General features: G+C 38.8%; 11 protein-coding genes and 1 long non-coding RNA gene across 32 annotated transcripts; 7 read left to right on the plus strand and 5 right to left on the minus strand.

The window, feature by feature from the left end:
* Window positions 1–21,889: 21,889 nt before the first annotated feature.
* cog3 (component of oligomeric golgi complex 3) lies at window positions 21,890–44,230 on the minus strand. Its single transcript, XM_023950803.1, has 23 exons — window positions 44,020–44,230; window positions 43,588–43,734; window positions 43,385–43,446; window positions 42,167–42,332; window positions 41,845–41,919; window positions 41,457–41,549; window positions 40,785–40,910; window positions 40,404–40,484; window positions 40,265–40,308; window positions 40,031–40,157; window positions 35,199–35,290; window positions 34,822–34,961; window positions 31,568–31,728; window positions 26,486–26,594; window positions 26,268–26,386; window positions 26,069–26,158; window positions 24,953–25,073; window positions 24,581–24,669; window positions 24,309–24,443; window positions 23,889–23,964; window positions 23,631–23,758; window positions 22,871–22,969; window positions 21,890–22,739 (listed from the first exon to the last, which is right to left on the minus strand). Exons 1-23 carry the CDS (start codon window positions 44,185–44,187, stop codon window positions 22,710–22,712), a joined length of 2,478 nt encoding a protein of 825 aa, XP_023806571.1. The 5' UTR covers window positions 44,188–44,230; the 3' UTR covers window positions 21,890–22,709.
* Window positions 44,231–48,164: 3,934 nt separating this feature from the next.
* LOC101168755 (E3 ubiquitin-protein ligase Midline-1) lies at window positions 48,165–78,121 on the minus strand. Of its 12 annotated transcripts, none has more exons than XM_020713050.2 (13): window positions 77,800–78,121; window positions 77,184–77,285; window positions 76,980–77,082; window positions 62,846–63,567; window positions 61,593–61,652; window positions 55,253–55,348; window positions 53,688–53,795; window positions 51,646–51,794; window positions 51,430–51,557; window positions 50,527–50,670; window positions 49,942–50,103; window positions 49,652–49,859; window positions 48,165–49,547 (listed from the first exon to the last, which is right to left on the minus strand). In XM_020713050.2, exons 4-13 carry the CDS (start codon window positions 63,509–63,511, stop codon window positions 49,199–49,201), a joined length of 2,070 nt encoding a protein of 689 aa, XP_020568709.2. In that variant the 5' UTR covers window positions 63,512–63,567; window positions 76,980–77,082; window positions 77,184–77,285; window positions 77,800–78,121; the 3' UTR covers window positions 48,165–49,198. The 12 variants fall into 12 exon arrangements, with proteins under 12 accessions (XP_020568709.2, XP_011488147.2, XP_020568706.2 ...); XM_011489845.3 differs by having other exon boundaries at window positions 76,980–77,085; XM_020713047.2 differs by having other exon boundaries at window positions 76,980–77,285.
* Window positions 78,122–88,146: 10,025 nt separating this feature from the next.
* On the minus strand, window positions 88,147–109,659 carry LOC101169001 (rho GTPase-activating protein 6). 3 transcript variants are annotated; one of them, XM_023950985.1, is made up of 13 exons: window positions 109,318–109,659; window positions 99,972–100,131; window positions 99,690–99,761; window positions 98,841–99,103; window positions 97,997–98,192; window positions 97,828–97,883; window positions 97,588–97,738; window positions 97,337–97,485; window positions 94,615–94,794; window positions 92,886–92,983; window positions 92,322–92,560; window positions 89,942–90,016; window positions 88,147–89,848 (listed from the first exon to the last, which is right to left on the minus strand). In XM_023950985.1, the coding sequence occupies exons 1-13, from the start codon at window positions 109,462–109,464 to the stop codon at window positions 89,283–89,285; spliced, it is 2,352 nt and encodes a 783-aa protein (XP_023806753.1). In that variant the 5' UTR covers window positions 109,465–109,659; the 3' UTR covers window positions 88,147–89,282. The 3 variants fall into 3 exon arrangements, with proteins under 3 accessions (XP_023806753.1, XP_023806754.1, XP_023806755.1); XM_023950986.1 differs by lacking the exon at window positions 109,318–109,659 and adding an exon at window positions 103,574–103,740; XM_023950987.1 differs by lacking the exon at window positions 99,972–100,131 and having other exon boundaries at window positions 109,318–109,658.
* An 18,042-nt stretch (window positions 109,660–127,701) lies between these two features.
* LOC101169248 (FERM and PDZ domain-containing protein 4) lies at window positions 127,702–157,110 on the plus strand. 3 transcript variants are annotated; one of them, XM_023950968.1, is made up of 17 exons: window positions 127,702–128,117; window positions 136,743–136,859; window positions 141,511–141,671; window positions 141,959–142,061; window positions 142,819–142,864; window positions 143,547–143,651; window positions 145,225–145,332; window positions 145,691–145,822; window positions 146,129–146,248; window positions 146,338–146,474; window positions 147,364–147,490; window positions 148,261–148,350; window positions 148,434–148,616; window positions 149,264–149,384; window positions 149,481–150,452; window positions 151,618–152,781; window positions 155,317–155,433. In XM_023950968.1, the coding sequence occupies exons 1-17, from the start codon at window positions 128,077–128,079 to the stop codon at window positions 155,319–155,321; spliced, it is 3,732 nt and encodes a 1,243-aa protein (XP_023806736.1). In that variant the 5' UTR covers window positions 127,702–128,076; the 3' UTR covers window positions 155,322–155,433. The 3 variants fall into 3 exon arrangements, with proteins under 3 accessions (XP_023806736.1, XP_023806734.1, XP_023806735.1); XM_023950966.1 differs by having other exon boundaries at window positions 127,709–128,117; window positions 155,322–157,110; XM_023950967.1 differs by lacking the exons at window positions 127,702–128,117; window positions 136,743–136,859 and adding an exon at window positions 137,017–137,284 and having other exon boundaries at window positions 155,322–157,110.
* Window positions 157,111–160,164: 3,054 nt separating this feature from the next.
* On the plus strand, window positions 160,165–164,518 carry LOC101169500 (toll-like receptor 7). Its single transcript, XM_011489852.3, has 2 exons — window positions 160,165–160,386; window positions 160,544–164,518. Exons 1-2 carry the CDS (start codon window positions 160,372–160,374, stop codon window positions 163,688–163,690), a joined length of 3,162 nt encoding a protein of 1,053 aa, XP_011488154.1. The 5' UTR covers window positions 160,165–160,371; the 3' UTR covers window positions 163,691–164,518.
* On the plus strand, window positions 164,132–168,698 carry LOC101169748 (toll-like receptor 8). Its single transcript, XM_004081953.3, has 2 exons — window positions 164,132–164,241; window positions 165,353–168,698. The coding sequence occupies exons 1-2, from the start codon at window positions 164,239–164,241 to the stop codon at window positions 168,428–168,430; spliced, it is 3,081 nt and encodes a 1,026-aa protein (XP_004082001.2). The 5' UTR covers window positions 164,132–164,238; the 3' UTR covers window positions 168,431–168,698.
* A 411-nt stretch (window positions 168,699–169,109) lies between these two features.
* Window positions 169,110–169,997, plus strand: LOC101167910. The gene is made up of 3 exons (XR_910906.2): window positions 169,110–169,204; window positions 169,464–169,576; window positions 169,662–169,997. It is a non-coding gene; the product is annotated as an uncharacterized LOC101167910 (long non-coding RNA).
* Window positions 169,998–181,661: 11,664 nt separating this feature from the next.
* On the plus strand, window positions 181,662–193,593 carry egfl6 (EGF like domain multiple 6). Of its 2 annotated transcripts, XM_004081785.4 has the most exons (13): window positions 181,662–182,112; window positions 184,110–184,216; window positions 184,702–184,794; window positions 185,566–185,685; window positions 185,775–185,894; window positions 187,344–187,478; window positions 187,567–187,689; window positions 188,074–188,136; window positions 190,512–190,769; window positions 192,240–192,314; window positions 192,406–192,501; window positions 192,576–192,835; window positions 193,027–193,593. In XM_004081785.4, exons 1-13 carry the CDS (start codon window positions 182,042–182,044, stop codon window positions 193,132–193,134), a joined length of 1,629 nt encoding a protein of 542 aa, XP_004081833.1. In that variant the 5' UTR covers window positions 181,662–182,041; the 3' UTR covers window positions 193,135–193,593. The 2 variants fall into 2 exon arrangements, with proteins under 2 accessions (XP_004081833.1, XP_011488156.1); XM_011489854.3 differs by lacking the exon at window positions 188,074–188,136.
* A 790-nt stretch (window positions 193,594–194,383) lies between these two features.
* Window positions 194,384–196,657, plus strand: rab9a (RAB9A, member RAS oncogene family). The gene is made up of 3 exons (XM_004081786.4): window positions 194,384–194,543; window positions 194,862–194,997; window positions 195,105–196,657. The coding sequence occupies exon 3, from the start codon at window positions 195,147–195,149 to the stop codon at window positions 195,750–195,752; it is 606 nt and encodes a 201-aa protein (XP_004081834.1). The 5' UTR covers window positions 194,384–194,543; window positions 194,862–194,997; window positions 195,105–195,146; the 3' UTR covers window positions 195,753–196,657.
* Window positions 196,658–196,784: 127 nt separating this feature from the next.
* trappc2 (trafficking protein particle complex 2) lies at window positions 196,785–198,277 on the minus strand. Of its 2 annotated transcripts, XM_004081787.3 has the most exons (5): window positions 198,185–198,277; window positions 197,861–197,988; window positions 197,408–197,552; window positions 197,189–197,274; window positions 196,785–197,106 (listed from the first exon to the last, which is right to left on the minus strand). In XM_004081787.3, exons 2-5 carry the CDS (start codon window positions 197,951–197,953, stop codon window positions 197,008–197,010), a joined length of 423 nt encoding a protein of 140 aa, XP_004081835.1. In that variant the 5' UTR covers window positions 197,954–197,988; window positions 198,185–198,277; the 3' UTR covers window positions 196,785–197,007. The 2 variants fall into 2 exon arrangements, with proteins under 2 accessions (XP_004081835.1, XP_023806515.1); XM_023950747.1 differs by lacking the exon at window positions 198,185–198,277 and having other exon boundaries at window positions 197,861–198,169.
* A 153-nt stretch (window positions 198,278–198,430) lies between these two features.
* On the plus strand, window positions 198,431–207,984 carry ofd1 (OFD1, centriole and centriolar satellite protein). 3 transcript variants are annotated; one of them, XM_023951227.1, is made up of 22 exons: window positions 198,431–198,734; window positions 198,809–199,012; window positions 199,108–199,176; window positions 199,266–199,290; window positions 199,387–199,494; window positions 199,573–199,703; window positions 199,821–199,994; window positions 200,620–200,726; window positions 200,803–200,922; window positions 201,217–201,290; window positions 201,375–201,466; window positions 201,627–201,816; window positions 202,449–202,579; window positions 202,741–202,852; window positions 204,970–205,611; window positions 205,798–205,951; window positions 206,063–206,151; window positions 206,509–206,637; window positions 206,794–206,966; window positions 207,328–207,495; window positions 207,599–207,669; window positions 207,866–207,984. In XM_023951227.1, the coding sequence occupies exons 1-22, from the start codon at window positions 198,636–198,638 to the stop codon at window positions 207,909–207,911; spliced, it is 3,108 nt and encodes a 1,035-aa protein (XP_023806995.1). In that variant the 5' UTR covers window positions 198,431–198,635; the 3' UTR covers window positions 207,912–207,984. The 3 variants fall into 3 exon arrangements, with proteins under 3 accessions (XP_023806995.1, XP_023806994.1, XP_023806996.1); XM_023951226.1 differs by having other exon boundaries at window positions 198,432–198,734; window positions 204,916–205,611; XM_023951228.1 differs by lacking the exon at window positions 204,970–205,611 and having other exon boundaries at window positions 198,432–198,734.
* Window positions 207,985–208,036: 52 nt separating this feature from the next.
* gpm6b (glycoprotein M6B) lies at window positions 208,037–237,744 on the minus strand. Of its 2 annotated transcripts, none has more exons than XM_023951229.1 (7): window positions 237,600–237,744; window positions 214,303–214,489; window positions 213,593–213,749; window positions 213,291–213,459; window positions 212,124–212,197; window positions 211,968–212,033; window positions 208,037–209,777 (listed from the first exon to the last, which is right to left on the minus strand). In XM_023951229.1, exons 1-7 carry the CDS (start codon window positions 237,601–237,603, stop codon window positions 209,628–209,630), a joined length of 807 nt encoding a protein of 268 aa, XP_023806997.1. In that variant the 5' UTR covers window positions 237,604–237,744; the 3' UTR covers window positions 208,037–209,627. The 2 variants fall into 2 exon arrangements, with proteins under 2 accessions (XP_023806997.1, XP_023806998.1); XM_023951230.1 differs by lacking the exon at window positions 208,037–209,777 and adding an exon at window positions 210,133–211,580 and having other exon boundaries at window positions 237,600–237,741.
* Window positions 237,745–256,934: the final 19,190 nt, after the last annotated feature.

The raw sequence follows: 256,934 nt of genomic DNA on the forward strand, positions 1-256,934 counted from the left end.
GCAAAGCTGCAATCTCCTTGTAGACTAGTCCAAAACCAAAGTAGAACTCAATTAGCTCACATAATGCCATTTCCAGGTAACTTGGGTAAATGTCTCTGTGCGCAAATGATCATAAATGTCCAGATAATAACTGGTATTTTGTGTGCACCCGTTACTAAGTGGTGTGCACCCGTTACTAACAGGTGAGGACCCATTACTAACAGATGCACACTTGTTAGTAACGGGTGCTTACCAGTTAGTTTTTATTTGTATTTATTCTTTTTTTTCTTCATTGTCCCTTTAGGGGCTCCATAATACAGAGATTAAATTTTGGAATTTATTTTGAAAAGTTATAAAACAATAAATCCTTAAATATGATATGGAAATACCCTTCTTTGACCTTGGTAGATGCTAAGATAGTAGAATGACAACCTCCTCCATATGGTTTTGATTATTTGTAGTGTTTCAGTTTCTGTTTTTGTAGCTTCCCTTCCTTCCTGTTACATTTAAACAGCCTCATTCCTGTTGATCTGATAGCCCTTCACCTGCATTCCACACATGCGTTGTATACTCTTCGGTATTCCTTGTTCCGTTCCCAAGTCTGTCTTGTTTTGACAGGTTGCTTTAGGTTTCTGCTTTAGTGGGTGTTCTACAATTCCTTTTGACGTGTTTGTTAACTTGCTTGCTAGTCTGCTGCTAGCAAACCAGAAAATTTGCTCTGAACCTCCTTCTGCATGGTTCAGTGGAAGGCTCCAATAAAGATATTATTTTCACAAATTATTGCAAATGTTACCATCAGGAAGTCAAACATAGAGTGGGCTTTTCATTGTTTTAGTTCCTAATCAGAGGTGAGAAATGATAAATATGACATCCCATGGCTGTTAGGAGTTGGTGATTAGGTTGTATTTTGAGTGTAGAATGAAACCTAACCAAACTTTTTACATGAGAAGGTGAAGTTTTTTAAGCATCCAAATCACTTCAAGACAAAATGCACAACCAATTAAAGCGCAATGGAAGTTAATCCGTTTGAACTTTGAGCACTCGGGGACTCAGATTTAGTATGAATGCTGTCCCATTTAATTCACGGAAATGCCAGCCGTTTGAAAGTAATCATGGAGGAAAAATAATTGCAGTTTGTGCCTGGTCATAACTACATGTCACCACGTCTTGCATACATCGGAATAGAGCTGTGAAAGAAAAAGCCTGGAGCAAGATTTATAAGGTTTGCACTGCTTCAACATTTTGCACCAAGCCTCTTCCAATTGAGTTAGTATCAACAGTCCTGTGTGAACACCATATGCTAAAAGCCTGTTCATTTAGCATTTTTCATTCAGCGTGTCCGGTGCGTTCTTGAACACTCTCGACACATGCCCAGTGTGCGTGTAGTGCAAGTAGACGGTCAGTTTAGTCAAAACTGAGAATCTTAGGTTGGTAAAGATCAACTTGTTCAACGTGATGAAACTATACAAAATTTATCTTGTAACCTCTTTTGTCTATTGTTTTGTTTATTAACCCCTGTGCTATCCTATGGGGTCCAAATGACCCAATCCTTACATTGACTTGTTCTCCCTACCATGACAAAGGTGAATAAAGGTGAAGAGGATTTCATGTAATCCATGGACACTAGTGAAGATCACAAATCATTAAAGAAAAAAAGGTTCAACGCACTGTCTTGTGGGGTCTAGATGACCCCACTCCCAATGTTAAAGTGCCTAGGATAGCACAAGGGTTAAAATTAGCACCTCCTTTAGTGTTTTTATTTATTCACTTTGCATACTTCATGAAGTCTTTTGTATTCTCTTATTTTGCATTTTTACCCACTTGGGACACACTCTTTTGTTTTAAATAAGCTTGCATAGTGATGAATCACAGGAAAAATCATATTTGAAAATACCAAGGTAGCAATCTGCAAACAAAAGCATAATACAGATGCAGAATTAGGTTGTTGGTTTGAAGTGGGCTTTGGTTTGACCGCAATATTAATGCTCGAGTGTTTCCACGAGGAGGTAATTTTTATGGGTAGAACGTTCAGGTTTAAATATAGATACATACACATGAATGATATGTACATTTATTTCCATAAAACACGTTTGATGTTGTTTTATTTTGGCAGAAAAATGAAGAGCTGTCACAGGATCTGGGTTCACCTCGTCTCCCAGGATACAGACCAGTGCCAAAACCATCTCCTAATACTGAGGTGGTGTCGACTGAGTCCAGGGTCTGAAAAAAGACAGCTATGGCCTTTTTTTCATTTTCCCATGGTAATAACTGCAAGTAGAGGCTGTAATATCAGAGGTGGAGAGGTGATTGTGAATCTGTTTTTTTTTTGCTGCAGGTAGCAGAGGATGAATCTACAAAGAATGTTCATCTTTCTCACTGTGGCTACTGCCAGCAGCTCTGTCAGCCCTTCATGCACAGTGACCTACTGGAAAATTCGATCCACTCCGAGAGGGTGAGAGCAGTTTGTTTTACTGATCAGCAGGTCATTAGAAATAATGACTGCTTGGATAACCTTTACAGGAGAACAGAATCACCCCTATTTGTGGTTGAAGAAAAGGTTCAAAGCTGAGGAGCGGTGAAAGTGAAAAGAAATTTTTACATCTGATTTTCTTTTATTTGGCTCCTCTGTTGAGAGGACGGCAGGCAAATGAGAGCTTATCCTGAAAAAGGGAAAAGACGAGAAAGAATGAGGGTGATTGAAAGATTGATGTGAACCTTCATCAAGACTGATGGGAGAAAAGCCGCTAACAAAGAGACAAAAGAGAGGTGGGTTATGTCCTCTTTTTATTCGCCTTGCATCTTCTCCACTGAGCAGTTAGATATAAAGCCTTATAATGGCATTCATTGTACTATATTGCTTGCAATAAAGTTGCTTCACTTTTTATGTATTAATAACCACAAAAGGAACTAAAGCCTGAATGGGAGGTTGTCTTCCACAATTTCACGTTTTTTTTTTTGGTTTTTCTTTTACAAAAATATATAACTGTCTCGACTGATTTAAGGTAAGCTGCTTCATGTTTAACTCCAGGGAAAAGCAGGAAAAGATAAGACTGCGCGAAAACCTTGAATGCAACCTTGAGCCTTGTCAAGTCGAAGCAGCAAAAACTAATAAGCATGCTACCATTCATGCCACTTACTAAGACGGTTTGAATAAACGTACATCTTCCCCTTTCATTTCCTGCCGAGATTAAATAAAGCTGTCGGAGGAGTTCGGAGGTTAGCCACTTGATCATCAGATATCAAACAAAGCACTGGCATGTTTACACAAAACAAGTCAAACGGTGAAGCATAATTAGGTTTGTGCTTTTGTTATGAATTTACCCATGTGTCACACTCAGTGTTTAGTTATCTGTCAAAATTTGAGGCTAAAAGGTAAAAGGAGCCAATCAGAAGAATGAGTCTGAGTGAATGAGAATGAGACAGATTTACTAGAAATATAGGCCATGAAAAAAACAAAAAAAATGTCTTTCATCAAATTAAAATGCTTTAAAAAGATGAGAAAAGTGACCTGATTTGCAAATGAAACAGGTAATGTTATGTATCCGTTTTGTCCCTACAGACTGAATCGATTCTCTTTGATGAAAGCTTTGCACATGATTAATAATCCTCAATAAACAAATGTATTCTACTGGGAAAACAGCTATAACACTACCCTCAGAACAAAGTGCTTGCTTTTTTTTTTTTAAATAATCTTGCAGGACAAGGACTTTTCCCCCAGCATTAAAGACTTTTCAAAATAAAAGTGGTTGAAGACAATACTATATTGTAAAAATTGAATTAAGAAATGATCCATAATGAATGTGTTTTTTATTATTGGGAAATTATTTTGGCATTATCAACTACCGGTAGCTTAGCGAAGAAGTAGAATTGAGGTAGAAAAGAGGAATATAAGCCCAGTAACTGTCAATCCACAGGAAGACGTGTCAAAAAAAAAATCATGCTGGAAATAAAAGGATTTTTAGGTATTGTTTTTTTATTAATGTACACATGTTTTCAGGCATGAGGTTTGAGAAGAACCTATTGACTGTATAAGAGAACTGGAGTAATCGTTCCCCCTTGCACTCCAAATTGAAAGTCTCAAAAGCTGAAATCCCTTAGAGTTCTATTGGGAGATAATCAACTATTACTTAGTCATTATATTTGTCAGAATAACCATTCTTGCTCTGCTACCTTTTTTCAAGATGTTTTTGGTAATCCATTTATTTTTCAAGATATGTGTGCTGTAGTGCCAGTTTTTCAAGTTATAAACTGTCCAATCAGATGCCTCAATATAAGTAGGTGGTCTCACCTCGAGCGTGCAAAGCATTTCATTGACAAACTCTTCTAATCCGGCTTTCAGTGGAAGGCATGAGGTCTTCTACATGCCTATTCCTGATTGGAGAGAGTGGTTGCCATAGAAACGTAGACTACGACTGACTTTGACCTTTTTTTTTCTTACCTTGGGTTGTTATCAAGGTATGAGAGCTGCACTGACCACAAAGCGCTTTTAAATTCATTCTACCTGTGGCAGAACAAATAAAGCTATCTATCTATCAATTACGGCTTATTGAGGACGTCTGGTTCCAACATGTCGACAGCGGTATTGCGAAAAAATGGTGACTGAAATGATTTAATTTCATGGGAATCGGAAGCAAGACATTTCCTATGGGTGACATCAAAGTCAATCGGTCCGGTTCTCTCATAGTCAGTGGTAGAACCTGAACACAGGCGCCTGTGGGCAATATGAAGGAAAGCGTGTAAAATATTTTTAAAAAGATAAGGCATAATTACTGAGCCTTAATGTTGTTGTTGTTTCTCTTTTGGCTTTTCCCATCAGGGGTTGCCACAGCGAACGAGTTGCATGGTAAACTTGGCAATGTTTCATGCTGGATGCCCTTCCCTGATGCAACCCTCTCAAAGCAACCAGGCTTGGGACCGGCACAGAAGCAGAGAAAGGAACAGGGAGCAGCCTGGATTTGACGGCTGGAAGGCGCCGCAAACCAGCACGAGCTAAACCAGCTCTCACTGAGCCTTAATGTTACAAAACTAAAATAAAATATATCCACAAAAACATAAAAAAATAAAAAAATAAAACAAACAAGACAAGCAGAACTAAAGCAGAGATGTTTGTCTTCACAAAACGTCTACCGGATATTCAAAAACAATTTGTTCTTTAATGTTTTTGTGATTTTGTACAAGGAAATTTCAATGTAAAATTAAATCAATCAGAAATTACTTGTTAGTACTTAGTCATTGGTCAATTCCTTATTTTTTTTCGTTAGGGAAACTAGTGACAAAGTAAACAAAAGAGAAACCAGACCACCAGTAATGTTTTAATAAAAAATAAACTGCATATTTCTGAAGTAAAAGATTTGATTCTTGTTAAGTGGTAAATGTTTGAGATATTTACTGATAAATATCAGACTAATTTATCCATTAAATGGGTGTTGAGGAGTAAAGATTTAATCTCTTCCTAATTGATTTTTGACTCTTAACCAAATAGAGAAAGCTTGGTACAAATTAAAAAACTTCACCAGGTAAATAATTCTCAACAATATTGATGCAAATGTGTGAAAACAGAGTAATAACACAGAGAAATACAATATCTTATGGATCTATGTTAGGTTCTTGGTGTCTAGTTTTCAAAGAATTTCCTCAGGAGTAAATCAGACCTTTTACCTCATGCAGTGAACACACACTGCTACTGTTTGTTGTTGTTGTTGTTGTTGTTTCATTGTTAGACGGTTAAATCCATCATCCAGGCTGTGGAACAGTGAGCATTGTACTGCATTTGCAATGAGCAGGTTGCAGATTTGAGCCAAGGCTCAGTCACAGTCTGCTTGCTTCAGAAGGAGCATTTATATTTTAAACTACTCAGTTTTAGTTTGACATGTACTCTGTGTTTGGTAAAAATGTTGACACAGAGCTACATTTTCATCATCTAAAAAGGGGTCAAAAAACAACAACAAAAAAGTTGTTATTATTGAATACATTTATATCCCAGGATGTTTCTTAAGTCAAGTTTTATAAATTATTATCGCCCAACGTCATGTCTTTAATTGCCTTTACATTATCATGTTCTCTAAACACAATGTCTTCTTTACTATAGTAATGAGTAACAATTGACTACCAGGCAGTTGCTTGTTTGTTCCAAACCACTTAAGCAACTTTTTGAGGAAGGGTTAATTAAATAAAATGGGAAACATGAGCAAAATTAATCAGTTCATGGTCTGTTTTTGTAGCAATTAATTGCTGTTGTTAAAACCCAGGCTTGGTTTATATAGTGTGAAAATGAAGTATACCCACACATGCTTGGTTTTCACTGTGCACATATGAGTTCCTCCTTCCACAGTAAAAACATGTTTTATAGATTACCTGGAAAGTATTAAGTTTACTTTAGAACAGTGGTCTGCAACCTGCGGCTCCGAAGAGGCATTTGGCACCATCAACCCCCCCGGCTCTTTGGCCTTGAAGAAAAATGCAACCGATTTAAAAATGTAGTTTTGGTTCATTTGTTTTAGTTAATAATTTTTGTCATTTATATTTAGATTTTTAATGTCCGATTACTGAACATGGTGAAATGTTTAATCTGTGAAACATTATTCATATATTCCTCTTTTCTACCTCAATTCTACTTATTTACTAATCTAGTGGATAATTGCATGTTAATTAAACATGCTGTTAGATTGGTTTATCATTAGAATTACTTTAAAGCACATATTCTTATCTTCTGCTGCACAACAGTGTCTAGTTAATGTTCAGAGGCAAAGTTCTTAAAGGGCTTACATCATGGGTTTCTTAAGCCTTTAGGAATAAACTGTATATGACAAAATAACCGCTTTGGCCCACTAAAGAAAGATTTTAATGAAATATCAGTTAATTTCTCAAGCTCCTTTTCCTACCACGAACTAAGATGACTCGATTTCTGAGACTCCGCTTTTCCCCCCTTTTGGGTGTCGCCCATTTCATGACGTCAACCTAGAGCCGGCCACAGCAGCGTATCTGCATTTAACCCACGAAAACAAATAACATCAGAACTTTTGCAAAGATGGATGTCCATATTAAGAACATAAAATAACAGCGTTTTTGCCGATCCCTGCTAGCCCTGTAAAAATGTGTGTTAGCCTGGGGTCGGATCTGGCAGCGCAGATTCCTCCTGGAAGAGGCTGTTCCCCACTTTGTGATGTCACAATGTGACATCACAAGGGTTTTAGAGCAGGGTTTTATTCCTATGCATGAGTGGATTAAAATACCCCTTTGGGGTTGTTTTCGTGAGGATTTAACATTACAATACACTCAAAAGCTCAAAAAGTTTACTTTGTATAATATAGGCCCTTTAATTCAAGTAAATCTGTTGCGGCAGATATGTCACAGGTTGCACTTTATTTTGAAAGGGTTGGTATCCGCTGCTGGCAAAAGTAAAATAAATTAAAATTAAACACTGTTATAAATCTACCACTGTAAATATTTGAAAGCCGCATTTTATAAATCAAAGTGGAATCAATTTTCTTTTTTATTTATAAAAACATAGAAAAACCAAACTTAGTCAGCATTTATATGCTTTGCTGATGCAATATCCACTTCCCTAACATAAGCCTCAATTTGACGTTGAAATCCTATTACAGCTTCTATTGTTTCTCTCCCAGACCTAACATCCCTTCTGGGTTCCTCCTGTGTTTTTGTAACCATCTGCATCACATCTGACTGGGGTGCATTGTAAAGGTTGAATCTGACCCCCGTGGAGGTATCTGCACCTGGAGGCGTTGGGATTGGTTCTGTTTTACCCCACATGAGCCTGACCTTCTTTCGGAGCTTCCCAACTTCACCCTGGGGCAGCACATCTGTGTGCATAAAGACTTACAGGAGCACATATGCGAGCCACGGGCATCGTCTGCTTAAATATGGAGTAAATACATGCAAGGTAGGTCAGGACAGACGTGAAACAAATAATGTGCAAAACAATTTCACTCTGAAGAAAAAAAATCTAAGAGTTTTAATTATTACCAATGTATTTGTAGATTTACAATTGAATAATAACCCAAAATAGCTTTGTTTTTCTTGTACAGTCATGACAAGTCTTTCCAAAGCTTTGTGGAGTAACACACCCACATGAAGAACACAGAAAAACACTCTCTGCTTGGCCAAATGTAGACCTGCATGTCTCACCCTTTTGCAAATTTGCGGGATATTACGCCACATTACAGTTTCATTGCCCTGAAGCAGCAACTTAGCAAGCAAATGGGAAAAGGAGAAGTCACCCGAAAAGATAAAGGCCCATGCAAATTAAGGGAGAAATGCGTAAATGGCATATCATTTATGACTGTGCCTGAGTTTACAGAATTACATTATGTAAACTCACTGAAGAACCTTGTTCTTGTACTTCTCTGCAACTTAAACAGGCAAGCCACAAAAACTGAAAGCAGTTACAGAACATAATAAATACATTCAACCTTGAAACTGGAAATGATTTTGTCCTTGATGCATCCTCCCTATTCTAAGATGGTTTAGGCAGATATATCATGATACTTTGCTTCACATGTTTATAAGACAAGAGAACAAAAGTTGCATCTTGTTTGTACTTACCCGTTTTAAATGCCTCAATTTATTTCCAAGACATTTTCACCAAAGACGCTTTGTTCAAATGACTGAAATCATGTTTATAGCTTTTATAACACTTTAAAAGCATTTCTTCGCATTTGCCAAATTAATTGAAAATGTAACAGCAGAGCATTTTAAGGCTGAAAAAACTGATTCCCTCACCAATTTTGAACAGATTTTCAAAGCCTAAATGATTATGTTCAGTCAAGGATTAGTTTTGTTTGTTGCTTAATTTTTCCTCCTTTTTCTTACGGCAAACCAAAAAAACCTAATTGTTTAATCGATTCGCTGAAAAAAATCAAACAACTGCGAAAAAGATCTGTTGTTTAAAACAACACACTGCGATGATTTGATCTATTTTAATTAATTATGAATATGCCGTTTTTAGGTTTACTAAAAAAATGTGTCGTCTTCTAGGACGTAGGCCAAATCTACAGCTTCTCCCCATCCCTCCACCTGTAGGGGCATTTAGAGGGATGGGGTTGTCCGAAATAGTTTTTGTAAGGGTTAAACCTGGCAGCGGAGTGATGCTGAGCCCTCCGCTGCCAGGTGGGGGGGGGTTCCATATCACGCTGTCCCGCAGAGGAGAATCACTTTTCTTCATGTAAGTGGGCTCAGAAGCACAGAAGTTTACATGTAAATGTTAGGAATGACTTTTTGTTTTAGCCTGACATTTTTAGAGTCATAAATCCGATGTTGTTATGTATTTTCCGAGCGCTAGCAGCACCGCGCTAACGTAACTCACCAGTGACTATTGATGACATCAACGAGCAAGAGGAACGTTCAAATTTAAAGACACTATTTTTCCATAACTCTCCATTTGGAGGGCTAAATGTAGGGGTGGGGGAAGCAGCTGTAGGGGTGGGGGATGAATTCGGATTAGGTCGTAGTTTCTGCAGTGTGGCAGACATATACTGTATCTATAAATTATATATAAATTAATGCTGTTCATTGCAACATTTAAAATTACCTTCTGCTAGCTAGTTCAGTTGTGGTTCTACACAGCAGTGTTCAGATGCAAAAGTTCCTCTTTTTGCTTTGTTCCTTTAAACAAATTGCAAAACTTGCATTAGTCGACTGCAGTCCTGCCAGCATTCCTTGTTTTCCATTGGCTTCTGCTAAAATTAGCATTTTTTAATTTCTTGGCTTAAAGGCAGAGATAAGTTTTCTTCCTTTCAGCTTAGTCAGCTCACCTGATATTTTACAATTATTAAGTTGTCAGATAATTCTTTTTAGGCCAGCTGGAAGCAATAATTTCTTTGTGCTGAATTATGAATGCTTATTCTAAGGTTCACATCTGGCAAATTACAGTTTCTAATCATGAAGTTATTCATCTTAAAATGAGAAGAATATGAAATATTACACACAGGTCGGTATTTGTTTAAAAACTGGAACATTGGAGAATGTGATGTTACTTATAGCCAGAATTGTCACTACATTGACTTTTAAAGCTTTCAGTGCATTAAACAAACCCTGAACAATTACACTTGCATGTTGCTCCAACAACGCAGATGCTCAAAACGGATGTTTTCTTTTTCACAGAAGAGTTAAAACCTATTTTTAAGTCATCAGAAGCACAAAGAACATCATGAAAAATTTTTTTTCTGTTCTTGAAATTCAACACAGTATTTATTTTTTCATCTCACTAGCTGCGTTTCCATCAAACACATCCGCAAAACTTTATTGAAATTCCAGAAAAACACAATTTCGCAACTACACTGTTTCCAAAAACATAATTATGCGAATAAACACAAACCACATCACATGATAAGTCATTCAGAAACATGGCAACGGATGTGAACGATTATTCAATTTACCGCAGATACATTCAAATTTACGCCACAGCACTAGCGCTCATCATCATCTTGTTCAGGCCGTGGATAAAGATAAAGCAATTTGGGGAATCGTGGTTGGTGATTATAAAAAGGAGCTGTGGATCCAATAATTACGGTGGCCCAGAAGGGTCACAACACAACACATTAACTTTATACACAACACACTAACTTTACACACAACACACTAACTTTACACACAACACACTAACTTTACACACAACACACTAACTTTACACACAACACACTAACTTTACACACAACACATTAACTTTACACACAACACATTAACTTTACACACAACACATTAACTTAACACACAACACATTAACTCACAACACAACACAATAACTCACAACACAACACAATAACTCACAACACAATAACTCACAACACAACACAATAACTCACAACACAACACATTAACTCACAACACAACACATTAACTCATGGCCCAGAAGGGTCACAACACAACACATTAACTTACCTCACAACACATTAACTCACAACGGAAGTAAAGCAGCAATTGAAGTGCTTTTATTCTGAAATTTCTACTGGGCTGAGCAGCTAACTACCTAACAGAAAGTGATGTCACAGTGAGCTGTGGAGGGAGCATGTTATTGCTACAAGAGAAGCTAGCAGCAGTGTTGCCAGAAACTTTGTACTACGGTTCTCCTTCCTCTAAACACACACAATATGAACGCACACTCCTCCCTCCGCTCTGACACCCCCTCTGTCGCTGCACGCGCGCTCCTCTCCTCTCCTTTTTACTGCTCCGTCCTGTGTGTGCGTGTGTGTTGGGGACTGCACGTGCCTGTGTGAGAGAACGGAGCGGAAAAAAGGAGAGGAGAGGAGCGCGCATGCAGCGACAGAGGGGGGTGTCAGAGCGGAGGGAGGAGTGTGCGTTCATATTGTGTGTGTTTAGAGGAAGGAGAACCGTAGTAAAGACAAAGTTTCTGGCAACACTGCTGCTAGCTTCTCTTGTAGCAATAACATGCTCCCTCCACAGCTCACTGTGACGTTACTCTCTGTTGGGTAGTTAACTGCTCAGCCCAGTAGAAATTTCAGAATAAAAGCACTTCAATTGCTGCTTTACTTCCGTTGTGAGTTAATGTGTTGTGAGGTAAGTTAATGTGTTGTGTTGTGACCCTTCTGGGCCATGAGTTAATGTGTTGTGTTGTGAGTTAATGTGTTGTGTTGTGAGTTAATGTGTTGTGAGGTAAGTTAATGTGTTGTGTTGGGACCCTTCTGGGCCATGAGTTAATGTGTTGTGTTGTGAGTTAATGTGTTGTGTTGTGAGTTAATGTGTTGTGTTGTGAGTTATTGTGTTGTGTTGTGAGTTAATGTGTTGTGTTGTGAGTTAATGTGTTGTGTTGTGAGTTAATGTGTTGTGTTGTGAGTTAATGTGTTGTGTTGTGAGTTATTGTGTTGTGTTGTGAGTTATTGTGTTGTGTGTTAAGTTAATGTTTTGTGTGTAAAGTTAATGTGTTGTGTGTAAAGTTAGTGTGTTGTGTGTAAAGTTAGTTTGTTGTGTATAAAGTTAATGTGTTGTGTGTAAAGTTAATGTGTTGTGTGTAAAGTTAGTGTGTTGTGTATAAAGTTAATGTGTTGTGTTGTGACCCTTCTGGGCCACCGTAAATAATTCCCCATGACACACTCAACTTTTGATCATGCTGTGGGACCACTTGTGGCGTTCGCTGTGCCATGCCTGAGGCAGCCAGTTCCTGCCAAGAAGCAAACTGCCATCCGGTTATTTGTCACGTAACTTACGAAATTTGATTTTATTTGAAAAAGTGTTTCCATTGCAGTTTTGCGAAAAATGTCAGTTTCAATACGCCTCTAAAACCACCTCCTCCAAGCACAAAAACTTGTTTGCAATTAATGTGAGTTTTTTTATTTAATCCTCGTGTTTCAAAAGGCAATTTAATTGTCGCAAATCCAATTTGAGCAATTTCATAGTCAATGGAAACACAGCTAATGACCAATCCCTGCTGTCTACATTCTAGAGAAAGCAACACTCTGGGTGGATGTGTGTTTTCTTACTGAAGCAGGCTCGGACCAAAAGAGATCACCATTTATAAGGTTAATGGATCGATGCTCAATTCTCCTTCTTCATGTCGAACTGTCTCTGGCTGAGACACTGAACTGTCCCTCGAGTGTTCCTCACCCACAAGCAGCTTTGGATAAGTGTCTGCTAATTTAATAAATTGAAATGAAATACCACACGAATAAAACTTACTTCCGAGCTTAATCCGTGAAGAAATCAGACGGCCAGAGGGATGTGAAATCATAGCATGAATGCAGAAAAAGTAATTTGATTACATAGAAATTCTATTAACATTTCTGGGAAAAGGGTATTTTAAACAAATGCAGTATAACAAAAAATAAATGAATGGGTCAAAATGTTACTGTTAACAACTGTAATATAATCTCTAGCCATCAAAAAAGCCTCATTTTTTCTTTTGTGTTTTAGTCAGAGAGAGGAAACCTTTACCAATGTGTGTAATCAATCAGCCACCCCAAACAGTAACACCCTGACATTAAAACACATTTCTCTGACAAACTCTGCCATTCAGCTGAATGTGTTCACAGTAGCATGAAACAGAAGCAAAGCTCTGTTTGTTTTCAAGGAGACGGTTTTTCTAAACCGAGCAGTTTAATTTTCTGTGCATACACGTAGACCGTTAACACTCCAGCATGCTGCACACAGATTAAACCGCATGCATGCATTAGCAACACCGGAGTACAGTTCTAGATAGAAAGTCTGTCTGGAATTGATTTTCACTGGAGCCCTTTCTCCAGTCTCCTGCAATTTCTTTCATGTTGCCATAAAATTTCAGGCTTCACTTTCATAAATAACTAATTCACTCTGTTTGCTCAACAAGTTAAATGCATGAGTTTTTTTTTCTCTCTCTCTCCCTCATAGTTGTGGGATTTTTGGTTGCTTTTATGTAGACATCACTTTAAAGGATAATGGTTGCATTTTCCTGCCTCATATTGAATTATAATAAAATGCCAGGATTTTTATTATACAGAAACCATGTTTTTAACAGGCTAAGATTGTATGAAACAAGCAAATCATTGAATGTGTCACGGAAGCATCTTGCTTTCAATAAATATTAATGTCGTGTGTCAAAATAATCACAAGTGAAATGAGAAAATCCAGTTTTTGAAACATTCTGTTAAGAATTCATGTCAGAATGTTTCTTATTCACTTTTGTTTGATTTCCTTCAAATAATGCAATGTTGCATGTTCTCCCCGTTGTATGCGTGGGTTTTCTCCGGGATCTCCGGCTTCCTCCCACCTTCCAAAAACATGCTTCATGGGTTGACTGGCAACTTTAAATTGTCCATAGGTGTGAATGTGAGAGCGAACGGATGAGTGATTGAGGATATTCTACCCTGCGACAGATTGGCGACCAGTCCAGGGCATCCCTTGCCTACGCCCAAGTGGCCGGGATAGGCTCCAGCAACCTTGTGACCCCGAAAGGGAATAAACGGTAAAGAAGATGACTAATGCAATGCATTATTTCAGTCAGAAACAAGCTTCTAACTTATTTGTATTTTCACTTTTCCGGGGGGAAAATAGACTTTATTTTCACACACAGACACTAAAAATACATCCAAATGTTTTGCCTCTTAAACCTATAATATTCTTATCATATTTAACCCAAATTTTCTTTAAAACCCCATTGTATATAATTTGGTCCATGTTTTCTGCCTTGTAGTTAATCATTATTCCACTAGAAGCAGTAAAAGAGCTTCTCCTCCTCATTTCAAAATGGCTACTTCCTTAAAAATCTCAAAAGTAAGGGTAATTTTAAAAAATGTATGGGGAGACTAACTAATATAATGTTATTCATTTTTAAATGAATACTTGCTGTATTGAAAGAATACAACATGTGTTGATCATTATTCTTTATTCAGTACAGTAACATCATGTCAAAAATGTGTGAAGGCCATGAAACTTGAGACGGCGCTCAATAAGATGCTTTTTTCCCTGAAGACTAATGTCAATATGCTGGCATCCTAAACTAACATTGTTGTAAAAACGTATTAAATCTCCCAATGTAACATAATTGATACAATGTATTTCTCACAAAAAAAATTATATTGCATTTCATTTGTGGATTTCATCAAGTGTTCAAAAAAACATCTCAATTAAAAAAAAACAGAGTTTTCTGTCAAATCTTTGATGAAGTGGGATTTACAAGGTTAATATATCAAATACAATGACTATGAGCGGACGCACCTGTGGCTTAAAGTCCCACTCCAGTCATCTTTTGATCTATTTTAGAATCATTCTGAGTGGTCTTTTAATTATAATTATTCTGTTTTTAGGCAAAATCAACAATCCGGTGTCATTTTGTAGTTTCTGCAGAGCGGCAGTGGTCTATCAGAAATTTGCTGTATTAGAAATTTGCCTCTGAGCCGTAGGCCCGCCCCCACTTCCCATCATCCAATTATTTTCATGCTCTCCCTTTGGCTTACGCCCCCTCACAACCCCGACCTAACATCACTGGTCCAACAAAAATGGCAAGAAATATTGGAGGTTAGGAAGAAAATAGAAAAGATACTTGAAGTTTCAGGTTTCTTTCCTTGTTAAAGAAAGAAGTCATGAAAGCAAATTCATACAAATATTGTAAATGAACTCTTCGTAGGAACCGTCACATTTATTAGTTAATTATTATTCTACATCTGACATTAAATGAGATCACAAAAAACAACAAATTTAAGTTAAAAAAAGGTTTTCAACAGTAAAGTGAAATATGTACATTTGAAATGTAGCATTAATAAGATATTTTCTTGAAATATGGTTTGATTGAAATGAGTCTGAGACCCTAGTAATGCTGTATCTTTGTTTGTCTGTGAAGCCTGCAGTGAAAATATGTCCAAACAGGATGAGATGATATTTAAAGTTTGCTAGTCTGTTGTTATTCTACAGTAGCTGTGTTACTCCCGGGCCAAAACATGCAGCTTCCATTAGACCACTGTGTAGATGACGCAACTGTTTGTGGCGCTTTGCTCAGGCCGGCTTTCATAAAGATGATGCAAAGACGTGACTCGCCCAGCTAATCAGCTGTAAACGAATGCAGAAAAAGATCCTGGACCAGTAAACAAGCACCAATGCTAGGGATTTATCAACATCAGTTATAGTTTGATGTATGTTGGAATGACTACTTAGGAAAAACCTCATTCACCAAAAAAAAGTGAATAAAAAGAATTCTGTATCTTCAGCCTCAGTCACTGGAGAAAAACATTTTTAACAAACACATTGCAGGAATCTGAACAAAAACTAACCAAGATTTTCAGCACTGAGCAATAATTACTGATAGGATTTTGAGAAAGTGGCTGCAATGTCACTCATGAGCTTCACTATCCAAATATTTGAAGGCACTGGAATCAAAAGCGTCACGATTTTTCAGTGAAGAACCTCCTTCCTTCAATGATTGTACACATCCAATTATTCTTTTTCCATGTGGAAAGTGTAAACAAGCAAACAAAGGAACCGGCAGAGGGGAATGTGACAGTGGAGGAGGCAAGCTTGTTGAGAGAAAGTTTGAAACAAGCTCTCGATGAGGAACCCAGGCTTGTAACAGACTTTAGTCTGGAACTGCAGAAATGAGCCACCTCGTCAGAGATTTGCCTGAAGACCTTGAGCAGACGAGATTTCTCTGCTCTTCTCTTATTAAACTCACATTTTGAAATGTTTGTGGAGAGCCCCCTAGAAAGTGGTGATAAAGTGGCCGTGCATGCAGTGGGGAAGAAGTCTTTGTGTTGCAGAGATGCTTTCTCTTTTAATAAAATCTGAGTACGAGTCTTCACAGTCATGTCACAGAGCAAGTTTTGTCTTGTGAAAGACGATATGACAAGGTATCCAGAGATATTCAGAGCTTCCAGCTTTTGATTTATTCATGAAGCACGAGTTAAAGAGCGCTCAAAAAATTTAATAAATTATGAAGTGTCTTTGTTTGTTCTCTTCAGTGTTCTTAAAAAACACAGAGTTTTAGCTGGAGAGATCCCCAGATAATGAAACGTTGGATTTTGCTCAACAAGGAAACTCCCCAAACTCCAGTAGCCTCTGCCAAGGAGGAACTGAAGACACTTTAACTAATCCTGACAAGGTATGGAAGAAAATGTCACTTACAAACTGCTCATTTTCTTCTCGGGTATCATCATAAATTCATTTCTCTGACATGCCTTTGCTTTTGGTTTTTCTTTTCATCCAAAGCCGCCTGAAAGAGCGGCTGGATCTGAAATGTCGCCATTTTACTTTGAACATCCCCTGTAATGTACATCCCCACTGACCAGTGTTCAGGCAGCCACCGGTGCTGACCCAGAGCAAAGTGTAAAGCCTCTCGCCAATAATCTGTAATATTAAATTAAAAGTGTGCAAGAAACCTCTTGATTTTAAAGACCCACTCGAATGAAAATTATGTTTTTGGTGTGTGGCATTGTTCTGATGGTGAAGGACACATATAAAGAAATTTAGGCTCAAACTTGCATTTTTTTTAAATAATTTCTTTATTCAAATTGTTGTGAATCAAGAGCAGAAAAAAAATGCAGCTGAAAAAAGTTTGTAGCAGTGACACAGAAGCTACAATCAGAAAGCCACAAGCTCCCTGTTCCGCTCCATTCTGATGTATCCACTTGCAGACAAATAGATCTGCATTTTCCTCGTATGAGCTGGGATCTGCATCAAAACTGTACGGCTGGAAAGCTCCAATATTGCTCACCATTTTTGTTGCACTGGTAATGTTAGGTTAGGGTTGTGAGAGGCTGTAAGAGAGCGGGGTAGAGTGTAGACCAGTGTTTTTCAACCTTTTCTGAGCCACGGCACACTTTAACCTTAAAAAAAATCCCGCGGCACACCAGCATCCAAAAATTAAAAAAAAGGAGAAACTCATAGTCTGTATTGATCTACAGCCCCTCTACAATCTCACATGCATTTTTGAGATAATTGTTGCAGAAAAAGCTGGAAACTGCAGCTGTTTTTTTCTAAAAGATGCAATAAAAGTTAAGTTAGAAGATTTAAAAACAGTTTGTGTGTTCGTTAGTTTCAAGACGTTTAACAACAGATCTCCTTTTGCGCTGTCACTCTCACAACCCAATGCATCATGGGAAATGTAGTGCATAAAACGGCCGAAGATCGGTTTTCGGAGCTTCGTGGTTTTGTTCACTTGTTCCACGGTCTGATACCGGATTCTGTGGAAAGCTACACCGCTAAAGACGAGCTTTAGCTGGTATTTCTGTTAGAACTGAGCGACTTTACGAGCTAAATCGGGACAAGGAAGTGAAGACTTTAAGCACTTCTGATTGGTCAGACCGATGACATGTGATTAACCCCCCCAACACGGGACTTTTCCAAAATACAGCCGAAGGTGCAGCTGAATCGCGGTACGTCATTCTTATCAAAATGTCTTTAATAAAATAAAATAAACGCAAAGAAAAGGTATTTTACGATCTTTTATAGTCCTAACTCCTCAGTGTTTTATCAGGGCCTGTTTGGATGAATAGAGAGCTAAAATCCTGGAGATGGGAAATGTTTTTAGATCAGTTAATGAGGGCAATTTCCCACGGCACACTTGGCCATCTCCCACGGCACACTAGTGTGCTGCGGCACACTGGTTGAAAAACACTGGTGTAGACATATGGATGATGGAGAGCAGGGGAGGGGTTACTTTCCACCAATAGTCCCGCCCACAATTTAGAGGCAAATTTCTAATAAACTATGCTGCACTGCAGAAACTACGTCCTACAAAAAAGTTTTTTTTTAATTTTCTGCAAAAAAGCAACATAATGTAGCTAAGGTGCATTTTCAATGAAGAAGATCTTGATTATCTAGGTACGCTAGGTTCTTACATCACTCACTCTACACGTCATTTATCAATTAGGCTTTCACTCTAATCCAATAGCTAAATTCTCTGCCTTTTGGACGTTTCTCTCTCTAATCTAGATGGTTTTGCTGGCCCTCCTACGCCCTATTCTGCACCTGGACTAGCCTCAACCACCATCAGCATCCAGGCTTTGCGGTTTATCCATCCTTCCGAGCTTATCCCACCAGAATAAAGACGTCATCTACCCAGAGCCTAACCACCAAAAGACAATGGACTCTTTCATGCATAATTTTGGATCACAAATAAATCTTTATTATATAATGCATTCCTAAGATCTATCCTTGTTGAAATCATACTTAAAAGACCACTGAGAACACTTTCAAAATAAATCAAACGATGGAGTGGGTCTTTAAGAAGACACTATGTAGCAAAAAAACCAAAACAAAACAAAAAATCAAAAAACACCTGGTGAAACCATGACATAACTCTCCAAAAATGAACATCTCTTTTAGAAGCTATTACAGTCTGTGCAGATTTTGGGTAGTGAAATTCAAAACCTAAAATTATTTTGTCCATGCTTCCACCATTGCCTCGGGGGAAGGTAATGTCAAGCTAGTCAATCCCATGGCTCCAGTTCACCAGAGGACAAATTTAACTGACTTTGAAGATCCCCTGTCACCCCTAATGGAGCCATCACCAGGCTGACATTTAGCATGTATAATAAAATGTCCTAATTATAGAATGGACTGCCTTGAAATGTTTTCAGCTTTCCAGACTAAAAAGGACTTAACTTGGGTGACCTCTTGCCTTTTCCTCGATCAGGTTCTAATAGTTTGTCTCAAATGTAACTTTGATCATGAGAAGTTGATATGTTCACGTCACATTTATGCAGCATAAATCAGTTGACAGCTAAATTATGAAAACCGCATTAGAACTGCTTTTAGGTGATGTTTAGACATGACTTAACTGTGATGCTAGACAAGCAAAGCTACAAGGGTTGTGTTTTTATTGCATTAATCCAGGCCTCCTTGTTCTGGTCTGCGACGCCGTGAGAGGAAATCCCGAGGACCTTGAACTCCTCTTAGACGTAATTGCAGAACAGGCAACAGGTGAGCACCTGGCATCGATCGGCTTTTATGAGAAGATACCAGGACAGAAACAGGGAGAGCACTGAATAAAAAAGCAGGACAGAGAGGACTGGGCTACCCGCCTCTCGGATCTGTGCCACAGCCCAGGTGTGAGCATTATATCCCGGGAACGGTTAAAGGCAGGAAGGAGCCTCTTCTGGATGCAACATGGCGGCATCTGCTTCGTGAATAAATTAAGCCTGAATTTATTTTATTTCGCTGGAGATGGAAGTAAGCCATTTTCTATAGGTGATGTCACAGTCAGTCCAATTCTCATATGCAATGATGGTCTCACTTGTGTGAAATTGTCACATACTAAACAATTTAAGGAGGAACTTCAAATGAATATATATATAAAAAATTAAATTCAATAACATGGTTCTGTCAATATGAATCAAGTTTTTCCTCTTAGTAATGAGAAGAAATATGAAATTGTTACTAATAAATGAAACGTTTGCTTGCAACATGAAAATAAATGAGACACTAACACTTTGAATGCGACATGAACAAATGCCTCATTCTTCATGTGTTTACCACTAGTTTACCATTACCATTAGTTCAGCATCAGCATTAGTTTGTTTTTACCAGCTAAAAAGGTGTAAATGACAGGAGACTTTCAGAAAACATAACACAGTTTTAACAGGAGATGAAAGGTCAGTTTTACTTTCATGCTTTACTGGCTTCAACATTTATTTTTCCAAATTACATTTCTGCTCAATCTCTGATGTGCAATTTTCCATTTCCCAGTAAAGCAGGGATTCAAAGTGTCCAACCTCTAAAGCCTTCTTTATACACAATGTGTCTCAGAGACATCACAAATGTCCCCTTTCATCCCTTTTCTAGTTGCACACTATAAAAACCTTCAACTACATTAAAGGACATAAGCATATGCCATCCCACATTATTGACTCTCTAATGATGCTTCTGCTGCCAAAATGGAGGCTTTGTTCCCAGAAATGGAAATGATGGACTGTGCTTTCACTGTAAAAGGTGCTGGACTAAAAGGTGGTATTAAAGTTGCATTTCTAAAAACCAATTTCCAACCCAAGAAGAGCTAATATAGAACTCGTAGAGATGTTCAGTGCAATCTTTCTTGATGGAATAGAGGATTTTCTGTAAAATGAGTGCAAATAGTTTCTGAACATTTTTATTGCTTGTTTGGTCACAAAATCCATAGAATTGATCAAATAAGAAAAGCATCTTTAAGTCAAACTACCATCATAGTTTGAGCTATTTTTCAAAGCATTCCCATCTGTCTTTTAATCACAATAATGCCGTTTTTTTAGCCTTAAATACAAAAATAAAAACTGTCGTTTTCTAGGACAGTTTCTGCTGAGCGGCAGTATGGAGCAACCCCACCCCCCCCTTCCCATCACCAATATCTGAGAGTTTTCCGTTTAAATGCTATTCCACTAGCTTGCAACCCCTCACACACTCAACCAAACATTACCGGTGCAAAAAAATAAGGTGAGCAATATTGGAGCTATCAAGTCGTACACTATTGAACCAGATTCCAGCTCAGACGAGGATCTAGCTGTCTATAGTGGATGCATCAGCTGGGAGCATGTGACCCGCCCAGTGTATATTCTACACAACAAATAGAATCTTTTTCAAATGGGATTCATCCGTCTGCTCCTAATTCACAACAATTTTAAATAAAGAAATACTAAGAAATTCGCTGTTAGACTTAATCTTAATTGGTCCATCATCAGATAAATGCCACAAGAGCATGTAAAAATGTTAAAAACACAATTTTTATTTAAAACAGAGTTAACTTCATATCATTTAGGTTTAGGGTTCATTTATTGTTTTTATTTTGTGTGTAAATTAGAATATAATCAGGGATATGGTAAGGTGGAAGCTCACAAACAACATAAAGCCAGGTTAGGAGAAGTCTTCTCAAACTACCGTACTCTTTTCTGTGAACCAAAGAAAAGGCAAAAAAAGAAGGGGGGGGGGGGGGGTGTCTGTTTTGACATAAAATATGATGCAACACTTGAAGTGGTGAAGAGCACATTATGGTTGTGACTTCAGACTGTCAAAAACGTTGGCGTCGCTTTCAACTCCCATAATTGTGATGTGCAGTTAAACTGTACAGTAGAGCTTTAGGTGAGTCCTTATGGTTTATGTTAATTATATGAGCGTGTGCATATCCCTCATATGCACATGCTCATATAATTAACATAAACCATGTTTGAGGGGGGTGTTTGAGAGCAAATCTGTGCTACTGTTATACACTCTAAACTTACCAAACATAGAAGAAAAACTGCAAAAATTAGTGGAGATCAATTTCCTCCTTCAGAACTTCCAGTTCCTTAAGACATACCAAAAGGGCATCATCCCATGGAAGGCCAAAGCTCATTTCACAGATGGAAAGATGGCAGCTGCCAGTGAAACAGCAACCTGGTGCCAAGAAGAGCCACTAAAGCCGACGATGTCCTTCAACCCGAAGTCTGTCATTTGTGTGAAGCAACTGGAACAGCAGTGTGCCCTGAATTTAAACCACTAAGTGCTTTTCAGAAATAAGGACAAGGAACATTATTAACCTTTTTAATTAGAACATCCATAAATAAAATATCTTTACAACACCAAAGCATAGGTTATACTGATAATGTCCTGTTTCTTTTGTTATTTTGTGAGAACTATACACTTGTCAGATTATTTACATTTCTGGTCCATTACTTTTGTTTTTTTAATCAATTTAAAAAAAAAAAGAGAAAGAAAGACTTAAGTATAAAATGTAATAGTATCTTATTTTTGCAATAGTAAAACAAAACACTCAGATAGGTTGAATGGAAAGATTTCAGACAGTCACCTGTAACACAGGCCACCAGCATCAATTTAGTGTGTTACGGAGACTGTTAAAACAAAGCGCTAAAATGTTTTTCTGCCGTTTTCCATCCTGTTCTTCCAAATTAGGAATAAGTCTTGAGGAATTAGAACGTCAGCTGTCGACCGTAAGCTTTATAGCTTCTCCATTCCTCATCCCACCTTCATGAGGAGTGCAACAACTTTTATTTCAAACATTCTGGTGTTGAGACACATGAAAATAAGGTGAGAAAATACACCTTGTAAGGATTTCTACCACATGTAACCATCCCCAACCTCCAAAACCATTTTTAATTTCAGTTAAACAAAATGATTGGTTCAGTAACCCAAGGTCCAACTCTCAAGTGACTGTTATACATCTTCACCAGGATTCCATTGTTTTTTGGGGGGGGCTTTGGTGTAGAAAGCAGCACAGATGCAGTTCCTCTGGTCATCTCGCCTACTCAGCCTCAGTTTCAGGTCAAGGCTGGAGCTGCAGCCTCATGCAGCAATCCCGCCGGTGTTCACCAGCATCTCTTCACCAAACATTACTTATTGACAGAAAGCAGCAGGTTAATCTGAAAAAGAGCCAAGAAAAAACGTTGAATGTTTGCTCTGCTTGAACTAATCAATCTCTCTGAATGTGCTGAAGAAGTTTCTTTATTATTTAAGAGATGCCTTAAAGCTTGTTAATCCCACAGTAATGTACCTGCTCCATAGATGGACAAGCAATGATTTGAAGGTCTTCTCCACTGTATTCCTCCTGTAGCAAAGCATGCAGCCTTTGAAACACCTGCTGGATGTTATTCTGTTTAAAAAAAAAAGAAAAAGTCATCCTATTACCGAGTGCTGGAAGGAAATTAAACCACATTTCCATCTGGCCTCTGTCCCCTGACTACCTTGTTTCCATGTCAACCACTGAATTTTTGCTTTTTGTCTCGTTCAGCCTCACCTGGCACCTCGTGGAACAGTACACATGGAGCACACTGATTTCTCTATTTTAGAGTTTATGCCGACAAGTTATGGCTGAGGGCACAACCTCAATGGTACATTTAAAAAATACTCAACAAAGTAGACTTGTAGGGGGAAAAAAAAAAAGAATGCCATTTACATGTTCGAAGTGTAGTGGATGGCCTTTTAGCTTTGTATTTAACCTCACTTAGTGAATGGATTAACAGAGTGTCATGGATGAGTTCAGACATTTTAAGAGGTTTGTTTACATGGCAGGAGAGTGCTCACTGCAATGAGCTATAACATCAGTATCTACAACAATAGACGAAACACTCAGTTCAGCTTTCCAGCAAAACGCACAAAGGAAAATTGACAAGGACAAAGAAAACGATACGAGTGCAGTATGCAAATACACTTTTCTGTAAAGGGATTTGAGGATTTATTTTTGCTTTCACGATGACTGAAAAAGAAGCTGAGTCACGCAGTACGTGTTATACCCCATCTTTCACGCCACCCACCCTGACAGGCTTGAAAAGGATGAACTCTGTGTCTCTATTGGCCAAGTACAAGGACAAGCTCTGTAAAGTGCTTGGCAGCTTGCTCTTCATCACCCGGTAGGTGGCCATCACTATGTCGTTGATCTTTGCTGAAAAGAGAGGAGAAGAAAAATGAAGCAGCCGCCTGAAAAAACACTAACTCTGCCCTCTGGCGCTTGCTGCAGAGGTTTGGAGGAATTGATTTCTGACCCTCGTGGCTTTCCCTGACACACATCTTACCAGGCTGAGCCCAGGGTTGCTGGGAAAGATTGTAAGTGGGTCCGCCTTCCGTTGCCATCTTCTTAAGAGCTGCAACCTGCAACAAAACAGAACAAATAGACCCAGAAGATTCTGTGATGCGGTGATAGCAAATTGAATGACACTAAACATACAAGTGTTTACACAAATAGTAAAGCAAAATTAGTTTGTAAACAAAAAAAAAAAATGAAAAGCATGAATTATCACAATAAACCTGCAGCTGAATGACATGTCCTGAATGAAACGCATCCATTTGTCCTACCTTGCCATATAACTACAGAGCCCTTCAGTTAACAGTGATAACAGATCCCTTTTAAATAAAGCTTTGCAATAAATAACATTCGAAGGTCAGGACGAGCCGTCTCCGCCTGAGGCTGAGTCTGCCTTCGCTCTAGCAGTTACCTTGGTGAGAAACTCTTCAAGGTTCCCCACAAAGATCTGAGTCTGCTGCTGGATAAACTGTTCACAGCTGAACTTCAGGTGCCGGTCCACATCCTTCTTTGAATCAATGTAGTGCTCTTTTATCTCTGGTGTTCCCTGAGGAACCGCACAGAAAAAGACTTTAGCGCGATCAAGTGCTGCTTCCCTTGAGCAGGGGGGAAATCAAAAGTTCAGAAAACGAACAGCATCTTTGGAGAACCACAGGGAAGAAATATAAATTATATACACTGTACCTCCAACAGGAATTCAAGTATGGCATTGTGACTGTTAAGGCGAAAGAATTTGGGAACAGCCTTCGGGTTCAGGATTTTGAAGGCAGCATCTGAACACAAAGCAGAGATTAAATCTGGGTTGGAGCAGAATGAGAGTGCCCTCTAGTGCTTCAGACTGCAACACGTTATTAACCAAGAAGAGGCTGATGGAGCGACTTTGTCTGCCCTGTGAGCCAACGGTTAATGTACATTATGGTGTCGGATTACAATTTCCACATTAATTGTTGCCACCGGTGCATGTGATAGGCACAAGTTGCTTAATGAGCATGAAAATGTAATGACTGGCTTTGTCAAGCTGAAAACCAATGTTCCCCCAGCCTTTAATTATCTTACCTCGTGTTTTTTTCAGGTCCAGTGAGATTTCCTTGATGGCAAAATCGGTGTGAAATGGGGCAATCTGTTCACGCATTATCAGCAGGTGCTTGATCAGGAAAAGTTGCCCATCTACCTGTGTCTGCAGTGAGAGGAAAGTGCAGTTAGAACCACTGCCAACACAAAAGGGCATCTGCCGGATACCCCAAGGTAAAAAAAAAGACAGCCTAAAGTGCTGATTGAACCTAAAAAATAAATAAATAAAAAACAAACATAATGGTACTGCTTGACCAAAAACACATAAAAAAGAGGGGGAACAAACAAAAGGGAACATATCTCCTGTGAGTTATGCCGTTTAAATTTAGAGTCACTTAGCACTAGATATTAATAGCAAATATGGAGTGAGTGAAGTCGATAAAAACCCCATGTGGAGGGTAATTATCCTGCTGCAGAAGCCATCTTCTTTATACTCATCTGGTTTCATAAATAAAAAAACAGGAAATTCTGAAAACACAATATGCCTGTTTCTGCTCCCTGCTGAGCGACAGGGCGCATTTTCTAGAAACGTACCTCTATTTAACACGGTCTAAAAGCTCTAATATGTATATATTTTTTATTCAAACCTAATTTTTTTTTAACCATCAGGTTTCTGATATTTAATTTTATGGACAAAGGAAATAGATTTCTTTTGGCAGGATCTCCACAAAGAGGATTTTTGTGCCAGTTTCAGTGAAAAATACAATCAAAGTCCTCTCATCTGCTCGCCGAGCAAACCTGTAATTAGGCCTCCCGTAACGTGTCCTTCCTAACCGTTTCTCCATAATTTCTTCATCAAACTGATGCAAAGCTACAAAAAAAAACCACTTTGTCTTTTCCGCTTGCAGCTCCTTAATGAGCAGCACTTGTTGTAACTTCAGAGTAGTAACCAGGTTGTTCACAAAGACTGAAAATTCTCTGAATCCTCTGAGAAAATGAAAAGTCTTTGAAAGCTATGAACTAAATGTTGCCTCTTTTTTCCTAAAAACAAATGTTTTGATGTGAAATATGCTAATTTTACTGATAAAGAAACATTGTCAGAGTGTTTCTGTCATAACAATCAGAAATACAAAAGTTCACAATGCACTTCTTCATGCCGACCTTGCTTTTGATGATGATTTCAGAGGCTTTAAGCAGAGACTGAATGCAGGCAGATAAGGCTTCTTGAGATAACCCCTGAAACACTGCTCTCTGGAAGAAAAAAATAAAGAAAAACGTGAATAAAAGATGCAGCAAGCTGCTATTAAATCACAGATTTTACTGAAGTTTTAACATTTTTTTTCTAAAAATTGGAGCTCACATCTATGCATCTGTAGAGTTTGGACAAACAGACCAACGTTCTCCTGACAGTGGGATACCACATGCCGTGCAGATCCGCAGGAGAAATGGACGTTTGAAGGCGAGACACTTCTAAACTGCCTGGATTCAGTTAACGAAGGAGAAGAAAGCAACAACAAAACGAATTATTCTCACCTCAATGCTATCAAACACACATAATCAGCATCGGGAGAAGCGTACCAGCACTGTTGTTTCTTCTCACGCCGCCATCTTCTAGCTGCACATCAGAAAACGAGGACTCCTGTGACATCTGCTTCATCTGTTCTTCCTTCAAACTCTGAGAGATTTTCTAGTATGTACAAAAAGGAAAACATGTATTACTGCTACATCTGTTCAAAAACAGAGGGAGGAAAATGGAAATCTAATTTAAAAATCTGCACATGGGACCAAAGCAGAATTAATACATGAAGGTAGGCCTGCACAATATACCGCAAATTTATCGTTATCGCGACATCAAGCTGTGCAATATGCATACCGCAAAAGACGGCAAAAATCGCAATAAATGATTACCTTAAATGTGCTAAAACAATCTCATGGCAGCTTGAACTATTGAACAAATGAAATAAATCCCTTTATGCATTTGTTCAATATTGATGTTTGCCTCCTACGTCGACAAAGGTCATTTGGAGTGTAATTTTTAAACTCTTTCTCTTTCGGCTTTTCCCATCAGGGGTCGCCACAGCGAATCATCCTTTTCCACCTCACTCTATCATGGACATCTTCTACCCTAACATTAGCCAACTTCATGTCCTCTGTTAAGACATCCATGTATCTCCTCTTTGGCCGTCCTCTTGCCCTCCTGCCAGGCAGCTCCATCTCCAACATCCTTCTACCAATATATCCACTATCCCTCCTCTGAACATGTCCAAACCATCTCAGTCTGGCTTCTCTGACTTTGTCGCTAACACAGGCAACATGAGCCGTCCCTCTGATGTACTCGTTCCTTATCCTGTCTAACCTGGTCACTCCTAAGGAGAACCTCAACATCTTCATCTCCGCTACCTCCATCTCAGCCTCTTGTCTCTGTCTCACTGCTACCGTCTCTAACCCATAGAGCAGAGCTGGTCTCACCACTGTCTTGTACACCTTTCCTTTGAGTCTTGCTGGCACTCTTCTGTCACACAACACTCCTGACACTTTCCTCCAACCGCTCCAACCTGCCTGCACTCGCCTCTTCACCTCTTTTCCACAATCCCCATCACACTGAACTGTTGACCCCAAGTACTTAAACTCCTGCACCTTCTTCACCTCAGCCCCCTGTAACCTAACGCTTCTACCTTGATCCCTCTCGTTCAGACACATGTATTCTGTCTTACTACGACTGACCTTCATGCCTCTTCTTTCCAGAGCAAACCTCCACCTCTCTAGCTGTTCCTCCACCTGCTCTCTACTCTCACTGCAAATTACAATGTCATCCGCAAACATCATTGTCCAGGGAGATTCCTGTCTTACCTCGTCTGTCAGCCTGTCCATCAGCATAGCAAACAAAAAAGGACTCAAAGCTGATCCTTGGTGTAGTCCCACCTCCACCTTGAACTCCTCTGTCTGACCTACAGCACATCTCACCACCGTCATACTTCTCTCATACATGTCCTGAACTACTCTGACATACTTCTCTGCCACTCCAGACGACCTCATACAGTACCACAGCTCCTCCCTCGGCACCCTGTCATACGCCTTCTCTAAATCTACGAACACACAATGCAGCTCCTTCTGACCTTCTCTGTACTTTTCCATCAACATTCTCAAAGCAAAAATGGCATCAGTGGTGCTCTTACGGGGCATGAAACCATACTGCTGCTCACAGATCTCCACCTTCTTCCTAAGCCTGGCTTCCACTACTCTTTCCCACAGCTTCATTGTGTGGCTCATCAACTTTATTCCTCTATAGTTGCTGCAGTTCTGCGTGTCACCCTTGTTCTTAAAGATCGGAACCAGAACGCTTCTCCTCCATTCCTCAGGCATCTTCTCACTCTCTAAAATCCTATTGAACAACCTTGTTAGAAATTCCACTGCTGTCTCTCTTAGGCACTTCCATACCTCCACAGGTACGTCATCAGGACCAACGGCCTTTCCGCTCTTCATCCTTTTCAGAGCCTTCCTAACCTCATCCTTTCCAATCTCTGCTACTTCCTGCTCCACAACAACCACATCTTCCTCCCTTCTTTCCCTGTCATTTTCCACGTTCATCAGCTCCTCAAAATACTCCTTCCATCTTTTCTGTACACTCTCCTGGGTTGTTAGCACCTTTCCATCTCTGTCCTTAATCACCCTTATCTGTTGCACGTCCTTCCCATCTCTGTCTCTCTGTCTGGCTAGCCTGTACAAGTCCTTCTCTCCTTCCTTTGTGTCTAACCTGTCATATAGCTCATCGTAAGCCTTCTGTTTGGCCTTTGCCACCTCTCTCTTCACTCTACGCTGCGCTTCCTTGTACTCCTGTCTACCTTCCTCAGTCCTTTCTACATCCCACTTCCTTTTAGCCAACCTCTTCCTCTGGACGCAGTCCTGTACTTCCTCATTCCACCACCAAGTGTCTTTACCGTCTTTCCTCTTTCCAGATGACACACCTAGCACCTTCCTACCTGTTTCCCTGATAATCTCTGCTGTAGTTTCCCAGTCATCTGGAAGCTCATCCTGACCACCCAGGACCTGTCTCAACTTCTGCCTAAATTCCTCACAAGTTTCTTCATTCTGTAGCTTCCACCACTTGGTCTTCTTTTCTGTTTTCCCTCTCTTCTTCTTCCTGGCCTCCAGAGTCATCTTACACACCACCATGCGGTGCTGTCTGGCTACACTCTCTCCTACCACCACTTTGCAGTCAATAACCTCTCTCAAATGACCTCGTCTACATAGGATGTAGTCCACCTGGGTACTCCTACCTCCACTTCTGTATGTCACTCTATGTTCCTCTCTCTTCTGGAAGTAAGTGTTGACTACAGCCATTTCCATCCTCTTCGCAAAGTCCACCACCATCTGTCCCTCCAGATTCCTTTCCTTCACACCAAACCTGCCCATCACCTCCTCATCACCTCTATTGCCCTCACCAACATGCCCATTAAAGTCTGCTCCAATAACAACTCTCTCTCCTCTGGGGAAACTCTCTATGACCTCATCCAACTCACTCCAGAATCTCTCCTTCACTTCTAACTCACAGCCAACCTGTGGCGCATACCCACTGACTACATTCACCATCACCCCTTCAATTTCTAACTTTAAGCTCATCATCCTGTCTGAGACTCTTTTCACCTCTAGAACACTGTTTACAAACTCCCCCTTCAGAATCACACCTACCCCATTTCTCTTCCTATCAACACCATGATAGAACAGTTTGTATCCTCCTCCAATACTACGTGCCTTGCTGCCCTTCCACCTTGTCTCCTGCACACACAGTACATCTACCTTCCTTCTCTCCATCATGTCTGCCAGCTCTCTGCCTTTCCCTGTCATTGTGCCAACGTTAAGAGTCCCTATTCTCAAACCTATGTTCCTGCCTTTTCCCTTCTCTCTCTGGCCACGGACCCTTCTGCCTCCCCTCTTTCTTCGACCAACAGTAGTCAAATTTCCACCGACACCCTGTAGGTTAACAGCATCGGTGGCGGTCGTTGTTAACCCGGGCCTCGACCGATCCGGTATGTCTAAAGTGTTGTGGATGATTCGCATGGTGAAATGGAAATGATGTTTTTGGGTTTTTTTGCTATTTGTTTATAAACCGCAATTTATATCGTTATCGCAATATTAATTACCAATATCGCATATCGCGAGTTTTCCTCATATCGTGCAGCCCTACATGAAGGTCATTAAAACTTTTGGGAATTCCGAAAACGGTATGAAACAAAATGTTTTAATAACAGTTAAAGATATCTCTTAACCCTTTAGCACCAGAGATGCTCTTTGACATCTTTGACATCAGTGGTCCCCAACCTCCTGGCAGCAGACCAGTATCGGTAAGTAGGATAGTCGGTAGCGAGCCGCAGAGAAAAAAAAAAAAACAAAAACTTGACCTACATTTTTTTTCTTTTGTTTATCATTTGATTCTGAAGGAAGTTTTATTTTGAAAAACGACTGGATTCTCCTCAACACATCCGACTCATTTCTGACAAGTCGCTCGGTCCCGTGTCCAAAAAACATCCACCAGTCACCTAAAGCGGCTGCGCCGACAGCTAAATTGAACCCCCCCCAAGCTAGAAAAGTCAGTTTCTTTTGGCAGAAAAGTTGTTGAGGAAACAGAAGATGAGCCTTCAGAAAGCTGCATTTAATAGGAAAAAAAGCAGGTATTGTCACTGCAATTATAGATTTATTCCAACAGTTTTTCCCACAACATAATTATGCATAATATTCAGCAACAGGCTGTCTAATGTTATGAGAATGCTGCTAATTAAGATGCTCAAACAATGGATTCACGCTTCTTATTGTATAAAAAAAAGGTTTTAGTGTTGTTTTCTTTTTGTATTTAACTGTCTCACCTTAAAAGTTGGATGAGGCTGAAGTTGGCGTCCGTTTTTCTAGTTTCCACTTCGACAGTTATGGATTAAGGAATAATCTATATCATATTTTAATGGTTCCTACACAAAATCTGTTAAAGTTTAAAGCAGATATTTTTACAGAAGATGGGGATAAACTTTACCCTCAAAAGTTAAGAGAATACTGTCCAACATGAAATTGTTCTGTGGCCTGAAACAAGGTTGGAGACCACTGCTGTAGATCTTTGATCATTTGCACGATCACCGTGAATCAGCTGATTCAGACGTGGAGGAAATGTTCATATCGACTTTGCACTGATATGCAATTCCTTACTAAAACCAGACAGAATCAGCTGATTTATGTGGATCGTTTAAGCCTTTAACTACTAAAAAACGTGTTTCATATAAGTGCAAGTCTCACTTTAAAGTTAAAGTCCCTTAAGTTGTCATACAGTTGTGTGTGTGAAATTTGTTCTCTGCATTTGACCCATCCCCTGGGGAAGCAGTGAGCTGTAGACACAGACAAACTAGTCAGGCATATTGTGGCTTAACCCCTCCAATGCAACCCCTTAATGCTGAGCGTCAAGCAGGAAGGCATTGGGTCCCATTTTTCTTTTTTAATTTAAATGACTCAACATGTATTTAAGGTCTTTAGAACACTGACATGTATTTTGAAGTGTCAAAAATGAAATCATTTCCAGCAACAATAGCAAAGATTAAACAATATTTGTTGTTCTACCCATTATGTAAACAAAAAGCCCCAAATTTAGTCTTGTCACTTTTCTGAACACAGAACTCTTACCTCCATCATTTCCAGTTTTTCAGGATAAGCGAGATCCCCTGGAGCTGGGTTGTAACCTATGATGTCAGTCTGTATGTAAATGTGAGTCCGGTAGACCAGCCTCTCCTGAACATCCTCCAGCATCTGTTTCACCATAGTATCAAAGGCGCCCAGCTGGGAAGCTACACATGAAAGCAAACGGGGCACAGTTCACACCACAATCAATGAACTTAACAGAAAATCACTTCAATGGCGGAATCATTTCATCCAGATGCAGACATAGACACACACCCCCCTTTCCAAAAAACATTGTCATTATCTTTTTAAAAGATAATGCCTTCTAACTCAGAAAGAGGTTAACACATATCCATGAGTTTTCTGAACCCAGTTGAAACCCTTTTGGAGTCAGGGGGTTGCTGGAGCCTATCCCAGCCACTGTTGGGTAAAGGCACAATACACCCTGAGCGATTAGCTACTCCACCGCTGATTCATTTTTTTATGTTGTCTTTTGGGTTCCTAGTACATTCGTTGGACCTGTTTTTGTTTTTGTTGTTAAAAATCAATGTTAAACTTTTTTCTATTGTAGTGACTAAGAATTTATAAATAGTTTTTTAAAATGTGTTTGATTATTATTTTATGACTAGGAGCAAGCATTTTCTAATCAATACTTTTCTAAAGCCTTTTTAACCAAACAAAATTCAATTACCTTGCCATTTAGTACAAGTTTTATTTAATTTTCTCATTTAACCCTTCCTTGTGCTATCCTAGGTACTTTAACGTTGGGAGTTGGGTCATCTGGACCCACTAGACAGTGCTCTGAACCTTTTTTCTTCAATGATTTGTGATCTTCACTGGATTACATGAAATCTTTCCACCTTTATCCACCTTTGTCATGGTAGGGAGAACACGTCAATGTAAGGGTGGGGTCATCTAAGATAGCACAAGGGTTAAAGAGCCTATATCATGCTTTTCTTAAGCCTTTCAGAGTAACTATATCTATATATATGATTACCTTTGGCTCACTAAAGTTAAATTAGGAGTTAATTTTTCTAAACGGAAGTGAGACGACTCGATCTCTGAGGCCTCGCCTTTCTCTCCTTGTGGTTACTGCCCATTTCATGACGTCAGCCTATAGCCGGCCTCGGCAGCGTGTCTGCAATTCGCCCCCACGAAAAACAAACAACATCTGAACTTTTGCAAAGATGGATGTGCATGTTGTTCATATTAAAGGAAAGTGTTTTGCCGATCCCCACCAGCTCCACAGAGAAAGTGGGTGTTTGTGTTAGCCTGGGGGCGGTGCTGGCAGCACAGACTCTTCCTGGAGGGGGTGGTTCCTCACTTACTTACATCACAATAATAATGTGAGAACCCACTAGTTCTTATGGATTAGGAGCGGGTGGTACTCAGAGAGAAGGTTTTTAGAGGAATACTCAGAAATGCTTGAATCAAAATACCGCTTTGGGGTTATAATACACTTTACATTATTTATTTATTTATTTATTTTTATTTTATTTTTTTAACTTGTCCTGTCCAACAGCTAGGCAGGCAGATGAGAGCTGAGGGCCTCTTGTGTTGGACATATTTTACTTTAACACTTTACATTATAATACACTTCAAAGCTCAAAAAAGTTATGATAAAGGCCATTTAAGAGGCATAAAATATGTCTATAACAATCTCAATGACCATGTTGTATATGTAATCACATATGACCAGGAATTAGAACTTTCTAAAGATAAACAGAAATTAATTTAAAAATGCCTTATACTGTCTTTCCATTTTTATGTTGTCTTATATACTTAAGTGCAGTTTTTTCCTCCTAAACTTTGTTTTATGTCTTCAATTACATCAACCTGCCTGAGGACTGCAGATGGAAATGAGCCTATAGGTAAAAGCTGGCATGTTTACTTTTTAATGTCCCTTTCTTAATAAATAAATGTTTTAATAATCATGTTGTCTTGTTCCAAAAGAAACTACCGTACATAAAACTCTTAAGCACAATCAAATGTGCTGAACTGAAATAAAACATTTCTATTTTTTAGAGATTGCTTAATGATGCAAATCAGACCAAGTTCTACAATTTCAAGAGTAAAACTGACCAAACATAAGTTCTATATTATCATACTGGATATGTTGATAGACAAAGGGGATGCAGACAGCACCCAAAACAAACTCCCTGCAGCAGAGTGTTCCACTGCTGAGAACACAAGCTGCTTCTTCGAGGAAACATCCAGCCAATCATGAGCTTTGACATTTCACGTTTGTCATTAGCATTTGTTTAAATATAAAAAAAGTTATCCATCCTGTAGCACTAATGGCTGTGCAACCACCTCAGATGTGGCGACATTTAAGTAAAGATCTAGCATTACAATTTATTTCTTTTCCTCAGATAGGCACCGCCTGTTCTTTTCTTTGAATGAGCCACCTCTGTAATCTGTTTACAACTTCTTCACTCTCAAGACAACATTTCTGGTCTTTTAATGCACTGTTAGCTTTAGTTCCAGTTCTACAGATGTTTAACTTCAGGATTTAGTAGCCACCTTATTTCCCACAAACCTCTTTGTTCCTGCAGAACAATTTAAGTACACAAGAAGAGACCCAAAGGAAGTTTTTATCATGCACGTTCTTAATCGTGTCTACCATGTTTAACAGATTAGATTACAGGTAGGTTCACCAGAAGCAGAACATTAAGGACAAATAATAGTTTGTTGCTGTTGTGTTTTGTCCCAAGCTGTATGTTAATTATTTAATTATGATTATACCGTTTTTAGACAAAATAAAAAAAAGAAAAACTGTTATTTTCTAGGACAGTTTCTGCAGAGTTCATTAGAAATTTGCCTCCGAGTTGCAGGGGGAACTGCTGGTGTGGAAATATCTTAGTCCACTTCCCTTCACTGTTGCTGAAGGCTCTCTGTTCCCATGCTGTCCCACTAGCTTACAGCACCTGGGGAGCTGCCTAGTGTGGCCCAGCCAGCATCATTTCTAAATCACAAATACCCTCTTTTTTCAAACGGCATTTTTTCGTCTACTCCTGATTCACGATTCATTTAGAAAAAAAATTTTTGACTTCATTTTCTTCACATGTGTCCTCGATCATCAAAAAAAGGCCAGTATAATAAGTTAAAAAGACCAAAAGCACAATTTCTATTGGAGTGAGTCTTCAAAGTAACTTAAAATAGCCCAGTATCAGAACAGCTGCACATGCTTCTAATACAGTTTGTATTTATTTTGATAAAAAAATACTCAAACTGCAAGAGTAGGACAAGCTCCAACCTACCATTGTTACGAACATGGTCTTCAAGCATCTCGTTCTTAAGGATGCCGCAGAGCTCTGACAGGGTTTCCAAGTGGACGATGTGGATTATGAGTGGCCGCAGGACGTCATACAGAGATAGACACAGCTTTTCTAACAGCTCACTGTCAAAAAAATAAGTAGGAAAAGCTCAAAACTTAAAGATGGTTAAAATTCAAAAGCAAGTCTAAGTACCGGTAACAAGGTAATACATATCTTGAGAATTAAACTCTTTACACAAGTCATGGTACTCTCAGAATGCTTCTGCCTTATGCAAACAGGAATAATTTGTCTGTGTGGTTCCAGACAATGGCCTCTTTGTGTTAAGTAAACACGTTTTCCGTCTGTTGAGTGCTGCTTACTCGAGTTTGGATGTTGGCTTAGAGAAAAAGTCGTTGTACAGCTGGTGTTCATCCTGGCACACATGGACCATAAAGGCACAGCCACTACGGACCTGAACAAAGACACAATCCTCACATTATGATCAAAGGCTTGACATTTTATGAACTGTTTATAGCATTTTGCAAATGATAAAACTCACACACATGCTTTACTTTAAAAAAAAAAGGGAAAAAATACTGAAGGAAGAGAAAAATAGTTGAAAAAAAACAAAACAAAATCAGAACAGCAAACAAACCCGCACTGAAAATCAGTGGGGGGAACACATACATAAAATAATATGTGTAATAGTCCCAATGTACCCACATCTATTTATGTATCAAATAGTAACAATTGCATGTATTTAATTAGTTAAAAAAAAATAAAAGAAATTATTTGCGTACATGTTTTTTTTATTAATATGTTTATGTATTTTTATTTTTTGATATTTGTATGTAATTTTAAGTGTGCTATATTTTATGCTTTTTCCTTTTGTAAAGCATTTTGTGACTACTCTCTTTGAAATGGGATATATAAAACTTACTATTTTGTTAATTATTCTCGTCTTTATCGTCACAAAATTATGAGGGGGAAAAAATGACAATATAAGTTTACAAATCTCTGGACGTGTGCAAACATAAGGAACCAAAAAAGAAATGCCATAAACAGACAGAGCAGAATATAGGTAAGAGATCGGAGGTCACCTATAGGCAATATGTTGGGTAATAATTGTATTTGGATACATGCATCATGTACATCTAATATATTTATATATAAAATCAGAAGTTTACAAAAGATATTTCTATAGTATTTCTTTTTAGGAACAGGTCCCTATGATCGGGTGTTAACAGATGTGTGTGTTTAATCATTAGTTTACAATACTTATAGGCACAATGGATATGTGCACTAATGAGTCTATAGTATAAAACAATGGTAAAGAGTAGATCTGCTCAATAAATCCCAAATTTATTGTTATCGTGATATCAAACTGTGCAATACGCATATCCCAGAAGACAGCGAAAATTGCAATAAATGGTTACCTTAAATGTGCTTAAACAATCTTATGGCAGCCTGAAGTATTTAACGAATCAAATAAATCAATTTATGCATTTGACCAATCAGATGGACCCCTTCATGTTGTTGACCAATCGGAAAGAGCCCTTTTATGTTAGATGTTCGCCTCCATTGTAGACAAGTGTCATTTGGGGCATAATTATGGTATGTTGACTTTTATTTAAATTAAACTGTTGCAGTGAAATGGAAGTTATGTTTTTATTTGTTTTACTTTTTCATGTATCAAAAGTTATATCTTCATCGCAAAATATTGATCATTGATACTGCAAATCTCGAGTTTTCCTCACATTGTGAAGCCCTAGTTAGGAGAATGTAAGGGTTCTATAAAGAGACAGCTGTAGGAAAAAACTGCTTTCCCTTAAAGTGATTTGATTTTAACATGATTCTATTTGTAAATGTTGTTATTTAGAAATGATTAGGATATGTTGGAACAAATGACTTAAGAAATGTTAAAAACAAAAAGCAAGCCTTTGAAACACTAGAGATCCTCATTGAATCAGAAGAACATTTAAACAAGAAAAAGTCAATAACATTCAGTAAAAACCAAGGGTATAAAAACTACCACTCTTTAAAACCCTTAAATGTAAAAAAATAATTAACATATTTTAACTCAATCTACAGTGGGGCAAAAAAGCATTTAGTCAGCCACCAATTTTCCAATTATTCCCATTTAAAAAGATGAGAGAGGCCTGTAATTTTCATCATAGGTTACTCAAATGTGAAAGAAAAAATAAGGGGGGGAAAAATCCAGAAAATGAGACAGCCTGATTTTTAAGGAATTTAGTTGCAAATTATGGTGGAAAATAAGTATTTGGGCTAGCAAGATTTCTGGCTTACACAGACCTTTAACATCTTCTGTAAGAGGATCCTCTGTCTTCCACTCATTACCTGTATTAATGGCCCATGTTTGGACTGGTCATCTACAGTATTCTCCCCATATTCACAGGGGTTAGCGACCAGAGACACCTGCAAATATGCCGAATACCCAAATATGGAGAACCAAACCCCGACCCCTCGACCAAAGTACGCCTATCAAAAAACCCCTTTAAAATCATTTATTAAAGAAAATTAGGATATTGCTCAACATACTGGTAGTTTTTGTTTTTTTCCAGAGCCATTAACTTTACCGTAGCATACTTTATAACGCACATTAGGACTCTCTCTCTGTCGCTCTGTGCCTTAAATCCAGGAGCCCGTGCTTCCTCCTTCTTCAGTTAAGTGCGAGAGGGCATCTTCTTCCAGAAGAGGCCCGTTTCATCAATATTAAACATCTGCTCCAGATGATATTTATTTCTTCGTGATTATCTTCCTCACCGTTGCGGGATATTTTCCGGCCGCTTCTGAGTCAGTTGATGCCATTTCTCCATTTAGGGATACAAACTTCAGTTATAGTTATTGAGGAACTGGTTGAAATAGCTGAAATATTTCTTAACAGCCGGCAAAGAAGCCAAAGGGCTGGTGTGCTCTTCGTCACTGCTCCCTTCCTCCCCCCGCAGCACCTCATTCGGAAGCAAAAGTCTCATACAAGCGTTTTGAGCTTAGGTTTTGTGCTGAACCGGAAGAGTCACATGACTGAAAATAAATCAGCGAATGCGTGAAACCGCAAATAATGAAATGTGAATACCCGGAGGAACACTGTATTTAAAAGACACCTGTCCACAACCTCAAACAGTCACTCTCCAAACTCCACTTTGGCACTAAAAACAAAATTGTTGACCTGCACCAGCCTGGAAAGAACAAATTTGCAATAGGTAAGCAACTTGGTGTGAAGATGAAACCATAATAGAACCTTTTGATAAGAACTCGTCGTGTTTGGAGGAGAAAGAATTCTGAGTTGCATCCAAAGAACACCATACCTACTGTAAAGCATGGGGGTAGAGCCCTACAACAGAGGCAGAGACACGTGGTAAGACGTACTCTGCACTTTCATTTTGACACGCTAAACATTGTACATCGCACAGGTGTCATCATCCTCTCCCCTTCCCACACTCATGGTGCTAAAAGGAAGTAAACACAACAGGAAGAAATAACTAAGGGTGAAACAACATAACTGCCAGATGAAAGGACACGTAGCCAAAAACAAACACCCGTGCCCAACCCTAATTTGACCAAAGCAGGCAAAGGGGATTGATTTAATTCCCAGTGCTACCAGCTCCGACAGTAACCCCTGCAGCCTGTGGAACTCCGACAGCAGACCAAACGTGCACGTGACCAACACTACAGTACAACAAAATTATATGACTTGCATGAAAACTGTGGTATTTTCTAAACATAACAATAAACATGAATTATGACATGAGCAACGTCCTCTCTGCCCGCAACGCTCTCTGGTCGCTATAATAACATTTAAACATGCCTTCAAAATAAGAGCATGGAAAATCCAACTGCCCACAATGTTGAATGGTTCGAGGGAATCTCCCGTTGGAATAAATCGGTAGTTTAAGTAGGACTACTGATACTGTCTATTAAATGTAGCTTTCTTTTTTTGGAAGTCAAAGGCTCCTCTTCTGTCTCCTGGCTGGGCCTTTTCCACTTGGCAAAGAAACTTTCCAAAGACGTTTGTTTTTTATTTATTTTGCTAGCTCCTGAGTTTTATTTTAGCGATATCCTATCACGTGACCGAGACGAGCGAATTGACCTGCATCAAGAGTAACATAGACGGATGTCACAGAGAATCTGGCAATTTTTCAAAATAAAACATTTTCAGATTCCAAAATAAATAAAACGGAAGTAATATAAGTCATTTGATTTTTTCCTGTGCGGCCCGGTACCAAATGACCCACGGACCGGTACCGGTTCGTGTGAGGTTCTTTTCTACGTCTTCTCCATCATGTCGCAAGGCAACCTCCCGTATCCCGCTGAATTTTTTTCAGCCGCCCAATCCCGCCTGGAGCAAAATTCAAACCGCCCACTCCCGCGAGATTCGCGTTGGGTCCCGCGGGACCCGGCAGGACCCAATCCCAATGCAGCACTCTACATGGGGGTGGAAACATCTTGCTTAGTTCCTGTTTTTCAGCAAAGTGACCAGGACAACTCATCCGTGTAAAGGAAAGTATGAATGGGGCCATGTATCTTCAGATTTTGAATGAAAATCTTACTCCATCATCAAGGGCATTGAAGATGAAACGTGACTGGGTCTTTCAGCATGACAACTTTCCCAAACACACTGCCCCGGGTAACAAAGGAGTGACTTCGTAAGATCCTGGAGTGGCCTAGCCAGTCTCCAGATCTCAACACAATAGAAAATCTTTGGAGGAAGTTGAAAGTCTGTGTTGTCCAGCGACAGCCCCAAAACATCAATGCTCTAGAGGAGATCTGCATGTAGGAATGGGCCAAAATACCAGCAACAGTTTGTGAAAACCTTGTGAAGACTTACAGAAAACATTTGATTGTGGTCATCACCAACAAAGGATATATAAGAAAGTATTGAGTTATTGACCAAATACTTATTTTCCACAATAATTTACAAACAAGTTATGTAAAAATCAGATAATGTGATTTTCTGGATATCTTTTTCTCATTTTTTCTCTCATAGTTGAGGTATTCCTATGATGAAAATTACAGGCCTCTCATCTTTTTAAGTGGGAGAACTTACACAATTGGTGGCTAAATAAATACTGTTCTGCCCCACTGTATATATGCTTTTCTTTATTGAGCCCAAAGCTTTGTATGTTTCTAAAATATTGTTTAAAAGACCATAGAAGGATCATGCGTCTATTCAAAACCATTTAAAAAGGCTTACCAGTGCACAGTGGTCTTTGCTGTTTTGGTTGGTCAAGTCTGTAATGGTGGATGTGATGCAGGGACTGAGTAGCTGCTCTCTCTGGGTGAGATAGCACTGATGGATTTCATCTAGAAGCTGACTATATCTGCTCAGATCATGAGAGAACAAATTCAGATTAAAAGCTCGGAAAAATGTTTATGGCATGGATGGGATTCCTGTGGTTTTGTTCTAAAGGAAAATGATGATACTTACTCAGTAATCTTCTCTGATCGCTGCTCGACCTGTTCAATGAGTGACTGGGAGAAAGGAATATAAAGAGAAAAAAAAATGGTATAAAATCTAAGAAACATTTGCAACATACATGTTAATGTTCCAAACAAATGTTACTCACTCTAACTTTAGGAGCAGCAGCTCGAAACTTAACATAGTAAAGTGTAAAGGCATTGTCAGCATTAGTTAAGCCCATTGGATCCTGGAGGGACAAAAAACACTGTTGTTCAACTACCGTAGGTTTATTTAATGGAAAAATATTTCAACAAACCTAAAGGCAATACGAGGATGTACAAGAAGATACAATGTGGAAAAGCAACTGCAGATGTATTTATATTTAAACAAGAAGTAGCAAAACACTTTTGATAGTCATATAATCTAGTGTCAAAAGATTTATAAAATAAGAAAACAAAAACATGCTGACAAAAGCCTGTGGTGAAATACATATTTTGTTACAGTAAAGTAAGGGAAACCACACAAACACAGTTAAAACCCTTCTTACCCTTTTTGTTAACTGGCTTGTAAGAGACTGCATAGTGTTTACAATGTAGACCTTCATTAAGTGCATAGCTTTAGACAAACATTGTTTAAACTTGGCCAAATAAACTGGATAATCCTTAAAACTGGGCTGTAATAAATAGAAAAACAAGTATTAGTCATTTCAAACAAAACAAAATAAAGTTACCATCATTCTAATCGTGAATAAAACACACAAAAACATGTATAAAATTAATTTCCTTTTTCTTGAATTATTTGGCTAGAAAAGTTCATGAATTATTAAACTAATTTAATCGATTAAACAGGAATAAAAAAAAATTCTTATGACAAAACAAACATTTAATTTTGAATTCTGTGTTCCAGATCTTAAATAACGATAAAGAATAAAGATCATTCATATTTTGTCATTTACTTTTATACTTGGATCGTTTAAATTTACAAATTCTCCCTCAAAATAATCATCGCTGGAATAACAAACTATTGTTCATTTCATTGTCAACTAAAAGTTAAACTAATTTGTGTTTTTATGAGTAACAAAATAAGCCCTATGATTTATTCAAGATGCAGAAAATAGTATATCTGAAATCATTTTACTTAAATATAATCAACTTAAATGTTTTCTGCCAATTCTTAAGTACTATACTAGTAAAAAATATGGAAAATGCAGGTTACTTACATGAGAGGAAACATATTCAATGCAGTCATCTAATTTGGACAACATTGGTATAAAACCTTCACTATTTACAGATAGAGTTGGTGAATTCAGTTTCTGTAAGTGTAGCAAAGAAAAGATCATATTTACAGCCATATCAAACATCAAGTCAACAATTGTATTTTTAATTCAACGCATTTTTGCTGAATTCCCAGATTAATTAAAGCTATAAAGGCTGGATCACGTTTTGTTATTTGTTTGCATCGGTTATCATACAACTTAAACTTCAATCCACATTTTTGTCTATATTGCATTTCTACAAGCTTGATCGTTTTGAGCGGTGTCTAAAGCTTAAATAAAAGCAAATAAGTAACAGTGCATTTTTGAAAGCAAAGGAAAAAGCCCAGCTTACCGTGTTTATGTTTTCTAGCTCATTAAAATATGACAGTTTCTGCTGAATATTCTCTGCCAGCTCAACAAGCTCTGACTGTAAAAGAGAAAGCATCTACATATAAACATGTATATCTTAAGAAGTACTAGCTTTTATTAGCAAAAAACACTTAAAAATATATGTATATGTATATATATATATATATTTATAACTTTTCATAAATATAGTTAGTAGTGTTAAGGTTTTCCACAAATGTTGAGGAGTAGTTGTGCTTTTAATGTTCATACTGTATTGTTAAAGGAGTCTCTTTAATATTTTAGTAAGCATGCCGTTTCTGTCCCACCTGTTCTTTCAGGAGCTGCTCACAGGCTTCATGTAAGGCACCGGTCTTATTGGACACAAACAAGTACTGTTTCTGAAGGGAGTCCAAGTATTCAAGAGCTTCGTTGACATCCTTCAAAATAGCATCACAGTGTTCCTGGTAGCAGTTTAGTTCGTCTCTGGTTTTCCTAGAGGAAGCGGAGACATGCGTTGACTTTGTATATTGGATATGAGGGTTCCCTAAAACAATAATAGTTTATTATAACAAAAATTTGCCTTTTACTTTTGCAGGAAATGTGCAATTAATGATGAAAAACATTATTTTAACATGTTATTGTGGCATTTTTTAGATGACGGAGGGCATAGACAAAAAAAAAAAAAAAAACTGACCTTAAAATTGCATTTCTGAGTATTTCTTTGTAGAAATTGCTCTGAATCAGAAGCAAACAAAAAAAATGACAGCTGGCATCATGCACTAAACTGCTTGACTAGATAGCTCCAGTATTGCTCGCCTTTCTTCTTTTGCACTGGTAATGTTAGGTTGGGGTTGTGGGGGTTTAAGCTAGCGGGAGCGCCCGTAAGCAGAGCGAAAGTGAGCCCACACTTCCATGAACCGGGATGAGGGGGGCCTGCCTGCTTTCTCACACCTGGAGCAACATCCTCCTGCACCAAACGGACATCAAGGGGCGGAGCCGCCTGTCAAAGTTTGACAGGTGACTCCGCCTCAGTCCCAATCAACTGTTTTTATATACGTCACATCACTACCACCTGATGAGGACTCTGACGAAGAAACTTATAAGGGATGTGAAAAAACACAGCCGTGTCTGATAATAGCAGAATCTAAGATGTCTACTGAACTACTGCCGCTCTGCAGAAACAATGGTCTTGAAAACATCACAGGTCTTTCATTTGGGCTGATAGACCACTGGGAACACTTTGACAACAGATCAAAACATGATCAGAGTGGGTCTTTAATTAGGTTTAATTATTTATATTTAGGTTAATAACTTTACATTTTGGCTTGAAAATGTAGTAAAGCATTAGCATCATTTTTGATTACTTGGCCATATTACTTTTTTTCTTCTTTTTTTTTTTAGTAAATATACAATCCACTGTTTCCTAGTTAAGAATTTGTACTCTTTACATATGTCTTTGACAAATATTTAACTCCATTTAACTGTACTGCTAGAAACAACACTTGTGGACAGACACAATATGACATCAACAGTGGGAAACGCACTTGTATTTTGCGCTCTCATCCTGGTCCATGTTGGCCTGCAACTTGGCAAACCAGGCAAAAAACTGCAAGAAGAGTGGAAATAAAATGTGAAAAAATCTTCCAACATAAAATCCACACCTGCATGTGCTTTGCTGTAATAAGTGTTAAAATGGCTGTAATGACCAAAAAAAAAAAAAAAAAATTAAAAAAAATAAATAAAAAACCTGCTGAGCTGTTTCTATCCTGTCATTTTCCATTTCCAGCATCTGAAATCCTTTGAGGAGAACGTCCTCTGTTGACCCGGGGACGGGGGCTGTGAACGGGGACTGTAAGGACCGAGACGACAGGCTGCACAGGTCCTCGATGGGCAGCTGCAAAGTAACACAACAGCAGCTTGTTTGGTTCTGCAAACACTAACAGCAACCCTTCACCTGAAGCTAAGAACTTCAGAGAGAAGAGCACAAACTCAAGCGATTCATGCTGTCGATAGCTGAAATTTTATAAATATTATGTTTAATATTTGTTATCAGAATAAAACAAAATAATTGCTGCTCATAGAATGTCTAAATCTACTCAAACTGTTTCTCCTTTGCCTTTGCAAAGTAAGTTAGCATGTTAGCTAGGCTAACGAGGCTAGTATTAGAGTCCCATCTCACCTCTGAAGGGACAGAAAGAGTTTCCGCGGCGGTTCGGATCTCCAGAACAGAGTCCATTTGCTTCTCCGTTAGGGGGGCGGTGGGGTCCGTGCGACGGTCCCATAAGGAGAGTTTCTCTCGGGTCTCCTTGTCTGTTAGATCCAGAAGAGACTGATCTGTGGACGCCATCGTCACTTCACAGCCTCAACGTCAGCAGAAGCAGGTTCTTCCTGTTCCGGTAGTAGGGGCGGGGCTAGGCGAACAGGATGGACCAATGGCTTCTTCTTCTTCTTGTGATTTTATTGGCGGGAGGCACTAACGTGAAGGTGCATTACCGCCACCTACTGTGTTGGAGTGTGGGTCAGAGTGGGGATTACCTAACCAAATGTAACTTAAAAAAAAAATAATAATAATAATAATAAACTAAATTCTCCTCAATAACCTAGTTCTTTTCAAAAAACCTATAATCGCACCATTGAAATTCTCCTCCCCTCCCAAAAGCTTCCTTAAAGTCATTTGCTCACCCTCTATCATCCGTACCCTACTTTCCAGTTGTCGTCTTTCCTCCCTATACAGTTCACACTGACATAGCACATGCTCCACCGACTCTTCCCCTCTCCCGCACTCACACAAACCAGTTGGATGTTTCCCTATCAAATGCAATGTATTATTTAAACCAGTGTGTCCCATCCTCAACCGTGATATTATGCAGCTATCTCTGGTGTTTACTCTGACATTCATACCTCTCCCTACTCTGTCCTGAATACTAAATAGATGTCTTCCTTTCCTCTCCCTTTCCCATTGTGTCTGCCATTCTTCCATAATACGCCTCCTAACAATTGCCCTAAATTCTGTCCTATCTAATGGAATTTCCATCTCTATTCCCCGTTTCAATGCCCTTTTTGCCAGGAAGTCAGCCATTTCATTTCCCTCCACCCCCCTATGTGCTGGTACCCACATGAATCTGATGTTTATTTTCAAGTTTGCCAACCTGATCAAACTCTCATAAATTTCATATAAAATATCTGATCTGCTCTCAGAATTGTATGACTTCAGAGACATCAAAGCTGACAATGAATCTGAACAAATTATACCATCCCCAATTCTGTTCTGTTCTAGCCAGTGTAAACTATATGATATTGCCAACATTTCAACTGTAAAAACTGAAAGATCCTTTGACGTCTTAACTCCAACAGATTTGTCCAATGTAGGGATACAGAAAGAAAAACCAGTTCGCATTGTTGCTGGGTCTTTAGATCCATCTGTATATATGGGTATAAATGAAGCGTGGGCTGTGTCTAATCTGTCTGCTGTTAACTCATCCCAGTTTCCCTTCCCTTTTCTATCCTCCATTGTTCTATGGAGATACAAATCCACTTGCGCAGTTGGAAAAATCCAGAAAGGAGTGGTCGGGTACAAAAACGTCTTAACTAGGGTTTTGCCATGAATATTTGCTTTTTTCGCTAACCTAGCTAATTTCCAAGCAGCACTTTCATTTGTCCCATTATCACTTTCCCAACAAGGATCAATAGCCCTCCTAACCATGTTCTCTACATCTACACAACCCTGTATTTTCACCCAATAGTTAAGCATCAGCTGTTTAATTCTTAGTTTCAATGGTAGCTCCCCCATTTCAACTTGTAATGACACAGCAGGAGTTGACCTCATAGCCCCAGTGCATATTTTCAAAGCCTGATTTTGGATGACTTCTATTTTATGTAATAATGTTTTGCACGCTGTATTGTAAACAATAATTCCATACTCTGTGACTGACCTAATCATTGTAATATATATTTGTTTTAAAGCCTGTGCACTAGCTCCCCACCCAGTACCTTTCAAGCATCTCATTATATTTATGACTTTCTTACATCTCCCTACTATACTATCAATGTTCTCTCTCCATTTCAATTTTGTATCCAATATAACACCCAGGTACCTAAAACTATGTACTTGCTCAATTGCTTCTCCATATAACCTTAAGTTCAAAACAGTTCCACGTTTCCTAGTAAAAACCATGCATTTTGTTTTAGTTACTGAAAATTTGAATCCCCAGTCATAAGACCAGTTTTCCACCTCCGTAATCGCGTCTTGTATTTTTCTCTCCACATAATGAATATGGACCAATGGCAGCAAAGCAGAGCTCTTTTCATTGACAGAGGGACGTCAGTGTTCAGAGAAGTTAACCCAGTAACGCAGTAGTAACCATCCTAGTAACACAATGTGTAAAACAAATTAAAAATACTCAAAAGAAGAATAAGAAGAAACGAGACAGTTTCCGTACAGCTTTTTAATAAAATACACCAGATAAACAAACTTTGCAAGAACTTTATGATAAAGTTTTAAGTTTGGACTTAAATATAACTTGAACTTAACCTACGGTAACTTGAGTTCATTAAGATGCTAGTTTGGTGGTTTGATGTAGAGCCGTTAAAAGCTAATTTTAAGACTGCCATGTCTTACATTTTCAAATTAAACAATTGAGCAAATTAAGTAAAAGCTGTGGCCTACAGTATTACAGTAAATAGACAAAGAGCATAGTTACAAAGTACTGTACAGAATGAATTGGATGGAAAAAATATTATTTATTTTTATATTATTTTTATAAAAACACTATTTGTTGGTTAATTAATGCTTGTAAATTTCACAAGATATGGAACAAGACAGAAGAGAAGCTTGCAGCACATCCTAATACCTTTATAATTAGGAGAACTGAATGACAGCAAGTACAAAGGATATTCTATCAAGAAAATGTTATATAAAAGACGTAAAAAGTTTGTAGCTTGTTTGCACTTCAAAACCTTGCACCAGGAATATGTGTCTCTTGTTAATATTTATTCTTTATAAAATAATTTCAAAGTTCTTAATTAAAAGTCTACATTGTCCTAAACATTTTTGGGATTGAATGTATAATATTGTTTTATTAATCCTTTCTGAGTGTCTCTATTCGCCACAAGCTGAATTCCTTCTTAAGCCTATGATGTCATTATCAAAAATAATATCACAAAGCGAACACATCAAGACAGACAGACCAGTATGGCATGTTTACATCTTGGTTGGGAAAGTTACGTCATGTACTTACTTATTTATTTATAACACACACAAATATACACATACAAACACACACACGCTTCCACACAACGAAATCCAGTAGGTGGAGCACTGGGGAAATTTTGTCATACTTGAAATCACATTTCCAAGTCTTTTCATTCTACGAATCAGCCTTGTATCTTGCATTTACACCTGAAGCATCATCTAACATACGTCAATTGCAATGTTTATGTCCAGTCATGCTGATTTCATCATAGTCAAATTAATTATTAAATAGGAGTTAGTTGCAGTGAAATATGTCATAGGGTTATATTGTAAATAAAACCCGTTGGATAACACAATCCTAAACACAAAATTTTTTGCGTGGTTGTTTCCAATATATATATATATATATATATATATATATATATATATATATATATATATACATACATACATACATACATACATACATACATACATACATATATATATATATATATATATATATATATATATATATATATATATATATATATATATATATATATATATATATATATATATATATATATTCCTACCTCTGTGCCGGTTCCAAGCCCGGTTTGAGAAGGTTGCGTCAGGAAGGGCATCCGGCGTAAAACATTGCCAAATTTACCATGCGACTTGTTCGCTGTGGCGACCCCTGATGGGAGAAGCCGAAAGTGGAAGATATATATATATATATATATATATATATATATATATATATATATATATATATATATATATATATATATATATATATATATATATATATATATATATATATATATAAACTAGGAATTTGCTTGTGAATGTATGTAAAAATAATTATATATATATATATATATATATATATATATATATATATATATATATATATATATATATATATATATATATTATATATAATTAATATTATTATTATTATTATATTCCTTAATTCACAAGCAAATTCCTAGTTTATGCAGAATTAAAAGCAGCAGCCTTTATTCTCAATGAAAGGGTTTTCAAATCAAGCACTGGAGGCATTACATGGAAAAGGAGGTGGTGCTTGCTGCTTGGGTATTACAGCTTTGTCTGCAGGGTGTCTCATGGTGAGGTCATAGAGAGTTCAGTTTTTTTTTTTTTTTAACCCTTGTCTTCTTTGTTGAAACGAGACGCTACAGAATTCAAGGCAAATTATGCCAGTACAAAAAGAGATGCCAGAGTGAATCTGTCAGGGTTGACATTTTGGCTCAGTTCAGGTCAGAGTACCGTATAGCCAGAATTTTGACATTTCTCTTCATGTTCCTAATGTTTTCTTAGCACAGTGTTGTAAAAAATCTCTTCAAATCCACCTGAGAAATTAAAAGTAAAAGTGTGTAAACATCAAGAGGTGGTAAAAGCTCTTGTTTTCTGTATGAATTTATAAATTTTGCAAAAGGAATTTTTGTCTGCAGTGAAAATGTTAGCTGGTTACATCACAAGAGGTTTTCTTTCATTGGATTTTGTCAAAAAAATATATACAGTATATATAAAAAATTGGTGGTCTAGCTTCGTAGCTTTAATAGTCGTGAGATGACTTATTTCACAGTTCTAAACTGTGGAAACACATTTGCAAATAATAAATACAATAAAACATTAGGTCGAAGGAGGGTAAAGCTTGTGAAGGGAATTTCTTTTATTGCTTTCTTAATAATTAATTTTATTCTGAGTGCATTTTCCAGAGCACAGACGTTAGCAATGATGGAAGAAATGGTTCACATTTCATGGTGGTAATTTTTGTCTTCAAAGTGCATCATTAAAAAAATCCAAACACTTAAAAACCAAAGAATTAAAGTAGTCCAATACACAAATATACAAAAACAAAATTGAAAATAATTTCTTAATGGTTCATCATATTAGGATGTGAGTAAAAGGGGGGAGCCATATTACAGTCAGAGTTTCAAAATACCAAAATACTAGTAAAAATTATTATTTGGAGTCCATTTACAAATATCTAGATTTAAAAAAATATAAGAATAGCATTAAAACACCCAGCAAATACCTAATGTGCAAAGCAAAAAAAAAACACAAAAATGGCAAGTGCATATTATTGTTGTCTTAAATAACTCCAATGAGTATCATTTTTTTGTACTCCTTCACTCTCATTTCTGTCCTTCAGGTGTCCTCAGTGACTGTAGTCCGTCCCTTCTAAGTGATCAGGCACAGGCAGCCCACTGAGGATGGTCAGACACCTGTTCCACACGTTGAAGACTGGGCACACCGGCTGGGCAAAGCTGATTTCAAATGTATGCAAATGCTGAGAGGCAACGGCGTCGTAAAAGGACAGAGACCCAGAGTCATAGTCTAACAGCACCCCGAGCCGCCGCAGGTGTGGCGAAGGCTCCACGGGAATTTCTCTGCTGTTGTGACGGACAACCCATGAGTTGTTGCAGCGAGCCAGAACCCAGGTGGCTGAGTTTTTCCCAATCCACTCGTGCTTTGGTGCCGACTTGTAAGCAATCCCCACGGCAAACCTGCAAGAGTCCATACAACTAAGGATGAGATTTCAGAAAAAAGCTGGGGACAAAAATACCTCACTGTGCTGTAAAGTGCTTCTCTAAGCTGATGAGGCTTTTACCAGGTGCTTCCTCCGATCAGAGCCTCCCAGTAATGACGGCCGCTGTCAATGTAGACATTTCCTGTGACTCCGTAGCTGTTATGGCTGGAAAATCTTTCTTGATTGTGGCTTTTCTTGGACGAAGTCTCATCCCTCTCAACTGTTAGGTTGTCATGAGACACTCTAAGCTTCCGATGAGCAGACTTTGGATCCAATTTAAATGGCTGACCTTAGAAAGCAAAGCGGACATTTCTCCATTTGTATCAGAAAGTTGTGTTTGATTATTTTTCAGAAATATAAAAACTGCGTACTGTTGGTTTTGAGTTTTCCTGGTTCGCTGCTGCGATGTCCAGCCTGGTTTATGGCCTTCACAACGAAAACGTACTTGGTCCCACACTGGAGTCCATGAACAGTGTAATGGTTCTGCTTGATGTTTGGAACAATCATCCAGCTATCAATGGAGTTACACAAACCTGAAGCCCCAACACACACACAAAGTCAATGACAAACACTTTCTCTGCCTGATTATCACTAGTCTTATAATCTATGACATCTATTTCTGACTTATAAAACATAACCTGATAACTGTTTAAGCAGATAGAAAAAAATACAAATAAGAAATTGGAAAATAAAGCTGGAGGCTGAGAAAATCAAAATGCCAGTTAACGTCTTTTTGTTACTGAAAAATCAATGATAAAATATAAAACCGCTTCAAATAGCCAAAAAACAACTGCCGGCTCCTCCTGTTTTAACACAATAAAATGCCCCGGCATTGCAACAATGAAGGCAATTTTAAGGCCTCCATAAAAAAAGAAAAGAATCCTTATATCAGAGGCTCTTTCTCTACCAGAAATAATAAACTGTACTCTAATTAACAAGATAAATTACCGACTTACTGACAACATTAGACTGGTTAGTGAAGATGGTGTACTGAAGTTCATATGATACAACCGAGAATTCATCATCCGATGTCCAGTGAACCGTGATTGTGTCATATGAGGCTGTGCACAGCTCTTCGCGGATCATCGGTGGTTCTGGTGCTGCAGAATAAAAAAAAGAACATTTAATAAGAGCTGAGTAGACTTAATTCTGCATTTAAAAAAACCTAAGTGACAAACAAAAATAAAAAAAGAATGATGCAGAGACCTGCACTGGATAAACGGCACCATTCTTTTGTGTCTGACAAGTGTAATTAATCTACACTGGAGCTCCTCCAGCTATTACAGCTACAACCTCCATGCAGAGTTAAACCCTTTCTGCACAACAGGAGCAGAAAAAAATAATCAAAACCCTTTTCATTTTGAGGAAAACACTGCCGCCTAGATTTGCAAGCCTTTTGTTTTTCACCCACACAACAGACATAAACCAACTGCTTCCACCCTTTTAGAGCCTCTGGAAGCATGCTTTCCTAAAAATGAGGTATGCATCATTCCCATGAGATGCTTTCTGTATGAATCATGCGGAGAATAAAAAAAGTTTCTAAAAATCTACAATGCAAATTCAAACTAAGAACATGGATTACAATTACAAGCAAGCGATAATGTGTTTTTGCCTTAGCATTACAATAAAAACTGTAAAGTGGAGAAAAAGCTAAAACCACAAGAATAAAGATAAGGTAGAGAAATCACATTTTTTTTGGTAATACATTTATGATTCTGAAAATGAGAACATTTGCATGCCTTTCCAAGTTTAATCTAATGGATTTGATTTTAGAAGACAAAATAGGCATGCAATAAATATGGAGCTCTGAAACGTTTGCTAAATATCAATATTATTGACTTACATAGCCAAACATTTACCTGTCAAGTAATCCAAGCCTTCTAATGTTTTCTTTTCCCTTGAGAAGTCCAAAGTGAACGTATCAAAAGCATCCTTCAGGTTAATTTCTGGTAACAGGATTTGAGAGGAGGCTGTTGCCATAGACACTCTGTAATAAAAAAGGACAACCACATGGCAACTGTTTTATCGGCTGTATCTATAGGGTTTCATGGTATTGGCTTTAAGTATTTTCTTGCCTCTCGCAGATGCTTTTAGCCGTCTGAAGGAAGGAAGCGTGGTCGCTCTCTTTGAGGGTTTGGTCAGCATGACAGATGAGGGAGGATGACCTCTCGATGCACTGCTTGCAGCTGCCTATTTGTTGCGCTAACTTTCTCAGCCTCATAGCCTGAGGAGAAACATGACATGGAGGTAGAAAATGAGCAGGCTGTTCTAAAACCATAAACCTCTGTTCTAAAGTTATGTTACCAGGAATTAACCTGGACAGGGTTCAACCATCTGTATGAAAATGTAGTATTCTCAACTTAAAACTAAAACTCAAAATTTTACTTTGCCCTGAAAGTTCTACATTCTTATTCTTGTCTTTTTTCAATCAAAAATGGGTAATTTTAGTTTTAGCCCAAATCTTTCCTTTTTTCAGAATTTAAATTCATGTCTAACTTTATTTAAAGAGCAAATTTCCTGTTACAAAACACCACAAAGTGCTTTACTAAAAAACAATGTGGGAAATCTATTCTAGTAATCTAGTAATCTTAAACAAAAAAAGCCCAACATAAATATGAAGGGTAAAAAAAATGAGAAAGACAGTTCATACAATCATGTAAAAACCTATTTTAAGATAAGCTAAAAAGATGATTTTTTGTTTTCTTTCCCTAAAAACCTCCACAGTGGATGAACCCCCGACATCCTCAGGCAGGCGGTTCCACAGGTGGGGACCACAGTGCTGGAATGTGGCCTAAATGTGGGTTTTTATTCTGACCTTGGGGACCACTAGCAAGACCTGCACCTGAGGACCTGAGGACTCCAATAATTACATTTTAATTAAATAAAACAACATTAAAATCGATTGGGAGCCAGACAGAAATTTTAAAAATTGGAGAAATGTGCTCCTTCTTTTTGGTCTTTTTTATATTATTTTTATATTATTTATAAGATTAAGAGAATGTGTTGTTTTTTGCCTAACAGATGTTGTAATCAACCAAACAAGCAATATTTATTAATATGACTATTTATCCTTGTTTGATTCGTCATTGTATGAATGTATAACTGATGACTGTATTGTTTTTGTTTATTATTCTTATTTGATTTCTTGAAATAAACCATTTCAAATCAAATCAAATCCAAATAAGACAAACTATAATTGATCAATATGCGACCTAACTCATGGGTCGGAACCACAAGAGTGGACAAAAAAAAGTTTGGACTTTTCTGTGTTGTGAATCAATGTAATAATTACACACAATTATATCTCACAGATCTTTTGTCTGCTATATCTTTACGTCATGTCACATTATATTGAAGACATGCTAAATATCTTTGAACCCCTTGAAAGTTCCTTAAAGTTACCAACGACTTATTGGAAACAGATTTACCGGCTTAGGTTTCTACACAAGTTTTTGTATTTTTCTTTTTTACTAGATAAACAATAAAACCACTCCAAAATAAGAAAAAAGCAAGTTGCTGAACCAGGAGTATTTGTTTGTAAAATTACATACAGAGTGCTTCTGTATTACAGCTGTTATTAGCTATAAAGACCAATCTGTTGTGTAGTGCCACCCCAGATAATAATAAAATGATCTAAACATTTCATTCAAGTATAAAGGACCAGGAGTGAGAAAAAAACCATACCAAACCCTTCAGAGAAACACACAGACAGCGTTGTAAGATTTGTGCACGTTTAGTGGATTTCACAAACTAAATTGCCTAAGCATTAACATTTGGCAGCTTGACTGAAAGCAATTGAGACCTTAACAATAAACTGCACATTTTTCTCCAACTGAGAGATGCTTTTCATGTTGTAACACAATACAAGGCTTTCTTATGATTGTAGTAAACATTTGCCATCATACTTCCTGTTAAACTGGCTCCAAAATAAAAAGTCACATCTGTTCAGAGCAGACAAAAACTAAAAGAAAACCTTTAGATACTGAAAAAAAGTGTCATTATTCTTAAAAAGGTTATGTCAGTTTGTTTGGATCGAAAGATTCAGATCAACATACTTATCTTTTGAGGTCAAAGCAACGAACAGCATGAAGTTAAAAGAAAACTGTTCAGAAAGCACCTTTCCCTCTTTTATCTTGGCTGCAATGATTTGCCTCCGCTGTTGTATGATGTTAACCAGCAGGTCACACTCCTCCTGAAGCTTTTTCTCTTGCTTTGATGCATTCACCTGGACACATCAAAATTCAAGATAATACAGTGACAGAAAATTATTATTGATTCTTCACATATTTTACTTTAAAGGCTGAGAACAGTAGAATCAATATTATGTTAGTGAGCAAAAATTCTAATTTACCAGAAACTTTGAAATAAAAATCTAATTTCACAACATAAAAACAGTGTTTGGATGATTCTGTCTAGATTTTTTAAACATTTTTTGCGCAATCCTAAATATTACATATCTCAGTCAATTTATTGTTTAATTTTTACAATTCATAAAGTAAAAGTTTGTGGCAAAATGACATATGTAATGACAGGTCATGGTATTGACATTAAAGCTGAATTGATGTGACTTTTTACCAACATAAAAATTAAATTAATCCAGTCAATCTGTATGCATAAAGGTTTGTAGAATTGAAGCACCAAAGTGTTTTAATAAAAGAAAAAAAGGATATAAGAACACAATAGAAGGGAAACTTTAACTGTAAAATCATTGAAAAACATCATTTTAAGTAGAAAAACAACAAAACAAATCTGTTATTTTAACTTTTTTTCAATTATTGTGTTAAATTATGTTTCGCGACCATTGACCTTAAATCTGAGCTCAGGAAGACATTTTGACCCATCAACCAGGGTTTTCCTCATTCTGAATGCTCATCCTGAAGCAGACACATTCCCTGAAAACTCCCCTGCCATCTAAATGTTTTGGAACAAAGCATGCCATAATTCTGCATGGTTTAAGAGCTGAAAAAAGGAACCCAGGTGAGTGCACTCGGAAACTAACTGCCTTTTTCACACAACAATCATATCATATTGTGACAAAATAGGGTGTATTTCATAAAATCTTCTTTGTTCACATTTAAATAAGATGGCAGATAAAGTAACAAATTGCTGGAGCTGCTCAGGCCAGAGGCCACCAAATGCTAGAATTTAGTTCAAAATAAACTGGTCACACGTCACTGACCACTTATCAGATTATGATCCGTGAAAACTTGTATAAAAAATAAATCAATTCAAACAAGTGGATTCTAGTTCATATGGTCATAAAATCATTATTTGAAGACCATGTCTGAATATCCCACAAAATGTAGTTAATCAACTAAATGAAATTATCTTATCAGTTTCAAGCGATATAGGTTTGTAAAAGATTTTTTTCGTTTTCTTGGAAAGAAAACTTGTTTAAATAAAATGTGGAGGTTTCAAAATCTGACGATATAAATCCTGTCATTCTCATACATCGAGCCAAAACATGATGTTCTTGTTGTTTGGTTCCAACAATATGTGGCAGGCACATTAAAGGAATTTCAGTTGTGTCTCCCTCTGGGCACTCAGTGTTGTTGACATGATAAAATGCAGCTTGTACATGCAGTCATTCATCATGCTTTTAATAATTTAAGGAGTAGCTGTTGCCAAATGCTTAAGAGAGCAAGAATTTCCTCCTGAAAGGAGGCCGACAAACAACCTCACCTCCACTTGTTGGCATGTTTGGATAAGTTTGCCCATCAAGTTTTCCAGCTCGCTGGTCCTCTTGATTAGATTACTGAGGTTGGAATCCAAGGTTTTCTACAAAATAGAAAAAAATCACTTGTTACAATATGATCACTACCAAAGTATGATCAACCAAATGAAGCTTTGTTTGAGTATGGAAACATGTGGTAACAATATATTTTTGGTCAACTGTTTTCAGTACTGGCTAACAATGAAATCCGATTAGTGTGAACCACCCCCAGAGCCCTCCCTGTGGTGTGCCAAAGATCCCATCAAAATGCCTGCTGAAGCCACGAGGCTTAGCAGAGCATCTGCCAGTGATTTGGACAACTAAACCCTGGCCATGGTAATCTCCAACTGAGATCAAGGGCTTACAGTGCTAACTTAATCTCTTACTGTAATTGGGGTTTGCACCAGCATTGAGTTTAAAAGTCTGTATTATTTAAAAAAAATAAAAGGTCAATGCTAACTAGTATCATAGATCAATTATTGTCAGTGTAAATAAATGTTACCAACTAAAAATCCTAAAACAAGATATTATAACATGAAAACCCTCTATTCCATTATTTCAAAGTCATCACAAAGTTCATTTACAAGCAAGTGGAATACTGTGGGAATTTAAATAAAATATTTAACTAATGTTTATTACAAAAACAGTCATGTTCAGTACAATGCCAGTACAGTTAATGCTAAATATGATGTGTATTTTTATCTCTTTTATGTAGTTTAACATCAGTTTGACGAGGATGTGTTTGAACATGAACGTTGCAGAATAAGTACAATTTTTTTTAGGATAATTAATTCAATTTTTGTTAATGACCTGTGATGCGTAATGTTTACTGAAATGATGTAAAAGCATTTTCTGATATTTTTAAATAGGCTAATGATTTTCTTTACTTGATCACCAAAGTGTTTGCTGAATGATGTCTGTGTCAATGTGATGATGTTTTCTGATGGTAATCCATGAGCACCAGGAATCTGATCCATGAAGGTTAATGGAAATTATGCTACATTGTTTTTAGAGGATAATCAATAGACACTCCATTTTACTTGACAAATAATTTGTACTTGATCAAAAAACGAGATTATGACAACTATGTAAATATTTATATATAAATATATAAAGAAATAACACAATAGGGATAAGATTAGATAAGTGTGCTTTTTTCCACTCCGTTTAGCTACAAAACAAACTTTATTTGACTTTATTTGATAATCGTATCGTCTTCTTTTATCTTTGTTCATTTTTCTTTACTTTCTTATCAATATATTACTTTATACTAGAAATGGGTTAATGTTTCTTTGTTTTTTTTTTCTGTTTTTTTTTAAGCCATTAAATTCCAATAAATCAAATCAAGCAATCCAGCAACAATTGTAAAAATTTGTAACTGTTTTTTTCAAAATAAAAAAATAAATATTTTCATCCTTTTATCCAAGAAAAAGTGTCAAAATGGTTACTGGACCATGAAAATGCATTTTATTTCAACACACATATTTATTTTTTTTCCCCAAATTTGATAGCCGAAATGTATGTAAATTAATCTCTGCTTTTTTTAGTGACCGTCTTTTTGATTGCTAACAGAAGGGTTGCATAAACTCGAAGCTTTAGGAAAACAGTGAAGGGACCACTTTCATGTTCGGCTGTTAGGTGTGTCACATTGTGATTTCATAAGGAGTGTGCGTCACTGTGTACAAAAATAGCAGAATTCATTTTACTGCTTTGGTGAATATGATTTATTCATACCAAAAAGAAAGTGATGAAAGCCATTTCAGATGCAGGTAAAGGCAAGTCTTGAGTTCCACATTTCTGAAGTGGTCTATGGACCATAACATATTCATCTTTAGGATTTCAAACAGAGCCAAATGGATGGGCTTTAAAGTTTTCAAATGGTTTGTTATTATTTATGGGAAGTGACTAACAAATAAAGCCATAAAGAGCAGATGGATATGAGAGAAAGAATGAAATACAGCTCTTTCAACCCCATTTATCTTTCTTGCACAGTCACACATTTCCCTCTAATGGACGTCTCTTTCCTGAAGTCATTTGAACCTGATGAGAGGAAAGAATAGCAATTTCCTTTTGAATGGGAATGCCTCTGGTGCCACACCTTTGCACAGATCAGATGCTCTCCCTTCCTCAGGGAATCCTAACAGGTTGATTCCAGGATCTAACATTGTATCCTGTGTCGGCGTTACGTTTCTTGTTTGGCTTCAACATTGTTCTTTGAGCGGCACGTGTCCAGTTAGGCATTTACATTTGAAACATTGACTGTATATGATAACTGGACTGAATGACCCCTCCACCCTTGAATTCCACATAGGACGTACCCGCTGGTCCCAGGAAGCCATAATCCCATAGACTTCTATCGAGAAATAAACAGCTATTACTCAGTAATTATATTTGTCAGAATAATCATTCTTGCTCTGATCGCTTTGATACCTCTTTTGAACATGTTCTTGATAATCCTAATTTTTTTCATGATATATTTTTTCTTTATTGCATGTTGTTCAAGTTATAAACTAGCCAATCAGAGGCCTCAATAAAAGCATGTGGTGCCTGCTGGCCCCTACCTCGAACATTTGATTGACAGATTCTCCGGAGCCTGCTTTCAGTGGAAGGGGTGTGGCTTCCCAAGTTCACTCTAGCGAGAGTGGTTGCCATAGAAATGTTGACTCAGACCGACTTGGACTGATCCCCGCTAACTATTGTTGCGTGGTTCCAACATGGGGATGTCCGTATCGCAGAAAATGGTGATTCTGTCGGTGACGTTACACTCTCTCCAGTTCGCTCTTATATACTCAATGGGTTGAAGTTTAGCATGAATTAGACACATAATGGCACTTGATTTGTTAGTTTTGTTCTGAATTACTTTCTTTTTTTTTTTTTTTTTTTTTTTTTTTAACTTGTCCTGTCCAACAGCTAGGCAGACAGATGAGAGCTGAGGGCCTCTTGGGTTGGACATATTTTACTTTAACAAGAGGGGTTATTAATCTTCAGACAAACCAAAGGTATGTCTGAATAAACCCCTTTTGTAATTGAGGCCAAACTTTATTAATTTCAAACATGTCTGAAAATCTTTGGTGTTGGACCGGACGGAAAAGGAAAGAGGGGAAGAAGAGAGAGGGACGTTAGAGAGAGGGGGGGTAGGGGGTGATAATAGGAGGGGAAGGGGGATAAGACCATGAAGCAGCATAAAGCAGCAAGTTTACTGGTTGTTAATCATTATGGTAAGGTTCAAATGTAAAAAAAAAACAAAAAAAAGGGCGGAGCCTGTCCACACACACACTCAAATGTTATAAACACACCTGTTAGTTGCAAAAATGTCCACCTGTCGACATGTACACAAAACAGATAGTGTTCACACGCATACTTATGCCTTAAAACCAACTAGTGTGAAATATTTCAGTCATTCAGTCCGTTGAGCTAACACCTGTGCTCAGGTGAGTGTTTATGTTCTTCTAAAATGGATGGTGGAACGTGAAAAGAAGGAGGGAGAGTGCCCAGCCATCCCCACCCCAAGACCCCCACCGCACCAGCAGCGGCAGCCGGAATCCCCCCAACGCCACACGGGAACCGGCAGGGAACAACCGCCGCCCGGGCGACCAAGCCCGCCACCCAGGCCAGGGCCAGCAGGGCCGCCGCAAGGCCCCCAGAGCCAGAGAGCAGGGAGGCACGGAGGGAAAGAGGGCGCCGCCCCAGCCCAACCAGGAGAGCAGCCCCCCCGCCGCGCCGGGAGAACCCAACGCAGGGCCCCACCGGAGAAGGACGCCCACAGCCCCAGACGAGCACCCCACCACCACCCAGGAGTTCCGGGCATCCCCCCGCCCCAACCCCAGGTACGAGCCAGGACCCCCCAAGGGAGACCCACTCCGCACTCCAGGCAGCCATCCGCCCGGCCCACGGTTGGTCCAGGGAGGAGCGAGGCAGGGGCCCGCCGCCCCCGCCCAGAAGGGGGGAACCCCGGGGAAAAAAGAGGGCCCACAAGGGGTGTTGTAAATATGGCCCGACCAGGCTCGGCCACAGTTGGAAATTTGGCGGGGCCCAGCACTCAGGAGCAAGGACCAGAACCCACCCCCCAGGGACACGAACACCCCCGGCTCAGATGTAATGTGAACCCCCCCACCGCGCGGAGAGAGCACCGCCGGGCCCAGGAAGCCGGCACCCCGGGGACACAGCCGCCGTTGCAAAGGGGCCCGTACCCCCCACCAGGGAAGAGGCAGGGGACAGATGGTCCTAGGTCCCACCTTCCTTGCAAAATGTGTGTGCGTGTATGTGTGTTTGAGAGAGTGTGTGTGTGCATGTGTGTGTGTTTATGTTGGGATGTATATATTGAGGGGGGAGGGGTGTGTGTACTAAGGGGGGTGCGGTTAAAATTGGTGGGTAGGGCACTAAGGGGACGTCTCCTGATTACTCACAGTGACGTCCCCTCACCCTCCCCACCAAGGGGCCCTAAATGTCTAAGGTGCGGTTAAAATTGGCGGGTAGGGTGCTAGGAGGACATCCGCTGCTTGCTGGCAGTGATGTCCAAGCACCCCCCCTACCAAGGGCCCTACATGTCTAAGGTGCAAATAAAACCGAAAGAGGGGGGGCCCACTCCATACGGCAACCACAGGAGGGGGGTCACTGCCTAGTAAACCCCCCCCCCAAGGCTCATCGCAGGCTAAGCCCCCCACCCCCTCACCCTATTATGAGGTTATATGAGGAAGGGGGTAAGTTGGGGACAGATGATAGACTGTCCCCCGGTGGTCAAACAGCCGTCCCCCGCCCCCCCCCCCAGCAAGGGGGCCAGGCCCACCCAGCCCCGGGGCCCCACCCCCGGAGGCGCAGACACCCCAGGCCCAGCACCACCACCCCCACACAGAGAGAGGGGAGCCAGAAAGCGCCGGCCCCCCCCGGAGCAAGCCCAGGCCCCCACCCCCAAACGCCGGCCCTAGAAGAGCTCTGGTCAGGCCTCGACGGGACCGAGGCAGCCAACCGGCCGGGGAAACCGCCGATGGCCTCAGCGGAGACCCCGACCCGTCAACCCCCCCTGCCCCGTACCAATAGTGCCCCCCCCCCCCTTACTTTCTTTTTGCCTTTTTGGTGTTTCAATGTTCGCCTTCTTTCGCATAACTTGTGCTGTCTGTTTATGTAGGAGATTATTTAAGAAGCAACACTTAATAACCCCATTTCTGATGCAATAACCCTTCCAGAAAGAAGCAGAAAAATAGGCAAACCACAAAAAAACTCCTGAGTGACAGCCTAACAAGACTCTTAAAAGCTCAAAACACAAACCTAACTCGAGTCCCAATTTACGAATCTGACAGAGCTTCAGTGGATTTCACTAAAACAAATCCAGAAAGGCAACCCAATTAAATTCAGTAACACCGAAGTCACAACGTCAAAGAAGACCACAGGGGTTCCCGCCTGCAGTTCATGTTATTACACTGCTTCTATATATTACATCAAGAAAGCAATGTGATTGAGGTGGCTACAGTCATCTCATTATAAAAGGAATATAAGGTCTTTATTACTTTGCTTTATTCGCATTCATTTGAACTCTGTGGTCTCTCTCGTGCTGTTCAAATAGATTTCATTTAAATTTAGTTCAAAGTGTTTGTTCCCAATTTTACATTCAATGTGTGAAAGTAGAAATGTGATTAAAAAACCATTACTGTCATAATGAAATAAAAAAACAGGATTGTGTCGCCTGCAGGTTAAAAAAAAAAGTACAGTTCCACTTCAGACTTTGCGAGAAAATGTATGCGTTTGCTTTGAAATATATAACGTTAGAGATGTGAAATAGGAGGAGAGTTTTGCACTCAGCAGGCCACTGTGGTCGTATCAAGTTCAAATAAATTCTCCCCAGAATAAAAACAGCTACTTCCTCTTTAGCTTCGGGTGTTTAACAGTAAAAAATGGTTTAATTAACTATATAATGAATAAAAAATGAAAATAAATGGGGTCATAAGAAAAACACCGGCTTCATTTCAAGGGCACTAAGAAAGTGGAAAGTAGGCTGTTGATGTTAGGCAACAATCTACAAGAAGGAAGACGGGACTCTGCTCCACTTCCTTCCCCTTGAATCTTGTGTCATTAATCATCTGAAGGATGTTATTAAGTAATGCTTCTGCTGACATTAATTAGTAGCTAAAATAATCAAATCACTCCCACAACAATGAAATCTTGAACTCGTAGATTAATAACAACAAAGGTCACATTACCATATTTCATTAGGGACTTTGGTTCAAATGATATTTCAATTTAACTTGACTGCTTGCGTTTGTTCAGGCAGATGACTGCGACTGATCGTTCCATTAAAGAAATGATGCTGATCACCTGGTCTGCCTCCTGCTGTGAGCGATCAGGCCCCATGCAGAGAGAGCGGTGGGGGGGTTTCTGTACAATGACAGCACGATCAGACAAAAGGAGAAAAGTTAAGACCGTTCCTCAGACAAAACCGACCCCAAAGTGTCCCCAAAATTCCACTGTGACCGGCAAGCATTGAGAAAGAAAACCACAAAAGGGTTCAGAGTGTTCAGCGTGATACATTAAACCACTGATTGTGGGGTCATGCGTGGAGACTGTGAGACGGTAAGGAGGACACAGCTTTTTGTGCAGTCGAATGCAATGCAGATGGCTGAGGAAGCTTGTTAAAGAAATATTGTGACTCCAGTTCCAATTTTATCCAACAAATGTTACAAAAACTCATGTTTAGAGCTAACCTGGTGCTCCCAGGTTTTAAAACCTCTTTGGCAGAAGTGCTTTGTGCATGACTATGAAATGATCAGTGATTTTTGCAAATTTTTGATCTTGTTGTAAACCTATAATCTGATCCTTCTTTTTATGCTTTAGCAGGTGGCGTGCTTCCATACTTTATCGAGGCCATCTCAGCTTCCCAAATTGAGCATAAAAACGTTCTTTGACTATTATGCGGGTCTATTTTTGAACAGACAGCTTTTAACTCAGACACTAAATATTACAGTCTGAGTCAGAAAAGCACAAATTAATAGTATGAATCAGTTTTGTTCAAACTGTTGAGCTCAGAAAGCAAAATGCAATAAATAATGCTTACAAATAACCCTTGCTTCTCTGACAATTAGCAACAAAAGAATATTCTCAAGCAGCGCTTTCCTTAAGTCCCCCATTTGTCAGCGAGATGTAAGGACTTCCACAGATTTCTGAAGAGCATTTATGTGTAAAGTAAAACATGAACTTTGAAAGGGGTAGCAAATCTTTTCTTAAGAATATTCTTTTCACTTTTTTTCTGAAGTTTTTTTAACACCAGCTCTTAAAAGCCACTGCTCCACTTCCACTGCACATGAAAGGCAACATAAAACTTTTATATAACGTTGGCTATAACAGTTCCTTATCACTTTGCTTGTGAAGTTAGGATGTGCGGATGATGATATGAAAGAGCAGGGTTTTTACAGCTGCAGTGTGATATTGTGTATCATGTAATAGGGAGATGCTTTATCGGATGTTTTTTGATCTAAATAAAAAAATAATCTTGAATTCTAAAGGGAATTGCAGTGATGGGAATGTTTGCATCCCAATAGTATTCCTTAAAAACAAAAAAACTGTTTTCTCACCTTGAGTTTCTCATAGCGATCAGTGAGAGCTGCCACTTGGTGATCTCGATGCCGGCCGACAAGTTTGCACAATGAACAGATCAGCTGCTCATCCGTCACACAGTACATGTTGACCTTCTCATCCTCGTGCTCCAGACACATGATCCCTTTGAGGTGGGAATCCTGGAACGGCTCGATCAGCCGGTGGCCTGTGAAAGGCTTCTTGTTTGGGTGGGTGGCCTTGAGACACTCCTCGCAGTAGGACACCTCACAGGTCACGCATGTCTTCACAGCATTCTGCGGAGGGTCCTGCTCACAGAACTGACACTGAACCCGGTCAGCGGGGGACGACATGGCTTTTTGTTCAGGACCGGCTCGCTCCCGGCGAGTCTCGCTGGGAGAGTTGGGTCCACTCAGGGAGGCTTTCTGGTAGCGGTCAATGATGTTCTGCAGGGTCACGTTGCGTTTGAGTCCCTCTAGGCCTCTCTGGTTGAGGGAGATGACATAGCGACACGTCGGACACTGAAAGGCGCTGATGGACTGAATTGGCTCACTGGGGGTGCAGTGGGATACCAGGATTCGGTGGGCACAGTTGAAACAAAGGCTGTGAGCGCAGGGTAAGAGAAGCGGGTCCTCAAAAAGCTCTAGACAGATTGGACAGGTCAGCTCTGACTCCAGTGTTTCCATTTTCAGGAAAAACAAGGCAGAAATGTTGGCGAAATCCAGGGAAGCCGATCAGCTATCTGTAAAAAATGACAATGACATTAACTTAGACAATAATAATGGGATTAGAAAAAAAGGGATTAGATTTAGTTATTTTACTTAGAAAAAACAGAGACAATTAAGAAAAATCATAACAAAAACATAAATTGTGTTCAAATGAAGTCAGTATTGCTCCAAGAAGTAACCAAAAAAGACATTCCAACATGGATAATCCAAAAATTGGGTTGGAGAAATAGCCCAAGTGTTTTAAGAGCGTAATTTAACACCTATTTAGGGTTGTGTATCCATTTGAAAATAAGAAATTGATTTATTTTTAATTTCCAATTTAAGAAATTCAAGATTCACAATATCAATTTTTTTTTCCTTAACCTATTTTCTTTGTGAAAAACAGATATTTCAACTGAACACAGGTGGGACGTTAAATAAAATAATGAATTTTTACATCAAACTCTAACAGAAAATCAGTGTTTTACCTGTAAATTATAATAAAAAACACATTAAACAATACTCTGTCTCTGTAGAGATGACTTGAGTTTCCCAGGCTGTAGATTTTTCTACTAAGCACACTCACAACCGGTCCTACACAGAGTGTCTGCAATTTCTTATAAATATTAATATATATATTGATTTTTTGGAATAACTTTTTTGATATACTATTAAAATCAGAGAAATTAGAAGCATGCAGGCAGCCAATGAAGTAAAATCCTGTGCACTAAAAATAGATGCACTGTGTCAGTTTGGAAAAGCTAAGTTTGTAGCAGGGGCTCATCTGGAGTAGTCTGCATGTGTTCTGCTCTATGTTGCAGCTCACGGGTGAGCAGGCCGGTTGGAACTGACAGCTCAGCCAAGCAGAAGTGTATTGGATTGCTTGCTGATGGCTGGGGCTCCACAGCATCTCACACACTGAGTCTTTGTTCCTGGCCACTCAGACACCCCAGCTGCAAGTGGACTCACTGTGTTCACAGCGCCTCTCTATGTGAACTCTCTACTTTCACTCATTATGTGTGAAGAGGGCAAATGCTGATTATCAGGACAGTCGGGCACAAGCAGCCTTTTGATGTTGCGAGGATCCAGCAATTACCTCTCGGGAAAAGACCTGGGTTTGTTCTTTCCTTTCTTTTCAAAGATAGAAACTTGCAACTATTCTGCTATTCTGTTACAAGATTTTCTCTGGGAATGTAATGCAATTGTTCGCTTTTGTTTTTGCTATTCCGTGCTTTGCACATTCAGAAACAGATTTGCCCGAGAAATGTTTCAGAAAATCAAAGATAGCCTCTTCACTCAAGTCTTAAATAACTTACATGACACATTGATAGATCATTGCTAATCTTTAAAATATGAGCCAAAAGAAAACGCTGAAACATAAGAGCACACAATTCAAGCCAAGCCACAAAATAAAAGCTGCTTTTGTCAGTTGGTTCAAATGCATTTTTTGAATATAAAAAGCATTTAAAAAGCTTAGTTTACTAAGCACAAAAGAAAAGAGGAAAACCCCTTTTAGCCAGTGGCCATAAAATGAATATCATGTAGTCTACTCACAAAAAGCCTGTACAATAAGACTGTGGCGAGATGCCACTGCAAACAGTAACATTACACATTCCTGGAAGCTCTCCCATTCATACACAGTTTACTTTACCCACCGATGGATTTCGCCCAACATAGCACTGCCGAGACATTTTTGCTGCAGGAAAACTTCCGACCTGAGTCATAAAAACATGCCTACAACTAATGCAACAGCACAAAACTCTGACATTCTGTGGAGAAATGCATCCGAGTGGCACAAGTCTTCCCAATCACGAGAATCCTGCAGCTGAGCTGTCAAGTAGGCAAAAGATTGAGCAAGAGGTAGCAAGCACAACAGGAAAAGTTGCCCGACAATTCCAGGAAAGCCAGCTCCACCTATGCAGCAGGAGCTCTGGCCAGTACTGGAAGAAGAGGGGAGGCAGACAACGGCAAGCAGCAGAGGGCGAGTCAAAATCAGCAAATTAGTGGAGGGACGAGATTGTGCAGAGCCCACAACCTCACATGCAGGTCAGTGTCCTCCCTGTCCTGTCCATTCAGAAACTCCACGCATTCAGGATCAGTTTCAGGCTTCCTCGTCTCACTGTCCCACTGATCACAATGCCATGAAATGATACTTTTTCTGCCACTTTCATCAGGCATTCAAAGATTTGAAAAAAGAAAATGACAATAAAAACTTGTGTTACACCTGAGAAAAAGAAAGTTCTAGGTCAGACACCGATCTGCTTAATCCTCCTCCTTTTAACAGCCATGTAGAACACAGAAAAGCTCCTTTCAGCAACTCAAGGTATGGATTCCACGTTATCACTTAACTGACTCTGAAGAAACTTTACTGTCTTACACTGAGCCTCTGGTCTAAGACCACATATGGATCCAGAACCAACAGAATCATCTGTAACATCCATGTCCATCCCAGCTGACACCACTGAGGGAGCCACCGAGGTGCCATCTGCTTACCGTGTGCTTCTATCCCTGCTGCGCTCCTTTTCGATTCCCGTGTCATTCAAGGAGTCCCCAGAGAGACTATCCAGCATACGACACAGACAGACACTGTAAATATTAAAGCATGCTAAAGTTCAGAGAAACCTGTGGGTACAAGCTGCAGAACGTGACAGACAGATGTGACTGCCATTGCCTGGGAGCTTCTTTTATCATCTCCCGGATTCAATTTAGTCTGCTTTTTCAGTGAGTACGCTTGTCAATTCCAGCTGTCAGAAAACCATCCAAAAATACTTCTGTTTTATGAGTGGAAAAAGAAAGATGATGTTGAAAAAGATTTATGGAAGAACTTTAGAATAAACTTCCAATTTCTCTTTACAGTTTTACTGAAAGACTTTACATATGTATCAAATCTGACTTGGCAAATGACTTCCTGCTGGTGGATCATGGGAAAAAGGAATTTTTTTACTGTGTACACAGCATCAAACCTCAGATTCAGGGTTTTGTGGTGTTCTCTTAATAAAGTTTGAATATCTGTCAGACCACTGTGAGTCATATCAGCTGTCCAAACATATACGAGAACATCACTCATCATAGAAAAATGTGGCCGGTCGCATTCCCTGCAAATTTTGAGCACTGAAAAGATAAACAGACACGAATGATTTTCTAAGCCAGATTCTGAAAATATTTAGGATTTTTTTTTGTCAATAAACAAAAAAAAAAAGCCCAAAAACCTTTTTCCCCTTAGCAAAAAGTTTATTTTAACAAGTCTGCTCTTTTATAAGAATAAGTATATCAAGTACCATAGACTAAGGGTGTAACGATTCATTTTAACAATGATTCAATTCAGTCATATTAATTTCAGCTTCTTGATACAATTCATAGTCAATATTGATTCAGCTTGAAGGATCTGATTCAATCTAATTCACTTACCTAAATTTAATTCAACCAGAGTGACTCAAAGATAAATGCCTGGTTAATGTAAAGTGAAGGGGAAGTTTTCAGTTTTGTTGTATTTTTTGCAAGATAATCAAGTGTATTTCAAATATGTGTAAAAACAAACAAGTAAACAAGAATTAATGGCAAATCCATTCACATTATAGTTTCATAAAGTTCAGCCCATTGCTGTTTTCCCACATCAAAACAATACAAACAGAACATTAGTAGAACGTTTTACAACACTGGTGGTCTTAGCTAAATTCAAAGTATTTCCACACATGACAGTAATGATAATTTGATCATTTTTTTTGCTGCCATCACCTGTGTTGTCTGCTGTGATGGAACTCTGTCGTTTTTATGTTTTCTCCTACTGTGCCTCAATCCAAACGGTATTTTCCTCTATACATTATAAATTGATTCATTTCATTTTGAGTAGATTTTATAAGGGCATAGATTGATTCAACCAACACTTTGCCTCAGACAGATCTATCTGGCTGGATCGTAGGAATATAAATCAACTAAACGATTAAGTTGATTAATCATAACCCTACTACAGACATTGTGTAGGAAGTATACTTACTGAATACTTCTTCGGGCTAAATTGGAACATTTCAAGTTTAAAAGATAGTATATAAAAAGTAAACTTCAAGTATATGTCTCAATTTAAGCACGGACCAAGTATGCTTGTAGTATACTTAAGTAGACCACTTTCTGCTCAGGGTAAGACCCATTTGAAGTTAAAAATCACACTATATGATTGTTTGAATAACTGCTTCAGGCAAAGTTACCCCCAAATGCTCCTTTACTGTCCATCAAATTTAAAAGCTTAAATGTTGGACAGCTGATAAAATGTGAGGGGTGGTCAGTGTCTAACATGAGCAGTTATGTTAAAACAAGTTACATAAAGTTAACTGTCCCGCTCTCAAAAGACAAACTTGGTAACTAACTTAACATTCATATCTTGACGAGGAAGTTATAGGTAATTTAGACATGAAACAATTACAGTGCCTCAGATATGAAGGCAATTTCCTGCACAAGCACTCTCTAATCCTTTTGGTTATGGTCTTTTATCATCCTTAATAATAGCTCTGAACCATGTTGGCTTTTGAGAGTCTGAAAGAGTGTGATAGCTCTTTGTCTTCTTTCCTGCGGGTGACACCTAACACATTTATCTGTAATCCGGTCTTGACTGCGTAGCTGTGACCAAAGCGTGGCCGGTCACAGCTTCCTGCAGCAGGCAGCTCTGCACAGCCCACTCAGGCCTAATGTGATTTACAGCTGCAGAGGCTCCAGCCAGCTGATTAGACTGACAAATCCACCTGATCTGCAGCTGCGCACATTACCCAGATTAGCCTAATGGAGCCTGGCCCTGAATAAAACAGCCACCAATGCTGCTGTATAAATTATTATGGAGGACAAGTTAATTACCAACCTAAACATCTTGGCGACTGAATTAAAAACACATCTGTCAAATATGATGACATGGAGGCGAGAAACGGAATCAGAAGTTGCTGGGGCTTTAATTAAAGCCTGGCTTAAGTATCCTTTCAGACAGAAACAAAAATGTGTTTTTATTGTTTTTAATTGACTCACTTCCCGACTTCCTCAAGTTATTTTCCCCTAACTTTCACTGCTCGTACTGTCTGTACCTCACAGGTCATCCTGGTCTGCATCACCAGTTGCAATAAACTCTCATTTCCTCCCCACAGCTTGGCAGGAGACATCAACGGGAAAGCACCGTATCCTTTCCACAACCACAGGAACTTCACGGAATGTGACTTTCCAAACATGCAGCTCTAACCTGAAGTCCAATCAGAGGAGGTCTATCTCTAATCTAAAAACTGTTAAAATGCACAAATTTAATCTCATCTTGCTTCTACGTTTACAAAATGTTATGGAAACTCTGCAGATTCTGCAGAAGCGTGCCCTGCTGCAACTAAAGAAGCTCAAAGAGTGACACCATGTGGCAGCTTCATGAAACAACACAGAGGAAACTTAGCTTCAAGTTTCCTGTTTTTACTGAAGTGAGCATGCTTCCAAAAGCAGTATTCATTTAATCACTCACACAAATGCGTCTGCTCCCATATTCCTTCTGATTCTTCACTTAAACAATGTTGTAAAGGACTCCATATGTGTTGCCATGGTGACAACTTGATATTTATTAGTCACACCAGTGATCAGAGCTAGTGCACCGGTGGGAGGATGTCTAACATTCCTTCTCACAAGGAGGAGTTACTAATTAATAAGTAAAACCTCAGGGTCTGCTTGTTTTTCTCCGTTTCTTTCGTGACTTTTTTTATTCTGATTTGCCAAAATGAAAAGGAAAGGCTTTCAAGAAGAAGAAAAGTTTTTTTCTTCTTTAACAAAGGGGAAAGCTTGTGCTTTTAAAGATGTAACAAAGCTACTTCTTTGACTCTGGAAAATCCACTCTCTTCTGTGCCCTTTGATTAAAAATACGACCCCCTTAGTCTTTTTTTTAAAGTCATTTAATCCCTCAAGAATTATTCACAGTTAAAAACATCAGGAAAAACCCTAACATCCAATGAGCTGACTAACAGATCCCTGCCTGGAAACGCATAATGACTCACTGTTTAGTAGAAAACACAGATATGCAGGAACATGATATTCTTAGGATCTGACTTACCTGCCTCATTGTTCCAGTCAAACAGAAGGAAAAGATCTGTTATAATCACCCAGTTTAAGTTCTGTAAAGATGATCCAATGCAACTGTATTTACTCCTTTGTCTCCTCTGCTAACTTTAGTTTCTGAGTCCTAAGCCTGCAGGAGGGTCAGAAACTTAGTGTCCTGATAAATGCAGTAGGCTGTAAACTGCTCTGTAATCCAATGGTGTGAAAGGGGCTGAACTTTTGCTCGTTGGGTCCATCACTCAGGGGCTATCAGAGCATAGCGTGCTGCCATAACTTTGAACAAAGCTCCGTTGTTGGGCTCGGAGGGCTAAACCGCAAAGAACCACAGAGTGTGACCATATTTAGGCACAAGTTGAACTGCTTGTCACTGTCCTCAGCTAACTTTTGGATTTGGAAACCTTTCCAAGCTTAAGGGAAAATTCAATAAAGTCAAATCAAACATGGGATTTCTGTGAATCTCTGGAGAATACAATAGTGATCCACTGTCAATAGAGTGGTGGAAATTCTACCACGGCTAAACTAACAGTCAATTGTTTTTGGCATTCAACAGTAATGACAAGTGAACTGCTTAAAAAAATAGCTTTAGGCAGATAACTGTCAATAATATTTTTTTTCTCTGAGCAATCACACCCTGTCAGTGTGGATTCAATCACTGAAATGGAAAGGAATGTATGGAGTTAGTGATGCCTGACTCAAAAAGTCTTGAAAGTTGTCTCAGATTGTTGTCATCTGCTCACCAGTCCACAGCTGCGCGGAGATTACACCAAACACAAATAAGCACAGACTGACACAGAAGGCAGCCCAACAAAAGACTCTTTACATGAAGTCTGATCAGTTTCTCACCTCACTCTTAAACCGGTGCCATCATCTCATTATCCACAATTTCGCTTGTGAGTTTTTGCATAAATATATCTTTTTGAAAGGCAAATGCCTCCGCTGTGCACAGCACATAAGACATGGCTTCATTTCAGATCAAAAGTAAGCTAAAGCTCCCTGAGTTTCAGTTTGGCCTGCAGCCTTCAAAAGAGTTGGGAAAGAAATCTGAGAGAAAGAAAAACAATAAAAAAGAGACCATAAGGTGTGGTTTGACAGATAACATAACCATGCTAATTTCTTGCAGAGGGGCCAATGCTCATGCAGCTGTGAGGCCAGCATGATTACAGCATGAAAACTCCTGCAGCAATGCATGAAAATAAGTCAATTGCAGTGAAAATAAAAGGAGGATATTTGTGTAACTGTGTGTGCTTGTATTTGAATTAAGTCAGAGAAAATGCTCATATGTTGTCTCAAAGTTTAACAAAAAAATTTCAGCAGGTTTTCTAAGCGATTCAGAGTTTGCCTTACCTTACCTCAACGTCTGTGAGTCCACAGCCAGAGTGACAGATGAATGAAGAAGAGAGATTTCATAAAAAAGTACCAGCTATCTTCATAAGCCTTCTTTTACCTCTTACTTTCTGTCTGGGTTCTGCTGCTTCATCTGCCTTCCTGCTATCTCTAAAATTCTCCTCGTGCAGCCTCCTCTTCTCTAATCCTCTCAAAAGGAAGCAGAAAGTGTTCCAAATGGTTCGACCAGGCGTTGACTTCTCATGCCTTTCCCTCTTTGTATTATTTTTTTGGCCAGGATCATTAACTTAGTCCCATGAGAAAATGAGGAGGTAAATAGCCCCTTTTTGTTGTGTGTGTTTGTGTGTGTGTGTATGGGGGGACTGTCAGTCACATTTGATGATGAGGTGAGGGGCTGCTTAAGGAAGACTTCCTGATTGGTCACCAAGGACCAGAGGTGCCCCGCTCTGGGATGGATTGCGTTTAGGAGCCATGCAAGGGTTACATGCACATCCATAATAGGCTTTTATCCAGTTTACTAATTCACATTTACTTAAAAAATGTACAAACAAAGCATTAATCAGATTACAGCAAATGTCAGTTTCATTCAAACACATTTAAGAATAAGGTATTATTGTTGAGAATGTGCAACCCTATAAATGCTGTGGTCAGCTTGAGTGATCTCTAAATGACTCTTTGGAACAATCTGGACCCTCAGCGGGGGGACTGTGAAGAAAGCATAAAGCTTTCGTTGCCATGGTGCTGTGGCACGAGCAGTGATGCATTTTGGAGTTTGAGCCAAATGCCACTCTAATCTTTTCACTGGCAAACCCTCAGCTCTCTCTTCACAGCTTGTTTGTTTCTCAGTCAAGCCTACTGCCTTCTCTCACAACACACTTCCTTCTAAACGGCCAGTGCCAATCTAGAGTCTTCTGCCTTTCCCAAGAAAATGCGAGGAGACACTGCGAGCTCGACAACCTGAAAGAGATCCCTCGCCTTTGCTTTGAGCACAACAAAACACTTTGACTGAGGAGACATGAGAACAAACTGCAGAATAAAACGCCCATGCTTTGGTTCAACCTGCACTCATTAGCAACGGAATAATGGATTTGTGAACAGCATAGCCCAAATCCATTTTACGTGTAAAACACACAGACAGCAAAGGTGCATGATTCTCCCATCAGTCCTTAAAATGTACACCTCCTTCCTTGTCATTTTCATCAGCAGGAAAATCAAAAGAGAATTGCTGCAGCCTGTGCCCAAGGCCATTTAACATCCATAAATTGTCTGCCTCGGTGTATTGCTCTTACTCAGAGATTCATTTCACTGCAATAGGATGTCATAAAGCTTACATTTACATGGACTCTATAGAGTCACCATGGCATGAAAAGCCAATGAAAAGAGTCTGACGCTCTTAGGTCAAACCAAAGTCACGCCCTTCCTTGAACTGTAATAAACATAGGATGGGGAAAAAACTGTCTGCTTCTGTTTTTATCCTCTATAAAACACCACTTGTCTGGTTTGTGGTTTTAGCTACTGTCCCCACCTCGTCTCCTGGAAACTGAAATTGATCCTGGATTAGAATTGCATTGTGTTGGGTTTTTGAAACCTTGAAATTCTGTGTAAAACTACATTTTGCATTTAATTAGTTCCTCAAAATGTTTTTTTTAGCTTTTTTTACATTGATCAATTTGTCATAAACAAACACAAACAGACTGTAGATCCGCTCCACTACGCATAACAAAGGATTTTAATGTTTTTGTGTTAGTGGCAGTGATAATGCTGATATTTGTGGTGTAATTCTCATAAAATGACCTCAAGGCAAAACATTGCATTATACTGTACATCCCAGAATCCTCCCTTATCAATAAATAACAGCACTGTCACAACAATTATTCCAGACAAATGAATATTCATTCCCATTAAATAAGGCCGCATGGTGCCTGAGGCAGTTCTTTTGGTGACGGCTGGGACATCAAGCTGCATTAGTTGGAGGGAAGGCCTGAAAGGGGCCAGGCACGCCCTGCTGGAAGAAGCTGCAGCAAAACAGACTCATTATAATGTTATGTAATTTGACTGAGAAAAAAAATGTACTTTTTTGAAGTAGAAACTAAACATCTTTACCTTGCTTCTTCTTAATTGTCAAGGTAGGATTTTAGTTTTATGCTTGGCGTTTGCCCAAATGGAGACTAGCAACATTCCAAGGTTTACAAAGAAATTCCAAAATCCTGTCAGATATTGCACTTTTGGCAAAGAAGCCCACAAGATTGAAGAATTGCTGAAGAACAAGCTGCATTACAACAACCAGAAGGAAACAATTGGATGTCACTAGTAGAAAAAACATAATAAATAGACTTACATGGTAAAATCCAAAGTGATCTTCTGAACCATAGGTCCAAAATGTCACTCTTATTGACAGCTGATTCCTCTGCTCCACATGGACGATAGAACAAACAAAACATACAGTAGCATCCTGGCTGGTCTCTTTCACACACCCACCCTTGCTGCTAAAGCTCCCCACCCAACCGCACACTCATGCGAGCATAAATCATGCCCAAGCAGCGTCACTTCCACTGGGCCATTTCATGAAGACGGTTTCCATTAAGCCTTGGACCCATCATTCTCCCCCTTCTGGGGTTGAGGTAACCCCTGACTCCCCACCCTCTCAGCGATAAGACAAAGGGGTAACAAATGGAGAGACAAAGGGGGGGGGGGGGGGGGGCATAAACCTCAGGGACCAAATTTTGATGAGTTTCTAACTACACAGGCAGGCCTCAAACAGATGGGACCAGTCTCCAGGGCAATGGTGCATTGTCACATTTTATATACAGCTCTGTTCATCCTTTCTTTATCCCTTCACTCCATCTGTGATACAAAGCAGATCACAGATAATTAACAAATCAAAATGTAAACGTGTGTGCTTAATTGAGTTATATGAGCGTGCTTTAGGATTGACTTTTTTTCAGAGGTTATGATTTTAGTCACCTGGATTGTCCAAAGTCTTCCTCACTTTAACAACAGCAGGATGAAAGTAATGTCTGCACACTAAGATTGGGAAAAAATAAAAAAACAAAAAAAACAATCAAAAACAAAATCTAATTGTGTGATACATACAATTGTTTTTTTGAACCCATTTTAAGTAACGCTATCAATCCACGGATCGGTCAGATGAATGAGCACAACAAATGAACACACACTGCCATTTATCTACTCGATTTAAGAGAGAGCTGCTTTTTAGCATAGGCAGAAGATTCCATCCGTCTTCATTGTTGGAGCATTTTATCACACTCTCCAGACATCAGCCAGTGTCTGCATGGATTTACTGTGCCTCATGATTAGCTGGCACAGCCTGCAGAAGTGCTGTGGGCAGTGACCTGACATTGATTCCTTTCCTCTAGTTATGATGTGTCCTGGTTCTGCTACCAGCAGAATCAGCTGTCACTGCTGTTCTCTACTATTTGGTCTGTCCCACTGACCCCTTTGGAGTTCAGAGTTTAAGCTGAATTCAACTTAAGATACTGAAGAACACAGTGGTAAAGACACACTTTGATTGTCTTTTGAGCTATTTTTAAAAGTATTCATAGTGTTTTTTATTTTTTTACATGATTGTGCTATTTTTAGCTTAAATAAAAATAAACTTGTCTATTTTCTAGTTTCTACAGAGCAGCTTGCTGCTGCATTGAAAATTCACCTCTTAGTTGTGGGCAGGGCTGTTGGCATGGAGTATCCCCAACCCCCCTACCCATCAGCCATAACTGAGACTTCTCTGTTTACATGCTCTTTCACTATCTTACAGCCCCTCACACCTCCAACTTAACATTGTAGGGGGGAAAAAAAATCAAATTGGCGATATATCACCAAATCGATCAAATATTCATTTGACCATATTTATTTAACTATTTGAGAGTGCCCCTCAGTGTCTGATTCTTGTTTTCCACTTGAACCCCCAGTTGGCAGCACACTGAGCTTCTTTCAGCAGCTCTACACTGCACTAAACAACAGAAAATTTGTTCAGTCAGCCTCTCAGTTTTTGTTGTAATGAGACATGTACTACTTTGCTTGGGATGGATACTCAACCGAAACTCGGTGCCACATTGCTGCCAGTACCATGTGAAAAGCAAATTGTGGTGAATTGTGGTGAAATGAGCGACCCGTCGGATTTTCAGGCAGGCACACTCGGCAGTGTTTTTACAGATTACTTCCCTAGGGCAGTTCAGTCAATTAACTCACCTGCTCAGCGTCCTATTTAAGCCCAGGTGCGCAGTTGTTCATTCTCTTTCTTACCTTCCGCGCTCATTCTTCGACCCTCCATCCTCCCCGGCTTCCACCTGTGGGCTCCGTTAAGGGCTTTTGTTACCCGAAAGTTTTATGGAAAGTATCTCATGAAATTGAACGGAGCCTTATGCCAAAACGAAAAAGATGTGAATGCCAACTTAAAGAATGTGAAAATTAAGTTTGTGAAATAAATGTTTCTTAGTGCAAGAGTTGTCTGACTGAAACAAATAATATCGCCAGACTCTTGCCAATACACACCCCTATTAGTGGTGCAACAAAAATGGCGGGCATTATCGGTGCAATCCAGTCGTACAGTTTTGATTGAGATCCCAGCTCGGACGAGAAAAACAAAGACGTACATGGATGTAATTTTTTTAATTAAGTGGATGCATCAAAATAGACCATATCAGGGAGCTTGTGGTCGACCCAGCATATTTTTTACATAACAAATGATCTCTTTTTCAATATTTTCGTCTCCTGCTGATTCACGATTTATTTGAATGAAGAAATTCTCTGAAATGCAAATTAAAGCTGAATTTTTCAATTTATTAAAACCACAATTTTCATCGGAGTTGGTCTTTTGTCAAATGCCAGAAAGCCATTAAAAAAAGGAGGATGCACAGGAATTTCCAAAATATATGTCATTTTATAAGGTCATGAAGTATTAACAAGTATGGCCACATTTCCTTATCACTTACAAATACAGATAGGTTATGGTTAAAAACAACAGTCTGAAACACTTAACCGTGTTTTGCATTTTCACTGAGACAAATCCTTGAAGGGGTTTTGAAAGAAAAAAAAAGTCATATGTTGTGTTTGGTCCACACCACATCTGCATTGCCTGACTGCAGTGGCCTTTCCTTTTTTCTTTTTGAGGAATAGAGGGAAGAAAAAAAGATGTATCCCAGACAAGCGGAGAGGGGTGAACTCCTTCTGCATTCTTTTGCTGCTTGGAGGAGTCTGTAATTGCTTCCAGCTTCTGCAGGAAGTGCTGCAGAAGCGCAGTGTCATATTCACTATGAATGATCAGATCTTATCATAGATGAGGCAGATGAAGCCCTAACCGTCTCTGTCCAGTCTGAAAGCTAGCTCCTAACCCTTAAACTAAACTGATGCTGAACCTGGCCAGGCTGGATTAAATATGCCATGTATCCAGAGCAGGTCCACTTTTTCAACAAAGATGTTTCATATATTCATGTTCTTTCTTCTTTGACATGAGAGTACTTCCAAATTCTCAGATCTCAACAAGATTGTGGGGACTGAAACATTCACTGTAGTGGGCTGTTTCCACATGTCCAGGGAGACTGGTGAAGCCAAAGGCAGAAGCCCAGATGTTTGAATCTGGGTCATCTGTGTGCAGGCTAAAGGCTTGTTTGTGTAACCAAACCAGCTCAGTCCAAGGCATTTTTGATGCTGCTGTTAATGCAGAACATCTTATTATCTTATTAAAACACACAAAGGTCCTTCTGTCTTAATGATAATCCTGCAAGCTTAAAACAAAACTAATGTTTCACATATTTTGTTGTGAATTTTTGACCCAATGTGGAATAGCTAAATACTTATCCCCCCATCACGGCATTCCTTCAGGACTGCTTGGACACATTCCACAAATCTGAGACATTCTCAGGATACAAATGAAACATTTGTAGAGGCAACCCTCCTTAAATAACAGTTAAGCAGTTTTCTAAACACAAGCAGACACACGTGGTCACTCACGTACTTGAATAACCAAAATCTTTCATTGCATTAATAGTATTTAGCTTTAGTCTACATTTCGAAAACATACCTTCAGAATTACACTGTAGATGTACAAAGACAACCCCCCATGTTTGGACAATCCAGAATCGACTTGCAGCTTGTCAAAATACCCAAACCTGGAGAACTCACAGCTGCTGAAGGAGCAGTTCATCAAGAGACAACATGTTTTCAATTAGTCAGAGTGGATCCTAAAGAAAAAAGGAGCTAAATATCAACAGGAAGGTGGGGTTACCTTCAAACAACAAATCAGAGATGAATTCCAAAGAAAGTTCTCTGGGCAAATCTCTTCACAAGGAAAGTCTTCTTCCAAAAAGTATGTTGTTTTAGAGCAGATCTAAACGCTCACCAAAAGAGAGAAGCAAATGAGTTACCCAGAGCCCCAGTTTTCTCCGGGACATTACTTTCCCACCACAGCAAAGGAATGCTTCTCATTTAAAACCATAAACAATTGTTTCAAAGATACACAAAACTGAGCATTTTATTATACTTTGAGAACGTTATAGTAACTGTTTGCCAGATGAATAACTCAGTCTGCAGCTGTTTTATGGGGAGTCTGATGGAACAGAGCTGTACTCAGCTGTCAGCAGATGTCATGCATGTGCAAACAAGAGGGTGCGTGTTACAAAGACAATATGCTTGGCTCCACTTTTAACATGGGCTTTAAAAAAGAGTGACAAAGATACCTTCTAGTACTTTGTCTTCACTTTTCATACTTGTTTACCCATTTGTTTGTGCCTGCTAAATTACATAAATTGAGCGTTTTACCGTCATTAATCTCCATTTTTAGACGCATTCGTCCTTGATCAGCCTGAATAGTAGCCGGGCAAAAATGCCTGAACTGATCTTACCTTCTTCTCCATAGCTGTGAAGGCTTCTGGGTCTCTCTGCTGAAAGAAAAAAAGACTAAAACAGAGAACCACTTTCAGACAGCTTATAATTCCCTGGAGGTAGGACAGACAGGAGACAGAGAACTGAAGGTGTTCTGTATGTACACACCTCTTTAGTGGAGTTCACTATCACACACACACACAGCCCTGACACACACTGCACCTTCATCTGCTTTACAGGTTTATACAGGAGAATGAGAGCAGGAACTAATCCGGCCGTAAGCTGTCACTGAAAGGAAGTAGGAAGCTGTTTGTCATCCACAGAGGTTAATACTAAAATCTTCCCCAAAAAAGTAGGTATTCCACCTGTTTTTCTTCGTCTGCAGTGACAATACGAGGTAATCTTGTCACATTCAGAAAAAGGCTGAATTTAACCCTTATGATGCAGGACCTTTAGGAGCCTTTTTTTTTTTTTACAAACTTGCTTTAATAATTTATCTTTAAAATCGTTTTTTATAACAATGCTTCAAATCCATTTTAGTAGTACAATCCCAGCTCCTTTTATTATAAATATTTTTTCTTTATATTTCGTAATAATTCCAAAATTGAAGCTGGACAAAAAAAAAATACATTCCAAGTGGTAAATTTTGTATTTTTTACTGCAGAACATCACAAAAAATAAGATCAAACTATAGGTTGTTATTTTTATATCAAAGTTCAAAAATGTGAAGACATAATAAATGTATAGATCAAAAATAAAGGGCAAAGACAAGGTCCAAAAATCATGAAAAATGTTACAACTTTTTAAAACCTTTTTGAAAATTACAAAGATTTATTTCAAGGGGAATCACAATGTTGTGTCAGAATTATTTTTTTTAAATCAAAGATTTCAAAGCAAACACTTTTTTAAACCTTCCCGTTGAATTTAAAAACCAAACTTTGCCTTTCCTACACAATTTTCCACCACCAATGTGATTGGCCAATGATAGAAATATGTTTTTATTTTTAATTTTACATTTTCGGTTTGTTGGGTTTTTTTTTTTCTTAACTTGTCCTGTCCAACAGCTGAGCACAGAGATGAGAGCTTAAAGCCTGTTGAGTAGGACATATTTTACTGTTACAACAGGGTTAACAATCTTTTGACACACTGGGTGTATATTTGAATTTACCCCTTTTGTAATGTAGGCTAAACTTTATTCATTTCACTTATATTTGTAACAATCTTTGGTTGGACCGGATGGAAAAGAAAAGGAGGGAAGAAGAGAGAGGGATGTTAGAGAGAGGGGGGTGGTGATTAAAGAAGGGAGGGGGGGGGGGGTAGAACTGTGAAGCAGCATAAAGCAACAAGTTGCTGGATGTTTCTAATCATTACAGTCAGGTTCCTAAGTAAAACAAATCTAAAAGGGGCGGGACCTGTCCACACACACACTCAAATGTTATAAACATACTTGTTGGCTCCAATAATGTTCAAATACAAGACATGTCAACATGCACACAATACAACTAATGTTCACACACGTATACAATTTGCATATATACGTATGTATTCAGACCAACACATGTGAAACATTTCATTCAGTCACGCAAACTATTTGTGCATCGGTTTGTTGTTTTATTACAGACTAAGAATGCTTGAGGCTCACAGCAGTCAGACAAAAAAAGTGAAGGTTAGGTTAAAAACATGATTAGGCAGAAGAGAATTGGTTTTCTCCACCCTTATGAGAATTCATCCTACAAGATAGATGAGTCAGTCGGAAAACAATTCTCCACTTGTTATAACGAGATCATATCTTAGAAATTGGGTGTGTATCCCTCAAGTGAAAAAGCAAGATGTTTCAGCCAAGTAGGACCTTTTTTATTCCTAGATAAATTATTGAATATTAATATCTGTGAAAAACATCCAGAAGCGTTAGGAAAAGGTGCCCCAGGAGAGCAGGAGTCCTAAAACCAACGCCGACAAACCCATTCTACAATGACTCCAATTATACCCTGCAGTTTTGTCTGCAAACAAGTTTTAGAAACAGGCTTGTGACACTTGTTGTGAAACTTCCCAAACCCTGCCTGCAGGTTGTTTTGAACGCAGACACGAAGAACCCAACGGATGAAGCTGAAAAGCATTTTATTACTAAATAATAGTACAAGATGGGAAGCAGTAAATTAGGTTATGTATCATGAGCAAAACCTCTTGAGGACAGTTAATTATGAAAACTAGACATCTGTCTAAAACAGATGTCACCTGGATGTCATCTTGGGTTTGGATGCTCTGTTAATCCATGAAAACAAGCGGCTGCAGAGCTTCTTCTCTCGACTGCCTCAGACAACATTCGTTCCTGCCATTGTTGGCCGACCTCTGGGAGTTGGATGAAAAAGCTGCCGGAGGGGAGCATACGACATTTGAACATCCAAAACTCTGATCTAATTTCAGCTCAAAATCAAAGGCGAACATGTTTGGTTTTAAATAAGTATGATGTGAAGCAGTTACAAAGATTTTAAACTGAAACCCACCGTGGATGAAACCCATGCTGTCCGGAAATGCTTCCAGATTTCATGAAGAGATACACAAAGAAACTTGTTTCACCATTTTAGAAGATTTCCCTCATTGTAGGGGTTACTTCGCACAAAAAAAACAGTACAAATAAATAAACAAAAGTGATGAAAATGACCTCCAGAATTTTAAAACAATGTAGATTCTCTCCTAAAGTATTTATTATTTAAAAAGTTACATTTGTATTACTTTTATTTGTTTCTACTCTGCATGAGAGGACATAGCAGTTAAAGTTTGAAATAGTTTTGAACCCAAGTCTTGTTCTTTCTTGCCTGATGTCAAATTATTTTAAATACAGATTCCCAGCAAAATGTTCAAAACTAAACGTGGGATCATTATTTTAAATTGAGATTGTTAGAAATGTGAATAAGATTGAACTTGTTAGAAACAGTAAATTTGTTTACACTGAATCGGTATAAAAGATATAACCACATGGAAATGTACTGAGCCCGTGTCCTGACATTAAAAAAATAAAAAGTATCTTGTTCCCACAAATTAATATCTTGTTCGCATAAAATAATATTCCGTTCCCACAAGATAATATTCCGCTCCCACGAAACACTGTTTCGTTCCCTTGAAATAATTAATTAGTGTGAACAAGATAATAATTTTTCACGTCATAAGTCATTCATAAACACGGATATGCTCTCCATCCGGCCGCAAAAGCCGCATTCAGCGGTACCTTCCGTGTCTCTGTGACCCACAAATGTTCAAGAAAGGAAAAAGAAAAACAAGAATGATAAATGTATTATTGTCTCAATGAATATAAGAAAAATATCATTAGATTCAGGATGCCCAAGCTTGCTGTTTCGCCACACCGCAGCGATTCTCCGGATATAGCACCTAGCTCCGCCGCAGAGCTCTTTAGCTTGTCTTGCCGGCATTCGGGTGCGGTATGGATATTGTAGTTTAGGTTCGAATAGGAATAATAATATTCAGGACTTGTCTTTTTATTAAAATACTCTTTAGCAGTCACTTTACATTCGAAGGCTAGTAGGCTACATGCTACCTAGCCCATCATTAACCTGTTATTCACGTCATAAGGCATTCATAAACACGGATGTGAGCAATAGTTGGTTTTACAGGAGATACCTTCACATTTCTGTCTGTGTGTGTCTCATTACATTGCATTGAAGACACGGAGGATGTTTAGAGATCAAATTTATTTATTTTAAAAAGCACAAAAGCGTCGGTAATCACATTTTCATGTCTGGGTTCATTCACATCCTGGTACCCTCTCCGTCCATCCTGCTGCAAAAACCGCTTTCTGCCGCTACATCCGTGTCTGTGACCCACGTTTGTTCAAGAGGGGGAAAATAAAAACAAGAATTATCGATCTATTACTGTCTCGATAAAATTCCGAAAAACATCATAAGATCTAGGGGTGCCCAAGCTGGCTGGTTCGCCTACCGGACTTACTTAGCTCCTAGCTTCATAAACACGGATGTAAGCAATAGTTGGATTTACAGCAGATATCTTCACATTTCTGCCTGTGTGTGTCTCATTAAATTGCATTGAAGACACAGAGGATGTTTAGAGATCAGATTTATTTATTTTAAAAAGCTCTACAAAAGCATCATACTCGTTAGCCGTCACTTTACATCCAAAGGCCAGAAGGCTACATGCTACGTGTCCCATTGTGCATCACGTTTTCCCCATATTGCAACAAGAACAATCACTGTGTCCTTATAACTACAGTTATAGGGACACAGTTATACAAGACAAATGATTGGCTGGTTGTGATGCGTGATGCATGATGGGATGCGTAGCATGCAGCCTACTAGCCTTCGGATGTAAAGTGACTGCTAACGAGTATGATGCTTTTTTAGAGCTTTTTAAAATAAATAAATCTGATCTCTAAACATCCTCCGTGTCTTTAATCCAATGTAATGAGACACACACAGACAGATATGTGAAGGTATCTGCTGTAAATCCAACTATTGCTCACATCCGTATTTATGAAGCTAGGAGCTATGTCCGGTAGGCGAAGCAGCAATCCATGTTTATGAATGACTTATGATGTAAATAATTACTTCGTTGCACGAATTAATTAATGCGTGGGAACGGAAAATTATTTTGAAGGAACAAGACACTATTTCGTTCGCACAACTTAATTGTTTCGAGGGAACGAAATAGTACTTCGTAGGAACGGAATATTATCCTGTGGGAACGGAATATTATTTCGTACGAACAAGATATTAATTTGTGGGAACAAGATATTACTATGTGGGAACGAGTTATATTTTAGTTTTTTAATGTCAGGACACGGGCTCTGTAGTAATATAGTTTTGTAGAGATCAAGGAAAAAAAGGTGAGGATCTGTTCATCTGTTTTCTCAGTCTTTTTCCAATGGGCTCTTTCCACGTAGGGAAAAAAAGAAGTATAGTTTGATGAGAGGGGACTTTCACACCTGTTGAGGCGGGATGATTATACCTTTGTGCTTCCTCTGGGCATGACGAGTTGCCTAACATCAGCACATTTCCAGCAGGCCATCTCTATACAAGGTTGTAAGGTAACTTTAAAGCCGTTAAACCAGATGTGTAGAGGGCGGAGTGAGGGTATAAGGAAGAACCTAATTTAGAGGTGCTGATCATCTGAACAAAAAAATTCCACCTCATGGACAAAAATATCCCACAAAACTCTAAAACACATTCTAATCTAAGTCCTTGTTTTTACCCTCCTCCTTTGAGCGTTTAACCTTTTTGCTCTGCTTTTGAGAGAAAGAAGATGAATTTGACAGGATAATAACTAAATAAGATGTTTGTCACAAGAACAAGCTGATGGATGGTTCCAAATGCAGCAGGTTTATCAGCCTAGCTTAACCCTTGTGCTATCCTAGACACTTTAACATTGGGAGTGGGGTCATATGGACCCCACTAGACAGTGCGCTGAACCTTTTTTCTTCAATGATTTGTGATCTTCTTCACCTTTATCCACCTGTGTCATGGTAGGGAGAACACGTCAACGTGAGGGTGGGGTCATAGGATGGCACAAGGGTTAAAGTCCACAAAGCTAAATCGGGGTCAGCCAGTTAGGGGTCAATAAGAGTATCAGAGAAGTAACAGGGGTAGTCAGGATCCAGGTGAGATTCAGGGCAGGCAGCAGGCAAACAGTCAGAAACAGGGTCAGGAAACAGAACATCAGGTCCAAATGTAACACTCGATAATGCAGGCAGAGTGGCCCAAACAATACTTCGCTTGGAGCCCTGGACATGAGAATAAAAAAATAAAAATAAATTGTTCCCTCAAATAGGCATTTTGTGTGCAAAAGTTAGCATTGTGTGTGCACAAAATGCTAACTTGTGTACACAGGATGCTAACTTGTAAGTTAGCATTATGGGCGCACAAGTTAGCAATTTCTGCAAACCAGTTTGTGTGCACAGGTTAGCATTTTGTGTGCACAAGTTCATATCTTGTATGCACAACTTAGCATTTTCTGTGCACAAGTTAGCTTTTTGTGTGCTCGAATCAATATATTGTATGCACAAGTTGACATTTTGTGTGCACAAGTTAGTATATTGTAGTCACAAGTTACTATTTTGTGGTCACAAATTATATTTCGTGTGGTAGTTTGTAGACACAAATTATAATTTTATTAGCATCTCTTTCACACAGGTTAGCATTCTGTGTGCACAAGTTAGTATTTTTGTGCACATAAAATGTTAACTTGTGCATACGAAATTTTAACTTGTGCACACAAAATGCTCACTGGCTCACATAAAATACTAACTTGTGCACACAAAATGCTTACTTGCACACATAAAATGCTAACTTGTGCACAAAGAATGCTAAATTGTGTGTACAGTATACTAACTTGCGGACATAAAATAGTAATTTGTGTGCACAAAATGCTTATTTGAGGGAACAATGTATTATTTTTTATGTCATATCCAGGGCTCCATATATTTCATCTGCAGCAAAATTAGTTTTTCTGTAATCAGAGTAAACAGACTGTTAACAAAGCCACTCTACAAATGTTTATTGTCAATAAAATAAGATTAAAAAATTTATAATAAACTTGTTTCTGATAGGTCTTCCGTAAAAAAAAAATTTAAACTGCCACAGTGTTGGTGGAACTCCGCACTTGTGGCACATTCATTTTTATAACCATATGTCTGTCTGTCACACATATCTTCACGTAACATATGCTGTGAAATATCAGCTCTCCGAGCATATGCCTGGTGATTGTTCAGTGGAACAAAGTCTCTACTAAGAATTAAAAGGAATCTGTGAGTGCACAGGTTTTTGTGACAAGTCAGATTAAAAAAAAAAAAAAAAAAAAAAAAAAAAACAGCTGGCGGCTGTGAGTCCTGATGTTGTGGTTGAGTCATTTTTCAGCCACATGTTTTCCTGTGTGTTGCACAAGTTTGAAGAATGAGCAAAGCTGCCTGTTGAAAGCTGCCTGTTAGTGTACTGAAATGTCCTTCCAAGGTAATTTGAACCAGAATTTTTTCATTGCCTGGACTTGCCAAAAAACTGACATAATGAGGCTGACTTCATTTGACCTACTATGCTGTTGCGTACTCTGTTGTTTGTTCTGCATGCATCTTTAACCTGATAAACCACTTTTTTTTTTTTTTTTTGCATAAATGATTAAAATTGCTCTAAACTGAGACTTTGCATCTAAAAACACCTGAGCATCATAAACATTTGGACAAAGACCACATTTGAGGAATTTTCTACCTGTTTAGCATGGTGTCTCAATAAAAAAAACTAAAATAAAAGAACGTTTATCCAATTTTTACCTTCTGGAGCATGAGACTGAGCAGATGGCACCAATGTGAGGACTTTTGGGGCTCTGCGACAGAAGAATTCCTGTGTGGCTCCATGCAGATTGAAGAAGGCGTGATCAAATTAACATGATCAAAATCACTTGATTCAGCATATGGTGGAATCGAATGGAAAGAAGAAAAGTCAAACTGCAATGAATGACTTGGAGCTCTACTTCAAAAGGTATCATCTTTAGAAGGAACAATGCATTTTCAGAATACACTAAACAGCTTGAACCTCTTTTCATCCGCATCCTATTTGGAACTTCATTTAATAGTTTTTTTATAAACTAGTTCTTGATTTTTAATCAGAACTAACCTTGTTTATATTTATTTATTTTGATCTAATACTTATATATTATGATATCATATATTATTAGAATACAATATCTTTATAAATCAGCTTTTTGATCCATTTATGACTCTGTCTCTCAAAACATTCTCATATTGGCTTTTGAATATGACCACCTACTTCATTTGTGTTTCTGCTGCTGATGTCTTTGAGCATCTTTTCATCAGCGTATTGATTTCCTCTGTTCTCAATATTTTGTAGCAGTGCTGCTTAAAGGCAAAGAAATTCTTGTTCAGACTTCAAGCAAAAAAACAAAAGCAGAATTTTAAGCTACACATATTTTGGTACTTATGGGTCATAAATATGATCACATGTATTTGATCTGTTTGGCTCAACACTCTTAAACTAAAAGGGTAAGAATTAAAATTATCCTTATGCTTTCAATGATATCCTTATTTTTTATTTTATTTTATTTACCAAATTTGATTCTTCAAACTTTAATGACCTCTACCTAGAATTCTTTTTAAAGAAAAAAAAAATATCAAGTCACTAAAACATGTTTTCTCAAGTTAAGATTATTTTGCTTTTGAAAAACTTTCTTAATAAGACTATTTTCTTGCAAGATATTTATAGATATTATGTATAGATATTGTTTTTTAAAGCAAGGGACTTTTTTTATTGTCTTGAGATTCAGTTTTTGCAGTGTGCAGCTAAGGAAAAGCTCATAACTCTCGAATCTGACCAAAACTGATCCAAACCATTATTTGTCGCATCAATTTTTTTACCATAGGTTGATAAGTGCTATTGTTACTTAGGAAACTAACAAAACATTTCATGCAACAACACAACTGCTAACCAAGTTTAACCGCTCTGTTCGGGGGATGCTATTTAGAATAAAAAAAATATCGTGATGCCAGAGTAGGGATGCCAACAGTTTTTGACCTTTTAGATCAAAGGTAAATCATCTACAAGGACCTTCAAGATCTTAAATCCAGCTGCTTGTGATTTAAATGTTTTGGATTAAAGCGAAAGGCCTCCTAAAATTCCTTTTTTTTTCTCCCTTACATTACAGCTAAAGTTATTTGTGAGGGATTGTGATGGAAAAACCTAATCCAGTATTGACTGAAAAGCCAATGGAGTCGAGGATTCAACAAAAATGCTGTGGAAAATTCCCAAATGAAACAGTCACATCAACCAACATGGTGGGGGGTTTATTATGATATGGGGCCGCTCTTGCTTAAGCCAAACGTTTCTTTTTTTTTTTATGTTCAAATGAAAATAAAAAAAGAAAAGAAAAAAGCTGGGTAGTCTCAAAGTTTCTGCCAGGATGTCCTGACCTAAATCCCCCAGCCTCCCACCCCCCAAAAATAACATGTAGACAGAGGTCAAATCTTGAATTGCTAAAGGACTTAGTGGGAAGTGAACAGCTTGACCTAAAGCTTTCACGACATGACAGAAAATCCGCAGACGCCCTACACAGACGTAAAAAAGAACAAGAAACCGAAAAATTCTGAAACCATAAGAAGTATTTTTTAATTCTGGGAAGATCAACTAAAGACATATCCTGATTGATTTTGGAAAAACTTTTTTAAAAATTAGATCAAGGCCTCTCAACTTGGTTGCTAATGAAATCAAAATTTTAGTCTCTGGGGTTTCTAAAGTAAAAAATGCACCGTGCTGCTGCAGCATATTAAGTAGTCCAGATTTGGAGCCTGGAATGACAGCCAAAGGACTGAAGCTTTGTAATATTTTATTTGAAAGTAATAGCGGATGACTAACACTTTTAATGAGCTCCACTGTGCTCTGTTACCTCTGTAGAAACCTCTCTGTCAATCTTGTCCTTGAAACTGCAGGAACAGTGCTTCACATTTTAGGAGCTACCTTCCTCTGTCCTCTATGTAGCTGTTGCTACTTTTAAAGGGGACTCTGGAAAAAAAACGGTTTTCTATAGCTGCAGACGATGATTACTGGAGAAAAAAAATGTATGTGTATCTGAAATAAGAGAACTTTGTGTATTTCACCTCTCAATCATAGATTTGACAGTCTCTGACTTCAAAGGATTTAACTATTATGTTCTTTATTAATAAATCAAGTAAAAAAAAAAAAAACTACAGTAAGGCAGATTTTCTTTTCTAAGACATAATATTACAGCCGTTTTCATTTTATAGGTATAAATGTGGAATTTGGCTCCAACAACTGTGCTTCTTTAAACGTTTAAATTCCATAAAAACTTAAGATATGAGTGGTTATTACCTTTGGCATGTTGTCAGTTAATTAATTTTATGATGTATTGCAATTAAACATTTAAAACATTACAAATACACTGCAATGCTTACTGTCTGCAGTTCTATAAATTGTCCTGAGTTTACTGAAAACCTTGTCTGTTCTTTAAAAACAAAGTGCACACAAACTGTTGCAAAAAACAAACCATTAAATACTTTGATCTTATAACTTCTTTTGTATTAAAAAGATCTGTTAAAATAAGCAACATATTTCACTTTTATTGAAGTGTTAAAGTTCACTAGATCTACATCAGCACCTAAATAATCTTAGGGGGAAAAGAACAATAAAACAACAGTTTGCTGGTCTTATGCTGCCCTCTTGTGGCCAGTTTGGGTAGGGACCTGATTCTAAACTTTTTGCTATGATTACCTCATTATGCATGTAACTTACATAATGCATACATATACCTTGGTGTGTGTTGAGCATATCATTCTTCAAAGAATAGATATCAAAACACAAAGAGAAAAAAAATGAGGGAAATATGTTTCCATACTATAAAGGCATTTATTAAAATATTGCACAAAACGATATCACAATTATTGTGCCTTGCCATCCTTCCACCCTGCTGGGTTGGTTTTTATTATAATACAATCCTTAGGAACGGGCAAAGTAAACCTAAACTGAAACGGTGTTGCAGATACTTGGCCTATTCTGGGTTGGACGGTTTATCCGCACTGGCTGCATCGCAGTGTGAGCAGTGAGTGATGCCTGCCCTTTTGCCATCCACACAAAGGTCAAGTCAGTGTGTGGTGCTGGCTGCCTAACAAATGAACTCCCTATACAGCAATCGGGATCAAAGAAAAGGGAGGAGATGCTCAGAGCCGGCTCCAACACGGCAGAGAAGCATTGATTCAAAGCTAAAGCTGAAAATTACAGCTCCACAGCAACACAGCCACAAAGTTCAAAAGTTTCATCCTCCTGACATTGCAGCTCAGATGTCAGTTTAGTTTAATAAGGGACGTATTCAACTGGGAATGCTAAAATAAAAAATGAAAGACTGACTTGACTCTAAAATAATTTTTACAATTGATCAATCTTCCTTTTTTATTAAATAGCAGCAAAAATAGAAGTGGAAAACATGATTTTATTAAATACTGAAAAGATACAAAAATATATATCTATAAGTATATCCATCTCTACAAACTTAAAGGAATAGTTCACTGTAACAGCAAAAAGCGTAGATGTGTGTGAAATAGGTGTTTGATAGTGAGTTGTATCCAAACAAAGGATCCAGTTTTAATATTATGGAGGAGAAAAAAAATAGAACAATGGATAAACTGCATCTGTTACAATGATGTGCCTACAACAAACTCATTTATAATGTTACATTTTATAAGATAGTGAGAAGCTGTATTTTTACACTCAGCATTATAAAAAAAAATATTCAAGTCTATTTTTGACATTCAAGTTTAAATAAAGTTTTTTTAAGGCTGCGTGGCAAATAATCTCTATTTTTAAAACCCAATACATTTAAAGAGTTGTTACTATAAAATATATAAACAACTGACCATTAATGCAAAATCTTTCTTAGGATAAATGATTAGAGGCCATATTACAAACAATGCCAGCATGGGGATTCAACAGGAGAGGGCCTTGTCCTATCAGGGAAGGCTGCATCAAACTAAAGTTTCAGGCACAGGTTCTTGGTTTTCAGAAGGCAGCTTCTGCCAAACATGCCACTCCACTGTCGGACAGTTCGAGGTATCTGCGCCCTTTTCCCCTCCAGACCGAGAGTCGTCTGTCTTATCTGCAGTCCGGAGAGAGAGGCTCTGCTGGGCCGGTGGTGAGATTTGGAGGTCAGGGTGATGGCTGGGAACAAAGGGGATGGTGGGAGAAATGGACGTTTCTCTTGCGGGTCTGAAACTGGGAAATGGGGAACAACTATCCATCCTGTTCATTGGAAAAGGGCATGCAGGGCATCCTGTCCTTTGTGTTAAGTTGTCTGAGCTAATAGCACCCGATTGGCTGCAGTGGGAGTGATGTAAGGATGAGTCTCGCTGTCTCTGCTCTCTCTGGTCATGAGGACCGCTGCTGCTGCGAGACACAGGGAGGTGGGGCCTGGACTCCAAAACACCCAATGACGTTTGCGTTGGTCTGACGGGAAGCTTGTTGTTACCTTGGTGACAGCTCAGCCCCTCTGATGATCCAAATGAGTCACATTCTGATGCATCTTCAAGGGAGCCTGAGAAAAGTCATTTATTAAAGCCCAGCATTAATTTCACTTCTCAGGGCCATCTGGAACAACATTTTTTATTTTTTTAAAGGGGTCAGTTACCAGAAATGTGATGGCCGGTAAAATCCTTCCCACAAAATTCCTGCCAGGTTTCCCAGAAAGAGTCTGTTAAAGCTTCTGGGGGGGTGGAAGGAGAAAAAGAGCTAAGAGGATTGGATTCCTTGGTTTAATACGTGATCATATGATGAAAGTACAACAGAAGCAAAGTCATGCCTCTCTTTTTAAGCTGACTTTTGTTTCCCCTTTAGCCTCAGCAATAATTCAATCACATAAGTATTACGACGTTGTCCATCTGCAAAGCTCCGAGATTCTGATACTCAAATATTTTCATGATGTGCATCTTTTAACTGTGGGATTTGAAAATCTTTGCTTTGGGCAAACACTTCCCTTTATTTGCTTCCAATAGAAGGCAGGAGAGCCATAAAGTGGGTTAAAGTTTGAAATAATTGTCAGAAAAGATTCTTCTATTCATTATTTTGACCTTTTACATGTTGGATTTTCTTCCTGTCATTGCCTGCTTTTTCCACTAGGTGTCCTAAGTGATCCTTGGCTCATCCCTTCAGTGTTTTCTGAAACTCTTAAGTCCAGCACATCCTTGGTTTTGCTGTTCTTTGTCACTCAGTCCACTGATACTCAACAGAGTATCACTCCCATTGTCCTGCTGCTGTATCGGCTTACCCGGTTTCGTCACTTCAGACTTTCTTTTCATTCGTGCTAGAAATTTTTCAAATGACTTGTTCCTCCTGCACCTTTGTTGTCTTACCTTCGGTCAGACTCAAACCTGCCCTCCTGTCTGTCTCAGACCTCCGGGCACCTGCTCTAAAAAAATTATAAATCTAAAACTCAGCTTTTTGCTGCTTTAGTGTGGGATGATTTGGGTATGAAATGAGGTCAAAGCAAACAATCATCATAACTGACTTGCACTTGTTTAAGTCAGATGTCAAATTTAAGGACCTTAGAGAATTTTAAAAGGATTACGAAAGAATGCAAACCAAGGTTTAAAATCATGCATCATTTTAAAGGTTTTGTTGTTGCAGCAACAGCTAAAACTTGAATAAAATGAATTAACATTTGAAAATTTGACTACTTAAACACTCAGAATAGTAAGTAGACAAAACAGAGGAATGACGTGAATCAAAATGAGAATTCCCTTAAAATCAGGTGCAGTTTTGTACCATTGACTGTATTTGAGAGCTGAACTGAGTGACCCCTCTCCTCTGGTGTTCCAAACAGGAATTACCCACTGGCTCCAAGAAGTCAAAATCACTTACACTTCTATGGAGAAATAAACAGCTATTACTCAGTCAGAATCACTATTCTCTGCTACCTTTTTTTTTTTTAAACAAGTTACTCAAGTTACAAACTGGCCCCAACACCGAATGTTTGAAACGTTTGATTGACAGTTTCTCCAGAGCCCACTTTCCTGATTGGTGACTCTAGTTTCCATGGAAACGTTGCCTCAGACCAACTCGAACCAATCACTGCTTACTAATGTCGTCTGGCTCCAAATGGCAGCGTCCGTGTCACAGAAAAATGGCGAGCGAATTGACTTCATTTGTTTGGAGCTGGAAGTAAACCATTTTCCATGACGTCACACTTACTCAGTCCAGTTCTCATGTACAGTCAATGGTTTGGACTCAGCCGCCCAGTTTGAATTAAAAAAGTTCCTCAATCCAGTCTTCAGTGTGCAACCCTCGTTTTATCCTTTATTTTCCTTTTCTAAGTGAAAAAGATCTCAAATTAGCTCAAAGTTTTTCTCCACATTCCAGAAGGCTGTAATAAAAGTAACTTCTATTACATTTTGTATGTATTTATTTAATCATGTAGTTTAATATTTAGTCCCATATATATGATTCTCTTGCCTTGGGAAGTTTCTTGTAGTCACATTTTCACCCTATTCCTGTCACTTTTCCTGTAGTTTCTTGTGTTTAATCCTGTTTTAATAAAGTTTAATTTTTTTTATTTAGTTTAAGTATTTTGTGGCTCGTCCAACAGCTTTTGTTTATTCCTCTTCATTTAATAATTCTTTGTGACCTGCCAGTCCCTAGTCTCCTGCACTTAGGTTGACTGCCCTGACCTGATCCTCACATATGTTCTACATAAACCCTTACAGTTTCAGTTTGTTTATTTTAGTATTTCTATTATGGCTTACTGGCTGTGGGGAAAAACTGGATTTAATGTCTCAGGTTCTTTGCTTTATCCCACAGATTGTGAAGGACATGAATGTATCACAGAAATGCACTTGTGTTCAGGCGTTTAAATAAAAAGTCTGTAACTACGACTGTTTCAGGAAAAACCTTAAACTTCTTTCTTTTATTATTTTAACATTTTACCACTATCCATCTGTAAGTTTGACTATCAAGTTTTCACATGTGAATTTAAATCTTTAAGCTATTATAATTTTGAACAAAAATAAGCTCACCTTTGTCAATAGAAAAAGCAGGAGAGGAGCTTCCAGATCCGTCTTTTGAATGAGCGCTAACTTTGGAGTCTCTGGAATGTGTGCTGTCCCCTGAGTATTTACACAGCAGTTGATCTGATAGCACAGGGGAGTTATTGTCATAAGGAGATACCTCTCCGCTGGATGCTTTCAGAGAGTCATTGGAAAAACATCTTTCAGTAAGAGGCAGAGGGTCCTCTGGTCTAAGATGGCGGGGCTCTCTGCAGAGACAAGTTAAACACACTTTAAAATCACTTTTTAAGCATTTAAACATGAACGTTTGATGAAAAATGTCTCATTTTAACCCTTGTGCTATCTTAGATGACCCCACCCTTACATTGACATGTTCTCCCTACCATGACAAAGGTGGATAAAGGTGGAAAGATTTCATGTAATCCATGGACACCAGTGAAGATCACAAATCATTGAAGAAAAAAGGTTCAGAGCACTGTCTAGTGGGTCTAGATGACCCAACTCCCAACATTAAAGTGTTTTGGATAGCACAAGGGTTAAGTACAATTCAAGACAATTGCATAGTAAACTCACGAGTACTGAGAGGCTTTCCTCCGCAGCAGGTAGTCCACGACGTCAGGATCGGTTTCAAGTAGACTCATCAGGACCTCGTTCTGCAGGTCGGCAGGAACCTAAAAAAAAAAGAAAAAAATCACTATACAATAATTAACTAATATATATATATATATATATATATATATATATATATATATATATATATATATATATATATATATATATATATATATATATATATATATATATATATTAGTTAATTATTGTTTAGTGATTGTATATATATATATATATATATATATATATATATATATATATATATATATAAAAAAAAAAAAACGCCCCTCTCACCCTCCGCGGGTGGTTTCTCCTCCAAGCTCGGGTCCTCTACCAGAGGCCTGGGAGCTTGAGGGTTCTGCGCAGTATCTTAGCTGTGCGCTGCGCTTTTCTGGATTGAGATGTCTGAGATCTTTCCAGGTATCTGTTGTAGCCACTCCTCCAGCTTGGGGGTTACTGCCCCGAGTGCTCCAATTACCACAGGCACCACTGTCACCTTCACTTTCCATGCTTTCTCCAGTTCTTCTCTGAGTCCCTGGTATTTCTCCAGTTTCTCATGTTCCTTCTTCCTTATGTTTCCATCGCTTGGCACTGCCACATCCACCACAACGGCTTTCCTCTGTTCTTTTTCCACCACTACAATGTCTGGTTGGTTTGCCATTACCATCCTATCAGTCTGGATCTGGAAGTCCCACAGGATCTTTGCCCTCTCATTCTCTACAACCTTCGGGGGTGTTTTCCCATTTTGACCTTGGGGTTTCCAGTTCATATTCTGCACACATGTTCCTGTATATTATTCCAGCCACTTGATTGTGGCGCTCCATGTATGCTTTACCTGCCAGCATCTTACACCCTGCAGTTATGTGCTGGATTGTTTCAGGTGCCTCTTTGCACAGCCTACACCTTGGGTCTTGTCTGGTGTGGTAGATCTGAGCCTCTATCGCTCTGGTGCTCAGGGCTTGTTCCTGAGCTGCCAGGATGAGCGCTCCAGTGCTATATTATAATATATAAATATAAATATATTTATATTTATATAAATATATATATATAAATATATTTATATTTATATAAATATATATATATATATATATATATATATATATATATATAATTTTTATTGGAGTGGGTCCTAAGCGTTTTCTTTAGTGAAAGATAGTTAAAAGAAAATTACAACTAGAGCGCTACATTCATTTATTGTAAAGAGCAGACGCATCATGGCGAGCAATTAGCAGGAATGTCGTAATAAAGACAAAATGACATGTCTTAATAAAGAAATCTCAGCTGTAATGATTCACCAGTAAAGTAAATGTCTGGTGGCCTGTGTTGAATGTTTCCCTAGAACAATTTCCTCTGGTGAAAGCAGAAAAGGTAATGAAGAGGTGAATGTTGTTTTCCATAAACAAAGCTGAGGCTGGAAAACACACTAATAGACCCCTACAGCGAGGCTTCTCATTTGGCAACACAGCAAGCAGCGTTCATGCAACTTAATTTTATGAGGTTTCTGTCTTAAAAGACTAAGAAAAAGCTTCTAAAAGGTGAAGTTTAAATTCATTAGGTGGTTTCCATTGTTTTTTGTTAAAAGGCCAATTTAAAAAGCAGGGATTGTTTCATATAAAACCTGGGAACTGTTCATTAACTCTTTGCCTTTAATTGGTGCTGTGCTCTCTGGTTTGACTTGAGCAGGACTTACCATAAACAGCATCTCGTACGAATCAATCATCCTTTGGACCACACTGATGACAGCTGAGCTCTCCTCGGCACGAGCAAAGCTCTCCACCGCAAACTCTTTGTCTGAGTTTTTTTGCTTATGCAGCAGGTTGGGTCCAAAGATGGTGGCTAAATTCAGCGACGTCATTTTGTTTCCAGGGATCTAAAAGAAAAACAAGATATACAATTTTAATAAAACAATTCAACCAACTGAAAAGTTTATTTATTACAAGAAAATAGGACTGAACATGTTTTGGGTTCCCAAAAAAATACTTGGGAATGTTTTTCCCAAGTGTCCCTAATGCTTCAGGACCAGAGGGAAGAATTAACATATTTGGAGGAAGCAAAATTTCAAATCCATCAATAAAATTACTAAAATAAAATAAAATTACTTTTGTGCAGAAAGATCTCGGTTGAATCCAGAACATGTCCAAATGCAGCATCACTACAGTACATTTTCTTCTCTAAGTATCAACTATAAAATTAAAATTACATCTGTGACTAACAGGGTGCCAAGACATATATATAAATAGATGTGGGCTGTTTATAAAATGTGCACACTCGATTGTCATGTGTTTATATGCCCTGTGCTGTTTAACAGCTACAGTATAAACACATTTTGACAATATATACACTTATTTCCACAGAGGAACATTGTGTGCTTCAGCTGCAGCAATGAGAGAGATCTTTAACTATATTTTTAGGAAATCTTAGGAGATCATCATGTATCATGTTTGTGCTACAACTTATTTTTCTTCTCCTTTGAGTAGTTTCCTTTAGGGGTCACCACAGCAAATCATGTCTCCATCTCCTCTCCTCTGCATCCCTCTGATTCCCATCAACAAATCTTACGTCATCCTTAAATTTGAACCTCCTCTTTGTCTTCCTCTAGACCTCCTTCAGCATCCTTTTTACGAACATTCATTCCTGATACTACCCATCCTCATCACTCCCAAAGAGAACCTCAGCATCTTCATCTCTGCTTCCTCCAGCTCTGCCTCCTGTCTCTAAACCAACTACATGGGTGCTCTCACCTTAGTCTTCTACACCTTTTCTTTCATTCTTGCTGACACTCTTTGGTCGCACATTACACCTGAAACTGTCCTCTCAATCCTGCTTACATGCGCCAAATAACCAATTTTCCCACATTCTCTCTGTTGCCCTGGACTGTTGACCCAAGGTTCTAAAAGTTCTCCACCCTCTTCACCTTTGCTCTCTGTAACCTCATCATTCCCATTGAGTTCTTCTCATTTACAGATACTCAGTCTTGCTGCAGCTGACTGTCATTCCTTTCCTTTTCAGAAGAAATTTTCACCTCCCTACATGTTCCTCCACCAGCTCCCTGCTCTCACCACAGATCACAGTGTCATCTGCAAACATCATGATCCACATCGATTCCTGACTAACCTCATCTATCAGCCTGTCCATCACCACAGCAACAAAAAGGAGCTCAAAGGTGATCCTTGGTGCAGTTCCACCTTCAACTAATGCAACACACAATGCAACTCCTTCTGATCTTCCTCATCTGGGTTTCTCTTCCTTTGCACAAAACCTTATTGGTGGTCGCAAATTTTCACCTCTGACGTCAGTCAAGCCTTCACTACCTTTTCCCATAGCTTCATTGTATGACTCATCAGCTCTGATCCTCTGTAGATTCCACAACTTTGAATGTCTCCCTTCTTAAAAATGGGCACCAGAACCGTTCTCCTCCATTCCTTAGGCATCCTCTGACACTTTAGGATCTTGATAAACATTCAAATCAGAAACTCTACTGCCACCTGTCCTAAACACTTCCGTACCTCAACATGTATGTTGCCAGCACCAACTGTTTTTCCACTCTTCATCATCTTCAGTGTCTTCCTCACTTCTAATCTTTGCTACTTCTGTGTTTGACTGTGCTGTCAAACATTTTCCTCATTCATCAACTCTTCAAAAATTCTCCTCACCTCTTAAACCCTTTTCCATCTCTGTCCTTTCTCATCGTAACGTGCTGCAGAACTGTTTCTCTGCATCACCTGTACAGATCCACCTCTTCCTCCTTTGTGTCCAACCTGTCCTTTAAGTCCTCATGATAAAACAGCTTGAACCTGCTCCCAATCTGTGACCTATGCTCCCTTTCCATATGGTCTATTGAAACACAGAATATCCATCTTTCCATCAGATTTCTAGTTTCCCTTGACAAAATTCCAACTCTAAGTCCTACATTTCTGCCTTTCCTTTTTTTCTCTGCTTATAAACACACCTTCCTCTTCTCCTTCTTCCACCAACAGTCATCCAATTCCCATCAGCACCCTGTAACAGCCCCTGTGGGGGTTGTTGTTAACCTGGGCAACAACTAATGTGGTATAAAGTTATGTTTGTGATTTCTGTGATTTAATTTGGTTGTCCTTCCTGATACAACCCTATGCATTCACACAGACTTGGGACTCGCACAACCAACCGTTAGATTCCGCCCTTTTGTGGTGACATTATCATGTTCCTTTTACACCATTTAATAAGAAATTAGAGATGGGACATCTGTATAATGATCGAATTCACCAGATATGGCAGTTCTTGTTTTGTGTTTTTTGGGGAAAGTTTTTCTGAAAGACATTTTTTGTTCAATCACCAAGAAAATCAAAAATGGGGTTAAGTACGATGGAGTAAAGATTTTTCTGAGTAAAAAAAAACTTTTTTCCATCATTTTCTATCTCAGTTACTCTTACCTCCTTTCCGTCACTGTCAAGGCTGTCGTCTGCATGTGTGCACACAGTAGACAACAAGCAGAGGAGGCGCTGTAGTGTATCGCTGTTACAAGGAGGAAGCATGAAAATCAGGAGCTGAATCGCACTCTGTTGGTCTGAGTCATCCAACACTGCGGGAAAAAAAAAATATTTGACAGTTTTTTTGTGGCCTATAAATTAAGAAATCCGAACAACATGAACTGTTTGCAACAGTATGCACGTCTGCTCCTCACATATTGTGTTGATGAAGGCTGTGTAGAGCTCTCTCGTCAGAAGTGGATCAGGCAGGTCTCGGAGGAATTCTTTCAGCAGAGCCGCAACATCGTGAACACTGTGCTCCTCATCCATGATTACCTCCCAGCCTTGATCAAACTCCTCTCGCAGCTGCATGGAATATCGTAAAATTTAAATGTTTATTCAGTGCGAGCAACTTATCAGTGCGAGGAGCTGCTTCAATGTGCACAGATTCTTACCTGCCGTACTCTCTTCTTGGAACTCCCAACACGGAAAATTCCAACTGTTTGCAAGCCTAAACAAAGACAGAGAACCCCATTGGTGCAAACATGGTGAGTAATGTTCACCAGCACATCATCAATCATTGCACACAGCTGCAACTTATTGTCTGCTCTTATAAATCTGTACCATATTTCTCCAGATGTTGGCAGCAGAGGTCAACCACCCTCGGCACCTGTCTGTAAATGGGATTAAGGCTGAGCTTTTTGTCCTGCTGCTTCTTTTTGTTGGTGGTTGCGTCATCAGGGAGAGACAGCTGAAGGGCCTCCAAAAGCCGAGACTGGCTATCATCAAGGTCTGTGATGCAATCCACAGACACTCCGCCCTGGCCAACAGATGGAGGACAACCATGCAGTGATTGGAGAAGCAAGTGATCCTGTGCTGCTTTTAAAGAGCCACTAAAATTAAAATGGTGTTTTAAACATGTTCTTGTAGCATTGTTCTCATGATGGAGGACAAATATAAAGAGAGTTAAGCTTAAAATTGCATTTCTGAGTACGGTATATTTAAATCATTTTCCTCGATCAAAACTGTACGGATTGATAGGTCCGATATTGTTCGCTTGGGGTTGTGAGGCGCTGTAACCTCCCTGCTTCGAGCTCTCAGCTCGGAAGGAGCGGCGGGATTCACCCGCACCAATAGGCCTGCCTGCCCACAACTCAGAGGCAAATTTCTAATCTCCTTGCGCTCTGCAGAAACTATGTTCTAGAAAACGACCCAGGTTTTTTTTTTTTTTTTTTGGCTAAAAAAGACACAATCCTAATTAAAAAGATCACTGGGAACGCTTTTGAAATAGATCAAAGGATGATTGGAGTGGGACTTTAAGTGGTTGAATTTGTCATTTTGTTTTTAAAGTTGTCTCCTAATCTGCACACATTAAAGGAAAAAACAAAATCCCACAAAAATCTACCAAGGGTGTAATTTGACAGTTGCTCTATATTTGTGTGTCCGAGTTTCTGACAGGAAAGCCTACCCTCCTGCACGTCCTCGGAGCTGTGTCTGGTGTGCTCTGCAGAGGCGATTCACTTGGGGTCTCTGATGTGGAGCTGAGCGATGAGTTGCTGCTGGACTGTTCCCTGATAACCCTTTTCAGGCTAGAGGACAGGTGAGGGAGGGATAGCATCAATTCATTGGGGTTACTGTGCTCCTCTCTTGGGTGATCGTGCCGCAGCTTGTGCTTGCGGTCGTTGGATATGACATGAGACAACGGTATGCCAAACGCCTGTGGGGCAGTCTCTGTATGAGGAGGGGAAAAGCAAAAGAGGGAGACTTAAAGTTCACATGCTTCAGTTTTTATCTTTGTGTCATCAGAGATCCTCTAAATGACCCTTTTCTGGTCTGTTTTCCTCTTTTCAAACCAATTTTCCATTGGAAGCAACTAAAACCAGGCAGTTGCGAATTCTCTCAGACTTCAGCTTTTAAATAAATCCTGGTCAAAATTAAAACAATGCAGGAGGCACAGCAAGAGCGGCGTTCTGCCGTGTGCACTTGATACACAGAGTGCACATACTTTAACAAGTGCCTCTGTAAACAAAAGGGGAAAAAAAGGAAGGAGGGGGCTGGGCATGCTGAAGGATAGGCAGCAGCGAAAGAGCCGCCACTCAAGATTGTTTTAGTTATTTCCCTCGACTGCCACTATTCGTAAGAGAAGATCGTTTTCTTGCAACATTGCTAGGAAGGGTGGGGCTTTTTGCAGCCTGGATATCACAGTTTCCTCTACATTGTACTATTCTGATCAGTCAAAACCCCTTGAGCGCCAAATTTCTGTATTAACAGAGCCAGAAGAAAACTTGAAAAATGACTGTTTTAACGTCAGCATTACCTTTGTCTTTTGCCTTTTCTTTAGATAGTGAATCCAACTTCTTCCTAAGAGACTTCTTGTGCTTGTGACCATCTGAAAAGTAAAAGACAAAAACATCTGGTTTACGTAATCGCTGGTCATGCTTACTTTGCTTTTTTTTTGGGGGCTGATTGAAAAGACGATAAAGCAATCCAAACGGCTAAATAGTGCAGAAAATGTCAAACAACATTAATCCCAATCCATCTTTGTACGTCACGGTGAAGAAAGCAGCTGTGAATGCAAAACTTTGAGGAGCTAATGTACATTTTGGTATGGTGATGTGGCAGCCCGGATCGTGGCACTGAAGCAGGCGTCTGAAAGCAACATCCTGGAGTCGAACCCGCTCCAACTCCGACAGGCTCTGCAGGGGGACGGCCTTCAGGGAAACGTTATATCCTAACGCACTGTTCCAGGTGAAATCACCCTGAAAACAAATGCGGGCGGGCATTAATACAAAAATTCAGACTGAAACACACAACTAAAAACTGTCATTGCTAATTCATACTTGCTGTTGTAAAAATAAATAAATAAAATAACGTGACTTTTCCTTTTTTTTGTGATCAAAAGGTTAAAATCCTCACATAAAGGGGATTTTTAAATCTCAATTTCAGCCACACACATCATCAATAATAGTTGCATTAATTTTAGTTAAAATAGAAGACAAAATGTTGGAATCATTTTACTATCCAGATAGACTTTTAAATTGATGCCAACCCTTAATTAGTGAGTTTAATCTTTTATCGTTCCTGTGATGCATACGTTTTGCAGTGTGTAGTAAAATAAACTATAAAATATTTCACAGATATTCTAAGGATTTGGAGCTATGGAAATAATGAGGCAAATAATCTGATCTGAAATTCTCAACCTTTCGAGCATCACTGCGCTGGAGATTACAGAGCTTTGATCCACCACTGTTGAGCCAATCATATGAGCCATGTTTTAAAGAGGCTTAGTGACTCATTATTGGGATAAGGCTTACACCGAAGTCCCTCACTTCCATCAAATAAAGGTATTAGTTCTGTGCTACAGTGGCACGCACCGTCTAAAATACATAAGATGCGACCCAGCGTGGTACAAAACACACTGCGTGATCGAGGAAGTATCTGTCACGGCTCTTTGTGCAGCCTTACAACAATCCAAACGCACACGAAGGAGAAGAACAACTCTGTGCAAGAATGTGAGGCCCACACAGAGCCATAATCTAAACTTCATCACTCCGATCTGGGATTAAAAAAACAGACACGAGGATCTGAGATGGGTGAAATCCCCTGGGGAACTGAGGCAAACTCTCCAGGTGGAAAAACACACTTTACGAGAGAATACAAAAAAATGTTCAAAACTTTATCAAACAAACTAAAAGCTAAATAAAACATTAAAAATTGCTATCCTTATGTTTATTTTTTGAGCAAATTTTACGATATACAAAGTATGACAAACACAAGGCCTCATGTTTACTGGACAAAGGTTGGGGGTTACTAAATAGTTTGTATTTTGGTAACTAAGAGGAGAAACATGAGCTTTGCTCAAATGAAAACATCTGTCTACTCGCATCAGAAAACAGATTTTATGGCCTTAAGTTAAGTCAGAGGTTTACAGTGCATTAAGAGACAGTTTATTCAAGAATGCTTTCAGTTGATTAGAGTTTCATAATTATTTAATCTTTTCTATTTCACGATGTTGTTTTTATTTACATCATTTAACCCATTCATGCCTGAATTTGTTTCCAATTTTACACACAAAAAATATATAAATATATATATATTTTTTTTTTCCTTTAAGGTATTTCTACATTTCTGCAGCAGTCCTGGAATAAATGGTACGAGTAACTATACGTTGAAGGGGTTTACATCCTGGTTTCTTTATAAAATAAGTACTTTTGTCATTTTAATCTGTAAAAGTTGCCAGAGACATCAATATTTTTTAACTTAGTTAAGGAATCTTGTTCTGGATAAATTAAAATACAAAAGCACTTTTATCTTTTATAATAAATAATAAGACTTCAATAATTTAATATGTACTATTTGTAATAGATAACATCTTTTAGTTAACTAATAATGAATTTGAGGCTTTCTTTTTATTGTAAAAATTATAAAATTGATGGTTTCTTAATGTTTTACATTATCCAGAAGTACAATACCTGTCAGGATCCTACAATCTAAGTTCTGTAGTTGTTTATAAAGAAGCATTAACTATTCCCTTTAAGGAATCCTTAACCATTATTTACAGAAACTGAACTAACATATGTACTTGTGTATGTCTTTTAGGAGACTTATTCCTAAAATGTACTGCTGATGCTGCAGAAAGTGCTCTAGATTCTACAGAAACAGAAACAGAGGACACAGCTTGCATAACAAGTTTGTCTATTCTTTTGTTTTGTTTTCTGGCTTTTTCCACAGGACAAAAAAATGCCTAATAAGAATTGGCAATCTGCAGTCCCAAAAAAAAGCGAAAAGCCTGTGTTGTTTATGCCACGGATAACAGGAAATGCTGTGAGCGAGTCATGCTTGGTGTTATCTACCCGTTTCATTTGGACATTCCTCTTGTGTGACTATAAGGGAGTGGAAACTTTCTCCATATTTGATGTGATCGTGAGCCGAGTTCCCACAGATTTGCTCTGTCAGCGAAGTGGCATCTTCAAATAAAAACTAAGTGCTCTCTGTGTGGAACTCCAGGTTCTAAGCTCCTTCCCCCCTCCCGGGCAGGTAAGATTTTCTTTGCCCCGGCATGTCATTAGTACAGATTATAGTCTATACCTTTACATTGAGAAAGGAACCATAAAAGGGAAATTTTTCCAAAAGAATCAAAGACCTGAGCTGAGATATATTTGGCTCAAAAAAAAAATTAGTCTCCAGCCTAACTAGTATGAACAAAATTTAAGAAAACAAAGTTTTCTCAGAATTCCAATAGTATAGTCAAGCCTCCCATTGAAATGTATGAAAGGGCATGACATGCAAGCCTTGTCCCCTTTCACTAAACACAATTCCTAAATACAGGTGCACTCGGCTGTGCACTAATTTTAATTCACAGACTTGTTCAAACACACACACACGCTTCCTAGAATACAATGAGAGGAAACTTACAGGGTAGCTCATACAATATGGCAAGATGGAAAGTTCAGATTACACCGATCAAGACCACTTAAACGAGATCCAGCGAGGTAATGAATATTCTTCTGTGCTCCAAAAGACCATTGAGTGCCACAGTACAAAAGGAGATTTCCACAGGAACCCTCCCACTTTTGTCCATGTTGTTTTACTTCAGAGTTCACAGTTAATTATACTTTAGAAGTGGAAAAAATGCATTCATTTGCAAAAATAACACAGCTGGCATTACTTTTATTCTATGCAACACAAAGAAAACATCTGGAACTCCCCCAGTTGCTTAAGCTGGCAGATCTATTTAAAAAAGAATGCAGAAAAAAAACCACAATACTAAAGTCTTTTTGGTCCAAAAAGTGTTCACAACCGCTGGTTTTTCTTTGAATTTTAAAAGGTTTTACTTAAAACTGAAGAATTCTTTAACATCAGAGGATGCTTGGAGCACTAAAGCAACAAAAAAACACAACACAAAAGTTTTTTACTGTCCAAAAACTGTTCACGACTGCTGTAATCTCTCTGGAAATTAAAAATGGTTACATAAAGATTAGGATTTCTTTATCATCAGAGGATGCTTGGAGTGCTAAAGCAACATGGCACCACTGTCTGAGCCGGTGGTAGGGATCATTGCACAATAACACACACAGGTTTTGCTAAAATGAGTCACATTAGTGAGAAAAATATGAAGATTTTAACAATTTCAGTCCATATTAAGCCTTTTGTCACATCAAATTACTGGTAATAGTTTCATTTATACAGTCTGTTACTCACGAAATGATTGTCAAAAGGATCCTGCATCTCCGCTCCACAGTCCACAAACATGGAGAAGCCTTAGTTCCAAATGAATAGAGTCAGCGTCATCTCCACATTAAACACTTCATATTTTCCTAGCTTGAGGACAGCCATCAGGTGTCGCTGCATGCAATGAAATATGAGGGGAAGTTGAGACCTGTTCACATTATCCCCTGATGCATGAATCCCAGATTTGGGGAGGAGTTGGCAGGAGGAGTTTAGTGCCTTCAACACATGATGAGAAGCAACTATGAAGAAGAGGTATGTTCACTGAAGCTGCATTAAGGCCTTTTAATAACAATTTTTAAAACTTTATTATCTGTAATAAAAGAGGTAAAGACTCAAACACTGAATTGACTGTTTTCTAATGTGTTTTATTTATTTGTTTTATTTATCTATTTTAGATTTTGGGTAAACATTTCACACAGTTTACACTAAATTAGAAATAAATTAATTTCCTAACGTTTGGTAACAGAATCAAATCGCAGAATTTGTAACGTCTAAAAAAGTTCACAGTAGAACAATATTCATTCATTCATTTTTTTTTTTTTTTGAATGAATGAATGAATAGAACAATAATATTGGATAATGTGCAATTGTGCAAACGCAAGAAGTCTGTTTCCAATGTATTGTGTTTGTCCTGAAGAAATAAAAATCATGCCTCTTGACCAGAGGTGACAAGCTTTTACTGAATGGATTATCTGTTTCAGAACAACAACATCAGAATGAAATCCCACAACATAAACTGATTTAAAGAAGATTCACAGGAAGAATTCAGCCAATGTAGAATCAGTAGAAATAACAAAGGAGGAGCAAAGAAGATGTAACCCTTGTGCTATCCTAGGCACTTTAACATTGGGAGTTGGGTCATCTAGACCCACTAGACAGTGCGCTGAATCTTTTTTCTTCAATGATTTGTGATCTTCACTGGTGTCCATGGATTACATGAAATCTTTCCACCTCTATCCACCTTTGTCATGGTAGGAATAACACGTCAATGGAAGGGTGGGGTCATCTAAGATAGCACAAGGGTTAAAGACCCACTCCAAACCATGATGGGCCAGGACCAGATGAAAAACCCACCATTTGAAAAAGCTCATGTTTGGATGCAGCAACTGAAATGGGCGGGGCAAAATCTCCCTGCTCCACTCCGTTTTGATGCATCCACTTGCAGACAAATAGATCCGTATACGTCTTCATTTTCTTTGTCTGAGCTGGAATGTGTACGGCTGAATTGCTCCAATATAGCTCGCTATTATGATTGTACCGATAACGTTAGCTTGGGGTTGTGACGGGCTGTGAGCTAAGGAGGGTGTAAATAAGGGAATCCCGCTCCAACTGTCTCCCCCAAAACTCAGAGGTGAATTTCTAATGAACTACTGCTGTTCTGCAGAAACTATGTCAAATAAAACTACACCGTTCTTTGTTTTGTTTTTTGGCCAAAAACTGCATATAAACCCACTGGAACGCTTTTTAAAAATAGACCAAAATGTAGTTGGAGTGGGACTTAAAGATTTAAGCAGATTTAAGTCTGTCTATAAGTGCTAGACAGGCTGGTCTGCATATTTCACACACTGATGACTAACAAAAACATTTTAGCAAATCTTCACAAATGCACCCTGAAGCCGTTCACCTGCTGTGTGAATCAAAGAAAGTCAGTGACGCAAGCATCGTTCCTTAAAGATATTTTAAGTAAAGCAAAGAAACAAAAAAAAAACACATCAAAGCTCAAATCATAAAATATTGAAATTTGGCTTATGGACAACCAGTGTAATGAAGCGGTTAGGGTTTTTTGTTACTATGTAATAGCTTGAGGAGGAGGAGAAGTAGACCGTTTCTATTTTTAGATAAAGATCATTTTAGGCGTTTTATCGTCTCTGGTATCTTTTCATGAACGAGTCAGCGTTTCAGGTGTAAACAGCAAAAAAAGGGGATCCTGCCCTGTACCATCTCATTCAACTATCTAACTTTTTACCATTTTGGTGTTTGTTGAAGCTTCTATGCTTTAAAGTGATAAAAAGAAAGAGAAAAATCATATTTTATACAGAAAACCTTGTTTCTTTTGTTGTGGGATATTTTTAAGTCAATTATTGCACTCACTGAAGGCAAATCTGCACAAAAAAGGCATGATAGTAATAGGTAAAATTAATATTATAATTTATTCAATTGTGTGAAAAGACATTTTATTATTTAGAATTAAAAAAAAAGACAAATCCTGTTTTCTTTCACACAGCAGCAAAAGGAAACACAATGCTTTGGCAGCCTCTCATTTGTTGAGTTGATCACAGTTAACTTCTATGTATTGACTGTAAAAGCAATAGAGTTATGGCGAGATTTAAAGCCTATAAAAAAAACTATCATTTTGTCAATATTAAGGCAGGGTCTCATTCTAAAAGATAAAGTTCATGAGTATTTTTTACTAAAAATTTGATTCAACTCATTTAAATGTAGAACTATTTGTAATTATAATATTTAGAACTGTTATTTGTTCATAATTTTCAAGAATTCTTTTTTTTAAGTTTCCATTCAAAGCCATTCCATTGTTTAGCGGATAAACATTTTAAAGTAACAATAAATATAAACTAAACAAAGGCTGAAAGTTTATATAAAAAAATCATCAACTTTGACATTAACAACTAACAGAAGGCAGTTTTTGCCAGAGTTTGCATGTTCTCCCGGTGCATGCGTGGGTTTTCTCCGGGGACTCCGGCTTCCTCCCACCGTCCAAAAACATGCTTCATAGGTTAAGCGGTTACTCGAAGTTGTCCCTAGGTGTGAATGTGAGTGTGCATGGGTGTGTGATTTGTGGCCCTGCGACAGACTGGTGACCTGTCCAGGATGTCCCCTGCCTTCGCCCACGAGTGGCCGGGTTAAGCTCCGGCAGCCCCGTGACCCCGAAAGGGACCAAAAAAAGGAAAATGAAAGAAAAAAAATGAACCAATAAGTTTTTGCCTGAGAAAAATACAAAAAAATTCTTTAAAGCAAAAGCAGTCAAAGAACAATCAATTATCTAACAAGAAATTAATTAATTAATTAAATTAAATTAATTAAATTTATTAATTTTCATAAGTCAGTTTTGGGGATCAGAACCATGTCAGATTCCAGAAGCCCAACACAACTCTATGGAACATCATACTATTAAAAACAGCATGGTTGGAACATTGTGGCAATTAAAGATGTTTTAAATGCCTAACTTGTTCTTCTGACAATGTTTAGTTTTAAACCCTTCCAATGAAGAATTAAAGTTTGTTTACACAGATATAAACTAAAGCAATCAGTCAGTAATTCATAAATAAGCAAAAGGATCATAAATCTTTTCTAAATTAAGGGAGACTGATCCACAGAAACAAGTACACAACTAACTGTCTCTTGCATGAAAGTTACAAAAAAAGAAGTCTTTATTTTTTTTATTATGGCTTTCATATTTCCTCTCAAGATTACAACAGGACTACAATTGGTTCCTCCAAAAAACCCTTATATTTGGCTCTTTAGAACATCCTGCACAGCTACTCTTTCACTAATGCATCTATAATCACTTTCCTGCTTACAAATGGCTTTCATGAGGAAATTAAAATCGGAAAAAAAGAAGCTGACATAATTAAAATGATTTTTGCATCAAAAATTCAAGTTCTAAGGTTTCCTTGTTTCTCACAAAGCCATGAAGCTTACCCAGCAACAAAGCAAAACCAAAGCAGACGAGTCTTGAAGGAACTGTGGACCTTTGCATGATTGTAAACAATATTAAGCATGTTAGAAGATCAGATGGGATTATTGTCACATTAAAAAGGAATCGACTTATAGGCCAAAAGGCACAGTCATTGACTATTGCAGAATCTCCAAGATGCCACGAGATGAGAGTCTCTGTGCCATTTGGTAAGATGTGCAACTGAAAGCAGTGCAAATCAAGTTAGGACAAGTGTTTGACTGCTGCTTTGTCTCTCACAGCCCTCTGACACCTCCATGACTCAGTTTCGCCTTTCTGCATTCTAACAGAACGCATCTTGTACTTTGGCTGAGAAAACCCTGTACCTCAACCAACTCTGTCTGTTATGTAAACTGGGAAAGACATCATTCAAGTGTCATTTTGGATGAACTGCAGCTAAACAGTAATTTTACACTTGTGTTTACAACCAACATGCTTTTCCATTTTTCTGACAAATACTTGATTTTAGGGTGCAGCAGCTGCAAATCAGCAAACTTGACCCCCATGTCATGCAAACGGACAGTCTCTGGTGGATAAAAATATGTGCCTGCAGGGACTGTAGCCAAGGATCAGGTCAGGCTGCTGTACTGTGAGAAATAAGAGTTGAGGCTTTATTCATGTAAACCAGATGTCTCTGCTTTCCATCTCGGCTCAGACTGCAGAGACTGTGTTGGAGCTCTTAATAAAGAACAGTGATGGAACATATAAAGTACATTATAACATAGATCAAACATACCAGTTGGGCACGCCTTATTTTAATTTTCTGATGTCAGTCTGTGATAAAAGCTTCAGCACAGGAACACATTAGCATCCCACTGCAACATGTTCAATCAATTACCTGACACACCTTCAGCAAAATCTTTGGTTCTTATCCTTAATTACATAGTGACAGAAGTAGGACAGATTTTTTTAAGAGTGTGATGAAAAAGCTGCATGTCTCATGAATTGGGAATTTTTCTGCGTCCTGGGATCCTTGGAAGTCTTGTGTGGAAACGGGGACTCTGATTTCACTGCTGTTGTTCGCTGGTTACTTGGATACTATTGTGGATCAATAAAGCACAGCTTGAATAATTTATGTGTTTGCCCATGAAATGTGACTTTGATTAGTGACTTGGAGGAAGGTTTGCATACAAAGGCGCTTACTAGCTTTAAGCTGACAGCACGGTCATGTGAGGCTCCAGGAAGGATCTCAGGCCTCCGAGTTCAGCTGCAGTTCCCCTCTGTTTGAAAATGTAACTGTAAATAAAGGCACCACCACAACAAGTTCCACAAACTCAATCTTTCTCCCTGATATCCTGTGTTTTTCTCATTTATGTCTACAGTGCTGGCTCAAGTCCAGTGTGTCCCTTCTGAGCTGGAAGCGTTTGCACCAAGTCCTGCAGGGACATGCACAGATTCAGATGGCATGAACACCAAATAGATGACCTCATAATCTATACCAAACCAACAGGTTGCAGACTGGACAGGCATCTTCACAGCTAAAGAGCAGCCCCACATGCAGATTTCTCCTTAAAGGTCAGGCGTGCAACTCTAAGCACTCTTATTTTTTTTTTTTCACTAAAAAGGGCTGCAGATGCAATCTACTTCAAAAGGAATGCAATAAACCATTTAAAGTGACACTAATACACCAGCACCAAAATCACATAGCGATTCATAGTCGTCACTAACTTGATTTTATTGCAAAACTGATTTGAAACTTTTTCCAGGACACTTTTAAGAAGGTTTCATTCAATATAAGGAGGGAAAAAAACTCTTAATCCTACCTCGACTACATCATCCACTGGGAATTCAAGCCACAGCCGGAAATGAGAACAAGTAAATAAGATAGTTACCCAAAGAGTTTGTGGTTCAAAGCGGTACTCTGTGAGATGATCAAAGAAAACTCGTGCGTAAAAAACTTTTTGTGCCCTTCTTGCAGCACAGCATTCTGCACATTTCCAATACAAATCCTAAGTCCAACAATCTGTTTAATGGCTGACCACACCAGTTTTTGGGAAGTTTGCAGTTGAACGCTGCTCACCTCGTAAGACGTTTCCTCCGCTTCTGTGCCGCAGTTCCGCGTCAAAGCAGAGTCCAGGCTCCTGGTCTGAGTCAGTCTCCGCTTGGAAATACTTTTGGGGCTCAGTGAGCACGAAAAAACACTGCTCAGCAGTCCATGAGCGGACATGGCTCATGTACTTTCCACGTATTCAACAAAGAAGTGGAAAAGTCACGTTCACATCTCTGCCATGAGTCCAATCCGAACTTGATGGCGCTCCACAGATGGTCTCCAAAACGCCCAGCGCGCACGGTCCCAGGCAGCCAGGATTATGAAATACGCGCCTGTCTCCTCAGATCGCCTCCTCCACCTCCCTGCAGCTCTGACTCACAGCTTCCTGCTTTCAACATCTCAAAAAATGTTTAAAGATGGATGTTAACACCCAACAAAACGCTAAAAACAAACAGAACATGGCTGGATTAGAGCGACTCTTGATTTATGTGGGAATGGTGTGTGCGCCTGCAGCCCAATCATTTCACTTAGTTAATCCACTTCAAATGAATAGATTTGTAATTATTATTTGCTTAGTTAAACTCAAAAGCTTTTTTCTTTCTTTATTTCTTTGTTTTTTTTTTTTGTTTTGTTTTTTTTGTTTTTTTACGCACCTTTTGCAAATAAACGCGCTTTCCAAAGGAGAAGAAATGATTGGTGCGTTAGTTGGTTAGTTGCGTTAGTTAGTTGGAACTGTGTTAGAAGTTACAAACACTCACCAAGTCAAAACGAGAAATTAAATATTTAGATATTTTACTCTTAACTTTAATTTATTAACATTTAAAAAAGGTTACCATCTGCATTGAATTAGGCAAACACGCAAGACCCTCCCATTGGAAAAGTACTGCAGTGATTGATGTGTTTCAGCTGCCAACAAGTTATTTAGTCTTTGCTGAAGGAGTGAGTAGCTTTAGATTCCTTTAAATGTCCTGCTAGTCTGCTTTACAATGCCATTTAGGTGTAAATTCTTAGTCTAATAAAATAAGTTTTTGGCGGAAGTATCATGATTAGGAGTTGCATAAACAAGATGTGGGATCAACAAAAAATACAATCGCTGAAAGACTTTAAACACCAATCCAGGATTCCCACAGAAAAAGAAAAACAATCTAACTAAAGCTGAAGAGCCTGTCTTTTATTTGGACTTCTCCCATTCTTCCTAACAGGTGAGTCAATCATTTGAGCCGTTTTGCTTACACATGCCTTTCTACTGCAGTCGCCCCACAAAGCTGACGCCAGAGTTTGGTGATGGGCATGTCTTCAGTATGTACTGAAGAGGTACTTTTCATGTCATCATCTGTTTCTTTTTACCCTCTGTTTCAGCAGAGCAGCCCCACATTATGGTACTGTCACTGCTGTGCTTCACATCTGCTTGAAAGTGTCCCCTTCTTCATCCAGGCTGGCAGCCATCTTTAAACCTTCCAGGTCAAATTTAGGTTCAGTAGATCAACAGACATCTCTCTAAAACACAGATCATTTGGACCCGTGAAGTACTTCAGAATGTCATATTGTGGATCTTTTCAAGCTGGTACTTTTTCCCAGCTGAGAGGCCATTCATCGAGTTTTTACAATGCAGCGAAACTGTAGATTTGATCATCTTTACTGCCTAAAATGAATCAGTTAAAGATTTTTGTTATCCCTCTGATGATTATTTTTTTATTTATGATCACTTTTAGCCAGATTATCTTGTCTTTATCTATTTTGTCACATAATGTTGAAGGTTTTTGTTATATTACAGTCAACCTAAATGGGTTTTTTTTTCTTGTTTTAGCTTATCTACCATAATAAGTTTTTGCCTTTCAACCATTCTCTTGCATTTGGGTCCTTCACATCATCCGGTACACTTCAAGCACCAATGTTTTTATAGATGATTGTCTTCAGGCATCTACCAATACAAAAAGCTTAAATTTGCTACTAAAGCTCTTGAAATTATTATTTTTTTTACTTTGTTTGTTTCAAGAACGTCTAGAAATTTTAAAATAAACCTTAAATCAGCACTCAAAGAATCGAAAGTCACAAAACGAATTTAAAAAGTCGAGGCTAAAATTTACTTTAATGTCCTGTTACTATCCTGACACTAAGGAAAAAATGAACTTTTTTTTATCAGGCACATTAATATGTTTCTGCTAATAATGTGCCAGATGTGAGAGTGTGGCTGGATGTAGAATGTTTGCATGAATCAGCATGTATGTCATGTATGACATATGTATCAATGCTGATTACCGGTAAACTCTGCAACCTCTGGGAACCGTATGCTGCTTCTCTCAAAAGTCTCTCTTTTTTTTTTTAATCAAGCAGAATGAAACTTGAACCTTCCAAATCAACAATCACATGCCCAAGACATGGTGACAAAAATGCTGCCCAGAGTTTGCCTGAAGTTCCTGCCCTTACTTTGTCACACTGCATTATTTTCTCTTCATTTTAAGGTAGTTGAGAAACATGGCATGCAATGCCCTCTGAACAGACCCTTCCTGTGGGAGCCCTGGGGAAGAGACCAATGTGATAACATGACATGTGAACCAGCACTGTATGGCCTCGATAAGGATTTATCAGATACCAGAGTCCACCAAACAGACAGGGGAAGTAGTGATAACTGGGCGGCTGTATGTTTGATCCACTTATTTGGTGGGGGGGTGAGGTTTGGAGGGCAGATTCCTGTAAGACTTCCTGTTTTGTCGTGTCTCACATGGATAGGTGCAGGTTACACATCCACTCACCCCGTTAGGATGACAGAAATACTGCTCCTGTGACCCCGTGAAGCTTACATCATCGAACGAAAATGATGAAAACTCTGATAAATGGCTTTGTGCAGAGTTACAGTAGAGATAAAAATGAGTAACAGTTGCTGACAAAGAGATGTCTCACACCAAACAGGTTTCAAAAGACGTGGAAGGCTATCTTTGTAGTTGATTTCTTGGCTTAAAACATTAGACGTGCAACTGTTGTGTTATTAAAATTTAATTTAACATGTTGAGGACATTTAGGTCAATGAAAGACATTAAAGAATATGCTTTGTCACTTGAGTCTGAGTCAGCGCGGGTGTAATCACTACCCACTCACTCAGAAAAAGGTCTATTTTTAGTAAAAAGCCACTAGGTGGCATTAGTACACTCACTTTACTCCAACAGAGAGGAACGGTTGCAGTGCAAACAATTAATTTGGAGCATTTATCAAACCTTTCTTCTGAAGCAGCTCTTTAATTGTCCATATAGTCTTCTGTTCGGTGTCATTCTGCTATAGCATTTCTCATGGCCTTGTAATCTGACTGAACAAAAGTGATACGCTTGATAAGCATCAACATCATTATCTCAGTCACTCTTCACTGAAAGTGTTTTCAAAATAATAAACCAGGAGTCAGGCTAAGCCTGTCATATCAATAGAAAGCTTGCTTTGGTAATAACTAACTCCAATGTAAATTGTGTTTTTGATGTTTTAATGTGTTCTTATGGAATTTTTCTCATGTTGGAGGGCATACAGTATGTAGAATATTAAACTTAAATGACCATTTCTGAGTATTTCTTTATTAAAATTATTGTTAACATAAAGCAGAAAAAAATGCTGTTGGAAAAACCTTGTAGATGTGACGTCAAAGCGCTGCAGCGCTGCAGCAAGCCACAAACTCCTTGTAAACAAATAGATCTGTGTGCGTCTTTTTTTTCCTCAGCTGAGCCGGTAGCTGGCTCAAAACTGTACGGCTGGATAGCTCCAATATTGCTCATCATTCTAATTGCACCGCTAATGTTAGGTTGGGGGTGTGAGGGGCTGTAAGCGAGCGGAAGAGTGTGTAAACAGATGGATGATGGGAAAATGGGAAGGCCTTACTCCTCGCCAACAGTTTCTCCTAACACTCAGAGACTAATTTCAAATGAGCTGCTGCTTCTTTGCAGAAACTATGTCCTAGAAAACCCCACAGATTTTCTGAGTTTGGCTAAAAATGGCACAATCCTGACTAAATAGCCGCTGGGAACGCTTTTGAAATCAAAAGATGATTGGAGTGGGACTTAAACGAAATGAAACTTTGAACTCATGTAAAAACAAACCCTATGCAATTTATGTAACCCTTGTGCTATCCTAGGCACTTTACCATTGGGAGTTGGGTCATCTAGACCCACTAGACAGTGCGCTGAACCTTTTTTCTTTAATGATTTGTGATCTTCACTGGCGTCCATGGATTACATGAAATCTTTCCACCTTTATCCACCTTTGTCATGGTAGGGAGAACATGTCAATGTAAGGGTGGGGTCATCTAAGATAGCACAAGGGTTAAACATGAGAAAAGTACAACAAAAAACAACTTTTTAGAAACACTTTTAAAGACTTGCGTGTTGCTCTTTTTTTTTCTTTCTTTTTTTCTTATTTAATTTTGGATACGTCCATCTGGTTGCATTTTGGTCAATGTTTCCTCTAAATACAATCCTAAATATTTCCAATTAGCCACAAACAAAAAAATTGTTTAAAAATAACGCTTGTTTTAAAAACTAAGAACATTAATATGTCACCTCTATGTCAAATGTATTGATTGCATAGTAAAGTAGCTGGAGTTAAAACGGAGGTAAGAGTCTTTTGTAAGGTATGATCGAGTTGACTATCTAAAGATCTTGAGTTGCTGGTTTGGTTGGGCTATTTCCTTGATTCCAGTATTTTGTTTATTAGGTAGCAGATCACAAACAAGAAAACAGCGGATGTTTACTTTTCTGTCACGACTGTTGTATTTACCACAGACTTCTGTCAGATGTGGTTAAAAATGTAATATAGATGTAAAAGTCTTGGTAAATTGCTTGAACATCTAAGGACCCAGATCTTGTTGAAATGAAGGTTTAACATACAGGAGGGGACATGTGGATGACTGAAATTGGGAATCCTGTTCTCTGGACTTTGGGAATGGTTGTGGTAGATTTGCTTTATTTATTTACTATTGCAGGAAGAAACCTATTTACTCACTGAATGTGCTGTTTTTCCTGTTAGTTCTCATGTTATTTCTTTATTGAGAGTCTACATGGGAGTCTTTAGATGCTTCACTTTAGCCGTTTTTCAAGAACTATATCTGCTGAAACATGACTGGTTAACATTCGGCTGACTCTGTAAGACATAGAAAACATGATTAAATCGAAAATTTGTCTTAAATTTGTCCAAACCTTCTGTAGTGTCTCTTTTCTGTCACTTGTCTGTGCTGTCAAGCAAGCCAAACATCACGAACCTGTAATGACTAATAGGGCCACTGCGGGCGGTGACACAGACTTTTGGAAATGTCGTCCTACTTTTTGCTGTTTGTGATCGTTTTTTCCTAAAGTGTTGTATCACAAAGTGACTATTTGCAAAGCTCTGACATTGGGTAAACCTCCGATTACACAGGCAAACAGTGGGATCTGCAGATTTGAACCATTTCATCCTTGCAGATACTTACATCGTATGCTTTTGAGAGTTGCGTGCACGTGAGCATTGTGCCGATGCACTTAGAGCAAAACTGAAACGGAGCGCACTTGTCTTCTGTAAACGGAGAAGCAAAAACGAAACATCACTTTCAATCTTCCAAGAAAAGTGCCTCCATGTGAGATTCGTGGGTGCCATTATTACTCAGATCAACACGTCTCACATTTGATAGCCCATCTTCTCTGCAGTGAAGGAGGAAAATCTGAGTAATGGTGAGAAGAAAATGCAATCTAGATGTCAGACAAGCACTTGATTAACCACTTATAGACGCAATCTGTGCGTTAGGGCTAAGCTATGGCTTCTCACTCCCCTTCCCCAGCCTGATTTTTTAAGTATTACTGGCCACAGGGTATTGATTTCCCTTTCTTCTAAATATCCCCTTGCAGTTAATAGAATTTACAGCAGATATTCACTGTTTAAAGTAGGCCTCCCCTCCCTTTACCGTCTGTTGGGATCTTCTCAGCCACTCAGAGGGCACATTCTGAGCTTTTCCTTCATTAGCTCTAGTTGTGAGAGCCCACCAAAGAGAAAGGACATGGCTCTTGATGGCAGAAGAAAAAACGAAATTTGTCTTACCAGGTGTTTGGATAAGGAGGAGCCAGGGTGAGTTTATAGCTCTCTTATTTATTCCAAATTAGCCATCTAAGAATAACTGCTTTATCAAATCAATATCTATAGTTTCCTGCATTGGATTCTACCCAATACAATATATTCCTTTGCTATCATAACAGGTAAACTTAGCCTTTAAAGAGTGTAGTCTTTAAATATGAGTTAAGAGAGTGTAACAGCAACAACAAAAAGATTTTTAATCACATTTTTAATCGAAAGTAAATAAAAAAGTGACTTAACTAAATAACATGTGAAAAGGTATTGAACGCATACAGTAACAAAAAAAATTAACAGCCAAATGAAATCAAGTGTGAAAAGATTTTAATGTGATACTTCAGTTTCATTAATGGGTGACTAAAATCATTTTCCATTCTAACATGATCGCGATGTGAAAAGCAATTATCTTCCATATTGTTAGGCTAATAATCAGCGTAATCCATGCAATTAGGAGGGATGCGTGATATCCATTCGAGCCTTGGAGCCCAGCCTGAAGCTCAGCAACACGCTGCCTCTGATTCAAGTGACAGTCTCGACTTGGTGACCTTAGCAGCTTTCCATGGGCACATTGATTTTTCTCCAGCATTACAGATAATTGCTGGATGCAGTGAATCCTATCCTCCCCCGGCTGCAGGGAGGGGCGTCTGTTGTCTGTTGACACAAGAGGCAGCTATCTGATTTGAAGAATGTAAAAACTCTGGGATCTCATTGACTGCAGCTGAATTTAGTGCAGCATGATGGCGTGTTTTAAGTATGCGTTATGGGAAAGTGTGCAGTCTGTGCTTTTAAATGTAGAGATGAATCGTCCGCTACGACTGTCTGACATGTTTTATTAAACAGGATTAATTACAAATATGGGACATTTCTGACATCAAGAGCAGAGATAATCATTTTTTAATATTTTTAAGCAAACAGCATTAATAGCCATGTTGGAGAAAACGCTGCTTTTACAAACACATTAGTAAGCTTCTGTGTTGGCCAAGCAGCAGCTCACATTATATTAATCTGCGTTTTCTGTTCTGCATGGAGTGACTCTCATCACTTTATGCAAATGACTGCATTTCCTGTTTGCTGTGCTCTATAAAGTAATGAAAAAGTCTCTTGGAGGGATATGATGTGAGGCTCCTATCGCCTTTAATGGAGTGAAGATCGTTTTGGATCTCATTCCATTATTTCTTGAAGAAGGAGGCAGTTTTTGCTCTGGTCATTTGCTGTTCTCTGATGTTCTTTTTTCGCGTGCCCTTAAGTGCATTTCACTTATTAATCTGAAATTCAAAACTGTATTGACGTCAAATAAGCTGAGGAATTTTCCATGAAGCTTTACGGTGTTCCAAGGAAACAAATGAGCCGTACAACCACTCAGAGCAAAAGAGACATCAGATGAGAACAGGAACGCAGATGCCTTATCATGACCATCTTAAATCACCGCCATTGTAATCCCAGCACAACAAGCTTAATGTGATTCGTGGTTGCATACACAGTGCGTGTTTTGCTTGTCTCCACTCTGAGCGCTGCGACCTGTGTGACTCAGAAAACCAGGCCACTGATGCAGCGCTCTCTGGCCCAGGGGCGAGCGTCGGGCCACATGATTGGATGGCTTCATGTGCAGCTTTATCTCAGAGAAAGGTTTGCTTGAACATCACACAACATCTCATTGTGGCCATATGGCCGTGCTTAGCCACTGGACAAATAAACAGAAACTCTTTACATAATTAGTGCAGTTTTAAAATGAGAGCAGCTTCATCAAGGTGTAGCGCCTTTTGGTGAAACAAAGTGCTCTTTTCAGAGCTCTTCTGCTTTCTTTTATGTCATAAACCAAGCTGAACTTGATTTGTCATACTCCGCTCTTTGTGCACGGCATGGGATGTGTTACACAAGCAACTCCATTTGCTTGCAAAGGCAGCCACGTGCCTCAGTTCATAACTAATGGAAGACTGTGTATGCCATTCATGCATGAGAGAATCACATGCAATAATCCAGTGTGAAATACCGTGATGTTAAAATAGCACTGCTTTGGGAAAATGCACTAAAAAAAAGTGCATAAACAAATAGACTGGAGTGGGGCAGAAGCTCAGTATGACAATCTGATGTTTGCAAACAAACAATGAAGGAGAATAGAAAAGCAAAGTAAAAATAATACCTGGTGCTGCTGTGTAATATTAAAGTTAAGACCTAATTCTGTGGTTTATATAGGATTTAGTTTGAGCCCTGTTAGGGGTGACAGTTGGCAGGCAGACAGTGATAGAGTCGAGATTACGGTAAAGGCTTAATTTTTAAGCTCTCATGGATGATAAAACACATGGCATTTCCAAACATTTGTTCAGTGTTTATGTGAAATACTCAAGGAAATGACATTTTCTGGGATGAAATAGTGCAAATAAAACACAATCAACATAAATGTCATATGGATGAACACAAATGCACTAACCTTTTTGAAAGCTTTCATGCAGCATTTCAGGCAAACACTATTTTTATAAACGCTCTGCAAAGTGGGGATAGCTCGAACCAGAACAGCAATTCATTGACATCCAGCTGTTCAACATTGATCTCTGTGTTTTCTAATGCACTGGCCTGGAATGTGATGCTATTTTATTACTGAGGCTGGAACGAGAAGCTCACCCCCCCCCCCCCCCTCCCTCAGGGCACTGACCACTCACTAGGACACAGGCACTGTACGTAATAATAACTGAACAGCCAAGTGAGACAAACTCAGTTGATGACTGAGTCAAAATTAACCAGCAAGAAAGTTTGGAGTGAGACAGAAGGACAGAGTTACTCATCTGTGAAAAACGCTTGAAGAGGTCTGGAAAAAGAAAAGAAAAAACAATAACAAGTTTGGCGTCAAGTCTGATTACACGTTTCACCAACAATGGACCCAGATGACAATAATCTTGGCATCTTTACTGTGATTCAGTGAGTAGATCTCTACTTATGTATGTGCAGTGTCTTCTTACAATGCAGTTTTTTAGACTTATTCTATGAGTTGGAGGTTCTGCATCAGTCTTACAGGCTGAAACGCTCTTTCATAATTGCGGTTAAAAAACAAAGAATTTTATTATGCTTGCTGCTTTGAAAATAAGTTTGATCTTCTGTGACTGTGTTTGACTGATCATTTATGTAAATTACCACTTTTGAAAGACAATTTTGCAAAGCAGTATGTAAAGATTTGTACATATGGTAGATATATATTTGTAGTATTTAAAATTATGGTTTAGCTTCGAAAACCTTGTGGAGAAATAAAGCAATAAAGTTATTGAAGGACCAAACCTTGTTTAATTTGGTGGAAAATGAAAGCAAAAAAATGTATGAATGATTTGCCCTCGTTAGGTTTGATTTCTCCTCACATTTCACTTTTGAGGGTGGAGCATCTGTCACAAAACGGGCAGACGCCTGGTTCCAATTGCAGCAGGTTTATTAGCACAGCTAAAAGTCAACAAATCTAAATCAGGATCAGGAAGGCAGGGGTCAACAACGAGCATAGGAGCATCAGAGAAAAAACAGGAGTAGTCAGATTCCGGGCAAGTGGAGTCAGAGACAAAACAGGGTCAGGAAATCAGGAGATCAGGTCCAGATATAACGCTCGGTAATGCAGGCAGAGTGGCACAAACAATACTTCGCACTGAGTGAAGCTCAGTACAGTGCTTACGTATACTAGTGGTTGTAAATGAAAGTCAGGTGTGTGGCATCCAGAAATTGTTCGCTGGGGTTGCTGGGAGATGTAATGGGTCTAGAACTCTGGTGACCAGAGGGGAAGACAGAGCCGCCTTAACAGTCATGCAGTAAAAGCTGCCTGTTAGGTATGATAATTGTTTTTATTGTAATACTTCTTTTTTTTGATGTTTTGATGTTTTTTTATTTTCTTTGAATTCGTGTTGAGGTACTTTGTTTTAGTATCCTGTCAAAAGATAGACGGAGTTTACTCATTTGATTTCACCCAACTTTGGATGCGACTTAAAGACCCACTCCATCATCGTTCAAAATATTGTCAAAGGGTTCCCAGTGGTCTTTTATTTATGGTTATGCCATTTTTAGCCAAAATAAAAAAAATTGATATTGTCTAGAAAATAGTTTCTGGAGAGCATGAGTATACTGTAAAAACATGCCCCCTAGAAATAGTTCAAATTTCTTAAAAGTGGCAAAACTAAATAAACAAAAATTTGCCAATGGTGAAAGAAAAATGGCTTCACTTTGAATTCAGTGAGACATATTTTATTAAAAATTAAAAATCCCTTGAAACAAGGATATTTTTACTTTTTTAAGATTCGGTCTTTGCTGTGTAGTCCATTAGAAATTAGCTTTGTAGTTGTGGGCGGGAGTCAGGACCATTGGCGCAGAGCAACCCCGGCCCCCCTCCCCGCCCCGTTAGTGAAAGCTCTCTGTTTACACTCTCTCCAGCTAGCTTACAGCCCTTAAAATCCCAACCTAATATTAATGGTGAAATAAATGGTGAACAATAATGGAGCTATCCGGCCATACAGTTTAGAACCAGATTCCAGCTCAGACAAAGAAAAGGAAGACATGTCTGCAACTGGATGCATCTGAATGGAGCGGAGCTGGGGCTTCTGGTCCAACCAGCATATTTCTACATAACAAATACAATCTTTTTCAAATTGTGTTTTTTTTTTTGTCTGTTCCTGATTCACAACAATTTGAATAAAGAAATACTCAGAAATGCAATTTTTATATTATTCATCCCTATGTAAACTGTATGACCTCCACCTTCAGAAAAATGCAACAAGAACATGTTAAAAACACCAAAAACAGAATTCTCATCAAACTGGGTCTTTTCTATTATAATATAACAGATTCACCCACAAAAAAACAAAGAACAAACACACACACTTAGCTTTTTGATGGAGTGGGGAATCCCTCCAAAATCTGCGTACTTTACTTTCATTTGATTTAGTTTTTTTTTTTTTCCTGCACTGCATTCTCAAAATCAGAGCAGGGACAGGAGCCTGGTAGCATCACAGTCACAGATGAAAGATTTTCCAGAACCAAAACAGAACTAGAATAGCTGGTACAGTATGTACAATGACTATCACACATAGATTTGTGTTCAGCTTCCTCTACTCCACAATAAATAAGAATAGATTCTCAAATCTAACCTGATTCAGGCGCTACATGTTGAGCTTTTTCCTTTTTTCTCTCTAAACGTAAGACGTGTGTCACCTACATTCCCGTCTCTACATAATCTTTTTGATGTGCTGAGATGTCTGTGTACATTTGTAATGTTGTGATGTGGGTTGACTTGCAAGTTAACAGAGGCCAGCGCAGTATGAGAGCGCTGTAACTCAAAATGAAGTAGCTTAAATTTATTAAGCATCAATGTGGTTGGCTGGTTAAGGTTTATCTAATGTAGCTTAAATAGTCCTAAAGGTTACTGACATAGCTGTTGCAATTTATGTCATAACATAATATGTGACATTTGGATGCAAACAGTAAAATTAACTTTGTCAAAGAGTTTCTCATGAAATAAATCTTAAGGGACTTGTTTTTTTTAATCATGAAAGGCAAAATATTTAATTGTTGTTAAATAAAAACATGCACAGTTGACATCTCGATTTTGTCACTCACAATTTTGTTTTTGTTGTTTCAGAAGTGTCAGAGACATCGTGTCTTTTTATGCTGTATGCAATGCCCTTTGGGAGGAAAATTGGCTCAATTTAGCAGAAACACTGTGTCCTGAAAGGCTTCTTTGCAAAGATGAAGTACCAGCAATAAAAATAACAGATTTACATTTTTTTTGCATGACCAGATACCCTATTTACTCTGGTGTACAGAGTGCAGAATTTGGAAGAAAAAAAAACCTGCAGTACACACTGTTTATTTTATTGATTTCAGTTGGAAAGCAAGTGCATTGCTCAGAAATTAATAAGGGTGTTTGCTAAACTGGCCTGCACAAATTCCAGACATGTAATTGACTAAAAAAATTATTTTTAATGTACCAACACATGAAAACCTAAGTAGACCAATATCAAACAGCAGATGATTGAAATGAGAGTATACACTGATCAGAAATAATTGAATAAAAAAGCAACTAGAGGAAAACACAAAAAGGGCCTAAATCATGCTATTCTTAAACCTTTTATAGTAAATTATAGTCATGTACATAATAACATATTCCCTTTGGCACACAAAAAAATATTTTTTATCAGATATGAGTTATTTTCCTGAGCTTTCTTTCAGCCCAGAAGTAAGAAGACTCGATCTCTGAGGCACCGCCTTTCCCTCCTTGTTGGTTCTGTCCATTTCATGACCTCAACTTAAGGTCAGCCACAGCAGCGTGCCTCGCCCACGAAAACAAAAAACATCCAAACTTTTGCAAAGATGTACATATTGTGCACAAAATGAAAAGCGTGTTTGCAGATCACAGCTAGCTCAGCGGAGAAAATGGGTTTGTGTGTTAGCCTGGAGGCGGTGCTGGCAGTGCAGACTCCACCTGGAAGGAGCGGTTCTCACTTCTCTATGTCACAATGTGAGAACCCGCTCTTTTTCGTGGGTTTGGAGGTCCTTATGCTCGACGTGCAGGTTTTTTGAGGAATACTTAGAGATGCATGAATGGATCATAATACCACTTCGGGGTTGTTTTTTTGTGAGAAATGAACATTTTAAGACACTTAAAAGCTCCAAAAAATATTTTGAATGGTATAGACCCTTTAAAGTCAATCTTCAATCAATAAAATACTTTATTGTCCTGTGAGGGAAATTTGTCTTGGCTAAAGCCCAAAGCTCCAACATAAAGAATACAACAGAATAAACATACACAATAAGACAACACCCATAAAAATAAGAACACCCACAAAAATAACAACCAGAGGTACTTGCTCTAGACTGTTACAATTTGTTCAGCAGTGTTATGGCTGGCGAGTTCTTATATCAGTTGGTTTTATATTTGGCTGCTCTGAAGCGTCGTCCGGATGGTAATAATTTCAAGTCAGAAAACAGAATATGATTTTATAAGCAAGATGCGTCACAGAACACTCATAAATTTGCTACAAAGATGGGATTTCGCTTGTACCTGTGACCTTCATAGCTTCTTTTTACCATGTTACCAATTTTGATTTTGTTTTCAGCAGACAAACTGCCAAACCAGACACACAGAGCGTAGCGGATAATACTTTCAAGTGCAGATGTATAAAAGGTCCACATGTCTGGTCCGAGGCTTGATGATGGACCCAAAATGCAGAGACGGGCTGGCACAAGGTTCCAAGGCAAAGGGCTTTAATACCAATCAAAAACCGCTGCTGAGCAGGCAAACCAAACAAAACCAAACGTCAGGGTAACCAGACAGACATGGGAGAAGACAATCAGGGGAATGATAGTAGGGACCAGAACAAGAGGAAGGCAGAGACAAGACATACTGTACATACAAACAGGACTGACAAGACACAGAGAGATTGGGACCAGGGAAGTAAAACTCAAAACTAATACATACAAGAAACCTTCAAAATAAAACAGGAAGCAGAACTCAAACATGACAGAAACAAAATGGAAGCAAAAACTAAGGCAAAGAAACCCAAACCATGACACCACATTATTTTGCTACTGACACCAAAGAGCCTCAGACGTCATAAAAAGTGCATCCCTTGGGCCAGACGGGCACAGAGAAAGTCAGTGTGAACGTTCCAGTTTAGCAGACTGTCCATATGTACACCCATTTAAAGGATGTGACAGTTTCTATAGTATTGTTATTAATGGTGACAGGGCTGAATGCTTTCACCTCCCGAGGATCAAAGATGATCCTCTTGGTCTTTTTCTCTCATATGTCAAGATGATAATTATCGCAGCAGATTTTAAAAGAAGAGATTTCATCCAAGTAGAGAGAGGGAGGGTCATCTCTGAGCAATGGGCTTAGAATCACAGTATCATCTGTGCGTGCGGCAGTGCCACGTGGTCATTAAGGACTCAGTAGTCACACCTTCCTAAAAAGGTACCATACGACAGCATCACCGGAATATCATGAGTGTGTGCAGCTTACATAAGCCTTACAAATACTTTACATTACACTTACGGCACGCACGACAATCGTTTGTTGCATGGTCACAATGTCTCTTAAGATAGCTACACAAACCTCAGTGGAACTGACAGATCCACCTGTGCTCCCCTTTTAGATCCGCTATACGACCCTCCACAACCCAACCCAAAAACCCACAGCATGTGAATAGGGCTTTCTCTGTGTGTAGTCTATTTAAACAGGAGTAACGCAGGTGGGAAGCATGAGGTTGATTACCTGGAGCCATCACAGGCAGTGAGTGATGCAGAATCATCACAACTACATACTTCAAACCACTGTATATATTGCCCTAAAATATACTTGGATGAATACATAAACACGCCCATCATACACACATTTAAAAAGGTAATCACACACACAGTTACTTCTGTGTGTCTAATGTCTTCCGCGGGCAGTTAACAGTGTCCTCAAAGTCCTATTTGCTCCATCTGAAATGAACGTCAGTCTCTCAGTATTACTGGGGAACATTAATTAGCTAGTGTAATAAAGCCTGAAAACCAATTTGATAATCTTCTAAAAGCCAAGCCTACTACAGCTCAGCCAGGTAACACGTCACTTTGCATCCAAATTAGTCACACCATTGAATATTCATGACAAAGCAGTATTCAGTGCTTCAAACTCCAAAAAGCTGTTTAATTCGCTGAATAAATCAGCTGCAGCCTCTACATAATCAGTGTCACACTGAGAGTTTGGGAACGGGATGTGTGGAGGTGGCTCACAGGCATATGCAGGTTCACAAACGTGCAGAAGAAACCAAAACTCTGCAAAGCGGTTGGTTTAGGTTGTCATCCAAATATGGATTACGAAGTACTCTTGTGTGCATGAAGCTTAATGTGCTCTTTGTGCTCTCTATAGCATTTAGTATCCAAATGTCATATAAACCAAATGTTTCATTAGGTGTGCACATCTCAAACATAAAAAATGCATTTACACTATCTGAAAAAAAACACACAGTTAAAGATCCATATTAACAGGAAACTAAAAGTAAAACATGGATTGATTGAACAAGATGGTATTTACATACCTAAATGGCATTATAAATGTAGAAATGACAACATTTAAAGGTAAAATTATACTTTCAAAATGGCAACTTTCCTAAAGTTTATCTGATCAAATGACAGGTGAGACAGATGGCCACCCTCCGCCTTTCACAATCCTGAATCAGTTAATCAGTCAGACGGGTTTCAGTCTGACGGATTCATTCATTTATAATCATTAATAGGACCATAAATTGAGGTGATGTAGGCTCTTTTGGTCTGGACTCAGACATGTCAGTATGTCTGGCAAGAGTTTTTTTTTTTTTAACTGTAAATCTTGTGTAGGTTATTGAAGTACAGATAAAGAGAAAGGGCATGATTACAGCATATTTTTAAATGATAAAATAAGTCTAAGTTAGATGTTAAATTTACATGAAAATCCCAAACTGCATACAATATTACTCTGACATCTCTGAAGCAGTTATAAAGGAGTCTAGTTGGTCAAAGTGGGTAATGTTTTTTTTTTTCAAATGTCCTTTTAGTACATATTTAATGGCAACTTCCCAAATTGCTTCGTTTTTTTCTTCTTCAAGTCAAATAAAACATTCAAATCTGCAGAACTGAAGCCTTGCTGACTTTCAAATGTGTTTGCAAATGGCTCCAAAATGACTAAAATTAACTGTTTTGAAATGGACTCAGAGCAAAGAGAGAGGAGGATTAGCAGATCAGCCGGGTTTAAACGACAAAAGCTTCAGCCACATTTGCTTTTGGATCACATTTCTATCCAACCCTGTATCCTTTGCCACTCACGCTGGTCTCTAAGACAAAAATCCTAACACGTAGTAGTACAGGCTCAGAGTACACCAAGTATTGAGGTTTGCCTCCAACAGGACACCACAGTTTCTAGTATGATCTTACTATTTGGTGCATTTATCACACCTCTATGAATATTTCTTAAAATATTGGTGCCTCAGATTATATATAACATAATGATTTACGTCAACATCAAAACAAATGAGTGAATCAGCTCATTTTAGATTCAGACCCTCAACTTGCGTCTTTTTGTGCAGCAACAAATTTAAGCCTGACCCCAAGCGGAAGTGACAACACCCCTGATTGTGTGTATCACTCACAGCAAAGGCACATTGACTCACTCTACAGAGCTTCACATGCTGTGACATTTCAACAAACTAGTAGCTGCTTAGTAGTGAAAACACAAATTAGGGTTTGGATTTTCTTGAAAATCAACCAGTACGATTTCTTTCTTTCTCCATTCAATTTCTTTTATCCGTTTATTGACTGGATTAATTTATATTTTTATAGTCTACAAGCTGAGGTTCAAACTCAACGTTCATGCATTTTTTATGTTTTCATAAGAAAATTCCATAAATACGATTATGTATAAAGTATATAAGAATGTGTTTGATGTTAGTATTTCCTTGTGCTTCACTAAGCAGGAAATCAGAGTGACACTGTTTGAATGGCCTGTGAAGCTCCTTTTATCTAAACTCTAAGAGACCAGATAAAAATATTACACCACCCTGCATTAGAGATGAGGTCAATTGGCTCCTGATCACTTTTGACAGTAGGGTTACATGTGATTTATGGAAGGTGATTCCTGGACCTTAGAACTCAGGTCATTCCTCTTCCAGGGAATGAACTAAAATTTTTATTTTGTCTGAAACTGATACATCTAGGGAAAAAATATTCATTAACCACTTTAGTAGGCACACCTTTCCAGCTGCTAGTTAACGTAATTCTCTAATCAGGCAATCACATGGCAGCAACTCAATGCATTTAGATAAGCAGACATGGTCAAGCGATCTGCTGCAGGTCAAACCGAGCAATCAAATAGGGAAGAAAGCTGGAATGGTTGCTGGTGCCAAACGTAGTTGTCTGAGTATTTCAGAAACTGGTGATCTACTGGGGTTGTCACCCACAACCATCTCTAGGGTTCACAGAGAATGGTCAAATAATGGTCTATCAGGTTTCACCTGATAGAAAGGCAAAAACCCAAATAACCACTGGTTACAACCGAGGTCCACATAGGAGCATCTCTGAACGCACAACATGTCCAAGCTTGAGGCAGATGGGCTACAGCAGCAAAAGACCACACAGAGTGCCACTTCTGTCAGCTAAGAAAAGAAAACTGAGGCTACAATCCACACAGGCTCACCAAAACTGGACTACTGACTCAAAGACTAGAAAAACGTTGCCTTGTCTGATGAGTCTGAATTTTTGCTGCAACATTTGGATGATGCAGGGTCGGAATTTGGCATCAATAAGATGAAAGCATGGATCCCTCCTGCCTTGTATCAACGGTTCAGGCTAGTGGTGGTGGTGTCATGGTGTGGCGGATATTTTCTTGGCACACCTTGGGCCCCTTAGTATCAATTAAGCATGGTTACAACCCCACAGCCTACTAGTATTGTTGACCACGTCCATCCCTTTATGACCACAGTGTAGCATCTTCTGCTGGCTACTTCCAGCAGGATAAGGCTACATGTCATGAAGCTGGACTCATCTGAGACTGGTTTCTTGAACGTACCGATAAGTTCACTGGTGGCCTCCACAGATCTCAACCCAATAGATCACCTTTGGGATGTGGTGGAACGAGAAATTGGCATCATGGGTGTGCAGCCGACAAATCTGCAGCAACTGTGTGATATTGTCAATATGGACCAATCTCTCTGAGTTTCCAGTACCTTGTTGAATCTATGCCACCAAGAATAAAGGCAGTTCTGAAGGCAAAAGGGAGTCAAACCTGGTAATAGAAAGGTGTACCTAACAAAGTGACAGTTTGTTGAGTGGGACTTTTATCTTAAAGAAGAACTTGTACCATGAGGCACAGGCACAAAAAAAGAAAAAAAAACACATGCATTTCAATTTTTCATGTCCAATTCAAACCACTTTGGGGTGGGTTCATGAAATGTTTGTAGGCCTCTCATGAATGCCATCATTGAGATAGAGTATGCAGCAGTTGAACTGCTCTGAAAGGTCAACATAAATGCACTGCACAGTTTGGGTATCCAAACATGCAACTGTGAGTCAAAGAGCTCAGCTGGAGAGGAGACACATCAGGTCCTCCCATCGCTCCAGCTGCTTTTGTTGCTCCTGTGTTGCTTTTGTAGTCACATTAGCATCTGTCATATCCTCCCTTGTGCTTCTGTCTGTTCCTGGAAAAAAGAGCACAAGTTTGAGGATGGATCAGAGAATTTTTTTGGGGGGGGACATTCCTCTAGGGTGACTGCTTTGTCACTTGCTTGTTTGTAATTACGGTGCCTTCCTATATAGTCTGATGCACATCTCCCACCAGCATCGCCACCCCTGTTCCTCCCTCCCTTTCGCTTATGCTCCCTTCTGCCTCTCTCCAAAGCCGTTGTTACTGTGCGGCTCCTGCACATCATTCCACAGCGTTAGAAATTAAATGAAGGTGGCTTAACGCAGCTAACATAGGCATGCTTTGAAGGATGTAACCAGGGGGAAGCTGCACTGCCAGATCCTTTTCTATGGGCTGTGGATTTGTGCTACTGAGGCGCGGACACAGCAATCACTCAGCCATGCAGAGGCTCAGACAACAGGACTAATCTCTCCACCTGACTTGTGGAAGCTCCACTTTTTTTCCCCCTGAATTATCTATTCCCTGTTGCCTAATACAGTGTGCGACAATGGAATCGGAGTGAAGGAAAATTTGTGTAGCTTTGCCTGCAGTCTGCAGCACACATGGATGTGTTCAGCTTTGTAAAGATGCCGAAGCTGTCAGGGTGAGTCCAACAAATGCTGCTATGTGCTTTGCTTTATTGCTTATCTTTGGCTGTGTGTGCCTGTTCGGTGAATGTTTTTCATGTTCAGAGCACGATTTGCAGAGTGACATGACGCTCACGTGTGGAGCCGTGGGAACAAATATGCTACTGATCGTTCAAGGAAGCAAGTTGTGCAGTCATGTATGATGTGGAATGAATGAGCAAGTAAGATGCATAGAAGTGGGGGTGGATGCAATAGCTTAAGCTATTCATCCATCTAAACTCTGTCTAAGTTCATACATGTGTAATGTTCTGCAGAAAGTGTCTTTATACTGAATTACTGTCAAATCTATATAAACATGCATTTTAAAAAATGAACTGAATTATGTTACACATTTTTTCCATTTACTATGATGGGTTTAATTGTTTACTAACCATGATAACACTGTGTGAGAACATCACACAAACTAATTCTGAAATAATGCTTTTATTTTATGCCTGATAGCCCACTTTATGCAGACAAACTGTAGATCTGCTGGTAAAAATTAATCCTGCCTGGAGATTTATTGTCACCAAAACCTTCATTATTCAGGAGGAACATCTGATCATAAACAGTCAAGTGTATCAATATTTCTTATGAGTCATTAAAGCTCCAACAAAATGTCATAGTCTTTCAGTTTCCTGGCCAAAAAAGGACTGAGTTTTCAATGTGATAAAACAAGTCTTGCAGGGAATCTAAACAGGTGGCAGTAATTTTCTGTTATATAACACAGACTACTCTCATTGTTTAGCCTGCCGTCATAGCAGTATGTGGATCAAAACTGAATCCTATCACCTTGAGGGATCTTCTATAATAATGTCTCTGTTTGTGTGTCAGCACCTCTGTTATATTGTTTTGTGTACTTTTTTTTTTTACCTTTCTGTTTGTTGGCATAAATTTAATTGAGAAATATTTTAACACACTTGTTTACTGTATCCATTTAGTAGAATGTTTTTTATTTCTTACTAGAGTTTATTTCCTCAGATTGTTTCCTTACATTTGTCAAAAGTTTAAGCTCGCCTGAAAATAATGTGGATCAAACAAACAAACTTTGCTGTCTGTAAAAAGGGTCCTAGTTTATTTGAAAGTGAACCATGGGGTTGTTTACGTCAGCATGAATCCACATGAACTTTCCAACCAGGCAAAGAGTGAAAACAAAACTAAAGAAACATTAAGGGCCTTTGTAAAAACGGTAACACAGCCAAAATGCTAATCAGAAAAACAGCAAATGTCTTTCCATTGAGCTTGGTGTGATGAGCAGGTGAAGGCATAAGAAGGCTAGCGGGACTGGCAAGTTTTCCTCTTGATGAATTTTTTGTTGTTGATTGGTTTATTCAAAGCTAGTTGTAAAAAAGACAATAAAATTAAAAAAAAAACATAGATATATCAAATCAATATGACGTAGTGATTCTAAAATAAATTAATAAAAAAAGACTCTTTGTGGTCAGAGTATTTTTTGGGCATCACTTATCCAAACAAGCCGCAGATGTAGTTGTGTGACATTTCTAGGGATTTCCTTGAAATCAAAGAAAAGTGTCAACATTGCTGGTGTTCCCTGTCTATGCAAAACAAATCTATAGATATTAGCCTACAGTGTAAACATATAATTATATTTTTATTTCGACACATACAGAATGAACCCAAAACAATTTAAAAATATATAGAAAAAGTTTTACTTTTTTATCCCACATAACTGTGTAAGTTCTTTCATGACACCAATAAAAATTAAAACGTTTTTTAAGACCTAGTTGATCTAAGTTTTCTTGGAAACATTTCCCATATAATAAAGTAGCATTGGTCAAATTGTGATTTTTCAACTTGTGAGGAATTTTATTTAAAAGAAAAAATCACCCTGACCCATTCTCAAACTTGTTAGGGTCAGACAGTATTGGCAAACTTTCTAAATAAGTCCATTCAGGAGTTCAAGTTTATTATTCTGTATCTTTATTATTATTACTTTTTATTAACCCATTTGATTCATTCCATGCTTATTTTAATAAAAATCAAACATGCATATCCACCTTTCTTTGCCCAAAAGATGGTCCTTCAAAGTTGCATCACAGCCCCAAAAAGTTGACGGCGGCACAGATTTAGCATAACTAAAACGTTAAGTCATGTACATTCTGAGAGGTACATCTTAATGTAATGCTCTATCATAGTTCCTGACATGCCGTAGGTTTTACAAAGCTTTTCCTTTTGTAATATATGACATGATCAGTGACTGTTTTTTGCAATGACTGATGCTCATGATTTTAAAGCTTGTTGATTCATTTGTAGCAGCAACTGCATGATGCTCTTTAATATTTAACTTTATCGCTCTTGCATCTTCACTTTGAACCATTTTTCTTCACATAGAATTATTTCCGTTTTAGTTTTGGAAGATATTTTAAGTTGTTTTAACTCCAAAAATAGTGTTGTTGTTTTCAACGATTCGGATTTTCCCTAAAAACATGTTTAAGTACTTCTTTTTTATGACGTAAAACTTTAAGGTGTCAAACAAACATTCACTTTTACAATAGCACTAAACTGAACATGCTTTATTATGAGGTTTCCATTCCAGAGTTAAATACTTCATAATAACTCTAATAGTTAGGTTCACACATTCCTCTTAATTGGGCAGCAAATCCGCTCATTTTGGTTAAATTAAATTCCTGCCTTGCATGCCCATGAGTCGAAGTGTCCTTGGGCAAGACACTGAACCCCACCTTGCCTCTGGTGGTAGGCAGGCGCCTGTGTTTGGCAGCGGAGCTGCCACCAGTGTGTGAATGTGTGAGTGAATGTGTGTGTGACTGGGTGAATGGGTCTGTGACTTTAAAGCGCTTTGTCCTTGTAGGAAGAAAGGCGCTATATAAGTATACGCCATTTACCATTTAAATTGTCATTATTTCAGTTTGATTTAACTTATTTATAGTATTAGATTTTTTTATTTTTTTTTTATTTCAACAAAATATAAATACTAAAGCTTAATGTCTTATCTCTTATAAATTCTGAACAATTTGATAAGCGTTAGATCAAAATCAAATTCAACGAAAACAGAAAAAGAATCTTACGAGCTCATTTAAGCCAAACAAAAATACACAACCCTACAGTTCAGTGTTAGTCAGCTGAAAATAATTGCATGTCGGCTCAACATTTGCTAAACAATTTGCATAACCCTGCATGACATTAATGAGACTGCATGTTTACTATGTGCACAAATGTGGTTTAACAACAGCAGAGAAGTGGTGAGCGTTTATGCAACACTTCCTGTAAGCTCTCAGTGTAATGGCACACTTTATTTTCGTTTTGACACTAGTAAGTTCGTTTGCAAAAAAACGAATGTGATTTCTTTCTAGCAGCTGTAATTATTTATTATTGCATTTCAGCTATCTCTGTGGAGCAGAAAAATATTAATGAACTAAAATGTAATTTAAATTGAATTTAACATAATTATTGAGGATTTCTATTTCTAGTAATGCATGTGAGGTTTAGCTATTGGAGAAGTAATATTGTTAAGCATGACCAGTACAGAAATACCACTTTAAGTTTGTGAGGAAAACTAAACTTTTTCTTAAATCGTTGTGTAACTGCTTTAGCCCCTTTAGCTCTCCCGTTGCAGACTCCATTGTCTGCTCCTGTGCCTCTTGTAGGTGTGACTAACAATAGCAAGCCCAAAACCTCCCTGCTCTGCTCCATTCTGATGCATACACTTGGAGACAAATAGATCCATGTTTGTCTTTGTTTTTCTTGTCTGAGGTGGCATCTGGCTCAAAACTGTACTGCTGGATTGCACCAGTATTTCTTGCACAGGTGGACCGGTCATCTTAGATTAGGGTTGTGAGGGGCTGTAAGCTAGCAGGAGAGTGCCCACAACTCAGTTAAATTTCTAATAATTTCTAATAAAGTCCTGCAGCTCTGCAGAAACAATGTCCTGGAAAACTGCACTTTAAAAAAATATATTTTGGCTAAAAAACAGGATAATCATAACTTAAAAAAAACTTGGCGCTTTTAAAATACATCAAAAGATGATGGTAGTGGGACTTTCAAAAATATTTGCTTATAACTGTAAATTTAAGTCTTTCTAAATAGTACTGGGATCAAATTTGTGACTTTTGCTGTCTTCTACAAACTTTCTTCAGCTCACAGAAAAATCCATTGTTTAATCCATTGTTCTGAATGTTTTTGCACAGGAAATCACTTGTCTGGATAGAAATTGATTAGCCTAAATGTTCATCAGACTCCATGCAGACATACAGATCTGTCATACTTAGCTGCTGAAATCAGAAGCTTTCAGGGAGGAGCAGATCAGAAACAGCTCTGGGTCAGAAACGTGAGCCAGCTGGCTGGTGGATGAGGTCACAAGCATTAATCTTTTTTCTGTCCTTTGGAGCTTTTAGCGTGAAAGCAGTGAGTAGCACAAAGAGGTGCAGGAGACCCTGGGTCTCGTTTGCAGCCTCCAGGCTCCGTTCATCACTACATTCGCTTAACATTTTGCAAAGTAAAGTACGCTGCATAACCGGCCGAGGGAAAATGCACTTTAATAATGACATGAACAGAAAAACACACATTTCCTGATTCAGATTTGCATTTTTTAAACTTAATTTAGCAATTCAAAATTAATCAAAAGGATAAATTTCTACCACTGAGGTAATGAGATGGCTCTGTCCATGCAATCAGATTTAATTTTCTAATCTGATACAGATTTACTGTGTTTACTCAGTAAAGAAAAAAAAGAAAGAAATCCACGTTCCAAGCGTTTAGTCTTTTTAAAAAACAAGATGTAATGTTTGCAATGTAAATATGGAGGATAAAAAGGCTCCCTAGCTAACCGTAAAACAGCAGGAGAATCATTGTGGGCGGGCTGCTTCCCAGATGCTGTTTTATTTCCACACAGAATAGATAAACTAACCAAAAAACCTTTATATAGAGAGAGGCAACAGAGAGCTGCTCAGGATAGCATGGTTGCCCATGGCAACAACATCAGTGCTTACAAAGACAAACACAGAAATACAATATGTGGTTGAAATAATGGGGAAAGCTGACTCTCTGATTTGGAAGGAAATGTTCTCACCCCTCTGTCCTCTGTCTGGGTTGATGCCAAATGAGGAAGAAAAAACATTTTTTTCCTCTGATCTTAAAGTGGGAATGCTTTATGTGAGAGCATGCACAAACAGATGGTGCACTTTACACTTGCACCTTGACATTTAAAGGCTCAAATGTTGTAATGTGCTCCTCCATGGACCCAAGGCTCATGACCATAATGAAAGTAGGGAGCAGATGCTTTTAAACAGAAAGTAGTAGGTGTCTTCAACAGAATGAGGGATGCCTCTGGAAGAGAAGTGGAGGAAGAGATCCTTTAATCAGGGTGCTTCCTCTCTGTCTGAGATACTTAACTAGCATTTACCTCAACCTCCTCCCTGGAAACGCTCAAATTTCATATCTAAACAAAATGGCATCAGTGCTCTACATCTGCATTTTTCTGGTGAATTGAAAAACACTCAAAAAACGAGCATCACTTTGAATCTAAAGTCATATTTGTTTTTTTTTTTGTCCTGCAATTAACGTCATGAGGATTGGAGAAAATAGTCACGACTTTTTTTACTAAAAATTAATTTAGTACGAATGAGTTGTGAAAAAAAACCTCCTACCGAAAAATAGGATTTTTATAGCCGAGGATCCAAAGGAAGCATCAAGTACTGTTTTTTGACCTAAGGAGATGTTGTCAATTTCTATAGAGCGTGCAGGGAATGCAGTGAGATCCTAAAAGCAAAGGCAGAGCCTGGACCTCTGGCGATCGGCACATAAAGTCACATGAACTGTACAGCCACTCTCTGAAGGGAGTCACTGATGCAAAACACTTGTCAAAGGAAATCATGTTATAAGTATATCATAAAAAAATACATCTTGTGTCCTCCATGTGTAATGGCAGACATGTGGTGTGGGAGTGTGGCTTTGTATGGCCAACCCTGGTGGAGATTGTCACTGTAAATTATTCAAGCTAACTAGAGTGTCTGTGCTGGAATGGACTCTTGTTAGTCATGGCCTTGTCTATGATGCTCACTTGCATGTACTCATAGAAACGGAAATAAAGTGTACTAAGATGATAAGGTAAGAATCATGCAAGACATGCAATTTTAATGTGGGACTGAAAGTGACCTTTTCACTGTTTCTCAACCAGTAACTTTTATATTTGTTCATCTTACATGCATTAGCATGATTGATTTGTTTCAGAAAAACCACACATGTCCATAAATTTGATGTTATTTTTTGCTTTTTTTAAGTTGGTGACTCGAAAAATGTGTTTTAGTTGCTGTACAAGTTGCAGACAATTGCTTATGCATCTTTTGGGTTTTAATTTGTGTCTTCTACTTCGTCTAATTGCCGTACTCTGACTCTTGGATAACCTGTTCATGAATTGTGCAGCATTGGTTACCTACTTGGCACTTGATTATTTAGTCCGATGTGACTCTGCGGGACATTACTTATTGATGCTGGATGAGGACTATCAGTTTCACTGTCCACCAGCGAGTGAACTCTTTCTGTCACACTGGAGTGCTAAGAGTCAGGAGCAAGACCCACCTCCCATCTGCAGACAAAAGAAATCAAAGATCACAGTGTCCATGATTGTGTTGCTAAGGTAGAGGGGACACTGAAGCTGAAAGACAATGGACTTTTTGCAACAGTTTGTCTGCTCCAAAAAACATTTTTCAGGTGCTACATCTGATTATGTAAGTATCAATTGAAGTCATTTGAAAAATGTCAAAGCTAAATTTAGTCAATTAGACATAATACCCGTAAAAATAGTGAGTAGAACTTTAATTTCTTGACTGAATGGGTGACATGCTTGCACTGACATGACAGTCGGTTTAGTGTTCTGAGAGGCTGGTGACTCCAGCTCTGTCCGACGGCATCGTTTGGGCTTTTCTAAATATACATCATCAAAGCCCAGACACATTTGATGCACTGTAGGTCAAATAAATCTATACCCGAGTGGAAACACTCACATCCCCAAACAAACTGTCACACTGGAGAGAAAATTAGCTTGATGTATTTAGAGACCTCAAAATGAGTGCAAAAGAGGAAGAAAAAGCATTTTTCACTACAGAGGTTATTATTTCATGAATTGATGATGATATAATCTAGTTAAAATATACCAAAAGTGCTTTTATATTAGTGTTATGAACTCTCTTAGTCCTTTATAGAACATATTTGTAAACTGTGTTGGCTCATACGCAGAGATGGCATAGTTTTTCTCATGTGATAGACACATAAACCAATGCATGCACATTGGTTTATGTGTGTGACTTGAGATACTGAGACTTGTGTTTACACACATGCATACAGTTTTTGTCACCGCTACAGTAACTGGAAGAACATTTGGAGGGAAAGAAAGAGGAGCTTTGAATAATGAATGCAAAGAGCCCCGTTACACAGCAGACAAGCCTTTGAAGCGACATGACTTAATGCCACAGCTTTCATGGCATCACCAGTGGGCAGACGGAAAGACAATGATAAAGAGAACAAATGGAGGTTCAGCAGGCAAAAAAAGAAAGAGAAAAAAAACCTTGAACTAATCACGGTTTTTCTCTGCTCACCGCCAACTTGTGGCACCGTGAAATGGACGATTGCAGTGTGCTGATGGTAGGAGAGAATGAGATGGCACAAAGATGTGGTCCTTAATACTCCAAAAGTGTCAAATAAAACTTAAGGAAGCATGTTGGTATTGATAAACCTATTTTAGTTTACTGGAAGAATGTCGCTGGGCTTCTTTAATGTGCTGACATAGAGAAGTAAACCAATTTCATGCCTCTTAAAGCGTGAGACTGAGGCACAGCAACTCAGCCTGTGTGGCTAGATTATGTAATTAATTTGATTTGAAATCAGTGACTGAACTGTGCTAATGGAACATTGTTTGTCACACTGGAGTCGGACAATTTCATATCGCTTGACCTGAATACAGCCATTTCATTATGATTTAATTATAAGAACTCTGAAAGATCTAAAGATGTTCATGATAAATAATATTTTGAACTTGATCTGGAACCGCTTTCTTCTTTTGCTTTCCAAGTGGTCTTTTAATTATGTTCATGTAGTTTCTAGCCAAAATCACAAAATCTGTGCAGTTTAGGACAGTTTCAGCAGAGCGGCAGGAGTTGCGTCTGAGCTGTGGGCGGTATTGTTGCCACAGAGTAAGCTTCCCATCACTTCCCATCATCCATTTGTTTACACGCTCTCTCTATGGCTTACAGGCTTTCACAACCCCAACCTTATTTTACTCGTGCAACAAGAAGGGTGAGCAATATCCGTGCTTTCCAGACATACAACTTTGGTCCAGATGCCAGCTCAGAAAATAAAGATGTAGATGGATCTATTTGTCTGAAAGTGGATGTATCAAAATGGAGTGAAGAAGGGAGCTCGTGGCCTGTTGACTGCATCACCTAAATCTTTGCCACAGTTTCTTCCAATTCCCATTTGAGTCAAGAAATACTCAGAAAAATGCTGTTTTGAGCCTATTTCCCTCTCTGCTTCTCCTCCATCATGAGAAAAATGAAACCTGATTTTCATTGGATTGGGTCTTTAAGTCAAAATTATGTTCGGCAAAAGTCTTCTTTTTTTCTCCTCTACAGCCACAGGACAAAATCCTCTGGTTGGCCACCCCCGTCAGGGACCTGGAGTTCTTCTCAGGGACCGCCAAATGGATGGGACATGGGGACCAGCAGAGAGGGGCGTGACTTCTACATCAAGTAAGTGCCCTGTGTTTAAGCAAACCGAGGGGGAGCTTTCCCCGTCCCAGATGTTTCAGATCTTTTGCCAACCTGTGATTATTCCGGCCACGTCACTGCCTCCACGTCGTCTCCATCGGTGCATTCAGAATACTGATTTTATGCTCCCTCTGCTGCTGCTGCGCACACTCTGCCCCTGCCATCGCTCACTCTCTCTCACCCTCTCATACTCCCACAACACTCCTCGAGCAGTCTACAAAATGCAGAAAGCGACTTTAGAGAGCGTGAGTCTGCATGCTGCTGCGCAAGATGATGTTCACCTGCACAGGGGCTCATTTTGATCAAGAGGTCTTCATCCTCAGAGGATGCTGGATGACTGTGTCATCACAACCTTTTAGCTTAATTGATCCTTCATAACTGGCACTTCCGGGAATTTCTGCTGGCAGGTACCGCTTGCTTCTTCACATGTTTGATAGTGCTGTATTGTAACAAGTGGGTGTTTGTTTTATCTGCTGCTTTGGCTCAGTCGTATGCTTATTTGTCACATAAGTCAACATCATAGAGAAAATTGCTATTAGTGGATCCTTAAAATGCAGGTTGTTTTCAGTCACAAAATATTTAACTGCTTTTTTTCTTGTAAAGCATTGCATCTGTATAATGTTGGACAAAAAGTAGAATTGGAAAGAAAATTATGGTTTAGACTTGCATGAGAAAATTAATATTGTCAGTTTTGTTGCATCTTTTTGTGAAATAAAAAGAAAACTGCATACCTGATAATTGTAACACAAGAGGAGTGGAGCACTTGTCACACATGGGTTATGGCACGAGAAGCGTGATGTCAGCGGAGTTACATAAGACGTAAGGAACAGTGAGAGTGCTGGATGCAGAGCGTGTCTGCATGAAGCAGCTCCTAGAGGCTGCTGGGCTTCAGCTTTTCCTTTCTAAATTCGAGAAAGACTCATAAATAATCAAAGGCGTCTTCCTGAGACAGTCTGTGGCCATCTCGCTTCGTGTTGTTATGGTTCCAGTATGCTGACACTGAACTGCCTTGTGTCTCTGTGGGACACATCTGTGGGAGAGGACGACATGATTAAAGTGTTCCACATTCAAAGACTGGCAGTCTTTGAATTCCACAAATCACTTAAAAAGTTGAACAAAAAAAATATTATCGTATGAATTAAAACCATAAGACTCCAGCATGTATACATCTTAGCCCAGCAGGATGGCATTGTCTCCCAAATAAAGTGAACATGAGCTCATTATCCAAACTGACTTTATTGAAGTATTTAAGAGATTTGAGACATTGAGATTAAGAGATTTGAGAGCTTTAGATGCTTGTTTCCCATGGGAGACACACATTACCCCCTCGGCGCCAACAAATTGTGAACCTCATCAAAGCAGGCTTTCAGGGAAGAGTAACAGGATATTGTTTTGCTAATAGGCTTACTACGCTTCATCCAAACATGCTGTAGGAAACAGTGGCAAATTCTCCCCATACAATGACTCTGGTCCAGGATCTCATGCTGTCTATTGTAGCCATCCTTGTTTGGCTTTTGGCATGAACATTGGATGTTGTGAAGCAAACGCTAGCGGTTAATGGTTTCAATTGGAGAGAATTACATGTACTGCTTCCTATACAGTGGGAATCTGGCCATATTTAGCAGGTGGCCGAACAGGGGAACGGACAGCACTCTTCCTGAATGAATAAGTCCATATGGTTGTCACTTGGGACACAATCTGTTGACTTTGACATTTTAATGCAAAAAATATTCCAGAAATTTAATCTAAGTGTTTTTTTTTTCTAAATTCTTAAAGGATACAGTAAACTGTGCACTAGTTGTATTTATACAAGTGCTCTTTATTTGTTTGTTTTATTGATGGTAATGGTCTAACTTTGACAAACAGGATTACCTATCAGATTTGTTTTCATGTACATAAGATTTTATCCTGATGTTTTTTGGATAAACACTTGGTGATATTCCAAGTTTCTATCAAAATATTGGAAGTAATTTGTAGTTTTGTAAAATACAAACTATCTTCAAACAGAGTATGTGAAACTGACAAAACACATGCACTTTGAGAAATTAAAATATGGAGTGAAACATTTTGCTTCTCATTAGTTTAATGAGACTTTCAAATCTTCCGTAAAGACAGCTTTTTTTATACAAATCTACAATAAATTACAACCTCACAGTCTAAAACAATTTTGTAATTTCTTTTTGTACAATTTAGGAATAACTAGAATGCCATAAATTCATCTGCAGTCAATCGCTAAATGAAAGGGGTAGGAAATCTGAGGAAATCTCTGTATGCACAGGACAACATCAAAACTCTGGTGTTGAAAGCATTGGGACCCGAGGCAACACTGCAGTACCAGAACAGAGCATCATTCTAATGACATTACTACTTTAGAACAAATAAGATGTGGGGAAAATATTCATCCTCTCAGCATCAGCAGCATCTCCATCTGTGAATGCACTTTTGATCGCAAGCGGTTTCAAGTTTGTTGGATTTTAAATCAACTTAAAGGAGGAAAACATGTTTTATATACAGCATCTTAGATCATTAGATGCAGAATTTAAAGGATTTCTGCTTTGCATTTTTTTAATCCCAATTTAAACAACTCTGCTGGATTTGATTTGAGTGATCAATACATTTATGTTTTGTTGTTTAAATGCAGCTTTGCATTAACCATTAAGAATGTAAAAGAAATATGTATGAGGCAATAAAGATAGGAAATAATTAAGAAAAAACATTTTTAAAAATTACTGCTACTTCTTCCTTAACTCTTTTTTATAGTTTTTTTTATTATCTTTCCATTCTTTTCTTCTTTTTGAAAACTTATTGCTAATTTTATGTCCTTAAAATACTCAAAATCTAATCTAAACTCTAAGTTAGCCTGAGTATTTACCATTTTACAGTACATCAGGAGGCCTTTTGTCTTCAAGGCTGGGGTTAAAGCTCTTTTTGCAATTTTCAGCCAACAATTACTTAACATTTCTGAACTTGTTTTTTTTTTCATCCCTTTTTTTCTATTTTACTGCAGATGCCAATGACAGATCTCAATGTGTCTTTGTGCCATGAAAGATTAATTGTTAGTATTTAGTGTTGAATAGAACGTGTGTCAAGAATAACTGTGAATTACACATTGCCCGCCCACGGCTTTAATTAACCAGCATTGTTGGCACCATATGGAGTTGCCTTTGCTGCTGCTTTTGCAGCCGAGGAGAGAAGACAGAGAAAGATCCAAAAAACCCAAAGCAATGCCTGCATGCAGTCTGTGCTTGTATTCGGAGCCCTGGATGATTACAGAGAACTTTAATAAAGTAGAGAGAAAAGTTTTTATGCCATTTCTAGTTGCAATTGATTAAGAAAATAGCTGACAAAAGACAAGATGTTCTGGTTTCTTAGTGTAAATCTGAAAAACCCTCTCCGATGAAAAGAGTATTTTTTGTTCTTTTAACATTTTTTTTTTTTTTTAATGGTGGAGGACATATATTAAGAAAATTAAACAGAAAATTGCATTTTTGGAGTATTTTTTGTACAAATAGTTGTGAAACAGTTGCATATGCAAATCTGCCGTTTGATAAAGATCTTATTTGTGATGTAAAAAATACGCCGAGCGGGCCAGCTCCCAGCTTTACTCCATTCTGATCAAGACGACTGTACGAATGTACGTCTTAATTTCCCTCGTCAAAAGTGGAATCTGACTCAAAACTGTACGTCTCAATGGCTCCAATACTGCTCACCATTTTTATTTCACAGATAATGGTAGGTTGGAGGTGTGAAAAATTACACTTTTTTTTTGTTGGCTAAAAATGGCATAATCATAATTATAGCGCCACTGGGAACGCTTTTAACTGAAAAAAAAAGTTGATTGGAGAGGGACTTTAAAGATACGATTGGTCCACTGGTTTATATTCATCTCAAACCCATTTGGCATGTGTTATAATAGTGTTTTATCAGATGTCTAAAATAACAGTTGTCACTTTCTCATGGTCATAAATATCCTTCATTTTTACCTGCATGACTCCCACTCCTTTTCAAGCAATTCATTTTTAATGTGACAATTATTATATTTCAAAGATTCAAAATTTAAGGAAAAATCCCCAAAAATAATACAAGATAAGACATCTGTTAGTCGAGTTTTTTAAATGGTATCAATAAAGCTGTGGTGATTTAATTGATAGTTTAAAATTATATGATATTAACTTTATATAAGGGGTCCCTTTGTTAATGATAGATACTGCTTTAAATAACTTTTAAATCAAATGTTAACATTTACTTTTACAAGTTACTTTACATGACTAAATGTATTATTAATGCAGTTGTGAGAAGTTAACTAATGTTTATTTTTCAACCTTAATGCATTACAAAGCATTGATAAAAAAGCTATTACCAAAATTCCTAAAACATAGGAGAGAAAAGCAGTTATTAATATTTTGCTTATAAAGTTGATGACTTTGTTTAACTAACAAACCAAATAAACTAGAATCTTTGTATGGTGGTTTATAATGTGGTTTCTAACAAACCATTTGTTAGAAACCACATTTCTAAAATATGGTCTCAGTGGAATTATGTTGCCCCAAACTAAATTCTGACTTGAGAATAACACAAAATATTTATAATTTGCCTGAATGAGCAATAAACGTTTTTTCTATTTTTCCGTCAGCCAACTATCCCAGAGCAACTCCCTGGAGGAAGTTCGCCTGGACGGAGACAGGTTTGTCCCACCGGCGCCCCGGAAAGTGGACATGCGGCGGGACCCCGTGCTTGGCTTTGGATTTGTTGCAGGCAGTGAAAAACCTGTGGTGGTGCGCTCAGTCACGCCAGGTAACGTGACGCGACTGCACAATCAGCTTTCCTATCACAGTGACTCATGCAATCCTGTACAGTATCAACATTAGATGAAATCCTCCTGAAACTTAGCTGGGAGGAAAATCCACTAAGGCAGGAGTTTAAGCTGGTGATTCATGGATTTTAACAGCCCTCGATGAGTAAGCTCTCATTAAAGCTTTCAGCCACAAGAAAGAAGACTGAATCATGAAGAAATAAACAGAATCAAGCTAGTGCTGATGTTGTAATGTGGCCGCCTGAAGTCTTGTTTGTTGTTTGGGTAGGGGGTCCGTCAGAAGGCAAGTTGATCCCAGGAGACGAAATCATCATGATTAATGATGAGCAAGTCAGTTCAGCACCCAGGGAGAGGGTTATCGACCTCGTCAGGTAAGAATTTACACCTCATAAAATTAAACGAAACTACGAAACATGTTTAATTCTAGCTGATGTGAATCTGAATTTCCATTGGAAGCATTTACTTAAATTTATTCTAAATATTTCAGCTGGAGCGAAAATAGGTAATTTCAGCCACCTGCACCATTAACTGTGATTTAGTCGAGGGCTGATGTTGATGTGTTTCCAAGCATCTCATTAGATTCATTTCGGTGACAGAGCTGGGTGGCTTATTGACCATGCCTGTGTGGAAAACTGTAAACAGTACAGGGAGAGGCGCCCATCTAGCTGCGCCATAGTGACTCTTGTGGCCTTGAATGGTCTGTGTGCTGTAAATCCCAGCGGTTCGATGACAAAATGACACATTAGAAGACTTTTTTTCACCCCTGTCCCTTTTTTTTCTTTCTTTTACTTAAAACCAGTGACAGAGCTGCAGGAGGGAAACAACCTTTGCTCCCCACTTACCCCGCAATTTTCGAGTTAATATTAATATTACTGCCAAAGACTAAGAAGTCATCAACACAAGCGTCTTTAAATAACTGCACAAATAACGAAAGCAAGATTTTTAAATGAAATCTTGTGCACATTTTTTTTTACACTTGTTTAATCCTTTCATTTGTAATGGCCTTCCATCACACCGAGTCTTCTGGTCCACTCCTACCCCCAAATACAATGTTCTAGCTCTTCCACAGCATCAAACTAACCAAATAAATAAGAATAACTGTGTATTCTTGTTTTTTCTTTTCTCCAGGAGCTGCAAGGAGTCCATTTTGCTGACCGTTGTTCAGCCATACCCAGTAGGTTTCTCTTTTATGAATGAACTTATGGCATTTAAAACGTGATTTTGTTGACTCTCTGAAAGCAAATCACTCGTCACATACAATTAATGTGCTGATGAAGGATCAATTATGCGTCAGTCTGGCATTGGAGTGGCGTTCCTTCAGATCCCTTTCACCCTAAAGCCTCAGATCCTCTCAAAACCACATACGAACCTGCCGCCGCACAAACATTTCCTCAAGTCACAGAGCACCAGATGGTGATGAAAACACACTGCCAAGAGCAAACGCTCTATGAGGTCTTTGTATGTAGTTCACAGAAGTGGAAACTGAATAATTCTTGCATTCTTACTGAAAGTAGAACAAAACAGCAGCACTTGCATTTCCAGAGTGGCTGGTAACTCGAGCGCTGTCATTTTCTCAGATACTAGTGTCTTATTAAACCATAAGCGATGATAGATTAATAAAAGTTGAAGGAAAAATTCCTAAATAGTCCAAAAAGCAAGGGGGTGGAATTCCTCTGCAGACTTATGACTTTATTTAAGAAACGTGTCTTCTTCTTATGGCAGGAGAGGAGTACAAGAATCTCAACCTTCAAGAGGGAAAAAGTGTCCTTCAATTGTATAATATAGTATAAAAATCATGACTCATCTTTGAAATAGCTCATTGTCCTCTACTATTTTTCCTTTTATCACTTCGAAAGTCACCCAAGTCGGCATTCATCAGCGCAGCTAAAAAGGCCAAGCTAAAGACTAATCCTGTTAAGGTTCGCTTCGCTGAAGAGGTCATCATCAATGGACAGGTTCCAGTAAGTCACACTGAGCAAAGCTTTATCCTGTCCACGTCTAATGTGTGGAGACGACTCTTTAGGCTGGAAACCAGAAACGCCATGTCAACTCACCAATAGTAAAGGGAACGCGCATCAGCACAACTATAACTGTGTCCACCTTCGGCACATTCGGCACATTCCATCACTAAAAACATGTTCTACGTGATTACGATTGACAGAAAAATGCTGAAGGAGTCACACAGACAGAACAAATTTAAACTAACATAGTTAATTAATTGGAAAGACTTTCACCACTATTACAGCTTAAAGTTCCACTCCGATCATCCTTTGAGCTATTGTAAAAGCTTTCCCAGTGGTCTTTTAATTATTTCTTTGCCCTTTTCAGTCAAAATCAAACCTGTGTCATTTTCTAGGACATAGTTTCTGCAGAGCAGCAGGAGTTCATTAGAAATTCACCTTTGAGCTTTGGATGGAACAGTTGGTGTGGAGCAACCCTGTCACCCTTCCCATCACCCATAACTAAAAACTCTGTTTACGAATTCTCCCACTAGCTTACAGCCCCTCACACCCCTAACCTAACATTACCGGTGCAACAAAAATGGCCATCAATATTGGAGCTATCCAGCCGGATAGTTCTGCTTTACTGAACTCCTGATTCACAATGTCTTGAATATAGAATACTCAGAAATGCAATTTTAAGCTTAATTTTCTTTATATATGTCCTCAGCCATCTGAAAAATCCCAAAAGAACAAGTTAAAAACGACAAAACCAGTTTTTATTGGAGTCGGCCTTTAAAATATGTTTGAAACTAGAGACACACAAAATGGTCAGTTAAAAGCTTGTCAGAGTAACATCACCTCCTCTATTATTATTCATTATAATAGCTGTAAGCACTGTGTGTTGACCCATTCAATCACTAAACAGCTAATTACAACGATGACGCTTTTTCTCTTGTACGCTCTTTAAAAAATATATAAACATTCCTTTAATGATTTTCTTTAAATCATATGACATGGTTCACTTATTCAGAAACCTGGTGTGCCTAATTATTACTGTATATATGTATGGATTCACATATTTATAGGTAGGTAATATAATCATTATAATTAGGCTTTACATCTTAATCATAGTAGATTTATGAAAATGTAATGTGATTTATTTAAATATACATTAATTATTTATTTACATATACCTTTTTATACTTATAATAAAAATGACTTTCATTTTGTGTGAAACCTGCAATAATGTAAGGAATTTTACTAAAGCAAGACAAAATGCTATTATTCTAGTACTCGTGGGCAATAATGTACACAGAAAAAAGTTACTTTGGTCTGAAAGTCAAAAAAATAAATGAGTTAATTTTGCACAAAAAGAAGTATACTTTTTATCTAAATATGAGGGGAATATGACGTCTTATGTCTGATGTTGATGTTTAATACAGCTGTTTAATGGGTTATCTCTCAACATAGCAAGCTTTGAGGTTTCTTGTTTCCAGTCTATGTCAACTTCTGATGTACAAAATCGAGTTTACAAAAATCTTGTTAGAAAAGATGAGATTTGTTGCTGATATGATTCTCGTTTTGCACCTAGGAAACAGTGAAGGACAATTCTCTTCTTTTTATGCCAAACGTCCTGAAAGTATACCTGGAGAACGGACAAACTAAATCATTTAAATTTGACAGCACAACATCCATTAAGGTAGGTGCTGGGAAGAATCTGCTTTTCCTTTAGAAATGTTGTTACGTAACCTTATGTAATGTCAGTTTAAAGTTAAATGTTATTCACAGTTGCACTGCACATGATGAAGCGCAACCATGCATCCATGTGGCAGACTGACAAACTCATGTCTGAACTAAAAACATTATCCTTGAACAAAAAAATTTGCAACATTTACAGTTATCTTCTTTATCTTGTAGTGAAGTTGCGTGTTTTATTGTTAGTTTGAAAATGTCTTTATGAAGGGTTATGTAAAACTTGATTTATGTTTATGGCATTGAGCCGGGATGCTGCCGCTGCTGCTGAGTGTGGATTAACTTTGACATTGTCTGTGTGAAAGGATGTCATCTTGACCCTGCAAGAAAAGCTATCCATTAAGAGCATTGAGCATTTCTCTCTGATGCTGGAGCAGAGGTCTGAGGGATCTGCCAGCAAACTCATGCTTCTGCATGAGCAGGAGATGCTAACTCAGGTCAGAGTGCTCTCTTGGATGCTACAAAACACTAAACACACATCTCCAAACTCATTCTGCAAAGTTAATCTAGTCTTTTTTTTTTGTAAATTTAATTTCCGAAATGTGATTACTCATCATAGAGATTAGCTTTTATAGGCACATATATTTTTATATGGACATAAATTTTTAAGGCGTAGCCAGTAGAAAACTTGGCAAACTCTTGGATGAAGCTAAAGGAAGTACTTTTTTTGTGATCTAAGTGCATTTGAACTAAACAAAATGTGAAGAAATATGACTCACCCATGTGTCTGGCTTTTGCTTCAGGTGACGCAGAGACCTGGGTCCCACAAGATGAAGTGCTTTTTTCGCATCACCTTTGTCCCAAAGGACCCCGTGGACCTGCTGAGGAGAGATGCAGTAGCATTTGAGTATCTCTACGTTCAGGTGAATAAACACATAATATAGTGTTTGCAGCTATAAGTGACTTACAGAGCATTACCTCCTCTTTTTTTTTTATCTTTTGGGACATTAAGAGCTGCAATGACGTGGTCCTGGAGAGATTTGGGTCTGAGCTGAAATACGACATGGCCCTCCGCCTGGCTGCTCTGCAGATGTACATTCTAACCATCAATACCAAGCAGACCCAGAAGGTTTCCCTGAAGTACATCGAGTAAGTGGATTGGGTTTCATGGTCAAACTGTGTGTCTCCTCACACTGATGCCAGCAGTAGATATTGCTGAGTCATGTTAAATGGAGAAGCACCTCAGCCGTGTTTGTGTTTGCTTCAACAAAAAGATATTTTATTCTAATTACGGGTGTAATAATTAATTTATTAATGAATTAATCAATTTCTACTCCTACAATCCAACCAGATAGATCTGTTTGAGGCAAGTTGTTAATCTAATTGATTTATACCATAAGAAATGTATTTTTTTAAATGAATCAAATTGATTATATTGATATTGGAGAATCCCATTTGGATTGAGACGTGGTTGGTTTATTTTACTATAACGTATGACGACCAAGTGCATCACAGTGGAAAACACACATGTGATGATCAGGTCATCATTCCAGTCCAATGTGTGGAAACACTTTGAATTTAGCAAAGACATGTGACCATACAGTGTGCTAGAATGTTCTAAGAATTTGTATCATTTAGGTGTGGAAAAACAACAATAGGCTCTACTTTATGAAACTAAAATGTGAATGGATTTGCCTTTAATTGTTGTTTACTTGTTTGTTTGTACACATATTTAATTTACACTTGATTACCTTGCGAGGAAGATAATCTAGAAAAACTTCACCTACACTGTTTAGTATCCATATTTATCTCTATGTCACACTAGCGGAATTTGTGGCTAAAGATGTCCTGGATCGATTTTAGGTCAGTGAATTGGATCGTTCGTAATATCAACTATTAACCGTATCGACAACCAAAAATTATGATATGAATGATTACAACCTTGACTCTGAATAATGAAAGCATCAATTTTAGTTTAAGTAAATTGGTTGCTGGTCAGATTCATAAAGAGCATTGTTTATTATTTGTGCCCCTGCAGGAAAGAGTGGGGTTTGGCTTTGTTTCTGCCTCCTGCTGTGCTGTCTAGCATGAAAGAGAAAAATATCAAAAAGGCACTTACCCACATTCTCAAAACCAACCAAAATCTTGTCCCACCTGGTAAAAAGGTAAATATCTAATGTTTTATGTTACTTTCTGTGTATGAATTAGATTTACTCAAAGCATTTTCAAGTAATCCATCTAACTTGTCAACAATCAAATGCCTCACTTTTTATAATGTAATGTTATTTTTAAGATTTAGGTGTATTTATTTGTTTTTACAATGAGGGTCATCATCTAAAATGTCTTTTACTTGTGCATTTCCTTTGCATTTTATACTTAAGGACTCACGTCTACCACCTAGTGGAAAACCAAATTAGTGTTAATGACTGCATTCAAAGACAGTCTAGTGCAGTGCAACCTAAGGCTCTGGAGCCACATGCAGCTTCTTTAACCCTGTGTTGTGGCTCTTTAGTTGAAATAAAAAATGAAATGATTTTAATTTCATAAAGAAATGCTTTTTGTGTGTCTATGTGTGAATGAGGTAAATCAAGTTTGACTCATCCAGCTGTTTCATTTCAGTTAAGCCATCTTAAAGTGTATATGTATATTTATGTATGTATACATTTAAATTTGTACTTATGTTTATATTCTTCATTCTGAAAACAAAAATATTAATTTATTTTTATCATAATAGTGACAACATATATTTAAAGCAGTGCCGTACTTCTCTAAAGGGGTGAGACTTAGTGGCTCCTACTGGGTTGTGGTCAGTGAGAATTTGACCAAAGTGGCTCTTAAATTTGTAGGTTGCAGCCTCCTGGTCTAGTGCTTTTGTTGTTATATTTTGGTAATTTTATAATATTAATTCTACCTCACTTGTCCTTCTGCCTCCCAGCTGACTGCCTTGCAGGCAAAGGTCCATTACCTGAAGTATCTCAGTGACTTGAGGCTTTATGGAGGACGTGTCTTTAAATCCACACTAGTTGTGAGTAAAGCCGTTGAATGTGTGTAAAAACCATGCTGCACAGTCCCACGAACTCACTTGCATTTTCTTGTTCCCCTTCACAGCAAGGCGAAAAGCACACAGAAGTGACTTTGCTGGTGGGGCCCAAATATGGCATCAGTCATGTTATAAACACTAAAACAAACTTGGTGGCACTTCTTGCTGATTTCAGCCATGTCAACCGGATTGAAATGTATACAGAAGATGACAGCAGGGTTAGAGTGGAACTGCACGTTCTGGATGTTAAGGTTAGTGGACTTTTTTCACCATGACCATCTAAAAATATATATATATATATATATATATATATATATATATATATATATATATATATATATATATATATATATATATATATATATATATATATATATATATATATATAATAAACAAGATGTTTTTCCCCTTGTTATAAGTGAAAAAAAATCCAGCTATATATCTCTTCAGGGGTCGCCACTGCAAATCAGCTTTTACTGATTCGCACAGGTGTTTTGGCGGAGATGTTTTCGCCAAATCCCCTTCTTGACACAACCCTGTATTTTATCTGGGCTGGGGGCCGGCACAGGGGGACCCAGACTTCAACCCCCTTGTGGCTGCATAGTTAGGCATTAGCGGAAAGGGTCTTGCCCAAGGACCCACACTGGATGAAACTCTTTGGGCCCCCTGGGAATCAAACCCTTATTTCCCATTTATTGTTAAAAAAAGAATGTATATATACAGTATTTATATATATATATCAATTTACTCAACAAGATTTATTGTCTTAAAGCAAGTTGTTACATCTTACTAAAGAGTCACTGATACATTAGTTTAGTCTTTTATTGAGTGTAAACAGATGTTTAAACTGGATACCAGACACAAATAATTGTCACATGATGATTTGTATCTTTTACAGCCCATAACTCTTCTAATGGAGACTGTTGATGCAATGAATCTGGCCTGTTTAACAGCCGGCTACTACAGGTTACTGGTGGACTCTCGGCGCTCAATCTTCAATGTGGCCAAAAATACAAACAGTAAGGAAACAACTTTTTTTATTCTTCAAACTGTCACATAATGACTAAGCGGAAAGTTCTCTGTCTAATTTTAATGCTTCCTCTTTTTTTCTGCAGGCCATGCAGCAAAAGTGAAGCAAAACTATCAGGCCATTGAGTGTACGTACAGCGTGCCCCATAAAGGGTGTGAAGACAGAAACAATCAGAGGTTCAGCCAAGATTATTCCGACCAGGAATGTGAATACCTCGACCACAGCAGGTGTGAAGGCCAACCCATGTACATAACGGAGATCCACCACCCCCAGCACTCTGTTCACTCGATGGAGAGGGCACAATGCTGCGGTGTGCCCTGCTCCCAAACTTATCTCAACATCCCCAGACCTAAACCGCAGGAATCTTCCAGGAATGCAAAGGTCTCTTTCATATTTGGGGATCCTCCCTTGGACAGTGTGAATCCCCAAAATTTGGGTTACCAGAGACTGATGGATGAAGGCCCAGAGCTTGCAGACAATCACAGCCCGATGTACAGGCGCCTCGAGGAGGACTATAAGATGATGGATGCTATAGAGGAAGGGTATCAGTACTCCACCAAAATTTTTGGTCCTACTGAGTGCATTGAGGAGCCACTGCTGCATGATATTTGCTATGCAGAGACGACAGATGATGCAGAGGATGACGATGACGTAAGCTGTGAGGAAGACATGGTAGTGAGTGACATTGACAAGCCGACATTGCTCTCGCTCTCAGGTTCCAGCGACGACATTATCGACTTGACCTCACTACCCCCACCTCCGGAAGCCAACGACGACGAGGACAACGACGTGCTTCTGCACTCCCTTAACATGGCCATTGCTGCTCCGCCTCCCGGTTTTAGGGACAGCTCTGATGAAGATGAGCAGCAGGGAGCCCGAGCTCAAGCCAAGGAGGGCTGCAACGATATCCCAGTGTCTCTAATAGATTCAGTGCCCACCCATGGAGCAGAGGCCCCCGGGCAGCCTCTGGACAATGCAGTGGTGTCAACCTTGCAGGCACTAGAGGCCCTCGCTGCTTCGGAGGAGCAGAGTCCAGCGCAGTCAGAGAGCAGCAGAGGTTCTTCTTATACTATTGTAACATTCATCCACTAACATTTCACAATCCCCTGGCATTCATTTCAACTTTTATTTTTGTTGTTTGTTTTGTTTTTTTCAATAAAGCTCATGTTATTCCATGTTTCAGTTTGTGAGTTTTGGTTATTTCATTTAAACATTTGTGTTCTTTTTTGTTTGTCATGTAGTTTTCACTCTCATTACATGTTTACTACTTGAAACGATGCGGCTGATAAGATAAAACAGTATTTTCTGTCCTACATTCTTTAATAATTTGGCTGTACTTTGCCAGTTCTTCCAAGTTTGATGGTTGCTTTCCTACCTCTTTGATTCTTATTTGAGAGCAAAACATTTCCAGTTACCATAATTGTGCTGTTTAACTGACGGGAGAGCTATAACCTGAGAAACCCTTCACAAGAATGTGAGAAAAAATGATCAATATGCCTGAATGATATGATTTTACATCCAGTTGAGTGTCGAGGCACCCTGTCCTCAATGCAGAGGCTTCCTGCAAGTCTCACAGAGGGAGAAATCAGTCCGCATGATTATTTTTTATTTGTGAATGCTCTCGTTTTGCTTCACTTCAGATGTCAGAGTCAGAGTGACATGTTGACATTCAAATGCAACTTTTTTTTGTAATGCTCAGTAACTGAGGTTCTTTTTCCATGTGACCAATAATCATCTAAAGTACCATAAAGGGTTTGATTACACACCACGGACCCTGGATTTCCGGAGGACATTAGCAGTTGTGATCACAGGAACATCAAGCTGCTGAGTTGCGGTTTTGTCCAAATGGCAGCTGCCTCTTTTTTTTTTCCTCACACACACTTCTTCGTTCTATTTCCTTCTTCACTGTACAGGAAAGAATTAGACAAGAGGAAATTTTAAACGACTGCTTTTCCGTTAAATGCAGTCGAATAGAAAAATGACTTTGATTGATTGTAGGTCTAAAAACTCTCAGTGAAAACTGAAGACAATTATCTGCCTGAAATATCATCACAAAACAGTGCTGTTTTCGTCAGACAAAACAGCTCATCTTTGTGTGTCATTCAGCTTTTCCCTCCTGTTAATTTCCCATCATCGTCACCAACTATAAGTGACTTACTCTTTGATTTTCTTGCTTTGGCTTAAAAATGTTAACGAGGTGTTTGTCTTTCTGTGGTACACAGGTGTAGAAATATCACGTGCATTTAGTCCAGATTCGTCAGATTCTGGCAATGAGACAAACTCCTCTGAGATGACGGAGAGCTCCGAGCTGGCATCTGCTCAGAGGCATTCAGAGAACCACCTGAGAATCCATGTTGCAGAGGGATACCATGCCTGTGAGGAAAAGACAACCGGGAGCACGGCAGATGACCATCGTCAGGAGGAGACTAAATCCTCTGCTGTCGGCTCCTCGCAGATATTTCCCTCTGATGGCGGTGAGATGGAGCCAGAAACGATGGAAATAAAGTCTGTCAGTGAGTTCCTCACTAAGATGCACATGGGCTCAGTAACGAGCAGGCAGAAAGGAAAACAAAGGGAGACAGAGAGCAGAATCCAAGGAGATGTGTGCAGTTCCTCAGATAAATCTCTCAAGTCTTCTCAAGATTCAGTTAAAGAGGAACCCCCTCACCTTGTAGGGAGGTACAACACCTTTACGGTGAGGGATTCTTTCTATGTGAACCAGCTTGATCTGGGACGAATTCACTGTAAGGACAGACAGCAAAAATGGCAGCAGAGAGCACCAGGAAACAAAATGGCAGAGAATCTTGCTCCAGAATGTGTGAATGACTCACAGGCTTCCCACGCAAACAGACTCACGGCAAAGGGAGAGAAACAAGACTTAGATGAAAGAAGTCAACAGTTAAATGCCCATTTCCTCAGCACAACCAAAAGGCCCATCCCTGCAGAGACTGATGCCACTTTACAGGATAATGAGCAGAAGCAGATAAAGCATTCGCAGGCAGAGCAAGATCCAACACGGTTGTATGAATACCATGTAAACAAGCGCATGTCATCTATCCAAGGTGAGGGAGTTCATGTTCTCCAAAGCTCGCAGTGCTCTTCTATAGATGCTGGGTGCAGCACTGGCAGCAGCAGTAGTGTCACCCCTATGGATTCCCCACTTTGCACAACAGACAACTTGCATGTACTCTCAGAGTCCTCCCTTAAGGGACTGAATTACATCGCTGCTGATGAAAAGGCGTACGGTCCCGCCATGCAGGGTAAATCTGGGCACCAAATGGACCCCACTTTGCTGCGGAAGATCCATGCAGCCACAAGTGCTGAGCCTGGGCATAGCAGCACAAGAGACAGCAGTCACAGAGTGCCCAAGATAAAAGAAACCACAGGTAAGACTAAACAGGACGGTGTTTGGGTTCATATTTTTGCATTAAGTGTGAATGTGAAGATATTGTCCAAATCTCCTAGGAAAAAAACTTTTTTTAAAGTATTAAAAATGTATACGATTCCCAAATGCAGTCACTGGGAATAAATTACCTTTTTTGGATATCCAACTGCTAACAGTGTGCATATATAAAGAAAATAAGCTCAATATGTTTTTATTTAAATCATTGTGGATCAGGAGAGGAGGAATAAATATCATTTGAAAAGAGTTAATTTGGGAAGTAGAAAATACGCTAAAAACCATGTCCAAGACAACGACGCAGTTTTTTTGTTTTTTGTGGGGGGAATAATCATATTAAAAAACTATTGGGAACGCTTTAAAAATAGATCAAAAAATTATCTGAGTGCATCTCCAAGTGTTTGTAACTAGGCCTGTGTTCTGTTCTTCTTAACCCTTGTGCTATCCTAGGCATTTTAACATTGGGAGTTGGGTCATCTAGACCCACTAGACATTGTGTTGAACCTTTTTTCTTCAATGATTTGTGATCTTCACTGGTGTCCATGGATTACATGAAATCTTTCCACCTCTATCCACCTTTGTCATGGTAGGAATAACACGTCAATGTAAGGGTGGGGTCATCTAAGATAGCACAAGGGTTAAGAAAATCAGCTTTTCTTTAAAACTGTTTCAAATTTAGCACAATTACTTTCAAATCTGAATTCTATAAAGGCTCTGACAGTAAACCTTCCTTTAGCATGATATTCTGTCACCACGTTTCCCTGTAGGAAGGGGTTTTGTGCCAGGTGGCCATTTTTGTGATGGCAAAGAGAACTTTCTTCCACTTGATTGTGAAGAGGGCTGCAACGTCTTTAATTATCCTTTGTAGAGTTCAAGAAACAGTACAGTTTGCACATCTGATTTTAATGTTTTCTGGATAAAACAAGTGAAATTAAGTGTGTTACTCTAGATATCCTAGTTGGGGTCTGATTTGCAAATAATGGGTCCATAGTCCACAACCGGTAGACCACTTTACTTTACAAAGAGAGCAGAAACATGGTTTGTATCTCCAGCAGTTAAACGGTTGCAGTTGGTTATAGTTGGACTTCACCAAGGATTCATTTTGATGAAGATTCCGTTCAAAACGTTTAAGGACCAAATTTTGTAGCACACCAAAGTGGCAGAGGGATTACTGGTTTGAAAGCCTAAGAATACCGTCGCTACCTTTACCATTGGTGTGGTCTCTTCATCAAGGCATGGTCTACAGCTCAAGCAACAGTGGTTTGCAATTAAGATTTTAGTGACCAGGGTGGAAAATACCTTTAGGTCTAATGATTAGGGTTGCCTGAAAAAAGTTGCAGTGCCCTCTTTGGGTTTGACAGAAATTTCTCTAAAGAGTGGAGCAGTTTTTTAGCATGTTGTTTGCCTTCTGGGAAAGAATTCAAATGAAATTGGATCACAGATCAGTGCAGCTGCTCAGTAATTCAAATACTGTATTGGTACATTGTGGTAAAAGAGAGCTGAGCAAAAGGCAAGCCTCTTGATGACAGATTTACCTGTCACCATCATCCGCTGCCTACACCCACAGCTGAGGGCTATGGGTGAAAGCAGCGAATAAAAGAAGCATCTGAAATAAGCTGCCTCTGCAGGACAGCTGAACTATCCTAAAGAGACAAGACTTGAATCTTAGTGATTCAATAAAAACTGGGACTAAAGTCAGTACTCCAGAACTTCAAGATAAGAAAGGTGAGGTGGTTTGGACATCTGATGAGAATGCCACCACCTGGACGGCTTCTGACGAGGTGTTATCAGAGGCAGGTGGACTATCCAGAACTTTTACTCTTTCTGGAGTAGCATTGCTTCAAAACAGTACCTTGAAGTGAAAGTAAAAAAAAAAAATCATCCAAATTATGGCTATAACAAAACTATAAATCCATCTGGGGCAAAACTTCTCAAACAGTAACAGTTTGACTGAATGCCTGTGTCATTTTCTGGGACATAGTTTCTGAAGAGCTGTAGTAGTTCACTAGAAACTGTCCTTTGAGTTGTGGGCAGGAACATTGGGGCAAGCAACCCCACCCCTCCTCCCCTCGGCTTTGCTTAAAGCTCAGAGCTTGTGGCCCACCCAGCGTTATTTCTATGTTACAAATAAGCTCTTTTTCAAACAACATTTATTCGTCTGCTCCTGACTTACAGCAACTTGAAAAGAGAAATACTCAGAAATAAAACTTTAAGCCTAATTATTTTAATATGTTCTCCACCATCCAAAAAATGCCACAAAACATGTTTTTTTAAAAAACACATCATAATCATACTTAACCTATAAGATCAGGGATGAATAAAACATTAAATGATCAAAAACATCAGATTTCTGTAAATAAGGATGTGTACTTTTGTTTTATTTCTCTGTTTAATTTTCTGACCTTCATAAAACTGTGGAGTTTCTGGCATTACTGTTTCTCCATGTATAATCAAAAGGTGTACGTTTTGCTAATGTTATCAAAATGCTTAACGGTTCTCTTCATTCTCCTACTACCCCTAGTGTAGCTTGCACACAGCTGAAGAAGGCTGGGAAAGAGTCATCTTTAGCCATCTGTAACAAGACCAGTACCAGCACCACAAACATGTCACCTTTCTCATTACAACGTAGCACAGAAGCCTGCGGGCTAACACTGGTCAGTCCTGAGTCCGACCCTCACGCCCTGGCTTCCCACTCAAGCGGATCTTCAGACGACCCGACGACAGGTAACCTCAGGAAGCCACACAAGGTGCGTATGGTCAGGAGGAGCTGGAGCACCCTCATGCCAGGTTCCCGGAGTTTAGAAGCACTGATAGAGAAGACCAAAGCCACACTTACGGGGAAGAATGAGGATCTGAATTTGCAGTCACAAGATCTTCAGAAAATGCAACGGGTATTTTCAGCCAAAACCCTACCCAAGAGTGTGTCCCAGGGTTCAGTTGCCTCTGATTCACCTGGTGGGTCAACAGGAGCCTCAGTGTTGCTACAGGAGACAACAGCGCACAGGCTGGATGTGGGAACGTGGAAGTGCCGAGGGCCATTCAGTCACTGCTTCCTCAGGAGAAAGCCAAACACTCAAGGTGGCCATAAAGACAGAGATATGCCTTCACATGCTCCGGTCTTTGAAAGCTCAGTTTCAGTCAGGGGAAAGGAAAATCCTGACTGTAAATCTGAAAAGAGCAACATGACCGTGCATATGGATAACATGAGCCTTGAAGAAAGGCTAGCTCATATACACTCCATGAAGGGAAAAACCTATAGTCTTCATACAGGGTTTGCAATTGCACGAAAGGATGCCTTAGAGATGATGGGGGTGTTTCACTACAGTGAGAACAAAAAATCCACATGTGATGTTCCAGAGGCGGCTGACACAGAAACATGTTCCCAACTGCTTTTTGCACAGGCCAAAGTACTGAGTGGAGCTTGCAGTAGAATGGCCACAGAGTACAGCAGCCCGGAGGAGCTGCTACTCACACTGACGCACAGCTTCCACTCACTCTGCTGCTTAATGCAAGCTTGCATGTCACTCATGGAAAGCCTAAACACTGAAAGCGAAAGGCAAGAGGTGGTAGCCAAAGTGGACGAGGTCATCGTGAACTACGCGTGTCTGTTAAAAGCAGCCGAGGTGGCTGCAGCAGGTTCCCCCAGTGACCAAACTGTGAATGCATTGACACATTACTCTGCTACCATGTCTGTCGTTGTAAACACACTGTCTCACTCACTTGAAACATTGCTCAACAGCAAACTGTTATTTTGATTTCAAAGCCATACATTTGAAACATGGGTTTAACGACCAATGTGAACTGCTGTGAAGACAAAAAAACCTTGCCTTGTGAATACAGTATTTTATTATGTAAAGGAAATATAAAAAAATATATATGAATTGAAGTTTTGATAGATTATATAAAGGCCTCTATCAAAATCACCTCTTGGATAAATTATCAAATACCAACAATTATTTTATCATTCATTCGTTATTTAGAAAGCTTATAAGAGCCTTGTTTATAAATTGTAAAAATTATACATATATATATATATACATACTGTATATATACGGTATATATATATATAACTTCACAGTGCTACGTTGTATATATATATATATATATATGATGTTGGCCAAATATATATGCTATATGAAGCTCTAGACAAATAATTTTCACAAGTTGTTATTAAAATATGGCAATGCATAAATTTCTTTTTTTCATTTTCTAAGTCACTTAATTTAATGAAAACTTTCCACATGAATACTGAATACTTTACTGTTATTTTTGTCACCACCAATAAAGATTTAAATAAAATCCCAAAAATGTTACAGAAAGGATTTTTGTCAGCTTCTGTTTTTTTTCTCTTTAAAATCTTCCATTACCATAGCAACACCACACTTTTAGCGAAGTTATGAGTGGCACATGTAAACCAGTTATTCAGCCATTTCCCAAATAATATTGAATTTCAACCTTAGTGCTTTTCATTGTGTTGACACAAGATGCATTGAATGAGAACAGTGTTACTCTCTCTGTGATAACTAAAAAGAACAACTGTGCAGGTAAGAAGGGAAGGCTGTTGACACACACCTGTCAAGGTTATTCACAGAACTAAATTCTAATTTTTCTGACCGAAAAGGCTAATAAGCTGATAGCTGACAGGCACAACTTTGTGAGAAAATAACTAAATACAAATTAATTTGTTGTCTTTTTCATTAGCACATGATAAAAAGGCATTTGTGTTTTACAGATACACAAAAATAGGCAAACATATAAAGAAGTGTGTGGAAAACTAAGTAAACCATAGAACAACTACTGCAGTAATAGTCTTGGGACCAGATTTACATTAAAAATGTTCATATTTTTTGTTTGACAAATTGATTTATTTCTGTAGCCGTGTTTTGTGCTTCAGTCTTGCTGCACTTCCTAAAATTGCGTCCGTTCATTCAACGGCAAAACCATAAAAAGCAAAACCACAGAAGAGAAGGAGCTTTCCCTTAGAAGCTCTTCCAAAACAGCCACACCTTTGCACTATTTCTCTAAGTTTACATTGAAGACAAACCTTTAAAATGCTAAATTTGTCACATGGACATTTGAGGCTCCTTTGGGAGCACAGTCACAGTCAGGCCTCAGATTGTGCAAATGTCTATTTCTAAATATGACTATAGTCATATTTAGAATTTAAATGGCTTATAATCAATTTTTGTGGTGAATAACTCATCTCAAAATAAAAAATTAAAAAAGACAGTGGTCCATAAAGTCTCAGCAAATGGGCTTTTTACTCATAACTGTTTCTATGATTCCCGTAGGGATTCCAGAGCTTTAGTTTTAACACAAAGGGCAAAGAATTAGTGTCTATTGTAAGCATGACTATGCTGTGTCATATTTAATTACATGATAATGTTTTTTTTTGGATTCAATAAAGTTTCTCACACGTTATAGAAGGGACCAGATGAAGGCTTTTTATAAACTTACCATGAAAACTAATTGGAAAACCAAAAGCAGAAACCTAACGAAAATGTAACATCCAATACTTTTTAAAGATAAGATGGGTTTTATCTTTATTTGTAGCTAGCCTAAACGTAAAACGTGAAACGTGGATATTTCCTGATGGGCTGCTTGTGCTATCTAGTGTGCAGAGAGAGGGGAAAAAGAGACAGAATAAGACAAATTTATTCTACAGTCAGAAATGTGTGGACATATCTCCTCAAAGTGAGAGAAATCTCCACCTGTGAGAAAAGTTTTGCAGACATGAAGTTTGAAGGAGAGGCTGTGAAACCTCAAACCTCAAAGTCTTAGGGCTTCATCACATCTCCTGACATGACAGTCATAGTCAGGAGCATAAAAAACAGGAGCTACCTGACAGCTGTTTCTGAAATGTGGCTTTATTTCTGAGAGATTATTTCAAAACACTATATCATACAATCAGCCACCTCTTACGTGTATTATTTTTTGATTTGCAGATCAAATGTTTTGCGGTGCATTGTCTAGGGAGCAAGTTAAAAAAATTAAAGGATTTTGAACTTAACTTATATTTGTCATTTATTCAATTGGCAGAGGTGTTACAACTGACACTTTCCCATTTCAGAGAGGAGGGACTGGTTTCAATTTCAACCTGAGGCTTAAATTGATTATTAGCTGTCAAAATATCAGAAATTATAACATCTTTGGCATTATAAAAGAATCGGATGAGTGCTGCATTTACAACTGGAACAGTTTCCAGTCATGACTTGTAAACCGTCCACACAGGTCGTGTGTCAGAACATGTTTATTTGTTGTAGTTGCAGACATGTCTGCTGTGCAAAGGAATGTTACTATGGCCAGAAGGGGTGCTGCGATTAATCTACTTAATTGTTTAATCGATTTATGTGTTTAAGATCCAATCAGATGGGTCTGTCTGAGGCAAGATTTTAATCAAATCGAATCGGCCTATTCCATTCAAAAGTTTCAAAGGGAAATACATTTTTTCTATCGATATTGGAAAACACCATTTAGATTGAGATATGGTAGGTTTATTTGACTGCAATGACTAAGTGCATCACAGTGGACAACACACATGTGATGCACCAAAAGATTAACAAACTATCGTTACAGGCCAATGTGTGGAAACACTTTGAAAAGACATGTGACCATATAGTGTGGTAGAATGTTCTAATTTGTACCATTTTGATGTCACACTGGTTGAAGTTTTGGCTAAATATGTCATGATTCGATTTTAGGTCAGGGAATCGAATCGTTCCAGGTGAACCGATATAGACTAAAAATGATATCAGCAACCAAAAATTATGATATGATATGATATTAAATTGTTTTTTAAATTAATTGTTACACCCCTAAAACAAAGGAAATGTGGTCAAGTGGAAACAGAAATAAATAGGCTTCTTTATTGTCAAATGTCTTTAGGAAAAGACAGCTGTTCATCGATCTACAAAGGTTAATTTGGATTTATAAGAACATTTGTTTTTATATTTGTATTCTCTTTATTGAGACATATTTATTCAAACAAGCAAATACATCCAACTAAAAACAAATAGTTTTATTAGTCAATAAAGCAAGTCAAAACACACAAAAATAAATGTATAAATAGATACATTTGTATCTAGAAACCACAAACAGTTGAATGCAAATGGAAGTCAAATCTCACAACCAAAGAACAGCCACAAGTTACATAAAAAAAAAGATTTCTCCCTTGCAAACCTCATTCCCACAAGGTTTTACTTTCCCCAGCAGCTTAAAGAGAAATGAAACTCAGTGTTTATTGGTAGTCTGAAAAGAATAACATGCCAGAATGAAATGTTCTGCTTTACTCTAGATCAGTATTTCCTGTATGAGGCTAAAGGAAAACATAAAATATCATTCTTAGGCCACCAATCAACCCGTACAGATTTAACAAAAGATAGAAGCTTTGCATATATGTGTTAAGACACTAAGAGGAAGTGATTCTGTATAATTATACACACACAGAGCTAAGACAGCCATCTGTTACTTTCATGTCATCATCTAAGAACTGATTGTCAGCGTTACACCTCTTTATTACTATGTTCAACCTGGCAACAGAAGCAGGATCTCTCTCCACATTCCTTATAACAACAGAATGCCCGTCCATCTGGTGAGTAAAAGACACATTAATATGTACATTTAGGAAAACCATGGAATATCTAAGTTAGCTGAAAATATTTAGCAATGATGCCTATTTGTTGTGGATCTTGTGCCTTTTGATCGTCAGCTTTTTTTAATGCACACATCTCTTGTATCTGTCTGTGCAGATGTTTTTGGCATTCCTGGGTCTGTGGTGTTGTGACATTTTATGGACAACAGGCCTTTCTTACCCAAAAGCTCTGCCGTGCGATGTCAGTGAGGCCAACAATGGCTCGGGGCTCAAGGTGGATTGCACGGAGAGAAACCTTAAGGAAATCCCCCCTGGCATCCCCAGGGACACCACCAACCTGACTCTCACCATCAACCACATTCCGACGTTGAACTCCACCTCTTTTTACAACCTGGACAACTTAACCGAGATTGATATGAGGTGCAATTGTGTGCCCATCAAAATCGGCCCCAAGGACCGCATGTGCATCAAAAGTTTGATGATTGAGGAGAACACCTTCACGGCACTGAAGAAACTGCGAGCGTTGTATTTGGATGGAAACCAGCTCAACAGTATCCCGAAAGGCTTACCCTCAAACCTGATTCTTCTGAGCTTGGAAGTGAATCACATTTTCTACATTTCCAAGGCAAACCTTTCTGAACTAAGAAACATTCAGGTGCTCTACCTTGGTCAAAACTGCTACTACCGTAATCCCTGCAACGCTTCCTATGATATTGAAGATGGTGCCTTTCAACAGTTTACCAATTTAACTTTATTGTCTCTGAAGTCAAACAACTTGTCTTTCATCCCACATAACCTGCCCAAAAGATTGAAGGAGCTTTACCTGTACAACAACAACATTCAAGAAGTCACTGATGAAGATTTTAAGAACTTAACTAACCTTGAGATCCTTGACATTAGTGGAAACTGTCCTCGCTGTTACAATGCGCCTTTCCCTTGCACCCCGTGCCCAAATAATGCAGAGCTTCACATTAGCAAGACAGCTTTTGGGAAGCTGACAAAGCTAAAGATTCTACGTCTGCACAGTAACTCCCTGACACATGTAGCATCGGAATGGTTTGCCACAACAAAAGATCTCAGAGTTCTTGATTTGTCATCCAACTTTTTAGCTAGAGCAATTGCATTCACTGACTTCCCACGGTTCCTGGGGAAACTGGAAGAGCTCGACCTGTCATTTAACTATGAGCTCCAGCGGTATCCTAAAATGCTGAGGCTGAGCTGCAGTTTTTCCAAGCTTGAGTCACTTAAAATCCTCAGACTGAAGGGCTATGTGTTTCAGCAGCTAAAGCCAGAGAGTATTGCTCCTTTGAAACATCTACCTAACCTGGAAGTTGTAGATCTTGGTACAAACTTTATTAAAATGGCAAACCTTAGCATTCTGATGGAACTAAAAAGTTTTAAAATAATCAGTCTATCTGACAACAAAATATCTTCTCCATCTGACAATCAAGATGATATTGTCTTCCCTGATGGAGAACCCTTGCTCTGGTCTCCAATGCCAAGTAGTGATCAGTACCGCAACAAAGAAGTGCGAGAGATACATTACTTCAGATACGACGAATATGCGCGCAGCTGCAAGTACAAAGATAAAGAACTAGGAGTTGTCACATCTTTTGTTAAAGAAGAGTGCAGTAAATTTGGTAAAACCTTAGATGTGAGCAGGAACAACATTTTCTTCCTGCATTCGAGGTTTTTGAATCTCAAGGATCTGAAATGTCTGAATCTTTCTGAGAATGCAATGAGCCAAAGCCTGAATGGATCAGAATTTACTCATCTAAAAAACCTACAGTACCTTGACTTCTCATCCAATCGCCTGGACCTTCTCTACTCTACTGCATTTCAAGAGCTTGAAAATCTGGTCATCTTGGACATTAGTAATAACAACCATTATTTTGAGTCGGAGGGCGTGACTCACATGCTTAACTTCACAAAGAATTTGACAAAACTCAAGACCCTGCTCATGAACCACAATAAAATCTCTACATCCACCAACACAGAGATGGAGAGCAAATCCCTGGAGAGGTTAGAGTTCAGGGATAATCGCTTAGATATGCTGTGGAGAGATGGAGACACTAGGTATGTTAATTATTTTAAAAACCTACTTAACCTGACTGTCCTCGATATCTCTCACAATAATCTCAATTTTATTCCACGTCAAGTCTTTGGTGGCATGCCTGACAAGCTATCTGAGCTCTACATCAGAGGAAACAAACTGAAATCCTTTGCATGGGGAGAATTACAGCTTCTGCGCTCTTTAAAGGTCTTAGACCTCAGTGAAAACCATCTAACTACTGTCCCACGCGTGCTGTCAAACTGTACCACATCACTTGAGAAATTTATACTACATAAAAACCAGATTGTAAGACTTACACCCCATTTTCTCATGGATGCCTTCAATTTAAAGTATCTGGATCTTAGTTTTAACCACATCCAGTACATTGAACAATCCAGCTTTCCAGATGATGTTGTTTCACAGATGGACATGCTGCTCCTTCACAAAAACAGATTTATGTGCACCTGCAACGCCACTTGGTTTGTGAAATGGCTCAATACCACCAACGTGACCATCCCTCAACTTGGCACCGACGTCACCTGTGTGGCTCCTGGTGTTCAAAGAGGTCATCCGGTGATCTCCGTGGACTTACTGGCTTGTCAACATCCCTTCCTGTCCATCATCCTCTACATCCTCATGACGTCTGTTGTCCTCAGCTTTTTGACGCTGTCCATCTCCAGCCATCTCTTCATGTGGGACGTCTGGTACATTTACCACTTCTGCAGGGCTAAGCTAAAAGGATACCGCCGGCTGCACTCTCATGGTGCTATCTATGATGCATTTGTGATTTATGACAAAGAAGACCCAGCAGTGTCTGAGTGGGTGATGAAGGAGATGTGCACTCAGCTGGAGCAGGGTGGAGACCGTGGCTTGACTCTGTGTCTGGAGGAAAGAGACTGGATCCCTGGATGCCCCTTGATTGATAACCTCTCCCAAAGCATCCACAAGAGCAAGAGGACTGTTTTTATTCTCACCAGAAAATACATCAAAGGGGGGAACTTCAGGACGGCCTTCTACATGGCCCACCAAAGACTAATGGATGAAAAAAACGATGTTATCGTATTGATTTTCCTGGAAAAAGTATCTTGCAACTCAAAGTATCTGCAATTACGAAAGCGGCTATATAGGCGCTCTGTCCTCGAGTGGCCAGCAAACCCTCAGGCACAGCAGTTATTCTGGTTTAGCCTAAGGAGTGTTTTAGCCACTGAAAGCCACAAACAATACAACAATCTCTTCAAAGAAACACTGTGAAAAAAGAACAATATAATGGCATTGTTCTCTGTGTCACTGTAGATAACAGCATGTTTAATCCCTTGTACGGATTAAAATATCAGAACTTGGAGAACTGATGCAGAAGTCTGTCTTTTTGGCTAATTCCCTCTTTGCCTCAATTACTAGAAAATGATTTGCACCCTTTGTTAGACCTCCCATATGATCTTAATGTTGCTGCTTATCAGCTGCCAGCAAAAACTCCAAACATGCCGGAAAAAAAAGGAAATGAAACAGAAGTAAACAGCACTTCTGCAAATTACAAACAGCTTCTCTGCCACAGAGTTTTGTACAAACATGCTAGTTTCGGATTGCAGTCCTGCCATGGGGACTTTTGCTCTGTAGCATGGGGCTGCAAAGAACAAGGAAGCTAAGCAAGATTAGTTTGACCACGATTGCCTTAGATGTACATAAAGGCAGCTTTCACTATGTTCTTTCTTTGCACGTTTCCAGTACTTGTAAGTGCCTAAGAATCAACCGGTTAGGAACTGTCTTCAAATCTTACTAAGGACTCACATATTCCATGCACAATGGTAAGTTTTGTTAACACAATACTATTGCGCACAAAAGGAAAACCCATGTAATCCAGTTCTCTGTTTAATGTTTGTGAATGAAAGTGAATTGGTATCTTCTTATTTACATGTTTTCCTTTAATATGTTCATTTAAGTACAGTTTGTGCTTTTGGTTTTCTGTTTTGATGTTTTTTGGAACCTTTAAAGAATGATTTGTTGTTTGAATTCAAATACAACGTGTTCAATCTGATTCCTGATGTTAATAAATGTTGTCACATTCCTTGTTGAAGTTTGTAAGGATTTGCTTTTGACAGTTATTTGTGGTGTCAGTTTGATTGAACTAGATTAAGCTGTAAAATAAGTATCTAACAAATGTCTTATTACAAATTTAGCTTCTTCCTGCAAATTTTCAATATCTTCGCAGCAAAGCACAACACGCTAATTCGACTACAGGAAGACAAGTAATTTCCGATAATTGAGCTAAATGAACTATATCGCAGTTTAAAACAAAACATGGCATTAAAAACACATTTTCAGTGTTTTGACAATGCACAGTCTTTGACAATATTTTGCTATATTTAACAGTAAATATTAAAAGAAAGAACTAAACATGTACAGTTTTGAAGCATTGTTACAAAAAATAAACATAGATAATCCCAATGGACTAAAAAAAACTAGGCATGTTGCAGTTTTCTTTATTTAGTTTATAATACTTTCTGTTCCTATGATACTTTTATGATTCAAAGTATTTTCAAATTTTATTTTTATGTATGTAAGATATTTTATAAACCTGGGACATAATGAAAACAGATTTCCTATGACAGAGCTGTCTGTGGCTCCTTTTGTTGCACGCTACTGGCACCTGCTGGTTAAGTGGGGAACAACATTTTCTGATATTTTAAAAATACGATTGATGTTCACATTTTACAAAAAAGGGGGATGGGTGCATTTTTTAAATAATTTTGAAGGAGCATACAGACAACCCTGGCACTTTATTTTACTAGAAGTGCCTGTCTACATGAAGTTTCTGACTCAGAAAAAGAAAAGGGAAGTCCCCAGAATAAATCCAAAAGATTGACTGCAGAAGCAATGACTTCAACACAAGTGTCTGATTTCCTTATTTGTCTGCAGACCCTCAGGTCTTGGAGTCACCTGTTTCTCCTGTTTCTGTTCTGCCATCATGAAGTCCATCACGCTGCGTGCAAGCCAAGGTGGATGTCGGCACAGTTCCCCTGCGATGTCACTGCCTATAATACCACAAAAGTCAAATTTGACTGCAGAGGCCGCCTTCTGACGGAAGTGCCAAGAGGAATAACGCATAATGTGACTGATCTTGACTTATCAGAAAACTTTATTAAGGCAATTAAGGGGAATGAATTTTCCAACATGTCAAATCTGACTTGGCTGAAGCTTAGTTGGGCAAACAAGAACAAGAATATGACGATTGGTGAAGATTCTTTCAAAAACCTCACAAAGCTTAAGGAGCTGCAGCTAACAGGTATTTATCTGAAAGAAATACCAGCAAATCTCCCTGTTAGTTTGGAAACCCTGGAGCTGGACCACAACAAGATCTTGCTGCTGGATAGGAGGAGGCTTGCTAACTTAAAAAATCTCACGCAGCTGTTCTTGTCTCAAAACTGCTACATGTGGGACCCGTGTGGACGTTCGGTTGAAATCGAAGATGACACTTTTGCTGACTTGACCTCACTGCAAACTCTGGATTTATCTTTCAACAACTTAACCCAAGTTCCCAAAGGATTGCCAGAGTCATTGAAAAACCTGTCTGTTGCTTCTAATTATATACAGCAAATCCATAAAAATGATTTCCAAAACCTGACCAACTTGAAGGAACTTGAGCTACAGGGAAATTGCCCAAGGTGCCAGAACGCTCCATATCCCTGTGTCACTTGCATTAACATTTCTCTCACCATCCACCCTGATGCATTTCAAAATTTAGTAAATCTTGTAACTCTCAATCTAGGAGGAAACTCGTTAAAGTACCTAAAACCTTCCTGGTTTGAAAAGCTCCACAAACTTAGAGAGCTGTTTCTTTCTTTTAATTTTTTAGTAAACGCAATCACCCAGGAGGCAGCCTTCCTCCGATACCTCCCCAGCCTTGTAAGAGTCGACTTGTCTTTCAACTATGCCTTGAAGAGTTATCCAAGGACTCTGAATCTTTCTGAAGAGTTTTCAAACCTCACATCATTAAGAACTTTGCACCTGGAGGGCTTGGTCTTTCAGAACATTGAACAGAGCACTCTGAAATCTCTGTATGGGCTTAAAAACTTGTCTGCGCTGAATTTGGGGACCAATTTTATCATTCACTCTGATTCCACTGTGTTTAGCAAATTCCAAAACCTGAAAATGATATACCTCGCAGAAAACCGACTTTATCCCGTTCCGGTGACACGCACGCCAACCCCAAGAAATGGATACAACCAGAGGTCCCCGCTTTCCTTCAAACCGCTCACGCAACATTCACAACCTACAGGTTATGAGATAACACATGCTTTTATCAAAAAGCAGTGTTTTGACTCCGGAAAAGTTCTTGTCCTCAGCTCTAATAACCTGTTCTTTATTTCTCCAAAGCAGTTTGAAGGATATGGAGATATCGCATGTCTCAACCTCTCAGGAAATGGATTTTCAGCAGCTCTTAATGGAACAGAGTTCTCCTCACTGCCTAATCTGACATATTTAGACCTGTCCTACAATAAGATTGATCTGGCATATGACAACTCCTTCAAAGAGTTAAAAAAACTAAAAGTGCTCGACCTCAGTTACAATCCACACTATTTTAAAGCATTCGGACTTACGCATAATCTGAATTTCTTAAAGAATCTTCCTGACCTACAGGTGCTGAACATGAGTCATAACTCCATTCACACTTTAACAACTAAGCAGCTGCACAGCGAATCGTTGACAGAACTTCAGTTTGCATATAATTCCCTTGGCGTTCTCTGGAAAGAAAAAGACGGTTCGTACACAAAACTTTTCACTAATCTTCACAATTTAACTGTTTTAGAAATATCGCACAACAGAATTAGTAAGATCCCCGACAATGTCTATGAATCTCTGCCTCGTAACCTCACCAAACTCAGCATTCATCATAACTTGCTGACAGATTTTTCTTGGGACAAACTGAAGTTTTTCCATCAACTTCAGATCTTAGATCTGAGCTTCAATTCTTTGTCCTACATTGCAGGAATCAATTCAAGCATCACGCAGTCTTTGACTTTACTAGATCTGAGTCACAACCACATTTTCCACCTGAAAGATGGATTGTTCAATGGTCCAAAAAGTCTCCAGACTCTGAGTCTGAGCTTTAACAAACTGACTTTGGTTAACAGCTCGAGCTTCGGAGATGAGAACAACATCAGGACTTTGTTCTTGCACAAGAATCCGCTCCAATGTATTTGTGATTCGTTAGATTTCATTTTATGGATCGAAAGCAGTCCCATCAAGATCCCGAGGTTGACAACTGCAGTGACCTGTGACACGCCAGAAAACCAAAAGGGAAAACCACTAGTTTACTTTGACATTAGGCAGTGTGTAAATGACGATCTAGCACTGAAGCTGTACATCGTCACAACATCTATAATTGTTGTTTTTATGCTTTTGGTAACAGCATTTCCTTTATTCTACTGGGACTTTTCGTACATCACACACTATTTGAAAGCTAAACTGATGGGATACAAGTCCCTGAACTTCCCAGACAATGCTTATGATGTCTTTGTGACATATGACACTAAAGACTCACACGTATCTGAATGGGTGATGAGCAACCTGCGGGTTAAACTGGAAGAAGACGGAGAAAAGCATCTTCCTATGTGTCTGGAGGAGAGAGATTGGCCCCCAGGAGTCCCGCTGGTAGACAACCTCATGCAGAGCATCCGATACAGCCGCAAGACCCTGTTTGTTTTAACAGAGGGTTATGTTAAGACAGGAATCTTCAAGATGGCAATGTATCTAGCACACCAGAGACTGCTGGATGAAAATGTCGATGTGATTGTGCTGCTCATGCTAGAGCCCGTCCTGCAGCACTCTCATTTCCTGCGCCTGAGGAAGAGGCTCTGTGGGAAAAGTGTTGTGGAATGGCCACGGACAGCAGCTGCAGAGCCCTGGTTCTGGCAAAACCTCAAAACTGTCATTAGAAAAGATAATCAAGGGATGTACAACAAAACATATTCCAAATACTTTACCAATGAATAAAGCAGAGGATAATTGTTTGTTTTTTTTTGTTCAATAAAATGGGTTGTTTTTCCACTGTGAGCTGTTCTTCAATGTTTGTAGTTAAAATAAATTTGATAACTCATGTGCAAAAATTAATTAATAAATATATATATGTGTGTATAGAAATATATATATATATATATATATATTTATGAATGGTTTACCTTTTTTCTTTTTGACACATGTTGAGACTGCAATGTTTGGAATGGTCCTGCTGGGTTTGAATAAAACTACAAATTGCATTTGACCTTATGGTATTTATTTTTATGTGAACGTATATAATTATTTAACATATGAAAAGAAAAAAAATTATACCAAGTTCTTCTGTTTTTTGTTGAAAGTTGAGATGCAAAATGTTTGCAAGTGAACTAACAGTGTCCTCCCACAAGATGGCGCATATGGCAAAGCCTGGAACTAGTTTCGTGTTAGTCGAGCCACTGCGTGTCAGAGCCACTGCGTGTCAATTTAAATAAACTCACTCCATACATCCACATTATGCTAAATATTAAAGTTTAAAATACAATGACAACCGCTTCCTCAAAAGTATAGGGCAGAATTAAAGCTTCGTTTTATTTTTTCTGTAAACCAGAAGGAAGCGGAAAAATGACCTTTCAGTTTTTCGGTTCCGGATGTGACGTCACGAATTTATTAGCATACAGAATGGTATTTACTGAGCGATGGAGCGCCAGTTCAGTACTCTGCTCTTGTAGGAAAGGGTTGTGTGGTCCCGTCGTCTCTCTGAGCAAACTCCTGGTAGGTGGATGGGTTGACTTGTTTCATTTAAGCTCTTAGGTAGTTTGTGAAATGGTGATTGTTAAATTTGTGACAGATTAATTTACTTTGTTTTTCCCCAATAAAAATAAAATGTGACATGTTACATGCTTGGATTTAGTATTGCAAGAAGAAATTGGAGGTTTAGCTTTATTTTTATTTTTTTTTAAATCTTGTAATGTGAACTGATGGGATTTATTTTATGAATTGCATTAAAATGTACTGCGTTCTGTTTTCTTAGATTCTCTGGAAACATGGCTGACAAACCCGACATCACTGAGGTGAGCCGGTTTGACAAAACCAAGCTGAAGAAAACTGAGACGCAAGAGAAAAACACACTGCCCTCCAAAGAAAGTAAGCTGCCCTCTTGAAATCTGCACAAACGCTCCCCTTTTCTTTGTAAAACTGCTTCTCATTCTAATGTTTGCTCTCCTTGCAGCCATTGAACAGGAGAAGGCAGTGTCTACTTCATGAAGATCAAACCTCCCAGTCACTCTTCAGCCACAGGATAGATCCATTCCCACTTTCAGCATTGAAACACTCAACTATAATGGCTCTACATCCATCATCTCCAGCTTCACTCCATGGTCCTCTGGCTTCATGTGGACATTGGAGCTTGGGTCACCTGTCGCTCGGGCCTCGTTTTCAGTGTGGCATTAAGAACCTGGCACAATGTGATCCTCTTCTAAAACCTCTGGCTGCCTTTGAATGCTCACTAAGGTGTCTATGTAAATTTGGAATTCACACTTGGATATTAAAAATGAAATGGAATTAACTGTCTTGCAGTTTTGGTTTTATTTCCCTTCCAGTTCTATATAGATAAAAGTTGAGCTTTTAATGGGCTTTTTCTTTAAAATGGTTTGTTACTAGAAGAGAAAACTGTGCTGCATGTAACCAATTGCATTTGCTTATTCAGGCTTGCATAAAGGATTGTCTTAAAAATGACAATTTAGTTCAGGTGTGCTTTTTAACTTTGGGTTATTCTAACATCTCATCCTTCCAATGTTGGACCTCTGGCAAAATCACTGACCAGTTGACAGCTTGTCCTGTGAAACATGCACTCTTTGGTAGCTGTTCTGTGACTTTTATTTTTTTTTTATAAAGACTTTGTGGGGGCATTGGTACAACAAAATGCTTCCCACTACTGCACAGGATGGTGGAGCAGCCATGTTTAGATCTGTGACATGACCTCTTTGTCACCATCGGCTGAGTAGCTGTATTTTAGTGATTCTGTGTGTGCCTCATCAACTGTACCTGATAGTACTCTTCTATTCTCACTCCACACACTAAAACTCAATGAAGGCTGAAGTCAAGTTGAGAGAATAGTTGCTAGAAAACATGAAGCTAACTGTCAGAATTGTGAACAATTCCAATGGCTGAAATGACAATAGTCCCTGATTGTGGTGTGGTCAGCATAAGACACAGCGACATTGTTTAGGGTGGCTGTGGTTCAGGCAACGAAGAAAAGACCTCTTGCACTGCATGAAGCCAAGGCATGAGAAAACTGACACCAGGCTCATGTTCACTCAGAATGACCAATGAACATTTCTTGGAGCATCACTTTTTAATTCTTGTCTCTTTTTCAATTCTTAAACCATGTTTTCTGTCTTTTAGTCTAGTAAAGAATCAGCTCTGGCTCTTTTTAAGTCGGGGGCAGTTAAGCGATTTCTAGAAAAGTAAATATGTGCAATATTCCAGAGGTTTCCTCGTCTCTTTCTCTTTTCCTATTTTCTGTGAATTAGCTGGTGGTTTAGAAATTACCTGAATTTTTTCTGAAGAGAAAAATTTTGTTTTGCCTGTTTCTTATATTCAGACCTGACAAGAGATGAGGTCTGCAAACCAAAAATGTTTAACCATCGCTAAAACTTGCCATAAAACATTGGAATTTCCTCCCTTTGTCATTAAGAGAGATAAACTCTGCCGAGTGTTTCAAAGGACAGATGAAGAAGTTTTTGTTCAGAAGAGCTCTTCCTTATTTTTATCTGTCCTTACTGTGACTATTTCAGTTAATCCGCTGAATGTAAACATTATTTATAACTTTTTCTGCATTTTCTTGGATTATGTCCTTCATTTTAATTTTGTGAAGGGTTTTGTGATTTTGTCTGATAAAGGTGCCATATACTAACTTACCTAATTTCAGCTGACAAGAAATTATTTAAAAAGTTAATTCCTCATTGAAGAAGTTCATTCTATGTTTCACAGCAGAGGTCAAATGAACACTAAACAGTTTCATACTTTAAAAACTATAAAATATTTTGAAGTATAACATTCTTTTATCAATTTTTATACTTAGAGCCATGTGATTTGTAGCACTGCTGTTGTCCTTTATTTTACTTCTACACTCAAAAAGAAAATTTTAAGACTTTTGTTTTTTACTCCCAACCTTAAAAACAAAAGATTAAAAAAAAATGTAACACAAGTCTGCATTAGTGAGCGCTTGTCTTTTGTCAAGATACTCCAACACAAAATGTACAGGCCTCAGAGAACCAGACAGTATCTGATGTGATCACCTTTTACCTCATGCAATGCAACACAATCTTTGCAGTTGTCTAATTTAAGTTCATACTCAGGTTCTTAAAGTGCGCAAAATAGACAAAAGAGGTTCATAATTCTACTTCTCAAAGTGCGCACAAAAGTCCTCTGTTTTCCTTTTCATACCCACAGGAATAAGCTGTCACTGTGCAAAACAGGCACAAAAGCTGAGGGTGTGACCTAGCTGAACTGCAGCGACACAGCACTGCTGTTGTTGCTGCAGGGCAGTCACTTGAGTCTTTAGGCACAAACGTTTAACCTGTTTTTCTACACAAAGAGTTGTGGGGGTAAAAAATGAAAAACAAAGACGGTAGAATTCACATTATTTCATGAGATAGCATCCATTAATTTATTGATATTAGCTTGTTTTTTCTACTTTGGTGAAAATTAGAGTATCTATCTTTAAGGTTTATAGTACCTCACATTGTTTTTGTTGCTTTACTCCTTTTACAATATAGGCTGCACCCTTGCTGGATTCCCTAGGGCACGGCTAGCCAACCCTGGTCCTCAAGAGCCTGATTTCCAGCTCTCCTTGACCATCTTTCTGCTGATTGGCTGACTCTAGTGATTCCACTTCCTGATTGACTGAACACACCTGGTTTAGGTAGTCAGCATCAAGAAGTCCAGAGAGAGCTGGAAACCAGGCAGGGTTGAGGCTTTTGGGGACCAGGGTTGACCAACCCTGCCCTAGGGAATGCATTTGACATGAACTAAATGAAAAAGGACAAATCAATAAATTAACTTTATTCATACACCGCTATCAACCCATAATTAAACAAGAAAATACAATTTTGTTAAAAAGTTCACTGTTTTGAAAGTGGAAAGTTATCACAAAAGTCGAAGTTAGGCTGCCGAGATGCGAAGGCCTCATTGATAAGGAACAAACACCTGTCAGGAAAAAGGATTTCTGCTTTTCTAATCTCACTCTGCCTGAATTCACGCATTTCTTTTTCTCTATTGTAAAAAATATACTACACAAAAAAGACTAAATTCTCGCAGCATGTCTTTAGCTCCACCTTGAAAAAAACAACATCAGATTTCTGACAAACTTTAGCAAAAAGTAGCCTATTTAAGTGTACTATAATTATACTTCATCTATTCTAAAAGTGAGGCAGTTTAACTGTACTTTACTTTTTAGATACTATTTTGTAAACTAATAATGTTCCAGTTTATTTTGAACAAGTATTCAGTTAGTGTACTTCCTATACTACACGTACATGGTCTATATACAGTATACTGTTCCTGCTATACTTAAACTCAGATATAATTAATAAAATACACTTCAAGTGTACTCTTTTTGTAAAGGGATGCTTTCCTTTCAAAATTACTATTCTAAAAGTTAATTAAGAGGTGGACTGGCAACCACAGGTGAGGTTACTTTAATTGGCCTATATCTTGCACCAATAAACTTTAAATGAATTTCTTAACAAAAACAAACAAACCCAATGCTGTATTTTTGATCCAGGAGTATATTGGAGTATTTCTGAGTATTCCTCTTAAAACCTGTGCTCTAAGCAGAAGCCCCCCCCCCTCCCATCCGCTAAAACGAGCTGGTTATCACATTCATACATATGAAAGTGAGAACAGCCCATTCCAGGAAGAGCCTGTGCTGCCAGCACCGCCCCCGGGCTATCACACACGCCCACTTTCTCCACGGAAGCTAGCAGTGATCGGCAAACCACTTTTCATTTTATGTGCAATATATGCACATCCTTTTTTGCAAAAATTCCGATGGTGTTTTTTTTGGGGGGGGAGAGACACAGACACTCTGCTGAGGCCGGCTCTGGGTTGACGCCATGAAATGGGTGCCACCCACATGGAGCGAAAGGCGGAGCCTTATTACTTCAGGGTAGGTAAACAGGCTGCAAACACTCATTTTTCATAAAAACTCTGTTCTTCAGTGTGCCAAATTTTATATATTATCATACATATGTATATAGTATCCTCTGTAAGGCTTAAGAAAAGCATGACATAGGCCCTTTAGTTTTTTCATAAATGTCATTTGACCTCAGCATTTAAATACTGATGTTAGTGTCTTGATGACATTATACTCTAGTAACAAAATGAGTTGGCCTGTAATTTTTCATATTTAATGGAAAACTCGTTAGTAGTCTTATTAGTTAGATGGACGTGTTTCTTTTTTGGACTGGTATGTAATTCAAAGTGACCTGCTAGATTAGTTTAAATTAGAAACATATCAGCTGTGAGTTTAACTTCTAAAAGGTTTCCTTTAGCTTCTGGGGCATTAAAAGACTACACCTGAAACATTGTTTTTTTCCTGACCACTACAGCATCACACAGGCAAAGCACAGGGAACAAAGTGGTGGTTAGTTTTATAAGAGCAATCATTTGTAGGCTGTGATCATGTCGAACATAGGAGACAGGAAGTGAGAGACATGAGCATGAAGTGAGACATCAGTTTGCCTAAATTAAAAGTCCAGACAGTTCAGAGGGCAGAAATCATGGGATGTGTGAGTAGAAACAGGATGAGAGAGTAGAATGAATACCTTTTGGCAGTATTTTTAGATACACTTGTTTACTCTATGAGCCTAATGCTCTGTGAAAGTCATACTTTTGGCCTGAAAGTTGTTGTGGGTCACATGCACTGCAAGGAACAACTGTATTTTTGTAATAAACCACAGGGTTTGTATTTGGTTCTCATGCAAAAGTTAAGTCTACAGTAGAGATCTCTGAACATTTTTCAAGAAAACCCCGAAGAGACCAGCAGGATAGAGATGGATTCAAAGAGCTTAAGTGCTTCACATGATATTTTGTAACTAAGTACTTTTATTTGTACAGATCATCTCCAGACAGTGCTCCATCCATTTTCTCATACACAGTCAGATGTTTCTTTAACTTGCAGTACACTTTTCCAAAATGTTTCCCTAATTACAGATGCCTGTTCCTACATTGCGCACACATTATTTTAAGTTTAAATTAAAACAAAACAAAAAAGAACAGCCATGAATTCTTGCCTGTCAAATCTGTTTCTCATTGCAATCAAGAACCGAATGACTGGATTTTTGACTCTAAATGTTTCAAAAGTGTGAAGGAGGATGTGGTTAGAGAGGTGCAGGTTTAAGAACAGCACTTGAATTTACAGATGGACTGTAAATAGATAACACTGATCCGGTTGTTCTTAGCAGCTCTTTTGTATCACATTATCAGTAGGTACTTGGGACGTGTGTGGCAAATGCATGCTCCGTCACAGAGTCTTTCAGGGGTGCAAAACACACAGATGTGTTAGCAGAGGATATGAAATATGACAGCTTGAAAACTGTCAGAACAACCGATGCAGACAGATACTGTTGTGATGACACTAAACTCAAGTCTATGTCTTTGCACTGACACGCTGCATTCCAAAGATAAATGCTGGATGCATGTAACTCTTCTGACAGTTGCAAATGGATCCTGTGGGCGGCATGCAGCATGTCTCAACAGGACTTACAATACACATAAACTGCTTTTTTGGGAGTAATATATGGGATAAATTTAGAGTAGTTTAAAAAAGCTTGTCATGACACAATGCAATTACCCTGCATATAAACTAAATATCTGGGATTGTGCAGGAAGCAGAACTTCCTACTTCTGCTATTCATGACATTTTATCACTTCCTTTTGCTGCTTCTACTTTTGTGCAATGCATTGGCAGCACTACAATTAATTTGAAATTTACAGAATATAATACATTCACATCAAATTTATCTACAGCAACTATACACTTTATGCCATGTCTGGGTATTTATCATCCTTGGATTAAATGCTTCCTCCTTGCAGTAGAAACTGCACTTTATGGTTAAAAACAGGATATGAAACCTTATTGTTTTCATTTTCATTGGCTTTTGGTGATAACAAAACAGGTATGTAATATCATTATAGCAACCCTTAAATTAAGAGGCTTTATCCCTGACATAATACAAGAACTACAATGTTTTCATGCTGAAACGGAGCAGTAGGTGAAAGGGATCCATGTGTCATTCTGTTAAACATGCAGTTTGCATGATCCACTACAATGGATTAGACTCTTTAGAAACAAATGTGTAAAACTAAACCTAATACAAACAAACCCCAGCAATCCCTAGGTGGATCAGGTAACAATCTGATTGTTGAGAAAAAATGTTCACAACAGATGAACACATAGAAATGGTGGCAGGGTTTCAAAGCTGCCATATTAGTGTTGCCACCCATTCATCTTCCAAACCGGCTTAATACCTGGAGCCTATCCTGGCTACTGTTGGGCAAAGGCCGGGGACACCCTGGACACATCGCCAGTCTGTTGTAGGGCTATCAGTGTTGCTATATCAGACAAGCAAGTAAATAAAGATTAGAGCCGAAATAAGCATCAGCAAGACAGCATTACTGACAGTTTTGATTCACAAGCAGCCAACACAAAAGAGTATTCCCTGGTCAGGGTAGCAGACTTTAAAAGCAAAAAAAGAAAGTCTGAGAAATGCAAGCTTGAAAAAAACTATCTGGTGCTTAGCTGTGAACATGTGCAGTGATGCTTTTATATAAACGGAACAATGCACTGCGATGTTTTTAAATCTCATTAATGTGTAATGAGTGACCACATTAACTTTCTTCATTGCCTGAGAGTTTCCCATAAAACCGCCATGACAGCTCTGACATTAGTGCTTTTGACTTATCATTGCATGAAGACAAGACCTGAGGCCAAATCCTGCTTTTTGATTTTTTAGGTAATCAAAAAAAGCTAGAACTTTAAATCTTTAAAGATATGCCTGTTTGATTCAGTAACTAAACGAAAAGTAACAACAAAAGAAGTTTAAGTAACCTGGTTTGACTGTATTTGTGCCACCAGCTGCTCTTTGCATTTGTTTCAGTCACTTCTGTTTTTGCAAGAGGAACTGACAGCTCCCCTTCCTGAAACCATCACAACTTCCAAGTACACTTAAAACAAAGAGTGCATTGTCTGACACTTCTGCTAAACGGGCCGATGAAGCGGATCTTCGAGTGGTGCACATCCTTCGAAGCTGAGCAGAGTGATTTTAACAGCAAATGTTACATACATCTCTGAACGGCCGTGCTCATAACATTCTGTCAAACATCGCAACTCCATCTTTGATGGGCTGTGGCCGATTGCCAAAGCAGTCAGTGATGTCTGCAGTCTGCTCTTGGTTGCATCTCCCTTTGAGGTCAGGATGTGGTTGTGCACATACATCACTTTCAAAATAACTCTCAAACAGCCTCATTTCCCTTTTATAGTAAAGACATTTGCTTGATGCACCACAATCCTCAGTCAGTGTCTGGATGGAAAAACCTTTGCAACCCATGTTCACACACAGGACAGAGTTCTTTGATAAGAAAATACAGTCATGAAGGAGTACAGCGGACTATTAATAAGTGTTATTATTACAAGCTAGTTGTGGGTGCAGAAATGGGTAGCCATTGTAACTGCAGTCTCACACTTCTTGGCTCCAGATTTAGGAGACTGTCATTGTTGGCATAATAAATACCAATGTTTGAAGACGGCTGTTCAAACAGGAGATACTTTTTTTAGTCACTTTAGTTAAGGATGTGATGCCTCCTCTTCAGTCCTTTCACAGAACAAGACAACAGAGACACCTGGTGACGGATAAAATAACTTCACAGTACAAGTTTTTTGGAAATATTTGCAAGTTTAGAATGCAAACATAAAAAGTTGATGTCAGACCTTAAACTTAGTATGTAAACAAAGAATTTTCTTCAGACATTGTAAATAGTTTGTCAGGAACTGGAGGTGTAGGACCCAAAATGCAGGAGATTTGGCTTGGTGAGAGAAACTTAAAACATTTAATAAAGAAACTGAAACGGGACAAAACCCTGGGAGCAACAAAGAAGTGACAAAGTAGAGTATAACAGAGCAGATGACCTGGCCACCTTGGGCCCAGAAGGAGAATTTTTGCTGCAGTGGCAGGGTTATTTGCCATTGCAGTCCACGCCATGCTATGCCATGCCAGATGGGTTTTCCTGGAGCCATGTTTGATTTATGCCATTCCCCTTATCCGTTCCTAAGGAGGGTCATCAGGACAGCTCCTTCATGTTTCCTATCCTGTTCCTGTGGAGGGTCGCCAGGGCCGCTCCTCTTCACATGACTGTTCCTGAGAAGGGTCAGGGCTGCTCCCCTTCATGTATCCTGTCCCTTGGGAGAGTCGTCGGGACCCCTCCTCTTAATTTCTGTTTCTGAGGAGGGGTTCGTCATGTCATCCCTCACTTCTGCTGGGCTGCAGGAACCCAAACAAATATCTGGACTTTTGTTTTATTCCTCCAGGTCCCCTCCTGTCAGGTGTTTGGGAATCTGGGATCTGCCCTTTAGGGGAGGGGTACTGTGGTTTAGTTTGATTTTTATGTTTTGGTCGTGTTCTGTCACCAGTTTCAGGTTGATCATGGTCCACAGCTGCCTTCATTTGAGTTAATTGCCCTCAGCCTATGGAAGTGTCTGGTTTTCAGTTTGTCGCTGTCAGGTGTCACGTGCGCCACTCTTTTGTTTCACTCTTTTTAGTTCTACATATTTTTTGGTCATGTTCTGGTCATTTTATTACATGTTCAAGTCCTACACCACCTATCCCTGACATAGTTGAAGGTCCGCACAGTAACTGGGGATCAAAAACACATTTTCACATAGATTTCCAACACAAGAAAGTTCATAAGTGAATTAGTTTTTATGTGAATGAATGTGGTAAATTATATACAGTATGAGGGATTGAAATTAAATTGTGAGGCGTCATCTTTATTTTATCGCTTTTTTAATCTACAAATAACGCTGTAACGTATTTTATGAAAACCTTTTTGAAGGTTTAGATAATTGAAACGGGTTAACCAAAGCTTGTTCTGCAGGTTCAGGTTGTCTGCAGACAAGTGGAGGGAGCTGCAGTGACATCTACTGATTCAGTGTTGAATTTCAAATGGTGCCAGCCAGAAGCTTTTTCTCAGACTGTCAGGAGGACTCTTTGCAAAGTACTCCGTGCTGCAAACCAGAAGGGCCTTTTAACCCTTGTGCTATCTTAGTTGACCCCACCCTTACATTGACGTGTTCTCCCTACCATGACAAAGGTGGATAAAGGTGGAAAGATTTCATGTAATCCATGGACACCAGTGAAGATCACAAATCATTGAAGAAAAAAGGTTCAGAGCACTGTCTAGTGGGTATAGATGACCCAACTCCCAATGATAAAGTGCCTAGGATAGCACAAGGGTTGAAAAAAAAAGTTTTGTTGGCAGTAAACATCAGATAAGCCAAGAAAATATATGACCACTCATGTATTTTCTTTACATATTTTATCATATTCAATAGGTTTACCTTAGACACTATTGGGCAAAAATGCACTGTACAAAAATCCTCTATTCATTTTCTATCATCTTTTAACTGATCTTTCACAACACGGACTGTAAAATAAATATCATGAACAATTGTATAAAATACAATGTCATTTAAAATGCCCAGGTGTCTGTGCTTTTTCCACAGCTCAAGCTACCTCGTCTTACATTTTATTGACAAAAATGTTTATAGAAATAGATTACTTTTAAACATCAGAGAGGCCATTGATATATAAAAGTGCAAGATTGCAGGTTGTTGGCCACCTTCCACTATTCCATATATATTTTAATACATTAAATGTCAAATTTATAACTCAAAATGTATGTAGAAGAACAAAGATGTTGTAAATACTTTAAATACTTTATGAAACAATGACCTAGAAAAGCCAACTGCACGCAGGAGTTTATTTTTATCACAATATACAGTCAGGACCATAAATATTTGGACAGAGACACATTCTTTCTCATTTTGTTTCTGTACATTACCACAGTGAATTTTAAATAAAGAAACTCAGGTGTCATTGAATTGCAGACTTTCAGCTTTTATTCCATGGTTTGTACAAAAAGATTGCATAAAAATGTGAAAAACTAAAGCATTTTTAAACACAATCCCCTCATTTCATGGGCTCATAAGTAATTGGACAATTGACTTCCATGCTATTGCATGGAAGTCAATTGTCCAAAAAGGAGGTATTTAGTGATTGCTGGGCCATTCCATGCCACTCCCTGCTTTAATTTTTTATTTAAAGACACTCGGGTTAGAATGCAAAGCGTCGATCTTCAAATCAAACTTTATTTCTGTGAAATATTATCTCAATTGCGGCACGGAAACAGAAGTTTGTTCCCTGTTGTCAAGTGTTCATCTTTTTGTATTCCTTTGGTTCACAAATTCATCAAGTTCTTGTTTGCACAGGCTTTCCAGTCTCCCTTTTTTTAAAAGACCCCCCAAAGCACACATCTGATGTAAAGAGTTTCATTGCAGGCTTGTTTGGTGATAGATGTGGTGCCCCCCATGGAGCAACAGCCAGCTGACATGACTATGCAATCTTTTTGTTCAACCCATGGAATAAAAGATAAAAGTCTGCACTTCAATGCATCTGAGTTGTTTTATTTAAAATTCACTGTGGTAATGTACAGAAACTAAATTAGAAAGTATGTGCCTCTGTTCAAATATTTATGGTCCTGACTGTAGTTATGATCTGTAAAAAATGATTTTTAACACTAAGTAATTCCTCGTTTCTCGGCAGGGCAGCTTTTTTTACTCTGTATGATCACTTAAACAATACGTTTTCCACAGACGACACTGAAACACGGAAATTTGTTATAAAGCTACAATCTGGTGCAAGCATCTTTGCTTTTTAAGCTTAATGTATTTGTATGCTGTCCCGATAAATTAATAAACTAAACTAAACAAATTCAGAAGCAAAAGCATACGAGCAAATGTGTGCAGGCTTTGAAAACGCAGAAAAAAAAGGTTTTTTTTCTGGATTCATAATCATAATCTTGCAATTTTTACTAACATTTTATGCAACTAAGCAAGAAAAATCCCATTTAACTTAACTGATACAAGTTATGGATTTGTTCTTGTTGTTCTTTTGACATTGTTGGCACAAACGATAATTTATTTGTATTTTTTTTCCTATGGTTTGTTAATAATAAACAGATGTAGCCACAGTATATCATAATTTTGACAAGGTTTTTAATCTGTTCATCCATCTATGTATCCATCAGTCTATTTATCCATCTATCTATTTATCCATCCATCTGTCATCAAGTAATCGATTTTACCCGTGCATCTTTTACACTATCTTTTATTCAAACTTTCACGGACTTTGACATATATCTGGATATTTTCTGCCATAAATCAAAGCATCGATCAAACCTTTTTTTCTTCAAAAGAGCCGTCATCTCTCTGTGTATCAAACTGACTGACGTCTGAGCACCTTTCAACAGCTGGAACTTTTCTCCTCCCAGACGAGAGCTGAAGGTCTGGCAGAATAATCACACACTCCCAAGTTTCAACTACAGGGTCTGACCACAGGCTTCCCTGTCATCCAAACTCTATTGCAATTGTCTGATCGTAGACATTCCGACTCTTTTCTTGCTATTCCACCGCACAGACACCACAAACTCCATGACAGAAACTGTCAATTCGGGCAAAACCAACCAAAGCATTTTAACATAAAACATGAAAACTAACAAGCATGAAATGGTGTGGCTGCCCCCAAAGCACATTGTTGAGAACAAGCAAACAAGCCCAGATGTTTGAGCTGGCTTTGAAAATGTGCAAACTCATTAAGAACGTTTTAATGCCTGAGCCTGCAGTATACAAGCATGAGAGAGTGAATCTTTACAAGCTACCTGTGTGCATCAAAGAGGGCTGCATCTGTTAAAGACAGGCCTCGACGCGCCTCAGATCCACAATTAGCAAATACTACCAAATATGCATAAAAGCAAAGCTAGGGGGTGGAACGCCGAATGCATTTCAGGTTTGTTTTTGAACTTGAGAAAAAGTCACAGTTAATACCTAGTGATTCTTTAACAAAATGAATAAATCTGCTGCTGTCCCCACAAAAGAGTTGAATTCAGTGAGGCTTACGTGAAGAAAAAAGCTCCCTAAGTATGATCCCACCCTCCCCTTACAAACCCACCTCCAGAAGTTACCACCTATCCGTCTCACAGTCTAAGAGCAGTGTCATTTTAGAGCGTCAACCCACCTCTGGAATTTCAGAGGGGAAGAAGGAGAAGCAAATTATGGGACACAGACTTCAGCTGCAGCACTGAAAAGAGACTGAAAAAGAAAAGTTTTATTTTGTAGTCTGGATTTAAAGGGTTTTTTTTATGATTTTTTTTTTTGCAATAACCCAACAGAGATCTGCTCCCATCTAGAAAGTTTTATGACAGTAAATCATTTGGAGGAACAGATAGAACATCCAGACCAAAGCCTGTCTTTGTGGGAAACAAACTTCAGTCATGCAGCCATTCACTTTGATCGGTGTGCTTTTTCTCCTGCTCCACATTTCAAGCAGCTCAAACGCTCACAGGTAAGTGGGTCGGATGAAGGAAAGTTTGGAGATGATTTTTTTTTTACTCAACTTTCTAGGATAAGAACTGGAAATACTTTTAAAGAAGCTTTTGTCTCAAGTCAGACACATTTTCATCTACTGCTTCATAGCCTCTCCAATTGCAGAAAAAACATCAATTAAATCAGGACAAGGAACCTGATAACCCCTAAAAACTTTAGCTCAGTTTTTTCTCACAATGCACAAAAATGTAAAAGTGTTTTCTAAACTTTTTTATGACAGAAAAGCAGTTGTTTTGATGGCATGCACATGCGGCCCAGAGTGTGTGACAGCTAAAAGCGGCATGGCAACTGTAAATAACCAAAGAGCACCTGTCGCACTTCAGAGTTTCCTCCTGCGAGGACTATTCTGGTGGATTTCCTATCAAGTCTCAGATTCCTGAAGACCTACTGACCAAAGATTCAGATTCTTTTCATTTTTATTATCAGAGTTTGATCTACAGCTGAATTATGAACAAGCCCCCCCCCCCCCCCCCCCTTGCATCCTTGGATTCGCTCACCACTCCAGAAATTAATCAACAGGCTGAAAACACACAGCTGCAACAGCATCTCCAAAGAATAAAGTAATCCTGACTAATTAACCCCAACTCAGAATAACTACATGAAGATTTTCACCCGAGTAAAAGATCAAAGAGGCGCTGAAATTGGAGTGGTGTGTGGGGCTTCAATGTGTGACACAGGAAGTGTCTGATTAGTGTGTTTTTCTCCCGCTCCTCCTTCCTGTCAGCTGGCTGTTGCTCCACGGGGGCACCACATCTATCACCAAACAAGCCTTCAATGAAACTTTTTACATCAGATGTTTGCTTTGGGGGGCCATTTAAAAAGGGAAACTGGAAAGGCTGTGCAAACAAGAACTTGATGTATTTGTGAACCAAAGGAATACAAAAAGACTTGACAACAGGGAACAAACCTCTGTTTCTGCGCCGCAATTGAGATAATATTTCACAGAAATAAAGTTTGATTTGTAGATCGACGCTTTGCATTCTAACCCGAGTGTCTTTAAATAAAAAATTAAAGCAGGGAGCGGCATGGAATGGCCCAGCAATCACTAAATACCCCCTTTTGACCCGCCCTCACTAGCTGATTGACTGTTAAACTCTCCCCTTCTGTTTCTGCCATCCTGGTCATAGTTGCATGACACAACTACATGTTAAAAAAAAGACTTTTTTGTTGGTTTTATCGCCATAGCAACTGTTTATTTTTTGATTGCCTGAGGGTGACGAACAGGTCAATAAAATGTTTTTTACAAGAATCTGCAACAAAAACTTTTTGATTTCCTTGACAACTGAGATTTTGTGTTGACCACGCCCACATTTCTAATATCTTCATATCACATGTCATATAATTTCCTTCAGCTTGAGCCAACAATTCATGTAATGAGTTTTCAGAATATTCCGGTAAAAATGTACGAGCAATAAAGAAATACCACTTTAGTGTGCTCATCACGCTAATGCCGTTAAAGATCAACAACTTTTAACACCAACATTGTTTTCCTAAGTAGCTTTCAAATGATGCTCAGCGAGTTAGGAGGTAACAGACTGAAATTCATAGAATCAGTTTAAATTCGTAGAAGGTTCTAAAAGTGAAGGGGAAAATTCAAGATAGTGGCTTTTTCCTGAGGTCAAAGGTCAACAAAACTTCAGCTGTGGTTGTAGACGTAAGCTCGTGGCATGTGTGTGTGATCGATTGAGCGAAACTTTTCTATTCTCATATTGTATGAAGAAGTTTTGCTGTGATATCATATTTTTTTGTGGGGAGGGGGTATTGCCAAAAAATTTTGTTTCACCAGGTAATAGATGCATGCACATTTTGGGGAATTTTGAGTATGTGGCAGGGGCCAAATTCTTGCTAAAATTGAAAAAGAAGAATTGTAAAAACAATGGTGCTTGCAGTCCAGGACTGCTGTGGGACATAACAAGCCACATGTCTCACTTTCTACTGTTGACATCTTCTGCAAAGACACTACCGACAAGTCCTCACTGGAATCCAACCCGGAGTGTGTCGATACGGCAGGAGGCTGGAGTGTTGCTATGGCTGGAAGAAGAACACCAAAGGGCTGTGTGAGGGTAAGAAATGACCCTAAAGCCTGACTCTTCACCAACACTTTCTGACTACCGTAGTTAACTTGTATTGACAGTTTTTAGGATTGTGTGGCATCCGAGCGCTTTTTCCACGGACGTTTAGGTCGGCTCTCTGGTGTTTTGTCCAAGCATCAAAATGATGTCTCATGCTTCTATAGCTAAACCTCTAATCCAAGCACTGGCATTTTAAAAACTATTAGAAGGTCACTCGGTAATTCAGTTCATCAGAGGAAGTCAATTATGTTCTTAAGTTCCTATCTCTCCACCAATTAAACATACTTAAGGTTTCACTAGAGGGATAACAATTTCGATTCATGACCATAAAATTGAGGAAGCAAAGATCTATACAAGTAGAAAGTGGGGGGGGGGGGCAGTTTAAACCAAAAATGTGTGGTTTGACTGAAATCCATTCCTCGATGCCGCAGATATTCATGACTGTTTTTTTTTCTACATTTTAACTGTTTTACCAGCTCATTGTGAGCACGGCTGCAAGCACGGCGAGTGTGTTGGCCCAAACAAATGCAAGTGTTTCCCTGGATACACAGGAAAGACGTGTAATCAAGGTGGGTCAAATGAGGTCAGTCAAAGGGCGTCTAGAAAACCAGTTCCAAATAAACTAGTTTATGTCAACAAACACAATTTTTTTTATCCTGTCCCTCTGATAGACAGAAATACAACGATTGCAAAGATGAGCAGAATGTCTGATGGGAGGTTGGATAAAACTGAAAATATTACATCTGCATCCAATAAAGTCTCTGTTTTAAGAGAATGGTTGAGTAGTGCTGCACACGTAGGCTGACACACAGATGGAAATTTGAGATTTGCCTCATTGTTGTCCTTTTTAAAGACCCACTCCAATTTAACTTCTGTTTTTAACATGTTCTTGTTGCATTTTTCTGATGATGGAGGATAAAGAAAACTGAGCTAAAAGCTGTATCTTGTTTTTGTAGATTTTTTTTTTTTTTACTTAGACAATTTTTTGCCTAATTCTGATTTAAGACTATTTGGAAACGAGCAATAAAGACTTTCTGTGTGTGAAAATGAACACCATAATACCATTTTATGATAAAATACTTAATACGGAATCCATTATTCAGTTGTACAAAGAATTACTGGTGGCATGCACCAAAATAGTGTAACATAGGACAAAAAAATAAATAAAAGGAAATAAATGTGCATTTATTAGAATATTTTTCTCTATTTTGACAAAATGTCAAAATTTATCATATTACTATTTAATGAAGTCTTTTAATCTGCTTAATTTGGTGGTTTAAAACAATTTCGGTCTGCTTTCAGGTGAAGATGACACTTCCAATCTTTCTTTTTTTTTCTAGATTCAAACGAGTGTGGTCTGAAACCTCGGCCTTGCGAGCATCGCTGCATGAACACTTACGGTAGTTACAAGTGCTACTGTCTCAATGGTTACACCTTGATGCCGGACGGCTCTTGCTCCAGTGAGTCCCTAGTTTGCATGGCAAAAAATAAAGCAGCAGCTGTTCTGTGCGTGTCTGAAAATGTGCGCGTGCTGCGTTGATGTGTGCAGATTCCAGGACATGCTCTCTTGCTCACTGTCAGTACGGCTGCGAGGAAGTAGAAGGGGAGATCCGCTGCCTCTGTCCGTCTGCAGGCCTGCAACTGGGACAAGATGAGAGGACATGTGTGGGTAAGCTGTCCCTCACAAATGTTTTCATGTGTCTCATGCAAGTAAAGTTTGCATGAATGGAATGCATGATTGGACACACGCCTCAACATTTAGATCAATGTCAAAATTACTTTGTTGTAAAAAGAAAAACATTTAAAATTAGGCTGACTTTGGCTTCAGTGTTGTGTACATTCTAAGCATTTGTATTCTGGGAAAAAATACTAAATTGGGGTTTATTTTACATACTTTTGCATAATTGGCTTGTAAATCAGTGGTGTAATTAGGTTTTATATCTTCCCATAAAATTGCCTAAACTACAAAGGAGCCAAATTAACATGATCTCACAGGGGAAGTATTCAACCAGAGATATTCTCATTGATCTTACAGTTTTGAAAAAAAAAAGACTTAAAGCAAAACAAGAGCATGACTTTGCTTAAGTGCCAAACAGACTGCAAAAGAATAGGGTAACTTTAATCAACTGAACACACTGACATTTTTATCAAACAGTTATTGCTACAGCCAAGTAAAGAGTATGTTGTCTGCAGCAGATAAAACATAACTGACTATAAGGTCGTGCAGTTATAAAAAATAGAGACATCTGAGGTCAAAAGGACCCCTAAGGTGAACTGGGGGGAAGAATAACTGAAACATTTGTTTTTAAATATATAAAATATAATTTTAACTTTAATGTGTTCTCAGAGTTGTAGGAGGAAACTAGGGAGGGAATTAAATTCCCGAGCAGCATTGTATGGCCCACAGGCACTGCCTCCATTTTTACCAGGCCTCACTAGCTGAGCAGATGGGGGGACTGTAACATTTGGGGAAAATTCAAGATGACGGCCTCTCCAAAGGTCAAAGGTCACCAAAACGTCAATTGTGGTCGTAGACTTAACCTGGTGGCAGGGGTGTGACATGTCATTATTGTCGTGGGAAAATGTGAAAATAGACAAATATCTGATTTTATCACAAAATGGTTGCAAAGCAATGGTCATCCCATAATATTTTCAAAACTTACTTTAGATATCCCCAACGTGTGTCTTTGGGTTTCATTTATGGGTTTTAACTATTTGTTTTTGAGCCCCATAAGAGATTGTGGATCATGTTCATTTTTTATATCTGTTTTTCTTATTTACAACTCCAAAAATGTATTTTGAATGCGTACTAGGTGCATGCAAATTTTGGTGAGTTTTTGAGTATGTCACTCAAAGGCGCCGTAAGAAAGAAGAATTGCGAAAACAAGTCTTTTCAGAAGTGAGATGAAATATCAGACACTTCAGGAAAGCTTTGATTACAAAAAAGCATTTTTTTACAGGCCAGTTCCATGCTACTTACTTTATGTTTCCCAAAAGGGAACCTTGGTAAACCTTGTGTACACTTAAAATTGAAATAAACCTACAGTTTGAAGAGAATTTTTACAAACAACAAAAAAGCTCAATTTAATTAACCTTGTTTTATTTTTTACTCTAATAGATATTGATGAATGCATAACTGGGAAGAACCTTTGTCCCTACAACAGACAATGTGTCAACACCTTTGGAAGCTACTATTGCAAGTGCCAGGATGGCTATGATTTGAAATACATGAATGGCAAATATGACTGTCTAGGTAAGAACCACAAGGAAGTGTTATGAACAGGAAACATCTACAGAAGTTTCTACCTTTGACTGTAAAAACAGACGTCTTCCTCTTCCAGATCTAGATGAGTGTGTGTCCAGTACCCACAAGTGCAGCCGCCACGCCGTTTGTCTGAACACTCATGGTTCCTACAAGTGCAGGTGCAACTCTGGCTTCCGAGGGAACGGCTTTGAATGCTCCGGTGAGATTAAGGATCTGCAACACTGATTAAAATCATTTTTTAAAAGATGCAAAATACATCAAAACACATGTTTAAGATCTCTTTCAAACGACAGAGTCAGTCAGACGGGTCTGAAGCAGTTTCACAGCTGCAGAATTTACTCAGACTCTTTAACCATTAGAAAATACAAGTCCTGCCAAGACTGGTTTCCTGCTCTTTTACAGGCTTTACCATTAGATGAACACAAATTGAAAATGCAGTTGTGCAAATATCCAGCTCTCTGAGGGAAAAAAAAAAGCTGGAGGAAAGACGGAGCTGGAGCAGGAGGAGCCAGATGTTTCCAAATGACATGTATTTCAGGTCAGGGGTTTTAGTGTAAATGCAGATGCCTTTATTTTTTTGTAGCTAAGCCATTTTATCAGAGACCGTGGGATGGAGACAAAGGCAGTGCAGATTATTCCCTCAATGGTGAGCCTCTAAAATGCCACTTCACTTTTCCACTCAGTGCCATGCAACCTCATCTGTTCACTTCCTCATTCCTACTTTTCCAAACACCTCCTTACTCTTCCTGTGTCTGGATGTGACGAATGCACACAGCATCTGCACCTTAAAGACCCACTCCGATCATCTTTTGAGCTATGACCTATGATCTGAAAGCTTTTCCGGAAGACTTTTAATTACGATAATGGCATTTTTTGCCAGAATCTAAAAACCTGTGTCGTTGTTGTGTTTTTCAACCAGTGTGCACACTAGTGTTCCGTGTGAGATGATCATGTGTGCGGAAATGACTAATTACTCATTTTTACTGATCCAAAAACATTTATGACCACATTTGTCAAAAAAGGCGCAGGTTTCACACTAAGCAGTTTGCCGACATCTTTGTGGAGCTCTTTAAAACGAATGCACCAGATCTCTCAGCATCTTCCGAGTCTTTCATAAGGGCGGGAAAAAATGTTTAACGGTAGCTCCTCCCACATGCGGTGGGGGCGTCAGGTTTCTAAACGCACTTTTGGACAAACATCCAGCAGCAACTTTGACGCGTGTTAAATCAAAGGTGGAGGACGGCAGTTAGATGCGCAAATCGCATTCAATGTAAACAGACAATTGATTTAAATGAAGCGCACGGAGGGAGGGAGGGGGGGAGGGAGAAGGGAGGGGGTGCAATCTGTGAAAGGTCTCTGTGCAGAATCGGGGATAGTGATCCCTACGGATTACCCCTGCAACCCTAGTAGCTTCCGGTGTCCGACTGTGTAAAAAGTGACTCAAATTAAGAAGCTCAGAGACGTAAGACTTTCCAGCATCAGGACCACTGCATTTCACTACAGTTCCCATGATGCATTGCATTAATGTTCCAGCTTCTCTTACTGCGCTGTTGTTAGCTGTTGTGAAGCACAAGAAGCGCAAACATCTGTTCTAAAAGTCTGCAAAGCTTCTTAATGAAATTTAGAAACAGTTTAGTCCTCCTTCAAGTGTGTTGCATTTGTGTGTTGGAGAACAAAGGAATTAAAGTCAAAGATTTCAGTTTTTGGTCCAAGTCATCTTTGTAAAAGAAACAGCTGATTTCTGATCATGTTTATTTGAAGGGAATTCAATTTTAGCCTTCAATCACTTTTGAAAAACTTAAGGTTCCGTTTAAATATAAGAAATAACAAAATAAAAGAAACGGGATTAAGGTAAAGTGGGCAACAGACACATTTAACTAAAAAGAAACAATTTAATCACCCAAAAATAAAAACAACATTTTTGTTAAAGTTACATTTTTGATTTAGACTAAAGAAAAACAAATAAAACTTCAGCGTGTTCATTTTTTGTGTAGTTACAACTGAACTTATAAACACGAATATAATGATTTTTAATACAATTTTTGTCTAATATTTATCAAACATGCTGCACCTATTTATTTAAAAATTACAGTTACTTTTGCACAAACATAAAAAATAGGTCTATTTAAAAAATTAAATTACCGTTTAGAAAGAATGTCCTTTTATTTAGGTTTTGTGAAGTTTACATGAAATTGCATTTTAATAAACAGGAGGGGGAAAAACACCTGGGCCAATTTTCAGTTGAAAATTATTATTAAAAACCATTGCAACTTTAAGGAAAAACAGCTGAAACTTCAAACTTTTTGTTTGAACGTGAGATCGAGGAGAAACTACAACAAGAGTTTCTCTTTTTTTTTCATCTTTGGTTGCTGATGTGCCGCAAGATTTTTGTCAAAGAAAAAGTGTACCTTGGCTTTAAAAAGGTTGGAAAAAAACTGGGCTGGGACATCGTTGCAGCAGAGCGGTGGTAGTTCATTAAAAATTCCGCTCTGAGTTGTGGGCAGCACGCTTGACACGACGCAACCCCGCCCCCCTTCCCCTTCATGATCCCAACCTATTTTCGACATCAAAAATAAGCTTTTACTCAAATGGCATTTTCTGTTGTACCAGAATTATCTATTTGAATAAAGAAATACTCAGAAATGCAATTTGAGCTTATATTTCTTGATACATGTCAGTAAAAAGGCCACAAGAACATTTTAAAAGCGCCAAAAACTATTTTCATCAGAGTGGGTCTTTAACACAAAAGCATGACCGAGGGTGCATGTCTGTGCACTGAAAAGACTAATTTATCCCGAGGAATGCTTCCTCTGCATGCAGTCCTGAATGTTGCCATCAAATGTGCATCTTTAGGAGCGCAGCTAATGTGGAAAAGTACTCAATCAACAAACTTGTAAGTAACTGAAAGGATGTTAATAAGAGAATACATCCGCACAGCACACACAAACAACACAGCTGCTAAAACGCTTTTTATGATGGAGAATCCATGTGTGTAATCTGATTCCTTTTTCCTGCCCGCAGCCATTCCAGACTCCCAAGTGAGGCCGGTGATTCTGGGAGGTGAGCTGAGCAAAGAGGACATCAAAAACGCCATACCTGAACCGGCTGCGACAGCCTCTCCAAAGATCCCACAGCAGCCTTTTGACTATGATGGAGAGGTCTACGTTGGCAACCACATGGATAAAAAGGCAGAAGAATTACCTCAAGAGGAAGAGGAGGAGGAGGATGAAGAAGAAGAGGTGGAAGACAACAAGCTCAATTCAAGGGGAGATGTTTTCAGTAAGTTGCTGTTGTTTTGGGGGGAATGGATCCACAGTGGGTGGCCGACAGAACGCTTGGTGACCAAACTGAGTTTGTTTTAACAGGGATTGTGTTCTCCTGCCTGCATAGCACCTGGAACATTAAGTAAACACAGGTTTAACCTTTTGAACACAGAAAAATAGGACCTGTTACTTCAGGTTTCCCTCCAACTCTGAGCGGTTTCATTCATTCCGGCTAAAAAGTAGATCAAATCTGAATAAAAGCCATCAATTTAACGAAAATAAAAACACAATTGACAAAAAGAATAAATGACACACTCATAAAGTAGTTTGTCTTTACTTGGAGTAAAACGTTAACTTTAATATGAACTAAAAGACCAAAAACCAAAATGGAGCAAGCATTAGCTCTCCGCTAACAAGAGGAGACAGGTTCCAGGACATTCATCACCTCTACACAGGAATCTCCCTCTTCTGACATGAGAAGACTCAAGGTCAAAATTCTTCTTTTTTTTCTCTTCACTGCTTTACCGTCCCTCAAGAGGGGGCTGAGGGAGGGACGGGCAGGTTCAAAATCCCTGAGCCTTTTATTATGCTTTTTTCAAAAACAGCTGTTGTGCTAACAGATTTGAGTCCCCGCGGGGATGTCTGTCATCAGGCCTCTAGACCCCTGCAACACCAGCCCACTTTAACTAAGCTGGTTCAATCCCACCAGCTGTCAATCAACTGAGTGCCAAAGGCTGTATGTCGACGGGTGATTTGCTGCAAAAGCTTTAAAAGTTTGGTAGGACTTGAATCCTAAAGTTGTAGTTGCATATTAGGTCATTAGACCGAAGCAGGTCTACACATGAATGTTGAAAAAAACTACCTTTACATCTATAAAGAAAATGTTGAATGTAAGGCCTAACATAAAGAAGATAAAGCTATTTTTAAAATTTGACTGGTAATGCATGATTATAAACAACTCAGTTTAATCATTGACTAATATGAACAATAAGCAGCTGATGGTGGATTAATACAAAGAAGCAACAGCAGATATAAGTATTACATAAAAAGCATCCAAATATTAATCATGTTATGTAAATTAAGAAGAACAGACAACATTTAACCCCTTAATTCCTGAATGTATTTTAAACTATGAAAAAAATATTTTTGCTTTCTTGTAAATGCTAAATTAAATTAAGTTTGGAGCAGTAGCAGCATAATTGCATCAAACCACTTCACCTGATCTTCAATTAAAAATAAGGTTAAGCAATTACTGGGTAAACAAAATGCAAACATTGTACCTTATGTGTGATGAACATAAAGTAGTAAAATGTTGAAATATGGGCACACAAGCAAACATGTTGCTCCTAATGTTACACATGAGAGATGAGAGAGTTCTAGTACCTCTGTATTTGCCTGTATTACATACATGTTGATGCATTTATTCAAAACTCAATGGCTTTTTTCTGACAAATACTGCTTTTTTGGTTCCATCATAAACATACAGTTTCACAGGAGTTTGAGTCTGTGTTTGGCCCAGCCAAGGACATCAAGGAAATCCAAGTTGGACAAACTCAGGATGGTAATTCAACATGTTGTCAGAGTTGTAGATTGTTGATTGAGACGTTTTTGCGTAATTTTATGTTGTTGTTGTTTCTTGCTATGCACTGTAGAGTATTTCTTAGACTGCAACTTCGATCAGGGAGGATGTGAATGGGTCCAAGACAAGACAGATGACATGGATTGGACTGTGGCGTACCATAGTAATGGTAACAAAACAAGGACACTCACACTTTTTTTTCATGCACAGATACAGATATTTATGAGTATTTAACTCTCTCAGGTGGGTACTTCATGGCTTTGAGTGGGCTTGTTGGGGAAAAAGAGGATGTGGCCAGGTTAAAGCTGCTTCTCAGTGACCGGACCCAGCAGGCCAGCTTCTGCCTCATGTTTGACTACCGCATACTGGGCCAAAATGTGGGAACATTAAAGGTGCTGCTGGAGAACAACGCTTATCCGGTTTGGGAGCAGGGTCAAAGCAAAGAAGAAGGTTGGCAGACAGAGCTCCTGTCTGTGGCCTGGACAGAAAAGGCTCCACAGTCTGTGAGTTCCTGTTCTTTTATTTTTTTTTAACTTCATAAGTATTAAGACTTCTTTAACCAAAAATTTGCAAATGTGTAAGACATAAATGTTTCATCAAAAGCCCAACACTCATGACCACAAGTACTACTTTAAAAAATGACCATTTTGGAAGTGTTTTTTTTTGTCTCTAATTTAAATATGGTTTGGAATAGATCGTCTTTGAAGCGCGGCGTGGAAAAGGTGTTGGAGGTGAAATAGGGCTGGATAATGTTGCGCTGACCTCAGGGCTCTGTCAAGAGGATGCCAGTCCAATCTTCTGACGATCTTCCCATGAGATCATCTGCCAAAGAAGACACATCAAGGATTGAGTTTCCTTTCCCTGTGAATTCTTCTTCTTACTGGAGTCTTTCAGAGTTCTTAAACAGTGCAGTCCCACTCTCAAAAAGAACATGTACAGTCAGTGCAGCTGACTTTATTTACCTGCTGCTACATCACTCCGTTGGACACAATTAATTTTCTGAACAGTAACATACAGGACATATTTCTCAGGAAAAAAGTGGGGATACATTTAATATTGGCTTTAACACGATTGTGCACACACCTCGTTCACAACTGAAGTATTCTGCCAGATGGAATGTGAAATTAAGGGTGATTTAAAACTATAATCACAGAAAGTATTTTTGAAGGCTTTTTTGTTGTTATAATATCAGGATAATCAGTGAATTAATTGCATAAAATATGTGATGTATTCACTCATTAAACATTGTTTTCCAATCTTGCCAACCTTCCTTCTGTTTCTTCTTTTTAATGGAATAATATTTAGGTGAAATATACATAAAGTCTTACCAATGCTTTTAAGATAATGTTATCTGGCAATAAAACGAAAGGGATCTGTTCAATCTCTGAAGCTAACATTGAAATCCACAACCATTTTTTTTAGAAATAGATATACAGAATATATTAGGAAAGACTGAATTTAACTGCAATTTACTCGCAACTGCTCACCTATTACGAAACATTATTGAAAACCACTTCAATTATTGCAAACTTTAAAATAAAAACATGTATACAGTTTTGACTTTTTACCGTGTACATTTCCCTCCACAGACTGGGGGAAAAAACAAAACAAACATGGTAAACTGAAACTCAGACTACAGTACTTCTCAACAACAAATTCTAATGAGATCTAATTTGGGGAGAATTCCCAGAATACCTCTCTCATCTTAGTTCTTTGCTTGGATTTGGAGTTTGTTTCTCTATTTATGTTTTCCGCTGTGTGTGCCTTACCTTAAAAGCACTACATAAGATTCACATGTTTTATTCATGTTTGGTTAATTGGCCCATTTAAAAACAGGATTGATTGGCGCCCTCTGGTGGATGATATTGAAAGATGCAATTTAAAATTTATTTGATTTTGTAGTGTTAAAAACAAAATTAAAATAAATAAACAAAACACGTGTTTTAACTTTTGTGTTTGATGTTTTTTCCAGTATAAATATTTTACTTTGAAAGATTTTTTGCCTGGACCCTGACTAGATCACGTGATCGGAAGCCACAGCCAAGCAGCTCGTTAGCTAGTTGTTAGCAGCTAGTTGCTTTAGCATAGGAGTTCAACAGGAAACGCTGGAAGCTGACGCTACAACAAGCTGTCAGTCGATGCATCCGCATTGTTTTATTGGTTGTTTATTATTCAGACCCGACTCGACAGCAACTCGATCCGAACAATAAGGTACGTTAACATCGGTTAACCGTGTAAAAAGAAAATACATACGACAAAAATGACAGAGTAGCACAATTTGAGTTTGTATGTTGTAGCTTGTTTAGCTCAGCTGTTGGCTTGTTTTCTAACATTTAAGCTAACAGCAAGTAGGCTAAAACACAAAAATCTGCACATTTGATTTCAAATTCATTAAAGAAAGTTGAAGTATCTGCCCATAACGCAGTTATTCGGTCAGAACAGCTGTATTTTATGTATAGATATTTATTTATTTTTTCGAAAGTCATTGATTGGACCGCTAATCATGTCTTGAACCGTCTGTCATTTTAGGCTAACTGTTTGTGCTGTCGAAGCTGGAGAACGGTTCTCCTAAATCAACTTTTAACAAATTAGCATGTGACTTACTTTGGACTGGGGCTCACAGCACATGATCTGGACAAGTGAGGGAAGTCGAAATCAATCCGGGGTGAGTTGAAAGCACCACATACACACACAAATTCTGTGTTCCAGTTACGGATGTTTCTCCTTTCGTTCCAAATAACACTAATAATTTTTCCCTCTTTTTTTAAAAAGTTGCTTTACTTCAGGAGTGGTGAAAAGCTTTGAAGAAGAGCCATGACAACAAAAACCTCCTTGTTAAAAGTCATCTTGCTGGGTGATGGGGGTGTGGGAAAGAGCTCCATAATGAATCGCTACGTCACCAACAAATTTGATGCCCATCTTTTCCACACCATCGGCGTCGAGTTCCTAAACAAAGACCTCGAGGTAGACAGCCGCCAGGTTACCCTGCAGATCTGGGACACTGCGGGTCAGGAGCGCTTCCGCAGCCTGAGGACTCCTTTCTATCGTGGCTCTGATTGTTGCCTACTCACCTTCAGTGTGGACGATCACCAGAGTTTTCTCAACTTGGGCAACTGGAAGAAAGAGTTCATTTATTATGCTGATGTCAAAGAGCCAGAAAAGTTCCCGTTCGTCGTCTTGGGCAACAAGGTGGATGTGACGGAGCGGCAGGTCTCGACTGAGGAGGCCCGGCAGTGGTGCCAGGAGAATGGTGATTATCCTTATTACGAGACCAGTGCCAAAGATGCCACCAATGTAGCAGTAGCCTTTGAAGAAGCAGTGCGCAGAGTGCTGGCAGCGGAAGAAAGAACAGTTCACCTCATCCCTACGGACACAGTGAAGCTCCACCGAAAGCCCCGCTCTGCTGCTGCTTGCTGTTAAAGGAGCCACCATTTCAAAATCCGTGAGAAGGAAGGAAAACATTGGCGTTCATTGCTGTATCTTACTCAAACAAGGCTACTGACACTTTTTGATAAGCTAAAGGCAAAGACTTCTGCTGAAACTTTCGAAAAGAAACACTAAATCCATACATGTTCTTTTCACACATAACCTCAAAGCACTGATGCATGACTTCGGCTCTGCCACAGTCCCAAAGGCAAGCTTTACTAGAATAGGTGTTGAGATTGTTTGCTAAATCAAGAAAAAAATGTGTATATCCGTAAATTAAGTATTCTTAAATGGATTTTTCCTTATAAAAAAAATGACTTGCTTCTCAAATCTGTTTAGACGGGTACTGTGATGAACCTGCGTCTATTATAGGGATCCTGAACTTGGTTTATGGTGGTTTCATCACAAATATTTATATTTAAAATATACCTGCACATAAAAATCTCTAAACATTGGAGTTATGAAATAGCTGTTGCACTGCTTTTTATGACTAATAAACGAAAGCTCAATATTTAAAAAACGAAGACTTGCTGTTAGTGCATCAGAACATTTGCTGTTGGAAGTTGAGAATGTTCTGTAAATGAAGCAAACATCAGCTTAAATAGATTGCATTTTGTTTTGAAAAACATGAATATTTTTTAAGTTGCTTTTAACGTTAAAAAGTAACCATTGGCAACCGCAGAATGAATTTACTGAAATCAAGTGGTGGTTATGATTATTGCTGTGTTCCTCATCTGAACTCGATTAAGCACTCTTAACTCTGTTTTATGGCTTAAAGTCTTTGTCTGAAACAGAAGATTAAACATGAACTAGTCTATTGGTTTAAATGTTTCTTGTTCAAATTAAGATTCAGTTTTACTAGTATATGCTGAATGATCAATAAACACCCTTGAAAGTGTCTTGCATTCTTGCTTTATAGCCTGATGACTACTCATTATTCCAGTGATCAACCACAGCCTTATCTTGGCAGCTCTTAGTCCAACACCTTAAACAAATCAGGTTTAATAATGTCAAAGTACAAGGTTGTTCTTTTTTTCTCCCCCTTTTTTAATGAGTGTTTTCTGTATAACAAGCACTAAGCTATCAATCAGATGTTTAGTGACAAGTTAAAGATATCAGAATTTACACAGGATGACATTTTATACAAGCCAGCGTTCCTGTTGAATTCACACTTGCAGAAACAGGAAAGAACAAAAATGAGTGTGATTGGTAGACTACACAACAATGCATTCCAATCATTGTAATGTGATTAGCTCAGGAGATGTTTCTTTCCCAGAAATTGGACTTTCCTTTCAAATGCTGTGGAGCGAATTGGTGCATTGATTTCGTAGAACGGATTCATAGCAAACTGCAAAAAATAAAGGAATAAGATTAGATCTAAATATCACAAATCAATCAAATATGATGCACTTTAACCACAAAGAACTTACCTTAATGTATAAATCATATACATCATTAAAAAAGTTTTTAATGCCATCTTCCTGTCGCACATCATGTAGCATGATAAATCGGATTTGTATGGAACACAGTTAAAGAAAGCAGTTTGAAAACTTTGTTTACATGTACCACAACTAAAAACAAGGTTACAGCTTTGAGAAATAACTACACTATTTTTGAAATGTCAATAGATTATTAGAAACAAAGGATATGACCTGCTGTAACAAAAGCTGAGACAAACCACTCGTTAAACTTGTCAACAGTTTTCAAGTACATGTTGTTGGAGAGCCACATGTTTTCATCCACCAAATCCAAGGCCGCGTGCGCAATGAACTGGTTCAGGTGACGGTGATCATCCTATGACATATTAGAACGATAGGAGTCAAAAATGAAATAGGATAACACAGAGTTTACCAATACCAGTGGGGAAAAATCAAATGTCCAGTATTTACCCACACAAAAAATGGAGAAAAAAGAAAAAGAGACAAATTATAAGTCTACATATGAAATATGAAGTACATAAACAAAAGCAAATACCACACGTGAAGCAAACGAGTTATAAAACCAGTCTAACCAATTAAATGAATTAATGTACGCAATAAAGACTAACTTCAACTGGTTAATTTTACACGAATGCTATGTAATTGGAGTATCAGTATGTTTACCTTAGACTCAGGTTTTCCAGTTGGCAAAAATTCCATTTCAAACACAGGATTGTCACGATGTCCAACCATGACGAAGTAAAAACTTGCCGACATCGTTTTGTCTTCTTTATATCTAACCTGCAAATCCTCTGAAATCAATTTCCAAAAGCAAAACAATGAGGAGGGGGTCAAGAGATTTAGTTTTTATATCGCGGTAAGGACTGCAATGGTTTTTAGCTAACACAGGCTAATATTGATCGCTTATAAAATGGGCAGATTGAATGGTTTTTAAACTTAAAATTGTTTTATAAGTAATAAAAAAGGAAATAATGAGTACAGTCTTACTTGTGTTTTTACGGCAACAAATAGACCTTTGTTGAAATTTGCTTCCTGGGAGTCAGATGGAAGACGCATAAAGATGACGTTGTAATCACATGACATTTTAAAGGTCAATAAAAAAAAGCTAATGTATACATATATACATTTTATCACGAATAAGAGATTAAATTTATTAAATATTTAATACATTAAAATATGTAGATCTACGGTATTGGTTCTATTTTATTTTTATTTATTTATTCTTTGGTAGGGTGTCTGTTTTGTGACGTCATAACAATGCGCCTGAATTGGAGTAGTCCGTTGACAGATTTAAATGGTTTCCCTGATTGTTTGCTACCGCGCTATTTTCTTGTTACTGTAAGTTATTTTAAAATGTTTTAAACTATATTTTCCTTACTGAAAGGCCCCGAATTGTGTTTGGAAACAAGGATCAATTCATTTTTCACGCCTTGCTGTTATGTCAACTTCCAAAGAAGTAGAGGCGTTTTCCTCAGATGAACTTAGAAAAAGATTATACCAAACTTTCAAAAGCAAAGGTTTTCTTGATTCCCTCAAAGTAAGTTGCACTTCGTTATGTGTTCTTTATATTTAGAAAGCTGTCTCAGTGGTTTTTCTCTGGATCCTGTTCAGGCGCAGCTGCGGAATCAGCTCATCCAGGAGTTAAAGCACCCGCCTTTAACGGGACAGGAACCGGTTCCCAGGCTGGTCCCCCTGAAGACCGATACTTTACTAGCTTCAGCCTGTAACAGCATCGTAGCGGATCATCTCCAAGCATCGGGCTATGAGTACACGCTATCTGTGTTCTGCCCTGAAAGCGGTTTAAATAAAGACAAGGTACACGTGACTCATTTTTTTCCCCGTGTAAACGACGTGGTTGCCTTGGAAACATGAAGAACACATTTCTGATGAAGATCTTTGTCTTTGTTTAGGTTTTGAAGAAAGATGACCTCCTTCAAATTCTCAAGATTAACCCTGAGTCAAAACTGTACAAATCTGTGGTAATTCCCACCTTTAAATAAAACATTATTTAAAAAAAAAAAAGGTAAGTGTATTTGTTACTCATTATATGATCTTTCTTGCATCACAGGCATGTAAGGAAAACGACAACAAAGGTTTGTTAAATGTTCAGTTTGTTTTGCTCCACTTTCCAAAGTTCCACTTTCCAAAGTTCTGGGTTTAACTCTATTATGTTTAACTCTATTCCACAGGCTTCCTGTTCAACCTTTTGACCCATCTGACATCCCATAATGCTCCCAGTCCACGCCAGGATGCAGATGCTCAGACAACCACAGCATCAAACTATGGAGAATCTCTTGGTATGAAGATGCTTTGCTAATGTGAACACTAAAAGTGCTGCACAGGTTTTAAGATTTGCTTCTGTTTTTCATTTGCAGTAGAGAAGATGAAAACAATTGATAAGGAATATGAACATTTCAATAAGGACCAAATGTTTTCATTTCAATCAAAACTTGCTGCTTATAAAAGAGAAATTGAGACACAGATGGAGGCTTCAATGAATGTCAAGGTATTTATTCTTACACACGCTTACATGCATGCTGGTTTGTGCACACAAAGCATTGTTTCTGATTTCATATTTGTTGCTCCGCCCATACCTGAATTGTATGTCTTTTTTTTTTTCAAGCTGCATCATTTTAAAGAAGTTGAAATGGCTAAGGTGAGGCTGGAAGAAAAGTCAAAGTTCCATAAAGAGTTTGATAATCTGAAGCGAGAACTGGAAAGAAACTATGAAATGAAGGCAAAAGCACTGATGGAACGAGAGAAGAACGCCATTGAGGGCTTACAAAAGCACAAAGAGGTAAATATTTGCAAACATCTTTTTTTTTTCCATTTGTCAATTTTTGCCAATTCAATGGAAACATTTCTGCCCACTCTTAAAAGTTGCAAAAAAAAAAGATGAATTGCTCCATTGCAGCACTGCTAAAGATGTGATGGAATCTTTGTTTTTTATTTTAAAGGCAACATTTCGCTTCCCGTTGGACAAACTCAGCCTTATCTAATGTGCTGCTCATAGGTTTTGTATCAAATACAAATATTTTCATTTTTGTTGTTGGTTTTTAGAATTTAGAGTAATAAGCATATATAATAATTTTATATAATGTAGCAAGTTTGATTTTTGAAAATGCTCGTTTTTTTTGGTGTTTGTATGACGCTTTTGTCGCATTTTTCTAATGATGGAGGAGATGTATTAAAAGAATAAGCTTCAAAATTTATTTCTGAGTATTTCTTTATTTAAATCAAAATTAATCAGGAGCAGACGAAGAAATGTTTGACGAAGAGCTTATTTGTTTCATAGAAAACACGTCAGACGGGCCACATTTTTCTGAATGTACATATCTAAAAGCTGTTAATTGCACATACTCCATACTCTGAAGTTGAAAAGTCTATTTGACTCTGTTAACTTTTATTTTCCCCTCTGGTAGATTGAAGAAAAAGACATGTATATGCAGAGACAGTCCACGCTGAAAGACATCGAAAGCCTTCGTTACCGAGAAAATGAACTGAGGATGAGAATGGAAGCTTTTGAAAAGTACGATCTCTCTGTTTTTCTACTTGACCTTTTCCCATTTGAAATGCTGACTTAAAGTCTGCATTTTCCTGCGTAGGACTTGTCAGATTCATGCAGAGAAAGTCAAGACAGCTGAAGAGCTCTTGAGGAGGAGAGAACTGGCTGTGAAAACCATGGAGGACACATATGAGCAAAAGCTGAAAAATGAATTATCCAGGTAATTTTCATGGTATAGGGAAAAACATTTTATCTTCATATGTATATTTTTTAATGTATAAGAAAAATAGTTTGGTTTAGCTCCACAGGATGGAGCTGTTGTGTTTAGCCAGTAGAACTGTTACCACTTTTGTTTTTAATCAACATTAGGCACATGTGGGAATGGTTTTATTTGTGCATAAATACTATAAAAGCAGGACTTCATATGCATGTCATTTTGTAAACAGAAGGAGTGTTGTTATTAGATGTAAACTGAGACACTGTTTTTCTATTTCAATCAACTGTTGTTGATCAGTTATCAGCTCGAGCTGAAGGAAGAGTTCATCAAAAGAACAGAAAAACTCACCGAAAACGAGAACAGAAACAGAGGCAAGTATTTTTATTGTTTAACTAATAACGTATTACTGGTTTGTTTGTCCTGTTTTAATTTTTCACAATTTTATTTTTTCTCAGTTGAAGCTGCTAGAATCCAGCAAGAATCCGCTGCCCTTAATGCCAGATCAGAAGAACACAGCAGAACATGTGCCAAATTGAAACAGCTGCAGGTAAACAATAGTTCACATTCTTAAAGTTTTTTGGGGGGAAGAAAGAACGGCTGCTGCTGTTCATGAAATACCCAGCGTTATTTTGTCTTGTGTGATTTGTTTAAGCTTCCTCGATGATGTTACTTGCTGTTTCATCGTACGTCCTCTCTGGTTTTTTTAGGCTGACCTTGACACAGCGCAGCAGCAGATTTCCCTGCTGACTCAACAGAAAGATTTGCTGAGGGAAAGACTGGAGAGCACCAGCGACTACCCCAGTCTGAGAAGAGAAAGAACGGAGCTGCAGGAGCAGATGCAGCTGCTGAAAAAGCAGCTGGAAGAAGTCAGAGAGGAGAACCGCCGTCTCCATGCAGGTGAAGGGCGATGACCTCCTTCGCCTCTGAGTGTGGCGTGGAGCGAACCCGCCCACCCTTTACTCCTGTTGCTGAGAGCTCTCTGTTTACAGGCTCTCCTGCTAGCTTACAGCATTCGCAAAACTTTGAACAAAGAAATACTCATAAATGTAATTGCAAGCTAAATTTCTTAATATATTTTTCATTCCAATGACAAATCTCATGAAGTATTCAGAGTCCCGGTCTTTCATGACTGGGAGGTTCAGTTTTACTGTGCAGCATTCATGGTAATCTGCCCCCCTGCCTCTGGCTGAGTCTTTGTGAGTGTGTCTTGCCTGTCAATGGGGGGCCTCTGTGTGGCGGTTGTAGCTCTGCAGACAACCAGCTATAGAAGTCTGTTGAGAAGTGGAATGACTGTGAGCAGGAACAGGAGCTCTCTATCAACGACACATAAAAGTCTTCCTCTTTATGGGGTACAGTATTCATTCTGCTGTTAAAGGATGAAATGGGTAAAAAAAAAGAAGTCGCCAATATGCGATAAGTTCTATGTATTTAACCTTTCAGTTAAAGACAGAGGTGCAGCTTTGTAAAGTTTCTTTCTTTAAAAATCAGTGAAGTATGGATTGGTTTCAGCCAAAGACTGTCCATTTCAGAAATGGCCACGCCATCCAAAGAGCAGCTGGCTCTGCAGGTGGAGCTGCAGCGCCTGCAGAATGCCCGCAGACTGGATGAGGAAGACTTTGACAACCAAAGGGAGGTGCTGCAGGCACAGCTTCAAAATGAGGTCAGTCCCTTCACATCAGTGAACTAACTGTGGGAAGCGACATTTTTCTTTTTTGGCAGCTTTATTGTGTTTCCTGTTGCCAACATTTGTCCTGTACTTTGCACAGATCTTCCACTGTGTGTACATAATTAGTTGAAGATGTTTTTGTCTGATCTCTGCAGTCTGACCGCTGTGCTCAGCTCAAAGCTCAGCTCTTGGATCACCAGGAGAGAGCCCAGTGGATGAACAGCCACGTTGAAGAGCTGAAGATGAAGCTTCGGCACACTCAGCAAGGTAGCACGACGGGGCGTGTGTGAGCACAGTGTCTCACGCTGTGTCTGAATTCAGTCACTATAGAGGGCGTTCGCCATTTTGTCAGGGTGTCCACATCCGCAATTCCAAAAAATCCAGTGGAAATTTCCCAGAATTCTTAAATTTAGTATAAACAATGTAAACCTTAAAATCATAACCTTCTCAAATGAGCAACTTGGCACTTGTATCCCCTTACTTTTTCCCCCTCTCTCTTTTTTCTTCTACACCCCCCCCCCCCCACACACACACACACCTTTTTTGTCTTTCTTTGTCACACTTTTCCCCTCTCTCTTCCTTCTGTAAAAGACAGAAAATACATATTCAAAACATAAAATGTAATAAATAAATACAAGCTAATACAAAAACCAAAAAGGGGGGTTTATCCAAATATACACCTTGGCTATCAGAAGATGCATAGCTCCTTATTGTATAACTAAAATCTGTCCAAGACAAAAGGCCCTCAGCTCTTATCTGTTAGCTCAGTTGTTGGACAGGATAAGCTAGAAAGACAGAAAAAAGGAAATTTCCCAGAACTTGCTGCAAATAATCAGTGTGCATTGATGCTCACTAGATTGGCAAATATAAAATGGCGTATATTTATATAGCGCTTTTCTACCTACAAGGCCCAAAGCGCTTTACAGTCACAGATCCATTCACCCGGTCACACACACATTCACACACTGGTGGCGGCTCCACTGCCAAACACTGGCGCCAACCTCCCACCAGAGGCAAGGTGGGGTTCAGTGTCTTGCCCAAGTACACTTCGACACATGGGTGTGCAAGGCGGGAATCGAACCTGTAATATTACGATCATGGGTTGACCGCCCTACCGCTGTACCATGGCCGCCACAATGCATTGTGTTTGAACAATTTAATGGAAAGAAAATTGATGTAAATTTATTTTATGAAAATCATCCCAGTTTTCTTTATTATAACACACTGAATTCCTAAATTGTCTTTATAAAAATTTAAAAGTTAATTAGTTTTTACTTCAAGCAGCAGCTGGATGGCTTAGTTGGCTGCATGTAGGGCTGGCACATGGGAAACCAGGGTTTGTTTCCCAGGGGGCGCGATGGACTTCATCCAGCGTGAATCCAGTGTGGCAAGACCCTTTATGCTACTGTCTAAGTATGTAGCCACAAGGGGACTCAGGTCTCCCTGTGCTGGTCCCCAGCCTGGATAAAATAATGTTGTCAGGAAGGGCATCCAGCATGAAAATCACTGCCAAACCACCTGTGCAATCAATGAAAGCTGATTCGCTGTAGCGACCCCTGAAGGGATATGCCAAAAGGTGAACAGCAACATTAGATTTTTACTTCAGCAAATGGGTGAGGTCATATTAACTTCAAAAATTAAGCTCAAAGTTGCATTTTTGAGTGTTTCTTTATCAGAGTTGTTGTGAATCAGGAGCAGACGAAAAAATGCAATCTGTAAAAGAGAAAAAGTAGAAAATACACTCGGTTGTCCACAAGGTCCGTGCTGTAAGCTTTCAGGAATGAGGAAGGGGAAGAGGGGGTGGGATTGCTCCATGCCAATGGTGTCATCCACAACTCAAAGGTAAATTTCTAATAAGCCACTGTTGCTCTGCTGAAACTATTTCCTAGAAAACGATTTTTTTTGCCTAAAAACAGCATCATCATAATTAAAAGACCACTGAGAATCGTCTCACAAGAGCTCAAAAAAGGACAAAAAGGGGTTTTACGGATCTTTTTTTCAAGTTATGAGCATTTGATTAAAATCCAGGGCACTGGATAGACTTTTAGTAAATGAATTCAGACACAGCTCAATTCCCTGTAAACTGCATTAGTTTCTGTTGTGCATGTTCCTTGCATAGTAAACATATTTTCTGGCATGAGTGGAAATGTTTGATTGTCAAACATGCTCCTAAATGTTATTGTGAAGACTAACTAGCATTAAAACTCAAGACTTTAGTTGTTCTTTAGTGTTTCTGGATGTTTTAATGGTGGTCGGGTTTTCTCAGCATCCTTTTTTTGGTTTCTCCCCCCTCCTCATTTTCTTCTGTGGGTTTGAATCGATGCCGACAGCTCTTGAAAATGAAGTGCTGCGTAACCCCAAGCCGTCTCTTGTTGATCGCTCAGTGCTGGAGTTCAGCCCCGACAAGCTGGTTCCTCCTGACATCTATGTGGACAGGGGTCTGCTGGGGGCCAGGCCAGGCTATCACGATGATTGGAAAACAGCTGGGACCTCACAAGGACACAAGACGCCCTGGTATGATTCTCATGACCCCGACATGGAGCTGGTCGCTGTAGCCAAGACCCGGCTCCAAGAGCTGCAGAAGGAGGCAGAGAGCCTGGAGGAGGCGTACAGGAGCTACCAGCAGAGGGCAGTGCCCTCCATCTCACACAGACTCTCCCCAAAACCCTTTTTACTACAGCAGGCACGTCCCTCACATCACAACAACCCCCATAGAGGGCAACAAGACTCACACCATTCACACAAATCAAAGTCTCCATTTACCCCACACTCTCCTCAAAGAGTCCTGTCCTCCATTTTGGTATTTGATGACCCAGGAAGCCCTGCACCTGCTCCACAGCCAAGATTGACTTCGTTAGACGACTATAACCAGCTCCACAGAGCTGTTCCCAGGCACCAATCATTGGCTGAGCCCTTATTTATGAGAGCAGAACAACCCCAGGATGAAAGTGTGGTTTCATCAGAGCACTCATCCTGCAGATCACAGTCATCCACCAAGAAGAAGCTTCACAAAAAAAGGGCTGAAGGTATTGGAAAATGTTTTTTTGCATGTTTTTTTTTTTATGACCCATCGCTTCCAATCTATTAAAAACTCCACACACAGCTTAAGTGCTGTTCAATGAGTTCTTCTGAACATCCTTGCATGTCAGTGTCAGAACAATGACTCTCCAGTGGCAGTGTTGTTTCCTAACAGAAGGCTGTTTCTCTGTCAGAGGCAGTCGTGTCTCCGGCTGTGTCCCCTCAGCCGCTCTGTGACGGATCATTCAAACGGGCCCCCGCCGCCACCGCTGCAGCCGCCGACTTCTCTCCCGAGATTAGCCCACCTCACAGTCCCCAGCTCAAGAGCACAGCACGAGACCAGTCCAGGTACCATCTGCCGTGACTTTGACAAGGACGCTGTGAAGCTGTGTGTCTGCCTTTCACTCTGTAAAGGTGTAGCATGTTAATAGGCTCATGTTTATTCCTGTTTCTTTTCAGTCCTTTGGAGTCCAGGCCAGTGTTCTCCAGCTCAGAGTCTTCCCCACAGCCAGAGAAGATCAAACTTGAAGATCTTACAGAAGTTCTTGGTAAAAAACGCTCAAACCAAACAACATAGAATTGAAAATACATTTTATTTAGATAAACTTCGGACCACATTAACAGATGAAAAGCTTTTGTGGGTTTTGCATGCAGAAAAGCACTGACTCTATTCCAGAAAACAAAGAAATAAGATGTATAAATGCTCAACAGAGCTTCAATTTAACTATATTTCTTCCCTTAGTTTAAATGAGTGAGTGCGAGACCGGCCTCCAAAGTGTCCTTTCAGCGGTCTGGCACAATGATGAAGATGAGGGGACAGCTGATTATGAATTCTGTGCTGGTCCTCTGGCCCGGTTTCATTATGGTGCTGCATAATAGACCTCTTTGTGCGTGTCTCCCTTTAGAGTCCAGCCACATTCCAGAGCTTCTCCTGGACACTGCTGGTTCTCACTCGGAGAAGGCCCCCGATGGCCCCTCCACCGCCCACCCACAGGACCTCCCGGAGGACCCAGGCGACTCTGAGGCTCGAGAGGGTGAGTTCCTCCCAGTAATAACCCACATTTTGTTAACCTCAAATTATGGTTCATATTGCACTACATTTTCTTGTTGTGTCTAGATTTTCTTGCATCCGTGATGGTATTCAAGACCTTTTAGAGTCTAAAGACTGTAAATCTACTTTAAATTCAAAGGTTCCCCAAACATGCCACAGACATTGGGGGAATCTGCCAGAGTCCAAGAGGAAGATGTTGAGGAGCAGAGGTGGGAAAAGGAACGCAAAGACCAACAAGAAAAACGAGAGGGGGAGCTGGAAGAAGCCAAGGAGCGAGAGCAGCAAGAACTGGAGAGGCTTGAGAAAGAGATGGTAAATGTCCGATAAAAAGGGTATTTGGTGATAAGATGTTCTTGTGGCATTTTTCTGATGATGGAGGACATATATTAAGAAAAGTAAGCTTAAAATCGCATTTCTGAGTATTTAATTCAAATCTTGATGAATCAGGAACGTGAAAACTGTCCCGCCCACAACTTTGAGGCGAAAATCTTACAAACTACTGCCACTCTGCAGAAACAATGTGCTTGAAAACTGCTAAAAAACAGCATAATCATCATTAATAGAACACTGGGGACTCTTTGATTGCTGGAGTGGGTCTTTAATGAAAATGACAGGAATGTTTCAGAAAAAAGTTAGCCTTAAATAAATGTTAAGATTTTTCTGCTTAAACCAGCTTTTGCAGAATGTTGAGCAACTAGAAAAAGAAAGTGAAGTTGACAAAGAAGAGGACGATGGGCAGAAAAAAGAGGCAGATCAAAGCAGGGAGGAGTCAAAAGTTGAAAATCCACTGGAGAAGTACATGAAAATGGTCCTGGAAGCAAGAGAGAAACGGCGTGAAGAGGTGGGGAGCACCAAGTAGACGGAAGCCTGGTGATTTTTTTTTTTTAAGATGTAGTTTCCATTTCATGTGTTGATTTTTTTTTTCTCTCTCTCTCTCTCTTTAGAGTCCTCAGAGAGAGGAGGCGGGACAAACAAGCCCAGAAAACATTAGTTTTAATGATGACACAGAACAAAGGTAACCTCAATCACAGATACTATACTGCTTAATTGATTTTAGATTTAAAAAAAAGCTTAATTATCATGGTTAAAAGTTACAATGTTTCTTCAACAGATGTACCTTAAATGTATTCTTTTTTTTTTTTAATATCTTTATAGATGCACGTTTTTATGCATTTTCTAAATTATTATTCACTGACTTGGTTTCCTTTCAGTGCTGCATTACATTCACCCAAAGAAATGGAAGATGACTTCTGGTGAGAAAATCTTCAACAGCAATTTTTATTTCTACATTATTTTTTTTTTTTTTTTTTAAATGTGTTGCTTTTTAAATCAGATCTGTACATTTTACTAACTTGTAAAATAAAATCACATATCAGCACCAAAAAAGTACAACCATTTGTTTTATTTCTTTCCATAAAAACAGTCATCAGGCCATTTGAGTCATGTCACAAAGGGGGTTTCCAGTCAGACGGTGCTCGGTGATTGATTGATGTCCTCCCGGTGATTTAGAAACTACTTTTTTTTTGGTTCAAACACAAGGAACAAAAAGATAACACTGAATTCCCATTATCTTTACACAAGTCTTATTTCCCTCCCATACACCCAATAACACATTCTGTATCATAAGCATACATTGGCTACATTTTCTGTTTTTACTTTACACACATTTTTCAATGACTGGTGGTGTAATTTTCTTTTTAATGGTACATTACAATTAAAATGTAGAGGCGCTCAACATTCATACAGAATGTGTATACTATAATTCAAAATATTACAAAAAGAAGTCAAATGAACTAAGACTTTACTACGAATCTACACTGATGATATTGCTATAAAAGGAGTTAATTGGTAAGAATATAGGGCAAAAGCTGCCTACTACTGATGTCAGAATATCTCACTGTACATCACGTTTCTGCAGAAACAGTCGTCTTCATGCAACAACAAAACATCAAGTTATCGCTGTAACTAAGAAAAAGATTACATAAGTAATTCTTACATGTTACAATTGCACATAAAAAATGCAATTATAGAAAATCAAAAGAAATAGAAATGTAGTCATTAAAAAACAAATTAATCATTGTTGAACCTGCTGTTCCATATATAGGGGATGGCTTTTTATTTCTTAGAAATCAGAATGGTTTGAATAACATTGTACAGAAATGACAATTTACAACCACTATCAGTGTTATGAACTCAGCAGTCTTTTCTATTTACATCTAAACTTTTGATTCCTTTTTTAACATTGTGTTTTTTATGTTGCCAATAAATGCAGTAGCATTCACATGTAAATTGCAATATTTTTGCATGTGGAGTTTTTTTTTTTCCTCCTTTGTCCCAAATTTGAGACATCTTTTTCAAATAAACCCTTTTTAATGGAAAAAATTGGCTAATATTCTGAGTATCTGTGAAACAGAATTGGATTACAGACCCATCCTTAACATTAGAACATTTGCTGAAACAGCCATGCAGTCAAATTCTTAGTATATTATTAGAGCAGGGTTTTTTTTGTCTACTTTTTAAATATTTGTTCCATTAATACATTTTGACACTGGAATTTGGTTTAAGGCCTGTGAACGAGGGAAAGAACAAGAACCAAACCTCTTACTTTGGAAAAGCTGGAGGGTCATAAGACAGACAAAATAAACCTGTTGTTATCCACTGCATAAAAATAGTCTAACCCATCAAGGTTCAGCAGGAAAAATGACTACCACAAAAGGATCATCGGCATTGTTTCTTCCTGCAAAATCGGGGGGAAAAAAAAAAAAAAAGTCTGCAATCTGTATGTAGCAAGTCTTTTTGAGTTAGTGCAGGAAGCAGCTCGGATGCATTAGGAGGTTAGAAGCTGGGTTAGTACTGCACAGTGTACACAGCCAGCCGGTTATTTGAGCAGAGTGTTGGTCCAAACAGGCTGCTGTAGTAGGCCCGCAGTGTTTTGTATGTCACGTAGCGTGTGTTTGCACGGATGAAAAATCCTTATGTGTAGGAATTGAGGCATTCCTTTGAGCGTGCGGTGATGTCCTGCAGCTCCCGCTCTTCCTTCAATTTGATGTCTTGGTAGGCATGCATTTGACTGGCATCCTTAAGGTAGGCCCAGTTTGCTGAGAGAATCATGAGGAAGTGGATCTGGAAGAGAAGGGTGAGGTGGATGGCCGGTGAGCATGTCAGAGATGCAAAGCAAGCTACAGGACTGAGCTACTCTACGAACATACAGTTCACTTTTTTTTTAGACTGATTATCTCCGGACATGACAGAAAGACAACTCTTGTAACTTTTGACGTTACAATAACTGCAGGAAACCAGAACGTGACCGTTAATAGGGGGGAAAAGTGATGGAAGAAAGACAGCGGTGGTGCATGCATGCATGCATTGTGCAGCTGTAAATGCAGAAGGTTAGTGCAAAGCATGAAATTCAGCGACCCGTCTGTGCTTCATACAGTTCTGCACACTCCTCAATAGAAAAAAAGACACAAGGTAAGAGTACATTTGTAAACAAAGACTGTTTATTTTATATATAGAAAGTAATAGCTACAGTTCTGTAACATTTAAGAGGAAATTAAATATATGAAATATGGAGTATAAGTAATTGTAAGCATGCAGTCTCAAGGTTAAAATTACAAATGGCTCTTTAATGGCACTTTGAGATAAAAAGAAAACATTTTCATAGCTGAAGCTATACCAGCATCAGCTGTCATAATACAAAAGAAATCAACTCATGCCACACTAAAAACAGGATTTTTTATTTTATTTTGCAGGATATGTGAAATAAACTGCAGCTTGAGGCTCATGCAGAGTTACACAACCTTCCCCAATCATGTCTGCTTCACTGTAGGCAGGTGTAGTTTGTGTTTGAAATATCTTCTCATCAGCAAAATATAGAAAAGGTTTTTAAAATCAATTTAAGTTTAAATTTGTGCAAAAAAAAATACTATATTGATTTTTTTCCTTGTGAAAGGGTTGGCACCGTAGATTTAAAGGCTGCAGAAATAAATTAAAAGAAAACTCAAGGCACTCGACTACTGCTTTAGCACTGACCAAAGTCACTTTTTAACGGTCTCATCAAGATGGCTGATCTGTGAATCAAAAACACGGAGCCATAAAAGTGTGGGTTGTCATCAGACACCTGTCAGAACAGCAGAGGCTAATGCTGGTTATGTGTGTGAGTTTGCTCCATGTCTTAGACCAACTAAAGGCAACTCCATGCTGCGAGGGTCGGCGTGTCTGCATGATTTCCAGATAACCAAGCCCTTGTCGTGACTGATTACCTGGTACAGGTTTGTCCAGCCAATTTGAACATGTTAGAGCAGGGCATGTTGGAGAACATCCAGGAGTATGGCCCTTAAGACATCCCTGTCTTAGAAGTATCTTAAAGGGAAATTCATGCAGATTTGCATTTCAGCTCTGACTTCCGCCGACTGATGCGTGCTAAACACTGTTTTTTGTGTCTGCATTTTCCGTGCAGTTGGCACCTTTTCACAGGCCAGGACCAGCTTCACACATAACGCATATAAATAACACTTTTGTGGATGTCTGCCTGTGCACATTTCTCTAGAATACAATGGAGACAAACCTCCAGAAACAAGAGTCTAGAAAAGCGAAACAAAACCAGTGAACTAAGCAACGCCTCACTCTCCCAACAACTTTCACCAAATGCCCTCAGACAGGCGAAATCCCTGGATACCAAATGCTAAAGGAAGCATACAACCAGCTATTTACAAGTCATGGGATTACTAATGAAGAGATTTTGACCTTTCTATTTTTTTTTTTTTGTTTTGTTTTTTTTAGTTTGTCGTCAGTGGCAACTGTCTCTACTCGTCGGCACAGCCAAATGAAACGCTGTGGACCAGACTAAAACTTAGTGCAGCAGTCTTCCCGACTCTTAAACTTCAAAACAGCAAAGTTATAAGTAGTAGCCATCATGTAGATCAGCTGGTGGAAGAAAACAGAGAAGGTGGTAAGAGAACATGCGGTTGACCTCAATAATGTAACCACAAGTTAGCGATCAGTCACTTTTTAGTTGAAAAATTTAAAAAAATAACGGTTTTAAAATCTGAGTTCTGATATATAAAATTACCAAAAAATTTTTTTTAAAGCTGAAATAGCAACCCCACACTGGTCCCACCCATTGAAGTACAAACGCTAAGCAGATAGTAAACAGCAAATGGAAATAAAGCTGAGGAGAATCTAGCCTATAATCATCTCCGGTCTTGTTACATCGACCACACAGAAAGGAGAAAAGGAGCATTTGATGCTGCTCATTCAAACGGTGCAAAGGTGGACTAAAAGGAGGAGGGTGAGGAGCAGGGAGGAGCTTACCAGAGCGATGACGGTGGCTCCTGCCCCGGCGCACGCCACGATGTACAGGTGATAGGACAGGTAAAACTGAGAAGAAGAAGAGTTGACAGTTAAAACGTGTCCCTGTGGACACTTTAACAAAAAAAAAAAAAACGGAGAGGTGGAACGTCAACCTACATCGCTGGTTTTGCAGATTTCACCAAGAGCAGATCCACAGGCCCTTCCTGGGGTGGCGTTCCATGGGATGATTCCTGCAACAACAGAATTCTTTTTTAATTTTGATTTATTTTAGCAACTAAAACACGCTTAAGCAAAAGGTTTACAAGAAGCAAAACATTTAAATTTGGAAGATAACAGTTTACAAATAGATTCTAAGAGGCTATAATTCAACTCTATATTCAGAATGAACAGATTGTTGAGGAAATCTGGATGGACACAAAGCAACAAAAGCTTTTTAGTAACATTTTTAATTTTTTTATTTTCAGACTTTTAATTTTAATATAAACAACCAAAAGCTAAACCAAGGTAAATTGAGAACGACAAAAGGTTAGTACTATGAGGTTTCGCTGCCATACGTCCATCATTTCAACTGAAAACTATAATCTGTACTAATCATGAAAATTGTATTAGCATACAGACATTCAAGATGCATTTAATAAACTCAAAATTCCAAAATCAAGCTTCATGATTCAATCATTTCCATAGTACCTACCTTTTCCGGTTTCATTTTGTGCTTTGTTTTTTAACGCATAATTTTGATTTCTGTAAATTATTTTTGTTAAAATATAATGTTTTTTATTAATTATCTTGCTTTTTCAATTGTTGTTCTGATCTTTAATATGTTTCTGGGTTAAATGACTTTTTAGTCTGACTTTGAGCTCAAAATTGCATTTCTGGGTTTTTATATAATTAAACCAATGTGAATCAGATGGAAAAAAATGCCGTTTAAAAATGACTTTATTTCTGACTTCGAAAATATACTGGGCGGATTACAAGCTCTCTGTTCCGCTCCATCACTTGTAGAATAGATCCATGTACGTCTTAGTTTTCCTTGTCTGAGCTGGAATCTAGTTCAATACTGTATGTCTGAATAGCTCCAATATTGCTTGCCATTTTTGTTGTACTGGTAATGTTAGGTTGGGAGGGTCAGGGGCTGTACGCTAGCAGGAGAGCGTACAAACAGCTCCTAGAGTTGGTTGACAGGGAGGGGGGTGGGGTTGCTCCACCCACAACTCAGATTAATTTTTGGTGAAAAACTGTCGCTCTGCAAAATGCATAATTTTCTCATCATCTACATGTAATGGGACTTTTAGGTTGATCTGAAAGAGACGTTTTCTTTCTTACCGTACTGACGAACATCCACGCAGATGGAGTCGATGCTAGTTATGTTGAACGTTGGAGAATTCATGGCATTACAGGTGGACCACATGTTGTAGAAGAGGAAGACGGGTACGGCGGAGAAGCCAAACACGCCCAGCCAAGCCACACCCAGGATGTACGTGAGGAACACAAACTGAAAACGCAAAAAAACAGCACAACGCTTGCTTCATCAGATCTGTTGTGCACATTTTAAGGTCTTTGCACATGTGCCATAAAACGGAGTTGTTTAAAAAGTTCCATGCAGCTCCTTGGTTGTTTTAACATACCATTCCACTGATGCAGCGTCCACAGATGGTGGTCTTGAACTCGCTGTGGAGCTCCTTGACAGCACTGGTTGTGTAGAAGCCCTCGGCAAGCAGAATGATTCCATACAGGAAGAAAAATGAAGCGATGCCATAGATGACATACTGCATCAGCTGTATTCTGTTAAAGAGGAACATCAAGGTCAAGAATTGTGAGGCAAAAATAGTCCGTCTCCAACATAACATGGAAAAAAATGCCTAAGCTGCACTTAAATATTTATGTAGCACAAGAAAATGTCTACATGCTCTACTATTTTGCTTAAAATTTATTAAACAGAAGGAACTTGTATCACTTAAATGCAAACAGATGAATGTGATTAACTGAGATACCTTAACGTGGAGATGACAGCTGATGCCTGTTTCTGGGAATCGTCCACCATAAGGAGAATCTGAGTTTTTCCTGATCTATAAAACATGTGCTAACTCCCATCTACTGTCTTATTTTATTGTTGGAACTTATGGACCTGCTTTAAAAAAAAAACATATATGGATAGATTTTGAGATCAGCTGAATGTGGGGGAAGATATCAGCTGATAATGTAAACCGCACTAAAAAAAACTGTTAAGTTTGGGCTTTACTTTAAAGTTACAAACATTTCGGTTTTCCAGTTTGCGGATAAATCCTCCTCTTGGGAGTTTACAGGGATCTGCCCTGAAGCCTGCTTTGTCACTTACACATCAGTGAGCATGGCGTGATCGGTTGTGACCCTGGAAAAGTGGGTTTCCAGGATAGTCAAAGTGCCAGTCAGAGCCACATGGCCGCATCCACAAAACAGAGCCACGCCAGAGAAGCAGAGGATGGTCGCCACCAGGGATGCATAGGGCACGCCGCCTAAACACTTGATGCAGCACTCAAAGCAACCTGTGGACAAAAAACATGGAAATGCAAATTCTTACTTTTGCGGCCTTTTGCGGACATGAGGGGAACTGCTGTCAACATCCACCACAATTTGTTCTGGTATATCTCAAAATTTGCCTGTAATGCTTCATGGAGCGAGCTTCCTTTGCACACCTCACCAGCTGAGCCATGTTTACCCCTGAGGCCTCTGTTCTCCACTGCCTTTATGTTGCATTTGACAGTTCATTACCACACTTAAAAGTGTGCCAATGAAAGTCCAGCCAGTCAGAGTTCTGTAATGGAAATCTATGTCAGCCAACTGCAATGAGCGGGAAATGACCCAGATGGGTGGGCCTCGTCCAATGAGATCTTCTGAAGTCTGAAATGTCACCACAGTGACTACAGAAACAAGAAAACAGTCGCAGCGTAGTACCAGGTTGATGTCACAGAGTCACAGGTGCAAAAACACAACGGATTCTCCAAAGGTGTGCATGGATAAGAGATGTTTTTAGTTTAGCCAAAGCTCTGCAGTTTACATTCCCAAACGCCAACCCAGTGTTAGACCAGCAATAATACGGCCTCGCCCCTTTTTAAAACTGTTTTGATCTCAAACTCTGAAGAATTAGGTCCATAAAAATGTACCATGTCATGGACAATAAATAAAAACAAAAACATTTTTTAAAGAGGTCTTATACTTTAAAGATGGACAGTTTTACAAAGAGATTAATTGGGACCAAATCACTTGTGTAAAAAGCATCATTGGGAAGCTACTTGGGAAATATGTTGTAGATTTTGAACGACAAGCTTGCAGGTGGCGTTCCCCTGTTGCTTGGACGTTTTAGCAGATTATAGTAAAAAAAAAAGGTTAACACAAGTCATTGGCTGAAGCTGAATGAAACTATACTGTATAACATATGATGTGCACATATTAGGGACATGGGCGTAGTTGACAAAAACCTACGTTTCCATGGAAATGAAAAAATTCACATTTGCTGATTTAAAAAAAAATGTATATAGACCTGTCGTCACCCCAGGCGATCAAAAAATAAAATTGTTGCTATGGAGATAAAGCCAATAGAAAAACCGTCATTTTGAAAAAAGTGTTTTTTTTTAATGAATTTGTCATGTGCAGTTCTGATCAGTGTGGGAGGGAAAAAGGGGAAGAGTAAGGGCATGTAGCCAGTGAGGGTCCTGTGGGCCAAACTACGCTGCTCGCAGCTTTAACCCTTGTGCTATCCTAGGCACTTTAACATTGGGAGTTGGGTCATCTAGACCCACAAGACAGTGGGCTGAACCTTTTTTCTTCAATGATTTGTGAACCTCACTGGTGTCCATGGATTACATTAAATCGTTCCACCTTTATCCACCTTTGTCATGGTAGGGAGAACATGTCAATGTAAGGTCATCTAAGATAGCACAACGGTTAATTTAATTTGTGCCTTGGCAAAAAATACTCGATATTGTTAAATTATCTTTATAATTTGCCAATTTGTATGTTGTTAAATACTTACATACACATGGAAATGATTGCATGGAATGTACCTCAGGATCCCCTCTTTCGGTAATATGTGATATTCTTGTTTGCCTGAAACGACTTTTAAAGTTCATCCATGTTTACACTCCTAAAAATGATACACAAGAACAGATAAATACTGTTTTAACACTGCTGAGCCAATACCTTCACAGTCGCAAACCTCACTGACTGTTTGTGTTGCACCGGGAGATAGAAAAATATTTCCATCCCACATTGAGCGGAGATGAGTTGCCATGGAGGCATTTGGACCACAACTCAACAAGGGTTCCCTCAGCAAAGACACTAACTTCAGCCGCAGCCCACATTTCTGCTGCGAGAACATCAGAGGGGAGAGGGGGCTGCAGATCACAACGTTCCACAGGAGCCCAGCTTTTAAGTAAATAAAATCCCTGTGAAGGAAAGCGCTGCTCGTTCTGACTAATCCCAACTATGGAATTTAACATGCGGTCTAGATGCTTTCAAGTAAATGAACAAAATAGCTGTGCAATTCACAGATTTTCAGTCCTGCCCCTGTCAGCTGCAGAAGCACTCAGATGACCCTGAAGTTGTTGGGTCTATCAATGGTGGACAGAACACCAAGTACAGTGCGTACAGATAAATGATGGACTACTTTGTGGATGTCTTAAAAAAAACGTACTTCATACTGGGTATAAAATCAGACATTAAATCATGGAGGTAAAGAAAAAAAAAGTACAAATCCTCAAAAGTCAAAAGAGACCGATATTTAAATTTTCTTTGAGCTCATATTTCTTTGCATTATCTTCAGCAGCAAGCTGAGTTAAAGCCAAACCGGCTCTGAGTGAGCTGATAAGTTAGCTGGCTCTGTTTTGGGGATGGCTCTGGAACTTCCTGAACTGATTGTTCAGACAGTTGTTATGAATATGTTCCACAAATCAAAACAGTAAAAGAAGCAGAAGACTTCAGAACAACAGGTCTAAGATGAATGCAAGACAATACAGTTGCATACAGTTAAAAGTGCACAGTTATAAACTGCATTAATAGTACCCCCTCTTTCCGAAATACCATAGTATTCTATAGGTACCCCTCAAGTTAAAAGATTGCATTTGCATGTTGAGACTGGGGCAGATAGACATTGAAGTTTTTGTTACAATTGAGCGTATAGCCATCATTTTGGATTTTTCTCGTGGCAAACATGTTTTACCGAAAGAGGAGATCCTGAAGTGCAACCCATGCAAAATTTGGTGCTTGTACCACGAAAATGCATAATATTTCTGAAATATCAACCTAAACAGCTCTGCTATAAAAGAGAATCAAACTGCCAACAAGCAATAATAAGCGTACGGTTTTAATGTTTGCACAGCCTGGACATGTCTAAACCCAAAGCATAAATATTCAGTCATCACTTAGGAAAGTGCCTGGAGATTTCTGCTGGGATGACTCACTGCAGAAATCTTGAGTCACATATTAAGTGGTGAGAAAAATCTCGCCAGATCAACAGTCATGTTGTCAGACCTGTGTCAAGAGATAACTTGAACAGCTGTTTCTCAACTATTGAGTTGGTCAGTCACCATGAAAGCAGCTTTGAAACAGTCATGATCAGTAAGCATTGGGATTATGTCTGACATTATATAATCAAGTCTGATTTTTTTAGTCTCCAGGGTTGCTTCAGCTTTTTTTCTTTCTTAAGAAAAAAGCTGGCAGGTGGCCACACCTTTGGCTCAGATTAATCATGTCACAACCAGAAAATACTGCCGCAAACATGCAACGCTGCACACAAGATTTTATTACAGATCAGTGCTGATATCAGATTACTTTAATAAACACAAACCAGTTTTTAAGTGAGCAGAAATCTGCAAACATGTCTCATCAATGTCCAATTTATTCTTTCTTTGAATCTTTCTTAGCTGAAGAAGTTGGGTAAGTTTTGATATCCATAAAAAGGACACAAATGACTTTTATTCTGGTAGAAACTGATGAAAAGCAGAGTTGAATTCTTCGAAAAGACTCTTAAAGATTTTCTTAAACTGAGATTATTTTGCAGTTGCTAAACTAAAAAGAAGAGTCGAGAAATATGATTTAGATTTACCTTAGCAGCTTTTCCTCTCTAAAGGAGACAACTCACAAAGCTGTCAAAGCTCTGTTCAGTACAGAGATGCATTGAAAAAAGAAAAACCCCATTTATCTTTTTTGCCAAAAAGAAATACCAGTCTCTGCATTTTATGATTCCCAGCTGGATATGAGAAGAGTGAATGATACCCTGAGCCTACTGGCCTGTTCAGCACAGTGTAGCATGCGCATGGGGGGGGGGGGGGGGGGGGGAGAAGAAAAAAAATCACATTGGGCCCTCCAATGGCTTTCACATGCTCCCAATCTTTGACTAATTCTGCTTGGTAGAACTGAAAACTCTTCAACAGACTTCAGTCCTCATCTACTTACAGCAGGACAGGAATGCAAGAAGAGCAGACGGTATCAAAACAGTGTTAGATTGATAAGTTTAGCAACTATTGGTTGTGACAGTGTCTGGTCTGAAAGCAGAACATTTGTTTGTCACTTTAGGGTCACAGGGAGAGAAGGGAGAGTAGTTTCTGTGTGGAAAAAAAGTTGGGGAAGTAGAAAAATAAAAAAGACTGAGGGTCCGAGAAACTTCAACACAAAGGGCCAGTGTGTGAAGTCCAGGACTGTCCATCACACTGGACTCTCAGAGGCCTTTCAGAGCAGCAGTGAGCCATGACTCTGCTCTTCCGGTCCAAAGGCTGAAGGGTCCAGTAAAAAGCCCACTGCCGGGCTCCATCCTGTGTGCCCCTCCACACAGAGTGGCTACAATGGACCACAGAAGCCACCACCCTCTCTCCGAGAGGATCCTGTTTATCAAATCTGTCGCTCATACAGACGGTTAATGAGAAAGAAAGAAAAAAGTAGTGGAAAAACTACATGAAACAAGTTTAGCCGTAAGTTTGGGAAATATGCACCAAAATAAATATTTAAAGATGTTGCTGGAAAAAAGGAATATATATTCCTGGGATTATAAAATGCAGTTTAAAAAAAAAAAAAAAAAAAAAAGTTCCAAAGATTTACAACAACACTATATCCATTTAAATCCAGTTAAATCCCCACAGAAATGTTTTTATTTAATATTTTTTGCAGTTTTCTTTGTTGTCTTTTTGTGAAATATTTTATCTTTTGAAGTCATAGTTGGCTGACTCACAGCAAATGTTTGTCCTGGTTCCTCTAAATACATTATCACAGCTGTGCGTCACTGCAGCTTGCTGGAGCTCGGGATCATCGTTAACTCTTGCAGCTGACGGCGCTTCTTGAGAAACCCAGTCATTGAGTAATCACAGCTTCATTTTCCCACTGGGACCTTGGCTTCGATATTTCCACATTTGGGTTAGCTTAATTAACTAACTTTAAATGCAGAATTACAAAACAGGCTATCAGTTCAGTTATATAACTTGAAAATTGCAAATGCAAAAATACGCCTGGGCTGCACGGTAGCACAGTGGTTAGCACTCTTGCCTCACAGCAAGAAGGCCCCTGGTTGAAGTCTCGGCTGGGGGACCTGAAACAGAACATCTTTGCATGCGTGGGTTTTCTCCCGGGACTCTGGCTTCCTCCCCCCCGTCCAAAAACATGCTTCATAGGTTAATTGGTTACTGTAAATTGTCCATAGGTGTGAGTGTGCATGGGTGTGTGATTGTGGCCCTGCGACAGACTGTCGACCTGTCCAGAGTGTCCCTATAGCCTTCGTCCTCAAGTGGCCCCGAAAGGGAACAAACTGTTTAGAAGATGAAAGAATGAAAAATATGCTACCCATAGGATTTACAGCAGAAATTAATTTAGATTTTCCTCCAATGAGTAAAATTAATGCATTCTCTTTACAATATTTATAGAAAAATATAAATAAAACAATCCGACATCTATTTACTCATCAATGCCTATTGATGCAAATATGCATCAAACCACTTCAACTCCAAAATGACCTCCATTTAGCATAAAACATTTTTTCATAGCTAATAAATTCAGTCATCAAGGGGTAAAGAGAAAAAATCTACATTAAGAAAAACCGTTTCAGTTAAAGACAAAACCAGTTTTCCATTTTCTGAGCTGAAACACTAACAGCCTTCCAGGTCCATTAGAAAAAACAGCATTCTGTTCCAATTCTGGCTCATTACAAGCAGATGTGTCTTTTACAGCTAATGCTAAGCATTTGTGTTTATTATTCTATCAGAACCACCTGTCAGAAAACCATGTTTGAGAACATATGGTGGAAAAGTGCAGGATGTTGTTGGCTCAAATGCTTTTTCCAATGAAGAACATATTTTAATTTAATCTCCAAAATATCGTTTAAAAGAAGGATGCAGGATTGACTAGGACTCACCTCCAGCTGATTGCTTTGGTGACATCTAGATATGTCATGAGGAGAAATGGATAAACACACTGTATGATTTTTTGTTTTTGTTTACGCTCCTCTCTCACGTCAAATCTCTGCACAGAACAACAACTCATGAAGCACAGCTTATTGCCAGATGCCGCTGCTCCTCATTTTCCTCCACTAATTCAACCCATCTAAGTCACATTCTGCCGAGTTTGTTGTTTGAAAGCTTAAAAAAAGGCTAAATTGATCATAAAAATAACCCAAATTAGGGAAATTAATTGTAAATGTTTCAGTGCAGAAGTGTTTAATAACTTTAATAACTTGTGGCTAAGTATTTTGGCACTCAAACTGGTTCATGCATCACTACACTTTCCATTCATCTCATCTGTTTAACTTGACTGATCTCCTCTTCCATAATGGTGACCGGCGGCAATACTCAACACCTCCTGCGTTGATTGAATTCAGAAAACAAAGCTCATGGATGCAAAGCAGCTAAAGCAACAGCAATCTTGCACAAACTAAATTATTATTAAATTAACAATATATTGAACACAAATGTACAATGATGTCTGCTGATCTGTTATGGAAACAAAGCAATCAAGCTGAAGAAAGTCTGATCAGCATTGAAAGCCCAGAGTCAGCTCTGGGATTTCTCTTTTGTTCTGCCTCCAGTCTTGGTTTCTGCGTGCAGTTTTCATGGCTGTTTCCCTTCTATCCAACGAAAATGTTTTTTTTCAGCAGATTCTCTCTTCCATCCCTGTTGCTTCCACCTTCGCACTGTATTTCCTGTTTTCATTCTGGTTTCCTAAAACAAAAGGTGCATTTTTGTGCTGGGTTTCATGTAGAAACAATGCGAGGTGCTGCTTGTAGATCATGAGTCACGCTTTATCAGGCTCAGTAAAAAGAAATTCAGGACATTCGATTTAGTTCCATGTAAACCCTAAGCAAAAAGTGCTCCATTTAAGTGTACAAGGTTGTGTCCAAATTCCCTCCTTACTCTCCAACTACTAAAAAACTACAGTGCGGGACTATATAGTGCAATTCGGACACTATGTTCACTACGACCAATTTCCCGAAGTGAAAACCTAAAAATATAAACATTTTACCAAAATTATTTAGGAATCCACTGTGTTCTGAAGATGAAAACTTGATTTTTTTTTAATTAAATATATATTTTTTCACATGAAAATTGTTTGATTGCAATGCACTGTGGTTATATATATATTTTTTTTCTTTTTAATTTAACCTTTATTTAACCAGGAAAGCTATTAAGAACATGTTCTTCTTCACAATAATGATATTTGCTAATATAGTAAGCATAGATGCTCACCGTTTTCTCTCAGAGGCTTCTGGGAAATTTCAAACACACTGGATTTTGGAATTAAAATGGCGTACGCACTATATAGTGCATGTTGTGCATAGGGAAGAAATTCAGATACAACCTTAGTCTATACTAAAAGTGAGGCACTAGACATTTACTTCTTAGATATTATCTATATAATGAAAAATAAATTTGTTCTAATTTATTCTGAAGAAGTATTAAGTTAGTATACTTCCTACAATACACTTATGGTCTACAGCAGGCATGTCCAAAGTCTGGCCCGTGGGCCAAATGCAGCCCGCGTTGAAAATTCCACTGGCCCACAGGCTCCTGTCATAAAATCAATAATATGCAGCTCCCAGCATTTTCTAGGAACTGTGTGAACAATTTCTTGATTGTGATTGACTAAATTATGTTATGAGTCATTGTAAATCTATGGCAACAACCTGAAGGGGCCAAACAAGAGGAACAGATATATGGGTATCAAATCCACAGTGCTGCGTACATTTGGACACCCCTAGTCTATAGTTTAATTGCTATAATGTACTCAAGTATACTTAATAAAATAAACCTCAAGTGTACTACCTTTTGCTAAGGGAAAGCTGATGTGCTGAAAAAGGATATGGAAGCTCTTTTTTTCCCACTGGACTACAGTCTTTAAGCGGGGGCCGACTATGTGGGGTTGTGGTCGAGGGTGAACTCTTAATCCTCTGATTGCCACCATATGCCCTCTGCTCCTGCAGCATACATTAACAGACCCCTGACCGCGCTCTCCCCTACATCTGCTAACCTCTAAGCCATAAAGCGGACACATGAAAAGAAGACGGATCCAAACAGGGAAGCACAGCATCCTCTGGGCTGACTTGGACAACAGAGGAAGCACCTCGTGAAAATGGCTGAAACAGATTCAACAAGGCAGACTAAATTTTGAGAGATTTTAAAAGCAAGCAGACGTGAGGGTGTTAGGAGGAGAAGCAGCTAGAATAACAGAGACAAATGTGATGATGAGAGACGCCTGGACAATAGATAGTGGGGAAGACGGAGAAGAGGATCTTGGCTGTGTTTGTTTGGCAACAACAGGCCAAGAAGCCCCAGAGGCATGCTAATGAGAGAGGCCTTTCAGATCAGGGGGGAGAGGACTCTTCTCACGGATGCTAAACCTCAGAAATGGGGGGGGGGGGGGGGGGGGGGGGGTTAGCCCAGGAGGGGAGCAACAGGGGTCAGGGAAGAAAACTTAATGGGGATCCCATAACAACAACTGCTATACTAATCCTGAAGCATTTCGTGTGCAAGTCCTGTGAAAACCTGGATAAATGGCACTGTAGAAACAACAGCTGCAAGAACGACCAGAGCTTTATTACTCCGCCACATTCAAAAAAGCTGAAAAAAATCTCTGCTGCTAATGTAAACAAAATTAGTAAAAATGTATACATTTTTTTATGAATTTTCTTTCAAATTTGGACCTTAATAAGTAAGTTAAGGACTCCAAAGAAAATAATGTTTTTGGCGTGTTTAAGATGTTCTTGTGGCATTTCTTCCTCATGATGGAGTACATATATTGAGAAAGTTAAGCTCCAAATTGCATTTCTGATAATTACTTTTTTAAATCCTTGTGACTCAAGAGCAGACAAAAATAATGTTGTTGGAAAAGCTCGTCGGTGTGACGTAGAACCTACAATGGAAAGAAAGCCACTAGCTCCCTCCTCTGCTCCATTCCGATGAATCCACTCGAGACAAATAGATGCATGAATATCTTTGTTTTCCTGGCTCAAAAATGTACGGCTGGATTTCGCCTGTATTGCTCTCCACTTTTTGTTGCACTGGTTATGTTAGGTTACAGGTGTTAGGGGCTGCAAGCTTGCGGGAGATTGTAAAGAAAGGGACAATGAAAAGTAGAGGTAGGCATTCTCCACATCAGTGGTACCGCACGAAACTTAGGGACAAATTTCTAAGGACTTACTGTCGCTCTGCAGAAACTATGTCCAAGAAACCCACACAGATTTCTTGATTTTGGCTAAAAATGGCATGATCGTAATTAAAAGACCACTGAGAACGCTTTGAAAATAGATTAAAAGATGATCAGTGTGCCCGTACACACCGGGACGAATATTCGCCAGGCGTTATTCGCCAGCGTTTTTCGCCATGTTTTTTGTGTTCACACCCAGGCGATTTTCGCTGACGATGAGCCGAGCAAACATGCAATTTCATTCCCTGACATTAGATGGCGCTTAATGTAAACAGAAATACTCCTGTACACAAGGTGGCGCTGCGCAACTTTACGCTTCTTAAAGTCGCTTTTCACTCAGAAGAAGAGAGCAAGTATTTACGCGCTTGTCAGAATAATACAAAGAAAACATGAATATTTCAAGCATCAGTAGCTCCAACTGGTGCTTGGTTCGCGGATATTTTAGAATGTCCGTCATTATTTCTTCGCGGCAGTGTAGACGCTACTTGGCGTCTATCTTCTTCGCTGGTATGTGTGCTCAGAAAGGCAGTTTTGTGTTTGAGCGCCCCCAAGTTGTGTTTTACTGTAACTTCAGAAGCTCCAGACGCGTGTGCAAAAGCGCCATTCTCATTGGTCGAATAGATTTCGACGCGAGGCGTCAAAAAAAGAAAACGAACCCGAGGCGTTTTTTTTTTTGACGCTTTGACGCCTGGCGTTTTTTCGCGTCGGTGTGCACACTCTCATTGGTGCCCTTTGTTTAGTCACGAGGCGTTAAACGTCGGCGAAAATCGCCGGCGAAATTCGTCCCGGTGTGAACGGGCCTTGAGACTTAAAGCCAAAGAAATACAGATGGATCAGCCTCGGCTTTGCCAAAAACTCAAGACACACTCGGTGCCAGTGGAAAAATAGAACTTTAATGTGAATGAATGTAGGCAGTGAAGCCTGCATGCTCCAGGCTTTGCGTTGAGGCAGGGCCACTCCCTTTTTTTGAGAACACAATCTGAATAGTGATGAAGGAGGCTTCATTGTGGGTCAACCTTTCAAAGTTGTGAAACTGGGGGGCCTGAATGCTCCACAGTGCTCATTCATCCATGAAGACCCACACTCTGCCTCGTTCACACTGACAGAGTTCTCAGAGTTCTGTGCCTTAGCTCGGGTACCACTTAAACCCAATGACAGCCTGAGAAAACAGGCTCACTGCAGCAGACAGAGAGGATGGATCGAGCCAATCTGGAAGAGTGGATTGTGTGAGCAAGAACTCAAGGTTTAATATGAGTAAAAAAAAAAAAAAGCCTGCAGCAGAGAGTTGGAATGACTGCCCAAGCATCCTGGAACATTTCTCCTGCACTCATGGAAGAAACATTCCCCGAATTTGGACGAAAGATTTTTGTAAACATTGTTTTGGCAATTTCTTGCTGTCACAAAGCTTCATTCCAGAGGACTGAGGCTGACCTACTTTCAGATCTCCTCATCTGTCGATCTGGGCTGTGTGTCACTGGGATGTTCGGTATGAACCCGACTCATTGATTACTGGAACTCTGCACAACAAACCAATTATATGGATCCATTTGTTTACTGACCCATTTTCTTCCTCAGGCCCGTGGAAGAACAATTTTAAGTTATGCAAAACTTTGGCTAAACAGTTATGGGTTTGTAGAAGAAAAAAAACAATTGCTGTATTTTTTTCTATGAAAAAAATTCAGAGCTTTATCCCTAAAAAAAAAGAAAAAAGGCCAAATTTCATTATGATGAGATATATGTGGAGTGAGAGGAGAAACCACAGTGGACTGAGGTTTTATAATGATCCTTGTGCTCAGTCACAATCCTAAGAACAGGGAACTTTTCATTTATTTTTTCCTTGTAACCTTTTTGGGTACACAGAAAGAAAAAAAATCAGACACCATGCTCAGTGTCACAGCAGAGTAAAGAACAAAGGCTAAATGAAGCTGTTTTTCTCCTTACAATCCATCTAAATGTGACCTCAAAGACCTTCAATCACATGAACTGGTCAAAGTCGATGTTTTTTTCTGATCATCAAGCAAGAAGCAGTTTTAACACAAAAAACCTCAAACTGTCTTCTTCCAGCTTTAGTTCAAGGGTTCAAAATGCTCAGCAATGTGAAGAATTTTAGTTTCCACTTGTTGAGTTTAAGTAAACCATGAACCCAATATTATTAAACCTCTAAGATATTGTCTTTACACCAACCACCATACCATTTGAGGAGATATAAAATATCCATCAACCAATAAATCGTTTCTTATTAATCGACACAGCGCCAGCAGAGACGTGCTTTACATCTGAATTCAGGTTTTATTTCTCCCTCCAGTGTTTGACCAAACAATGGCCAGGTCGCCTGACTCAGCACTCCTTTAATTGCATGTTTGCCTTACCATCGCGTTTTGGACTGGAAAAGAAGCAACACTCACTCAGGGATGCCTGGCAGCCATTTTTGTTACTCTGAAATTGACTTTACAAGCCAGAGTCTCTGGCACCTCCGCTGCTGCTGCGGTTTTGGGCCAAAGTGAGCTGGAGGCAGAGGCACACATGCTCCCCATTATCCTGCCGCTCTAGCTTACATGGGTTTGGATACTGCCACCTTGGTTTGGTGCGACAGTAAGCAGAAGAAGTTATCTAAAGTTGTCCATCGTTTGAGTTGTTTTCTCAGACATAGATTCTGCAGAACAGCTGTAATTTATTAGAAATTCACCTCAGAGTTGTGGGCGGGACAGTTGTGGAGAAACCCCGCCCCCATTATTCTTTCCCCATTGCGGAGTGGTGCAGGGAGCCAATGGCCCACTCACAAAAAAAAAAAAAAAAAAAATGTTCTTTATAGATGTCCTCCATCATCAGAAAAATGCCACAAGAACATGTCAAAAACACGCTTTTCATCAGAACAGAACTTTAATTAAGTGAAAAAAAAAACTATTTTGTGTCTTTAAAACTAAATGAAAACAGTCGTGATCTGAAAAGTTAGTTATTACAAAAATCTTTTTAAAAAAAGTCTTCTGTAAGAAGAATCATGAGGCTTAAGCCTGCCTTTTAAACAAAAAACATAATCCACTTACTCGGATTTGCTTTGATTTAACTGTCAAAAGGGCAATAAGTTGAGGACTGATTATAGTTGTGATAAAGTTGTACTGGTTTCTATGTCTCTTCACTGCAAAAGGACGTTTTGACTTTAATACAAACTAATCAGATCCTCAAGCAAACCAAAAATAGAATATTTAATTAGCTGATTCAATGTGTAAAAAGTTTCAACAAAAAAGGGGAATGTTGCCAAACAAAAAGCTTTACAGACGATTTTCCTACGGAATGCTCATGTTTGATTTTAGTCATGATAAAAGTTTTAAAAGGTTTCCAGTAGAAAATTAGTCTAATAGTAGTTTGTGAAGTAAATTCATGTTTATAGATCAAAGATACATATTTCTCTAATTTTTATCTAAATAACAGGAAAGTCTTATGAGTGTTACAGAAAGATTTAGTTTAGTAGTAAATGTCTTTTAAGTTATTTGTATACATTTTTAAGCTCAATATGTGAGGACTTTGCCCTTCTAAGGACCCTCTCTCATCATCTTTTGATCCTTTTTAAAAGTGTTCCTCGTGGTCTTTTAACTATGATATTTAGCCAAATTTAAAAAATAAAATAAAAACTTGTGTCGTTTTCTAGGACATATTTTCTGCAGAGCCGCAGTAGTTCACTGCAAAATTTCCTCTGAGTTATGGTGGGGGGGGGGCAGTTGTTGCTGAGCAACCCTGTTTCCATTCCCCTCCCTATTGATGTGATTGCTGCAACTAAAACGGCGGGCAATACAGGAGCTATCCAGTCGTACAGTTTAGAACCAGCTGCCAGCTAGGACAAGTCGTCTTCAAGTTGGATGCATCAGAATGGAGCGGAGCTTTCTTTGACACAAATACGATCATTTTCAAACGCATTTTGTAGTCTGCTCCTAATTCACCACAATTTGAAGAAAGAAATACTCAAACAGGCTAATTTGAGCTTAATTTTCTTAATATTTGTCCTGCATCATCAGAAAAAGGCAACACGTTAAAAACACCAAAAGCACAAATTTGATTGGAGTGGATCCAATCTTACTTACTTACTTTTTAGTTTCAACATAAAAAAAAAAAAAAATCAAACAAAATCACAAACTGGAACTACCTAACATTAAAACAATGTATGACAGGCATTTACTATAACTGAAATGAAATCACAGCTGTCCTCTTTTAGAGTTGTTAATCCTTTAAAGATAATACCTTCCCATGTAAGCATATTTATAAGGAGCTCAGCAACAAGACCACTGAATTGCCTCCTCTGTTGAGAGGAGAGTGATTGGAAAGCAAACAGAGAGTTTTTACTTTTAAGTACATGACACCATTCTTAAGTCAAATGAATGGATCCTCGCCTGACCCAAGCAATTTGCTCTGAAGGTGCTGCTGTTGTGTTTTCGTAAGATAAATCTTCTGCACGACATTCTAAAGAAGAAATCAAACAGTGGATGGATAAATGTCCACTCCACACAGATAAAGCCTCCAAAGTGCAGCTGCCTGAACAGCAAATAGAGTTTGGAGAACCACTTGTTGCTCGGCATGAAGACATGTGAACACATCCAGACAATAGAGATATAATGAAGCGCAGAGACAGCAGACGTGGCTCTATGGCTTATCTTGGGTTTTCTTCCCATGAGCACCCCTCACCTTCCCATATACCCCCCTCCCCTCCATCTCAGCTGCTGGGATTGCTTTCTCCCCCGTCTGTCCTATTGTCCGCTGCATCACACTCCCAACCTCTCACCCTTAACCTCAGACTTTAACCCCTAACAAACCCTCCGGCGACTTCCAAACCTTATGAGATGGAGCCCCGCTCACCAAAGCTGGGTAGACCCCTCCAAGTCAGAAAGGGTCAGCTCTGTGGCAGCAGAGGGGGTAATACCTATATTACTTTAATGCCATTGTTGCACTAGGCTCCTCTGGTGTCTCCCACATCCTGGAATTGGATCCTGGGCATTGAGGTTCATCTTCCCTGCATCGATTCATTTGTTTCCTGCACTCACAACCTGCTCGACATGTGACAAACACGGGAAAAGGATGGACACTCGTCCCTTTACTGCTTGTTTTTAGGGAAATCCTTTGACAGATTTATGGTCCCATCATTTGGCATCTAAATAATGACATCCTCAGTGACCAGTGCATGCAAAGGCTAAGACAAAAAACGACTCTTACTGTGAAAAGACTCATTTCAAAACAAACAAAAATGTTTTACTAAATTAAATTGGTGTTCTTTGTGTTTTAGGATGTTCTTGTGGCCTTCTTCTGATGATGGAGGACATATATAAAGAAAATTTAGCTCAAAATGGCATTTCTGAGTATTTGTTCATTCTCATCGTTGTGAATAAGGAGCAGACGAAAAAAATGCAGTTGGAAAAAATTTGCAGTTGTTGCATAAAATCTACAATTGGTGGTGCCACAAGCTCCCTGCTCCTCTCCATTCTGATGCATCCACTTGTAGACGACTAGATCCATGTATTTAGTTTCCTTGTTTATGTGGTGTTCACATTTGTGTGACATGTTTGGTGTTGGTCCAGTAACATCCTCAATGATGTCATCTGCCTCAAGTTTGTAAAGCTCTTCGTCCACTTTCTTTCGAATATGAAAGGGTACACGTCGATGTGGTTGTATTGTGGGTCTGATGTCAGGATTTATGTGAAGCTTCACCTGAAAGTTTTTCAGTTTCCCGATGCCTTTGAACAGTTCTGGGTGACTAGCCACAAGTGCATCTGCAACCGAACCACCTGGTCCTGAAGTTGAAACTGCAGTGACCACACTGATTAGTCCAAGCGCTGTGGATGTCTTGTAACTGAGAATATTACAGTTTATATTTTGCTTGCCATTTTTTTGCACTGGTAATGTTAGCTTGGCGTTTATAGCTCTAGGTATGTGGGAGAGCTTGTAACCAAAGGGATGATGGGATATGAAGGCAGGCTCACTCCACACCGATTTAGAGGAGAATTGTTAATTACCTCCTGCTGCTCTGCCGAAACTGTGCCCTATAACCAGACAGATGTTTTGATTTTGCCTAAAAGGGTAAAAATCATAATAAAAAGACCACTGGGAATGATTTGAAATAGATGAAAAGATGATCGGGGTGGGACTTTAAGATACTCAGAATTTACACAGATAAAATCCAGAATATAAAGCAGTATTCACACAGTCCATGAGCTGCTCTCTTACAGAATTTCAGCTTTCACCGTATTGTTTTCTCATAGTGCAGAGGCCAAAAGCCAAAGAGACTTACGAGGCCTCTCAGTGGTGCAGTTACAATACTTATACAGTGAGCTGATCTGCGCCCTGGTCTGCGTGTGGCTTACGCGGCCAACATGTTTTTCAGACAGAAACATCTGGGATTTCCTCTTCCCTGAGCTGGTATTTCTCTTTTCTCCTGTAGTGAACCCACACTGAGCAACAAAAAAAACATATGTGCATGCGGTTCAAGCCTCTCGCCTGGTTCAAAATTCAAATGTTTTTATATATATCTTTCAGTGCATCTTATGCAAATGAATGTCAGTCTAGCCAGTTTTTTTTTTTTTATTGCAGATTTTCATCAGCGTGAAAAATGTAAATGGATCTTTTTTTGTATTGGATTTTGCTCTGGAGGTAAATAACTTTTAATACCTCTTGGACAGAAAATATTTAACTGGAAAGACGAAGTGACTCCTATAACTGTTATGATGTGGGTCCACAGCACAGCAAGAGGAGTGACGATGAGTCATCATTTCCAGCGTCTCGTGTCAACCATGCCGATGCCCGAGGCTGAAGATCCTCAACGGGGTTTTTGCAAACATTTCTAGACACCGTGGAGTGCAAGCGGTCATGAGAGGCTTGGTGTAGATATTCATTTAAATTGCTGCCTAATTCTTCCCAAGTGTTGAATTTGGCCGCAGCCCAGGGATCCCAGGCTGTCTGGCACAGCTCTTCATATGGAGACCATTCCTCATTGGTGTGCCGGGGTACCCCAGATGCTTTTGTCTTAGGGTTGTTTAGCAGCTGCGTTTAAAGGCTGTGGACAAAGACCTATCTGTGGAGGGTTGAATACACTCCGTGGGCTCGCAGCCAACAGCTCAATCCTATAGACTCCTACTGTTGAAAAGCAGACTAATGCATTCTACTCTCACCACAGACAGAGGATCTTACTGGGGAATAAGCTAGAGGCCCCTTTATTTCTTCCCAGCTCACTTAAGTATTTCTACATGTGAGCTGCGGTCACTTCAGGCTTCTGGTTCACTTTCTGTTCAAATCTTTCCGAATCTGGAAATAAAATCTGCATTCTTTTTTTCTTTTTCCATAGAAGGAAATAATAGATTAAAACAAGAACACAAACAGTCTGATGATAAAATATGAGAAATTGGAGTTTGCAACAAGTACCTCATTCAAAGAAAATTTTTAGTTTACTTTAGTGCAGATTAGTGAGCATTTACACAAGATGGAAGCATGTCAGCAATGATTTTGAAGTCCTGCTTGTGCAACGGTGCCTAATTTAGGTTACAAAGATCCTCACTTGTGCAAAGTCTTATAGGCAACTGCTACACTGCAAAAAGGAATTTTTAAGAAAGTAAAAAGTCCTTGTTTAAAAAAAAAAAAGCTTATCAAGAAAGTTTTTCAGCAACAAAATAATCTTAGTTTAAGAAAACGTATCTTAGAATTTTTTCTGAAAATAAGAACTCTTGGTTCTGCATATTTAAAGAAAATCTGCCAATAGAGTAAGAATTGTAGACTTATTTCTAAGTCATTTGACCGTGGCTAAGGTTGCACAAGCAATGGACAGCAAAGGAATTCACACAACAAAAAATCCAAACATTTTCTATTTTCACTATCAAAGTTTATGGAAGCACAATAAATGAAGGCAGAAAAAAATAGTTTTAAGTGAAATAATTGTGAAATTAAAACATATTTTCTCTGAAAATAACCTGTTTAGGTTTTTTTCCCTCTAATAGACAACTCCATACATCAGACCCAAACATCAGCGCAGATCCATCAGTACAGCTGTAAGATTACATTTTACCAAAATAATTTGGTTCTGCAGCCCCAAAAAGATCCGAATGAATGCCCCCCCCCAAAAAAACCTATGAGATAATCTATGCACAGCAAAAGTCTAATGATGGAACAGGATGACTTTTTGTTATGCACGTTATGACCAAAAAGATCAAGAAGTTAAACAGGCTGGGGCTTTTTCTCATCAGTTAAAAATCCTTTCATGCCTTGTGAAGAGCAGCTCAAACCTTTGTAATAAAACCAGTGTTTATCCTTGAGCTTTTAAACCTGCACGTTCAGCCATGCATCACTACATCCTGCGCCGTCTCCTCCCCAACTCCTCCAAATGCCCCTGCAATGCCCCGGTTACTGTGTAAACACGGCATTTAAAATGCTCCAACTGCGGGAGTCGATGTCACAAAGTAGCTCCAACATGTTCAGAGTATATTTAGGTTATCTAATCTGAACACAGAAATCTCTTTAAAAATTATTTCTGTGCATCGCTGCCAAATCACTGAATCAATTCATCCCAAAAATTGCTATAGGAACAGTTTTCACACAACCAGTGATGTAAAGTTAACAAATAAACTTGTATACGAATTGGATTCTGTGGATTAGATTCTTACATTAAAACTAACAGAACATTGTTATTTAAAAAAAAGTTATTGTAAAATAATAATAATAATTAAAAATTAATAATGACCATCAAGTCTGTTATTTTAACCACACATTATTTTAAATTTTATTTGTATTTATTTTACTATTTTATATATGTTAACCCATAAAATAATGCAAAAAATACAGCTCAACTGGTTATTAAGTGCAGATTTAATTAAAAGCAAATATAAAAGTCAGCAGGTGACCTAATCAAATCAGTGGAATGTGGTGCATTTTCCTCATCATTTATTCAGTCGTACTTGCACCAAGCAACAACAAAAAACTGCAAGACAAGAAAGAAATACCGATTCCTGACAATTTGAATCTGCTTTGTGCAAGGATGCAGAGCAACACGTATGGCTAAAAGCTTTTGACTGTGCATCTTTGTTTCTTTCCCAGTCATTTTTGTTCAAAGGTTTGAACTTCAGGGATGTGGCTTTTTAAATCCACATACAGACAGACATGGATGCGGTTTATGTAGGACTACAGACCCAGTCTGGTATCAGAGAGCAACGTTTAAATCGTCTGTAGCCTCTTTAAATGACTTCAACAATAGACAAAAGAGCCTGCAATAGTTCAAAATCTATAAAAGTCAACAGGAAGAAGCTTAAACTAATCAGCTCTGTTGTGGGCTATATTAAGCATTCCTTTCTACTGACTGACACAACTGTCATCGACATGCTCTTCAAGTACAGAGGTTTCATCCTGAGAAGAGAAGTCTGAATATCCACACATCCAAAGGCTTTTTGGACTTCTTTTCATTCTCAAAAACAAATCAGTGGTTACATCTGAAAAAATATTTTAAGGGCTTTTACTTTTTATATTTAAAATGGCATAATTGTGATTAAAAATCCAAACACCTGTGACACAGTTTCTGCAGAGCAGCAGTAGTTCATTAGAAATTCATCTCTGAGTTACATGAGGGACTGTTGGCATAAAGTAAACCCTTCCCTTCCCATCATGTATCCGTTTACTCTCTCTCTTTGTTTACAGCCCCTCACACCTAACACCCAACCTAACATTACCAGTACAACAAAAATGACAAGCAGTATTTGAGCTATCCAGCTGTACAGTTTTGATCCAGATTCCAGCTCAGATGAGGAAAAGCAAGACATACATGGATCCATTTGTCTAAAAGTGGATGCATTAAAATGGGAATACGATCTTTTTTTAACTGCTTTTTTTTCCATCTACTGCTGATTCACTAAACTTTAAATAAAGAAATACTCAGAAGTGCAATTTTGGGCTTATTTTTCCTAATGTACAAGAACATGTGTAAACACCAAAACACAGTTTTCATCGCAGTGGGTCTTTAAAGAAGCCTTGAGGAGATCCCAGGTTTCCTGTTCTCACATCCCATCCTCTACAGATTGAAGGCTTTGGTTAGTGCGAGCTCCTCTGCTACAGTGCACTTGTAGAGCATTATTTAACTCTACATGCATCAAGTTGCATCAACCTGCTTTATCCTAATCAACAGGATATCAGAGTGCTGCTTTCATTGGCATGCTATGGAAAGTGCTGCACAGTGGGCAGAAAAATCCATGTTGGATCACTGAGTAAATGTTCATCAGCTGCAGCGTGTCTTTGATGACCCATACCCATTATTTCCCGCAGGCCCTCTGGAACAATCATTTGACTGTGAACAAAGCACTGATGCAGCCATCCCCACTGAGCGAGCATGAACGAATGGCAGCTCCAAGAGCAAAACTAAAGATCAACTTGTGCAGGTCCGTGTTTTCCTGCTAAACACGGCCACTCTAACGTCTACAAACAACAAAGGCCAGACTGTATCACAGCTTTATTTATCCAACAGACAATCAGCTGCTTCTGTTTGTCATCAAAGTTCATTTTTCTGCTCAAAGCGGGAACATTTAAATGTCATCCTCTTTCTGTGGCAGACGGTCACGTCCCCACGCTCTTCATTCTGTGTCCCTAGGCTTTTGTCACAGTTGGGGCACATGCTTAAGCAAGCATCCCCACGCAGAAATATCGCCTTCCTTCTCTCAACTAACCATAATCAGTGCTTCTCTATCTTTTTTCTGCAAAGTTATTAACTCTGCAAATTTACAGGCATGCTTCAGCAGACCTGCAAGGAGAAACACACTGAAGAGGAGAGAACCCCTAAAAGAGAGGAGCAGGAGGAGGAGGAGGGACAGCTGGAGATAAATTAGGTCTTCGCTGAACTGTAGCATGTTTCCTTTTAGAAAGTACAGAGTGGGACTTTGCTGTCGTACACAGTTTTTTCTTTCGCCAAATGAAAAGAAGCCCAGAAATGCTGCAATTGTAACAATGGCTACCTCATTATGAAGGATATTAATTTATGGACAATTAAAAATCCACTCCAATCAAAATTGTGTTTTTAACATGTTCTTGTGGCATATTTCTGATGAAGGAGGACATGTTCAAAGACAATTATGCCTAAAGTTGCATTTCTGAGTATTTCTTTATTCAAACCGTTATGAATCAGGATCAGGCGAAAAAAATGCAGATTGAAAAAGATCGTTTTCTTAACATAGAAATGTGCTGAGTGGATCACAAGCTCCCTGCTCCACTCCATTCTGATGCATTCACTTGTACATGACTGTAATGTTAGGTGGGGGGGTGAGGGGCTGTAAACTTGTGTGAGAGCACATAAACAGAAAACTTTCAGTTTTGGCTGGCGGGCAGGGGGAGGCGAGACTGTTTCGTGCCAACAGTCCCGCCCACCTGAGAGGTGAATTTATAATGAACTGCTGCTGCTCTGCAGAAACTGTGTCCCAGAAAACAACACAGTTTTGGGGGACTTTGATTAAAAATGGCATCATCATAGTTAAAAGACCACTGGGAACACCTTTAAAATTTCTCAAAAGATGATCAGAGTGGGACTTTAAAGAAGAGCTTAGGCTGTACATGAAGGTTATAGTCCACAAAAAACAAAAATACGCATGGATCAGGCTTCTGTTTTTCTCTTGTATCTTCAACTCAAGACTTTGACCTCCAGTTTGCTTTGGAGCAAAATAATCACAAGTCAAGCAAAAGTAGGAAATCAACTACCTGGCTTTGTTTTTGTCGACGAGCTATCGATTCTGAGAGTACCAAGCCACATCTGCCTCAGCAGCCACGAGTCTTTCCTCCTGTCAGGCTCAGGATGTGGGGTCAAAACGCACAAGGTTCACCAAGTGAGTCGGTGACAGCCATTCCTGATGCAACACTTTCCAGACATCCTTGCTAAGATACACCAGAAATAAGTGACATTGGAAAAATAAGAACCTCTGAATTTTGTTCAATTGGGTCATTCTTGTGCCTTTTTTGTGTAATATTTGGATTTCTTTTATTGGTTCCAACCTAAATGATTGATTCCCTTGTGGACATTTGAAGAAGGACAACTGTATGAGTTTCCATGAGGAAGAATGGCGCTATAGCTTTTGTGATTTGGATTCATCTCAAATAAAAACAACAATGGCTCTGTCTAAATTCCATCTTTACTCGCAGTTTTGTGCAATATATAGGACAATCAGCTTTGTTTTTTGGTGCGTCTGAATCCAGTATCCTAGAAATTTCCCAGAAGTCTCTGCGAAAAACTATTGAGCATCAAAGCTCACTAGATTGGCATATATAGACCACGATGCAGTGGTTTTTTTTTTTTCACGTTTTCAATTGAAAAAATAAATGTAGCTTCAATTTTTTATAAAATATCCATTAAAATCTAGGGCACTAGATAGCCCTGTACTAGATAGTATTTCAGGGGTTAGGGAGTAGAGAGGGAATTCGGACATAGCCAACGTCCTTGACTATTTTGCAGGATTTGAACAGCTCAGTTTCCTATCAATTTCCCTTTTTTCCCCAAAATGCACTCAACTGACATGAATTTCAGCTGAAAAAAATGAAAGAACTCTGTTAAGTTGACCTTTTGCCCCGTGTGTGCATGACCACAATACTGAAAGAAAATGCTCTTCATGCCAACATGTTCCGCAAACACCGGGCTGAATGATAAGTGGATCTGAAGCTGGGTTCACAGAACAAACATCAAAAGACTTCGGTGGGCTGAAGTTAGGTTATCCTCCCTCAGCATTCACTCAGACCAATTTGCTGTAAATTCATTCCAAACACGAACGGAGGAGAAGCTCTGGGACCAAGTTGTGTCTTATTCATGGAAAAAGTCCCATAAACATGAGTCAAATGTAAGTTTGATAAGAAGGGATTTTTATTTTCATTTCTCTACATCTGATTTCCGCATTGTTTGGGGCTCGGGTAACAAAAAGCTGGTTTACAGTGATATGTCAACCTCTATTTAAACATGATCCTGATGTTCAAAAAGATGCTTTTCATAAGAAGGCCTCACAGAATGTCTGAATGAAATGGGAGTTTTAAGCAAATGAACAATGCACAAAACTCCATTGCTATTCAGATGAATATCCGCTGTGAGACAGTGAATAACAGTCTTTGGGGAATAACTAACACGGGACATCCGCTATAAAACTTGCAATCCAGAAAAGTTCTCCCTCCACATTAAGAGCTGCCGAAGTCACACAAAGAAACAGCCTCAAATTAGGAGCACAAAGACCTTCTGTGTGTGTTCCAGGGCAAATTAATGAGCATTGGAACACTTTCTCACACAATGTTCATCCCTAACCTCAATTTCACTGAAGCAGACAGAGCATAATGTCAAAGACCACATTCAAAAATGAAAAAAGTACTTTTTTTTTTTAAGTACTTGATCAAATTTGACATCCTTCATTGTGAGTCATTTGAAGCTCAATGAATATCCACAGCACCTAAATCCTCCTCACACTGCAGGGTCACAACAGTCATTTAAAGGGCTTTTTTATAAAACCTGTGTGCAGGATTCAGCGATTTTTGATCAGAAAGCAGGCGGAGCTGGATACCAGCCTTTCACCATGACGCTCACGTGATCATCAATCAGTGAGGACGGCAAACAATGACATTGATTATGAAACGGGCTGCAATACTTGCGAGATACCTTTTTGTTATTACTTGATTTGATTGATTGTGGCAGTTTGAGCTTGAGGCGGTGCAGAGGAGGCAACAGGCAGGCTGGCTGACCTGGACTTAACACCTCCGCAGACTGACTCGTTCCGAGTTGACTGGAGGAATCTCCATAATCTCCCTAATCGCTCTTCGAGTTGCTTCGGCAGGCTGATCTAATGCCGATTCGTCTGAAACCGGGTCAGGTCAGCGATCTGCTTCTGCAGCTCTTCAACAAGTAGTAAAAGTTCACTGCCGTGGAACAAATCTGCGCGCTCCAAAAGTTGGAGCGGCGCGCGCTGTCATGCAATAATCCATACAGCTACAGCAGCATTTCATGTTTAAACTTACCCATTTTTTTATTTGCGTCTCAGGAGTTTCCAAAAAAAGAAAAACCAGCAAGTTAAAAAGCGACCAGCTGGAAAGTTGATGCGCAGCTCGGCTGGTGACGCGTCCTCGGTTGCACGCTGACTGCAGGCTGCTTCGGCGCGCGCTCCGCCGCGTCCCTGTGGAGGCGGACAGCCTGACGTCACCACGGAGGGGGATTAGATGATGGGAGGATCGTTCATCCTGCCTCCTCCTTCCTCACCTCCTCAGTCCTCGTCAAGAAGTTTACTCATCACCTCTAATCCCATCAGAGTCCTTCATAACACAATTGACGCGCCAGCGTTGTCGCAACAACCTGAGCAGAGAAATGAACTTTAGTCAGAAACACTCTGAGGTTCCATGTTGGCTCCATTATGTCTTGTAAAATGACTCTTTAAAAATTAAATTCATTTCAAACTTTTATTTTCTCCTTGTTTTCAAGTCAAACTGTTCATGGAAATATTATTGAATACTGGGAACAGACCCAGGAGCCCCCTGACTCCTTGTCACTTGGCCTCTTATCTTATCCCAAAAGTATGATTTATCATAAAAAAATGCATCTATCTTACTCCCCAAATAGCCACAAATTTCAACAAGCTGAATGATCAAAACAAGATAAAAAAAAATTGCAACAAGAGATGTACAATAAATCTAGCTAAATGGAAGACAAATCAACCATAAAGATTTGTCGATCGACCAAAGTGAAATCCATAACAGCCTTAAAGTTTTATTGAATGACCACAAAATTCCTTCAGGTTACAAATGAGCCAATAAATTACCAACATGGATGCAAAATATGCGGTAAAAGTGAAGCATTAAAAAAATTGCATTGGCTAAATAAAGCTTAATTAAAGAGGGGCAAAATGTGTCAAAAGTAGTGACAAGTATTTATAACTTTGTAAACAAACTGAAAATAAAAACAATGCAGTAAAAGGAGATAAACAACAGACACAAGTAACATAAGGAAGAACAAAATCGTTTCACATTCAAAAATTTCATAAATGATCCAAAAAGGTTGTTACCAAAGAGCAGGAACATTTGAACAAAATGAATTCAGGGAGGAACTCAGAGCTTTAGGTCTGGAATGTTTGTATTTGAACCCTACATATCACTTTTTGTGAAAACTTGCCTGCGTGTTTGCTTGAGCTTTCTGATTTGAATCTTATCTTAAATTCTTCTGCTTCTGTGGGTGGTGACACAAAGCTGGAAAGTCTTCAAGGAGAAATGCCAATATCCATCCACTCATGTTAGTATCTGGTATCCAAGGAGGTCAGAGCATCCCCTGATCCAATCCATTATTTTAGTTCCCTGCAAAATAAAAAAATATAGGGAAATCTCCGTGGTTTGTTTTACGGTCAAACAGGGCAAATTCCCAATGTGACAAATGAAAAAAAGCCCAACTGTGAACATCTGATCTGTCAACTCCTGACACATTTTGCCAAAAAGCTAAAAATAAGTTTGTTTTTGAGTTTTTGAGTAATATCTTCTAATTTTTTAACCAATTTCTTAATTCTTTCATTTATTTTTTAGCAAAAAGTTACAATTTTGACCCTACAGCAGTGGATGCAGTTTGTTATTCTCTGGAACAAAAACTATGTCTGTGTTTCTAACAACTGAGCAAAGTAACACTATGCTGACTATAATGTACTATTCTGGATTAAGTAGGATTAAAGACAAAGCATCAGCAGCTTTACCCTATGTCAGGTGTCAATAATTTTAGTTAAAAATTGCAGTTTCTCCATCTTTCCACAAAGGCTTCTTGTTCTTCCAGTGCCTTTCAAAATTAAAAGACAATTCTGGAGTGCAGAAAATGCAAACATTGAATTTATAGCCCCCGTCTTTCTGTTGATTTACATTTCTCCCCTAGAGTGTTTGTATTTCTGTGCTGGAAGAGGCAGTGGGTAACACCTCTGAAACGTGAGCAAATTAAAAACAACCAGGAGTGAGAGGTTTGGATGTTATTGAGTTTCTAATAAGAAGTGACCCGATTTTGGTTCAAGCAAAGCATCACCTAAAATACTATTCAGAGTAATCAAGAGGAAAAAACAATAAATGCAATTTTGACCTGCCACAAAGATTTTTGCTTCTGTTTGGCTGTTCAAGCATTTTTCTCATGTGGGCTTGGAAGTCTAGCGGGTAATTTTGTTATCACCAGTTCAAAGTGCCACAGTCATTTTGTGCTTTTTTTGTGTGTGCACATTGCTACAGCAATGTGAGTAGGTGAATAGACAATCTACATGGGAATGTTCCAGCATTGCGCTGGCTGCTACAGCATCCACAGCAGCAGGCAGTCAGCAGGTATTCAAAAGACACAAACGAACAGCACACTCTAAACAGTTTAGAAGGTTAGATTAAAATGAGTTTCAATACTAAGTTAGTATCACAGAAGAGGTCCTTTAAGAAGTTTTGCTGTTCTGCATTCATCAGACTCTTGACCGTTTGTTTTCTCACTGAGATGATTGATTAGTTTAAGCTTCCATCAAACTATCTTATTCAGAGAAATGATCCTTTATGTCTGTCCCAGATTTTTTTCATTTTTTTTTTTCATTCAAATAAATAGGAAGGTGTGTCCAAACCTTTGGTCTGTACTGCATATAGCCCAAATATCACAACAACAGTCGTCTCAATGGGCCTCGTACCGGTAATTGTAAAGTATATATGAAATCAAAAGGATCATGAATACATAGAATTCAATCGGAAAATTCTAAACTGCCCTAATTAAACTGGGCATCCCTGCCCATAAAACCTCCTTCGCGGTAAGGAAAAACTCCTAAAAAAACTGATTCCGGAAACAAAGAAGAAACCTGAGGGATGTCCGCATGAAGAAGGGATCCTCCCCCAGGACAGACAGGCAATGTACCAGAACTCTTAGAGAAGAACTAGCTTATCTTACTCTACAACTACATGTTTAAATAGTCCAGCAGATGGGCTTCATCCAGATGGAGTTGGGGTACAGCTGGGGGTGCGAGGCGAGCCAGTGGCAGGATCCACAGCCAAGTCTAGGAGCAGGAGTAGAGACGAGTCAGAGATGAGGTACACGGTCAGGTACAGGGCCACAGACGACCCATGGGGGAGGACCACAGCCAAGTTTCTTAATAAATCTAAAGTAAGTTTAGTTAGATAGTTATGATAAAGACAAAGTTAAAGGCGTCTAACTCCAGTATAGTTTCAAAATGATGATAGAAGAAAAGGCGGTCTGTGTGAATGAGCTCACCATGAGAAGCAGTTTAATGCCAAAGCTGGCACCAAATCAGAAGCTATGAGCTGGTTTGGCCTGCAGGCATTTTCAAATGTGCTATGTTATAATGCAACATATAATTAATCAATCAAAAGGAAAAAAAAAATTCTTTAAAAATCTCCCAAGCTTTGAAAAATCTCTCGCCTGTGTTTTTCTGCAGCACAGTAAACCATCTGGATTTGAAATTATTCTGCTCTTTTTCAGAACAGCTGAAAAAAAAGGTTAAGAATTTCTTGATTTTAATTTGTAAGAGAAGAAATCTGAAAAAGAAAACACTTTCTGCAATGTCAAGAAAGTTGAGAAACGTATCAAATGTGTAAAAATATGATAATCATTAGGGTCATTTGTAATAATTTCGAATACATCAGGTGTTATCATCTTACATTCCCACAACAGATTGCTCTGGATAGATATGGTTTAGCTAATGTAAGGTTCCTGTGTTTGAAGGTATGCCTGAAAAAAAGTCTTAATAAAATCTTAAAGATCTATCACACCCTAAAACAAAGGTTGATGCCCAATCAGTTTTTTAGGGTCACTAATAACCACTACATTGGGAAACAGTCTATCCAGAGTTCAACCTCTGATGATCAATAATTTTTTTGATCTTTAGAGGTTGTTAAAATGCCTTTCACACAGATATGACTAAACGTTTTCCCTCTTTAATGGTTTAGTAGTTTAGAAGACTATAAACTTTATCACGAGTGTGATTTATTTTTCTCTTGGAGGCTTCTTCAACATCCTTTTTGTAAGTTCCATTTGTGTGTGTTTATATCAATACAAAAAGATGTTGTTGGTGGAGATGAAGGGAAGTCTTTATCCCCTTTTGTAGGCAGCTGGGATTCCCACGCAGACTAAGCAAAGCAGAATTCCGTGTTGAGGAAACAACACATCTAAAAGAAAGAGTTCAGAGTCACACTCATTGGAGAGACGCTGCTCTACCTGGACTCCAAAGCAGGACTTGTGGGATTCCTGGTGTGAACTGGCTGTAGTGTGATGCACAGGGGTCCTGCTGAGGTGCAGGACCGTGGTTGGCACTGCGGCAATGGGGCAAGAAGAGTTAGGAGCTTTTACAACATCATGCTATAACAAAGCTCAAAGCAATGAGAGGTACCATTTTAGCCCTTAAAGACATGAGAGCTGAGGTCAAGAACAAGTGGGGCCGTGAATGTTTGGAGCTGCAAATGGACTTGAGAAGGCCGACATTTTTCATGGTGGTTACCACATTAAAGTCTGGCCTGGTGCTTTATTGGACTTCAGGAAATTTATCCTGGTACTTGAACTCTCTGTTGTCTGGTAGGACTTTAGACATGTGGTTAACGTGTACCAGGAAGCTGGAAGATCAGGGTGGAGGGAACATTGTGAGCCCATTGTGGTGGGTTGCAAAGGCTTGCTGGTTGTTTATGTGGAGGACCGTCATGCAGCTTGACCTAAAACGAGCCCGTTAAGAGAAAATCCCTAGAAGCAGCTAAAAAAAAAAGCCTTCGATGGCTTAGGTGGAGTCCCTTCTGGACCGACAATACTAAGGGAAAAAGCCAGAACTAGATTAATTCTGGCTGGGTCACCTAATGTTGAAAGGCTGAAAACACCCAAAGACATCACCAAAAATGTGCCTCAGCTCAAAAAAGAAGCTCAAGTTACCTTCAGACTGCCAGAAGTCATCCAGTGAGAGGCAGATACACCAGAGAAAATGCAGTGGAGACTTTGCATTCTTATCTTCAGATGCTGATTCAATAAGCTGAAGAAATGCACGTTTTTATCTTTTTGAAACAAACAACAGTTCAGCTGTTTTCAGGACTTTGAACTCACATGAAGTTTTGTGTGGAACCAACATCTGGTTTAATAGTCAAAAATAAGTGGAAAAGAATGATGTTGTTTAGCTCACAAACAGTTTTATAAAGGATTTATATGGTTTAGTTTCCCAATAAAACTGAGTCTTGTTTACATGTGGGACTCCATTTAAATGGATCTCTTACTTGTATGCTTACCCTAATGTAATAAAAGTCAAGTTTTGGAAGGATTGTGGGTCAGCAAAAAGCGGATTGCTGGGAAGTCAAAGCAGACCCTGAAAAAGTTCAGCGGACCAACAGCAGGAACCCGAGGGGAGATATGAACATAAAAGGGAGCACTGCACTAATGTGATTTATCACCCAGGAGGCTCTGGAGGGTAGTCACAAAGCAGCACAGCTGGGAGTTGGAAGATCTTAAAATGATTGCTCAGATCTCAAATGTAAAGCCAAAAAAGTTCCTATACTAATGCCATATTTTCAAATGTATTCAAAATGCTTTGGGGAAGAAAAAAAACTAAGAGTGACTTTAAACAAAGTATGATCCATCTGCAGCCCCCTATTTGGTTTCAATAAAACGAGTTGGGAGTGGCTACAGTTTGAAAATCCAGCAAAGAGATTAAAAAACAAAGTTGCCACACAGACAGTCATGTGACTCTGCCTGCAGCAATGGCTGGGTGACTGCAGCTCCCCCAAGGAAACACTCACAAAGTCAAAGACGAAATGCTTAACTCACGCAAGCATAAAAAGAAGGAAAAAACGTGCAAAAAAAAGTTTATCGATCCCAGAATAAAACATACTCCCTTTGTTTCTATCCCATAAAGTATTTCCTCAAAATATCTGATATGTGTGTTCAGTTCTTCTATTGCTGAGTTTACACCATAATTATGCGTCACTGGTAACAAACTAAGTTGTTATAAAGTTGTAGTTTCAGAAAATTTCCCAATAATGCTCTGCTGCCACCTAGTGGACCAACTTGTGAACTTTACACAAACAAATGCAAGAAAACAACAATAACTACAGAATTCTCGAGTGTTTTCTGCAACCTTCAACACAAAAAGAGCCATACAGGCTGGTTTCTCATTGACCACAGTTTGGTAGGAGCCACAAAATCTTGTTTCAAACCTCTGGAAAATAATCAAGATTTTTTTGTAATTTTGTTACTTTCTTTCATGATATACATAACTGAACTTTAGCTTATTAGACATAAATTTTAAAAAATGGATAAACAAAGAGAAGATAGCATTTTATTCTACTCATTACTTTGGTTTTTACTCTTTTAAAAAATAAGACACCCTGGACTACAGCTGCTGTAGCAAATTTACTTCAATGAAAAATGTAATACAGTATAAATTAATAAAGGCATTTTTTCCCAATTATTTTAGGTGTACTTTAGTGGGCAGCCTTCCTTTTTCCTACTTACTAATGTTAAACTGAATGTAAATATCACTTCATTGGTTTCAGATCCATTTGAAAGGGAAAAATGAAGTACATGCAAATATATATATATATTTATCTTCTTCCCTCTGGACTAAACTCAGCATTTTACAGCATAGCACAATTAGCTTTAAATTTGTCCTAATAATAAATAGAACTTGAAGAATTTCAAACTTTTGAACCATAGTTGAATATTTTGAATGTTTCAGTATTTGAAATGTGTGCACTCTGGAGGAAATACAAGGCCTCTTGATGTAAGGTCATTTCAGTAGGGTGAAAATATTTTGTCAAAAAGTTTTTGTACTGTTATAGAAACCATAAATTCATAAATCTTTCAAAAAAAATATTTTCTTCAATCAAAGAGCCACAGTGGAAGGCTAAAAGAGCCGCATGTGGCTCCAGAGCCACAGGTTGCAGACCTCTGGCTTAGACTTTTACTTGAGTCACTCACAGAGTGAAACACGCAGCACACCTGTACTAGTAGCAATGCAACCATAGTTGGAAAATCTTCCAAATCTTCCATCTCGCTGTGGTTCAAAAATCTCCTTTTGTTCAGTATCAAACTCCTAATATTCAAAAACAGACGTTTAGCTGATCATGTTTACTCTGGGAAAGCTTTACAAATTAAAGACCCACTCAAACGAAATTTTTGTTTTTAGCATTTTTTTTAAAAATGTTTTTGTAGCATTTTTCTCATGAAGACATACATAAAGAAAAATAAAGAAAATTAAGCTTAAAATTGTATTTCTATGCCTTTTAGGTCTGTCCCAAATTGGGAGAACAAAAAAAAGAAGGACAGATCTACCCATGAATCATCTTATAGTCCTTTTAGATTTGTTTAACAAAAATTCTCTAACAAAGGACCAATGTTATATTTTACATGTCTTACTGATGGTTGCAAGAAAGATTATTACTCTAAATTGGCTTAAGTCTACATGATGGAATATCTGACTGCCAAACTACAATAAAAAATGATGTTTTTTTTCAAAATGATGGATGGGAGTGACCACTGTGTGTGAAAAAGGTTTACCACGTCATTGAACGATTGTCGCCGTCCTAATGCCCCTATTTTGTACATGTGACTATGTGTTAAAAGATGGATGTGAAAGCATGTATGTATGAGTATATATATAAATATATATATATACTTTTTACATGTGCTCTTATGTCTACTGGAATATGCCCTATCTCAACGCTTGTTTTTGTTTGTTGCAGTTGTGTTAATTGCCTCTTTGCATTTCAAGGCAATAAAGTTAAGAAAATTGCATTTCTTAGTGTTTACTGTTTTAAGTCATTGGGAATCAGGAGCAGACAAAAAATGCAGTCGGAAAAAGCTTGTAGATGTGACGCAGAAGTTACTACGGAGAGCCACAATCGCCCTGCTCTGCTCCATTCCGATGCTTCCAGTTCCAGACAAATAAATCCAAATACATCTTTGTTTTCCTCGTGTGGGCTGACATCTGCCTCAAAACTCAATGCTGCTCAACCTTTTTGTTGCACCTGTGATGTTTGCTTAGGGTCTTTAGGGGCTGTATGATTGCAGGAGAATACAGATGGATGATGGAAAATGAGCACAGGCTTACTCCCCGCCAACAGTCCCGGCCACAACGCCGAGTTGAATTTCTGATGAACTCCTACTGCTCTGCAGAAACTATGTCCAAGAAAACAACACAGATTTTTAAATAATGGCTAAAATGGCATATTTCATAATGAAAAGACCACTAGAAACACTTTTTTTCTACTCCTGTTTTTGGCCGTGGACCCCCCCTTTGGCTCGTCTCGCATCCACGTCCCCCAATTCCATCTGGTTAAAGCCCACCTGCTGGACTATTTAAACATGTAGTCGTAGACTTTAACAGCTACAACATTAAGCGTATCTAAACTTTAACTTAAAGAATCTGTTAATTTATTGTAAAGATGAACACACAAAGTAATAATAAAGTAGTTTAATAATATTTTTTTTACTACAATACTTTTTAATACCTTAAGTTGTCATGTGCCGTTGTGTATTTTGTGATGAATGTGTGCCATCACAATCTCTGCAGTTTCCTGCTGGGATCAGCAGGGGCTCCAGCAATTAAGCTCCTTCCATGATTTCTCAACTGACGGATGTTTGTCGGTTTTGCCTGTTGAGACGTTTGTTTTCTTTCAGGGGGGGTTGTGTCTTTTTTTTTTATCACTCACTCACCACCTGAACACCCATCACATTTTTTCATTTGTCAAAATGCTTCTCTGGGACGAGCACTCACAAGAGTCAAACCTGGACGGCTCATTGTTGAAGCCAAAGCTGTAGGGAGCCTCTGCATGGCTCACTTATCAGCAGATTACTAGGCATTTTTCAATTAACAAAAGGCATTTTTGTGATTTTTTTTCTTGTCACAAATGTTGAAAATTATATTTCTCTCGGGGCTCCTGTTGTGTTACTGTGAGATTAAGTGGTGAGCTCCACTGTACCTGAGGGAAATTATGAATTTATTGGATAACAGGCGTCTTGTGTCTATTGAATGGTATCACATCCAAGCAGCTGCACTGGTTTTGACTGAGGAATGAAAGCATGTAGTTTTGTGTTAAGGTGCCTGTGTGCTCGTCTCACATCTCCCAGCTTTTTGAACTCTTGAGATCCCCAGTTTTGAAAACTATAAACCAAAGCTGCTTGGAGTCGATTGCTGGATTGGGAAACGTGTGCAAGCAGAGGCTGGAGAATCCCATTTATAAACTATGACAATACAATCATAGAAATACAAATGAAAATTAAAATATCTAAAGATTGAAAACAAATTTAAGGTGGATTAATATAGAAATTGTCAAACATAATCAATGAAAAATTAAAGGAGCCATTCAGATCAATTACTTCAGTTCAGTGGGGGGGATGATGTAGAACTCAAAAGCTTGAAATAGAATCTTAATGGCTGATTTTTATGAGGAGCCACTAAACTGATTACATATTTTCATTCATTTCTCATTTATTTTGTGACAGAGCTAAATATTTTTGCCAATTTAAAAAAAAAGCGCAGCCAGTACTTTTTGAAAAAATGTTTACACATTAAATACAAACTTCAGTATCCATTCTGTTAAACTGAGTGCTTATAGGTAATGAGGCATCTTTCAAGTTTCATTAAAACTGTGTGTTCCAGAAGCCATTAACATTGTGATAGTTCTCCTCTGGTCTCCAGCAGGTTTTTTCGCTGCTGTATCGTCCCCCCGACACACTGTTAGCGCCAATTAGAGATGAATGCATCTCATTTCGTTCATTTATTTCTTTATTTATTAATTAGAATTTTTTGATCCAAGTGTAGCAGGATGAGTTAATTGGGCTCCCAGGTGTAGGCACTCCAGTCCTGGTGCTGCTAATTAGCACCAGGCCACCTATATAGCGGGACGGAGCTGGCTTCTGCTCATTCCTGCCTGAGACTGCCTCCCTGGGTTCCTGCACCTGGAAGTGCAGTGCCGTGGATGTCACCACTCCAGGTCGTACAGCCGGTGGGCTTGTGACTGGGGTGGAGGCGAAATGGGAACGGAGCGCATCGCTCCGGTTCCTGGTGATATCCCCCACTGACTGGGTGATTGGTGGAGCCCGCTGCTGCTGCTTTGCTTTTATCGTTTTTGCGGTGATTTCTCTGTCCGGGTCCCACCCCCGCCACGACGGAACCGGTTGGAGCGAACGCCCAGCTCACGGAGACCTCGTTGCTGCGGCATCTCACCGGACTGTGGACGGCTCCCACCAGCTGATCGGCGGTGGTTGGGCGGCTTACCAGCGCCCCGGAACACTAATCATCTTTTTAATCTTTATTTTTAATTGTGTGTCTTTTATTGATATTGCCAATTTTATTCTTGTTTCAGGAGGTAGGAGGCCGAGGTGGTGGACTGCTGTGTCTGGTGGTGGGTCCCAGTGTGCTGTGTGGTTTCCCTCACGTGTGCAGTGGTTCACAAAAGGGTGTTTGCATTGTCTTTACGCTGTTTTTAGCCACCTCGGTAAGCTCCTCCTCCAGAACATTTTTAACTGACTTTTATCAAGGATTGTTTTATTAAAAGGTTTCTTAACATTGTTTTTAACTGAATCCTAATAAATTATATTTTAAAACAAAACCACAGCCTCTGCCTTGGTTTAGAGCAGGACCTGCACCTGCCTTACTTCAAAATATTTTCCTGGGGCTCAGCAGCCCCAGGTGGCGTTGTCAACCCGTTTTCTCGTGTTGCCACACAAGTTTTGCCGACCTCAAAATTGTGATTTCATGCTAACTCCATCAAAGAAGAGGACACATCGTAATGTCCAGAAAAGCCATTGGTGTGGTGATTGCTTCTTAACTGGCCACTTTTCTCCAACAGGTTCCTCTGAGGTTCTGCCACAGCTCTTGTTCTGTAAAATGAAGCAGTCTTGGCGGCTGTCATGGTGAAAACCAGGGAAGTTGAGCAGATTTATGGCCTTATTTCTTTGTCTTACATATTACACTGCACATTTTTTTCTACTTCCTTTTTATTGTCTCAGTAAATCAACTTCCCAAGACGGGGTTAACATGATTTACGTGCAATTTTGCTGTTACACTGTTTATGCAGATGAGGTTGTTTATGTTTTCTTGTGCGTGGCTCCATTGCATCATGGGGAAAAAAATGGGTTTCCACAATTTAAACAGGTGCTAGATTAACTCATTGCTGACCTGACAAAGCTACGGTGGCCCTGAAGTGCAAATCACAGCAACAAATCACTCAACGCCAAAACATGTAAAAAATTCGGACCATTAAAAAAGGCAAAAACAAAAAATAAAACAGCAGCATTACACTTTTAAATAAATAAAAACACAATTCCAGATACCATAACAAAAATTCAAAATATAAATAAAATTTCTTGGAAAACATAAGTAATTTCTAAGAATCAAAACTAAATGTTAACAAAATGAAACAAAGTAAGAAACTGGAAAAGATAGGTACCATGGGCCATCACTGATCGTTCTGGAAAAAAAAAATTGTTTTCCGTTTTTTCTTGGAATTGTGTTTTTGTTTCTGGAATTGTGTTTTGTTTCCTAAAATCTAATGCTGTTTTTTCAGCCTTTATTTTGCGTTTGTAAGTGTTCTTTATATTGGTTTTTGGCGTTTACTGATTGGTTGGTGTGGTTCGGCACCATAAAAGTTTTTTCTTCTCATGAATTACCCCATAACATTCATTTGAGCCATTTCTAGACCTACACACAGCGCACTGAATTCACCACATGTGTTGCCTTTAATGACCTCTGTAAATCTGGGTCACATTCACAAAAAAACAAGGCAGTAACTTGAGCTGCTGACAGAGGCCATTAGAAACGTTTTCCCCTGGAGACTTAGCTTCATTAGGAAACAGCCAATGGAAGAGTTCATCACTCATTGATTGGAGCTCAATACACAACAGAATGACAAATGTAGTCCGAGGCTACGTCCATGTAGCTTTAACAGTGTTAGAAAAGTGATGTTCAGTTCAATTTGTTAAATATCATGATGGGTGGAAAAAAGCTTCTCCAAACTGTTTGCATGAATCTGAATCTTCTGGTTTGAAAAGTTCCAAAATCAAAGCTTTACCAAAGATTACATCATGACAGGACTTTACTTTCTTTCCCCCTCTCAATTCTCTAAACCCATGTTTGTCCTCTGCACTTTACAGAGTTGTTAGAAAGAACCTAAAAGGTTTTTACTGACAGAAGGTGAAACCCTCAATCAAAAAGGGAAAACTCAAAAAGCATAACTGTACATTTGTTCATTTTTAAAAGATACCAAAAAATTAGGATTTCATTCTTATTGCAGTTTCAATAATTGGAAATCTCCTGAGCTATTTATGTCATATTTAATTTATTTCAAGGCCTGAAAAAAAATATTTTTTTTTATAAACTTGAAGAAGTTAGAAAAACTTAATCAATTTAAATGAAAAACAGCTCCAAGTAACAAAAAAATAATAAAGAAATTTTTTTAATTTCATTATTGCTTTTATCAAAATGTATTTTTTAAATAATTATTGTTTTAAAACTTAAAAGATTTTTTTTTCTTGCATTATCTGTAGTATATTTATTTTTTGCAATCTTTTTTCATTTATATTCTGCCCATATTTGCAATTTTCTGGTTCAAAACCCAGATACAGAAATACGTTTTAAGTAAGCAAAAATGAGCAAAATTTGCCACCATTTATGTCAGACATTTCTTTCATTCTGTATGTTCTTTTACTATTATTTTTGGGATGACTCCTGTTAAAATATAACAGATCACTCTGTCCTCTCCACTAGCTTAAGACTTATGATGACGCCAAATGAAACTGGGCGTAATTGCTTCTCTCCAGCTTAATGAGAACAGCAGCAACAGATCAATATATCAATCTGTGAGGTTAAATCTAATTGGAGATTGTTGTTCATTTGCATCTTCTCTCAGACACAGAAGCAGAAGCAGCAGCAGCAGCCCTGCTGGCCGCCGAGCTGGTCAGGCAAAGCCAGAGTGCGCTGGTGGCAAAAGCAGATAAGATTGATTTTATTTATCGCTTGACGAGAAATCAAACATGCGTCTGTGTTTACGTGGATCCCTTAAATTACACACTGGCCAACACGCAGGCTGCGTTTAATTGCTTTGCCGGCTGAAACCTTCCCAGCTTTTGAGGTTTCATTCGTCATCAGAGAAATGCAGATGCTCCGATCCGCTTATCAACGTGTGTCTCTGTGATGTTTCCATGGAAACCGTGTTTACTGCCCCACAGTGTTCTATAAATGGTTCCAAAGTGATAACAGGGCTGGAGTGGGAAAAGCAGTGCAAAGATGTGATGAGCAATGACAATGATTGACATTGTGCCCAGTGTACATTTACACCTCAGCATATGCTGCTTAGGAGACCATCAGCTCAAACATTATGGCGTCTTTAAATTGAATCTTTAGATGTAAAAAATAAAACTATGCTTAGAAACATATATATTTCCAATCTACCGTTTTATTTTCTTTATGAAAATAACCTGCAGTTCAGCACAGCTGCTGAAAAGGAGAACTGAGCTGATGGGTGTCATTAGGAAATACAAATTATAAACCGAAAATGAGGTTGGCCTTGCAGCAGACAGAGCTCAGTATGAAGTCCAAACTGTGGAATTAAAAAGGCTAACTAATGTCATTTAATACTCTTTTCTCCTGGAATAATTTAAGTTTTTGTCAACCAGCTCCAAAATGTTCCTTTTTAGCCTCCCGAATGTTTATCTCAGGATGGCATACATGGCAGAAGTTTTCAAACAAGCTTCATTAAAATCCAAAAAATGACTTTAGCATTACTTAAAGTTAGTTTTGGCACAATTTTTTTTAAGCACTGAATGAAGACTTTATAGGAAGGCGATCTTCAGTTCAGAGAAGTGACAGCTACAGCCCTGTTCCCATGGCAATGATTGGAAATAACTTTGCAGTGAACTAAAGTTTACATCAGGGCTTCGGTGAAACCCCTGCATAGCCTGTCTCCAACATTTTCCAACAACATTTTATTTGTTATGTAGTTTGTTGTGTTGTGGAGACGTCGCCGCATGGAGGAACAGGTGCTGCCTTTTAAATTACCCATGAGTTCGGCTTTATAAAAGGCAGGAAGTAAAATGAAGAAGAGGAAGCTGTCGGGTTTTATTATCAGACGATCTTGACAGCTCCTTTTTGTGTCCACCTCCCACTTTGAAGGTGGCTTTCACAGCAGCAAATCCAAGCCTCTGTCATGTTCACAAAACTGTCTGGAAAGTCATAAAATACAGGATTAACAATTGTATTTGAACTATTTTTTTAGAAATTTATTTGTTAATGAAATAAAAACATTCATGATAGCTATATTAAAGCACTATCCATTAAAATCCTTGATTTTGTGCAACTATAATGCAAATTTTTAAAAAACTAATAAAGCAAGTAAAATATAGAAGTACAATCTTCCTTTTGCTCTGTTAGAGTAACCTTTTTCCAGCATCTTATATATATATATATATATATATATATATATATATTATATACGTGAATGGAATGAAGTATAAGACAAATTTCTATTTAAAGAGCAGTTATTTAAGGGGTTGTGGTATTACATTTGAAAATAGACGTGACATTCTTAAAGTTTGCTTAAGGCAGGAATTTACATAGATTCTATGTTTACCCCCAAAATCTTCGGAGCACGAATCCTCTTCTCACAGAGAGCCTCCTTTGACGACACCAAACGCGATGTTACGAATACCAACCAGAAACGGTGCACTTCACAGAAAAGATTTTTTTTTAAATGGGTAGACTGTGAAGTTGACTTTTTTTTACCGAGTTCTCAAAAATTCTGCATAGCCCGGTTTGATTTTGTGCGCTGAGAGTTCATTTAGAAATGTGAAACTTGGAGTTTTATCCCCTTCAGCTATAATGCCTGTTTTTGGTAATAGTTCAGTAGGCTGCAGAACCATTCCTATAAAAGATTTTGCTCTTACGTAACCCTGGTGCTATCCTAGATGACCCCACCCTTACTTTGACGTGTTCTCCCTACCATGTCAAAGGTGGATAAAGGTGGAAAGATTTCATGTAATCCATGGACACCAGTGAAGATCACAAATCATTGAAGAAAATAGGTTCATGCACTGTCTAGTGGGTCTAGATGACCCAACTCCCAATGGTAAAGTGCCTAGGATAGCACAAGGGTTAAAAATAGAGGAAAGGACAAATAAATTCCCTTCTCTGTGTAAATCTATGAGCAGAAAAGGGCATGTGAAATGTAAATGTGCCTTCTTGAACGTGCATATTCACTGGACAAGCAGGGAGGGGGGCATCTTTTTCTTGTTTTGTTTTTTTCTACTGTTTACTGGCTCATTTCTTCCACCAATAGTTGGAAGAGCATTTGGTGCAAATGTCGTAAATATTGCTCCAGGCTTTTTCTATCACATCTTTATTCCAAAACATGAAAGACTTAGTGTCATATGCTGTAATTCCAGCCAGACACAAACAGAAATGATTAATTTCTCCTCCATGATGCTAAATGGTTAGCACTTCCGTAAATAAAAAGAGATGCCATCTATACGTCACTACCAAATCTGAGTCTCTGATTGGTCCAAGTTTGACCTCGTTTACCTTGCAAAGCACCTTCAATAGTAACACATTCTGTACCTAGAGCCTGAAACTTGTAGAAACTTGTGTAGCTACATCTAAACACAAGAGTCTTGAACCCGGAAGCCCAAAACACTAATTTACGCTCATTTACGTGGACTTTTCATTGGAAGTGCTCACTAGTCGTTTTCTGGTGAGGTTGTTGTGAACATAGCTTAAAGCTACGTACACACATTCAAGAACATGCTAAACGTGCATGTTTGAACACGTATTTAGCCAATGGTGTTCACACTGGACAAGTAGGGAAAGCCTTCTTCTTCTTTTTCTATTGTATACTAGCGCATTTCAGCCACCTACAGTTGAAAGATGCTGGTTGCAAAATGTCAAAGATCAAAGCTTTATTCCCAAAAATGACAGAGATAGTGTCATATAATTCCGTGTGGGCAAAAACAAGAATTATTATTTTTTCCTCCATGGTAATTTTTCAAACGGCTGGCACTTTTGTGAATTATAGGCGATACCATCAGTACGTCACTACCAAATCTGAGTCCCTGATTGGTCAAAGCTAGACCTCGTTTAAGTTGCACCTTGCGTTCAAGGCTGTGCGCTTTATTTGTAGAGCTCGAAATCAGTCGTAGGAACTTGTGTAGCGACGCGTGAACATGAGAGTTTTGAAGCCCCAAACGTGGCGTGATCACGCTCATTGACATAGACTTTTTATTGGAAGTGGCCAGTTGAATGTAGCTCAAGCGTAGCAGTAAAAGTAGCTTTTTTTTTTTTTTTTTTTTAGAGATATTTATTTCGGTTATGTCAAACAAAAAAACTTAAAAAAACATCAACATAGGCATTGACACTGAACAATGTCAACATAAACATTGAAAAAAAACATGAACATTGAACAAAATTAACCGAAAAAGGTGTTGGGTGAAGCCAAGGCTTATTTCCCCAACCCTGAATACAAACATCACATCTACCTACAAATTGTTAGAACCGTAAATATGAAAAGAAAAAGGAAGAGGAAAAAAACAAGGAACAAAACAAACACAAACACAAAATTACCTCACAACCACCAGAGTCTCTCAGTCCAGAAGGTATTTTTGATATATTTTAAATTTATACATTTTCTTAAACTGAAATATGGAGTTAGCATTCTTCAGATCGTCAGATAATAAATTCCACATGTTGACACCCTGAACAAAAATACTATTCCTTAATGCATTAGTTCTGACCACTTTCTTTTTAAACATATCTTTACCCCGAAAATCATAATTATTAACTTTTATTTCAAACAAACTCAGTATTTTGGCATGTACACATTGTTTTTTAACTTTAAACATAAAAATTCCAGCACTAAGATCAACTAAATCCCAAAATTTTATTGCTCTTAATTTTGGAAACATTTGTTTTGTGGATTGATTGTATGAAGAGTGGTTTACAATTCTAATTGCTTTTTTTTGCAGAATAAAAATAGGTTTTGTGTTTGACTTGTAACTATGCTCCCAGATTTCTAAACAATAGGTCAAATAAGGAATTATGAGGGAAAAATATAGAATATACTTTGTAGCTGTGTTTAAAAAATACTTGACTTTATGTAGAATGGCTAATGATTTGGACAATTTAGAGAGAACATGCGTTATGTGTGGTTTCCATGATAATGTATGATTCAAAATGACTCCAAGAAATTTTGTTTCATTTACTCTTTCAAGAACAACATCCTCAATTTTTAACTCAGAAATATTTTCCAGTTTTCTATATCCAAATATAATGTACTTGGTTTTATTTTTATTTAAAGACAGTTTGTTTGAATAAAACCATTGTTTGATTATGTATTAAAATCTCCACTTTCAGTCAAGACTAAAGACAAAAGATGTTGTTATTCAGGCCTACCAGTGATCTGACCACCTCTGCTTCTCCCATCCATCCGATGTTTGTCTCTGCATCCTCCTGTCAGGGTCATGAGTGGGGGGCAACAGCATGTCCCAGCTGTCACTGTTAGAGAGGTGGGGTGCACTATGTGAGGGACACACAGCCTTCCATGCATACCTACATCTACAATCAATAAAAAGAAATCCTGGGACAATTCAAGTTCCAAGAGTCAGACACTATATAGTTTGAATGCACAGCGAGACAGAAACAGCAAAGACATCTCTCCCTTACGACCGCATGCTGCTCATTTCAGCACAACTGGATTCATTTTGAGCATGTCACCTTTAATATACCCCCCCCCCCCCCCCCCCCCCCGCACGCCTGTCGCTTTTATGAAACCAAGTTTATGCAATAGGTGCCACATACATGGTTCTGCAGCAGAAAGCCCACTCATCCTCTGTGTGACATGAATCACAATGTCCACCTGTTTGACAGCCGCTTGAGAGATTGCAAACAGCAACTTTCGAAAAAACTCTGGTAAAAGGCGGAGGAAATCAGCAAGCATCAATATTCAGTGAGGCGCTCTGCGTTGGATAGATTTCTGAAAAATCTCAGGAAAAACAGACCACTGCTCTGCCAGTGTCCCTCTGATGGATAATTGGGCCAAAATATTCATCTAAGCTCCAATAAAAGTAAAAGTTTACGGAAGCCAGTCGAACAACGGAATTGTGTTCAATCTTTGATCTATTCTTCATCAGTTTGACAGCTGCACAGCCCCGGCGACGACGCTCAGCCTGTGAGCTGGAAATAGAAAAATTGTGAGGCAGTGTCAACCCGGAGCAGACGTCTGATGTGGGAGAAGAAACATGTGCATGCTCTTAGCACACAAACTCAGGGGAGACATCCCGACGTGTAGATCAGCGATGAGAACATGATGGAGATGCTGTCGCTTGAAGAGTAATTGCTTAACAAAGTAGGCAGAGTTGTCAGCGTTTAAGATGATGTATATTTCCTGTAAAAGCATTGTGGCCTTTTCTAATATTTTTCTTTTTCTTTTGGGTGTTGGCTGATCCCATGGAGACGGAGTGGCTGTGGAGGATGTATGAGAGGTCTAGACGGAGGATCAGGGGGTTTTCGGTGCTCAGTGAAGGGGAAAGGCTCTGTGGCTGTCAGAGTGCTCCCACTGATAAGAAAACAGCGTGATTGACAGACGAGTTACAGAGAAGACCACTGCTGCTCTCTTACACTTAGCCTGAGGGAGAAGGACTAACATCCTCATGTGCATTCGGTTGTTTTTACTCCATAGTTAGTGTGTCACTGTGCAATCTAAGTGAGTTTATCACTCCCTTGTATTGGAACCTCAAAATAGCTTCAATTTGCAGTGACAAAGAGCTTATGATAATTGTGTGGAGTCGTTTGGCACCACACTATTGCCAAATCCTTCTTTCTGCTCACAAATACTCTCATTAAATCCGCTGCTTTCTTCCGGCAGCACGCTGCCATCAAAAATATCCCAACACAGGCCCAGATTTAGCCAGCCTCACTGTGGGGTGCAGGTAAAATATTGGGGGGGCTAGTAGGTGTGCTGAGAGCTCGGGGTGTCACATCCCTCTGAGCCCCTAAAATGTTTAGAAAACCACCATATCCGTTCGTCTATCCATATATCTTTTGATCATTTTTTTACATCTGTTTCATGAGTAGCTCAGTGCTTTTACTGAAACCACCTTCTGCATTTACTGGGCTTGGGACAGGCACAAGCAGGACACTAGTTTGTGCCCTGTTGAGGCTGAAATTATTTATTTTTATTTATTTATTCCTTTTTATGTCTGTCTATTTGCCCATTTGTCCATCCATACTTCTTTTTTTTGGTTTTTGCTTATTTATTAATTTTTTTGTTGTAAATTTTAATTATTTTGTTAATTTTGGATTTGGGGGGTAGTCACAGCCTTTAAGGGGGCATTCCCCCCTC

This window comes from Oryzias latipes, chromosome 21, assembly GCF_002234675.1.
Source record: "Oryzias latipes chromosome 21, ASM223467v1".
NCBI lineage: Eukaryota > Metazoa > Chordata > Actinopteri > Beloniformes > Adrianichthyidae > Oryzias > Oryzias latipes.

What these genes read in the sequence shown, in the direction of transcription:
- cog3 (XM_023950803.1), bottom strand. Translation starts at nt 44,187, where the DNA reads ATGGCGTCCACAGATCAGTCTCTTCTGGATCTAACAGACAAGGAGACC. An exon ending in TTGAATATGTTTCCTCTCAT is followed by an intron (nt 40,911 to 41,456) that starts GTAAGTAACCTG and finishes TATTTATTACAG; the next exon opens with CCCAGTTTTAAGGATTATCC. An exon ending in GCAAAGACCACTGTGCACTG is followed by an intron (nt 35,291 to 40,030) that starts GTAAGCCTTTTT and finishes GTCTTTGTTCAG; the next exon opens with GTCCGTAGTGGCTGTGCCTT.
- LOC101168755 (XM_020713050.2), bottom strand. Translation starts at nt 63,511, where the DNA reads ATGGAAACACTGGAGTCAGAGCTGACCTGTCCAATCTGTCTAGAGCTT. An exon ending in TAACCAGTCTAATGTTGTCA is followed by an intron (nt 50,104 to 50,526) that starts GTAAGTCGGTAA and finishes TTGGGGCTTCAG; the next exon opens with GTTTGTGTAACTCCATTGAT. An exon ending in CTGATCGGAGGAAGCACCTG is followed by an intron (nt 49,548 to 49,651) that starts GTAAAAGCCTCA and finishes GGACTCTTGCAG; the next exon opens with GTTTGCCGTGGGGATTGCTT.
- LOC101169001 (XM_023950985.1), bottom strand. Translation starts at nt 109,464, where the DNA reads ATGTCCGCTCATGGACTGCTGAGCAGTGTTTTTTCGTGCTCACTGAGC. An exon ending in TTGACAGTGACGGAAAGGAG is followed by an intron (nt 94,795 to 97,336) that starts GTAAGAGTAACT and finishes TTTTTCTTTTAG; the next exon opens with ATCCCTGGAAACAAAATGAC. An exon ending in CGTACGAGATGCTGTTTATG is followed by an intron (nt 92,984 to 94,614) that starts GTAAGTCCTGCT and finishes TTTTTTTTTTAG; the next exon opens with GTTCCTGCCGACCTGCAGAA.
- LOC101169248 (XM_023950966.1), top strand. Translation starts at nt 128,077, where the DNA reads ATGGATGTGTTCAGCTTTGTAAAGATGCCGAAGCTGTCAGG. An exon ending in GTTTCCCTGAAGTACATCGA is followed by an intron (nt 146,475 to 147,363) that starts GTAAGTGGATTG and finishes GTGCCCCTGCAG; the next exon opens with GAAAGAGTGGGGTTTGGCTT. An exon ending in TCTTTAAATCCACACTAGTT is followed by an intron (nt 148,351 to 148,433) that starts GTGAGTAAAGCC and finishes TCCCCTTCACAG; the next exon opens with CAAGGCGAAAAGCACACAGA.
- egfl6 (XM_004081785.4), top strand. Translation starts at nt 182,042, where the DNA reads ATGCAGCCATTCACTTTGATCGGTGTGCTTTTTCTCCTGCTCCACATT. An exon ending in GCCGGACGGCTCTTGCTCCA is followed by an intron (nt 185,686 to 185,774) that starts GTGAGTCCCTAG and finishes TGATGTGTGCAG; the next exon opens with ATTCCAGGACATGCTCTCTT. An exon ending in TTCAAGGGGAGATGTTTTCA is followed by an intron (nt 190,770 to 192,239) that starts GTAAGTTGCTGT and finishes ATAAACATACAG; the next exon opens with TTTCACAGGAGTTTGAGTCT.
- rab9a (XM_004081786.4), top strand. Translation starts at nt 195,147, where the DNA reads ATGACAACAAAAACCTCCTTGTTAAAAGTCATCTTGCTGGGTGATGGG.
- trappc2 (XM_004081787.3), bottom strand. Translation starts at nt 197,953, where the DNA reads ATGTCGGCAAGTTTTTACTTCGTCATGGTTGGACATCGTGACAATCCT. An exon ending in CTGGAAAACCTGAGTCTAAG is followed by an intron (nt 197,553 to 197,860) that starts GTAAACATACTG and finishes AATATGTCATAG; the next exon opens with GATGATCACCGTCACCTGAA. An exon ending in AGCTTTTGTTACAGCAGGTC is followed by an intron (nt 197,275 to 197,407) that starts ATATCCTTTGTT and finishes TGTGTTCCATAC; the next exon opens with AAATCCGATTTATCATGCTA.
- ofd1 (XM_023951226.1), top strand. Translation starts at nt 198,636, where the DNA reads ATGTCAACTTCCAAAGAAGTAGAGGCGTTTTCCTCAGATGAACTTAGA. An exon ending in AAACTATGGAGAATCTCTTG is followed by an intron (nt 199,495 to 199,572) that starts GTATGAAGATGC and finishes TTTCATTTGCAG; the next exon opens with TAGAGAAGATGAAAACAATT. An exon ending in AATGATGACACAGAACAAAG is followed by an intron (nt 207,670 to 207,865) that starts GTAACCTCAATC and finishes GTTTCCTTTCAG; the next exon opens with TGCTGCATTACATTCACCCA.
- gpm6b (XM_023951229.1), bottom strand. An exon ending in CACGCCATGCTCACTGATGT is followed by an intron (nt 213,750 to 214,302) that starts GTAAGTGACAAA and finishes CCTCTTTAACAG; the next exon opens with AATACAGCTGATGCAGTATG. An exon ending in AAATCTGCAAAACCAGCGAT is followed by an intron (nt 212,034 to 212,123) that starts GTAGGTTGACGT and finishes TCTTCTTCTCAG; the next exon opens with TTTTACCTGTCCTATCACCT.